Below are 225,702 nucleotides of genomic sequence, written 5' to 3' on the forward strand. Positions count from 1 at the left end.
TGCAAATCAATCTGAACGCAAATTCTTGTGTATACAGATGAGTCTATGTACAGAGTTACGGGAGACACAATGAATAATCCTGTAAACACGAAGCACAGGTTCAGAGACGTGTGCATGGAGAATGCGTGTACTCCTTGGGGCCGAGGGAATACTCTGACTGCTTTAATAAAGGCATGATTACTATCAGACTGCTGCGCGCCATCACAAATAGCAACAACAACAAAGCAGAAATCGATTGCGACTTCACGCATTTATACACTTGTCTGCAACCCTCCAAAAAAAAAAAAAAAACACCCCAACAATTTGCAGCTCCAGAGAGTCAAAAGAAAAGGGAAAAATCATAAAAATTTAATATAAAGACAGCAGAAGACACTCCAAATCAACTTCAGGCTCTTCGAACAATAGTGTTGGACAAGCACATGTCTTTAGAGTCAACATTTAAACATGTTTTGCTGCATTTAACTCCTGTTACAACATAAAATGTCCCCTGTTCCCTCTCATTGCCCACAATGTCCTCTCTATGCACAATCCAGTGCTCATCAGGTTGGCTATGATGACATTGCCCATGTTTGGAATTAAATATTAGCATACTACTAACTGCACAGTATACACTGAATACTGCCTATTGTTTTTTTTTTTAATGGCATGTGAAGAAATAATATGCATTACGTAATGATAGACATTCCAAACAGTCAGTGGTGATTTCTCAGGGCCAGCAAAGCCTTCTCTGCTGGCGTAACATGTCTAATAAATAAATATTTTTCTCATTCTCATTGACCTTTTTGCCTATGTATTTTCAATCACTTTCCACTCCTAATTAATCTACAAAGGAATAGCAAAAAACAAAAAAAATTATCCAATCAGAATTTATTCCTCGATGCTTTCAAGCAAAGTGTGACAGCTGTTTCACAAATCGCATGCCCGAAGCCATGCTCCTTAGCCGAAGCAGCGCGTGAGTCTGAGCTCCACCCTGTCAGGCCTTCAGAATTATAGTAAATTAATAGGCATCAAAAGTCAGATTGTCAGATTCATCAGCCAATCAGATTGATTTATTTGTTCTTGTAGATGTGGTCTTTAGGATATGTCCCAGTCCAGGCCTTCTAGCTGGCCTTGAGTGACACAATCACACTTTAAGTGATGTTCGTAATTTGAAAGCGAAGAGCACGAGATCTTGCTGATGAGTCGACTGTCTTCACTGCTGGTATTGCCGTTGAGAAAGAGATCCTTATGGATTTAAAAACCTAAGATGTTCTACATGATCGTGCGACTGATTAATTAAAAAGGAAAAGAGGACTGATTTTCACATCAAGCAAATTGGTAAGTGCTTTTTGCATTGTTATAGCAACATCAGGAGTTTTCTAAGTGTAAATTAGGCTGCTTGAGCATTCAGTGTTGGATCAAGTTTTGAAAAGTAACCGTGTACCCTGACGAAACAAACTTTATTGGAAGCAAAATTTAAATTGCAAATATTATTAGAGAGCTTTTTCTTGGTATTAGATCTCCTTGGTTCTGGCTTTTGTGCATGGACGTGTTTTTAAAATTTCAATTGGTATTATTATTTGACTGCCACATAATGTATGATAGGCATACGGTGCCTTATTCATTGTGAAACTGTTTTTTTTAATGGCATGAATCGCACTAAAGGCCTAGACTTAAAATGCAAACAGTAGTGTACAACATTGTTGTCACATGACCTCATGTTTAAGTCAGCGAGTAGAAGCAAAAATCTGGTCTGTTCCCAAACATTTGAAACTCTGCACCCCAGTGTGTTCATGTTGACTGATTTCGACTAAGTGAAGGAATCAACCGGAAAATTATGCTTGCATCGAAGTAGGTGGAGCACTGGGTCACACCCCCCATCACGTGGACCAACGGCAGTAAGAAGTTGTTTAACAGCCAGCACAAAATTTTCCTGAAATATTGGCTCTGTCAAGCTATTTTGAACCACCACAACACCGCAACAAACAAAGGTTATTTTAGGTCAGACATTTTTTATACATCGTAACTTTTGGAAGTCCGATAAAATAAACGTTGAAGACTACAGCCAACATTCCTTCCAATTCATTTGTGACACTAGAAATGGAAGGTGAAGTTGAGCATCTTATTTGGTGTGATACAATATTCCACACAGTGTGCTCTGATGTATACTGCACATTTTGGCAAATGTAGTAGGTCATTCCAGAACATTTGCATACTGGGCATAAAGTGCATACATTGTACATACTACATACTGCATAGTGAGTAGTAGAAGTAGTACAGTATGATACAATGCCATTTAGAACATATTCATCATGTCAAGCCCCTCATGTCTACCTGCCCATCTTTGCCCAGCGACACAAACTCACACGCTCACATAAATGCTCATCTTCGCATACAAAAGCTCCACAGCAGGGCTGAAAACTCATTTTGACATTAAAGCTTCTTCCGAATGCAGAGTGAGGGAGGGGACATTTTTACATTATACGTGCATGACAGGAACTAACTTGCATGTTTGTTGTAAATATTTGCTGGTAGGTGTCCTGGTATTTCCGCCCTCATTTCTGCACAGCCTCGCTGGCAAGTGCTTGATGAATTAAATTGAGAAGATAAAGTAGGTCTAAGTTGTATTTATTTGTGGTGTAATCATAAGGATTAAGCTGGTGAAGAAATGCATTAATGTCTAATCCCCCCCGTCGCCCCCTCCTATTCACCTCTAGCTCCGCGTTGCAACCCACTTTCAATTTGAGGGGGGAAAAAAAGGGGGAAAAAATAGAGGCACTCGTTTGGAGCAGCCTTGAGCTTCAGCCAAGCTCTCGTTGGCATTGTGTGCTTACAGCTGGGCTTGCTTTCCCTTTATCTGACTCACTCTTTTCTCTGTCTTCCTCCCTCTTGTTCTCTATAAAGTGCTTTTCTTCCTGGTCCGGTCTGACAGAAGGGTGTGTGTGTGTGTGTGTGTGTGTGTGTGTATGTGTATGTGTATGTGTATGTGTATGTGTATGTGGGGGGGTTAGTGCTCTTGTGGCTCATTGGGCCAACTCTGGCAGCTTCCTGTCATCAAGGTCTACAATGACAGACAGTAAACAGAGAGAGAGAGAGAGCTCTCATCGCACCTCGCTCTCGCTCTCTAAATCAAATCCTTATTCACAGAATTCATACAGCGTATATCTTACAGCCTAAACTCTCTTCTCTCAGTTTATAACTCACTGGCTCTGTTTGAAATAGCATACACAACTAGCATACTACTCATACAATATTAAGAAACGTCATGGTTACTTTCGTAACCTCCGTTCCCTGATGGAGGGAACGAGATGTTGTGTCGATGCAGTGACACTAGGGGTCACTCTTGGGAGCCCCAAACACCTCTGCTTTTGGAAAAAAGGCCAATGAAAATTGGCGAGTGGAATTTGCATGCCACTCCCCCGGACATACGGGTATAAAAGGAGCTGGTATGCAACCACTCATTCAGGTTTTGTGCTGAAGAGCTGAGACCAGGTCCCAGCCATTTCAGCGGGTAGTTCAGCATTGTGGCAAGAGGGACACAATGTCTCGTTCCTTCCATCAGGGAATGGAGGTTACGAAAGTAACCATGACGTTCCCTATCTGTCACTCACTTGACGTTGTGTCGATGTAGTGACATTAGTCGTCCCTATACAAAACGCCACAACTATCTGAACTGTGTTACATGAGCTGGCGGTGCATGACGGGCAGACCGCTGTGTGCCTCGTAGCCAGCGCACCAGTCTGTCACGTAACCTCCCCAATGCTCTTATGAGCATGGAACGGTCCTTCAGGAACAAGTCGACTGCCCAACAATAGGGACAGGCTAGCTCAGCCAAGGCCTGTTTTCCTCTCTTTTCTCCCCAAAAAGAATGGAATTTGTTAACCGACTGGGAGCCATAAGTGTCTACGTCGGGGGCTGTCCCTCCCAAGGGGAAGACAGCGCGGAGACCACACCCCACCCAAAAAGGGGGGGGTATTTTGAGTGGAATACATCACATGGTCTTACCGAGTCTTGTCGGAAGTATGTCATGTGGAGAGGTCCCACGATAGGTCCTACCCGAAGGGGGAGGAGTTTCTACAAAGCAAGGAAGACGCAGTTTACTGACAGGGAAATGATTTTGCGGAAGATATCACATGGGGTCACCTTCGGGAAACCAGCACATGTGGAGCACTTAACTCAATAGTGCACGTACTGGGCCGGCAGCGAGTTTCTCCGCAAACTCAACTGCCAGAGGGCTAAGGAGGAAAGTCATCCAGGGATCACAGTCTGTGAACATGACTGGGAGTCAAGAGCGCATGTCTTCATCTCAAGGGAAATCTTGCTATGTGCAAGCGGTACACCCGGCCAGCTGTCCCGGAACTTACCTGCTCGTGCCTGCCAATACACGGGACGAGACCGGCTCAACCCGGAGATTGTAGAACCTCGCAAAGGTGTTGGGTGCTGCCCAGCCCGCTGCTCTGCAGATGTCTGCCAAAGAGGCGCCACTGGCAAGGGCCCAGGAGGCCACCACACTCCTGGTAGAGTGGGCTCGTAACCCCGCAGGGGGTGGCATGTCCTGAGCCTGATAAGCCATCGTGATGGCATTGATGACCCAGTGGGCAATCCTCTGCTTGGAGACAGCGCTTCCTTTCCGCTGTCCACCAATGCAGACAAAGAGCTGCTCGGAGCTTCTAAAGCTCTGCGTGCGATCCAAATAGATGCGTAAAGCTCGCACCAGACACAGCAACGCCACGGCTGGGTCTGCCTCCTTGGGGTCGTGGGAACCTCGGGCACATAGCCCGGTCGGGGTCTCAGGATCACGTGAGAGTAACCTGGACTGAACTCCAGGCACAATTCACTGACAGAGAACACCTGCAGGTCCCCTGCCCTCTTGATGGAAGTGAGCGCAGTCAGGAAGGCAGTCTTCAAAGAGAGTGCCTTAAGCTCAGCTGACTCCAAGGGCTCAAAGGGAGCTCCCCGTAGACCCCGAAGGACTACAGAGAGGTCCCACGAGGGGACGAGGTGTGGTCTGGAGGGATTCAACCTCCTAGCGCCTCTAAGGAACCTGATGATCAAGTCGTGCTTCCCCAAGTACTTACCATCTACTGCATCTTGATGAGCCGAAATAGCGGCTACATACACCTTCAAGGTGGAGGGGGACAGCCGCCCCTCCTGCAGGAAGGAAAGCACCGATCCGACTGCGCATCTCTGGGGGTCTTCGCATCAGGAAGAACACCACTTAGCGAACAGACGCCACTTCAAGGCATACAGGCGCCTCATAGAAGGAGCCCTAGCCTGAGTGATCGTGTCTACCACCGTGGGTGGTAGGCCACTTAGGTTTATCACGTCCTGTCCAAGGGCCAGACATGGAGATTCCAGAGGATTCCAGAGGAGTGCCAGATGGTGCCCCATCCCTGAGAAAGAAGGTCCTTCCTCAGGGGAATTTGCCAGGGGGGGCTGTCGCGAGGAGCGTGAGATCCGAGAACCACATCTGGGTGGGCCAGTAGGGTGCTACTAGGATGATCTGCTCCTTGTCCTCCCTAACCTTGCACAGGGCCTGTGCAAGTAGGCTCACTGGGGGAAATGTGTATTTGCGTAGTCCAGGGGACCAGCTGTGTGCCAACGCATCTATACCGAGGGGTGCCTCGGTCAGGGCGTACCAAAGCAGGCAGTGTGAGGATTCCCGGGAAGCAAACAGGTCTACCTGTGCTCGACCGAATCAACTCAAAATCAGCTGGACCACCTGAGGGTGGAGTCTCCACTCTCCCCTGAGGGTAACCTGATGTCACAGCGCATCCGCTGCGGTGTTGAGTTCGCCCGGGATGCTCAGGTGCTGCTGACTCCAGAGGAGGAGACGGCGGGCGAGTTGTGACATGCAATGGGAACATAGACCACCTTGACGATTGATGTATGCTACCATCGCTGTGTTGTCCGTCTGGACCAACACGTGCTTGCCCTCGATCAACGGCCGGAACCTCCGCAGGACCAGCAGTACTGCCAAAAACTCTAGGCAGTTGATGCGCCAACGCAGCCGCGGGCTGGGCCAGTCCAGGAGCCGGCGGCTGTGTGCCCATTGCATACGGCATCCCAGCCCATCTTGGAGGCGTCTGTTGTAACCACGACACACCTGGAGACCTGCTCTAGGGGAACCCCTGTGCGTAGAAATGCAAGGTTGGTCCAATGACTGAAGAGGCGGCGACAGATCGGCGTGATGGCCACGCGATGAGTCCTGTAGCGCCATGCCCATCTCGGGACTCGAGTCTGAAGCCAGTGCTGAAGCGGTCTCATTTGCATCAACCCGAGAGGTGTGGCTGCTGCTGAGGATGCCATATGCCCCAGGAGCCTCAGAAAAAGTTTCAGTGGAACCGCTGTCCTCCATCTGAACGCCTTCAAACAGTTCAGCACCGACTGTGCGCGCTCGTTCATGAGGCGCACCGTTATCGAGACTAGACTATCGAGAAAGAGATGCTCTGAACCAGGGAGAGCTTGCTCTTTTCCTAGTTGACCCGAAGCCCCAGTCGGCTGAGGTGCCGGAGCACAAGGTCCCTGTGTGCGCACAGCAACTCACGAGAGTGAGCTAGGATTAGCCAGTCGTCGAGATAGTTGGGGATGCGGACGCCCACTTCCCTTAGAGGGGCAAGGGCTGCCTCTGCGACCTTCATGAAGACGCGAGGGAACAAGGACAGGCCGAAGGGGAGGACCTTGTACTGGTATGCCTGGCCTTCGTAGGCAAACCGCAGGAAGGGTTTTGTCGAGGTAAGACCGAGACATGGAAGTACGCGTCCTTCAGGTCTACCACCGCGAACCAATCTCGATGCCGGACGCTCGCTAGAATGCGTTTTTGTGTCAACATCTTGAACGGGAGTCTGTGCAAAGCCTGGTCCAGGATTGCAGGTCCAGGATTGGTCGCAACCCACCGCCTTTCTTCGGTACAATGAAGTAAGGGCTGTAGAACCCTTTCTTCACCTCGGCTGGAGGGACAGGCTCTATTGCGCCCTTGCGCAGAAGGGTCGTGATCTCCACACGCAAGGTAGCGGCGATCTCGACCTTCACCAAGGTAAAGCAGAAGCCGCTGAACCTGGGCGGGCGCCTGGCGAACTGAATCCTCAGGGATCACTGAATCACATAGCCGGGTCAGACGGTCCGGGTCAGCCATCGTGACAGGTTGGAAAGTGCGAGCCACACGCCCAAACTCCGGGCGAGGGGAACCAAGGGAATGATCACGTCGGACATACAGGTGGGTGGGGCCTCACGGCGGGGCGAAGCTCAAGGTGCCACGTCGAAGGGACTTGAGCCCCATGGCCGTGCTGAGTCCAGGGACATCGAAGAACTTACCTGGCTCCTGCCACCCACCATAAGATTAGCTGAGGAGGGGGGAGGAGGAATCTCGTCCCCGTAGTCCACCGGAACCAATCCCGTGTGGGCGTGTTTGTACCACAACTGGGCGCACAGGGGCGGGGGGTCTGCCGCTGGAGCGCCATACCTGCCAAAATGGGACGGTGGATGGTGGTCGTGATGACGCCCGTGCGCACCGGACATGTGACCCAGGAGACGAGGAAACCATTCTTTTGTCAAGCTTTTGGGTGCCGCAGCCTCCTGGGAATGCAGCAACAAAAGAGTCTCAGGGGCACTTCGAACCCTTCCTCGGGTTCTTAGCGGCCGGTCGCGAGACAGGTGGCGTCTGCTTCCTGCGGAGAGCTCCATGCCGGAGCCGGGCCATGGGGGCGGGCTGCGGCGGAGCTGGTGTTGTTGCTGCAGGAGGACACCCTTGGTGACGAGCAGACAGGGTGCGGGGTCTTAAGCCGCGCTGGGGCAGAATATGTTGTAAGGCCTCCGTCTGCTTCTTCACCGCCAAGAACTGCTGGGCAAAGTCCTCGATGGTGTCACCAAACAGGCCAACCTGGGAAATGGTGGCGTCAAGGAACCGTGCCTTGTCTGCCTCTCCCATCTCGACCATGTTGAGCCAAAGGTGGCGCTTCTGGACCACCAGGGTGGACATCGCCTGCCTGAGAGACTGTGCCATGACCTTCGTCGCCCAGAGAGCGAGGCTGGTCGCCGAGCGCAGTTCCTGCATCAATCCTGGGTCAGAACTACCCTCGTGCAGTTCTTTTAGCGTCTTGGCTTGGTGTAATTGCAGGAGAGCCAGGGCGTGCAGGGCGGAGGCGGCTTGTCCAGTGGCACCGCAGGCCACAGTCGTCAGGGACGACGTAAACCTACAGGCCCTGGACGGGAGCTTCGCCTTATCCACCTGGGGATCACCAAATACCCCCTGGCCGCTCCACCATCGAGGGTAGTGAGAGCGGGGGAGCTGAAAGACCGGGACCGGGCAGTAAAAGGTGCCTCCCACGATCTTGTCAGCTCCTCATGCACTTCCGGAAAGAAAGGGACCGGGGCAGGGCGTGGCCGTGGGTGGCGCTCTGAGCCTAGGAACCAATCGTCGAGCCGCGAGGGTTCGGGGGAGAGTGGAGGGTTCCAAAAATAATTCCAAAAAAATATCCAAATGGACCATTCAATAAATTACAAATATGTAAATTGGAGAGAGTTGGTCATCTGAATAATCTGAAGGATTCAAGAACAGCCTAACCCTTTAGAGCTCTTCTGTATCATCAACACAAGGAACACACAGTTGTAATAAAATGAGTTTTATTTACAAAAAGATAAACAAGAATAACTAACAAAACCTACAAAATGGTACTAATATGCTAAAAGATAAAATAAATGAATAGGTAAATAAAGTGCATAGGATGGAAAGATGTTTGGTTGAATTGGATGTAGCAATGGCAAAATATGACTATTATCTTATGAAAGATAAATTGCTTTTTCTCTGTTAATTAATAAGGTGAAAACCTTATTCCTAATTAAACAAATAACACAAAGATTATTTGCATTTGATACACAGAATACAGTATGTAATCTAAAGAACATTAGAAAATCATAAACTAATAGTTTACACTAATGCCAGGGTCTCTGGAAAGAGGTTAAGTAGTGATATTTACGTCCTCCTTGATAGATTGATGAGTTTGGTGATGGTGACGTCTTCCACTGGGGCTCAGGGCCACATTACAGTGGGGAAGGAGCTGGATTCTGTTTCTACAGTCTAGGACATGAAGGAGCTGAGAAATGCTGATCTCCTGGAAGCACCGAGAGGGTTCTTGCAATCTGGATCACACAGATATACAGCCCTTATGTCGGTGTAAGATTCATCATGTGGAACTTGCCGTTGCAATAGTCTCTTGTAGTGAGACTTGGTACTTGGTCGATCTTCTACTGTCTCTCAGATGGACACTAAGAATGTTGGGTGATCTGTTATCCTCTCTCTCTATGAAGCGGAGACATAGCACGTTGGATTCTGATATATCACCTACCTCTTCTGTTATTGCTCCTGAACTCAAACAGCCGGGAACACAGAATGTTGATTATTATTCTGTTATTGCTCCCTAACTCGAACAGCCAGGAACTCAGAATGGAAAAGTGTTACAGATGTGTATCCTGTTAACGACCCTCTGGACAGGAACTCAGGACAAAGGTGTGGTCATCCAGAGGATAGTTTTATACCTTCCTGATGAGGAGATTTCAGTTTGGTGCTTCTTGTTTCAGAGTTATGATTGGCTGCTGACATTGGAGGGGGCCCACACAGTGTGGCTCACCCTCCCTTCTCTGTGTGGAACATTTGCATATTTTAGAGTACATAGTTAAAAATATGTCTATTAAATTTTCATCTATGCATTGTTCCTTTTCCAAACCTCTTCAAAAATACTCTTGGCATTTTTCGGAAGATATAGAGATATGATATTGAAAGATTAAATATTATGCACGCATTAATTTATACCACCATAATTTAGTTTGTGTGAACTATTGTGCTAATTGAACAACTGCAATTTACATAAACAGTTCTGTGAACAAACATGGAGTGGATGTGTTGCAGTTGGTGTCCATGTTAGGAGTAAAAGCTTGTGTGTAAAGAGTTGTCTTCATGGCTTCTTTGTTTCAGCTTTTGGCACACGGTAAGTTAATGCTGCTTCGGGAGGCCTTGAAGAATTTTTTGGTCCTTCTCACCTCTGGTCTTAGGGCAAACCTTAGGATGGGGGGTTTGAGAGGTTGCTAAGAAACCACTCATGGACCAATGAGAAGTCTTTTTCAATGTGTTGGAAGGTCCGAGGCCTTACCTTCTGAAGTATCTGGTAGTTGTCCAAGCAGCTTATCTGATGGCTATGCTTGGCATTTGTTTGAGTTAGTCCTGCCACGATCCAGTCAAAATGTATCTTTGCCTTGACAGTTAGGGAGGGGCTCTGCCATAAACTGGCTCCTTGAATGTCATCTGGTCCAATTGTTCAGCACAGTCTCTATGATATTCCGATCTCTAGATATACACTCACTGAGCACTTTATTAGGAACACCTTTACACCTACTTATTCATGTGATTATCTAATCAGCCAATTGTGTGGCAGCAGTGCAATGCATAAAATCATGCAGATATGGGTCAAGAACTTCAGTTAATGTTCACATCAACCGTCAGAATGGGGAAAAATGTGATTGTTGGTGCCAGATGGGCTGGTTTGAGTATTTCCGTAACTGCGGCTCTCCTGGGATTTTCAGTCTATAGAGTTTACTCAGAATGGTGCCAGAAAATAAATAAAAATAAAACATAGAGTGAGCAGCAGTTTTGTGGACGGAAATGCCTTGTTGATGAGGGAGGTCAACAGAGAATGGCCAGACTTGTTCGAGCTATCAGAAAGGCTATGGTACCTCAGATAACCACTCATACAATTGTAGTGAGCAGAATAGCATCTCAGAATGCACATGTCGAACCTTGAGGCGGATGGGCCACAACAGCAGAAGACCACGTCAGGAACTTTATTGCTCAGTAAGTGTAGCTCAGGTCCCTCCTTCAATATACAAGTCTATGGGGATTTTTTGTCCAATTTATTGTCCGTAAGGCAAATATGGAAAAGTCAAAAAAAGAAAATGGAAAATTTACATCGCTTAGAAAAGAAAAAACACACCTCTCCTCAAAAAAGCAGCTTGATTTAACATAGCACAAACTACTGCTACTGTCTGAGTTTTTACAACCCCTGGCAAAAATTATGGAATCACCACACTTAGAGGATGTTCACCTAGCTTTTTTACTTCGTAGCAAATAAACAAATCACAGATATGACACAAAACAATTTTTGTTCAATAGCTGAACATTCTGGCTTCGTGAAACATCCCTCAAACAAATTAAATTTATTTTAATTAATGGCATATTTTTTTCCAGATCAAGTAGAGGAAAAAATTATGGAATCACTCAATGTTGAGGAAAAATTATGGAATCATCAACAACAAAAAAATTTGACTTCATCATCACCAAACCTATTTTCTATCAATGGAATGAGAAAAGTGTCCAAAATTTCAATGTACACCTGTGCATTGACTGTTGATGTAATGACTGCCATCTCCCCTGGTCCTTTTCCTAACATGCAACCCCATATCATAAATGACTGGGGAAATTGTATTGTTTTCTTCAGGCAGTCATCTTTATATGTTTCATTAGAATGGCACCAGAAAAATGTTCCAGCATCATCGCCTTGGCCAATGCAGATTTGTGATTCTTCACTGAATATCACTTTCGTCCAATCATCCACACTCCATGATTGCTTCTCTTTAGCCCACTGTAGCCTTGTTTTTTTCTATTTAGGTGTTAGTGCTGGTTTTCGTTTGGCTTTTCTATATGTAAATCCCATTTCATTCAACCGATTTCTTATAGTTCTGTCACAAAAAATGTCTCCTGTTTCCGCTCATTTGTTTTTCATTTGTTTTGTTGTGCATTTTCTATTTTCAAGGCATATTGCTTTGAGTTTTCTATCCTGACGCTTTGACGTCTTCCTTGGTCTACCCATATATTTTCCTTTTATGACCTTCCCATTTTGTTTATACTTGCACCAAATTTTAGACACAGCTGACTGGGAACAACCAACTTCTTTTGCCACACTCCATGTTGGATTTCCTTCTTGAAGGAGTGTTATAATCCTTTCCATTGTTTCAATTGACAACTCTCTTGTTGGGGCCATGTTTCCTTTCAATTAGCCAAGTCCAACAGCTCGTTAAGGTCTATAAGCACTCTCTTTTAACTATAGACTAATTTGCATTTTTAGACTTGTGCCGGTATTTGTTTTAGAAATGCGAATTACAAGGTGATTCAATATTTTTTTCCTTAACACTGAGTGATTCCATAATTTTTCTTTCTACTTGATCTGGAATAAAATATGCAATTAATTAAAATAATATCATTTAATTGGTTTGAGGGATGTTTCACGAAGCCAGAATGTTCCGCTATTAAACAAAAATAGTTTTGGGTCATATCTGTGATTTGTTTATTTGCTATGAAGAAAAAAATCTGAGTGAACATCCTCCAAGTGTGGCGATTCCATAATTGTTGTCAGGGGTTGTAAAAAATGATGAACATCTGCAGATTTAGCAAGTTTTAGCTCCAATGATAATGTTTTAGTTTAGAGTCATGGTGCTGTAGTTAGCGCACATGCTTGGGACAACTAATGTACAGTATACAGCCTGCATCGTGTCCCGTTCCCTCTCTCTCGCTCTCCCTCCCTCTAATTTAAAAGAAGGACTTTATTAGTAATTAATAGTTGCATACTCTGTATTGTATTGCATACATTGGCGGCTGGTGCTTTTTAAAAGTGGGGAAGCACAGATTATTGTTTTTGTTCCTTGAACAGTATAAACTACTGCTGAAACAATTACATTTCTTAAAGGTATTAACTATGCTCAAAACTGTTTTTGCAAAAACTAGAATAGGCCTATCCGATTATGAAATCTGAAACAAATTTGTTACATCAGATAGCAACCGTGATAATCATGTGTAACTCTGGGCTAACGAACAGTCTCGTACATCACCATTTCAATTATTGGCCATTTGTTGCGAAGTCCAACCCATTTGAGAGCTCGACAAATCATCATACAGAGAAGCAGGGCTTCCAGGCAGGACAAAAATACATGGCTTGAAAGCCCAATGTCCAATAAACAGTCCGATGCAGATACAATGCAAATAGCTCCCATAGACTCCCAGAGAAGCACTGCATCCGGGTTGGGACCCAAAGTGACATAGTAGGAGCCTCTTGTCCAATGAACATTGATCTTTTGTGCCATTGATTTGAATGTTAAAAGTATATGTCGTAGACTCCCACTGAAGCATGGCATCAACCTATTATAATAAATATCATGCTTTAATGCTAGCATACGCCTATAGTTTTTTCTGCCTGAAAATTGTCCCTGCCTTCTGCCTTTTAGGTAGTTAACTGTTTGATGTGTGACAGTAAGATAGTGACAGCTGTGAACAAACAGAATGGATCAAATGAATAAATAGAGACAGGCAGAGAGTGATGGAGACAGCAAGTGTTGGTGCAACACATTCTGCGATACAAAAAGTCTGAAAAAGATTGAACCTGAATATGATACATGTGTTATGCATCAAATCATGTGAGATTTCCATAATATACACCTTATAATGTTGACTATTCCCTGATGTACACTGATATAAATAATATTTAAAGCTTAAAAAGCAGAACATAGACTCACTGAGCAGTTTATTAGGAACACTATGGTCCTAATGAAGTGCCGGATGTGGTCTTCTGCTGTTGTAGCCCATCCGCCACAAGGTTCGACGTGTTGTGCATTCTGAGATGATATTCTACTCATAACAATTGTACAAGTGGTTATCTGAGTTACCATAGCATTTCTGTCAGCTCAAACCAGTTTGGCCATTCTCCGTTGACCTCTCTCATCAGCAAGGCATTTCAGTCCACAAAACTGCTGCTCACTGGATGTTTTTCTTTTTGGCACCATTCTGAGTAAACTCTAAAGACTGTTGTGCATGAAAATCCCAGGAGATCAGCAGTTACAGAAATACACAGACCAGCCCGTCTGGCACCAACAATCACCAACAGTCATTCGACACGGTCGAAATCACTGAGATCAAATTTTTTCTCCCATTTTAATGGTGATGTGAACATTAACTGAAGCTCCTGATCCATATGTGCATGATTTTATGCATTGCACTGATGCCACACGATTGGCTGTTTAGATAATCGCATGAATAAGTAGGTGTACAGGTGTTCCAAATGAAGGGCTCAGTGAGTGAACTTGAGAGTGAAGACCATCACTAGAGTCACCATTCTCCATACCACAGAAGCTAAAGAAATGTGATAAATTCAGCTTTCAATACAAACCTGTAGTACACAAAGCCTACCGACAACACTTATAGGTTGTAAATCCTTGTTCCTCTCGCTAATCAAATCCAAAATTGAATATATTTGACAGCATTAGCCACAGCTAATGCAAAGAACCCTGGCACAAATTCATGTTTAATTTGAATAACAAATTAATCCTTTAGGGGCCGTGTTGTAATTTTCCAAGTTTGCACTTATAATGATATGACTTCCATGGGATCACTTTTAATTTAGCAAAAAGTTAAATCTCCATGACAACAACACACTCTCATGGCGAAATCGTAAGGATTTGTACAACTTTTGGTTAATTTATATGATATCGGACGACTGCACTCATATGAATTCGTATGACTTTCACCACAGCCAGTGATGTCGGTGGACTTCGTTTCCATCTAATAAGTGACAATTGCTTCTGTCACAAACGGGTTAAATTGGGCCGGTACAGTCCGAAACGACGTTCTGGCACCTTCGATTCCAAAAAGAAGAAAAAAATGCTTGTTTGTCAATCCATCCCATGTATTGCATTCTCCGAAGCGTTTGATCGCCTTGACACGTTCAGTCTCTATTTAGCGAGTGTACTTGTTCCAAAATAATTCAAGCTCATTATGCTTCGCTCTAGTCAGTTGTGGACGCTGGCAGAGACAGCATATACGAGAGCGGCACCAGACCACGTGCCCCCATATAGACGCGTGTTCCGCTTCTGTACCGAGCCGTGGTCCGATCTCTGATTCATAGAAATCGCGTAATACGGAATCAACTGCTCACCCGTTTCTTAGATCCACTGATCCGAAGGGGTTTTGAATCAGGAATCAATCACATCCAAACCGACATCAGATCAAAATATCATAGGACTACAACTTGAGAAAAAAAGACCACTCAACCAACACACTGTAAAAGGTTTCACTGTTATTTGTATATTGATGTGTACTCCATTTTTGTTGATTCAGCATTTATTTTTATTTTGTGTTTTATTTTCTTTTTTCTTTTTCTTTTTTTAGCAAATATACACTGGGATTCACTAAAGTGAAAATGCTTCTTCACGAGGCAGTGAAGGATTTTAAACTCTTATAATTTAAAACAAATGTTTTCATTACCAGTAATATTATCAGAATAACAATTTGAGTAAAAGGTAGTCATGCAGAAGATGTTTGTTTCCCCCGTTAAGAACAATGTGCATTTACTTTTAAATTGTAACATTAGATATAAATTTAGCCAGTTTTATAAGATGACTCCCAAAGGGCAAGAAGGTAACTTGTCCCAGCTGTCATCTGATTTTTATCAAATGTATAAAATACATGTGATATCATTCTTAATTAATTAATTTATTTATTTTTTTTTTTTTTGTCATCTACTAAACCAAATTTCCATGTAATTATGTAGAGATGTGCCCAAAGCCGAATACCTTATTCGGAATAACGAATAACGGACTCATCCAAATAATAGAAAAAATATTAATTTGACTGATTATCCAAAAAGCACAAGGATAAAGCAACATTTTAAATAAACATATCCAAAATTACAAAGAATTTATGAATCTGTGTAGCCATTATTCCTAAAGTGTAAACCTTATGAATGAAAATGTGACGTTGTGATTTCAGATCTTGACTCCGTTTGTGGTCTCTGTTAATTGTGCGCATCTGGATCAAGTGTAACATTAACTAAGATATGACATCATATACACTTTCCACTTTGTGAAATGTTTATGTTAATGTATCACACAATTCACTCGTGATTCTCATGTATTTATAGGCTAAACTTGAGCGTGATGTTAAATTCCTGACCTGAAGTGATTTAATAACGGAGCTCATCTAGCCATCTCTTAAAGTTCACCACATTTATATCCACATCAGTGATTAAGGATTAATTATTTGGTTAAGACTTTATGCAAAAAAAAAAAAAAGTTAAAATGCTCCATAAAGATTTAAATGTTCCAGAGTATTCATCTATTAAGAATATTCCTCCTTATGTAAAACGAAGAATCAGAAACATGCCTTTCTTCTTCTTTAAACTATGCTAAATTTGAAAATGTAAAGTGTTCTTGAATTCTGGTAATATAAATTTTACATTATTATTATTATTATTATTATTATTATTATTTAGCTAAATAATGGAGTGCTATCGTAAAAATTCCTGATAGATTTACGGGACTTTCACCTGTTTGTAGGCTATTATGATTTTATTTTAATTTATTTTAATGTTTGAATTTGTATTTATTATTCACTGCAAAAATGTGTGCTTGACATTTCACATTTTGCTTGACACCTCCTGCCTTCAGGATAATGGTGTTATACATGAACAGATATCTGAAATACCTGGAGAAACCACAACATATTCCACAGTTAATGTAGCCTACAAATTCAGCTTCATCTGGTAAGAAAAAAAAAATATTTGTTTAAATAATAATTGTTTAATAATAATAATATTAATAATAATAATTATTATTATTATTAGGCTATTTTCACAATTAAGTTGAATAATGACACATAAATAATGATAGACAAATCATTAAAACAGAATCCCTGTCAAATCGATTCATCTGAAAGAAAAACTTCTATGTATTACATACCAAACAGGCCTATTAATAAATGTTTCATATTTAGACAAGCTTGTGGGGGGGTCCCCCACCTCCGAAATCTCAATTTAACCCCTGGTCACACACAGCAGCTTCCTATCATGTTTACACACTCTACTGATTGGTTAGGTTTAGATAAGGGGTTTGGGTAAGGGCATAATATTAATAAGCATGTCCTTAATGCCTCGTGTGCAGAACTCGTGCTTACTTCCGCATTAGATATCTGGGCATTTGCACGTGATGAAATTGTACAAATTTATATGAACAAAATCGTACAAAATAGCCAACTCGTAAAATATGTAAAAATTTTCATGAGATCAGGTTGATGACAACTTCAAGAGCCAGGAAAGGGGAAGAAACAGGCCCGTCAAAGCTCAAGTACATGCCAAGGAAAAGCAAGAGATCTTTTGCTATTAAAATAATTTTTACAACCCAAGAAATATCTCTTTCAGCCTTAACATGCATTTGGACATCATGCCAAGGCATACAATTAAGCACGAGACATCTAATGATGTTAAAAGACACACACATTTTCTCCCTGTCTCTCTTTTTTCAGCACATCATTAGATCATTGTTCCCTGTCACAGATATGGAAAACACATGTGCAACTTCCAACTGCATACTGTATGTTTAACTAAATTTTTACATTTTCTGACGAAAATGTGAGTGGTGCTTGTCTGTGCAAAACTCAAAAGGGTGTTCCGGGTGGTTGTCCTGGTGTAATGCGATTAAGGTGGTTTTTAGTGCATTGCTAGGTTTTTTGGGTGGTTGCTTGTGGGGTTCTTACTGGCCCAAGTCAAAAGAGCCCATCCCCAAGTCTCTTTGATATGATATTGTATATAATATGATATGATATATAAGTATCTATGATATTTTGGTCCCTAGATATGGTTTGGGTTCCTGCTTTAAAGTTAGTCTCAAAAATAAATAAATAAATATTTTGTATGACAAATTTCCATCAGACTGAATTAAGTAATCTTTAGGTTTAATCAAAGGTTTTATAGATGGCAAAGCAACTACATTTGCTTTGGCATTAATTTAACTAATTGTATAGCCCTAATCATTATTTATTGATCCAATTATAGCAGTTAAGCATTTTACTTTTGCCAAGAATATTTTTTTTGAGTGTATCATCCACCAACTGAAAATCCTAAGTCCGATCACTAAGAAAAGTAATAGCAAACGTCTCCTCAATAAGCCACATGATTTCAGGTACCATTCATACCTGTAGCACAAATGGTGTGGGATGAGTTGAGTGATGTTGTTCAAGCCCCCAAGTATGAGCAATAGAAATAGTGATGCTTGCCTTATCAAGCACTGTAATAATATTAATAAGCTCTCATGTGTGGTAATCCACTCCACCTTATACTGGGGGCATGAACACTCTAGTGAAACACAGTTCACCAATGAGTCGAAAAGAAAAAAAATTAATGTTCTGACATAATAATTCCACCCATACTCCATATCAAGAACAAGAGTGCTGTATGTAGCTCTTAAAGCACATTAATACGCTTCAGTGGGCACGCTGACACTGGCTCCTCTAGTGTTCTGAGGTCTATGCTATCGTGATTCTTGCACAAGAAACTGCATGTGTGGGGGTGTTCGGAGGGAAGTCATACACTTCTACACCTTTTGGCACCTCCGGCATAAGCCACACTTCCGGTGCTACTCCTTGAAAAGGTATCTGTGTCAGTGGCTGTTTGAACAATGTTCTCTAGTCGCAGTAGAACGTGATTTAGTGTACCGGTATCTGTTGTTCTCTCCCCCTCAGCTGGGGGGGTTATCTGGGAGGAAGGCTGACCTCGCGGTGACTCCCAAAGCTCACTCCACGACCTGTGTGCCTGGGAAAACAGGAAACTGACATCTTGGAAAATTTAATGTTTATGGTTTTGAGCCATTAGTATGGGCTCGATGCCCTGCTGTCTGCCACTGATTAAAGGGACGTGTATTATCAGGCAAGCAAGGGCAAGGTAAGGGTTTACCCTTTAGTAGCTATTTTGATCACACTTGGGAACAAATAAAACCAAGAGTACTTTAACAGTTACATTGTCATCACTATTGTGAGAAACAATTAGATTATTACATTCTTTGAACAAAATGTGAGTGGTGCTTGCCCCTGTTCCACAAGGCTAGGGTGTTCTGGGGAATTGGCAGGGTATCCCTATGTGATTGTTAAGATGGTCAGGATGATTTGTAGCACATTGCTAGTTGGCTGCTTATTGGCCGAAGTCAAAAGAGCCCACCCCTAAGTCTCGAAATTCTATAGAATTGTATTGAAATTCAATGTGTGTGTGGGGGGGGGGGGGGGGGTTGTGCTGTATTAAAGTCACCTCCGTTTCATTTTCTTCACTCTTAATGGCATCTCCGCCTTTACATTTGTGAAGGGCACCTTTAGATTTGTGAACAAAAGGGGCAGTAGCCTTGTAGCCCCCGTTCTGTGCATGTCAGTGCCCTGAAGTTGAGGATAAAGGTTTGTTCATATCTAACCCCAAGAATGAGAAATAATAATTGAGAGACTTGCTTTAATGCTCCTGTTATGCTTAGGTAATTTTTGACCCGAGTGTTTTGGTTGATTACAGGGCATTGCTAGGGTGTTGCTAAGTGGCTGCTAGGGCATTAACACATGTTTACTAAAGACCATTCCCAATGATATCCTGATTGCTTTTCAATGGAAGTCTATGGGATTTTTTTCTGTCATTTATCATCTGCCTTGCAGACATTTACATTCTGAAATAAAATATTTTAGAATATAAACCATTATTCCAATTACCAGCTTTTTTTCAATCAAAATGAAGGGTTTACTGCATATTTCTATTGTAAAAGAATTAGTACCAGCAGGGACATATATGTGCCGCTATTTCAAGAATAAATGCTACTATAAATGTTTCTGTTCAGTGTAAAAAACAAGCCTATGTTCATGTTTATAATCTAAAGGGAGATGTGCTGTTTATACTCTGTACTTATATTGATTTTTTTTTTACCCGAAAAGAACAGTTGTTAGGAATTTTCTCATTTCCAATTTATTTAATAAATGTTCTCTCTTTTGCCACTTTTTTATTTGGAGAAAGAGAAGGGAATAGGATCAAGACACAAAGCAGGTCAGATTCAAACGTGCATCTCATGTGGGAGCACTAAGGCTCAAAATGTCTGGAGAGTGTGAACTAACCTCTTGGCCATGGCTCTGACAAATCTTTTCACTTCAAACCCAAACTTACCCCTTTCTTCTGCTTCTCTCCTGCTTGTCAATCCATTGACTTCATCCCATTTCCTCTCCTCTGCCCACCTGTTGGTTTTACCTGTATCTGTCCATAAATCAATCTTCAGCACTCCCAGGGCATGCTCTCTTTCAAGTCTATAAAACTAATTTTATGGATCGTGGATCTTTGCATGCCTCCACATACACATGCCTATAACAGGAGAGAGTATATAGAGGTAGAGTTTGAGCAAGATTATTCAAGATCTGGGACAACTGTGTGTGTGGATCTCTCCCTTGAGAGACCGTAAAAAGAAAGACAAGTGGAAAGTGAACCTACCCAGGTCCTACGGCCTCCAAACTTTGTGTAAACGATGAACGCTTTGAGACATCCTCATGAACTGAGACTTGCATTAGTGTATTTCAAGGCTAGATGACAAGAATAAAGAGAAGAGAAAACAATTTGGGTTGAGCAAGTTCCAGCAAAGCAACGTTAAAAAAGCAACTGTCAAATCACTGTCCAAGGCTGTGAAAATAACCACCTGTGTCAATCAGTGTTGAGGAGTGACTAACAAAGTAGTGGTAATACTAATTTAGCTACATTTTTCAGTAGCTCAGTAGCAGCTGACAGTAGTTCAGCTATTATTCTTGTAACAATTACTTTTTCTCACAAGTAGCGCAACAAAACATTAAATTGCCATTTGAATGTCACATCGCATGGCCCCCACAGCTTTACAACCAGGAAAACTGAGAAAATAATTAAATGTGCTCTCCTAAATGGAGCACTGAAATGTCTGATTTATTACAGTGAATCGTACTTTTTGGTGTAGATAAACCGATTAAAATAACATGTCAATGAGTCCCTGACTGATATTTTAGTCTTCTTTTAATAACAACATTTAGTTAAATACTGCTTAAATAGTATGTTAAGCCACGGTCACACTAGGCTTTGTGCATGTGAAATTATTTGACACCGCAATGGAAAGAATATGATGTCACACTCGACGGCTTCTTCTTGGCATGTGCTTACATTTCCATTATCCCTCGATCGGATACGTCTGAATGGAAGTGAATGGAGCGTGAAGTGTAGTGTGATCATGTCTTTACTTTGCTTTTGACAAAAATTATTTCGCCTTTTAGTTATACTAACTTAAGTTAGAATACCTACCCTTGATTGATCTTGTTGAGATAACTCAGTTATTCAATATATTTGTTGGCTAAACTTGGGATATGTTATCGAACTTATTAAACGAATCAGCTGGAATCAAAAATATAAGTCATGAGAATTACGCACATCACGCTCACGTATTAGGATTCCCAGCATGCACTGCGGCATGAATAAATTATGCAAATTGCAATGTTACTGTCTTTGAATATTTTTTTTTCTTTTTTTTACTGTTTGCTGTTTTTATTTATACTGTTGGTTGTTGTGATTGTTGTCACGTTCATTTATTTGTCATGTAGCAATCATTCAAAGCTCATCGTTTTACTCAATGTGTTTGATGATTGTCACCATCATTATGATTCACGTGTATAGGGTTGAGGCCCTTGCGTGTCTCTTTGACAAGCTTAAGTCTGAATATGTTAAAGAGTTCAGATGTTGTTCTGTGATCTTCAACTAGCCAATTACTATCAAATGGCAATTAAGTTTCTCTTTAACAACTGGATGGCCATAACTACATCTATAGTTATCAATAATATTACATGATAATTTAACTAATAGAACTTATGTATTCAGTTCAAACCAAATTAGAATTTGAAGTAAATTGAACAAAGAAAGTCAAAAAGATATTTTGAGTCAACTTTGTTCTTTTTAAACAACTTTCCCTCTTAAGTTGACCCAACTTAAAATTAAGACATTACGAACACTGAGTTGACACAAGATTATTTATTTTTTACAGTGTATTTATAAGGGAGTATTCTATTTTTTCGTAGGCTAGTATTATTCATTTACATGAACTGAATTTGAGTCCCTGTGCTGCATTTTAAGTCTTCTTGTTATGGACCAGAATATACGGTATATAAAGTATTTAGTTAAACGATGTTTTGATGTTATATGTTTTTGACTCAGTTACAGTATATAAATAAGGGTGTATTTTATTTTTTTTCATTGTATTTAGTGTACTGTGACGAGGAGGAGTGCGTGGCCGGGCCGTGATGGAGCATGACCGGCGCTGAATCAGTGGGAGAGCGAGATAAGGGGCGGCCGGAGGCGCCGGTTCGAGAGAGAGAGAGAGAGAGAGACGCACCTGGCCGCGCTGCACATTTGTTTATGTTGGTTTTATGTTTACCATTAAACTTTATGTTTACTGTTCAGCCGGTTCCGCCTCCTCCTTGTCACATGTACATTTATCTATTTAGTGTACATTTAAAAGTTTAATGCTGTTACTCTAATTGAGATCAATTCATTTATTCAAAAATTCAGCTTTGATCAAAGTGAAGTATCATCGTATAGTTATATATTTTAAAAAAAAAACATTCCCCCCATAAGCTTTGATGAAATTGTAGCTACTTCTTGTTAGTAACTTGGAGAGTATCAAACTATTCAAAATAGTAGCTTAATTGTAGCTAAACTACTTTAAATGATGAGTACCTTGTTTCTTGGCAAACTACATATTTAAAGTAGCTTCCCCAACACTGGTGTAAAAGATATGATGCTCAGTTTGTTTGCTAGCCTCTTGCTTTACAGGCCTTGAGGTAATCTTCAACTTCACAAAGACCTTGGAAATGAGAGGACGGGAGGCAATGTAATGTGCAGCCTGTGCATGAGTGGCTTTCATTGGGTCACCGCTGACTAATTGACTTGTTTAAATGACACAGCCAACAAATGCAGGGCCTTTTACAGCCCTGTAAGGCCACTGACCTGGCCAGTACTTATCTTATATGCTGCAAATAATGCGGCGAAGCCAGAGGAGTCAGCGCTATTCACTGTTTCTTCTCCAAAGAAAGGGAGCAAAGGGATGGAGGGGGAGGGGGAGGGATTTTGACAAAAAAGGATTTAGGAGAAAGGGGGCTGAGTGGGACTGTGGACAGGCATATAAGGCCGATGCACAGGAGGCTCCTTGGGTACGTGACGGACCCTGTGATTAGCATAAAAATGCAGGCAATCTTGAGGCTAGCAGCGAGAGGTGGGAGGGGGTTAAGTGGCAGGCTTTTACTTGGTTTAAACAGCAAGCTTGATTTACCCTAGGCTGTGTGGCAAGCTATCATTTGCAAATCACACCACGTCTCCATGGCCTACTAAGATGAGTCATGGGTTTAACATGTGTTTGTTGTGGAGCACTCAAACAAATGAAAAAGTCTCAAAATAATGTAAAATGTCTCTTCACATGTGCCTCTTTCATGCATGAGGATGCATGTATGCATCACTGCTAACTAAATTACAATGTAATAACATTCATTATAATGCGTGTATATCACAAATCCTTTACAGCTAATGCACACGACACCAATGAACCTGTCAGTCCAACAGGTAGAATGTTTTGTAAAAAGCATTCATTTCATCAAGAAACAACCTAAATATATATATAAATAAGTATATAAATAAGGGTGTATTTTATTTTTTTTTCATTGTATTAAGTGTACTGTGACGAGGAGGAGTGCGTGGCCGGGCCACGGGCCATATATATATATATATATGAAATGAATGCTTTTGATGAAATGAATGCCTTTGACAAAACATTCTACCTGTTGGACTGACAGGTTAATTGGTGTTGTGTGCATTAGCTGTAAAGGATTTGAGATATACACGCATTATAACAAAATAAATTTATATAAAATTAAATAAAATTTATATACAATATCAATTATATATATATTTCTATTTCATTGCTCAGGAGACTTACATTTTTGAAAGACTTTTCAAAGTATCAACTTTGTCTCAAATTCCTGAGAAGACTTAAAATATAGAAACAAATGACACAATTATTGGAACAGAGCTATTAAATGAATTCAGATAACAGCTCAGACAATTGTCTTGGAAAAATTTTATTAGAAATATTTCAGTTCTTATTGACATTACTGATTTGACTTTGGTGTGTAATTCTGAGCACAGTTTGTGACATTGTTGAGATCTCATCTGAAATTTAAATTAATAAATAAATTTACATTTTGAATTTTGTTTTTCCTTAAAAAAGGAACGGAGGCAGCCTGGATTCGTCCTCCGCCACCCGGATTGAGGCGAATCATTACGCAACCATGAGGACTTAAAAGCGCATAGGGAATTGGGCATTCCAAATTGGGTGAAAAAAAAAAAAAAGAAACAAAAAAGATTAAGTGTTATCATGTGATTGACTGATATCGTTTTTTAATGGCCGATGCCGATATCCAGAGTGCATAGTGGCCGATAGGCCGATACAATGCCGATATATCACACAATTTAATATAATAAATAAAATAAACATAAAAGTTATTTAGCACTACATTTTCTCAATTTCACACAAAACTTTTACTTTGTAAAAAAAATAATTAAAAACAAATATTGTATTTTAAATGGTAGATAGCAGTTTCTTCTGATTTCTGTTTAGTCATCAAATTTTAGTAATTTATTTGCACATGAAGAAATTGTTAATATATTAGGAAGAAGGAAATAACAGTACTCACAGAGTAGTCCAGCAACCATGGATGGCATGTCCATGTTAGCAATTGCATTTTCTCCAAAAAAGACAGAATCAAACAAATTGTACATACAGTGCATAGTGAATAAGACATTTCCTTATAGTGCACGTGAAGCGCTTTTACTTTGAAGTTGCACTCACGTGCTTGTGCGGATCCAGCAAGAGCAGCAGGAATCTACTGACAGTTTAAACAGCCTGGGTCGCCTGTATGGATTGTCACGGACTGACAATCATGATTTGTGAATCAGAGGAACTTTTGGTCCTGATCCTGAAGTTTTGGATTCTGGCTGATGGAATACGCGCTTCAGAAGAAGATATTAGATGAGTGCTCGACGGGAAGAAAATGCTGAATTTTCATGAGGTTTGTGAATTACATCTGTTTAAACGAGAAATCTGCATATTTGCAGACAGTATATAATATAAATTTTATTGATATTTGCCTTTTATCATTAGAAAGGTTACAGGGAACTGTTGAGGAGTGACTGTTAGAATGCATGCTTCAGAGGAAGATAAATGAGCGCTCCACAGGATGCTGGATCTGCTGAAGTTGTGTGAGGTTTATTATATCTGTTTAAACAAGATATGTGCATATTTGCAGACTGTATATTATATTAGTTTAATCGATATTTGCATTTTTATCCTTAGACAAGACAGTTAAAAGCTACATGGAACTGTTGAGCAGAGAGAGGGAGAGTGAAACAGGCAAGCACTTTAACATTATGACCTCAAACAAGTCTGTCGTGGCTCTGATATGTGGACCATTTAAATGAGATTGTGTTGCACACCGGTCTATTATTGGAGTAACATGATGGCAAGTTTACATGTCTCAGTCACTTCACATGCAAGCATGCAAATTTCAATGCCCTCAAGAAACAAATCAGCCAAACAGGAAAATGTATAGGCCGATGCCGATTATTAAAAAATTCCGAATATCGGCCGATTTATCACCTCGGAGATATATTGGTCGACCACTAATTATCATGTCAAAGCATGAGGGTTAACAACAATGGAAAATGTCTGCAAGAGGAAGTCTTTTATAATTGGGGTGGATGACATACTGTATGTTAGATGACCTGTATGTTTTCAGCTACAGCACCACCATCTTCAAAGTACTCATGTTTCCTTACTAAATTATTTTAAGTTCCTTAGCGCATACGTTTGAGTGTTACAGATTCGGCCAAAGGAGGGCGAAGGAAACGTGAGCATATGAGAACCAGGAAAACGCTTCACTTCAAACGATGGGACTTCATCAGTGTTATCTGTAATTGTTTCAGCCTGCCCCTCTTGTTTAATCACTTCCAGAGAAAGAAAAACAGAGAGAAAGAAAGGGTAGATTCCCTCTCAAAGAATCCAGAATCCAGATCTGTTCATGGCTCTTAAGGGATCCACAGAGGAACACAATGCGTTCTAGTGAATTGTCAATGGGTATTTTCATATTACCCATAATGCTTTAGACTTTTCTCCTTATATTTTAGCAGTAGATCTTTGGTCAATCGTTCTCATAAAAATTCCTTTGTGTGGTCAGCAAACAATGAGCAGGCCGCAGCTTGAGCAAAATACTTTCAGAATGTTAAAGAACGTTTTGTCTGCGTGTCATAGATAAATGAATGCATGAGTTAGGGCAGGACAGGAGGAGTGTGTGTGTGTGTGTGTGTGCGCGTGTGTGTGTGTGTGTGTGTTTTGAGCAGTGTGGACTCACCCTATGTGGTAGAGTTAATCTCTGTGCAGCAGCTCCATTGGGTGGAGGTTTGGAATAAAAGTAGTTAACCCCCATCCAGCCATAACAGATACCACCAACACTCACACATCCTCATAAACACACACAAAGACCAAAACACTCCTTAATTCAGAAAAAATGGATCCAAAATTCTCAGCACATCTACAATATTCCAAAATGAGCAAAGTTTTTTGGGGGGGATTTTCTCCCCTTTTCTCCCCAATTTGGCATGCCCAATTCCCAATGCGCTCTGATTCCTCATGGTGGCGCAGTGACTCGCCTCGATTCGGATGGCGGAGGATGAATCTCAGTTGCCTCCGCTTCTGAGACAGCATCTTATGACATGACTTGCTGAGCGGGTTACCCCGGAGACCTAGCGCATGTGGAGGCTCACGCTATTCACTGTGGCATCCACACACAACTCACCACGCGCCCCACCGAGAGCGAGAACCACCTTATAGCGACCACGAGGAAGATAGCCCATGTGACTCTACCCACCCTAGCAACCAGGCCAATTGGTGGCTTTGGAAGCCTGGCTGGAGTCACCCAGCACACCCTGGATTCAAACTTGCAACTCCAGGGGTGGTAGTCAGCATCTTTGCTTGCTGAGCTGTCCAGGCCCCTGACATGAGCAAAGTTAAGATGCGTTCACAATGACAGAGATTGAAATACTGGAGGTTGCAAATCATTGTACAGTTGGGTGCTAGTAGACATTCCTTCTTGACTGCTGTATCAAGAGGCAGATTATTCATTTAGCATTGTTCCACTGTCGGGTTGTACAGTTCAGAGCACAGCGAGTACCGGTTCCTGTAGCATTTCCACTTGAGCATGGTTCTGTTCGGTACAGTACGATTACAAACCATTCCTGGCCCGGATTTCTCGCATGGTTAGCTAACCATACTCAGGACAGAGAACAGTGCTCGTGAAACGGCTTTAGTGACGTGGCAACTCATGATTGGTAACTTGCCCATTCAGCCCATTCTAATCCTGATTTCACAGCACCACAATGGAAAACAAAACCGTAACCATGTCAACAAGCCCAGATTGGTACGGAACACAATTCAAAAACAAGAACCATTTGGCCTGATGTTGGAAAAGTGCCCATTGTCTGCATTCCCATTGGTAGCAGTTTCACATGGCTTTGCTGGTTCATCATATAGACCAGAACAAAATGAATAGAAATTGGTGATTGTTTACGCAGTTTTATTTGAACAGGGGAACGACTTTTTTTTTTAATAGCTGTGTGAACACCCTTCACTACAAGTTTTCACAAACATCACCCATGTTCACATGCACAGGCAGCTCTTTCCTTGGTTCTCACATAGTTTCCCTCACGTATTCTCCGAAGCCTTATTCATAGGCTCAATAAACCTCAAAAATACTTTTTCCACATGAAGCAAACTTAAGGAATGTATATTATTAATGATAACATTTCATCTAAAGGAACTGAACTGTAAGTATGACTGTGGGCAAATGTACCAAACCCAGATTTCCCGGTAAAGCTCAGTACATGACGGGTTTTAGGGGGAGGACAACATGCAGCAACACCAATATTTTTCAGGCTTGTAGGTGTAACACAGTGATGGGTCAGTGAAGACACAGTTCTGCAAGACTGGCTGGTTTTCCTGCTGTTTGTGGACACATTGCTGGGCAGTGTTGGGCAAGTCACTAAATAAAGTAATGTACAACAAATATGTAATTACTTCCTGTAAAATTGTAATTTGGTTTTACTGATTACTTCATGGAAAAGTAGTTACATTAATAATTACTTTACTTTTTAGTTACATTGTAACTACTAAGACTTTTCAAAAAAAGCTTTTGTTTTCCCACTTGACATATTAAATATAATGTATTAAGCACTAAACAGTAAACAGAATGCACTCTTGCATAGGCCATAATTTTTGTAGGGTTGATAAAAAACAAAAGGTATTTGGTCACAATCAGCTACTAAACTGAAAAGCATCTCTTGTGTTATAAAAGTACAAAATAAATAGAATAATGAAAAATAAAACCTGTGCATTAGGAGAAGCCATTCTTGTTTTGGGTTGGTGCAGAGAGGGTCTCTTCTTCTTCTGCTCTTTTCCCTGTTGTGGCAGTTAACAAACAGTGTTACATTACCGCGTGTGCCCCCTGCTGGATTGGAGTGGATCACCTGTGACTGACTCTGTGACTGCATGCACCGAACCATGACATCAGTATCGTGACGGTTCGGGACGAATACATTTACATATATATATATATATATATATATATATATATATATATATATATATATATATATATATATATATATATATATATGTGTATGTATATATACAGGGTTTGGAGGGTTACTTTTGAAATGTATTCCACTACAGATTACGGAATACATACTGTAAAATGTAATTTGTAACGTATTCCGTTAGATTACTCAAGGTCAGTAACGTATTCTAAATACTTTGGATTACTTCTTCAGCACTGGTAGATTTTTTCACTTGTTTTGACTATAAAAATTCTGCCAGTACAGTAAGACAAAATACACGATAAAAATACATTTTCTGAAAATCTTATTCAGTGTTGTTTCTAAAACAAAATCAATCAAATTTATCTTGTTTTAAGGATTTTTAAATATTTTTACAGGAAAACAATACAAAAATTATTATCAAGAATACGATTTTTGCCCTAATATCAAAGGTCTTACTAGAAAAAAGAAATGATGATCCATCGTGAATTTTCTTAATAAAAAAATATGATCGTTCCTGGTAACATGTGCATGTGAAATGGCTAGAAATAGCATTTTAGCTTAGCGTAAAGCTGACAATTTACACAAGGTTTATTTCTATTTCTTCTGCTCCAAACTTACTTCAAACTTACTTCTCTGTCTGCTTGTATGAGTGTAACACATCATAAGAAAGTGTTTCACTGCTGTTCAAATGCATTTTGGATTGCATCATTTATATGTATAAATGTTTTCCATCTGAAAGGACTAAATATTAAATGAAACAAATGACAATAAAATGCTAAGTAATCTCTTCAGTAATCAAAATACTTTTTGAATGTAACTGTATTCAAATTACCAATGATTTAAACTGTAACTGTAGTGGAATACAGTTACTTATATTTTGTATTTTAAATATGTATTCCCATTACATGCATTCCGTTACTCCCCAACCCTGTATATATATAAATCAAAAGTGACAGTCAGTATCTGGTGTGGCCACCAGCTGGATTAAGTACTGCAGTGTATCTCCTCCTCATGGACTGCACCAGATTTGCCAGTTCTTTCTGTGAGATGATACCCCACACTTCCACCAAGGCACTTGAAAGTGGCCCTAGCCCTCACCCTCCGATCCAACACGTCCCAGACGTGCTCAATGGGATTGAGATCCGGGCTCTTCGCTGGCTATGGTAAAACACTGACATTGCTGTCTTGCAGGAAATCATGCACAGAACGAGCAGTATGGCTGGTGGCATTGTCATGCTGGAGGGTCATGTCAGGACGAGCCTGCAGGAAGGGTACCATATGAGGGAGGAGGATGTCTTCCCTGTAATGCACAGCATTGAGATTGCCTGCAATGACAACAAGTTCAGTCCGATGATGCTGTGACACACCGCCCCAGACCATGACGGACCCTCCACCTCCAAATCGATCCCGCTCCAGAGTACAGGCCTCGGTGTAACGCTCATTCCTTCGATGATAAACTCGAGTCCATCCATCACCCCTTGTGAGACAAAACCACGACTCGTCAATGAAGAGCACTTTTTGCCAGTCCTGTCTGGTCCAGCAAAGGTGGGTTTGTGCTCATAGGAGATGTTGTTGCCGGTGATGTCTGGTAAGGACCTGCCTTACAACAGGCCTACAAGCCCTCAGTCCAGCCTCTCTCAGCCTATTGCGGACAGTCTGAGCACTGATGGAGGGATTGTGCATTCCTGGTGTAACTCAGGTTGTTGTTGTTGCCATCCTGTACCTGTCCCGCAGGTGTGATATTCGGATGTACCGATCCTGTGCAGGTATTGTTGCACATGGTCTGCTACTGCGAAGACGATTAGCTGTCCTTCCTGTCTCCCTGTAGCACTGTCTTAGACGTCTCACAATACGGACATTGCAATTTATTGCCCTGGCCACATCTGCAGTCCTCACACCTCCATGCAGCATGCCTAAGGCACATTCACGCAGATGAGCAGGGACCCTGGGCATCTTTCTTTTGGTGTTTTTCAGAGTCAGTATAAACGTCTCTTTAGTGTCCTAAGTTTTTATAACTGTGACCTTAATTGCCTACCATCTGTAAGCTGTTAGTGTCTTAATGACCGTTCCACAGGTGCTTGTTCATTAATTGTTTATGGTTCATTGAACAAGCATGGAAAACATTGTTTAAACCCTTTACAATAAAGATCTGTAAAGTTATTTGGATTTTTACAAAATTATCTTTAAAATACAGTGTCCTGAAAAAGGGATGTTTCCCCTATATATATATATATATATATATGTGTGTGTGTGTGTGTGTGTGTGTGTGTGTGTGTGTATTTTACAAAATAATATTATTTTAGAAGTATTTGTAACCCAAGTAATTTAATTGTAACATTATTGCAAGTCAGTATCTAATCTGATTACAAAAAGTGTAATGTGTTACACCCCTTTTTGTCTAAAAAAGTAATTAAATTGCAGTAATTACTTTGTAATCAGACTGCACCCAACACAGTTGCTGATTCAGCTACGACGCGACTCATTTCACCATTACGACTTTAGATTGGAAGTGTCTGGGAGCATTATCAGAATTTAGGACAGTGTTGATGGCAGCATGATTCAGAGCATTCACAATTCATACTGCTCCAATATGAGCCTCTCTCAGGCCACTGACGTTCTAACACCCAGCAGGCATCAGCAAACACTGCCAGCTCACATTATCCTCGAGAAGCAGATGAGCAGTGTTAGATAACTGGCTCATCCAGGACGCAAGTGTTTTAGAGTCTGCCTGCCAACGACTGACAAGTCAGACTGAAAGGTAGAAAGTTGCTCAAATGAACACAATATACATCATTACAAAACAATGAGGACATATACACAAATCTCTCAGCCTAATTTTCTTTTACCATCTCTCTCTCTCTCTCCCTCTCTCTCACACACACACACACACACACACACACTCACTCACAGGTGTTCCGGAATGACCTCCAACACAATCAAGCAGAGAGAGTAGAATACTAATGGTTGTCTGCAAAGTGATTTCTCTTCTGAAATATGCTGAAAGATGCACTTCAAACAGAAACCTTTTTAAGACTCTGAACACTTGGTAATGTTGACCTTTAAATGGAGAGATCTTAAGATCTTACAGAACAAGCCCGTTAAACTAAATGCAACTTCATGGCTAAACTAGTTTTAGCTTTAGGCAACATGCCCAGACACTGTTCACTGATCATTTGATGAATAAAGTTAATTAAAATGGCAAGAACTGGATCCGAAATCCACCAGTTCCAGTCTAATTTGTTGTTTGCTAAACAATTTCTGGGAATGAGTGTGCACAAGTTTTTATCAGTCCTTGTTTACAAGTTATCATGCTGCCACAATGAGAGATTCTATGAAAAGAACCTGTAGCTGGAGATGCAAAAGTTTTAAAAGCCTCACAGCATTGTATATTTGGAAATATTGTGAGTGAGTGAGTGAGTGAGTGAGTGAGTGAGTGAGTGAGTGAGAGAGAAAGTTAGCGAGTGGGTGAAAAAATTTAAGAGTAAGAGGGTGCATGAATGAGTGAGTGAATAAATGAGGAAGAGAGTTAATGAATGAAAGAGCAAATTAATGATTGAGATGATTAGTGAATAGGCAAATGAATGAGCAAAAGACTGAGTAAATGAATAAATCAGAGAGAGCAAATAAATAAGTGAGAGAATGAGTGAATGAATGTGTGAGAGAGCAAATGAATGAGAGTTAGTAAGTGGGCAAATGAATGAGTGATTTAATTAGTAAGTGGGTGAGTGAGTGAGTGAGTGAGTGAATGAATGAATGAAGAAGAGTGAGTAAATTAATGTGTGAGTGAGTGAATGAATGAATGAAAGTGTGAGAGTACAAACGAGAGAGAAAATTAGTAAGTGGGCAAATGAATGAGTGAGTGAGTGAATAAGAGAGAGTTAGTGAGTTGGTGAATAAATTAGAGAGTAAGAGGGTGAATGAATGAGGGAGAGAGTTAATGAATGAAAGAGCAAATGAATGAGTGAGATGATTATTAAATAGGCGAATTAATGAGTGGATTAATGCATAAAAGACTGAGTTCATGAATGAGTGAAGGAGGGCAAATAAATGAGTGAGAGAATGAGTGAAAGAATTTGTGAGAGAGCAAATGAATGAGAGAGTTGGTAACTGGGCGAATTAATGAGTGATTTAATTAGTAAGTGGGTGAATGAGTGAGTGAGTGAGTGAATAAATGAATGAAAGTGTGAGAGAACAAACGAGTAAGATAATTAGCAAGTGGGTGAATGAATGAATGAATGAATAAGTGAATGAATATGTAAGAGAATGAATGAACAAGAGAATTAGTGAGCGAATGAATGAGTGAATTAATGAATTCGCAAAAGAGTGAGTGAATGAATGCAAGAGAGCAAATGAGTGAGTTAGTAAGATCAGTTAGTAAATGATTGAGATAAAGTTGGTGAGTGAATGAGTGAATGAATGACCAAAAGGGTGAACGAATAAGTGAGTGAGAAAGCAAATGAATGAGTGAGAGAGTAAGAGGGTGGATGAATAAGTGAGTGAAGGAATAAGAGAGTAAGTGGGCAAATTAATTTTAATGAATGAGTAAGTGAATGAAGTGTGCAAAAAAAGTGAAAAGAATGTGAGTTATAAAGTGGGTGATTAAATTAGTGAAAGTTAGTGAATAAAGTGGGTGAATGAATGAAGGAGTGAAAGAGTGAATTAATGTGTGTGTGAGTGAATGAGCGAATAAGGGAGGGATTGAAAGAGTAAGTGAATGAGCAAATGAATGAATATGTAAATGAGTGAGTGAAAAAGAGAGTGAGTGTGCAAGCGAGTGTTGTGGTAAGTGTGGCAGAATATTGATCAGACTCAGCAGGTGGGAGCTTTCTCATGGACTGGTCATTGTGCGCACCACACGCACTGCAGTGGGCAGGCTGAAGCCTACAAAGCACACAGAATTTGACTCAGTTCCTGAATCACTATCTGCCTCCACTGACCTGTTTACAAAAATATTATTCCGAAACAATGCCTTCCTCTCCCAGGCTGTGAAACAAGAAGCTTCACATCGAACAGATCCGGCCTGCAGGATCATACAATCAACCTTGCTTTCATCAATCCATACTTCTAGCAAGTTCTCGGCGGACACCAGCAACTAGATGAAGCCCTCATTTCTACAACACACTCATTTCTACAGTGGCTTCCTTCCGCTGTACTCTCACTTGTTCATTATAAGGCAGACAGCAAGTGGTGTGTGCCCATTAATTCTTGACTGTGTTAAAGGCAGCTTTGAGATTAGCGTCTCCTCTCACCTCCCATTGTGTGAAGCTTAAGAACAGAGCTCACTCTGACATGGCAGCCACTCCCTGCTGAAGAGCTCACAGCTGAAATCGCTGACACAAACCCCACCACATGCTTGTAAACTATTCATGAGCCCTCCATTTTTCATGGGCAGAGATTGATGTTTCATGTAGGGGCAGGATGGAGAGTGAAAGAGAGAAAGAAGTGGATATAAGTGGATAGCTGTGTATGTGCAAGAGAAAATGACAAGTTATCAGTTCTTATATTCACAAGTAAAATCAGTGAGAAGGCAATAGAGAGAGAGAAAGAATGAGAAAAGACCTAGCTGGTCTACCTGCTTGGCCAAGCTGGTCTGTTTTTGCTGGTTTTGGCACTTGTCAGCTGGTCAGGATTGGAGATCAGCTGGTTGACCAGCTAAACACCAGCTTGGCCAAGCTAGAAGAACAGCAAAACCCAACAAGCAACCATAAAGGTGCTACAGGTGCATCTCAATAAATTAGAATGTCGTGGAAAAGTTCATTTATTTCAGTAATTCAACTCAAATTGTGAAACTCGTGTATTAAATAAATTCAATGCACACAGACTGAAGTAGTTTAAGTCTTTGGTTCTTTTAATTGTGATGATTTTGGCTCACATTTAACAAAAACCCACCAATTCACTATCTCAAAAAATTAGAATACATCATAAGACCAATAAAAAAAACATTTTTAGTGAATTGTTGGCCTTCTAGAAAGTATGTTCATTTACTGTATATGTACTCAATACTTGGTAGGGGCTCCTTTTGCTTTAATTACTGCCTCAATTCGGCGTGGCATGGAGGTGATCAGTTTGTGGCACTGCTGAGATGGTATGGAAGCCCAGGTTTCTTTGACAGTGGCCTTCAGCTCATCTGCATTTTTTGGTCTCTTGTTTCTCATTTTCCTCTTGACAATACCCCATAGATTCTCTATGGGGTTCAGGTCTGGTGAGTTTGCTGGCCAGTCAAGCACACCAACACCATGGTCATTTAACCAACTTTTGGTGCTTTTGGCAGTGTGGGCAGGTGCCAAATCCTGCTGGAAAATGAAATCAGCATCTTTAAAAAGCTGGTCAGCAGAAGGAAGCATGAAGTGCTCCAAAATTTCTTGGTAAACGGGTGCAGTGACTTTGGTTTTCAAAAAACACAATGGACCAACACCAGCAGATGACATTGCACCCCAAATCATCACAGACTGTGGAAACTTAACACTGGACTTCAAGCAGCTTGGGCTATGAGCTTCTCCACCCTTCCTCCAGACTCTAGGACTTTGGTTTCCAAATGAAATACAAAACTTGCTCTCATCTGAAAAGAGGACTTTGGACCACTGGGCAACAGTCCAGTTCTTCTTCTCCTTAGCCTAGGTAAGACGCATCTGACGTTGTCTGTGGTTCAGGAGTGGCTTAACAAGAGGAATACGACAACTGTAGCCAAATTCCTTGACACGTCTGTGTGTGGTGGCTCTTGATGCCTTGACCCCAGCCTCAGTCCATTCCTTGTGAAGTTCACCCAAATTCTTGAATCGATTTTGCTTGACAATCCTCATAAGGCTGTGGTTCTCTCGGTTGGTTGTGCATCTTTTTCTTCCACACTTTTTCCTTCCACTCAACTTTCTGTTAACATGCTTGGATACAGCACTCTGTGAACAGCCAGCTTCTTTGGCAATGAATGTTTGTGGCTTACCCTCCTTGTGAAGGGTGTCAATGATTGTCTTCTGGACAACTGTCAGATCAGCAGTCTTCCCCATGATTGTGTAGCTTAGTGAACCAAACTGAGAGACCATTTTGAAGGCTCAGGAAACATTTGCAGGAGTTGATTAGCTGATTGGCATGTCACCATATTCTAATTTTTTGAGTGAATTGGTGGATTTTTGTTAAATGTGAGCCAAAATCATCACAATTAAAAGAACCAAAGACTTAAACTACTTCAGTCTGTGTGCATTGAATTTATTTAATACACGAGTTTCACAATTTGAGTTGAATTACTGAAATAAATGAACTTTTCCACGACATTCTAATTTATTGAGATGCACCTGTATATGTAATATTTTTAATGTACTAAATCATAAAATGACCATAATATGTCATTAGAGAATTAGGAAAAACTGAAATACTGGCTTCTCTGATAACAATGCTACAGCCAGTATGTTCTACTTTGAAGTTTCCATTCCAGGCCGAATTTCTGTTTATGTTTTGTCCTGTGTGATCCCGCCCACTGCCCACTCACCAATAGAATTCCGACACAGCCAGGTTGCCAGATTTGAACAAGTTTGTAGGCAAACAACACTGCGAGCTGCAGCCATGTGTGTCCTCATTCTGGCAACCCACATGAGCTTCGAGTCTGGGGTGGGGCAGACAACTCTCCAATATTTTGAATTTGGACTGCAGTACCCATTTCAAATGCTTGTTGTCAATCTTACATATAGCACCTTTAAGCAAGTTTGAGCTGGTTTTTTTTATTTATTTTTTTTATAGCAGGTCGGGTGACAAAGTCAATGACAAAGTTTCATTTTGGGGTAAACTATTCCTTTAACCGTTCCTTTAGTTACACCAGCACAACAAAAAGCTTCCCGCCTTTGTCAGGAAATGCCCAAATCTTTTTAAACAACATCGCTTGAAGCACCCAGTGTCAGATGCAGCCTTCATGTGGAACCGGACTATCTTACTTACGAGTTCCGAGCACATGAGTCGTATTTACAAGTGGGAAACTCCGTATTCTAGGTGATACCCGGGTTGCAGAGGTGACACATTGAAAGGGGCATGTTGACATGAAAGATGATTAAAAGCAGTGATTTAAAAGAAACATATTTAAATTTCAGTGCCTTATTTCAATAGTATTAATTGTTATATACAACAACAACTAACATAAAGTTAATGACTCACCCTGCACAGTTTGTTTTATGCAAATTATGTAAATAATTAATAGATTAATGCATTAATAAACCATCGGTCATGTAAAAGTGCTGCAGGTGTATTCACTTATGCTTATCGATTCATACAAAAATAATAGTTTTTGCTATTGTTTATTGTGTATTTGATTTAGTTTGGCATCTTTTGTATTTTGTTTCCAACTTGAATGTGTGACATGTCATATTACACGGATCTCTGGAATACTTGGTCAATCACGCCATCCAGCGGTCTGATATTTCTTAATAATGACTGCACATTTGGGGATAAAATTATGTTTCACCGGTTATCTGGATATAGCAAGTCATATTTCCTTCTCGTATCACTCTGTGATCTCTACAAGTAAACTAATAATAAAAAAATAAAAAATAAAAAAAATCAACTCAAATCAATATTTGTGACACGCTCAAAATAAGTTGTGACATTTTATAAAAAAAAAAAAAAGATTTTTGACTGTTTTGGGTTTTCTATTGCTTTTGATAGAACAAAGTCTAAGATGTCAAATAATATCAATGTCATCATGAAATTCAAATGATAAATGTTGTTTTTAATGCTCTTTGTTGCAGTGTGTCCAATTGCTTCAGCTGCTGTCAATTCAGATAGGAGTGCAGACAGACAGTAGCGTTCTGATCAGCCGAAACTTTAACTTACAGCAAAAAAAAAAAAAAAAACATAAATGAACGTTGAATGGAATGTTGAAAGATAAACTGCAATTAGTTAAAATGATAATTTTAATATAACCGGCAAATCAGTGTTTTAACAGTGAAAACTGAATTCTTCCTTTTTTTTTTTTTCTCAAGTGCATAAAACTCAAAATGTGGTCATTGTCATTTTCTATTTTTTATATTGTAATATTTATTTATTTGGCAAGTAGTCATGTAATAAGTGGGATAATGTGCAGACAAACTGACATTTTGCAATATAAAAACCAGTAGAACTCAGAGCTGCTGGAATTCAGCTGTTTTTGGAGACTCTGCATTCTTTTCCTTCTCATACAATAATGTTCAAATAAAGTTAAACTCAAATCATTATTTCATGTCCATTTAGTTATTTATGTGGTAAGTAGCCAGTAAAATCACAAAATAAACCCCTTTCTGGGTGATAGTCCTGACTACCCTGTCTGCATTTATTTTATGATAATGGCATGCTGACTGTAGATTATTCCTTACATAATGAAAGACCCAACTCGGATGAAGGCAGCAGAAATTACGACTTCTGAAAGTAAGTAGGAACTTAGGAGGACTCAAAACTACATACGTTCACCAACTTCCAAAACAAACACACATTATACACTCAGTGTTGAGCAATCCTCTGCTAGACTCCTGAGTTTGTTGCTGGCAGTATAATGGACTTGAGATGCTGATTAGTTACTAAATGAGTGAGGTTGACCGTCGTGCAATCATGCCCTGCCTAATGACGCTCCACAGACCCTTCCTCTCCACAGGGAGCACACGGCTCAGAACAAATGGGTCTGCTTGCCATTTTCTAATTGAAAGTATTGATAATTAATATCATCAAATCACAGTTTGTTGTCAAAGATGTTTATGAGCTTTTTGTGGCACTAAAAATGAGAAAACACTTCATAAAACAGCTCTTGATAACCTTTAAGCTCTCAGCTGTATCATTTAGCATCTGGAGCATAGCAAAGAAACAGTTGCATGCTGACTGTACTGTGAGTAAAAAAGTGGGATGGTAATTTGTATTCAGTGCCATCCTTTCTTTATCTGGGGTGGTGTGATGAGGATAAATCCTGATAAATGTTAGCTGATATCTGCTTTAATGAACTTGAATTAGAATACTTGCTGAAAACATGGAAATGCTTTGGAGCAAAGGACTAGGCAATATGTCATATCCTCATAAGGACTGATGACATGTCAAAACTGCATTTGACAGGCAAATCACCCTCACATTCCACTTGTAACTGATAGGGAGTGTTACAGAGAGTCAGAACTTCAGAGAGCTATGGCTATGACCTCTGTTGAACTTGTGGATATTAGCTTTCTTGCTGATGTCTGTTTTTAACAGATTAAACATTTAATAGTACTGGATCAAAATCTAATCATGTAATTTCTACTCATATAAACAATAGTCGCACCATGCAATTATTGTTAGGAGACAAATCCCTGCTGAAAAGACCAGCTTAGACCAGAATAAATATCCATGCTGGTCCAGGCTGGATAGTGCTTTTTGGTGCTGATCTAATGGGTGAACAAAAATACCCAAGATGTTCATCAACAAAACTTTCCTGGCGAACTGGTTGACCAGCATAGTCTTTCAGATGAAGCTGGTTGACCAAAGAAGTCTTAAAGGTTCTGTAGCCCAGGGCTGTAATGACTGTAGCTCATTTGCCCAGATGCTGGTGTCCAGCTCCAGTTAAGACTGGATGGAAATCTCTTCAACATCCACCTACAAGCAAACAAAAGGACTGCCATATGCAGGATTGCTGATGATTGTGCCCTCCTTTCCCACACACAATGCAATGCTCATTGGACATTGTGTGTGCCATGTACCAGGTCTTTGGCCTGAAAGTGAACACCCAGAAAACTCTGGTTATCACCCAGTGTACTGTACCTAAACTCACAACTTCTTTTAACATCAGGTTTCTCCAGAGAATCCTAGGTGTCACATGGAGAGACCCACTCCCCCCACACAGAGATCTTTCAATGTACTAACACCAGTCAGTTACACAATGCTTGTATAGACCCTGGCAGGCAGAAGCGCTGGTTTAAGGACCACCTAAATTGAATCCTTACTTGGAGACCTCAAAAAACTGCCACCAACAGGCTGTTATGGAGTGCCACGTGTGGAAGGGGCATTATTAAACTGGAAAATCAGTGCATCTAGCACAGAACTGCATTGTGTTTTCGCACAACACCAATGGAGACATGCCCAACCAGGGCACTATCTTAGCTCTGTGTTAATTTGCCCTGAGTGTGGAAGGACACGGATTGGGCTTTATAGCCATCAACAATGGCACTCCCGACAACAACCGTAGTCCTTAAACTCCACAACCACAGAACTGGAAGTGATGTAATCTTCAAAAACAATGGACAGCAGAAGAGAGTTTCTGACAATGTGAGTAGACAGACTGCTGTTCTTTTGGTTGGCCACAGTCTCAAAGGTATAATACTATCTTTTGAAGGGCGAGGTTTTGGATAGAGGGGGCATATCTAAATTTGGTGGTGGATGGAAGTTCCAGAACAGCTAACCTTACAGCTCCTTTAAAGGTGCACTCATTAATTTTTTTTTTACTATTAAAGAAATTCATTGCAATTTTGATGCATATGTATAAAATCATGACAATCCAGATGAGATGAAGACTCCAGTCATTTTAGTAACCTTATAAAAGCTGTTTTATTCAACATAGAGGGGGTCTCCTCATAGGGGCTGCCATGTTAGGATCACATGACCAACCGAAAAATACTTGCTTAAACCATCCTTTTATTGGACACTTTCACTTGTGGATTAATTTAATCATGGCTGACTGTGAATTGTGATTTCTACAATGGCATCAGTAACTGAAAACTATTGTGTTTGAATGATGCTGCATCTATGCTAGGTGTCAGTGTAAGCCCTAGATGTCATGAGAAACAACTTACTGCATGCACCTTTAAGGCTCAGGTATATATATTTTTTTCTATTCTTGCTCTCAGCCTTGCAAAGTATACCCTTTGACTGCAAGCCCGTATGGATGCGTTCATCGCAAACAACTACAACTGCTTTGTAATACGCTTTAGTACAGTCAACTCAAAGTGCATATGCAGACAACGGATGTGCAGGCAGATTGTCTGCAGGCAGCTCAGTTTTTCTAGACACACATGCAGACTCTAGAAATAAGGCATAGTTGTTTATTTTACAAAATTAACGGCATCAATCCAATTAACATTAATTATTTTAGCACCACAAGAAAAAAAAGAAAAAAAACAGATGCTCATAAAAGTCAAGCTTAAATTAATGTGGACAGTGTGAAGTCTGCAGGGAACAGCCAATCAGGGCCAACACCTGAGGCACAAATTCCACCATTTTGCTCTGTGAATGCTCATGACACACAATGAGATCTGAGATTTCCTAATCCAATGGCACAAACAGCTCTCAACATTGACAAGCTTCAGGCAGACACACAAATCCACCTTTCCACCCCACTGTCCTCTCTTTAAAACAACCCCGTGCTTATTCAGTTAGTTCAAGTACAATCAGCCCTTTTCAATTGCAAATCAGGCTGGCACAGCCATGGCCGAGACAAACAGAGCTTCAACAAAAAAAAGCAATTCTTACTGTAGTGAATGAGAAGGGGGAAACAGCTTATAAGAAAAAAGGACATATGTAGCTAAATTACAAGGGCCCTGAGGATATGCAAATGAGATGGACCTCCCACAAGAATTACCTACTCTTTTTTTCTTATGCAAACCATGCTGCTCAGATAAGCTCTGTGTAGAAGAAACACAGGGAAGATTGGCCTGTGTGTCAATGCCCTTATTCTGCTGGAGGGTTATAAAGTATTCTTCTCAGAGAACACACTCAATTGACCCACCATTAATAATCCTGGAGGATTAATTAACATGGCTGCTCTTGATGCTTGAATACAACAGTTGAATTCAAACGTCTTTTTAAATGGTCCTCACAGAAAGACAGTGAAGCACACCAGTTTTACCTTGCACTCCGTTCAAACCTTGAAATCCAAGATGTCTTGAAATGGCCACCCCACACCTTATCCTTCTTGTCTGAGTTAAACAAAGTGTTAAGTGATGTTTTTTACTATTGGTATGTAAAACGTGTTTCTAACTTGTACTGCCCTGTTCAAACTCATTTTATTTATATTTTTACATTACAGTAATGACCCCAAAGAGAATTGGGGGGAGTGCTTTAATGTCATGAAAATAATGACACAATGCAAAATTAGTACTATATATATATATATACTATAATTCTTTTCTGGCAAAATATCATTTTTGTTTTTTCTCCCAATTTGGACTGCCCAATTCCCACTACTTAGTAGGTCCTCATGGTAGCGCGGTTACCTCAATCCAGGTGGCGGAGGACAAGTTTCAGTTGCCTCCGCTTCTGAGACCGTCAATCCATGCATCTTATCACGTGGCTCACTGTGCATGACACCGCGGAGACTCCGCATGCGGAGGCTCGTACAACTTACCTCGTGCCCCAATGAGAGCGAGAACCACTAATCGCGACCACGAGGAGGTTACCCCATGTGATCTACCCTCCCTAGCAACCGGGCCAATTTGGTTGCTTAGGACACCTGGCTGGAGTCACTCAGCACACCCTGGATTCGAACTCACGACTCCAGGGCTGGTAGTCAGCATCAATACTCGCTGAGCTACCCAGGTCCCGCAAAATATAATTTATTCATTTCTTTTGATTGTGGGGTGTAATATGACCCAGACACCTTTCTGTCATGTTTCATGAGATTCACCCTGAATACTATTGGCACATTATGATTAATCGCTTGGTTTGTGTTTTTCCTCATTTGTCACTTTGGATAAAAGTATCACTAAATGAATAAATGCAAATGTCAATGTGTCAATAAAATTCATTTTAATAAACATTTAAATTACTCATGGAATCTCTTTATACAAGGACAAACCCGTAACAGCAAGTATGTGCTTGTCTGCTGCTATTTTGACTGTGTACCAAATACTGTCTCACACTTTATCTTTACTTCTGTTTTGACAGAGTTCCGAGTTCTGAACTGAAGCTTGTTAAAGGTTTGATCAGGTACTTTTAGGTTTTCCTAGGCTGTTTTAGTCATTAGTTTTGTCTTTACCCACTCCCTCTATCTCGGACCACCCACCCTGCTGCCCATCACTCTTCGCTCCAGCTGTGGCATGCCCATGGCCCATTTGTGTTACTTTGTTTCTTTGTGGCTGAGGTCAGAAATACTCCCAACCCCCTTCTTCTCTCTCCCTTTGCCTTTTTCACTCTCTTTTACTCTCTCTCTTTCCAATAACTCCAACAAAAGCTCAAGCTGGCCTTTGTGCCTGATGCAGGTGTCCAGGGCAATGAAAGGACTCAGACTGGGAGAGCTGAGGGGTCCATTCACCCAAACACCCACCTGTAGCACAGCCTGACCCAGATGAGTCACTCTTACAAGCTGAAAACTGCTTCCTGACAGACAGTCGGTCACACTGCGGATGCTTGTGTGGGTTAAATACATCCATTAAGCTAGCAGGGACAATTTACAGAGGCCTCTGTCAAGTTGAGTGACTAAAATGATCAGGTCACAGATGGCAATGAAATATCAAATCTTCATCCTGTTTCCAAAGATGCGTTTACACTGACAGCAATTAAATTGCTGGAACTCACCAAGTCACTGAACTGCTGGCTGCTAGTACCGTTCCTGGCTGTGGAATCCAATTGTATCAGGCAGTGGATCAATTGAGCTGCACCATCTTCAGTTCTGTTGGTAGTTGTCACATTGAGTCACTGTGCATTTACAAAAGGCTGAACTTTGCTCAACTTTGTTGCATTGCCAACGTTCTCTGTCACTCACTACACCTCATATCTCAAAACTCTTATTGAGAAAAAATGGCTTTCATTCACTTTATCACTGCAGATCGCTCAGTGAGTTAACATGCGCTACAGTGGTTAACGAGCTACAGTGGATTTTTGCGTAATTGAGCTAGTCTTCACCCGCCTGTCTAATAATACGTGACACAATGCATAATCAAATATTTGAAGGAAGGACGACAAATACACTGACTTAAATACACATTGCACATCACCCGTCTTTCTAGGCATGTGCACAGTGCCGAAGGCAGTTATGGTCTGATTAACCTGTAGATATGCTGGACAAAACCAGGACTAGGTCTGTTAGTCAAACTTTATATATATATGTGATGTACATTATTTCAGAGTGAGACAGGATATGCAACAAGAAAAAAATATAGATTTTATCCACCAGTAATTGATTGAATTAAAAACAAAAATTTGGTCTTTACATGACAGGTTGTTAGAATAGAGTGGTTTAAAAATAAGAGGGCTTGGTGACATCATAAGCAAAGTTGTTTCACATGGAGGGCAAGTTATTACAATTTGATGAAAGATTCCAAAGACCAACATATTATCCTTTGGAATAATGTGCACTAAAAAAAAAAAAAAAAAAAAAAAAACCAAAGAAAAAAAAACACACAAAAAAAAAAACAAAGTCTACAATAATACCAAGAAAATTAATGTCAAGAAATATTCCAGGTTCAATACAAGTTAAGCCCAATCTACAGCATTTGTGGCATAATGTTGATTATTACCACAAAAATTAATTTAGACATCTCTTTCTTTAAAAAAATATAATAAAAATCGAGGTTACAGTGAGGCACTTACAATGGAAGTGAATTAGCCAATCAATATTTGGAGGGTTTAAAGCCAGAAATGTAAAGATTATAATTTTATTAAAACACACAAATTGACTATTCACATCCATTGCAAATGGCTTAATGTAACCCAGAAGGAGTAACAAGTTAAAATACATTTTTGTGGTAATTAACAGTATGCCACAAATGCTGTCGACTTGACATAACTTGTATTGAACTTGGAATATTCCATTAAAGGAAATAGGGTTCATTTATGTATTAGATGTAGGAAGTATTGATGTCTTTTGGTGATCCATCTGTTTCTGTGAGTTTTTGCAACTCTGTGAGTTTTTAAAACGTACAGAATGACCCTCATGCAGTTTTCACATAAGTGATCACCTTAATAAGGTGTCATCATCATAAATGTGGTGTGTCCTATTTCTAGGTGACAAGACCAACAGTTCAAGCTGTCTTTCCAGGATCTGAAGTAGAGACATCACTGGGTCTCCTCCCCCATTTTTTAAACATTGCATGTCATAGCTATCTTGCAATTTAGCTATAAATAGCGATTAGATCCGAGTGAAATGCGTTGCCTAAACCACATCAAAAATGTACTTAGGTAGTAAATTAACTGTTTTATAAAAGATCATAACAATCATTCCAAGTCCTAATATTTTTTCCCTTAAATTTAACAGCATGGTTTGATGATACATTTAACCACATTTAATGATACACATCACTGAAAGACGAGTGCACATCATAGAGACCCTTTTTGTTGATCTATGCTACCTTAGCTCAGTTACAAACATTTACAATGCATTTATCTGATGCAATTACCCAAGGTGAGTATATTTCCAGAGGGGATTTTCTCACTCAAGGTGTCCAATTATCGGAGTCTGCAACTGGAGTCCCCCACGCAGAGGCTGGGTGAAGGGGGAAGGGATAACACCACTTTAATGAAAGAAGCTGTGAGACAGCACTGCATTGTTGCAACTCTGACTTTCTTATTCACCAGAAGTGTGTGTGTGTGTGTGTGTGTGTGTGTCTGGGGGGGGGGGGGGTTAGTTTGTCCAACCTTATTGTGCATAATCGGTTCATGTTATTTCTATGTAAATGTTGTAATTTTTCCTCAAAATATACAACCTGGTCTCATACAATCATGTTACTATACCTACATATTGCAAAATCATTTACACGTGGCTACATATCACATCAGTTTCCTGGTGAAATCATCACTAGAGGCGCTACAAATCACTTTCACACAAATCATGAGTAAAACGACAGTAATACATGTAATGAACCACGTCATTTCATTTTGCACACAGTTGACACTATTTTCATAAAATCAGACTACAATATAACTTGATCTGCCTCTTAATTGACTTTCCTTTTTGGTTGATGCCACCTATCTCTAATTTTTTAAAACGTCCCCTCCAACCACCTATCATATAGAGAGCACTATTCACCATCTTATCATTTCTGATTGGATAAGTCCTGCCCAACATTTTTCTTGTTGAACATTCTGCTTCACTCATAAATACGTCAGCCTCCTATGCACTACCCACCCAGGATTACCCTCTAATTGCAGTCTGCTGGAGTGAGCTGCGCTCAAAGGGAACCTTATCAGTCTCCACCGTGGATGTTGAATATGTAACTGAAAGCAACAGTTTGCCTTGCAATTTGACATTTTTCAAAATCCAAAATTACTGTCTAATTACATACAGAAATGAAATTTTCTTTACTAATATTAACCGATGGCGTATTTCCCTCTGAAATCTTGTGCTTCAAGGAGAGGCTGATTTATGCCACAATTTATTTCAATTTCATCTTTTAACATGAATATGGATTTTATGCTTAGCTCATAAATCAATCTTGATTCAGTCACTGTAATTCACCCTGCTGCCGTTCGGTGAACATCACCCTGAATTAGCCGGTCTGCTCAGCCTCACCTCACAATTAATTCTATCAAGAGTGAAAGCTACAATCAATGGCTGGCTTGTCCTTCACTGAGCCCTGTGGCTACGGCTCATTCGGCCTCCACGAACACATACAGGCAGTTGTAAGCTTCGGATTACCAGGCCTGTGCAGTGTTACAGTGGCAACTTTTGATAAGATGAAAATACACAGTGGCTAAGGTGCAATGTGCTGTAAACAGAAAGCTGGTTATAAAAATCCTCTGGGTGTGACTGAAATGTGTGCGTGTTTCTGGCTCTGTCACAGCAGTACCTGAGAGCCCCAAAGCAGTCTGTCTCATTGATTCAGTTGGGCTTAAATGTCACTCACAACAGAGTCTGGGCAGCCCTAGAGACCATTGCAAACTCCAAGCAACAAAGGGGGGAGAAAATGACATTGGCGTTCCTCAAAAACAACTATTCTCTCTGCTGTGACAAAGAACGATAGGAGGAGTAGAGCAGAAACATCATCTGCAACTGAAAACGATTCAAATGTCTAATTCGTTACAATTTCAGACCATATTCTTGATCACTGAATAGTCTTTTAAAAAGTTGTTATCCATAAAACATGTTATCTCTGCAGTTAACAAATGCCTCCAAGAGTAAGCGAGTTTAAAATGGGGAGAAAAATTGGCCTTTTCAATAAATGGAAGTAATTTTCATAGTTTAACCATAATTAATCTCTCTCTTAAAGGCAGCCCTCTAAAATCCACCCACTTAAATGTGATCCCTTGAGAGTCAAAATTAAGATATTGCAGTTTAACAAGCCAATACTCAGTCTAGTAATACAATTAAATCCTTCATGTCTTAACCTTAAGTTCCCTTTCTTTTCAATAATTATTAAATGCTGTTTTTCATTAAATACAGTGTTAAACCGCTATCTTAAGGGTATTTTGGTGAAGTTTAATACATGTTTGTTGTCTAAATAAAAGTTTGTTGTGAACTTCTTGTGGTTATATAAGAAAATTGTTTGTCAGATATATATAAAAACTCAGCAAAAAAAAATAAAAAAAAAAAAGAAAATAAGTCCTCTCAATTTCAACTGCTTTTATTTGCAGCAAATCTTAACATGTGTAAAAATCTGTAGGAACATAAAAAGATTCAACAACTAAGACATAAACTGAACAAGTTTCACAGACATGTGACTAACAGAAATTGAATAATGTGTCTCTGAACAAGAGGGGGGTCAAAATCAAAAGTAAGTCAGTATCTGGTGTGGCCACCAGCTTAATAAAGTACTGCAGTGCATCTCCTCCTCATGGACTACACCAGATTTGCCAGTTCTTGGTGGAAGAGTGGGCTAACATCTCACAGCAAGGCACTTGCAAGTTCCCGGACATTTCTGAGGGGAATGGCCCTGGCCCTGGCCGTAGCCCTCACCCTCCATTCCAACAGGTCCCAGATGTGCTAAATGGGATTGAGATCCGGGCTCTTCGCTGGCCATGGCAGAACACTGATATTCCTGTCTTGCAGGAAATCACGCATAGAAAGAGTAGTATGGCTGGTGGCATTGTCATGCTGGAGGGTCATGTCAGGACGAGCCTGCAGAAAGGGTACCACATGAGGGAGGAGGGTGTCTTCCCTGTAACGCACAGCATTGAGATTGCCTACAATGACAACAAGCTCAGTCCGATTATGCTGTGACACACCGCCCCAGACCATGACAGACCCTCCACCTCGATACTGCTCCAGAGTACAGGCCTTGGTGTAACGCTCATTCCTTCGACGATAAACGCAAGTCCAAACATCACCCCTGGTGAGACAAAACCACGACTCGTCAGTGAAGAACACTTTTTGCCAGTCCTGTCTGGTCCAGTGAATGTAGGTTTGTGCCCATAGGCGACATTGTTGCCGGTGATGTCTGGTAAGGACCAGCCTTACAACAGGCCTACAAGCCCTCAGTCCAGCATCTCTCAGCTTATTGCAGACAGTCTGAGCACTGATGGAGGGATTGTGCATTCCTGGTGTAACTCGGGCAGTTGTTGTTGCCATCCTGTACCTGTCCTGCAGGTGTGATATTCAGATGTTCCGATCCTGTGCAGGTGTTGTTACACGTGGTCTGCCATTGCGAAGACGATCAGCTGTCCTTTCTGTAGCGCTGTCTTGGGCATCTCACAGTACGGACATTGCAATTTATTGCCCTGGCCACATCTGCAGTCCTCATGCCTCCATGCAGCATGCCTAAGGCACGTTCACGCAGATGAGCAGGGACCCTGGGCATCTTTCTTTTGGTGTTTTTCCAGAGTCAGTAGAAAGGTTTCTTTAGTGTCCTAAGTTTTTATAACTGTGACCTTAATTGCCTACCATCTGTAAGCTGTTAGTATCTTAACGACCGTTCCACAGGTGCATGTTCATTAATTGTTTATGGTTCATTGAACAAGCATGGAAACATTGTTTAAACCCTTTAGAATAAAGATCTGTAAAGTTATTTGGATTTTTACAAAATTATCTTTAAAATACAGTGTCCTGAAAAAGGAACATTTCTTTTTTTGCTTAGTTTATATACAGTATATATAAATATATACACACACACACACACACACACACACATACAGTATTGTGGTGATGTGGGCATGGCCGAGCGATGTCTGTGGACAGCGAGGCCGGGAGAGGAAGAACGGTAAGGATTGACATCTGTGGGAAATTACCTCTAACAGCTCTTTTGTGTTGCAGTGAGAGCTGGAGAGGGATAAAAGGGCAGTCCAGACTGCCGGAGGGAAGAGAGAGAGAGGTGCACACAGCAGAGTTCATCTGTGCATTTATGTGTTGTGCTGAAAAGCAAACCATTGTTGCAGACTGAAAAGTCTATGAATAAAAAAGATTTACGTTGGATTGTTGGCCCGGCTCCCACTTCCTCCTTCATAAAAGAGCTAGAGACGTATCACAAGTAAATAGTATATACCGTGCATATACAGCTCTAGAAAAAATTAAGAGACCACTGCAAAATTATCAGTTCCTCTGGATTTACTATTTACAGGTATGTGTTTGAGTAAAATTAAAATTTTAGTTTTATTCTATAAAGTACTGACAACATTTCTCCCAAATTCCAAATAAAAATATCATCATTTAGAGCATTTATTTGCATAAAATGACAACTGGTCAAAATAACAAAAAAAAAGATGCAGTGTTTTCTAGTGATGGGAAGATCAGATCATTTTACTGACCTGGATCTTTTGAGTCTTTTTCAGCAAAATGAACAAATCTTTTTTCAAGTAATTTCATTAATTATGTGAACAGGAAACAGAATTGATTAATTAGTTCATCTCCCGAGCTGGTCTTCAGAGTTCGGATCTGTGTCTTCATTCATTTGACACGTGACCTCCAGACTCAGCACTCATTCATGAATGACAATTACTGGTCTTTTTTCATAATTTTTTTTCCTTTACAGTTCAGTCAGTGTATTGCAGTTGTTTGTATCGTGATTAGTACATGTCAGTATGGCAATAAATGACTTTTTAAAATCATATGAATTGTCATGATAAATTATTTTTATGTATTTCATGCAGGAAGTGTTGACACATTATTTTATCCCAAGTGTAAAATTAGTGAAATAATTAATGCTTGATTGGGTCTATATCCCAATAAAAACATAAGAAGAAATAAAATAATGAGGGGATGCATCATGAAGGAAAAATAAATGACAGTTTATTTAAAATCAACTCACTAAACAAGTAAATAATATGGGGTTTCCTTATAGCTCTTGTAGTCTATGTATTTTCTGACGAGAAGATAAGTCAAAGTTTAAAACAACTGTCTTTATTACCAGATTCAATGGGATGAAAAAAAAAAAAAAAAACACCATCATGACAAATATTCACAAAGTTAAGAATTGCAAGAAATAAAGAAGCTAAATTTAGTGACCAAAAACACTTCATGTGACTGTAAGGGTAAAAATAAAGCATCTCAAACTCCTTGTTGGGAGCATTAATAAGTATTAAGTAACTTCTGTTTGCAATACAGAAACTTTGCAGCTGTTAGTGAATGACTTGTACCCAAAGACCGACTTGGGTGTTTTCTGTACATAGAGCTTCCCGTGCCAAATGAACGAAACACGAGCATGGATTTTGCACGTGGCTGCGACAAAATGAACGAATCACTTTGAGACAACTCGTTATTTCCGAGTCATATAAAAGATTCGTTCAAAATGAACGAATCATTCATCACTAGTGTTGATCTCTAGTCATAAACTAGATGACTAGAGATTCATAGTCATCTAATTGATCTACCCATCACTAGTGTTTTCAGACATCGAATAATGCAAAGAAAACAAGTTCATATTCATTTCTAAACACATTACTAATATTCTAACTTAGGAAGAGTTCAGAAATCAATATTTGGTGGAATAACCCTGATTTTCAATCACAGTTCTCGTGTCTTATGCTCTCTACCATTCTTTCACATTGCTGGTGGGTGATTTTATACCACACCTGACGTAAAATTCAAGCAGCTTGGATTTGTTTGATGGCTTGTGGCCATCATCTTCCTCTTGATCACATTCCAGAGGATTTCAATGGGGTTCAGGTCTGGAGATTTGCTGGCCATGACAGAGTCTTGATCCGGTGGTCCTCCATCCACACCTTGATTGACCTGGCTGTGTAGCATGGAGCATTGTCCTGCTGGAAAAATCAATCCCCCGAGCTGGGGAACATTGTCAGAGCAGAAGGAAGCAAGTTTTCTTCTAGGATAACCTTGTACGTGGCTTCATTCATGCGTACTTCACAAAGACGAATCTGCCCAATTCCAGCCTTGCTGAAGCATCCCCAGATCATCACCGATGACCAGTTGTCATTTTCTGCAAATAAATGCTCTAAATGACAATATTTTTATTTGGAACTTGGGGGAAATGTTGTCAGTACTTTATAGAATAAAACAAAAATGTCCGTTTTACTCAAACGCATACCTGTAAGTAAATCCAGAGAAACTGATAATTTTGCAGTGGACTCTTAATTTTTTTCCAGAACTGCATATATACAGTCCACTGTATATTTGACAAACAATTTTCTTCTGAACAACAGATAGCAAACGGGTGTCTTCAACACACAACGACTGTTGCCAAATGAACATATCGGAGGACCTGTATGGGTAACCGCCTTGCAGGAGTCACTATGTCTGAAGACTGGTGTTTCTATAACATAATGTATGCTGAAAACACTGTTTCCTCACGATCTGTCAGGATAATACACCTACACACAGCAAAACAAATTCTAAAAATTTGCTTAGCAGTCAAAGAAATTTAAGTTTTCATGAACAAATCCAACCCCTTTCCAACCAAAACAGATCAGAAACATCACCGAAACTTTTTTGGGAGCCTTGGAAAGGTGCAAAGTCCAAACCAGAGTCCCTGAAAGCTGTTTTGGAGGCAAAGCATGACCCTTACCTTTGTTATGTCCTTTATATGACTGTATTGTCTGATATGAATTAATTCTTATACACAGCTATTCAATTACACTCACTGAGCACTTTATTAGAAACACTATGGTCCTAATAAAGTGCCAGATGTTGTCTTCTGCTGTTGTAGCCCATCCGCCTCAAGGTTTGACATGTGCATTCTGAGGAAATTCTAGAGAGTGTTGAGCATGAAAATCCCAGGAGATCAGCAGTTACAGAAATACTCAAACCTGCCCGTCTGGCACCAACAATCATGCCAAGGTCAAAATCACTGCAATCACATTTTTCCCCATTCTGATGGTTGATGTGAACATTAACTGAAGCTCCTGACCCATATCTGAATGATTTTATGCATTGCACTGCTGCCACATGATTGGCTGACAAGATAATCACATGAATAAGTAGGTGTACAGGTGTTCCTAATAAAGTCTTCAGTGAGTGTATTAGGAAAAGATCAAGAAACATGCATTGACTAAAATGCAGCTGTTGCAAGAACAGGAACTGCTTATGTTTCACTTTTCCTTTGTCTGTCTTCTCTCACTGTATCCGGTTTTGTTACTAAATAAAAATTAACAGAATTGCTCTCCTGTAATTATGTTTTCTCCTGCAATTTATTATTGATTGAACATGTCAGTGTGCTGCCAAAACCATTAAATGTGTTCCATTCAAATTTTGGGGACCAGACGATGTAACGTCCTACATGATACCTGGACAACACCAGACTGCAAATAATTATTCATCTGTAATGTATTGATCCACTGTCATCCCTGTTTATACAATTCATGGACAGGTTGGAGGCTTCGACCATCCAGATCTGCACAGCAGATCTACTGCATGAATCATGTTACTCTCAGCACATACACAAGAACAAGGATATAACCATTAATTTGTATGTGAAGAAATCACAAGCTCTCACTAAACTTAAATATATACACACACACACACACACACACACACACATACATATATATATATATATATATATATATACACACACTATATTGCCAAATGTATTCGCTCATCTGCCTTTAGACGCATATGAACTTAAGTGACATCCCATTCTTAATCCATAGGGTTTAATATGACGTCGGCCCACCCTTTGCAGCTATAACAGCTTCAACTCTTCTGGGAAGGCTTTCCACAAGGTTTAGGAGTGTGTTTATGGGAATTTTTGACCATTCTTCCAGAAGCGCATTTGTGAGGTCAGACACTGATGTTGGACGAGAAGGCCTGGCTCGCAGTCTTCGCTCTAATTCATCCCAAAGGTGCTCTATCGGGTTGAGGTCAGGAATCTGTGCAGGCCAGTCAAGTTCTTCCACACCAAACTCGCTCATCCATGTCTTTATGGACCTTGCTTTGTGCACTGGTGCACAGTCATGTTGGTACAGGAAGGGGCCATCCCCAAACTGTTCCCACAAAGTTGGGAGCATGGAATTGTCCAAAATCTCTTGGTATGCTGAAGCATTCAGAGTTCCTTTCACTGGAACTAAGGGGCCAAGCCCAGCTCCTGAAAAACAACCCCACACCATAATCCCCCCTCCACCAAATTTCACAGTTGGCACAATGCAGTCAGACAAGCACCGTTCTCCTGGCAACCGCCAAACCCAGACTCGTCCATCAGATTGCCAGATGGAGAAGCGTGATTCGTCACTCCAGAGAACGCGTCTCCACTGCTCTAGAGTCCAGTGGCGGCGTGGTTTACACCACTGCATCCGACGCTTTGCATTGCACTTGGTGATGTATGGCTTGGATGCAGCTGCTCGGCAATGGAAACCCATTCCATGAAGCTCTCTACGCACTGTTCTTGAGCTAATCTGAAGGCCACATGAACTTTGGATGTCTGTAGCGATTGACTCTGCAGAAAGTTGGCAACCTCTGCGCACTATGCGCCTCAGCATCCGCTGACCCCGCTCTGTCATTTTACGTGGCCTACCACTTCGTGGCTGAGTTGCTGTCATTCCCAATCGCTTCCACTTTGTTATAATACCACTGACAGTTGACTGTGGAATATTTAGTAGTGAGGAAATTTCATGACTGGACTTGTTGCACAGGTGGCATCCTATCACAGTACCACGCTGGAATTCACTGAGCTCCCGAGAGCGGCCCATTCTTTCACAAATGTTTGTAGAAGCAGTCTGCATGCCTAGGTGCTTCATTTTATACACCTGTGGCCATGGAAGTGATTGGAACACCTGAATTCAATTATTTGGATGGGTGAGCGAATACTTTTGGCAATATAGTGTATATATACACATACACACACACACAGTGTATATATATATATATATATATATATATATATATATACATATATATACACACATACACTATATATATATATATATATATATATATATATATACACACAAAGTACACACACTAATACTAATATATATATATATATATATATATATAAACACACACACACACACACACACACACACACACACACATATCTTCATAACCATAAAATAAGAGAAGGATTTGCAAAATATATTTGTAGGCTAACATCTTGCATTATGCATTCACGGACTGCTGAGTAAATGGTACATCATTGTAAACAAGTGCCAGGAATTTTGTCTTCATCTGTCAATTGTTTTGTTCCCATTCTAGGGTTATTCCACTGTCAACCGTATGATAAAAAATGTGAATATTCCGTTTGGTGTGACAAACTGTTTTTGTATGCCACTTACGCAGTCCTCCCAGATTCCTGTCATTGTTTCAAGATCTTATTGTGACTCATTTCTAGATATTCATTTCATGTTTGTCCAATTACCAGAAGTGACTTATGTTACTGACTAGATTCTGGCCTTTTTAATAGTTTTCCTGCAATAGCTTTGACAAATGGCTTAAAGACAAGGAGACTAAGGCATGAAAAAGAGCTCCATATCCATGTTATTTGGGTAATTGACAAACAAGGTTGTCTGAGGTGATAAAAATGAGAAATCTTTTAAAAATCTAGTTTAAAACACGTGTCAAAGTGGTTTAATAAATAAATAAAGAGTATTTTCAACAAAAAAAAATAATAATAATTAAAAAAAAAAGTATTTCATGACTTCAAATAATGTGGTGTAACCATCTGGTACATCTAAGAACTCAGAAATTGAAAACATGTTAATCATAGAAAATGTGTATTAATGTAATTGTTTTGTGTGAATTGCATTTTAATGTATTTTTGTATAATTTAATACATATGGACAGAAAAAAATGTGCATCACATCACTGACCAATTTGTCAACTACCCATATACAAAAAGTGTATAAAGTGTAAAGAAACTGGCAACTAAGTGATTTAAGCAAATAAGGATACAATGCAGGGTAAAAACAAAGACTAAGAGTTCACAAACATTTCAAAAACTTTAAAACCGTCCACTGACCTTATGCTGTTTTAACAAGTCATATTGCACAGTATTGAGTTAATAAATTGGGTTATCAGTCCACCCAATTCCCAATTCAAAGAAAACGTGTAACAATTAGAAGGAACATTTGTTAGAAAATATGTCTACGCTAAAAGGGGGAAGAAAAAAAAAACAGACCGCGTGCTTCTTTTTCCACATGATAGACAAACATTTCTAGAGAGCCAGATGAGTCTCTTACAAGGGGCGCAGCGACAATTCTCACAACTACTTACTAATGCTTAAAACAAAAAGTGTATTTGTCAGCTGTTTTTTTAAAGCCCCAGGACTGTCAGAAATGTCAACTTCATTCCCTCCTCACATTATGTCGGTGTTGGTTGAATAGGTGGTTTTCGATTGAGTAACTCTGAAATAGTGTGTTGGTCGCGTCTTGACAAGGAAGATCATTTTGAGACGGTCCCTGAGGCGGCAGTCCTTTTAAAGTTACCGCTGAGCTTGTGTGATAGGCTGCTTGAAGAAAGAAGCTTCGCCTTGTGTTCAGATGAGCCCGTGGTGCTGCTGGAGAGTTCACTCATAGTCTGCTAGATCCAGCCAAAACGGACCACGAATCCTTTTCGTTTTTTTTACATTTTATTTATTTCATCCCACCATCGGATACACATTTCAGAAAACAAGATGTAAGTGACCACCGAACATTTACATCAATATCATACTCACTCGAGCAACCCTTCATGTGTTAAAGAGCCGGGATGAACATCAGATGGCTGTTTTACTGATGGAAGTTATTGTGGCGAATGGATTTTAACTACCGTATGCCGATGTGATGTTTTACTTTGCCTTTTACCCTCGGTGATGGATCCCTGATTTTGGGAATATCGGTAATTCCAAGATTCTAGTTGGAATCGGCGATCGAAGAGGTAATTCTGCACAGCAAAGCAAACTACAGGGGATTTAAATAGCTTTGCTCCGGGGAAAGAAGAGAGGCAGGAAGAAAATTCATGTGGCGATTCTCTCCTTAACAACAACACCACCACATTTTGGATTGCAGAATGAGCAAGGAAAGACCTAAGAGGAATATCATACAAAAGAAATACGTGAGTGTTGATCGTTTATATCTGGATGACCTCAAGTTTGTTCGATGGTAGCGCTTGTGTCGTTGTAAATGCCTAAACTTTGATCACGGATGGCTCTTGTTGTCTTTCGGCCACATTTAAAAACATAGCGAACACGCATTTAATTGTATTCCAAGCAATCTTTAAATGATTTTGTGTTGTTGTTTATGCATCGAGTTTCCTCGATTTTGCTCTAGGATCCTCATTCAGATGTTTCTGTTTTGCACGACAGATGTTAGTTCCCAAAACTCGATGAAATCGGGTACATTGTAACGCAGGATTTGTTTTGTTTGTACTGTTGTTGGTGAACTCAAACTCCGCTGTTACGACATAGTTGTGACCAGAATGGCTTTGTTTGCTCTTCAGTGCTTTCCGTCTCAAAGCCGTGAGGACAGCCATATCGCCCTTTCCTTTATTCCGGCATTTCATTTTTCCCAAACTGAATAGCCTACCGTGAAGCTGCAGGAATATGGATCTTCAATGCAACTATCCAAACTGTCTTGGCATATTGGATTTGTGTGCCTTGAATGTAACTAGATCTTATTGAGGCGTACGGCAAGTGTGGGCTTTTATAACGTCTTCAAAAGAACTGGGTTAAAGAAAAAAATTCCCCTGCCCTTCACGACTGAAAAGGCTTTAAATGTTGACCTTACAGTCTTAGCCATTTCAAGTACAGTTGTAGGATAGTAGGATCTCATGCAATGCCTGAATTTCAAAACTGTGTGCTTTATCTTCATTCCGAAGATGATTTGCGAGTTTTGTTTAATTAGACTAAAAGCCCCGAATGCTAGTCGTTCCTAATATCTCAGAGAGATTAGATAAAACGCACAGGATGTCGTTGTTTTAAAGGGGGATATGTCCAGTCGCATTGCAGAGGTTCGCAAGTAAAAGGAAAGCGACCATTTTACCATCTCGAGTGCGATGGGTTGGTAAACCGGAATGGTGCAGTCCCTCTCTTGAACTTTTTCTGGCTGGTGATTTACTCCCCACAGGAGCGGAATTAAGCAAGACTAGCATAACAAAAGTCCGAGTCGCCTCAGAGACAGTCCGACCAAATCTAGTACCAGTTAACCCTAAAAGAACTGACTCACTCTTAACTCGACTTTGCCAGGATCTTTACCTGTATTTCACGTGGGGTTCTTATGTCGCACTTTGGAATATTGTTGTTACTTCTTTCCGCACTCAAAATCTTGATTTATTTTCTTCTCAAACTAAGCTTGCGCGGAGAAATAATTTCCCGCCGCTGGCGCGTGAAAGGTTTAGCTCGTGCACCCAATTTTTTTCTCTGCGTGAAGTAGGCTCGTCACGTGCCCCTATATTTAACTTTTTTTTTTTTTTTTTTTTTTTTTACCCCCAGGAGCAACATTTGAGTGGAAAACTAATTTGAAAAATCATTTGATTTGTAGTCCCTACACATGAGCAACAGGTTAAAGGAGTGAAACAAGCGTTACAACGGCATTGGTTTTGATGACGCAATACGGGGGCAGTTTCCACGCTCATTATCGGTAGTGCTCGAGCTTGTTGTTTTTGCTGCTTTCCATAAAGGAGCTGGAAATTGTCTTTCTGAACTTTTGTTCTACAGTAGCTACAGTGCAACGTTTTGTTGCGTCAGAGTAGACCACAAAGGTGTGACGCAATTTCTTTGATGTTTGACAAAGGAAATGAAAGAAGTATGATGCCACGTGGTGAGTTGTAATTCCTGAGAAGACAGGTTCAGTTAAAGCCAATGCACTACAATTTGATAACAAATACTCCTCCAGAAAATACATTTTATTTAATGTTAATCAAGTAAGCGTGGTACCTGGCATGCATTTCATTATAGTATTGCTATTATTTGTGTTTTTGCAGTATTCTACAGAGATATTGTGCTTAATGCATTAGAGAAGTTCAAATTATACACATAGCCAAGCAAATATTAATCCTCTGATTTATGACCAGTGATATTTCTTTTAAATCAAACTATATATATATATGTATATGTGTGTGTGTGTGTGTGTGCGCGCGCGTAAGGGTTCCCACAGTAATGTAAAACCCAAAAATATTAGGGAATTGTAAAATTGACTAGGAAAGTTATGGAGGATTCTATGGTCAGTATTCATGTCATTTAGTTTTGCTCTGCTCAAAAACATTTCATTAGCTAGAAATTGCTCTTTATACAGTGCAAACTCATTGAAATTATTATTTTTTTAAAAGGCCTTATTCAGTACTAACAAAGGATTGGGAAAATCCATGGAAATCAAATGGTCAAAAGGTGTGTGAACCTACATATATTGTGATATATTTGTTCAATTCTGTTTTTTTTATTGTTTAAAAAAGATCTCAGGATATACTTTGAGTTGCTTGTAGTGAAAAGGCAAACATTTAATTTGAGTTGTGTATGGTCACTTGTCTGATGAGGGTCTGTTCTGGCTTGTCATGACCACACATCAGTATTCTCATGGTATCAGGGTCATGATCTTGTGCTAAGGGTGTGAGGAATGGACCTGCACTGTACAGAACATTCATGTCACATCTGTGCAGGCAGCAGTGGTAAAATCTGGTCAGGCAAACAACAAAAACAACCTGAAGGATCTGTCCCTCGGGCCTACACAACTCTTGGCCCCCAGGATTCAGCCTCTTCTTAATTAGCGTAAAACAATTATACATGCTTGGCTTAACCATATCCCCTGGAACATGAGTGCAGTGGGTTTTTTTTATCTTTTTTTTTTTTTCTTCTCAATTTCTCTGTTTTTTTCACTCTCCTTCACATGTGCTGTGAATATTATTCAAATTCATTTAGAGGAAAAACTAAGAGAGAGGAGAAAAAAATATGATAATAGATGTTAATAAGAGCAACAAGGAAATGCAATTAGACCATCTCTGATTGATGTGTGTGTGTGTGTGTGTGTGAGGGAGGGAGAGAGAGAAAAGCAGAAGGGGGCGAGAAGGCAATTCTGCTTTTAGAAGAACTTTAATGGCTTCTCTCAACAAGGCCGTCCTGACACACTCTGAAGCAACTTCTCTGTTTAATTAATTTTTGAGGGCTGTTTTTAGAGCAAAGACTTACGGCAGATTTGATTTCGGACTTTGGCTAATGAATGCAGTTGGAGCTTTCGCTTGTGTTCTTGTTCTGTTGAAGTGAACATGGCACATGGCGCGGGGGGAACTGGGGTTACCCATGGCTATTCTTCCTCCCTCGTTCTCTCCCTAACTCTCTTTCTCTCTGCAGCCCCAGCTGGGGTCGGACCCTGATTCATAGACGTGTGGTGAGATAGGCACAGCTGCTGTAGGGGCCTTTACAAATGTAAAGAAGCTGTCAGAGTTCGTTTCATCAGGCGTAAAACTGATGAGGGCCAAGTTGAAAAATCCACTACAGTGTGTGGCGCACAAAAAAAAACAAAAAAACAAAACTGGAAACAAAAATAGAGAGCAAGGCCAAGGCTCATTGAGCCTTCCCTCTGACCCCTTCCCCCGCATGGAGTCCTCCAGCTTTACTATGTAAATGTGGGCATCTCATCTGTTTCTGAGCAGAAAGCTGTGTGCGTGTGTGAGATTGCATGAAAAGTATTTTTCAAAACAATTGATTCTGTTTTAAACCCAAGTAGAAATGCTTTTCTGGACACCACTCGAGAGACCTGTGAAACATTTCTAAACTTATTTACTCACAAAATTGAGCAGAGTAAAGGTGCGATTGTACCTTCACAATTTGATCAATCACTAATTCCTTCCCCGTCCAGCTCCCTGACTCACTTTCAATCAGTTACGTCAGTGCTGTTAGCAGATGTAGACTCCCGAGATGAAGTGTTCCAGTTACAAGCTGGATATTCTTTTGCCGTGCCTTCTTAAAGAAGTTTTCATGAATGTCAGTTCCATTGTAACAGCTATAATTAACAGCTCCTTAGCAAGTAGAGTTGTTCCAAGTAGTTTTTACATGCAATTCTACATCGTTTGTTTATTAAAAAAAAAGAAAAAGTTTTTTTTTGGATCTGGTAATACACAGCAATTACAGACCAATCTCCAAACTGTCTTTTATAACCAAGATTTTGGAGAGAGTTGTTTATTCGCAGCTCTACTCCTATGTAAAAGCATTTAACATTTTAGATACATTTCAGTGTGGTTTCAGACCCTTGCACAGCACTGAATCTGCATTGTTGAAGGTCACTAATGATATTTTTCTCCATGGATTCAGGTTCACCTGTCATCTTAGTTTTATTTGATCTCAGTGCTGCGTTCAACACTATTGACCATAATATTATTCTTAATTATCTAGAATGTATGGTTGGCATCCAGGGTATGGCCCTCCAGTGGTTTTTCTCCTATCTTAAAGAAAGGACATTCTCTGTTAATTTAGGTAATGTTTTTTCTACGTAGGCTCAATTACAGTGTGGTGTCCCTCAAGGGTCGATTTTAAAACCCTTGTTATTTTCCCTGTATATGCTTCCTCTGAACTCTATTTTTCAGAAGAACAGCATATCATATCGCTGTTATGCTGACGATTCACAATTTTATTTCCCAGTGAGTGTAGACAAGAATTGTTCATTTGAGGATGCCCTAAAGTGCTTCAAAGATATTAAACATTGGCTGGCAAACAGTTTCTTACAATTAAATGAAAGCAAAACCAAAGTTCTGATTTTGGGTTCCTCCATGTCCTCCTTACCTGGCCTGGTTGCCCAGTTAGGTTAACCCCAATATATCAGTGACCTTCTCCTCCCTTACTCCCCCACCAGAGCACTTAGGTCTTCTGATCAACTTTTATTGAGGGTTCCTCGTTGCCGCTATAGATCTAAGGGTGACCGTGCCTTTTCTGTGATTGGTCTAATCTATGGAATAGTCTCCCTTTCCATGTGAGGTCAGCTTCATCATTAGCCATTTTTAAATCTTGTTTAAAAACGTATTTTTATTCTGTAGCTTTTGAATAGATCATTGAATAGTTTGAAATGGATAAATACATGATGCTGTATCTAAATGTTTTTATTTTATTATGTTTTATATTTAACTTGAAATCAGTCTGTTTTTACATCACTCTGTCATTTATTTGTTTGGTCTGTAAAGCACTTTGGGTCAACTTCTGTTGTTTTTAAATGTGCTTTTTATTTTAAAGAAGTGACATAGCAAAATTAATTGAGACTTCAGGGTGCCAGTTGTTTTAAAAGGTCCAATTTAATTATTTATTCAAAGCTAAAAACATCTGAACTGAACTTGAAGGCCTGTAATGTAGATGTAGCAGATCCATTATCATGGTGGTTCTGAATGTTCTCCAGAACCTGCAGAATGGTTAGTTTTTGATGCTTTAAAAAAACAAAAAAACAAAACAAAAAACAAGGCATACAATTTGATATTTACTCATATTTGACCTTTTGGCATCAACATGTTTTTTGAGAGCCTTCCACACGTTACATTCCAAAATGTAAATGAAATTCCCTGGCTTGGTATTGCAAAACTGCAATGGCTGTGTGCGTATCTCTGAATGCAAAATGCCAGATCATTTGAATGGCAATAAGCTGACAAGAGTGGCCCTTCATTAATTGTATATCCCTTTTATTTTGTCTTTCCCATGGAGAGTTTCTTGAAGCAGCAAGCTTTAGTCCTCTGCCAAAAGACAAAGCTCCTTTGGCCTGGTGCAGTCACGGCTGAGTGTGCAGCTCTTGCATTTCGTCTTTATGGCTGTTATGTCACTTTTGATGCATTATGCAATGTGACCTTTTGCTTATCGACCTTTGCTATCTTACGCGATCCGGTATGCACAAGCACAGAGCTCCTTGGTCAATATATGACACACCTCCACTTAGACAAACATGCACAGGCAGTTACGTATGCGGAAGCACCCACGTAATGCGAGGAATTTGCTCTGCTGACATAAAAACAGGTGCAGAAATGCTTTGATAAAGCGTAACGGCACACCAAATTAATGTTCTCCCTCCCTTCCTTTCGTTCCTCTGTCCTGTGCTTCCTTTGGGCCTTAGTGGGTGTTGTACTGGTCTGGGCCTGGTCTTGACTCCAATTCTGAATTGCAGTAGCCTAAATGTTTCTGTAGCATGAAAGGTACACCATTTCATCTGCACAATTTCCATGAGAAGCCAAATACACTTTCCTGTTTTCAGTTTGAATATAGATGTTGGGTTTATCATAGTTAAACTCCAAAAGAAGGTAAACTTATTCAACAGCATTTTTGTCTTAATTTTGATTACCAAAAAAAAAAAAGACGTCTCAGTTTATGAAAAAATAAAACGCACACAATAAGGCATTGACAATTTAAGTGAATGGGGCCAGTCCATAAACGTTAAAATGTAGCCTACACTTTCTTTTTTTAAAGCATAACCACTTGACATAAAGATACATGTTAACATGATTTTAGTGTCATCAAATCAGAGATTAACCGGCATTACGCAATTTACCAGATTACAGAGTTTAATGCGGTTACATTTGCATGACTAAATAAACGATTAAATAAACAAGAAACGGTTCAATGATATATTTTTTTTCGTGGTAAACATTATGCCACAACTGCTGTCGACTGAGCTTAACTTTCACTAAACCCAGAACATTCCTTTTAAGTGAAAATTATCCCTTAAAAACAATCCTAGCCTCAGCAAGTTTTATAGTGAGTTCCTGAGGTTCACTTCTTTCTTTGGTATTGCTCTTTTTGTTATGTCCTAATACCTGAGTAATGGCAGAATTAATACAGCAGGGGTGTATAATGATTTGTTCCTCTTTAAGTTGTGTTTCCAGACACACTCTCTCAGTTCCTTAAGTGTTTTTGTCTTACTTGTACTTGGCTCAAGGCAGGGTAACCTCACTGATGTTGTCGTGAATGCTGACATGCGGCCAAGACATGGCAGCAACAGGCAGAACTCTTGGCAGTATACTTCCCTTTCACTGTTCTTCTCTGTGACGCTGACAGACTGTTCTGTTCTCTGGAGGTGTTTTTGCCTTTTCCTCTATCTGCTTTTTATGTATCATTGTGCCATAAGTGTGAAAATTGCTGAATGTCTTCCAAAACGTTCCGAACGTTCTGATCCGGTGTCGATTGGAACCCACTGTGCTTTGTGAAGACAGCCATATTGAAAACATTTACTATAATGATGAAGTGGCTTGTACCGTAATAATTTCAGGCTTATTAAAATCAGCCTCTGTGGTTTTTGTGTGAAAGTGTAAGTGAGAGAGTTTGAGAGCATTTTTATAAGGAAGACCACCTTAGAGCGATGTAATGGAAGTGTCTTCGGCTATGTTATATATCCTTCGAGAAGATTTGTAATTCAGTGCTGCATCTCTCATTAGCTGGCGGGATGCGTGCCACTGGGAGCCATGTGGCAGCTTTTGTGTGAGTTCAGCTGACTGAGTAGAGGTCAGTGGGGCCTCTCATAGGCCTGACACAGGGGTTAGACATTTTGTTTAGCATTGAGGGCAACAACAAGAAATGCAGTCGTGTAGTGTTGGACTTACTGTAACAGAACTGTTGTGTATTCCTGCACAGTACTATTATCTGATGAGTAAGAAATGTCAGACCTGTAAAATGAAGGCTACATAGTCGTAAGGCATTGTTCAGCAGATCTTTTGTTTTATTTATTTATTTATTTATTTATTTTTTTTGTAGTAGAAGTAGAGACGCCAGTTTAACAATTAAATATTTACCCTGCATGTGGTCGTCTCTGTATACAGCATTAATAATTTGTTTGATGGCTGTTACTCTCTGCCTGCTGGTTTCTCTTGGTTGGGTTTAGGATAGTTTTGATTTCCAGGGCCAAAGGAAACTTTGGAAACATTCCCTGCTTATATCTCAAGCAGCTGCAGCTTTATGCATGTCAACTCATCCTCCTCATCTCTACATCAATCACCATGATTTCATCCACTTAAGAAAATGGTTTATTCCAGGGTAAGAGAAAGTGGTTTAGCACACCTGTGTTTCTCCCGGAGAACGTGGCTTATGTGGCCATGTAAGAACGCGGCCTATGCTTTTACAAGTTTTTGAAGAGTGTGCGTGAAAAGTCTGGCCAAGCAACAAGTCAACACAGTGGAAAGAATTCAAAATTTTTGGGAGTAAAGTGGGAAAAGCACAAAACTACACCCATTTATACACACTGATGTTAAATATCAACTGTCCATCACATTCCCGTATATGCCCTTGTACATTGGGGGAATCCCAGAGTTTTACGTAAGAGGGAAACCCCACTATTGCACCGCAATTCCGCTGCAGGTCGTGATGTAAAGTTAAGGAAACTAACACCGCAACAACTTCGGAATATCTGGGGATAAAGCAAAACAACGGATAATTAAATAGCGGAGGGAATTACGTTGCTGTGGAGAGTGAAGACTGCTTACTGAGTTAGTTGCATGTATACGGGAGTAAAGAGTAAGCCACTTATGCAGTTCATTTAAACGGGAATGCCACTTTCTCGCAATAAGCCGCTTTCTTGCAATAAGCCACTTTCGGGTGTCCATGTAAACGTAGTCAATGTGACTGAACAATTTAAGGCTCGCTGAAGCTACAGTTGTGAATGTAGATCTTCAGATTCTAGAATTTTCCACAGTGATGTTTGTTGTCAAATATTCACACGTAATTTGAAAATGTTATATTGATATAAGCTTAAATTACTTTTTAACTTTTGTTTTATTGCATTTAATTGTAAGGTAAAAGATTTCATAATTGCAAACAAAACATTTACATACACATCGATATGCTGATAACCTGATGACTTTTACACGTTGTCTGCTTATTACGCATAAAATAAGATTGAGCGCAATTACACACACAATCTTATTTCCTGACCTGTGTTTCAGTATTAGACAATGGAAAGTTAGTTTTAATGTTTATGGTTTGGATTAGGAAACAATTGAAAATATTTTAACTTTTTTCGATATTGGCAGTCGACAACTTTGGAATGGACCTTAAATGGCTATAGAAATGGTTATATCTCATTTATAATGCAATATGTGTTATAAAAAAAGATTACTTTCAGAGTTGCATAAAATGGTATAATGGAAAGTATGTGACATCCTGCTTCTCTACACACTGCTAATTAAAACAAAAAAACAAAAATCCTTTAGAATTTTATTCAAGTTTATTTTTCGATATGGCGAAATCATGGTGGGGGACTGCAGTGTCTGTTTAACACTGTTTTAGGCACTTAGAAGGCAAGCAGATTAAATGACAGTCTCTTGTTTAACTCCTAAAACCTTCTGACAGTCAAGGACACATTTGACAGGATCCAGATAATATCATTAAATCCAGTTCCAGATAGTATTTCAGCGTGTTGGTTAATGGTGCCGTTAGCTGTACAAAGTGATCTGAATTTCAGTCACATTTTACACCACAATAAGCTCAAAGTCATCTGCTCCAGTCGTTTTGGCACACAGCCCATATACAACATTTACAAACAACTTGCCCAATTCTCACATTTACGGTCACGTTGGAAATTAGATATTCTAAAATGAGCTGTGTTAATTTGACACAGAAATGTCAAATTAATTAACACAAAACAAACAATCACTTTAAGAGTAAATTTAATTTAAACTATGATTTAATGTTACCATAGTGACTACAAAAGTACAAGAACATGAACACACATGCACTATGCCATCACAGGGGCCTAGCCACGATGTTTCCATAGTAACCACCCCAGATCCAGAACAAGGCATCTCTGCATTTTTTCGAATGGAGCACTTTTCGGACGCTGAGAGCTCATAATGAGCTCTGGCTGCTTGGGAGCAGACAGAACAAGCTTCTTAACTGTTCTTTCATGAATCAGATATTTAAACAAATCCACAAGTGCCTTTTTGGAAGATACAGACAAAGTAAAGACGCTCATAACCAAGCATTTGAAGAACGATGGGTGGCCATTAGCTCGAGTATTCAGCTGACTTGTGGTGTGCAATCCATGTGTGGATATCCTGTTTAATTGGGTCTGTTCACACACAAATGCACACGTTCATGCTTGCTTGAAACGTTCGAGTCCTACTCACTCTGTAGCATTAGTGTGCATAATGCAGTTTAGTTTTTTATGCAGGTACTCAACAGAAAGGCTGAGCTGATATTGATCCTGCTACTGATTTAGCACAGACTGCTAGTTTAATGGCAGCATCTGTTAGCTGTCTGTCTGAGAGCAAGCGCCTCTTCCTGTCTTCCCTCCTTTATCATATCTGAACCACTCTACTGGCCTCTAAGTGCAGCACTTGAATCAGTTTTTTTTTTAGTTCAGTGGGTGTTCCATTTAAGCAGGCTATGATTGGATTTGCACATTTTGAAGGTTGTAGTGCTTCTTTAACTGCTGAATGGTCAGGTTTGAATTTTTGGGAGTGTGAGCCCCACAAGTAAAGCTTAAACCCTACCTCAAAGCAAATCAAATCAAAGTGCATATGCCAAACAATATTAATTCTCCATATAAGAAATGTTTCAACTGTGTTTCAATCTATTTCAGTAAGCTACCCACAAATGTTAGATAAGTTAGTCAGACTGCAAATTTTCACATTGGGCCAAATAGACATTGAAGACCCGAAGTTGCTCTGTTGTTTGATATCGCTTCATTATACTGTATACTTATGTATTACAAGCATATAACAAAAAATGCTTTGAGAGATTGTTGATGATTAAGATTTGTGCGAGGGCTGCCGAAATACAATTTAGTTTGCACCCTGAAAATGACCTATAGAAATTCCTTTATAAAACGTACCTCCCCAAAGTCATATAATTCCCATACTGCTGCCGATGTGACTGAGACGGACTGGCAGGAGCCGAGGTGAAGTTGGCTCGCCAATGCGCTGACTGATTTATGAGCAAATGCACATTTTAGAATGTAACTCCTTACACAGTAATTGCACTAATATTGAGTTACAGCGTCATGTTTCCAGTAAACGTGTTTTAATGTACACGCATAAGTTAGAATTTACAGATTTAGTCAGCCTTTTATTTCAAATCCTGTAATTTAGCTGGAATGAATGGTGTCACAATTTCTTACGAATATTTTCATCAAATTAGTCATAGTCTCATGTTTAGTGTCTGTGATGAAGCAGAGATTCTCTGCTGGCTTCTTCCTGTGGAAAGTCTCTGTGACAGACACATGTGAGGAGAAAAGAACGGCTTTTGTTTTTATGCCTCCTCATCAATGCACAGATGTGAGAAATCACCCCATTTTGGCCTTACAAATTTGAAGTCAGCTATTAGTATTTACTAATCTCATTTAAAATATAATACCATGTAATTTGCATTTTTGTTAATTTAGCATTTTGATGTGTAGCTTTGAATCACCCCCTTCCCAACAACAAACCATTGTCACCGAATATAAGACATGGTTCCCCAACTTCGACAAATTTTCGATGTCAGATTTTCTTTTGATGACCTTTCCAGTCGTTTGTGATTTACTGAATAAGGAGAATCTGTAAAATCATATTGATTCATGCCAATATGTTAACGAATCATTTAGTGACCAACTGTTTAGTGAATCAATGAGTTTGACCAGCTGATTCATTGAGAAAAAAAATCATAACTATTACTTGCAAGCAAGAGAATAAAGCAGAGTATAGCTAAAATGTTTATTCGCCATAGACATTTCTATGACTTTTTCCAGGCCTTGAAAAAATTTCAAAATACCTTTTTTTTTTTTTTTTTTTTTTTTTTTTAAATTGTTATTAATAATAATAAAAAAATTGTCCACCTGACAACTTTAATGCTCTTTTTTTATTTCTTTTTTTGTTTTTTTTTTTTCTTCATTTTCTTGCGTTAGCTGCCCTTTCCAGTGCCTCCCTGCTGACAGGCTGGGAAGAGAATCATCTGTGTGAGTAACGGCAATCCATGAGGTGAAAATCATTTCCTAATTTCTGCGATTTGGGCAGTGACCTGCTTGTGAGAATGAGTTTAATTTGATCCAGAAATGCCCTGCGCGAGCTTCTAATGCCTGGCTGTCTGTCTAAAGCCCGCATGGCCTAATCTAGCCCAAAAAAGCAAGTTTGTTTAAAAAAAAAAAAAAAAAGCAGCGGATGTTTTGTTTGGCTGGTGTGTGCGTTAATTAGGAGGTTCACACATTATGACTATCTATTTTCCTCTCAGACCGGTATGGATTTTCACTCTGCTGTGTGATAATTAATGGCTAATGTGTAGAGTATAATCCCATGCATTTCCATTCATTTTACTCTACTTAAATACCCAGTGAAATTGTGGGTGGCACGACAAGCGGTTTTCTTTACTGTGTTGATGTATTTTCAATTTAAACAAGGAGTTTGGGTCTAACAAATCGAAGGCTTCGTCTCTTGTGGGGAAAAAAGGCTGATAGGCTTTAGTTGCATTACAGGAATGATTTGCTGCTGGCTAGTTGGTGGCAGTTGTTATAAGATGGGAGGGCCATTCTCATTCTAGAGGGCATTTGATTGGACCAAAAATCTGTGTAGTGCAAGCTGAGTTATGTCATCATTTAAGAGTACACTAGAATATAAATGGCCTCCAAGCTATCAGACATGGACTTAAAGTGTCATGAAACACTTCACATTTTTTGAGATGTTAACAGTTATATATGTCTTGCACACAAGGGCAGAGAATGTCAACATTCGTCATTTTTAATTTTAAGAGGAAAAGTGTTCATTTAGGGATTTTTCTGGCTATTTTCATCTTCTGGGTTTAAAACGAACATCAGGTCAATGTCACAGGTCGTGGCGTACGTGGTTTAGGCTTTCCATTGAATTTCAGCTAATCTACGTCACGGGTGTTCTCGATATTATTCATGAGAAGGTGTGACCTTTACCCTTTAACAAGTGAGTCGTTGCCATGCACGTGACCAGCACTTCAATCTCTCAAGCACCATCAGTCAGTTGAGAGAGTTGATAGTACTGTGACGCAAGTTCCCCCCGCTCTGCTGACAGAGGGGACAGGACAGTCTTTCAGTCAAAGACAACACCTTTTAAATGTTCGCATTTATTAACGTTAGTGTTTTGAGATATGCGGTGAAGTGCAGTGTCTGTGACTGGGACTCGTTAGAGATGTGGTTTACATTGATTGGCCCAGACACAAATGCCATCCATCCATCCATCTATCCGTCCATCCATCGATCATGTTAACTGATCTAAGCACTTTTATTTGTAAATCATTATCTTTGAGTAAGTCTCAAAAGTTATTAAAGTGTGAAAAACATTAACATATTTTCGATACAGAGTACGGGGCTTGGCTTATTTGCATATTAAATTACAGATATAAATTACAAGTGTGAGTAATGTATTGTGAGCTTACAAAACAGTGTATAATTTATTTGTGCATTCTGTTATGAGCAGTTGTGAGAATCTTTGATGCTGTTAACTGCATTATTAAAACTGGATCAGACAGTTGTTGGGTTCATTCCCCCTTCTCCCCTCACTTCGCTGTTGATCACGCCCACTTTGTGTGCCTCCTTTAAAAATGTGGTGAGAGCTCAACTGTGCTGAAACGGGGTGTTGTGACCCTTTTAAAGGGATCATGAAATGCTCTTTTTATATATAGTTTCATTATCTTCCCTGAGGTCCATTGATAATGTTAGTAAAGGGTTTTTTTTTCTTCTTCACCAAAACAGTCATCATTTTGTATTATTATAATTTTCCTCCTGTCTCTGACAATCTCTCTGAAAAGCTTGATTTTTGCCTCAGCTCCTCCTTTAAACTTCAATGTAAACGCCCACTGTTATGATTGGCTAACAGCATGCAGCCCCTCAAATTCAGCCATTTTTGAATCTCCTTCAGAAGAGAATGAACAAGCACCTAAAACATTAGAAATGTACATTTCATGGTTTATACATGATGCACATCCAACACATTGCATCCAAATATATTACACGGTTCATCTCAAGCACAACTGTTAACACTCACACCGTCTCCACCGTATGCTATAATCAATGATGCTGTCTACCATGGAAGTGTCCGCTGCGGCGCATCACTCCAACAGTAAACAAACAGGTGTCCCGTTCCATTTTGCGCAGGCACTACTACGGTCAACAACACAAAGAAACGTTTCAGGAAGTTTGTGTCAACGCACATCCAGTTTATCATCCTGCACTGAGGTACACATCGCCGGAAACAAATCAAAACGGTCAAAGACATCCATCTAGTGCGTGTTTACATCAACAGTTAGTGCTGATAGGCGAAAGAACGGTGTGTTGAGCAGTTTAAACAAAACAACAGAAGCCACAGCAGCTGATGAAACACATCTTCTCTTAAGAGTTTAAACTTGACACTGCATCTTTTAAAAGTGTGCCAGAGAGATGACAACAGTCAAAGATGTCTGTGTACTACATGTTTGTATACAAAAATAATTCAGAATAGTCCAGATGGGTTCCCTTTCCTGTTCAGGAGTAGTTGGGCCACAGACAGAAGGACTTTTGTCCTCCTCTCTCCGTCTCTGTTTACGAGTCGAGTGCGCACCAGTGGGCGGCGCCATGGGTGCGATGATTTTAAAATAGGCATTGATTTTGTGCTGTAGAGGCTGTCTTGAATCAATGAGTACCCCAAGTGACGTAGGGTTGTCACGGAAGTAGAGAATGGGGTGTTTTGGCAGTTTGGTTTCAGTAAATGCTTTTATTGCATTGGGGATTAAGTTTGGAGTTCTGGAATTTACTCTTTTTTTATTTTTATTTTTTATAAATAGTAGAATGTAAATTTGATTCCTCATGACATTTTAAAGCCACAAATTCATGGGGTCAGTGCCACTTACGTGGTCAGAAAAAGGCTCTGGATCAGGCAGCCTGCTGTTATTTGTTTACCATGCACTAAGTTTACCATTTTTATTTTGCTCTTTTTGTTCATGGTTTCCTTGGAGATGTTTCCATGCGTTTTATTCTTTCTTGTTGTTCAACTTATCTTTGCTTAGTCCATGCTTGCAGTGCATGATATAGTATGAAGAAAAACTGATACAGCAAGCCAGATGAATGCAGAGAGGGAGAGAAAGCGAGCTCCTATTTTGTTCGCGTGCTGCTGGATTTTTTTTATTTCTGTGCATTGGAGAGCCAGCAGGTCTTGCGCATTGCCTGTATGTGGTCAGTCGGCCACTTTGCTCCTGTCAACTGCAACGTTCTGCTGTGGTTGCATCCTTCACCGCCGGAGTAACTGGTAATCTTATCTCAGTTCGCTTTACTCTCTGCCTGCCGTCTGAGTCCCTGTTAACCCTTCGATCCTCGAACTGCCGCCAATCTTGTCACCTCCCCTCAGTCTCAAGGCTTGTCATTGAGAAAGCGAGCTCACGCTGAACCCTCGTATCTGACCTTATTATTCTTTGACAGGCTCTGTATTATTAAATCCAGCTCTGCTGCAATGTGTAACAATCCTGTTTGTGTGGAATTATTGATTCTTTTTAAAGTAATGAGCCACAAAGGGCCGTGAATTACAGTGATTTGAACCCAGTTAAGGGGTGTTGTTAGGCACGAAGCGAAGCCTTTAAATTGAATATGAAATGGCATTTGCAAACAACTCAAACAGAACATTTAACGAGAACAAAAAGTACAACGGCACTTGATTTTTATCCAACACAAATTTATTAGATCATGGGCGTACCATACCAAATTGGTTGGAGGGGAAGGGCTGAATAACTTGAGGGCTTGGTGATGTCAGTTGAAAAGGAGGTTGTTTCAGTTGGAATGACATGCATTGTAAGACAAGGTAGACTGATCTCATTGTAAATAAGGCGGCAATAGGTCGACAGTTCTGCTGTTGAAAACGGTCTGTGCTTAACGAAATTCAATCTGCTGCCCACAGTGTCCGAAGCTGAAACTGTTGTTAAACGTTTGGGCGTGTTTGAGCTCCAACTTTCGAGTGAAATGTCCGTCAGTTGAGAGCCAAAGGCAAGTTGTTTAAAGTTTTAAATGATGTAACAGTGAACAGGAATGCATATTTAAAAACCAAACTCCCTAACCTAAACTCCATCCCTTAATCTAACTGTCAGTGGAGTAAAAATGTAATCTTGGAGCGAAATTGCAACCTCCCAATCAAGCTCATCTTTGATTACGTGAATTGGATTACTTACTGGTTTCCATGGGACCAGAACCTGTATCTCTGCTCAGTCACACCATAGTAAAAGGTAAAACACATTTTAATTGTTGTGAAAAGGTCCAATGGGAGATGCTGCTTGTCAGTAACTCAGCAGAATGGGGTCAATGTTAGGGCACCGGAACATTCGGTAGCAACATTTCAACCTTCCAGGTGATCGTGTTGGACCAGGGCCATGTCATAAGAAAATAGTGTCAATTTGGATTTCATAATGACTTTCATTTAGGTAATATCATTGTAAAACAATCCCTTTCTTTTATCAAATAGTAGTAAAACAGCAGTATGCAAAAAGACACAAATGTACAAAAATAGTATAAATTAGCCATAATAATAGCAATTCTGCCCTGTAATATAGAAAATTAGCATAACTGTAGGCTTTTAAAGGTTGGCTTAATAATATAGAATTAAATTGATGTGCAGTCACAAGTGTGTGCTCATACAGTCAGAATTTAGTATCTATTTATTGTCTTTGATATGTGGGAAAAACATCACGTCAGTTGAAACAACGAATTAGTGAACAAAGAGTTCGATCAGGAGAAGAGATCTAAATTATCCTGTCGCAGCTCATTTTGTCGAATTAATCATGATGTCTCCTCTTTGCGTTTTTGTGGCATCGAGAGTGTTAAGATGCCACCAAGAGGAGGCAACATTGAATTGATTTTACAGAGATGTGAGATTTATTGGATCTACACACTTCAAACCTTATCACCGATGGGACTTAATGATGAAGCCTTGTTTAATGTGATTCTGTAGATGTAGATTTACTGTATGTAAAGTTAAAGTTTTTTCCATGTGTATGTATATGTGTATACATATGTATATGGAATATAAATGAAAGAAAAGGATCTGTATGTAATGTTGTGGGTTACCTTACAGGTGTAATTTATTATATGAATATGGGCTTCTGTATATGTGATGTATGTGTTTGTTTTCTGTATTAATGTGTTTTCTAGATGTGCTCTATTTTATTGATTGTCATTGGTTGTGATGTCATGGTCATCAGATGTGTTGATTGGTCATGACATATTTTAAATTTGGTGCTGCTGCACTCTGTACATGGTTGAGTGACCGAAACGTTGCTGAATAAATTTTGATACTCTTTGCAAGCCAGGATAGTGTGCAGGATTTTTTCCATTTCAGTATCTATATTATAAAAATACAAATATAACATCCCTCAGGGTGTATTTTAGGAAATATGGGGGAAAAAACGTCCTCCCTCTGGTTTTTCGAATTGTATGCATACACAACCCTTAAAATAAAAGTGGTCAGCTAATAGCAGGCTAGCTAATCGCTAGTGGTTTGTCAGCCACAGACGAGTGCTGTTGAAATCCTGTAGACTCCCCGAGGAGCGCCCCTTCCAGACCTAGGATCGGTTTTCAGCCTTAACTCTTTTTTTGGCTCTGTATTATCCCACCAGATTGTTCTCTTCCTCCAGCTAATGCACTGTAATATGATGTAACGTAATAATGTTTTTTCAGCTTTCATTGCCTTTTTTTTTTTTTTTTTTTTCAGGGGTATAAATTGTTGCCAGCGGTTGGCTGATGTCTGCAGTGTCTGTTGTCACAGGTTGTCCCCTTGATGTTGTGTAACTTGTGCAGTGTGCAAACCGTCAACCCCTCTCTGGGGGAAAGACTGTAAATCAAGCAGGCACTGTGGTGACACAATGGTCACAATGGCACGATCTTTCATGCTTGAAGTGCCTGAAAAGCACAAATCGAATTTGTGCTGAGCGCTCATGTTATCAGAATTCCAGGAAAAGCGCTGGGTTAAGAGCCTTTGAACTGGTTGATTTTTTTTTTTTTTTTTTTTTTTTTTTTGCAAGTGTTTACCATGCAGGAAAAAGCAGTTTAGTTAGAGGCCCCCACTCAACACACTCACTTGCTGACCACATTTTGGCCTGGTATGTTGAATTATGGGAAATGGAGGCCCATGCAAAATTCGCCACCACAATGACGTAGTTGGCCTGACATTTTTCCATGATTTTGCATGTGTCTATGATATTCTGGTCCATAGATATGGATCAAGTCTCAATATCTGTAGGCAATTTTCCCATGATTAATCATCTTCCGGGTGGATAAAAGTCACTTAGAACTTTAGTAATAGTGCAATAATGATTATTGATTATTCTTTTGAACATTTATCTTCAAAACAGATGGCATGTTTTCAAGAAGTTTGTGAATTTGAGTGGTTTCCCTGCTCTCATCCATGTAAAGTTGCTGTTTACTTGGCAGGACACCAGATCATTACTGATGGGATGACATGTTGAAGGTCTATTTTGATAAAGTCATTCTTCAGTGTATTTTTACTGATGGCTAAATTGAGGCCTATAGGAGAAGAAAATAGAGTGTGGAGGTTTTTAGGTTGTAGATGACTGACTCTTCTTGGAGATGACTGTCACACATTCAAGGCCTGGCTGTTTTTTCTTTTTTTTTTTTTTTTGCCTGTCAGGGAAAGATCTGACAGATTGCTGGCCTTTTTGGGATTTTCTCATGACTTCTCCAACCTAAGGAAGTTGTAATGCAAAAACAAGGATGAATGTGTACAAACGAGGGATATTCTACACTTCTAGTTTCTGCATTCTTTAATATTTGTATCTTCAATCTTGTTTGAGGGAACCTGTTGGGTCTGAACGGTGGTATCTACATGTGCAGGTGGGGTGGCGTAACTGCCAGGTCAGCCATGCATGGCTGTGTAGCAACTTCCTATAACATGAGAGCCTCAATCACGCTAATGCACAAACCGCTTATGTTTAGTTAGCACTGAAAGACTTTACCTGTCTCTTATGGAAACTACCGTGGTTAACATCATGGACATTAAATGCTATCAGTTTGGAGGCATCATGGGTGATGACAGGGAATCTATTCCCTGGACAGGTTATATGCATGTGTTGGAGAGTACCTGAAGTTTGCTAGCGGTTGTATTGCATTTTATTAGGTATGTGCCTGCATGTTGTAACAGAAGTGTCTGTTTATCAGGGTATTTTAGCCAATTAGAGTTTTTGAGCTGAATGAATAGCATTATTATTTTATTTTATTTTTATTTTTTGCTCTTTTGACAGTTTTATTTATAGTGGTTTCCAACACAAGGGGTTCTTCTTGGGGTTTGTGATGGAACTGCAGGGGGTTGGTGAGATTGTGATAGAAATGTCAATGCCAAATTCAGTTCAATTCAAATGTATTATTTAAAAGTAAAAAGGTTAAATAAAATGTAATAAGAAAAATAACAATAGTAGTATTTCACAAGTAAATATTCACAAAATGTTGTGAAATTTTTTAGGCTGTATTGTTGTAAGGTTAACAATACATCAAATTAAACATGTTGGAATTAGGGGTTCAGCTAACAAAAAAAGTTTGGAAACCCCTGATTTATAGGAACAGGGAGCGTTATGAAAGAAAACGATGGGTAAAATCGGGGTGAACAGGATTGGGGAAATGTCACAAGCCAGATTGGAACTCACTTTGACCGCATGTCAATGTGTCGGAGCAAATGCGCTAAACTGTTAGGCCAGCACTCTGACAAAAACAGCAGTATTTACCCTGTAGATCTGTGTGTTTTAAAAATTTAAGGCCATGAAATATGATGCTAGTTTTCTTTAATTCCTCTGAACAGGAAGACCAAAATTATATTCTTGGCCTAAGTAAATGTGAGTGTACTCCTAATGGGACTGAAAGGTCATGATCTGAGAGACCTATTCAAGGTCCCTTAAAAAAAATCAGAAGCACTGATGCACAGCTGTGTCAAACCATTTCCTGAAAATGTTAAAAAAAAATTGTGGGTGGAGTGTGCATTACACAAAAAAAGAAAAGTAAAAAAGGATATGATGGTGTGTGAGCTACGTTCTAAAGGAATGATTTGCAAAATGCAAACAGATAGTGGTGCAGGCCGCCTGTAGTCAGAGCTTAATTTTAGATGGCCTCTGAAGGCTTTCTTCCTGTCAGACTGTTGTTAACACCTCTCCCCTGCTCATGGAGGGTGTGGGGGGCTCTCTTTGTTGCTGCTCACTGTGAGAAAGAGAAATGGAGGAAGGAGAATACAGAGCCTAAAGCGGTAACAGCCATGATGACAGGGCCATCTCTCCACCCAAACCCACACTTCTGCACAATGATACATGGGTTTGCATTCAGCAAGAAACACCATGGATGCAATTCCGTACACACACACACATATATATATATATAATTACAAAATAAGTGTTAATTTGATTTCTGCAGTTTTTGAAGTTATTTTATTTATACATATTAACTGGCATTACATCGACCATCCTGCTCTGCAGATAACTGTATCAGCATCAGACATTGAAAAACCCAGTTTTTTTTAAAGGGATAGTTCACCCAAAATGTTTTATTCTCTCATCATTTACTAACCCTCATACCATCCCAGATGTGTGAATTTCTTTCTTCTGCTTAACACAAGTTAAGATTTTTAGATGACTATCTGAGCTCTGTAGGTCCAGTTACAGTGCAATTGAATTGTGACCAGACCCTTCACATTCTTTCACATTCTGAAAGAGAACGTGAAAGTGGAGATTTATAGTAAAAAAGGACTTGAATATTGATCTGTTTCACACCCACACTTATATTTTACTTATATCGCTTCTGAAGACATTGATTAAACCACTGGAGTCTTTTGGATTACTTTTATGCTGCCTTTACGTGATTTTTGGATCTTCAAAGGTCTGGCCACCATTTACCTGCATTGAAAGGACCTACAGTGCTGAGATATTCTTCTAAAATCTTTGTGTTCAGTACAAGAAAGTTATACACATCTGGGATGGCATGAAAGTGAGTAAATACATTTTCATTTTTGAGTGAACTATCCCTTTAAGTGAACATTGAGTACATTTTGTATAAAATATGTGCTTAATGTCATTTCTGCTATTTTGTGTTTGTCTCATTTGTTATCAATATTTTTAATATATCGCCATAAAATGGCCATCATGCTGTGTAAATATCGGTATCTGCATCTGCCATTGGAAAAACCCATGGTTGACCACTTCTTAACATGCTCTGTTTCAGTCATTCGTTCTGTAGTTTAGGAGAGAAGTTCATGGCTTTTTCAGTTGTAAATAAACAGATGGCGTGAAAGAGAGCATTTTTCCCTTCCTACATAAACCAGCCTGACCTCCCATGACTGCTGCCATATTAGACAAATGCCCAGGAGGTTTTGTGCGAGCATGTGTTTGTTTGAGGCCATTTAGTCGGAGTCTCTCAGGCTCAAAGCCTCACGCTCAAATATAAAGGCGTGTGGATTTCTGCTACACATGGCTTACGACCTGTATGGAAACTACAAGCTCAGACAGGTTAAGAGTCACCGTGCAGGCCAACAGCATGCATGACCTGTGCAGGGAAAGAGTTAACTACTTGCAGAAGAGTGCGAGAGAGAGAGAGAGAGAGAGAGAGAGAGAGAGAGAGAGAGAGAGAGAGAGAGAGAGAGAGAGAGAGAGAGAGAGAGAGAGAGAGAGAGAGAGAGAGAGAGAGAGAGAGAGAGCATGTGAGTGAGCAAATGAATGGCTGTGAAGGCGAGCAGCATGCTGCTGTTGTTGGGCAGTGGGAGGGGGAGATGTGGGCGGAGCTATGAAGCTGTCTTGCCAAGTCTGTGAACTCTGGTTGGTTGGCAACTATGGTAGGAGAACAGAGTGCTCTTGATGGACATGCTGCACATCCCAGGGTCTAATGGGGCTCTAAGGGGGGCATTGTCCTGCCTTTAACCAGCTGCTAAGAGGCTTGCTGTCGTACTTGTGGTTTTGGGAACATATGCATACATTGGATACATTTGGCATACTACCATACTATACCCTAACTGCAGTATACAGTGTGTACACTGTGTACAGTATCCATGGTTAACGTGGTTGATGTACTACATTTCCCGAACTGTATACAACCAGAGCATTTGGTGTGCTGTCTCACAATGTAATCCATGTGTGAATATTTCTTATTATTATTTGAATTATTATTTAATTGGACTCCCTAAAGTATTTGAACACAAATTTGGATTAAAAAAGCAAAATTGCTTTTTATTTCTGAGATGCCACTCACTGAATTAAACATGCAACATAGTCATGTGACAATGATGTAGCATACTTCTTTTGAAATGTTTGTTGTTGTATAATGCATATTGTTTCACATACTATGTTTTTTGTTTTGTTTTTTTTAAACCTTTTTTTTTATCCTACTATTTACAGGTGCATCTCAATAAATTAGAATGTCGTGGAAAAGTTCATTTATTTCAGTAATTCAACTCAAATTGTGAAACTCGTGTATTAAATAAATTCAATGCACACAGACTGAAGTAGTTTAAGTCTTAGGTTCTTTTAATTGTGATGATTTTGGCTCACATTTAACAAAAACCCACCAATTCACTATCTCAAATTAGAATACATCATAAGACCAATAAAAAAAACATTTTTAATGAATTGTTGGCCTTCTGGAAAGTATGTTCATTTACTGTATATGTACTCAATACTTGGTAGGGGCTCCTTTTGCTTTAATTACTGCCTCAATTCGGCGTGGCATGGAGGTGATCAGTTTGTGGTACTGCTGAGGTGGTATGGAAGCCCAGGTTTCTTTGACAGTGGCCTTCAGCTCATCAAAATTTGCCTTTCAGTCAATGTAAAGCTGCACAATCCAAGAACACAGTGTTTGGCCTGGAGGCGTTTTCTTTTCATGATTAGCTAAAACTCCGTTTTAGAATGTACTGTACCTTATTTGACAAGTATTGAGGGGTTCATTGGCAAAATCTTAATTGAGTTGGGCAAATTTAGAAATTTCTGCCAATTCTCTTGTTTTAAAATTGATTGCTCGTTGGCCACACTGTAGCAACTCAATTTCGCTTTCTGTTTTGTCCTTTTTCTTAAGACATGCAACATTTTCTCCTTTGCAAACCATCTGCAATTATTGAAAATGTATTTAAACAGAAGTTCACTAAATCAGTTAATTTGTCTCCTATAAAACACTTTAACTTCACGCAGATTCTATAAATGCAACTAAATTAAAAGCTCTGTGTGTTGAGCTTGACATTACAATTTACTTCCTAAGCTACTACAAGAACATGGTGATGACTTATTCCTTTGACCCTGTTTGTCAATGTCACTGAATCTAGCAAACGATTGGCTGGATCATCTGTCCAATCATTGGCAAATATTAGCCTAAATATTGGTCCTCAACCTGTCTGGAACTGTTTGTGCTCAAGACATAACTAATACCTCAATTTCTGTGTCTTGTTGAGGAGAGGTGTGCTGTTAAGTTATTTGACTTAAAAAGTTTGCCTGGCTGACAGTAAAATGGGTAAAATGTCCCATAAACTTTGAAGAAGGGACCTGACTTGGAGGTGGGCTATATTGGCTTGGGACAGTAAGCAACCACCTAACAATTCACTAAACACCCAGAACACCTTAGCAAATGCATAGCAAATCCACACACAGCACCCTAGCTTTGTGGCAACAACTTTTGCATGTGCAACAACTAATTTCTTCAGAAAACAATTTAAATCTGGTTTTACTAATGTCGCTGTGCTCAGTCATTTCTTGGTCTCAGTTGCTGCCATCTAATCTACACAATCATAATTTTTTTTTTTTTTTTTGTCAGTCATGACCCCACACTGCTTTAAAGAGAGTGAAAGGAGTGAGTGGAGGATGGCCAGTAAGCACTATGGAGCTGCGTTTTTCCCCTCCCTCAGTTTTTCTATTTTTTCAGCTTCTCTATTTCAGTCACCATTTCTTGTCAGTGAAAGTGTCTGTGTCACCTGCACCTGAATTAAAGCTCTGCTTAATCTGGATATTTAAATCCAGCTTCTGGCTCCTGCTGTTAGCACCTTTTAACAGCAGTGGCGATTGTCTTCAATGTGTGAGAACAGCCTGGGTTTCCTGTAGAGGACCTCCATACAAACCCTTTATCCTAATTCTACTCAAATGTTATTGTGCTATCACCACCTCATTGTTAGAACTGGAGTATGTTGTGAATCTGTGCTAATGTATTGTTAATGTTAAAGATTAAATATAAAGCCAGTTTATGTTAGCATACATTGCAAATCATGTTCATGGCTGAAACGTATACTGAAGTCTATTGGCTATTTAAAAAAAGTCCTTCGATATGTTCTGCCCAAATTACTTATTTTAGATAGGAAATACGTCAACACAGGAAAGAAAACTGCGCTTGTCAAGTGATTTCATGGGACCTATCCCTCATAGAAATGCAGCCCATTTGCGCTTCTTATAGTACTCTAGAAAGAAGAAACTTGTTTTCAATCATCTCCGTTACGGTTGACTTGGCCAAATTAGTCTGTGGTTCCCTATAAATATGAACTGCACAGCACCTCAGGTGGTGAGTGTATGTAAAGTGTAGGGTAGCCGTGTTTATGGTTAGCCTGCAGTTACTATGCTAGGGACATGGGGTTTCCCTCCATGCTTCCCTGGCCTGTGGCATTTAACAGGAAGTCAAAATATTCTGTTCTCAGATCAGTTTCAGTTTGATTTGCTGCATAGGGACTGTAAATATGCACAGATGATCAACAGATGAATCAGTTAAAGGAAATTTGTTTTGTGTCAAGTTGACTCAAAGTGTTGAGCATGCTGTAGCCCAGAAGCGTGACTTGGCATTTTTGTTTTGCTGACAAAGCAGAACAAATGTTCGCTTATATACCTAGATTCAAGACTATTGATGCTAGTGTAAATTTATTTAGTGGCCTGCTTTAAACAAGCTTAGAACTGCAAACCATCTTAGGCCTGTTAAAGATGTGTGGTTTTTTTTTATTTGTTTTATTTATTTTTTTTATTTCATTTTGAGTTTCTATTCATGTAAACAAATTGCCAGCAAGTGGATGCAAAAGCGTTTAATTTTAGCATTGAAATCAACAGCACCATGTCAAGTGTGAAACTCACAGCTTGCTAGATGTTTTTTTGCCACATGTTTCCACTTTGACACAATTTTTGGCCATTGTTACTGTTTGATGTAGAGGATTGAGGGTGGCTTGTGAAAGTTTCAGAACCTCACATGGAAGCCTCCAATGCCACGCTGATGCCCGTGTGTATTAGCTGATTAAAAAGTACAGTTACACATGTTTAGGTGGAAATGAGTAGGAGTAAACATGATGAAAGGCTCATGCACACAGCTGAATCGCAGAATCTAATCAGCTCGGCTTCCTGGTGTATCATTGATTTTTTTTTTTTTTTATTTAAAAAAAAAAAAAATTATGAAGAGGCCTACGTTGAGTGGAATATCTAAATGGATATCTGGGTGTGTAATGCAGTTTCCGACAGAGGTGGGGTAAACTTCTGGTTTTGTGTGCAAGGTTTTATGTCTAACCTTCTTATTTGTCTCATTATGTTTGGAAATTATGTACCGTTTGAGCAATTTTCCTTTTTCTATCTTTTGTTAGTGTTTTTTGCCACGGCAACCATGACTATTGCTGTTGGTTATACTTGGGATTGTGGATTTGAACAAACTCATAGCTCTTAGCCCAAGTGTTTAACCTGGGTGCCTAGCTCAAATTGTGCAGCTTAATAATGAGAGTGGTGTTTATTATTTTTCAAAGCAGTCAGATTTAATTTTTTTTGTCTGGTGGACAATTAAATGGGTAAAAAAATCTCATAGAATTACACGAAAGGAGGGACCAGAACCTTAACTAGGGCCCAGAATACCATAGACAAGCCCTATCAGAGCTATGGCAATTTTTGTACAGGCAGGCACCACTCACATAAACTCTACATAAAATGTAAAAATCTATTATTTATTTATTTATTTATTTATTTATTTATTTATTTTTTTACATGCACTCCATGTATTTTCCTCTAAATCTGGAGTCTTCTACAGTTTTCCGCTCCATTCTATTGCATGTCTCTTGCCCAAGGCTGATCAGTTGAGATGTTATCATGCTCTATCCAAGTCCAGCTGCTGTACAGGATGTTGATTATCATCCTCCTGCTGCCTTCAACGCCAGTCTCTTTTCCCACAACCCCACTTATACCTTGCCTCTCTCCCACTCAGGGTTCCGAGGTTCAACTAGTGGTGACGCCGCATCAGTCAACCCCCTCATGTCCCCATCATTCTTTTCTTTCCGTGTCCTTGTAGAATGGGAGCATTTGTGTTGAGTTTCTCCCACAATCACATGTGGGTGACTGGTCCTTACAATGGCAACACTGTAGGCTAGGTTCCCAGTAGAGTCAGTAGTTCCTCCCGTTGGAGGAGGGAGAGATCTGGGTAGAAAGGCTGGCTGATACGTATGATCCGTTCCTCCCCCGGCTCAGCCTGCTGAATAGCGCAGTGTCTGTGGTGAGAAAGCTGGGCTGTCTCGCCATTTCTGCTGCCTGTCTTGCATTTCAGCACACAAAGGTGACAGAAGACTTCCTTGCACTAGTCTAAGATTGTTCCATTTTCTCATGTCTGAGCACCAGAAAGTGAGCCATGACTTGTGTGTTGTGACTTGTAAGAAGCTTTCCTGCATCTTAACCTTATCTCACTCATCACGCCAAGCTTCTGTTGTGTTATATTGAAGGCATTTGAGGGTTGGAGCAAGATTCTTGGAGCTTGTGGCACATTACGGAAGCAGTCAAGCTGTACTATAAATACTTTTCCAAGAGCTGTGTGCAGAGGCCAACCATGTGACCAGTAGCATAGGAGATCTGAAATTCCAGGCTGTATCCTCTAGTTCCTGTAAGACAGTGGCATCTATGAAAGCAATGAACACTCTCAAAGTAACAAATGTTTGGGCCAGGTATCACCCTAGGCCCAGTTTCTGATACTGTTAACCACTCTGGTGTCTGCAATACACTGCCTCTATGGTCTGATAGAGTAAGTAAAGTTAGTTAGTTAGGCAAGTAGTCTGGAATCCCATCCCAGTGCAGAAATTGGTGTTTTAAGCAAATAAATGCATGACACTTTTAAAATCTTCAAACTGCATCCCAAAATATCTTATGATGATGTGTTTTTTTAACTTTGAATCCTGAAAAATACATTCATACATCTGGATTTATCTTTTGGAAAATTGTGGAAATTTTGCATAGAAATTGGTGTGAATAGCTGTGGTGTGAAAAATTGCTGTAAAATCAACATTAAACTCTATTCACAACCTATTTTATGTATGTATGTAACAGATTTCTGAGTTAAACGGGGTTCTCAATCAGTAAAATGTAGGGTGGGACTTGATTTTATCTATCAAAAGTTGATTGGATTGTGAATAGTGGACGTTCCATACCTGAGTTTGCAGTCAATTTCCGAGGACTACACCACTTCTGAAACACTACCAGCATTTGTTGGTTGATTCGTAAATACAGTGAAAGTGAATGGGGTCCATTTTGATGCCATGTTGACTTTAAGAGCCGGACAGAGTGGACTCTCACCAGCAGTGCATGAAACATAGCTCCTGTTGCTTTATTCAGTAGGTAATAGAGCTCTCGTGCTCATTTTACCTCAAAATGGAAGATGGTCTGGAACTGATGGTGTAAGATGTGTGTTAATGCTCAAGTGTGAGGGAGGGAGAGTGCGAGAAGAGAGCCTGTGAGAAAATAATCCAATTAGTTGAGACACTGCAGTGATGGTGTTATTTCCTCTACTGTATCTTATCACACCCCCCGTGTCATTGTGTCAGTTTACGCTGTGGCAAATGTGTTGGTTTCATGTTATTCTGCATAACTTTTCGCTCTTCTGCGTTCCACATAAGGCACAGTTCAAAGGCTTCATCTTATTTTAGGAATGTCTGGAATGAGAGCTCAGAGCATGTCAGCATTACCTCAAGAATTCCTTGCGAATACCCATGACCTCATGAATGATTTAAAAATAGCTTCTTGGAGCCTCCTTAATGGCACTCAGTGGCTTATTTTAAGTTAATTAAATGGTAAACACAAAGCCACTTGACTTGCCAGACAGTTCTTTACAGTTCTTTTAATGACATGTATTATTGGTGAGACTTTGGTCTGATATTTAAAGTGATACTTCACCCAAAAATTAAAATTATATTATAATTTACTCCCTCATGTTATCTATCTTCCAACATGATCACACGGGAAGTTGCCATGTTGTTTCCGAGAGTTCCAGTACCCTAGGATCGGACACATTATGCCGAATCACTTGAGTGCATTTACATGCACTTTGATTTCAATTGGACTAAATCAACAATTTGTCTTTTTAAAAAGACTGTCTGTTGAACTAACAGACCTAGATAATGCAGTTGTAGCTCTGGTTCAACTAGCATGTATACAAGTTAATCGGACCACATTTGGCCTCTGCGTTATGCGGATGCTCGCAAAAACTGAGGTGCCATGTGACGTGTAATTAACCCGGAAGTTGAATGCAGCACAAAGCAGAGAAGTAGAGCAACAACAACAACACAAAGATATCATGGTGAAGACTAGAAATGTTCATTTTTGGATGAATCAGCAGTCCTTAAGCCATTCACACCTGTGACGCATTGTTTTGCCTCTTGATTATAATTCTTTTGTTTATATTCTGCCCACTGACTAATCCTATTATCTGTCTTCCATAGTAACACCCATATTCACACCAAACACCCATCTTTGCAGTAGCATCAAATGTTTTTCTTAAAAAAAAGTCGACTATTTTCATAAATTCCACATTAAAATACAATAAAAGAGGGTAACAGGCACCTACTATGGCCAAAGTCGGCATGCTAGCTTTAGAGCTATGAAACATGACAAATTACACATTATCTTGTGTTGTGACTAAGCACAACAGATAATGTAAATCTGATCTGCACCAAAATCAACGCATCAAAAATGTAAGAAATGCATACAAGTTTTTCATGTTGTGCCTGTTGTGTTTGTCTCGCTGTTGAGAAGCTAGTTAGCTGACTTCTTCAGTGCACCAGTATGACACAAAATATGAGCTCACACGTGCCCATACGCCCAACATCACTTACCGCTTTGGCCACTGGGGACTGTGTTTGAATTTTGGTAAGCACAGACCGATTTTAGCCAAAGAAAAGTCAACCTGTTGTTTCCAATTTCATTGTAAAATTAGACTATTTCTTCCATGAAACACAAACTGAGATTAAGAATTTTCGTCTTTTTGGGTGAAAGGGTTAGTCTAGATTCTTTAGCCGCCCCACACACACACACACACACACACACACACACACACACACACACACAAAGTTTGAAAAACATGTGAGATGGAAGAGTGGATTGTGTCTTAAAAAAAAAAAAAAAAAAAAAAAATATATTATTATTTCCCGGGGCTACAATATATCAAACTACTTTGTCCATCAATCTGGCACCCTTGTGTAGACATGGAGTCTTTGAACCAACAGGGATAGAGGTCAGTAAAAGGATCCCCGATCAGCATCCCTGTAAAAAGATCCTGATCAGCTCCTTCTGCTGCTTGGAGATAAGGCAGATGTTTGGAGTCCAGCCCCAAATGCTTGTGTGAACGTTCTTCTTGCGGTTCCGATCTAACCACGTTTTTTGCTTAGTGGAGCCTTGAAATAGGAGAGTTTCAAACAACAAATGTCCAGAAAAGAACAAAAACAAAAAGACAAGGAGGTTTGCTGGGGATAGGGAGGGATGTTTGTTGAGCTAAGGAAGTGTGTGATTTAAGGGAGGTTAAAGTTGGGTGAGTGGCCAGACTCTACACTTTGCGAGCAATGGAGGATCTGGATGCAAGCCAGTGGCAATGACTGTATTTAGACTGAAACATTTCTCTCAAGTGGTCAGCGGTAGGAAACATGTCTCAGACAGGAAGCACACCTGATATTCAATAAAATGGACTTATCTGGGACTTGTTGAATCACACAATTTGTGGTTGCTCAAAATATTTACACTTCTTTGTGGTCAATCGATGCTACATACCTGGTTGAGTTGTAAAGAATCGAGAAGTTTTATGTTTTATGCATCTGTCAAGGATACAAGCAAGCTGGTAGTCTCAAAGGCCATTTTCCTTTATGCTCTGCAAAATGGTGCATAGCGGCCACATCTTGAGTACCCTTCTTAATCATAAAATGACAAATGTCACAAGCTTATGCCACAAATCTACATCAAGTGCCCCATTTGGGACAGGGCCAAAATGTTCTGATCAACTTGATGCGATAGACCTGGACCTGGTTCTTCAGTTGAGTATGCAGTGAGCAGTGGGGGTTTGATTATGAGGTAGAATTGTAAATTAGTGGTTGTGAGCTGCATTATACCTCTTTGTCTTCCTCTCAGCAATTAGTCATTTTGAATTACTTTGATTTTTCTTTACTTGCAATTATTAGCTGTCTCTCAAACAAAGTGGTCTCTGAGTCTCTGCTCAATTGATTTAGAGTTGATTGTTGTGTGTGTACTCGTTAGTATAACTGGAAACTGTCACTCTTTCCAGATGTTGATCTTTCTGATGTTATTTACTGCCCTTACATCATAAAGTGGAGGATGTTTTTCTGTGCATTCAGACACAAACTCTCGCTGCTGTTCTGACTCATCACAAAACGTGTTTATTTCATGTCAGACTCGCTGATATGATTCATGAGTAGCACCGGAATGAGTGTTGCGATGTGGTCCGGGCTTTGAGGCTATGACTTCATTACTGTCAGTGTCTCCACTTGTTTATAAGGGGAAGTCTGCATGAAGCAACTGGGTAGACCTCCCATATGCCATCCCTGGGTGGCTTGGACCCAGGTTGTGGTGGAGAAGAGTGTGTCTGAGTGAGAGCGACTGAGATAGAGACATCTGGTTGGGAGAATTTGGTTGGCAGAATTTTAGAGTTGGGACAGGAACTGAGGAACCCATTTATATGTTGGACTGTTTGGACACAAAAGCCTGGCAGACTGGCAGTTGAAATATGTCACACCAGCAATTTTTAATGACTGAGCGATCAATGTGAATCCACCCACGGCCACCTGGAGACATCATTCCACTTGATCAGTCATTTATTTACCTACCCAAAAGGAAAAAGCCCCCTGTGATGAGTGAATGTATGTTTAAGCCCACACAGTGCTTTCACCATGCCAACTCCATACGGTAGTGGTGCAGTAACAACAGGTTTGTGGGCTAACCAGTAAGCTCAGGTTCAGTGAAAAGTGAGCAGAGGATGTTTGAGCTCAGGAGATTTATTTTAGGTCATTTTCACACCTGGCTCGTTAGGAGAATTTGTTTCAGAACCTGGTATGTTTTCGCCCTTGCTTCAGTTTGTTTAGGCATATATGAACATTGCAATCACACTTGGATCTGCACTAAAACAATTGGTTCAAGACCACCTGGATGAGGTTGTCTTGGTCTGATTGCAAACGATCTCTGGAGCGGTTCACTTTTGATGAGAATGCAATGGAATGAGCATACCTGATGGATCTGCGGCGAACAAATCTGTTGGTCAGCATGTCACTGTAATTCATAATCAAAACGTGTATATAGCTTTTGACTAATACATTAAATATAATTGCATGTTTAAAAAGGAGTTGTTTAATAATCACAGAGGTAATTTTAGTACGATCACTTCTTTCTTTTGAATAGTGGCAAAAATGGACAAGGGTAGGACAGTGTTAGCAACTTTGACAGATAAATCTAACTTTACGTGGCTTCACTCTTTCTGCTGTTTGTATGTGTTTGTGTGTGCGAGAGAGAGAGAGAGAGAGGGAGGGAGCGAGAGCTCTGTGACTGAGAACAGGCAGTTTCCTATGAAGAAATAATGCAAAAGCATCTTATGATGGATAAAAATATCCATGATGTAAATTTTACAGCTCGTATCCATACGAGTGACAGATAATGTTTATTTGCAGCAAAACATCTGACTAGAAAATGCATTCTGTACCATGCTGCAACATTTTGCAAAACCTTGACTCAAACAATACTCATTTGTAACGGTTGATACATTTTTACTGGTATATCATTTTAACCGGTGTATTTGGTGTATGAGCTAAATCCTTGAACAGCGCACAAACATTCTGACCAATGAGGGGACAGTTTGGTCACACATTACTTTTTTATTAATACTGCTTTAGTACGTTTTGAAGAGTTGCTTTGTGAATGTGACCCATACCAAGAAGAAAATGCAACATTGTAACAGATTTAGCCTGAACAAATCAAACGAGCCACAGGTATGAAAATGCCCTTTTTTTTTTCTCTCTCCCATTTTCTCTCCAATTTGGAATGCCCAATTCCCAATGCGCTCTAAGTCCTTGTGGTGGCATAGTGACTCGCGTCAATCCTGGTGGCGGAGGATGAATCCAAGTTGCCTCCGCCTCTGAGACTGTCAATCCGTGCATCTTATCACGTGGCTTGTTGAGCGCGTTACTACCGAGATGTAGCGTGTGTGGAGGCCCATGCTATTCTCCACATCATCCACGCACAACTCGCCACGCGCCCCACCGAGAGCGAGAACCACACATTATAGTGACCACAAGGAGGTTACCCCATGTGATTCTACCCTCCCTAGCAACCGGGCCAATTTGGTTGCTTAGGAGACCTGGCTGGAGTCACTCAGCATGCCCTGGATTCGAATTCATGACTCCAGGGGTGGTAGTCAGTATCAATACTCGCTGAGCTACCCAGGCCCCCCTGAAAACGTCCTTAGTGCATTCTGTGCATCTTCAGCCAATTCCTCATTCTCCTTGTTCTCCTCCATTCTTCCCTGTTTTTCTTTGTTCTTCTTCATTCTCTCTTCTCCCTCATTCTTCCTTGTTCTTCCTTATTGTCCCCTGTTCTCCTTGATTATTGACAGTTCTTCCTCATTCTTCCTATTCACATTCATTCTTCTTTCAGTTCTTCTCTGTCCCTTTTTGTCAGGTCCAGCCGAAGACCACAACGTTCTGAGTAAGAGAGTGGCAGGAACTGAAGTATTAAGAGTTCTCATTATTTCTGTATATGTGGTTAACCATTCCCTCAGCCCTCAACAGTTCTCTTTCTCTCAAACCTTTGCAGATGAGAGGTTTTTGATGAACAGCTCATTTGAGGTTTTGTAGCTACACAAGTAATAAGTCTGGCGATTTTACGTTGTCCCGCACCCCTTTATGAACTGGTTGCAGAAAAGACTCTTAATATTGTAACTTCAGTGGAAGGACATAATGGAATGAGATGCTTTCAGTTGTGTCTTCTGTGTTTAAAGAGTATGGGAGAACAAAAACCGTCAAGTACAGTAACTCTTGTGTCATGTAGGGGTGAAACCGCTTTAGAGTTGGAGTACAAATTGGATCTGTGCGGACAAATAATCAGAAATGCTTTGATTATCCACCCTAACATTATGAGCTGGAATTAAATGATCAATCGATGTTTACTGGTTACAAACACGCATACACACACTCCAATCTCTCTATCACTGCACAAGGAATCACTTCTAATGAAGTGTGTAGGAACAGAAACAATATAAGGTCTGTGTGTGTGTGTGTGGGAGCATGGTTCTAGTGGACTGGGCCAGTGCTTAGTCCTCTCAAAGGACATCCCTCCCTCCATTAGACACTCAGTGGATTGAGGCTTCTAGAGCATCTGCCTTTTATTAATGAATCCTGATATTTCCTCTTAAGTGCTGATTCAGAGTCAGTGTGTGTCATTGGTTGAGTTGAGGCCTCTGATATGGCTTGGGCTGGCCTGAGATCAGTGGTATGGTCCGTACAGCAGCCACTCTTGGGTGAAATGAAGGATGTCGTCAGGCAGGTTTTAGCCCTGCTCAGGGATATACTAAGCGACTCACAGGAAATGGTTAATATTTTAAGGTTGATTGGCAGATTCTGAAGAGGTGCTTTATGGGTCTCTTCAGGTATGTGTTTGTGAGCGAGGCACTAAGAGCATTTGTGTAATGTAGGTCAGGAGTAGAGGAAGTGGTCTATGCTCATATTGTTCAGTCTCATAATGATGGTGCTGTCAGACACTTCCATAGTTCACAATGCTGCTGTGGTGTGTGTGTGTGTGTGTGTGTGTGTGTGTGTGTGTGTGTGTAGCCTAATTTCTTCTGGCTGGGCATCAAGAACACTGTGCTGCCTGTATCAGCTTGTCTGCAAGATCACACACACTAAATACGTACATGTCTGTGTGTGCACATAATGGTAGACTGGTAGCCTGTGTTTCTGTATGTATGTTTAATTTGGGACACACCCCTCCCATATCTTCAAGTGTAATTAAAACAGATCTTTCAAATGGGAACGGAGATCATAGTTAAATGTTTTTTTGTTGTTGTTTTTTTTTTTTGTTTTCATCTTAACGCCATTGTAGCTGTTCATTTTGAACTGGTTTTTGTTTACGAGATTTCTGTCTGATCAGTTGGGTTGAATTGAAGTACAACCTGTTTATGTAATGGTGTTTGTGTTCTGAAGATGTTCTCTGATACAGGGGTTTTTAAGACACTGACGACAAACCGACCAAAAGAAAATGTCTGTGAGGCCTGTTGTATGTTAACGTAAAGCATGCGAATGTGAAAAGTTTGCTGTTGATGTTAATCATTACATAGTGGGTTTTGTTTGTGAATTTTTAGTGTACATTAACACATTTGTTTTGGTGTGTGTGTGACTGTCGAAGCTTGATAAGGAATGTAAGTCGAAGCCTGGCACCATTGTTAAAGATGCACTCAGTAAAATTTCTGTTTGAGGTGCTGATACCTATTATCATAGATGCACCATTATGTAAAAAAAAAAAAGTTCTCAGTAACTGATGTCTTTGTAAAAATGTGCTATTCACAGCCAGCCATGAGTGATTTATTCTGTAAGTGAAAGGAAGTTGACCTTTTTTAAATTTTGTGATTAAGAGTAACGTATCGTGTTTTTTCTCTACAAACTTGTGACGTTCAATTCAGTCCATCTTGAAATCTATGGATTCTGTAATTTATCATAAATTCTATAAGTGCCTAAACCTTTCCGTGAAGCTATAATGTAAACGTTACGTTAACTCATGCAGGTTGTTCTTTAATCTGCAAATCAAATCCAATTGCCAGCTGCAATTTACTTAATATAGCGTACTCTTTCATTTGCAGTGCAAGCCATGTGTAGAGATCTGTGCAAGATGCGGGTGGTGTTGGTGGTTGTTGATTCAAGCTGATTGCGTATCGAGTAGCGCAGAACAGGATGGGACGTGTCCATGCATCTTAATCAGCTGATATTAGCACTACTGTTGCCACCGACTGAGCCAGGATACAAAGAATAATCAAAGGCAGATTATTTGCGGTGACCTTCTGGGTTTAAGGGACGGACTTTAATCCTGTTCGCATATTTGTGTCATTGATCAAGCTTTCCTGGCTAGCACAGTAGCTAGACAGTAGAGGTGTTTCTCGATTTACTGTGTGTAAATGCTTGTAAATTTAAGAGTTTTGGCTGGCATGCTGGAGAAATGATTTTGTGGGGAAAAGGTTGCCAGACTCTCTCTCAAATAACTGGGCTGCTATTTTAAGAGGCTTTGATTAGGCCAGAGTGACTCAGTGTGCTGGAGAAGATGTGTTATAGTCTAGCCTTCCTCTCTCTCTGTACTTTATTTTCTCTCTCTTTCCTGGTATCGTCTCCAGTGTTTTTGTTTTCTTTTTCACTCATGGTTTTCCTGACATCTAAGCATTTTTCTTTGTCAGCTTATCTTTGTTAGTTGCCACCTCTTAAGGTTTTTGCCTCCTAGATTTTTGCACTCTCACCTTAATAAATTGAGTTGTTTCAAGGCCACCTCTCTCTCTTTATTAACACCACCCCCACCCACCCCTTTTACAGACTGACATGCTGTCATCCCCAGGGTAATGTAGGTGAGGGAGCGCAAAGAGTGTGTCTGTGTGAGGGGTTGGATGCAGGTCTAATAAAGCTCTCTCTGTACCTCCTGTCTCTCTCTACATTTCATTGTCAGGGTTGCCCTGCGTCTGTCTTCACCCAGACTCACATCAGCGAGGCACCAGCCAGATGAATACGATGCCCTTATGTTTTCTAATTCATTAGAATGTATTTACTGATGGAGTTTAATAATGCAGTATCATCAAACTCTTTGCTTTAGCCTTGTTGCTTTAATAGCCGCATTTCCACTATCGGGCAAAATGAGGGTGTGATGGTGCCTGCCAGGGTCAGTTGCATTCCCACTGTTGCTTCCGGGGCTTCATTTATATTCACATCAGCGATTTAAGGTAATTAACTGGTTAACTATATATATATATATATATATATATAAATTTAAAATGCTCCATAAAGGAAATGCTCCACAGAGTATTCATCTATTAGGAATATTCCTCCTTATGTAAAACGAAGAATCAGAAACATGCCTTTCTTCTTCTTTAAACTATGCTAAATTTGAAAATGTAAAGTGTTCTTGAACTCTGGTAAGGCGCTGTATAAATTTAACATTATTATTATTATTATTATTATTATTATTATTTAACTAAATAATGGTGTTCTATTGTAAAAATTCCTGATAAACTTTAATGATTTTATTTTAATTTATTTTAATGTTTGAATTTGTATTTATTATTCACTGTAAAAATGTGTGCTTGATATTTCACATTTTGCTTGACACCTCCTGCCTTCAGAATAATGTTGTTATACATGCAAAGACAAATGTTTCATGCAGATATTAATATCTAAAATACCAGGAGAAACCAAAACATATTCCACAGTTAATGTAGCCTACAAATTCAGCTTTATCAGGTAAGAAAAACAAAGAATAAATTGTTTTTTTTTAAATAATTGTGTAATATTATTTTTATTGTTATTATTATTGTTAGGCTGTTATTATGAAAAGGCATATACAAGGCATATTTTATTAACAGAAACTATAAATGTAAGAGTAATACTTAAAAATGGGCGTTTCATTTAGTTTTGATGCACTTCCGGTTTAAGCCCTGCCCACACCCAGTTCTATCCGAATACAGAAACAGATACAGATAATTTTGTCATATGAACTGATACAGATAATGGCACACCCCTAATTAGCTAGATACTGTATATTTCTGTTGTGTAGAGTAAGACTTGATCGCAAGCCATAGTCATGTCCAATTTGCAAGTTAATCATTCTTTTGAGTCAGTTCTTTGCAATGAATTAGTCGAAGTGGTTCACAAATTTTTTATTTGCCAGTCGGTCAGAATCAAGTGATTTTTAAAAATCTGCATCCAATAATCACAAATGCCTGGAAAGGTCATGGAAATTCACTGCTCAAAAAAGGAGGAGCCCTAATTGTTGTATTTGTGGCATCTCTTTTAAAGTTGCAAAAGTGTGGCAGATTTTCTTTGGAGCTCCATTTGTTTTCCCAACAAAAGCAGTTTTAAGCAGGACAAAATTTATGTGGCTGTATATGAACCTCATGATTTGGAAGAGTAAAATAGAGTATTCTGGGAATGAAAACCATTTTGCATTTACCGATATCTTGTAGTGAGGATGTGGCTTGATGACCTCACTGCATCAAGCTTTTTCCGGGCCTTGTCAGAAGCTACGTTTGTGACAGTTTCTCCATTTCAGCAGGAGGATGTTTAAACTCATGTTTCCTTTTTGTCTGTTTGTCTCTTGATCATTTTTAACATAGGATATGGCACATAGGAAAACTTGGAGCTAAAATGTGCCTTGTCAGAAAAGGCAGAAGACAGCTTCCCTCCTTGTAATGGCACCATCCTTCCAAACCCCCATCACTGCCTGAAAGACATTTCTCTGCCTGTCCTTGGGAGATGTGTATGCTGAATTATGTGTTTCTCCTGGTTTCTGTAAACTCATTAGACTTGCTCCTGGCCTGGCTGAATTGATGGCTGTTTTTCTTCATCACCATCCTCTCACCCCAGTGCACCATCAGCAGAACGGCACTCTGTGACAGACTGGCAGGAGAGAGACGGTCCTGGCAGGCGCCGGACACATTATTAGCTGGCTTAATTGTGGAAAGGAAATCTTGGAGTCAAGTGTCTCATGTGACCCTCCGGGATGATATCTGGTGCAGGGGGGCATGTGGGAAGAGGAGGAGCTTGTACATCTACAAAACCGGCAGTGTAAATGTTGTCTCTGGGCTTGTTGGTGCTGGTATATGGTTAGACCTCATTTGAGCATGGTACAAATGGGAGTGTGACTGACCCATTAAAAGCTAGTGGTGGTCTCGTTTATTTGCAGTCTTCAAAGATTATTTATTCCAGTGTGGGTTTGGACGTTTATGATTAATTCTATTCCATTTTCACCTCATTGACCTCACATCACCTCTTTCTTGACTTAAATGCTGAAGTCTGTAATTTTTTATGTTAAAATTCTTTCTCAACCAATGGTGTGAGTTTGGGATGGAACGGTTCCGCCAGCCAATGGAAGATGGTTCAGTAAACCTGTCTGAAAACAGTCGTAATTTTTGCAGTTTTGATTTAGGTGATGCAAGTGGTGCAAAAATTACACACTTAAGATGTGGAAAGACATACCCAACCCATTTTACTTCCATAATCTGATATAGTTCAGGTGGGAAAATGGATATTTAAAGACGAAAAAATATAGGACAGTACTTTATTTGATCCATCAGGAATTGAATTGATCATGAAAAGTTTGTGTTACATACCAGAATGGAGCTAGGTGGTTGGAGGGGAGTCCTTACAAAAATCGAGAGTTCTGGCAAACTTGCCGCAATTTCGCCACTCATTATTTTCACATGCAAATGAGCTTTGCGACTAACTCTTCATTGTCGCCAAAGGTTCGCTGCAGATTTACCACTACTTCTGGCAAATATTTGCAGCGAATCACAAGCTAATTTGCATGTGAAAATAATGATTAGGAAATTTGCAGCAAGTTTGCGACAAGTTTGTCAGAACTCTAGATTTTCTGTAAGGAAGGGGTTGGAAAATTCCCGAGTTGTTCCAAAGAGTTGTAACAAATTATTATATTTTGATGGAGCATCACAAAGACAAACTTGTTTTGTTTTGCTTTTTTCCCACTGAATCATGCACAATAGGCCAAGACATGTCAATTAATGGGGTCAGTTTTGATTTCATGTAGACTTTAAGAAACAACAGTCAATAGCGTGAGCAAAAATGCTTTGCCATTTCCTACAAATACGCTGCCCTGAAAATAGCGTCAATGCTAACCATATGCTAACACAGTCCCTCCACAAGTGCTAACACAGTCCCCGCCAGTGTTTTCTCTTCACAAATAAACAGGTCCTTTTTTACTTGAGCAGTGGCACTAGCTGCCTTGACTGCAAATTTTTCTGTAATGGAAATTGACAAGTTGCCAGCATAAGTCTGTTGGCAGCATGCTTTGCCATGTCAGTTGGTACTGACCAACACTTGTGTTCACTGACATATATTTCTGCCATTCCGAATTCATTTTTCATAACTGCATGAGTGGAGCTAGATTGTAGTATGCCATTTTCCCCAACTTTTTTTCTTCTACTCTAAACTGGAAAAAAAGAAAAAAAGAAAATGTGCTTGTTACTACCATGAGCTTACAGATGACTAACAAAATGGGATTTAATATAAAGTTTGCTAAACTAAATAGAGGCACAATGCAAAAATAATTTTCATTATCAGTAATAATGGACTGATGATTTACCATTTTAACATGTAAAAAAAAAAATGTATCGACTGATTAATCAGGCGATTAATTTTTTAAAAATCGTGATTAATCGCATATTTTTGTTGTTAATCGTGATTAATTGCAGATTTTAAAAATGCTGAAATTTGACACTATACTTATTTTCTTGTCAAAATTAATTTATTTCCATCTTAGGAAAGAAAACAAAACAATATGTAGCAATATAATGCTTTAACATTTTCCAAATAAAGCCTTCAACAATATAAAGACAATGCACTAAAATATCACCAATTCAATTAACATTAAACGTTTCGCAAAGTCTAAGTGGGAGTTTGACTAATTGAAAGAACTAGTCCCCACATAGGTTGCATATTCATTGCAATGGGAATTAAATCCCTTAAACTCTCATCCTCCACAATATTAATTTGCCAGTAGACTGTGGCTATCCACTTTGTTACAGCAATCGTGAAGCTGGGTTCATGATTCACGTCAGTGCATCAACGCCAGCGTCGTGCGCCACTTTGAACTCACCATGAACAGTGCCTGCAAACAACAACTTAACATTCTCTCTATAGTGAAGATTTGGTGTGTGTCTGTGATTATTAAAACGTGCCTTACATTGTCTGAAAAATACTTGATTTCTATCGCAAGTCCCATCTGGGCTTGTTTTGTACATCAAATAGTGTTAAGAGCTCCTTTCTCCATCATTTTATCACTGACAGTGAAGCACTGTCAGAGATTATTTTATTTACTGAGATCATAGGAGAGAGCGTAACAGTCAACTTAGGTGTTATGACAGTTCCTCCCATAAAATGTCTATGGGACCGTCGCATTATGCTGTTTTATGCTAAGCTTTTAGGCTCTCCTTGGTAGAAGGACTCTGGCGTGGCGTGTGCGTTAGTGTAATAACTCCAGGTGGACACATTACAAAGGTTCCGCCCTTAACACCAGCATTTATGCTGTATTAACAGTAAATGCGTTAATCGCGATTTAAGAAAAATTTATGCGTTAAACTTTTTTAATTAAACGCATGCGTTCACGTTAATTCTGACTGCTCTAATTATCAGTAATTTGGTCTTGTTTTCCAGTAAAAATATCTAAACACTTATGCTTAAAACAAGATGTTTACTTGCAGCAAAACTGTGTAGGATAAAACGGCTTGTTTTCAGAAGTTATCTTGAATAAAGTGTATTTGTCATACACCATTTTTTCTTGTTTTTTAGCATATACATCACTAAATTGTGTTTAGATTTCTGCTAAAATGCACAGAGACCAGTGTGTATCCAGCACACAGTAAATAAACTCCCCATATGATTCCATCTAACAGGTGCTGGGGTGGTGTGCAACTTTTGGCTTTCACTGCGCACATGAATCAACAGCGTGTCGCGCAGATGCGTTCAAGTGGCTTACGTGTTTAATGGGAATGCCACATCCATTTGCGGGTTATAGTGACGCACGGACGTGTAGTGACGAGGAATGGTTTCGCTACTTTGGGAAAAGATTATACTGGTTTGGCCAGTTTAAGTGATTTGTACAGTTAGATAACTCATGGATGTGAGTGTATGTTTTTAGAGGGGGTGATTTTATATATCAGTGGATTATTCTGTTAAAATTTTCAGAATTGCAAAGAGCTTAGTGCTTAACTGAGAGAGGTGATGCAGACATAAATGTCAAAGATCTTTGTTAATAACTTTTTACAAATTTCAGTTCTTTATAAAGTTATATTAAACATAAATCACTCTTGGTTTTGAGATTTTCGGAAACTATCCTTCTCGATTGTTTGTGCTTTTTAATGGTGCATCATTTCTGTGGAAATAGTGTCACCAAATGAAATTAATTTTTTTAGTAATGGCTGTTTTCAAACCGATTTCCTGAACACTCCACCTGTCTGCCATTGGTGGCCAAACAGATAGTCCCACACTAAACTCATGCATTGATTCAGTAAATTTTGCAGTGTCAGGCTTGTTAGGATGGTCAAATAAACAGGACAATGTTATAATGGTGCCAAAGATCCACTGTGTTTAATTTTATTTGGGCAAGTCAACCCACTAATGACTTAATCATCGTTGTCTCTGTCTATAAAGCTGTGAAAAGACTAGTATTATAACATCTAAAACATTACATGCTTCACCTTTAATTTTCCATCTACAAGTATGGTATTACCAGTTATTTTATTTGCATACATGGTCAAAACCACACAGTATGCTTTGACATTGAGCCTGTGACTGGACTGGTTTGGCAGGTTATTGTGGTAATAACGGAGGTGTGTTGAGTATTGATATTCCACGTGTCCAGCTGCTATAGCTCAGCATTATCAGATGGTCACTCGCACTCATAATTGCAGCTTTATCTGTAGATTCTTTGGATTACTTCTGCTTGCATAACTTTTATAACATCTATTTTTTCAGTTTGGTGCCAATGAGGAACTTCATCAGTGGAGTTTAATTTATGTAATTACAGGCCAATATCAGCCATAAACACTGATATTCAGATTAGTTGTCAATCAAAATAGGTTTTATAGTGGCAGCGTTAACTTTTTTTCATTTGGTCTTCCCATGTTGAATATTTGGTTACATGCTTGTGTATACATGGCCGGATGACTTCTATACCTGAAAGTTTCATCAAAACATTAACAATACATGAAAATTTTAAGTCTTAAAATACTTAGTATCCGCCAGGCCATGTCTTTGACTTTGCCACATTTTTAATAATACACAGAGTGGAAAGAGGACAGGAAGATGAGGAGAAGATGTGAAACGGTATTAGGAAATTATGCTTGCTGGACTCAAATTTGAACTGCCCGTATGAGCACCAAAGCTCAATACTTCGGTGCCTAACTGCTTGGAAACGGCTTTTATTTTCTGTTAAGTCACATATTTCGAGATACCTGTTGAAACCCTGCTGTGAGGATGATTTTTGGGGGCATCTGAGGTGAGCTCTTGGCCTGGGACCCTCCGCTTAGGATGTGGCTGTATTGGTGTTTGCAGGCATGATTGTTCCTGTTATAGGCTCGAGCACTAGTCCTGGTGGAGTTTGGCAGGTTCTTTTCCACTGGTTTCAAGTTAAAGCCAAAGAATCCGCAGCTGCACAAACACACAGCAAAATGGAACACATGGTGGCAGAGACGTGGCGCATGCTTTGAAGTTCTATCTTCTCTGAAGGGTCTGGTTCGTTCCAGTTTGGTCTGGTCTGGCTGAGTGTATGTGCTGTCCTGACAGACTGTGTTATTGCTGAAGAAGTATGGACAGGCAAAATCCTTTGCACATACATACAGCCTTCTTTGTTCTCCCTAAAAAATTAGAAGAGGCAGAACAATATCAATTCTCACTTGAAATTACTATTTCTTCTCTGTTATAGATTTGCCTTTTGTGTTGCTTATTAGAAGTGGCCTGTGGTGCTGCAGTCTGATTCATTTTATCTTATTAGTTTGTTTGAATGGTTTATTTCAATGAACCAGTTAAAAAAAAAAGAAAAAAGGTTTGTTTGAGTCAAGGGTGTAACCACACATTCAGGATTGGGAGGGACCAAATATCAAAATTATTGTGAAATAGCAATTTAGTGAATTTTTATTTTATTTTATTTTTTTCATTCAATTGTGATTTCTCGAAGTAGCCCAGTCTCACTGGCTCCAGAGACACAAAACTCAGAGACCTGGATACAAGACCTGATATTGAAGGTCTTGTTTTCCTGTTAAACTCTGTAACACTGCAGGCTTTCACCCTTTCCCACCGTAAATAAGATGGCAGCCATGCCCACCACATGCGAGACCGCGGAAAGCACAGTGATGCGGCTGTGGACTGCTTATCCTGCTGCTGGCTTTACCCTGCTGCCAGCAGCCACTGCTGTGGAATAATGTGGAATAATGCCAGTGTTCAGCTGAGAGAGTATTTTACACAGAGAGAGAGAGAGAGAGAGAGAGAGAGAGAGAGAGAGAGAGAGTGACAGACAAACTTGAGACCTGTTTTGCCTTTTTCTTTCTTTTTTTTTTTCTTTTTTTTTTTCCAGGTTTCTAAATTCAATCTGATTGGTTTATAATATGTTTCAAGGGTGTTCTTTTAATCTACTTTAACACTTTGGTTTAGGGTTTTGATCAAATCCTTAATCCTAAGTATGAGTAATAGTGAAGCCCAAAGCAAGGCTCCAGACTAAAAAAATGATTAGGAGCCATTGGCTCCTAAACTGAAACATTTAGGAGCCAAATGGCTGTTTTAGTTGCCACATCATAGAACTGCTCGATTTAGATTGTTGTTCAAAAACAAGATAGAAAGCCAAAGACAGCTGATAGCTCATTAATTGGGTGTTTAATGTATATACTGTATAGCTGAGTGCACAAATTTGCATTCCCCTTTTGTTTCATACGTTTTCACACCCTTTTCAGAATTTATAAAAATATAAGAGAAAAAAGATTTTTTTTAAAATTTAGTACTGCCCTTCATAATCTACATAACAGCTATTTACATAAAGTAGAATATGCATATAGTAGTGCGTTGCCTTCTTGAGCATCAGTAGGTGGGTTTCCATCCAACAAATTTATGCGCATTTTGAAATTGTGCATACGAAATCCTGAATGAAAACGCTTGATATGCGATTAAACTTTCTAAATTTGCTTATAATTGAATGCATTAGGAGGAGGTGGATTTTCTAGAGTTTCGCATTAGTTAAAATGCGCATTAAGGTGATGGAATCGGTTTATTTGTAAAACGATGACGTGTTTTGACCATTTGTGTATGTGTTATGAGTGTGCTTGATGTGACTAGCCCACCAAAAGGTCCGACCATTGCGCACAATTCTTTGAACATAGCGCTTGTCATTCAGAAGTGTTTAACCCACAGCTGGTTGATAAAGTGGGTCCTCATATTACGCCAGAACAGTTTTGAGAGCAGGCACTCCCAGGTATGCGGAGACTGGCGGTGTGTGGGCATTGCAGCTATTTCAGCCCACATTATATCAGATATTACACTTATTCTGCAGTGTCTCGTGGATGCATTAATAAAATGAGATACTTGCTCCAATCTTGCAAATAAAACTGTCCCCAAAGCAGGGAGAGGTCATTCAACTGCTCCATGACAAGGCAGCTCACTCATGATAATGTGCATTACGTAGTGGATGGAAATGCGCAACAATTCGTATTTTCTTAAGTCTAATTTTTAGAAATGCTCTTAAAAAAATGCGTAACATTTTGCATGGAAACCCAGCAAGTGAATGTTTGCACCTTGTGTAATAGTTGTGTACAAGTCCCTCAATGGTTCTAGGTATCAAATCAAATGCTGACAATAAAAATAAAGAATAAATAAACTAAATAAATAGCTAAATAAACATCAGTATTACTGTTTAGTATCAGTCAAATGCTGATCATTAAAATAAAGAATAAACAAAATAAATAGCTAAATAAACATCAGTACTGTTTAGTATCAGTCAAATGCTGACCATTAAAATAAAGAATAAATCAAAATAAATAGCTAAACATCAGTACTGTTTAGTATCAGTCAAATGCTGACAATTAAAATAAAGAATAAATAAAAATAAAATAAATAGCTAAATAAACATCAGCACTGTTTAGTATCAGTCAAATGCTGACTATTTTAATACTGCCAGTCAATTATTGGCAGGTTGTAAAATAAGAAGCATTTACACCTGCCGAGACAAGAGAAAAACAGCAGCAGCAGCGGTGTTACACTGTATTCTGCTATACGAGTTCAGGGGAAACTTTCAATGTTGGAAAACCAGACTTTTAAATATTACATTTTATAAATGCTATGACTGGAATTGTTCGGTTGAAGGGGGTACCAAACTGTGAATCCTGAACAAAACAGTTTGGTGAATACATGTTTACATATTAGCTTTCACTCAGCTGGCAAGCAATGAAAGTAGCTACATGGTTAGCTAGTTAGCTATAAGCTCATTGTCACGGAAAGTAAATGATGGACCAGCATTGCGTCTCGCCAAGTAGGTAACAGCGTAGCATGAAATCAACACTCAACAGACACAATCCACCACTGTACCGTTGTCTGCTGAGCTGCAAAAAGAGGCTCTGATGCTAACCTTTCAATCTGCTGCATTACTGACTGCACTGACAAACTATAGCTGGCTGACAGCAAACAGACATGAATGACATTGTTGTCAGGGACAGGGTTAACGTTATATTAGTTATATTAAAAAGGGAAAATGATGGGGTCATTGTTTATTAACTTTCCAGTATGTATTTCACGAACTAGTTATTAACTTACCGCGAAGACACCGCTCAACTCCGCTCTGCCTAACTCCGCCCTATCTGCTGAGCCACCATCAGCTCAGAGTCAGCTCTGTAAACAGTGGAGCCGGAGCACGCTCTGCTTGACAAACTATGTAATGACACCAATTCTAAAGCATTGTTTTCTGCATTATATGTTCTGAAAAAAGTTTTCATATCTGCGCATATCGGTAAAATATACGGCGATATGATATATTGGTGAAAGGCTAATATCGGCTGATAATAATATATATCGCCACTAGTGTGTGTGTGTCGATTTATTGCCCTTGAGGTTGTAATCGCGATTATTAATGATGATTAATAGATGAAATTACTGTGATGTCAGGCAACCGTGCTTGCAGGTTCTTCAGAACATCAGGTGGTTATGGGCTGCAGTTTATTTTAAGCATTAAATACTGTAATAATGTTTGTTAGTGTTACTAAAGGTTATTATAAAGGTATATCTGTGGCTTACAGTGAAGAATTTCATGTAAGTTATTTCTTAACTATTGACAAAACCAGTTTTAACTTCAGTCAGTATGCCTGTGTATCATGTAACAGGTTGATGTATACACATCCTCACACATTTAACACACTTCCAAAGTCTGAAAAAAGTGGCATAAAAATCAAAAGCTACCGTTAGACATGCAATATGTGTCTTTACTGCTTAAATTATTGATCCACATACAGTAAATATTAATATTCAATAGTCAAACTGAACAGCCGATTTAGATTGAACTTCCTTACTGCATTTAAAATCCCGTATTGTGACCTTGTTCGCATAAGATCATCGTTAAATCATATTTGGCCTTAAATCTGTCACAGCGGTTGCACTTTGGAAAGTAAGATCAGCCTGTTTGCGATTTTGTGTGATTCGTTAAAATTTAAATCTACCAAAGCAGTTGTGGATAAAATCGGCATTTATTTCAGCAGACGCGATAACAATGACGATGGTCTGGGAAATTTGAAGTTCAAGACTTTTTCTATGTCCAAAACATCCAAAACAAGCTGACTTCAAAACAAGCTACTTTGCACACAAATCGAGCAACCCAACAATATTCAGATTCTCCTGTTCTGCACTCACAAATGCTCTCATAATAAATATAGCTGTTTAAACAACACAATAAATCACTTTAGACCCTGTCTGTACCTTGATTCTAACGGTCAGAGATTGTTTTAGTTTTGTCGCGTTGCTCGTTTGAGGGTTGTTTACCCATGAATAAAACGGGGCGACGTTTAATGAATTGAAAATAATTCAAAATTGCTCACCTTTGTTCTACATCTACTTTTTGAGTATCAGGTGATGTTGAGTTTCTTTTAGCAAAAATTTTCATGTGCCATCGCAAACCGAGGTTAAATATACTGTAAAGCAAGTCTCTGGAAGTCAGACTATTTAAAACTTGCGCATAAGGATTGATTGTCATTACTGATAGGGCTGTACTGTAGACTCACTGTGTCTCTGATTGGCCATTGCTATTTCATTGCTCAACGCACACGTCTGGGATTGGTTAGAAACTCAACCGCTGCAAAAACACGTTCTAAATAGAAACCATTAACACAACAGAATGCTGTAATCGCCAGTTTTCATTATTACATAGTCGGGAGAGCCGTAATCGTAATCGCACTCCTAATGGGAGTGCATATATTAAATTTATTTTATATAATATAATACATATATCATATCGGGAGGTGCTGTGAGTTTAATGCGCTTTATTTACTCGCAGTTGGTATGCATTTCAGATTCCTACGTAATGCTAATGGAGTCATTGGAGACGGTAAATGTTTGGATTTGGGGTGCTGGTTAAATAAGATTTTTTTGATCACTTTTGTTATTTTATTGCTTTTTTTGTTTAAAGTGCAATTTGAATTTAGAATTGTCTATGTTTTTTGTGTTTCAATAAATAAAATTTTTAAAGCAAAAAAATTCACCGACTCTCCTGGGGGGAGTGATGATGTAATCAGATATCGCGATATATATATATAAATAATACAAATTTGTGTCTGTCTTTACTGTGACTAGATGGCCCAGACACAAAGACTACAAGAGTACAAACTGAATGAAATCCCAGATGCAGTTCATTGTTGCTTCTCTTATCCCAATCAATAATAACCAGAAGAAAAAAAAAAAATTGGTACATAAAATGGGACTTTTAATTATAAACAAGCCTGAAATACACATGGGACTACTATTTTGAAATGTCCATGGTCCCAGTTGTGAACTCATTGACAGCTGATTCGCTGAGAATGTGACTCAAATTCAAACTGCTAACCTTATCGGGTGAGTCATTATAAAGACCCGGTTCAAAAGAGTCATTTGATCACGAATCGGACATCATGGCTCACACTGTGTTTGTTGCATGCAGCCAGCGAGCTCATATCATCAACAGAACGGATGAAAAGCGGCTTGTGACTCACTGGCACTCTGAAGATATATTCAATATCTCGCAAGATGATATCTGATGAAACTGCATATGAACGCACACATCCCGACTGTCGCCAATGGCGACTAGATTGAAATGATTGTCGCAATCATTTATTTTTGGTCACATTTGTGACCATTTTAGTCACAGTCTGGAGCCCTGCAAAGTATACTTCGGTCAGACATGAACGGTGAGCATCCGCGTACAGGATGCGTGACACAAATCTCATCATCAGCACGCAGCTCTATTTTTATTTTTTTTAAATGCGTGTCTTTGAACACGACAAATGCACATGTGCCTGGTGTTGTTGTTTGCACTAATTAATGTGTCACAAGGTGGCAACACTTACATTTTGAGCTGTTGCTGTCATGAAGCGGTAGAAGATGTAATTGCCGCTAAACATCAGGAGATGAAGGTAAAAACAACAACAGTGGATGTGCAAGTCAAGAGTGCATGTGCGGAGGTCTGGTGTACCTGCATTTGTACAACTCGAGTCTGAAGGAATATAAAGACATCTTAATGGGTCTAAACTCCTGAAGAGAAAGTCCGGTGTCTCATAGCAGTCATAGCGCGCATGCGCCAGCTGCCTGTGTATATGCCCGCACATTTACAGTATATGGAGTATACTTTGACAGACTCACATCGATTGTAAACTGACGCTGAGTGTTCACGTCAAAATTGAAGGATACCTAGGGCTTAATAGTGATGCTAGCCTTAGCAAGCAACGCTAATAAATATATATCATTGCAGTCAGACGAGCTACCTGGATGAAGTGATGGCAAACATGCGCAAAACTGTGCATTAAACAGTAATTTATTGATCTTTTATATTATTTTTGTTTGTTTTAAGGTGTTACAGGTGGTCTATTTAATTGCCTTTCCCTGAGGACAGAATCAGAACGGTCTAGAGGGGTTTATGAAGGAGCCTGTCAGGATATCTCGCTTCGTCAATGGTTTAATGACTCACAAATAAACTCTTAAACCACACATACACACCCTGATATGTACGCACTGTTTAAATGTGGAATATTAAAGCTGTGACACAGATCAACACTCAACGCTCAGCTCAAGATAAGTGGGGTCAAAGGTCGTATGAGCTGAAGTGACACAGTAAGCATCTATTCTTACACCCTTGAGGAAGGAGAGAGAGAAAAACAAGGGATAGAAATGACATGAAAGATGAAGTCTGGCACATTCTGGTTATTGTTGACAGATTCTCTCTTTGAGTTCACTAGCTTTTTTCTTTTTTTCACTATTTGGAAAGGATGTTGTTTGGAGGGGCTTCCCATACTGAGGTCTTCATACTGAAAAAAGAAAAATAATTTTCTTACTCTGTATTCTTTTTTTCCAGTAAAATACCTAAAAATCCGATACATGCACTTTCAGAAGATTTTTAGTCGTTTTCAGAGAAATGTAACAAAATATAGTGATATTTTATGCTTAAAACGAGAATGTTTTTATTTTTTGCAGATGTGGTAAGAAAAATGAACTTGATTCAAAGGGAAATCAAGTTTCTATTTTCTTACCCCACTGGAAAATATTATTTATATTTTTTTGTTTTAAGCATGAACCTCACTAAAATTTTTATATTACTCAAATTCAAATACATGGCAATTATTAATCGATTTAATTGATTATTTAAGATCTGCAACACTTAAGTCCGTAACCACAATAGACATTGAGGGGGGAAAGGCTAACAATGCAAGTCAGACCCGGTTTGCCCTTGCACATTGGTATTAATTAAGCACCGTTGTTTAAACAAGGTGAGTGTAATCGCTCTTGTCAGTAGTGCTTTGGCATGATCCAAACAGTGTTATTTCAGTATAATGGTCTTTGTAATTGGTTTACTGGTGGAGTAAGAGAAGGCCAAGCAAGGTGTGTGTCATATGCTAATCACCGGTTTGCACCACATTTATTTTTTTTTTTTCCACTGTAGTTGTTTCTCTAAAGGTGCTAATTATCCCTTGCCGAAGACTAAGTATAAGTTAGAACTGGGCGATATATAGAGTATTCACAATATTATTACAATGATATTGCTCTTTATATAAAATGTAAGTAGTATCGTGCATATTGCAATGATTGTAGTGTGTTTTATTTGTCCACTACATTTCCTAAAGAGCGCGTCATTAGATACATTTCACGATTTTTCAGGGCAGCACAATTGATCAAAATAAAATGAAAATCTCACTAGTAACATATCTAAATGAAAATCATGAAATATCATTCTTGTATTAATTTAGTGAAAACATGCCTTCATTATTTTTATTTTATTTCATGCATTAAACATATTTTGTATACTTGGCTACAGTGGCTGTTTGGTTGAAATTATGGTTTCGTTGATAAAAATAAATAAATAAAATAAAGCCATTTTAGAATAAATATTATTGTGATATGTATCGAATATTGTCAAATAATCTGAAAAATATAAATTTTTGCCCTAGTACAAGTTGACACCTGTAGTGCTGGTGATTTTACCCTCCACTCTGACTGTTGGTTCCTCTGGTTTTTATGTTGGAAATTAAAGGAAGTATGTCATTTCTGCACCATTAACATTAGGCCTATGTTTGCAATTCCATTTGATAATGACTGTTTCAAACAGGTTTCCCAAACACACTTCTATTAGTTGGACAAACCGACAGCTGCATCAGTATTTTTGAAAGGCCAAGGCTTTAGTTACGTCATGCCATGAACCTTGATTTGCTACTTGCTAGTTGGTTGCGGGTGGTATTAAGGGAAGGGACACTCTCATTCTAGAGAGCATTTGACTGGACAGAAATCTATGTAGTGCAAGATGAGTAAAATAAAATCAAATCACTTTATTGTCACACAACCACATACACAAGTGCAACAGTGAGTGAAAGTCTTGGGTGCAGTTCCGAGCAACATAGCTGTCATGACAGGGGTGAGACATATACCAATTTACAATGAACATCAGATTTACACAACACAATTTACATATCTAATTTACACAATTACACAACACAATATACAAATAATAATAATAATATACAATGTACAGTATACAATACACACAATATAGAATAGAATACACATACACGCAATATAGAATACACAGTATACTAGAATACACAGTATACAATAAAAATAGTATATATAAAATATACAGTATGTTGTATTGTGCTGTATTGACATTCAGGCTGTCAGTTGATAGTCAGTTGCCAGGGTGTTGTTAGGAGAGAATATATTTATAACAGTCCAGTGTGAGATATAAGATTATAAGATTAATAAAGTGGAGTGCTGATGTATCTTGATCGTGAGAGATCAAGAGTTCAAAAGTCTGATTGCTTGGGGGAAGAAGCTGTCATGAAGTCGGCTGGTGCGGGTCCTGATGCTGCGATACCGCCTGCCTGATGGTAGCAGTGAGAACAGCCCATGGCTCGGGTGGCTGGAGTCTCTGATCCTCTGAGCATTTTTCACACACCACCTGGTGTACAGGTGTATCTCAATAAATTAGAATGTCGTGGAAAAGTAATTCAACTCAAATTGTGAAACTCGTGTATTAAATAAATTCAATGCACACAGACTGAAGTAGTTTAAGTCTTTGGTTCTTTTAATTGTGATGATTTTGGCTCACATTTAACAAAAACCCACCAATTCACTATCTCAACAAATTAGAATACATCATAAGACCAATAAAAAAACATTTTTAGTGAATTGTTGGCCTTCTGGAAAGTATGTTCATTTACTGTATATGTACTCAATACTTGGTAGAGGCTCCTTTTGCTTTAATTACTGCCTCAATTCGGTGTGGCATGGAGGTGATCAGTTTGTGGCACTGCTGAGGTGGTATGGAAGCCCACATTTCTTTGACAGTGGCCTTCAGCTCATCTGCATTTTTTGGTCTCTTGTTTCTCATTTTCCTCTTGACAATACCCCATAGATTCTCTATGGGGTTCAGGTCTGGTGAGTTTGCTGGCCAGTCAAGCACACCAACACCATGGTCATTTAACCAACTTTTGGTGCTTTTGGCAGTGTGGGCAGGTGCCAAATCCTGCTGGAAAATGAAATCAGCATCTTTAAAAAGCTGGTCAGCAGAAGGAAGCATGAAGTGCTCCAAAATGTTTTGGTAAACGGGTGCAGTGACTTTGGTTTTCAAAAAACACAATGGACCAACACCAGCAGATGACATTGCACCCCAAATCATCACAGACTGTGGAAACTTAACACTGGAATTCAAGCAACTTGGGCTATGAGCTTCTCCACCCTTCCTCCAGACTCTAGGACCTTGGTTTCCAAATGAAATACAAAACTTGCTCTCATCTGAAAAGAGGACTTTGGACCACTGGGCAACAGTCCAGTTCTTCTTCTCCTTAGCCCAGGTAAGACGCCTCTGACATTGTCTGTGGTTCAGGAGTGGCTTAACAAGAGGAATACGACAACTGTAGCCAAATTCCTTGACACGTCTGTGTGTGGTGGCTCTTGATGCCTTGACCCCAGCCTCAGTCCATTCCTTGTGAAGTTCACCCAAATTCTTGAATCGATTTTGCTTGACAATCCTCATAAGGCTGTGGTTCTCTCGGTTGGTTGTGCATCTTTTTCTTCCACACTTTTTCCTTCCACTCAACTTTCTGTTAACATGCTTGGATACAGCACTCTGTGAACAGCCAGCTTCTTTGGCAATGAATGTTTGTGGCTTACCCTCCTTGTGAAGGGTGTCAATGATTGTCTTCTGGACAACTGTCAGATCAGCAGTCTTCCCCATGATTGTGTAGCTTAGTGAACCAAACTGAGAGACCATTTTGAAGGCTCAGGAAACCTTTGCAGGTGTTTTGAGTTGATTAGCTGATTGGCATGTCACCATATTCTAATTTTTTGAGATAGTGAATTGGTGGGTTTTTGTTAAATGTGAGCCAAACTCATCACAATTAAAAGAACCAAAGACTTAAACTACTTCAGTCTGTGTGCACTGAATTTATTTAATACACGAGTTTCACAATTTGAGTTGAATTACTGAAATAAATGAACTTTTCCACGACATTCTAATTTATTGAGATGCACCTGTATATGTCCTGGGGGGAGGGGGAAGCTCATCTCCGATGATGTGTCTGGCAGTTCGCACCACCCTTTACAGGGCTTTGCAGTTGAGGGTGGTGCTGTTGCCATACCAGGCAGTGATGCAGCCAGTCAGAATGCTCTCTACAGTGCTGGTGTAGAACCGTGCGAGGATGTGGTGGTTCATTCCAAACTTCCTCAGCTGTCTCAGGAAGAAGAGGTGCTGGTGAGCCTTCTTCACAATGGCCTCAGTGTGGATGGACCATGTGAGTTCCTCTGTGATGTGGACACCGAGGAACTTGAAGCTGCTGACTCGCCACCGGTGCTCCATTGATGGTGATGGGGCTGTGTTCTCTGTCTTTTCTCCTGAAGTCCACCACAAGCTCCTTGGTCTTACTGACATTGAGGGAGAGGTTGTGCTCCTGACACCAGCAAGTCAGAGTGTGCACTTCCTCTCTGTAGGCTGATTCATCATTGTCAGTGATCAGACCTACCACCGTCGTATCATCAGCAAACTTAATGATGGCATTGGAGATATGTGTTGCTACACAGTCATGTGTGTATAGGGAATACAGGTGTGGGCTGAGAACACAGCCCTGCCGGGCTCCAGTGTTCAGGGTCAGTGATGAGATGTTGCTGCCCATTCTAACCACCTGGTGTCTGCTTGACAGGAAATCCAGGATCCAGCTGCACAGCGAGCAGTTTAAGCCCAGAGCCCGGAGTTTCTCATCAAGCTTGGTGGGCACTACAGTGTTAAATGCTGAGCTGTAGTCTACAAACAGCATTCTCACATAAGTGTTCCTTTTTTCCAGGTGGGAGAGAGCAGTGTGTAGTGTAGATGCAATGGCATCATCAGTGGAGCGGTTGCTGCGGTATGCAAACTGCAGTGAGTCCAGTGAGGGAGGCAGCACAGAGCTGTAATGTAATCTCTGATTAGTCTCTCAATGCATTTGCTGATGATGGGGGTCAGAGCAACAGGATACCAGTCATTTAAGCAAGTGATTTTGGATTGCTTTGGTACAGGCACAATGGTGGACATTTTAAAGCATGTGGGGACCACAGACAAGGAGAGGGAAAGGTTGAAAATGTCCATAAAAACACTGTCCAGTTTGTTCATGCACGCTCTGATGCCATAGCCCGGAATGCCGTCTGGACCAGCGGCTTTACGGATATTCACCCGTTGGAAGGATCGGGTTACATCCGCTACAGAGACGGAGAGTGAACTAACCTCTGTAGCTTCGGCCACGAGAGCTCTCTCCGTGAGGGCGGTGTTATTTCCCTCGAAACGAGCATAAAAATATTTAGCTCATCTGGCAGAGAGGCAGCGGTATTCACGGCAGAGTTTTTATTCCCTTTTGAAGTCTCTGATGATATTAATTCCCAGCCACATGCTTCTGGAGTCAGTGGTGTTGAACTGTCCTTCAGTCTTGTCCCTGTACTGGCATTTGGCTGCTCTGATAGTTTTGCGGAGGGCATAACTGGCTTGTTTATGCTCCTCCCGCGTTCCCAGAATTAAAAGCGGAGGTCCGCGCATTAAGTGCCGCATGAACATTGCTATTAATCCACTGTTTCTGGTTAGGGTAGATCCGTATAGTTTTGGTTGGTACAATGTCCTCTATGCATTTACTGATGAAACACGTTACGCTATCAGCGTATGCCTCGATGTCGTCATCAGAGGCAGACCGGAACATCTCCCAGTCTGCGTGATCAAAACAGTCTTGTAGCACAGAATCTGACTGGTCTGACCAGCACTGGATCATTCTGAGTGTGGGTGCTTCCTGTTTCAGTTTCTGCCTGTAAGCGGGCAGAAGCAGAATGGAAGAGTGGTCCGATTTGCCAAATGGTGGGTCGAGGGATTTGTAGCCATCCCGGAAGGGAGAGTAGCAGTGGTCCAAAACCCGTTGAAATCGTGTGTTGAAACTGATGTGTTGGAAGTATTTCGGTGCGATTGATTTGAAATTGGCTTTGTTAAAGTCCCCAGTCACAATGAATGTCACAGTTGGAAAGAGTTCCGTGTGCTCCGCTCACAGAGCTTGTTGTCCAGAGACTGAACATTTGCCAATAGAATACTGGGTAGCATGGAACGATTTGCGCGACGTCTTACTCCGATGAGAATGCCGGCTCTCCTTCCCCTTTTCCGGCTGCTTTTCCGCGGCCAGGCTGCCCAGACAAAGGGCTCCGCTGGCGTGTTTGTAAACAGCGGGTCGGCATTGAGGAGTTTAAAGTCCGGTTTTCGGTGTGCTATTGCAGAACCAATGTCCAAAAGTGTTTGTCTATTGTAGACGATAAGGCAGACAACATCCATGACATAAAAATGTAAGAACTGTAAACAAAACAAACAAAAAACTGCAATGTTGGGTCGGAGCTCGCAACGCAGTAGCCATACTCGGCGCCATCTTGAACTCCACATGTGTCATCAATATCTTTGGACTCTATTTGTCAAGGTTTTTTTTTTTTGAATTCTGTTGCGATTTATTGGAATACAGTGGTTTGACTTTTTCTGATGTTTTGAGGGCTGAAAGAATCAATCTAATGTGTTGCATAAATGTTTTGAGGAAATTCTGTAGAGTAAAGAGTGGAGAGATGGTAACCTTTATAAACATTTCTTTATTTCCAAAGTCCATCATAGTATGGGGGATTCTAGGACCCCAAAGAGATTCTTTATTTCATTCTCTCTTTCTTTTTTCATGAAATCTGCATCACTTTGTCATGCAAAGACTCTTTTCTTTAGAGGGGGATGAAGAGAGAGCGGTGGGGGGTGAGATCAGCCCGGAAGGGTGGGGCAAACTCACCCACCCCTCATAATCAATCTTGATTGACAGGCCCTTTGAGCACTGGAGCTTAGCCATTCGCTGTAAGCTCTCTGGTGGGCGTGACCTTTTACTCTAGGGCCACCTGGCTGCCCTGACCCTCACACCCCCGCACAGACCCCTGGACACCCCAACACGAGCGTGACTGCTACTTCCTCTCTGCTTAATCATATGCTTTGTTTGCAAACATATTTTCTTATGTAAATGTACATATCTTTGATAGGTTTCCAGTGAAGGAATGAACAGGAAACAACTAGTGTTAAACCTCTCATGCTCAAAGTCAACATGAAATCAAAATGAACCCCATTTAATTTCTTAAAATTAGCATGTAACTGCTTTTGCATCCCATTTTACTTCCATAATGTCACACATTTTTGAGTGAAACAGGGTTTTCAAGTAGGGTGGGACTTGATTGTATCCATTGGAAATTGATTGAATTGTGAAAGGTGGGTTTAAACCAATAATATCCTAACCTAACTTTGCAGGTTCCAGTCAAATCCTTATGTTTAAAATCAAGGCCCATCCTGCATCATTTCTTGCATGATATTCTGTTTCACACAGAAATGCTGTATTGTAAAAGTTTAATGTGTTTTGAATGCTGATTTGTTGTTTTTCAAGTCGGATTTTCTCATTGGACCTAGTTTGTCAAGTTTAAAACTGCCATGCTAGCTTTACTGCATCTAACAGACGTGTGTCAAACATCTCACCGAGCCTGGACAATCCTCTCTAATCCTTTCTTCAAATCCCTTTCCCTGTGTGTATTTCCACATCACGTGATATCTTGTGGCCTTTGGCATGGTGTGAATTTGTTTTGTCATGTCTTGTAACTGACCACTTACCGTGACAATTTAATACATACAGTGAGAAAGCCACAGTACTGGAGAGAACATTTTGTTTCCTATTGACTTGAAATTAGGTTATGTCACATCAGACGGAATAAAAGCAGCTCTTTGGTTTGTGATAATAAAATGGCCACAGTGGCAATATGAAACACCCAGCTGCTGCTACATGTCCGCTCTTACCCCGTATGAGCCTTTTATGTTTGTGTGTTTCTCTCGTAAAGTAATTCAATTGCTCCATTTAGTCATGGGCCTTTCGTGTGCTCAGGTTGATAATGTTCTTGGTTTGTCCCGGTCTGGTATGGTTGAGAGGAACATTTTGTGAACATTTATTTATGGACTCACCAGTTGCCCACAACTTCGTTGTAAACCTTAATATGTAAAACTTAAAATGGCAGAAAAGTAGCCAGTCAGGATGCTCTCTACAGTGCTGGTGTAGAACTGTGCGAGGATGTGGTGGTTCATTCCAAACTTCCTCAGCTGTCTCAGGAAGAAGAGGTGCTGGTGAGCCTTCTTCACAATGGCCTCAGTGTGGATGGACCATGTGAGTTCCTCCTGTGATGTGAAAAAAAAAAAAAAAAGCAGAAGTATAGCTGAAGTATAGCTAAGTTATTGTATTTATATTGCATAATTTAAATCTAAACCAATACCATTCTTCTCACAGAATGTGAAATTATATTTGTTTATTAATTTTGTAATATTTAATAATTTTATATTTTATAAATAATAATATTATTATTGTATAATATTTGGATTATATAAATATGTATTTTATTTTTGCAAAATGTTTTTTATAATGTAATAATTGTATTTATATAAAAAATATTATTTTAAAATAATATAAATATTATATAAATTAAATCTAAATCAATAGTATTTTTACAGAATGTGAAATGACACTTGATTTTTACATTTGTATTAAAGTTATTTTATAAAATGTTATTATTAATTATATATATATATGTAATGAACAGTTGTATATTTTATAAATAATATTATTATATAATAGAATTATATAAATATTTTTTATTCCTTAAAATATTTTTATAATGTAATAATTGTAATTATAAAACATTACAAAATTATTATATAATTACATTCAGTATCTTTTTAATCTGTAGTAAATGTATTAAATTGTTCAGTTTATTTATTTTAATATTTTAAATAGTTTATAAATGAGTATAATATTTAGTTATTTTGTATAAAATGTATGTAAATTGTATTACATTTGTTTAAAATTAACATCTTTTAAATATTTTAAATAATTTATGAATAAGTATTATATTTTATAAATATAATAAAATCATGTTGTATACAATTTATGTAAATTGTATTAAATGTAATATTAAATGTAATATCTTGTCACACATTGTTTGTATTAAGAAATACTGATTTGTTGCCGATTTATTACCGTGTTGCAGATTTGCTGATGATTTCTCTTGGTGTGTGTGTGTGTGTGTGTATTTCTTGGTCGACATATGTTTACCTCGACCCCTGTTGCTCTCAATTAATGCTGGCCCATATGTATCCTGGGTAGATAATGAAAGCTATTTGTGTGTGCGCTAGTCAGGAAATGCTTTTCATCTGTGCGTGTACGCCACACAGGAACTCTATGGGATCTGGCTGGCGCTTCTGCTGTCGTGACCCGCACTGTGTTGATGGGGAGAGAATTTAATTACATCACTCGACTGGGATAGAATGGAGGGCGTAGATGTGGTTATGAAGTGTGTGTGTGTGTGTGTGTGTGTGTGTGTGTGTGTGCATAGTGGATTTAATAACTGCACTCTCACAGGTTAGCCAAAGGGATCAAGGTCAGATGTTCTCGGGTCTCTATGACCAGGATGTGTTAAAATCATAACAGCTGTTATTAAGTATCTGTACAGATTATTCAATGACACCAGAACCTCATGCTATTAAACACTTCATCTTTGGCTGCTGTAACTATTACATTTTAGGCCTTTATATAAAACAGACTCATTTGCATTTAAAAATTAGGGGTCATTGAGAGAAGACGATCCTGAGCTAATTATTGGTAAGGCTAATCGAGTAATTAGCACATCATTGAGGTAATATTTGTGCTAGGTATCCATCGTGTTTTTATTGCATGATAATAACAATTCTTTCCCTGGTACACAATGAAAACAGTGGTACTGGTTCAGAATCATTGAGTTTGAGGATTCTCTTACAATTTTTCAGACATCAGACATTTAGTGTACATGCTTTCTTGAGTCTAAGACTGTAGTGTCCTTTACATTTTCCTGTATTTCAAACATGTTGAAGAATTCCTCTTCGTCTCCTGTATGACTGCTGTGTTTCTCGAAGTGTAATGGTTTCCTCTGCAAACAGAAGGGTGCTGGAGGTGTCTCCATGCGCCAAGCTCTGACACCCGGCGAGTCGCCATCTTCTTTGTCCCATGATTGACACATGGCCTGGTATGATGTGGCGTGCCAGGCGTGTAGGTAATGAAGCGGGGAAACGCTGCTGAAGGGAGTGCTTGTTACTCCCTGACAGTTAAAGATCCACTCGCTCTGCCAAGGTGTCCAAATAACAGCTGATGTATATTTATGAAGCTTGTTAGAGGTGGAGAGAGCATATGAGAGAGGGAAGGTTGGCATAATGTTTCTGCAGGGTTGGGCTGGACTGCTTAGTCTATCTTTTAATGTTTATGGTTGAGCAAATTGACCTGGTGCTGTTTTTGACTATTTATTTACAGGCAAAAAAAACAAAACGATTCAGTTTATTCATCCATTTGTTTATTTCTAAATATTCTGCCACAATGCTCCATAATTCAAAAGCAAAGTTGACCATAATTACTTTCTTAATAAATATCGCTGGTCTTATATTGCATGACACATCATTTTGATATTCAAACCAGGATATTCTTTTTTTTTTTTTTTTTTTTTTCTTTTTTTATGTTAATGATCTCCCAAGTTTAAGTGCCCCTTAAACACTATGGACACGCTGGCTGGTCCAAAGGGGGATGCTATATCACTCAAAATCAAATCAAATCAAATCACTTTATTGTCACACAGCCATATACACAAGTGCAATGGTGTGTGAAATTCTTGGGTGCAGTTCCGATCAACATAGCAGTCGTGACAGTAATGAGACATATACCAATTTACAATAAACATCAAATTAACACAACACAATTTAAACATCTGTTATACACATAATTACACTCAACAATATACAAATAATAACATACACTGTACAGTATACAATACGCTGTTTTTTGTTTTTTTTTTTGTTTGTTTTTTTACTATATAGATACACATTATTCAATAAAAATTAAAAATTAAAATATATTAAAAAAAAAGTGTATATATATATATATATATATAATATAGAATGTACAGTATTGTACTGTATTGACATTCAGGCTGTCGGTTGATAGTCAGTTGTTAAGAGAGAACATAATATAATAATAATAATAATATAATTTATGACAGTCCGGTGTGAGATATAAGAGTAAGGGTAATAAAGTGCAGTGCTGATGTATTTTGATTGTGGGAGATCAAGAGTTCAGAAGTCTGATTGCTTGGGGGAAGAAGCTATCATGGAGTCGGCTGGTGCGGGTCCTGATGCTGCGATACCGCCTACCTGATGGTAGCAGTGAGAACAGTCCATGCCTCGGGTGGCTGGAGTCTCTGATGATCCTCCGAGCTTTTTTCACACACCGCCTTGTATATATTTCCTGGAGGGAGGGAAGCTCACCTCCGATGATGTGTCTGGCAGTTCGCACCACCCTTTGCAGTGCTTTGCGGTTGTGGGCGGTGCTATTGCCGTACCAGGCGGAGATGCAGCCAGTCAGGATGCTCTGCACAGTGCAGGTGTAGAACCGTGTGAGGATGTGGCGGTTCATTCCAAACTTCCTCAGCCATCTCAGGAAGAAGAGGCGCTGATGAGCCTTCTTCACAACGACTTCAGTGTGGACGGACCATGTGAGTTCCTCAGTGATGTGGACACCCAGGAACTTGAAGCTGCTGACTCTTTCCACTGGTGCTCCATTGATGGTGATGGGACTGTGTTCTCTGTCTTTTCTTCTGAAGTCCACCACAAGCTCCTTTGTCTTACTGACGTTGAGGGAGAGGTTGTGCTCCTGACACCAGTGTGTCAGAGTGTGCACCTCCTCTCTGTAGGCTGTTTCATCATTGTCAGTGATCAGACCTACCACCGTCGTGTCATCAGCAAACTTAATGATGGCATTGGAGCTATGTGTTGCCATACAGTCATGTGTGTACAAGGAATACAGTAGTGGGCTGAGAACACAGCCCTTAGGGGCTCCAGTGTTGAGGGTCAGTGATGAGATGTTGCTGCCTATTCTAACCACCTGGCGTCTGCTTAACAGGAAGTCCAGGATCCAGCTGCACAGCGAGCAGTTTAAGCCCAGAGCCCGGAGGTTCTCATCTAGCTTGGAGGGCACTATGGTGTTGAATGCTGAGCTGTAGTCTACAAACAGCATTCTCACATAAGTGTTCTTTTTTTCCAGGTGGGAGAGAGCAGTGTGTAGTGTAGATGCAATGGCATCATCAGTGGAGCGGTTGTTGCGGTAAGCAAACTGCAGCGGGTCAAGATTGAGTGGCAATACAGAGCAGATGTAATCTCTGATTAGTCTCTCAAAACATTTGCTGATGATGGGGGTCAGAGCAACAGGACGCCAGTCATTTAAACAAGTTATTTTTGATTGTTTTGGTACAGGCACAATGGTGGATGTTTTAAAGCATGTGGGGACTACAGACAAAGAGAGGGAAAGGTTGAAAATGTCCGTAAAAACACCAGCCAGCTGGTTCGCGCACGCTCTGATGACGCGGCCCGGAATGCCATCTGGGCCCGCGGCTTTGCGGATATTCACCCGTTGGAAGGATCGGGTTACATCCGCTACAGAGACGGAGAGTGAACTAACCTCTGTAGCTTCAGCCGTGAGAGCTCTCTCCGCGAGGGCGGTGTTATTTCCCTCAAAACGAGCATAAAAAGTATTTAGCTCATCCGATAGAGAGGCAGCGGTGTTCGTGGCGGAGTTTTTATTCCCTTTAAAGTCCGTGATGATGTTAATTCCCTGCCACATGCTTCTAGAGTTGGTGGTGTTAAACTGTCCTTCAATCTTGCTCCTGTACTGGCATTTTGCTGTTTTGATAGTTTTTCGGAGGGCATAACTGGCTTGTTTATGCTCCTCCGCGTTCCCGGAATTAAAAGCGGAGGTCCGCACATTAAGTGCCGCGCGAACATCACTATTGATCCATGGCTTCTGATTCGGATAGATCCGTACAGTTCTGGTCGGAATCACTTCCTCTACACACGTTCTGATGAAACACATTACGCTATCAGCATAAAGCTCGATGTCGTCATCAGAGGCGGACCGGAACATCTCCCAGTCCGTGTGATCAAAACAGTCCTGTAGCATAGAGTCTGATTGGTCCGACCAGCACTGGATCGTTCTGAGGGTGGGTGCTTCCTGTTTCAATTTCTGCCTGTAAGCGGGCAGAAGCAGAATGGAAGAGTGGTCTGATTTGCCAAATGGTGGGTGGGGGAGGGATTTGTAGCCATCCCGGGATGGAGAGTAGCAATGGTCCAAAACCCGGTCCCCTCGTGTGTTGAAACTAATGTGCTGGTGATATTTTGGTGCGACTGATTTTAAACTGGCTTTATTAAAGTCCCCGGTCACAATGAACGCGGCCTCAGGGTGTGCGGTTTCCTGCACACTTATACTCCCATACAGTTCTTTGAGTGCCCGGTCTGTGTTGGCTCATGGGGGAATGTACACAGCTGTGATAATGACCGCTGTGAATTCCCTCGGTAGCCAGAATGGTCGACACAGAAGCATAAGAAATTCCAGATCAGGAGAACAGAAAGACTTGATGGAATGTACTTTCCTCTGATCAAACCAGGATTTGTTGATCATAAAACATACACCACCTCCTCTAGTTTTACCTGAGACGTCTTTCGCTCTGTCCGCTCGGTGCACGGAGAACCCCGCGGGTTCAATGGCTGAGTCTGGAATCTCCGCAGACATCCAAGTTTCTGTTAGGCAGATAATGCAGCAGTCACTTGTATCTCGTTGGAAAGAGATCCGCGCTTTCAGCTCGCAGAGCTTGTTATCCAGAGACTGAACATTTGCCAGTAGAATAGTGGGTAGCGGGGGTCGATTTGCGTGGCGTCTTACTCTGATGAGAACGCCGGCTCTGTTTCCCCTTTTCCTCCTGCATTTCCGCGGCCGTGCTGCCCAGACAAAGGGCTCCGCTTGCGTGTTTGTAAACAGCGGGTCGGCATTGAGGAATATGAAGTCCGGTTTTCGGTGTGAGATCGCTGAACCAATGTCCAAAAGTGTTTGTCTGTCGTAGACAATAAGGCAGACAACATCCAAGACAAAAAACATAAGAATTGTGAACAAAACAAACAAAACATTGCTATGTTGTGTCGGAGCTCGCAACGCAGCAGCCATTCTCGGCGCCATCTTGAGGTTAAGGAAGTGACAACTTTCTGGACAGTCTCGGGGGAAATGAGGAAGCGGGAACCAGTTTACACACTTTAGTGTTATTTATTTTATGCCGCTTTTCAGCGTACACATGAACAAACTCAAATGCTCCATAATCATAAATTAACACTCTCTCAAATGCAGGCAGCATTGACGTTGGACTCAGGTCCTTTTTCCCATCTGCAGCTCTGGCTGCTTTTATCTCTCTCCCACTCTCACTGCAACACAAAACAGCTGTTAGAAATCATACCCCACAGGTGTTAATCCTTACCTCTACCCTCTCCCGGCCTCGCTCTCCACAGAGCGTCACTCGATCATGCCCCCATCTCCACATTCCCCCACCACCCGTCTCAGGCTGGGGAGTCGTCCGGCCTGCCACCCATTCCCCTTCATTTCTAGAGAGGAAATCCAAGTGCATCTGAAGTGCCAGATACCAATGGGTGAGCCGTGCATTAGCATCCTTCCTGCGATGGAGCCACTGGAGCGGAGCCTGGTCTGAACAGAGGGTGAAAGCCCACCCCAACAGGTAGTACCGGAGGGAGAGGACTGTCCACTTGATGGCCAAACACTCTATCGTGCTGTACTTAGTCTCTCTCACCGAGAGCTTCTGACTAATGTACAGCATGGAGCTCTCCTCCCCCTCCACCACCTGGGACATCACTGCTTCCAACCCCCTGTCCAACATGTCCGTCTGCAAGATAATAGCGAAAGAGAAGTCAGGGGAGTGTAAGCGTGGTCTGCCACAGAGTGCAGCTTTCACTCGTGTCAAAGCCTGCTGACATGGCTCCGTCCACTGGACCTGGTCTGGTGCTCCCTTTTTAGTGAGATCAGTCAGCGGGCTGGTGACATCCGAATAATTAGGTACAACTCTACGCTAATAGCCAGCCAGCCAGCCCCAAGAACTGTCTTGCCTCCTTTTTGGTCTTTGGTTTGGACAGGCCATGATTGCTTCAGTCTTATCAATTTGGGGCCGCACCTGCCCATGATCCAAGTGGAAGACCAGATAGCGTAATTCCACCCATCCAGTCGTGCACTTCTTTGGGTTGGCCGTGAGTCCTGCCCACCTCGGTGATCTCAGGACAGCCCTCAGATTCTGCAGGTGCCGCTGCCAGTCATTACTGTAAATAATGATGTCATCGAGATCGAGGCAGCGGTGTAAGCAGCATGGGGTCTTAGAATCTTGTCTACGAGTCACTGGAACGTAGCTGGGGCCAGAACAAACCGAACGGAAGGGTCACGAATTGGTGTAAACCGGACGGTGTGGAAAATGCTGTCTTTTCACGGGACATGGGAGTTAAGGGGATCAGCCAATATCACTTCGTTAAATCCTGTGTCGAATAAAAACAAGCCGCGCCTAACCAATCGAGTAGTTCGTCAGTCCGAGGCATTGGGTATGCATCAAATGCACTGAAACACTTTTCTATAATCCACACAGAATTGGACCAAGCCATCGCTCTTAGGAACCAGAACCACTGGGCTGGCCCAGTCACTGTGGGAATCTTGTCTTACCCCCATATCTAGCATGTCCTTCAATTCTTCCTGTACCACCTGTTTTTTGTGTTCGGGTAATCGGTAGGAACGTCTGCGTACCACTACCCCTGGGGTCGTTTCAATATGGTGCTCTATGAGATTCGTGCGACCGGGGAGAGGCAAGAACACGTCAGAGAACTCCCTCTACAACCTGGCAACCTCTGTGACTTGGGACAGTGAGAGGTGATCTCCACAAGTAACCGGGGTGATCCGATCGGTAGCTGTTAAGTTCAAATCCGGCCCGAGCTATTCTCTCTCCGGATCCACTGTCACCAAAGTCACAGGAACCACCTCTCTCCATGGTTTTAGGAGGTTGAGGTGGTAAATCTGACATGCTCCTCTCTATCCTTTCATTTCACCTCATAATCGATTTCCCCAACTCAAAGGGCCTTTGCCAATTGGCGAATAATTTAGAGCTCGATGTAGGGAGCAATACAAGGACTTTATCTCCCAGTGTAAAATCTCATAGTCGAGTACCCCTATTATACAGCCAGTTTTTGTCGTTCCTGAGCCTGGAGCAAATTCTCCTGTGTTAGTTGCCCCAGTGTGTAGAGTTTTGCTCTCAGGTCAAGAATGTATTGAATTTCATTTTTACTGTTTTAGGGTCCCTCCTCCCAATTTTCCCATAAGACGTCGAGTACACCACATGGTCGGCACCCATACAGTAATTTGAATGGGGGAAAACCCTGTGGAGGCTTGTGGGACCTCTCAAACTGCAAATAATAGGGACTCCCAATTCTGAGTGTCATCATGCACGAACTTCCGAATCATGTTCTTTAGGGTTTGATTAAATCATTACCAAGCTGTCCATTTGGGGGTGGCAAACGCTGGTACGAATCAATTTAATCCCCAACGTACAGTTCGGGTAGTGTGTGTGACATGAACATAGTGCCCTGATCACCTCCATTACTGGACACCGGTCCTGGAAATGCCCCGGTTCCCCGCAACTCCAACAGACCGATCCAGGCTTTACGGCCAAACCTGTGGCAGCAGATTCACCAGCCTGGGGGGAAAGAGGAGAAAGCAAAAGAGAGAGGGGAGACCAGGGAACACAGTGGGTTGGAAAAACCCCGGGAGCGGGGTGTAGGTTTGGGAGGAATGCCTCCACATCTCCGGGGAGTGGGAACGGGATGAAGAGGAGATGAGACAGAGACAGAGAGAGAGAGAGAGAGAGAAGAGGGCTCACCGGTCCCTCGTCCAGCGACGCCGGGTGGTGGTACAGGATCCATTCCGCCATCCTTTTCGGTAGTCAGGTGATAAACTACTCCAGTACCACCAGATCGACCACTGTCATGGCGTCATGCTCTGCTGCCACCGCCGGCAGGAGTCACAGATCTGTTGGGCAAATGCAAATGGGTGGCCGAGCTCACCAAGCGTCAGCGAGCGGAAGCGCTGGTGGTGCTGTTCTTTGGGCTTCCCCGGTCAACAGTGGCAAAAGGCGGACTGCCCACTGGTTGTTGGGCCATCCCCAGGATTCAGCCATCCGTTCGAACAACTCAAAGTTTTCTAAAAAATTTGCAATTTTTCTACTTGTCTGTGAGTTTGCTTGGCTAAATAATTCAATATTATATCTTAGATGTCCAGAACAAAATATGCTGTCCAGCAGGAAAAGCTTGCTAAACAGATCATCAGGAAAAATGTGTTTTTAACTATTGATAATAAAATGTTATACACCATTGCAAAGGAGAAGATCTCAACTTTCAAATGACACTTATATTGAGCTTCTAGTCCACTTAGAGGCCAAGATATTTGATGAAACAATGGGGGTGGTGCATGAACTTAAAATTAGACAATGTCTGTAGACAAGCACATCTGTGAGAACTAAAATGCATTAGAATGCCACATACATTTCAGATCTGTATATTGTGATGGAATGCAGGCAGCAGCCCAAAAATGTAAGGGGTTAATAGAATTTTCCGATTTTGATTTTCTAATATGCATGTTAATTGTTCTTAACTTAAAATGTTGTGTAAGCTTACTCATACATTTTAATGGCACTTAAATTTAAATTTAACTCTTTGGCTGAACTTAAAAAAGACCATGTAAATTCAACTTAAATACTTCAAGTAGAGGGAACCTGACTAGCTTGTACTAGCTAGAACAACCAAGTACCCAGTGAATGCTTTATGCTGAATGCATGCAGATTGGAAACAATTGCTCTGATTAGCATAACAATTGCTCAACGAGTAAAGCAATGTACTGTAGAACAATCTTAAATTGTACCTGTCCACAAATTAAGCTCAGACCACTTCACCATCATGATAACCCCCAAAAACTTTAACAGAAACTCTTCTAAAGAACACAACAAAACATTAAACACGAACAAGTCTCGCCCTTTACATTCATCTTGCATAAATAAGATTGTATAACACTGATATGTATTCTCCCTGTCGAGTGCCATGCAAAGCATGCTGGGAAATAGAAATCCCCTGTACAGTTTTAGTTAAATTTAAGTTCCTGCAAATTTAAAGAGAGAAGTTAATTTCAACTCAAAACAAAACAATTCATGTTACTAAAAAGGTGCTAGTTTCGTGAAGTCAGAAGAAAGAGAAAGTTCTAAATACTCAAAAATTAGTTCAAATAAATTAACCTTTATATGATTTCATTTGCCCTACTCAAAACAATTAATTATTTTGAGCATTAGGGTTTACAGTGCATTTAGGCCAGCTTGGACAAGCTAAAAATTTTATTTGGGTTTACCTGTTACAGTACAAGTTCTGGATCTCGGCCCCTTGGCAGTGAAGTCATATGGATTGTGTCTGTCTGTAGAACTGCAGACTTAAGAGCTCATAACATGCCGTCTCTCTGTGTTTGGCACCCAGCTGTTCAATTTGTCTCTCTGGCGCATGAGTCAGGAGTGTGGCCTGGCATAAACATCTCTGTGTGTCTTTGAGAGAGAAATTTGGTGTAATCGTGCCAAGCTCAGGAGGGCATCTCAGGACGCGGGTGCTTTGTTTGCCCCAGTGCCATAAAACTCCTCATTGAACGACATCATGGTGTGAGCTAGCTCTCTCTTTCAAAGCCTAGTCGCTTTCTTGCCAATGGTTTGGAAAATATTTACAGCAGCTGCGAGAAGAAGAGCTAATTCTCCAACACCATGCCACACTCACAAGCGTCTCTCAGCTCCAAACAAGGCACATATTGTCCTGTCTCTGGGTCTATCCTCTTTCTTTTCATGTCCCCTTTTCACTACTCTTAAAAAAAAAACAACACCTGTCATCCTGTCCAGATATGAGTGATCATTCCTAAAGATAGTTCCTCATTCTGCTAATAGTTTTTTTTTTTTTTTTTTTTTTTTTAAGGTTTCTGGTGTTTATCTGATAATTTTGTTTAAAATTTTGTTTCTAATCTTGTCCCTGATGTGTGAATTATGACTTCAGATATGCTAACTGGCATGCTATGACCTAGTAGGTCTTACACTCCCTCGCAGAGGCTGATGTTGATGCAAGTGCCGGCTGAATCTACTGCCACACCATGCATTGGCAATTCAGAGAGACCAGGGTGGGACGACAGTGTTGTGTATAATCTCTCTCTGTACATGCTTGAGGAGGATGTGTGGCTTGTGTGGTTAGTGTATTTGCCAAGTGAATGGCCTTTAAACATGTTTTATATCTTGACTGGACATATATACTGCCTCTATCCTGACCCATGTTGTTGTATTCATTAATTTAGCACTCTCTCCTCTTCCATTTCTGTCTCTTTCTTAACATATCTGGGTAAATGTCACAAAAGCATGTCGGGTCATATTTTATTTAATTTAAATAATAAATATAATAATATTTTTGCATAAAGAAAATTAAGCCATTTTATTGGTTATATCTAGCTCCCTATGTGGTGCCATAATTTTAATCCCTCCCTATTTAGCTCTATTTTTAAGACCATTATTTTATTTTTTTATTTTTATGTTAGCTTGCTCTTTATTTTGCTCCCTATTTTTAAGACCTTTTAATTTTAATTTTATTTTATTTTGTTTTGCGTACTGAAATTATTTTTGTGACAACCAGGCACATGTCTGTCTTTAAATTTTCATTACTATAATGTGTCCAGACACTTTTTTTTTTTTTTTTTTTTAAATTGGAATTATTCTTAATGGTGTTTAGTGTGTTAAGGCCGATTTAGACTTCTGCATTGAGCCTACGCCGTAGGCTGACGCGCACCTCTTCAAAAATGTAACTGCGTGTCGTATTGACGCAGATCACAACTGATGCACTTTGTAACCAGAGACCGCCTCCCAGGATGACAACAACAATATCTGAGGTAGTGTTGCATTTTACTTAGATTATTTAATCTAATGCAATAGATTAAATCTATGCATCATATCACATTGTATTTGGACTCCGGATCATTAAAAAATAAACATTTTCCTCAGGGCTTTTACTTTATATTAATTTTATATGTGAGTGAAACAATATGTGTTGTATTCTACTTGCGAACTTTCCGATCTGCACGATGATTTGACCGTATGTTTGACAGTATATTGCTCAGTAAATAATCATAATTATTAAGTTATGGAAATGGTACACTTTCAAGTTGGTTGTAGTGCCTATATGCATTGTAAAGTCTTTAAAAAGACCCATTTAGTATTCGCCAACATCATGGAAAAGTGTAGTTATGAATTCATTTTTTTTAATGATTTCTTTTTTAGCATGGAATGTCAAAATGCCAACATATTTATTTCTATAACTCAAGAGCAAGCATACAGTATTTTTCTCATTTATTTGCTCCCTGCAATACAGGCAACATGTAAAATAAATATGTAGCCTACCTAAATGTCAACATGTTCACATATTTGAACTAATTTTTTTGCAACAATAATTTAATAAATATTTTTAAATCCACAAATTACATTTGCTTTTGTTTTTTTATAAATGTATAATTAGTATTTTGGCTGTGTAATCACAGAACGACACAGACATCAACACAGAACTATAAATGCAAACCAACGCTTTGGCCGCTACGCGGAGCCTATGCCGTAGGTTCGACACAGAAGTATAAATCAGATTTTAGAGTAAACAATATTGCAGTTTAATTTATTTTATTTTGTATTTGTTTTATACATCTTCCATGATGTACACACAAAGGGAACACACATAATGATAAAATGTATACCCTGAATGCTTTGGATAAAAGCGTTTGCCATATGCATTTAAATGTATAAATTCTTTCCAATTAAAACCAATAATAGTGCTTATTACATTAGATCAATGTTTAGTGTAAATGTTACAGCGGCTTCTTTTTCTTTTTTTTTCTTTTTTTGCATTACTGTAATGTAAACAGTATTTTTGTTCACATCACAATAATGAGAATTTGTGGCTCTCAATGTCCTTCCACTGTACAAGATCTGCTTCGACTAGAGTTACGAGACATCTAGAGAATGCTGTTGGTTTGCAGTGGCGTATTCTTGGATCTTGCTGACACCCTCATTGACGGAGATCTTGTACAGTTATCCCAAGTCATTTATTTTTACATGAGATTACAGTATTTTAATGTGGAACTTTTGGAAACACCAAATAATGGTGGAGATTAGAGTTTATGAGCATATTTCATACATTTATGACTGCACTTTATGGACTGAACAGTCCAATTCTTCGGTTAGTACTCTGTAAATGGGATTGAGATGTTTTAGAGGAGACTTTTTTTTTTTTTTTAGTCCTGACTAGCTGAGTCATTGTTGGCCAGTGTCAGCGGAAACCTGCTTTACTGTCCTCTCATGTCCTTACACTAACACACGCACACACACACACACAAAGCTCTTGGCTCTCCTCCAGTTGGCAGAGGCTTGTACTGAGGTAACAAGCTAACCTTGGTCAATTACACCAAAGTCACAAAGAGCAAACAGGAGGGAGGGATGGAGAGATTGAGAGAGGAGAGGTCAGGGCCACGGAGGAGCACGTGTAAGACACATGCTGCTTTGAGCAGGCCACTGGCTGCGCAATTACTTTTCCGGGGGAAAAGCTATTTAAAATTTGAAGAAATAACAATTTTAAACATATAATGCACAACGCTCCCCCTCTATCCAATAATAGTAACTTCACAGAACCAAAAAATAATTCACTGCTTGGAATCCACTGTGATGTACAGCACACACAGTGAATTTGTGTGTTTACAATGTATGACTCATCTCGCATGCTGTGTGTGCTTGGATAATAAATGTGGAATGGTCTGAAAAACCGGTACCTGTGTCTGCTGTTGTGTATAAACCCGCCATTTGGTGTACTTTTACAAAGTATGTTTGGTTCTAGATTCCGTTTTACAATATAAAGCAGATTTTCATTAACATATTTGCATTTAGTCTTTAAGCAGACTCTTTTGTCCAAAGTGATTTACAAATTATCTGCAGTTCGTCACTAAAATGTTACCTGACAAATGTTAGAAAGACATTCAGAAGATGTTTTTGCGACATTGTTTATTAGACAATGTAAACTTGAAATAAGAAGCAGATTTTACAAGATGGCCAAAACTGGAATCTGTCAAAAGACCCCAATATCCAATAAAATATTGAAGAGCCATTAAGGAGTTACAGACAATTTTGACTCTGAATTCTGATTGGAAAAACCACATGCATTGTAAAATAGCTGAAAAACGCGTTTTGATATAGGCAATAAATGCACCCTTTTGACGCAAATCAGTTAGCTATGGTTGAAGTCAGAATACATTTAAACTCAGTTTTTCACAATTCCTGACATTTAATCATAGAAAACATTCCCTGTCTTAGGTCAGTTAGGATGAATATTTTAAAAATGTGAAATGTCCGAATAATAGTAGAGAGAATGATTGATTTATTTCAGCTTTTATTTCTTTCATCACATTCCCAGTGGGTCAGAAGTTTACATACACTGTTAGTATTTGGTAACATTGCCTTTTAAATTGTTTAACTTGGGTCAAACGTTTTGGGTAACCTTCTGCAAGCTTCTCACAATAAGTTGCTGGAATTTTGGTCCATTCCTCCAGACAGAACTGGTGTAACCGAGTCTGGTTTGTAGGCCTCCTTGCTCGCACATGCTTTTTCAGTTCTGTCCACAAATTTTCTATCAGATTGAAGTCAGAGCTTTGTGATGGCCACTCCAATACCTTGACTTTGTTGTCCTTAAGCCATTTTGCCACAACTTTGGTGGTATGCTTGGGGTCATTGTCCATTTGGAAGACCCATTTGCAACCGAGCTTTAACTTCCTGGCTGATGTCTTGAGATGTTGCTTTAATATATCCACATAATTTTCCTTCCTCATGATGCCATCTATTTTGTGAAGTGCACCAGTCCCTCCTGCAGAAAAGCACCCCCACAACATGATGCTGCCACCCCCATGCTTCACGGTTGGGATGGTGTTCTTTGGCTTGCAAGCCTCACCCTTTTTCCTCCAAACATAACGAAGGTCATTATGGCCAAACAGTTCAATTTTTGTTTCATCAGACCAGAGGACATTTCTCCAAAAAGTAAGATCTTTGTCCCCATGTGCACTTGCAAACTATAGTCTGGCTTTTTTTATGGAGGTTTTGGAGCAGTGGCTTCTTCCTTGCTGAGCAGCCTTTCAGGTTATGTCGATATAGGACTTGTTTTACTTTATATGTCTAACTGTTTCCTCCAGCATCTTCACAAGGTCCTTTGCTGATGTTCTGGGATTGATTTGCACTTTTTTCACCAAACTACATTCATCAGAATGCGTCTCCTTCCTGAGCTGCGTGGCCCCATGGTGTTTATACTTGCGTACTATTGTTTTTACAGATGAACATGGTACCCTAAGGCATTTGGAAATTGCTCCCAAGCATGAACCAGACTTGTGGAGGTCCACAACTTTTTTTCTGAGGTCTTAACATATTTCTTTAGATTTTTTCGTGATGTCAAGCAAAGAAGCACTGCATTTGAAGGTAGGCCTTAAAATACATCCACAGGTACACCTCCAATTCAGTACACTTCCAATCAGAAACTAATTGGATAATTATCTAAAGGCTTGACATCATTTTCTGGAATTTTGCAGCTGCTTAAAGGCACAGTTAACTTAATGTAAACTGCTGACCCACTGGAATTGTGATATAGTCAATTAAAAGTGAAACAGTCTGTCTGTAAACAATTGTTAGAAAAATTACTTGTGTCATGCACAAAGCAGATGTCCTAAACGACTTGCCAAAACTATAGTTTGCTAATATTAAATCTGTGGAGTGGTTAAAAAATTTGTTTTAATGATTTCAGCCTAAGTGTATGTAAACTTCTGACTTCAGCTGTAAATAGAAACATGCTAGATTTATGACATACTGACTTGACAAAAGTTGTTTATTATGATTTACACTGCTTGCCTAAAAAAAGTAGCCGTTTGGATTTAAATAAGCAGATACTTAAGAGCCTATGATTGGATCATTATTGCAGTGATTAATATGTTTCAGCTGGTAATACTTCTTTTAACCCTAACTGATGCAGTGTGTAGCTTCTCATTTCTTAAACAACCATGTCGGAAGACGTATCCCATGGTCGTGGAAAAGATGTTACTGTGTTTCAGAAGGGGCAAATTATTGGCCTTCATCAAGCAAAGAAAACAACTAAGGAGATTGCTGAAATCACTGGAATTGGGTTAAGAACTGTCTAACACATTATTAAAACCTGGAAGGATAGTGGTGAACCATCAGCTTTGCGGAAGAAATGTAGTCGGAAAAAATCTTGAATGGTTGTGATCAGAGATCACTAAAACACTTTAAGTCACATCATAAAAATCGACAGTAGAACTCACAGCTATGTTTAATAGTAAGAGTATTTCCACATGCACAATGTGGAGAACTTACAGGTTCTTACAACTTACGTTTTTTTTTTTTTTTTTTTTTTTTTTTTTTTTTTTTTTTTGGCCAGGCAGTGTATTTTTACTTAAATTACATTTTTAAAATAAATGTAATATATATATATATTTATATATTTATTTATTTATTTATTTTTTGAATATTGATATCTTTTGTTATATTTATAAAATATGCTTTTTATTTTGAGCTTTCCAATTTTGTGCAAACATCTAAAATCAATGTTGCGAAAACATGTTTTGAATATCTTTCAAACATTTCAAAACAATTTTTTACGACATATTGCAGATCAGCAAACGCTTTAAAAATTGCATCTCCCAGTTAAAAATGTACATTTAACAGACTTCTTTGTGACATGCATATGCTATTTTGAATGCTTTTGTTCCTAATTCCGAATCAACATTCTGATTGGACAAATCATGTTCATTGTGAATTTAGCTTATATTCGCATTCAATTGAATTCTATATTAATGCGGCAATTGCTACACTGCATGGTAACTGGAAACAGGCTAAAATTACATTATGACTTATTCTGATTTATTCCTGCTTACAATTTTATTTAATTTTTGTAAATATTGGTGTGTATTTTGTTGTATTTATTAAAGGCACTTTATTTCAGGCATACTGTTTGTGTACAAACATCTAATTAGCAATGTCACGAAAACATCTAATTATCATTCTAATGTCAGGGAACGGCGTCAGATTGCAGGTCAGCAAACGCTCTAAAATTGCATCTCCCACTTAAAAATGTACATCAAAAAGACATCTTGGCTACATGCATATACTATCAAGGGTAGCTTCTAATATCTCATTCAAGCTGTAGCGTTCCCTGTCATCCACTAAAGCTGTACATCCGCTGCTGTCTGCTGCATTTGATGGTTGCACTTAGCATAACATAAGCTGTCTAGCATAAACATATTGATTGTACATGATTTGGATTGTTTTTTGGAGTGCCTTTAGTCCCTTGGGTGGCTAAATTGACCTGTTCTTTTTCCTGGGCTCTTTTCAGCTCATGCAGAAACAACCAGCGGAGAAGTATTTGGGAATATAATGTATTTCTGATTAGTGTGGTGGGGTAAAATGTTGTTTTAATTGCTTTGTGGAGGATTTAGATTTTTTCAAGTCTAATTTTTTGTCAAATAAAAGCTTATTTTCGTTTTGTGAGTGGAGGACTGTTTTAACAGCTGATTATGCTAAGCAGTAAGCGTGCTGTGTTTGTGTGTACAGACTCTTTCTCTCTCTCCTTATGTTAGCAAAACCAAGTTTTTCCATACACCTATTCCCCTAATCCTCAACTGCCAGCATAAACTCTTACATATGACTCAGAGAAACTCATGTTTGTGAGTGTTGTGTTTGTCTGCAAGTATGTGTTTAGAGCTTTAAGGGCTTCTTCTAGCTCTATACAATATATAGTAGGCCAAGCAGAACAAGGAATTCTTTTGGGATAAATGCAAGCATTAAATGGGCTGAAAGAAGGAACTAAAGGAGATTGCAGTTGATGACTTTGGGGGAAAAAAATTGCAAGTTAGCTTGTGGAACAATGTAGTTGGATTTTTGGTGGTCCAAGGTGGTCCAGGAGACCTAAGCAACTTGACCAACATGGACTTCCAGGTCCACCAGCTGGTAGCCCAGCTAATCACAACCTGGTCTCATAGAATCAAGCTACTATAACTAGGTCTACAATTTGGCAGAAACATTTTTTCTTTTTAATCCCTCTTCTATATATCGCACTAGAAGCGCTAAGACAAATAATTATGTTCACTTTCACACAAATCACGAGAAAAGCACATATTTTTTACTGTTACTCACACAATGCTAACTTTTACACCAAACACCTTTACTGTAACGCATGATTTGAAAGACGATACATTTTAATGCTTTCATTACATAACCAACTACATTCACAAACTTATTGCAACTAATTTTCGCGGGAGCTCAACTAATAGAGCATCGGATTTTGAACTTGGAAGACTGGGTCTCATCTCACATTTGACATGACACAATCGGTTAGGTTTAGTTGTTGAATTTAGGGTATAGGGACATTGGTTTTCTTTATTTAAAACTAGAAAAACAGATTTGGATTTTAATATTTAGCACTTTGGTTCTACAGTGTAGTTTGAATGTGCTTTATAAATAAATGAGACTTGAGACTAATGCTCCGTCATCTCATATTTGCTTTTTATGACACTATTGTTTAGGATTAGGTTAAAGGTTTAGGTTAGGGAAGTCTGTTTTGTTCATTTAAATCTCCACAGAGCTTTAACCTTAAAAACTTCATCTTTTTGGGAGAACATTTACAGTGCATCCGGAAAGTATTCACAGCGCTTCACTTTTTCCATATTTTGTTATGTTACAGCCTTATTCCAAAATGGATTAAATTCATTATTTTCCTAAAAATTCTACAAACAATACCCCATAATGACAATGTAAAAGAAGTTTGTTTGAAATCTTTGCAAATGTATTAAAACTAAATTCAGGCCAAAGAGTTCAATCTTTGTTTCTCATGGTCTGAGAGTCCTTCAGGTGCCTTTTGGCAAACTCCAGGCAGGCTGTCATGTGCCTTTTACTGAGGAGTGGCTTCCGTCTGGACACTCTACCATACAGGCCTGATTGGTGGAGTGCTGCAGAGAAGGTTGTTCTTCTGGAAGGTTCTCCTCTTTCCACAGATAAATGCTGGTGCTCTATCAGAGTGACCATCGGGTTCTTGGTCACCTCCCTGACTAAGGCCCTTCTCCCCTGATCGCTCAGTTTGGCCAGGCGGCCAGCTCTAGGAAGAGTCCTGGTGGTTCCAAACTTCTTCCATTTACGGATGATGGTTCCAAACCATGCAAAACCAGCAGTCACCTTTAGTTTTAGCTGGATCATCAACAGGGATCAGTCAGGATCATGGGGTGATTCTCACATGACCTGTCAAGAAAATGTACTGGTCTTTTTTTTTTTTTTTTTTTTACCCAATTTGGAATGCCCAATTCCCAATGCGCTTTTAAGTCCTCGTGGTCGCGTAGTGATTCGCCTCAATCCGGGTGGCGGAGGACGAATCCCAGCTGCCTCCGCGTCTGAGAACGTCAACCCGTGCATCTTATCACGTGGCTTGTTGAGCGCGTCGCCACAGAGACATAGGTTTCACACCATCCACCGCGGCATCCACGCTCAATTCACCACGTGCTCCACCGAGAACGAACCACATTATAGCAGCTATGAGGAGGTTACCCCATGTGACTCTACCCTCCCTAGCAAATGGGCCAATTTGGTTGCTTAGGAGACCTGGCTGGAGTCACTGAATGGGGTGTAAAGTTTGCATAACTGTCATAAAAATAATGTAAATAAATGTAAATCACAATGTAAAATACCTTATAGGAGCTCAATCAACAGCATTTGTAGCATAATGCTGATTACCACAAAAATTATTTTGACATCCTATCGTTTATTTTTAAAAAAAAAGGCAATAATTGAGGTTACAGTAAGGCACTTACAATGGAAATTATTTTAGTAAATCTTTGGAGGGTTTAAAGTCTCCAAAAATTAAGACTATAATTTGTGAAGATCAATTTTATTAGCACTTACAATATTGTTTTTCTGTTAAAACGTGTGTATTATTTGAGCTGTAAAGTTGTATAAATAGGCCTAGTCATTTTTGCGATCACTTTAGGGTTTTAATATTTATGCCATTATGTCGTCATGGCAACAAAGTTGTAAAATAAGCAATTTTATCATACTTGAATCCTGTTAACATGCATATATTGTGGCTATACTTTTGTATTTTAAGGTTTTCAGATTCCATTGTAAATGCCTCACTGTAACCAAGATTATTTCTTTTTTTAAAGAAAAGGAGGGAGAATTTGAAATTATTTTTTGTGGTAATCAACGTCAATTGAGCTTAACTTGTATTGAATCTGGAACATTCCTTTTAAAGACCCTAATTATAGGAATAATTTTATATATGCAAAATATAATTTCAAATTTGTTTCTTTTGATTATTGAGTAAAACAGGGCCAGGACATTTTCTTGACAGGTTTCATGAGGTTGTCTCGCCATGGGAAATTACTGTTAATTTATTATGACCAACCAAATAATCCACATCTCCAGTACCTTTATTGCAAACCAGTTCACACACTTCAGAATCTGGTTTTCCTCCATCTGTGTGTGTTTGTGTAAGGGTGGGTGGCATGGCTGTTGTGGGTTTGTATACATCTTCCTGTGCCACCCAGGAGCAACAAGAGTTCTGCATTTCCGCTTAAATCCCTCCATGCTGATTACAGTCTTTGATTTTAGCTTTGTTCCCCTCTTCCTCTCCAAACTGCCTCTGTAACTGAGAAATCTCTCCATTTTATTTATTAAAGGATTTGCACAGGCTGTGGGGCAACCTGTCAAATCCATTAGACAATCTCTCATCAAAAGAAAGAAAGTGGGAATGTGAAGGAGAGGTTTTAAAATTTTGGAAAAGGATTTTGGAGGAGTGGAGAGGTGGGGGGGTTTGGAGCATTTGGTTGTGCTGTAAAACGTGTTTAGCAGAGCAGTACTGAGACTTCACAGAGCCGACAGGAACTCTTCTGTTTCTCAAAGAAACACACACTTTCACTCCCTCCGGTGACTACATGAAGAAATGACTACTGTGCTATGGACCTAATCAGTTTGTGAAAGTTCAGGAGCATTTTGGATTCTCCTTCCTGACCATACAGGACAGCTTTATTTTGGATTTTAATTGCTTCCTTATTGATCTTTAAATCTGTATTGTGCTATAAAATGGGCTTGACCCAAACCAGACTACCTTATAAAAGCTCACCTAGACAGATTTATTAAAAAAGATAGAGGACTAGACATAAGACTTTGTTTTAGTTGATTGAGTGTATTTAAAAGCCTGGGAGAGGCTAAAGACGCCCAGCCTCTGATGTGTATTAATGCAGGGGAAATCTATCTAAACGCACACCTTCAGTGTGAGTCTGGGCAGGCCTGATATCTGCCACAGCCTGCAGAAGACCACACATACCCAAAGAGCCTCTAGCTGCCCTTTTTAATGTATGAAACTGGCGTTTAAAGGGATAGTTCACCCAAAAATGAAAATCATATTTACTTGCGCTCATATTGCTCCAAACCTTTATAACTGTCTTTCTTTTTTCTGAGAAAATGAGATGTTTGAAGTATGTTTACACTGCTCTTTTTTGTATGTAATCGTACAGTTGCCAAAATCTGTCAAACTCCTAAAAAAAAAAAAAAAAAAAAAAATTATGAATGTATCTTAAAAGCGGTTCATACGACTTGCGCACTATATTCAAAGTCTACTGATGCCATGTGCAGCAGAGCAAAATCAAAGTCATTATGCACTGGAAATGTTCCACTTCACCTTATCTCTCAAATCTTAAATTACGTTAGTGCACATTTATACCATAGTTTATGTAAATTAAGTCAAACGTCATCTGCTATCACGTGTCTCATGATCGACTGACATCTTACTTGGTGTGACACGTCTTAAAATTTGAATGTACGCAACCTGAGAGCTCTGGTGGAGGTTAAGATTTTAAGCTAATAGATTTTGGTGTTTTCCTTAAGCCAAGTTATTGTATGGCTTCAGAACTCATAATATAGTGCATATACACTCACTGAGCACTTTATTAGTAACACTATTGTCTTAATAAAGTGCCAGATGTGGTCTGTTTCTGTTGTAGCCCATCTGCCTCAAGGTTCGATGTGTTGTGGATTCTGAGATGCTATTCTGCTGACTTCAGTTGTACAGTCTAGAGACTGTTGCGTGTGAAAATCCCAGGAGATCAGCAGATACAGAAATACTCAAACCAGCATGTCCGGCACCAACAATCATGCCACGGTCCAAATCACTGAGATCACATTTTTCCGCATTCTGATGTTTGATGTGAACATTAACTGAAACTCCTGACCCATATATATGCATTATTTTATGCATTGCACTGCTGCCACATAATTGGCTGGTTAGATAATCGCATAAATGATAAGGTGTACAGGTGTTCCTAAAATGTGCTCAGTGAGTGTAGTCATATAGACTACTTTTATGGTGCTATTTATTCTTCGACACTTGACAGCCCCAGCCCCCATTCCCTTTCATTGTATAGAAAACAGCAACCAGAACATTCTCCAAAATATCTCCTTTCGTGTTTCATGGAAGACATTTTTTTTCCCATGATGTTAAAAAAAACCGTTAGTGTTCCATTTGAGATGATACTATACTTCATACACTAGATGTCTGAGTGCATAGTGTATTGTGCATTATTTCGGACACAGCATAGAACTTTTAAAAAGGACAGACCCTAAGGACCAAGACATTCCAATGCAGTGAGGTATGGGGTGTAATGGGGTGCTTCAGTTGGCTTCACTCCAGAGAGAGATCACCTCTCTCACTCTCTCTCGCTCTCTCTCGCTCTCTCTCTCTGTCGCTTTTGCTCGGAGCACACAAAGCTCTGCAGCGCTCTTGTTTTGCATGACTTCATCCATGCCTCGTTCTTTGAGTCATCGACCAGTGAGCTTCGATTAACTTGAAGACATACTGAGCGCAAACGCACATGTAGCGGTGCTGACCCAAATATCGAGCAAAAACCACTGTGTTTGCTTGTTTCCTTTTCTCCTTCTGCATCTGGTCTGGAAGGCATGTGTAGACAGAGGAAGAGGCACTTTAATATTTCTGCTCTTTAAGGCCGTCTCTCTCTGCTTTGTCCCCCCCCCTCCCGCTTTGTCTTTTTTGAAGAATTCGTGTTATGACAAATTTCTGCATGTTAAACTGAAGATCTTGGTTGGTGCTTGACCTACATTCTTTGCTGATGAGATCCAGGTCTGTGTGGCTATATTTAGCGCCCTTCATATGAATAGGCTTTCAGTGTGTTTTTAAAAAAGAGACCCTCATGCGAGTGTGCACCCCTCCCTGCCTGCTAATGAATCCATCGTGATTACGTTTATTTGCGAAAGACAATGTATGACCTTCTTACATCCAGATAAAGGAATTTGACTTTCTCTCTCTGTTTGTTCATACTTATTTCAACATTAATGTGATTTTCATTCACTCAGCAGTCTGATTTTTACTCTGAAAAATGTGGCCTTCAAGTTCCTAAGGACAATATTGTTTTAGTGGCTAATTGCTAGAAAGGTTTTCATTTCAAGTTACACCGCACACATATGAGTGTTTATTCAACTTCATTAAAACAATTTTCACACTCTTGATATTCTTTTCACACATGACATTGGTAATGTTTTTGAAGAAAAAAAAAATGGCTGCCTCCTTTGTCTTGCTAAGGCTAGTTTCATAGCTAACATTTTATGTATTCAAATACACACAATTCAATAATATTTTCACACTTTCATATTTTATCTCAAGCATGCACTTCACTGACACCCTTTTGTTCCGACTTTGTTTACAAGTACACTAACTTTTGAAAATACTTTTAGGGGCAAAATTGTGTAATGTGGTGGAAATGACGGCACAACTGTGGGACAGTTGTTTTGTTTTTGTTTTTTTGTTTTTTTTTGGATAAAATAATTTTCACTGAATAAGAATATTTTATTAGATTATTTGGGTCTGGGTCAAGGCTAAAATAGTAAGATCTTTACATAAAAGGCATTTGAAAAGTACCAAAAATAAAGTTTCCAAGTCGGTTTTAATGTGACCTTTAAGAATCACACATAAACACGATCACGCACACAAAAAAACACTAAATATGTTACACTGCTGCGGAGTTGTCTGATTTAGTTATTTATTTACTTATTTATTTAAAGCTCTGCTTTGATAGTTGCAACTGCTTTAAAAGACATACATTTAGAGATGCAAATTTGCAAAAAGGGTTTTGCCATGCTAACAGTCCAACAGTTAATGTTAGCATGCTAAAGCAGATCACACAGTCAGCAAGCTAACATTTAAAAAAAAAAAATCCTCTTTAAATTCATCAAATCTAGTTCAATTTATCAACCTCGCTAATCAAGTCAGTTGTTGGACAACTAGTTGTCAAGTAGATCATCCTGACCTTTGACCTATGCCTATTATACTGTAGATTCCAGACAGTCAAAAACAATGCTTTGCTTCATCAGTTGTGGTGTGTGCTGCATGGTTCAGTTACACACATGTTTTGCCAATGCTGCTGTCTGGAGCAAAAAAAGAAAAGAAAAAGAAATTGCAATAAAAAAGGAAGTTTCTCAGGCTTTACAGGAATTGCATGCTCAATGGTGGTTACAGACAGATGTAAAGAGAAAGTAGATAGCATGGTGCATGTAAACTCGTATGTCGAATTTGAGTCTTAAGCAGCTTTCTTGCAATAAATGGCTTTCTGGTGTCCTTGTAAATGAGGTCATTAGCTTGGCCAATTGTGTAAGTTTGGGGCAGGACTATCTGTTTGTTGAAGCAATGGCAGACATGTGAAGTTTTCTGGGTTCTTTTGGAAAACAGTGATTTTATTTTTGCAATTCTGTTTGATGACACTAGCTGCGTAGAATTTACACACTTCAGCAAATACAAATTTCAACCTTTTGAAAAGGAATGATAACATTTCCTAGAGAAAGACACAGCCATGATATTGTCCTCATTGCATATGCCTTCACTGGAACGCTTTGAGTATGCTGGGAGTCCTGAGTGCCACTTGGGCTGTCTGTGTGATGGGTGTGTATATGCATGAGTGTGTGTGCAAGAGAGACACTTCTCTTCGCTCTGTCACACACCCATGTGCTCCTGGTGCTTATTAACGAGGCTCTGGGCTCCTCTGGGATGGGGCAGAGGGGGTTTGGGGTGTTCATATGTGAGATGCGGGTAAGTGGCGTCTCTTAGACTGTGCCGGCTCTCTGTGTCTCCTCACATCTGAGAGTCCTGACGCTGCCAACAAACTCTGCCAGTCTGTGAATGAGTCTGGCATCGTCACGGCAACTGTCAGGACCAGCTTTCTGAAGTTTGTCTTGGTGACAAACTTCAGAACTTCATTAAAAGAACCGACTTATTAGAGTCATTTGCAATTGCATGTGGCCCCGGACGTCGGGTAGGAAAGCTCCGCAAAAATCACTTGAGGGGTGACTTGTTGTTCTGAGTACAAGCGCGGATATGCTGTTGTCTGCAGTAGGACTTCGGGTTCAGGTTTGTAATTTATGAAAAATTATACAGGCCTTCTGAACTTGTTTCGCCCACGTGCTTTCACTCACATAGATACGCATGAACGGATGAGTTAGGGGCCACTCACACAAAGTGTTTATGCATGCATCTGCTCTGTTTTCCATTGTTTTTCTTCACCGATCAGCCACAACATTAAAACCACCTGCCTAATATTGTGTAGGTCCCCCTTGTGCCGCCAAAACAGCACCAACCCGCATGTCAGATTAGCAGTCTGTAATGTTATCCTTCTCACCACAATTGTACAGAGTGGTTATCTGAGTTACCGTAGACTTTGTCAGTTCGAACCAGTCTGGCCATTCTCGTTGACCTCTCTCATCAACAAGGCATTTCCATCCACAGAATTGCCGCACACTGAATGTTTTCTGTTTCTGGCACCATTTGGAGGAAAATCAAGAGACTGTTGTGCGTGAAAATCCCAGGAGATCAGCAGTTACAGAAATACTCAAACCAGCCCGTCTGGCACCAACAATCATCCATGCGATTTATCTAATCAGCCAATTGTGTGGCAGCAGTGCAGTACATAAAATCATGCAGATATGGGTCAGGAGCTTTAGTTAATGTTCACATCATCCATCAGAATGGGGAAAAAATTTGATCTCATTGTTTTGGACTGTGGCATGATTGTTGGTGCCAGATGGGCTGGTTTGAGTATTTCTGTAACTGCTGATCTCCTGGGATTTTCACACCCAACAGTCTCTATAATTTACTCCGAATGATGCCAAAAACAAAAAACATCCAGTTCTGCTGATAGAAACGCCTTGTTGATGAGAGAGGTCAACAGAGAATGGCCAGACTGGTTCGAACTGACAAAGTCTACGGTAACTCAGATCACCGCTCTGTACAATTGTGGTGAGAGGAATAACATCTCAGAATGCTATTCTGAGATGCGGGTTGGCACTGTTTTGGCGGCACGAGGGGGACCTACACAATACTAGACAGGTGGTTTTAATGTTGTGGCTGATCGGTGTATGTAAATGTGCTGGACGGATGTCCTTGACTACTGCACCGCATCTCACTGTTTCTTCAGTGTCTCACGCAGGACTGGCACATAAAAAGAACTTCAGGTTTCAAAATAGCATGACGAGACACCTGAGTTCTGTTTCAGACGTTGAGCTGCGTCTAGATTGTTTTAAGCATAAATGTCACAAATATTTAACGTTCTGAACAAGTTCAGGTTGCAAAGAGGTGACTATTACAATGTTAAACATTATTCCAGAGTGTTCTGCACCAAGCAAAGTTTCAGCACTTGGTAAACGGCAATGTTTTTTTTTCCCTTCTGCTATAGTGTGCTGAGGGGCCACCGTGCCTTGTACGTTTACTGCAGGGGTGTCCAAAGTTCGGCCTAAGAGACTTTAGAAATAGAACAGAATTAGGCCCGCTATGGAGAAATTTTATGAAATTCATATTCTGGGCACTGGATGTCACTATCACGTGCGGCTGCTATTCACAGCGCATCGTCTCAAGTGCGTTCTGTGTCGTCACCAGCTTCCACCACTGGCAGAGTTTAACAGGAGTTTGGAATACTCCTTATTTCCAATGATGAAGCACCACACAGAAAGAATGATGCATTTATTAAAGGATTGACATCAGGTTAGATACTTTACTCATGTACTTGTTCTTGTTAAAATTTCCCGATACCTCGCATCATACAACTGAGCTGCTGTTGTGCGAGTGGCTGAACAGAGTTTATTAAGCCCACAACACACGAACCGAGCATACTCTTCCAGAACGTCCTCTGTAGCACTGGGAAGTATAATTAATTGGTTCGTTCTGATATTTCATTGAAACAAGAAAAATTATTCACGGGCTTCCCAGCACCATTTGAGTGAGGACATACTGTACTGTAGAAGAGAGCGCTTAAAACACTTGCACCTCTGTGCCTGATGCGTGCACTCAGCTTACACATGCATGTCTACAAAATAAAATGAAGTGCAATCATTTTGATCAAATTGAAATCGTAATAGCAGAACAGAAGATATAAGTGAATAGCTATAAAGAGTAATTCCTTGCATCACTTCATAAAGTGATAAAATGCAATCTGATTCTGATTATTGTGATTATGTAATTTTTTTTTAAGCAACATTTTTAGAAATGGGGCCCCGGGTTGGTATTTTGCTGGGGCCCTCAGAAATCGTAAACCCGCCCCTGGTCATTCGTTTTTGAATCAGACTACATTGGTCCATTGTCTTTGTATAATTCTGTGGTACATATTCTTTTTAACTCATTGTGCAGGACAGCCTGAATTACCCTTTTTAGGAATGGTGTTCCAATGCTAAATTCCGTCATGATAAATTTCTGTACATATATTCCTGAGAAAAGGTTTGTTTTGAGATCAGTGTGTTGAGATTTATAACAGACCACTCAGAGGGGGAAAAAAAGACACCTGGAAGTCAGTTTGCATGTCAGCAGACACCAAAAGCACAAACTATTGCTGAAAACTTGTATTTGTGCGTGGCCTTAGTGACTCTGCATTAGTTCAGTGAGGCTGAAATATGATTGACTTGTTCTCCTAAGCATTGTTTTTATTTGTTGTTAGCTGAGTAGCGAGCCATGAGGCACTCTTCTGCAGCTATGTTAATGCTGATATCCAGCTCAGCATTTTTCCAAGCTGGAATGCTATATGTAGCTCAAGAAGGAAATAACTGTGGCAGCTTGCCAAGATTGGAGGGAGAAGTGGGGGTGGACTACAAAAAAGAAAACATACTTGAAGGCAGAGTATTTGCGGTCTGCACCAAGAGTTGAGAAAAGAGTTTTTTAGGTGAGGTGTGTGTGTGTGTGTGTGTGTGCGTGCGTGCGTGTGTGTGTGCATGCACTCAGAGCAGTTATGCTCTATTCAGAGAGCAGTGCTGGCTCTGTGCTAGACCACAAGTTGATAGCGAGTGCGGGGTAATTGCTGCCTACCCAGCAGCCTGCTGGATTGTGCTCCAGGGATCCAGTGACAGCATCACATCTCAGAGCGCTCCAGCCCACCTAACTGTCTAGGTAGAATGCTCTCTATACACACGCACGCACGCACACACTCACTCACACAGTATGCAAGCCGTGTGGAGTGGGTGCGGAACAGCAAGCGGAGTTGTATGAGTTTGCTTTTTCTTTTCTTTTTTTTTTTTAATCAAAGCTTAGGTGTCTTCTCATGCTCAAAGATCACTCCGATACCACTCCATCAAGTGCATAAAATGTTAATGGTCCATAATACAAGAATTTACCATGCGTTATACACTGTGTAGAATTAGTTCTCCCAAAAATGAAAATTCTGGCGTAATTTACTCTCATGTGTTAATCTCATCAACTGAATTTCTAGCGAAAATGTTCTTTGACTGGTTTATTTATTTTAGACAAGACAAAAAAAATCACGCAATGGCAATAATCAAATGGTTTTAATTAAAACTGTTGACGAAAATATGATGAGAAAAGATATTAACAATGCACTAACAGTTTGTTTATTTGTTTTTTTATAAAAATATAGAAAAAGCTGGAAATGTGACGTGAACTAAGCTACGTGCTAGTCAGCATACATAGCTTGCGTTGTGAATACGCGTTTCAAAAAACCCACTACACAACGCAATATCTTAAACTGTAAATGTGAGGAATTCACAACAGAGTAACTTCTTAAAGTAGCTAAATGTTGTGTAATCTCATCTGAATTAATCTTTAATGTGATTAATACATGTTTTAATAATTGTAAAAATAAGTACTAAAATAAAATAAAAAGTTTGGTCTATTACAGTTTGATACATGTTTTTGTCATTTTACACATTGTCGTCAACTAAAATGTTTTTGTTGACTAAAATTATGTGCTAATTTAGTCAGACTAAAATGAGCTAAAATTAATGCCTATGACAAGAAATATTGACTACATTTAAAGGACATTTTCATCAAAAGAAAACCGTTTTGAATAAAAAAAATTAAAAAATAAATCTGTGCGAAAATTAACACTGCCAGTATGACTTTCTTTCTTCTGTCGAACACAAAAATAAATGTTTGGCAAAATGTTAACCTGTCACTTCACTTGTTGTATGGAAAAATTGCAGCGTCAACATTTTATAACATTTCTCCTGTTGTGTTCCACAGAAGAAAGTAAGTCATATGGACTTGGAATGACATGAGGGTGGGTAAATTACAGTATTTTCACTTTTGGATGAACTAACCCTTTAATAAACTAATATTTAGAAAGAAAGAAAGGTTTTGTTAAGTATTGGAAAGACTACGATTAAAAATAAAATATATATATAATTTTTTTTTTTTTTTGTGGAATGTAAAAATATGATGTGCAGAGAAAACAAGACAAAGTTTTCCTTTCTCTTATGGAGAAATAAGAGGTAATGCGGTTAACACATCTCTGTCTTGATGAGTCTATTCAAAACTTTGAATAATCATCATACGAACGCCCTCGCCATTTGTCTGGAAATTGCTTAAATACATACTGTCTTAATGATATTATAAATACATTGAAAGAACTTTAAAATTTTGCCATAGCGTGAACTCCAGTGAGTTGGGGACAAACAAGGAGCAGTAAATGGAAAAATCTGAGTGGATTTGGAACAGAATGATTACAGAATGCTTTGAGCAGAGAGGGGAAATTGCAAAGGACATTGCCTTGGCGCATTAGAGCAATTATGTAAGCATTAATTGAATAATAATGCACATCTGTAGGTGATAATGCGGCCACGATGTGAGGCGGAGTTATTTGAAGTCAATATTATTATTATTATTATTATTATTATTATTATTATTATTATTAATGTAATCTCAGATAATAGAAAAATGGTCATTGTTATCCAATTTGCATAGCCTTTTTTTTCTCTCTCTCTTCTATGGTAGGCTGTATGGCTCTTTGAAATAACTGTAATGTTGAAATAAATTATATGCAAATGTAATGCGGTCAAGACTTAGAACTACTTTATAGTCATGCATTTACTGACAATTAATCAACACCTTAGAATGTCTGTCAACCAATCAGGATCAAGCATTCAACAGTGCCACAGTATAAATGTTCAATTCTAGTGTCTGAGAAAGCAGTGCTGTGGTTAAGCTGCGGCTTTGCATGCAGACTATTTTGAGCACAGCTGTGTGTGTGTGTGTGTGTGTGCACGCCTGCAGGTGTGTGTAAAAAGCATCTAAAGAGGTGCTCTGGTGGTTTCACACACACACACACACACACATACACACACACACACACCACACGCCCAATCACCCGCTGTCAGGCTTCTGCAGCGCATCAGCGCATAGAGCAGTCTCGAGGTATGTGTATGTATGTTTGTTGACATGTCTGCTGGGATATGTGATGTTCACCTGTCAGCCACCGCACAGGAACACACACACATATTCTAATGCCCTTTGTTTCCCTAAGTCCCGCCTTCTGTTTAACCCCACAGGAAACAATGTCACAGCGCCAACCTTACATTTTCATTGGGCCTTTCCTCCAAATTTGTCCAGGTTTCTTCCTCTAAATCATTGAGTGTATAAGTCATCGTGTCTTATGTCTAGAGAGTTGACTTTTAGTAATTAGTGGTGTTTGCTAATGCAAGCATCACTATTACTATTGTTCATACTTGGGGTTAGGCCTGCACTTTGACCACTCCTGCACAAAGCTTTGTTACTTAAGGATTTTCACATGACATTGTGTTGTTTTAGCTGATGTCTAACCGGCACATTTCCCCTCCTGTACTGTAACTGCGAGTAACACAACTCCCCCACCTCCACGACATGGGAATGTCTTAAGTTCCCCACTCGAAATGAGTGCATTAAGGAAGCAGTTATTATCTCTCTGAATGTCAACATATGCGGTTTATTTGCTACTACTGGCATCTTTTACCTCAATCTACTGACAGATTCCATTCATTTTTGTAAGATTCTGTCTATATTTAAAAAAAAATTGTCCTGTACTTAACTGTATTACATTAATGGACATTATCAGTATGACTGAAACAGGCAGAAGTGTGTACATATCTCTCTCTCTCTCCTTTTTTCTGTTTTGTGTTTTTTGGTGCTGTTAATGTCTTGTACTTAATAGGCTTCTTGTAGTTTTACACACATGGCAGTCCATAATGGATTACAGTTGCTGTTATCCGTTATTGCTCAAGCAATTAGAATTAAATGTTTCTATCTCAAAAATAATCACTGAAAGCAATCTATTCATGATTATGTATTTTGTATTTTTCCCGTCATCAGTGTCTCTTTCACATCATAACAAAAAGTTTGGTATGTCACAATATATATTCTGGACAATAACACAAGAATACACAAATGCACATCTACGGCAATTACATTACTATTGTATGAAGTCCTACAGTGGAGCCAGCCTGTTATAAAGTCTTTTAAATTAATGCAGTATATGGCTTCTATTGCACTCGTATGCTAAATAAAGCATATATGTGAGAACTTGGCTTCATGTGAAGCATAGAAAATTAGTCTATATATAGATTGAGAATTGTTGTCAGTTGTTGGCTGGAAAGGAAACTGTATTTTAAGGAAGTCCTTGTCACCGTTTCATTCTATTTCAGAAGAACACACTTTTTGAAATAGTACCAAGATGAAATGAGTCATTGGTTCTAAAGTGGTGGGAAAATGATGTGACATTCATAACTCTCGTGAGCCATCACAATAACAAAAACACCTTTGATAATGGGGCAGGACCCAGGGTATACATGATGGGAAGTGTAGGCTTGTGTGTATTTGAGTGTGGTTTGTGCAAGAGTTTCGCTCTTCCCATGGAATGTGGTATGGAATTGGTTGTATTTATTCTGTTTACATAAATGGCTTCAGTGCGAGAGGTAGGACTGCACGATTAATTGAAAAAAATAGCAGAGATTACCGTAAACCATTACGGCTGCCGCAGTTATTTAATTGTGCCAATTGTCAATTACCGCTGTCCATTTAGTTCTACTCTTAAGGTGCAGACAGTCATCTCACCTTGCGCTTTTCACGTGGAGGTCAAGTTTGGTGAACATTGCCGTTAACTTTTGTCGCATTGACCAATAGGATGCTGTTTGTTTTGGCTCTGAGTGCGCAGTACTACGTACACAGCTACATTGAATATACACAGGATATCACTTGAGTGTTGATTTTATTTTTTATTTTTTTAATTTATTTTTTTACTGCTATAGTATGAAGTGCAGCATTAAAAAGAGGCTTCTTGGCAGTTATTTTTCTGCTGATATCACACGCGCTCAGCATCCATCCACGTCATCTTCGCCCGTGGAATTTTGTCATGCAAAGGTATGTGTGACTGCGCCTTTTTTGGATAAAATCTGTCTATTTAAACATGTTTTTTGTAGCCCATGAGCATTGTTGTTTATTAGTGACTTAATGACATGTCAGCTTTCGTGGCTATTTTCATGGCGACATTAGCATTGTAAGCAACTAATATAGAACAGAGCAAAGGTGTCTTGAGACACATTTTTTTTTAAAGTTTGCAGTTATTTTTATCTTGACACGGTGTCTAAACAATATAGCGCTTATGCGCAAGATACTACAAATAAAGCAATACGGTGTGTCAGTTAAGAGGTCTGTGTAGCACATTTACATAGAAAAACTAATGAACCACAAGTTTGTTGTGTGGATGAATGCAGTGGCCAATCAGAGGTGTTTAAATTAGTTAATAAGTCTACCAGTAATGACTACCGGTCCTAATGAGTGATCTTTAGGCTACGTCCATATTAATCCCGATACATTTGAAAACAACGTTTTTGTTTTTGAAACGCTCTGTCCACACGGCCGTTTACAAGTGTTTGAAACGTATCTTGGCTACACTGAAACTAATGAAAGCACTTAAATCCCCTTACTGGCATGTGAAAAATCAGAGTTCCATGTACTGTCTGAAACGCAATTGTTTCATCGTCGGACAGCAAGAAAACTTACCGTAATCTTTGAAGGAATGCAATGTGAATGTTGTACAAAGGAACATTTATCTTTAACAACGCTATCAAAATGGATAGCAGGCAAAACAATGTCACAATGGCTGCCATCTTGATTGTTTTGGGTTGAATGTATCACATGACTGCATCACATGACGACAAATACGTCATCATTTTCAGATATCTTTGTTTTCCCTGTCCACACTACAATGCAAAGACAGTGTTTTCCAGTTTATTCACTTGAGAGAGTGTTTTCTAAAAGCTCTTGTTTTTGCTGTCAAAAATGCCATCTCAATGTGGACGGAAGGCCAAAGTGTAGAGGAAAAATATGTGTCTTTAGACGAAAACTTATTAGTGAGGACGTGGCATTAAGCAGTCTGATCCACAGATAACAGAAGTGTTTGATGTTTTATCTCTCCATCCTAAGTGGCACAAGAACTGTTGTGGATTCGCTTGATGTGGTGATGTAAATTATATTAATTGAAATTAATAATCATGATTACAATATTAAGGAAAATTATCGACAGTTGTTGTTGTCAGTTCTGGTCTGTGCTTTGTATGTTGAAGGTCTGCACTATGGCTGTACTGATCTTTTCTCTCTCTTTGTGTGTTTGCAGGATGATAATGATGGGATACCCTGGTCGGAGGAAAGGGTGGTGCGGAAGGTCCTCTATCTCTCGCTGAAGGAGTTTAAGAGCGCACAGAAGCGGCAGCTCTGTGGCAGCCTCAGCAATGGAGGAAAAAGTTCTAACGGTGAGTAACGGCTTCAACCAATGACCTTCTGTCATTCAGGACTGGAGTAGTCTAGTACACTCTAGACCGCTCTACTAGTCATGGATGCCATCATATAGCCAATTGAAAATCCATTTTTGCTAATTTTTCCAGTGGACAATATAATATGGTTTTGATCTTTTTGTCCGCCGAATAGTCGACACATGATTGCTGTACTTCTGTCACTCAGCCACATTTCCATACAGTTTTCAGATTAACAATTTTCAGACAAACGTTTTGTTTCCTGACGGATGATTTTTTTTTTTCCAGCCAACACTTTAACGGTGAATCTCTCTGTTATCAGTGTACGTTTTTCATCACATGAATGAAGCAATATTTTACATAATTGCATTATATACATTTATACATTACGACTTTGGTAGATGCTTTCATCAAAAGAGACTCGCACAGCATTTGAAGTACACATTCAATAGGTACACATCCTGGAAATCAAACCAATGACTATGGCATTGTTGCCGCAATTTTCTACCAGTTGAGTTTTACACTTTGCATATTTGGGTATGAAAAAACAAAACACACACACACAAATATTTTGGGTTTGATTTTATCACTCTGTTAAAAGGATGTTCCTAAGGAATTTTCTTGTATCAGTGGGTATTGTCATACGATCCAGGTTACTTTAGAGCTTAGGCAGTCGCCTGATAGAAGCGTGTCTGACACTTCAGCTCTGCAGTCTGGGACTTCACTTCACACAGGCCTCAAAGCCAGAGTTTTCACTAAAAAGAGCTGCGAGACTCTGAGGGATGAACAAAGAACAAGTTTTATACGTTCAAGTTTACACAGCCAGACAGGGATGAGGGAGATGACTTCTCTTGATGTGAACTAACACTTTTTATTACTCAGTTGAAAAAAAAAAAAGAAAAATAAAGAAATAAAATACAATTGACACTGTATTCCCTTTGACAAGTTGCTAGTCAACATGAAAGCAAAATTGACCCTATCTACTTTCTCAATACATGTTTCTGGTCTTATTGTGAACTGTTCTTCGGTTCCAAAGGGGAAAATAAATTCTTCGTAATCTTTCATAAAAGCGTAATTACTTGTTCTGTCTTGGAAACAGCTTTACATTCTGGGTGACTTCACCCACATTTTTTTTTTAACCCTCCCTTTTGTCCTGGTCTTTTCTGCTGCGTAACACCCACTTTTCAATACCCAATCAATTCCCAATGCTTAAAAAAAGTCCCATCCTATATTTATTTCATTGAGTATCCTGTTTCACTAAGAAATGCATGAGATTATCGAAGTAAGTCATGTTGATGTTAAGGTCCTAGCTCATGTTTGATTGCCACATCCCATGTTTGTTGTCCACTGAAAGTTTTTAAAAAGACACTATACAATATTTCATAAACAGCATATTGCACGGACTATAGTTCTATCCCTCACAGCCTCATTTTCGTTTGCGTCCAATTAAATATGGTGTCTACTCTAAATATAAAGTTTATAGGAACCTTGAGTAGCTGTTACCATGGTGGTCTGCCATTGACAGGTGGAGCATCTCATCGCCGTATGTCCACAGCTCAGCCCAGCAAATGTTAAACACTGGAGTTCACACACAAACCGCACTCCTTATGTAAACGTGCCAAGGGTTTGCTGTTGAGACTACAGCAGAAGGCTAGATATTTTTTCTTTGAATAAACTCTCTAAACAGATAATAAGGTCTTCTCACAATAGCCCTCAATCTTGTTGTCCTGTTGTTGTATGTGTTAACATTGCAGTGCTACCTCATGATAACGGTTATCCCTCTGTACGGAGAGTGTTTAACCAAGGTTGACCCATCAAGACTTGCAAACTCTTTGCAATGAAAGACACAAATCATTACTAAAAAGGATCAACATCAGATGAGGTTTCAATCCACACATTACAAATTACTAATAATGTGATTGCTTTTTTTTTTTTTTTTAAGTTGTGAACTTCTGATACTGCTGTTTTCTGGATGTGAGTGATTGTAGATCCTAATCCACATACCATCTGTACTTTATAGTACGCAAGATTCAGAATAAGTTCATCGTGTATTTAAAATACTATTTTAAAGATTCCTAGATGGTATAGTGTTTCCTTTTGGATTTTTGAAGTGTGCAGCCATTCATGTTTTGTCTAATATTGCTCAATTACTTTGTGGAAGAAAAGTTTGTTACTGTTTTTCCCCCTGACCTTTTGGGTTGTTGGAAATGGTGAGGTAACAATGTTTGAACCAAAACATTGGTAATAATAAATTGTAAGGTAGCCATTTTGGAACCTCAGCAGTGCATAAACAGCTTGTTTTTGGTATTGTAGTTTTATTTGCCACCACAGGCTAAACACATTCTTGTACCAGTTATTGAAAGGGACATTTTCTATACTTGTTGCATGTTCCATACTTCATTTCTTTGCTATGGAGTCCACTTATAATGTTAGTCAAGGTTTCTGGCACTTAACAGTTAAAATTTAGTTTACAATGACCATTTTCCACCCTCTCTTTGATCCTTGGAATTAAATGGGCTGTTTTAGCTACTCTACCTTTTAAGAGTTCTATGTTAATGACCTCTGATAGGATTAGCTAACCTTTTCACATGATAATTGTCTGGAAAAATGCCAACTGATCATCAAATACCACTTCAGACTTTAAAAAGAAAAATTATTGTTTAAGTACGACTGAAATGGAACTTTTAAAGTGCAAGTGCTAAAAATTAAGCATACTTCATGTCTACCACAATGACTACTTTGGTGAAAGACCATTACAACAAGGTCCAGCGAGTTAGTGTGAATAACAGTGATGCACAAAGTGCTTAATTATGAATGTCATAATTTATTAGTCTAGATTTACTCAGGACCGTTATGTGATGTTCCCTCACCGTATTTCTCAATTCGTTCTGACCTAGTCATTACCATTCCTTAACTAATGGGTCACACATCATAGCATTACACTCTATCACACACGCCATCCCTGGAAACCATGAGGGGAATGTAGCGACGCGATTGGCTTAGTTAAACATGCATAAATATGATTAAAGGCCCTGAAGGACAGATGCTGGATAAACCGTTGCACGCTCTCGCGGCCTGAGAGAGAAGATACAGGACGTTTGGCTCCACTTGATGCAGACTGTCTTTCACACAGCCACTCAAGTGAGACCAACATATGTAAAACACAGTGAGGGAAGCGAGCAGCTTGCGTTAAGCTGTTTAGATATGATCCCTCTCCACCCACGTTAGCATGGCTTGGCCTGCTCTCTCAGGTTTTGGTTTCCCATTTCGTGATGAAGGCAGTGACTCCAGAGCTTGTTTGTTTGTGCACAAGGGGAATCATTTGAATAGAGGACATGAATGTGTTTTTTTTTTTTTTTTTTTTTTTTTGCTGTTTTTCTATTTGGAGTTAAACCGTCCCAGTTTTGGTGTTCTCAAAAACAATGTTTTGTCTGATGTGAATGGACCACCTGGGACTTAGCTTGTGTGCTTTGAAGTCCAGCCATGGTAGGCTTCATATGGAAAAAAAGACGCTTTTATAGATTTGTATGTATGTGTTGGAGAACTGCTTCATTAGCTCTTTATTTCTCCAGCTGTTTTTCTGGCCAACTGTAGATTTGAGCCTCAGGTCCTGGCGAATGTTTGACGATCCTGGATATTCGCTTTACAGATGTTGCTAAACACTGAAATTAGATCAGCTGAGCCATAATGTTTAGCTTTAATAATGTAACAGTAACGGTCACAAGAGGGGGAGGGTGAACCAACCACAGAGTCGTACAGTGCGTGTGAAGACTCACTATGACACATTGCGGTTTACACAGTTTTATCTACCTTTGCCAAACAGTTTGTTGCCCAGGCTTGTTTTCGTTTTCTTCTTCCCTCATTCCTTTCTAGTCTCTTTTGAGACTGCTAATTATTTTAACTGAAGCTACCGCTGATATTTCCACACCTACTCGGCACAAGCTTTAAGTCAGCACAACTTCCACAAGTTAACTCAAGAACTCTACCTATATGTCTGTCTAACCAACTCACTAACTGTCTGACTTTCTCTGTAACTAACTAACTAACTAACTAACTGACTCACTAACTGTCTGGCTGTGTCTGCCTGCCTGCCTGCCTGCCTCACTAGCTAGCTGCCTCACTATCTGTCTAGCTAGCTTGCTAGCTGTCTCGCTAGCTGTCTGTATAGCTAGCTAGCTGCCTCGCTATCTGTCTGTCTCGGTAGCTAGCTAACCTCGCTATCTGTCTGTCTAGCTAGCTTGCTAGCCATCTCACTATCGGTCTGTCTAGCTACCTCGCTATCTGTCTAGCTCACTAGTTAGCTACTTCGATATCTGTCCAACTATATTTCTAGCTACCTAGCTTATCTGTCTGTTTAAAAATCTGTCTAGCTACCTCGCTATCCGTCTAGCTCGCTGTCTTGCTTATCTGTCTTTCTAGTTATCTTTGTGTACAGTATATGTTGTGTATGTATATATGTATAATACATTAGTCGATGCCACTGGTGTTTATTGTTTGAAATTAAAGTATTTCGGGCTGTGATCATTTGTGCTCAATTTGAATATAGGAAAGCCTTGTTTAGACTTCACCAGTATTTCAACTTCTATCTACCTCCATCTCCATTGTTTCCTCAGTCTATGAAGCCTTAAAATAAACCATCTCTCCATCTTATTCCATTTTGCAAGTATTACATTTCAGATCTACTTGGTGTTGTGCATTATTATTAAAACCATGCCATAGAGATATTTCACACTAAATTTGATAACTTGACATGTCGCATCTGTTATTCTTTCTCAATTTTTGCTGTTGTTTCTCTCTCTCTGTACAGCTTCCTTGTCAAAGGGGCAGCTGAATGGATCTAAAGGAGGACACAATGAGGACGGGTCTCGCTCTCAGAGCACAGATGGAGGCAGCGAGTACTCAGAGGACTGCCCAGCCAAAAAGAGGTAAGTAACCCTTTTTCTATCTATCTCTCTGTGTCTCTGAGGTCAATGTTTAGGAGTTGGTTAGTTCCCTTTCGGGTCACTCAAGCTGAGAAAAGCTGAGGCTATACTTTTATACAAGCTTGAAAAGTGTGTATGAGAAAATATGGCATTATTAGCTAGGATGTCAGCACGCCTGTCTGTGACAGTCTCAAGATAATTTACTTGGGTACTGAAGATGTCAGCTGTCCTGTTTTTATTTACCAAATTTTTATATTGCAGGAAATGATACATGACAGTAAGGCAGCCTTATAACAACTGGTAATTCTTTGAAATAATTTGCTGTCACGGTCATTTTTTAATTAGTCACTTTAAGACGTGCTTAAACACTTTCTAATTATTAATATAAAAAGCAAGTTGATATGTCCAAGTACAGTACGTAATTAACTGCTCCGCGTGTGTTTTTGTGTGTTTTTTTTAACTAAGGTTTTGTAATCTGTGAATTGTAAAGCCTCTGAAGAGTGAAATGAAAGCAGTTCGGAGAAGAAATTTTTTTGTCAGCTGTGACTTTGAGGCAGACGCTGCCTGGAAAATGGTGTGAAAAATCTTTTTCAATAGCAAAACCATAAACCGCTGACTTCCTTGTCCACATTAGGAACTGGATAATGCACTTTCAGGGCTGTCCATAGGCCTTCAGACAAACACACCAGATATGTTTGTGCATCCCTGCTTAGAGACAAGGTCTAGTTGCTTGGGTTGGATGCTGGCTTCCCTTCTAATGCTGCTTATGATAGTGTTCTTTTAGCTATAGATAACAGAGAAGTGGCTTGGAGTCCTCTTTCTATAGGCTTTGGGTCTAGGGTTATGTTCTCAGAATTAATGTGCTGTTTATTAATATAAGGACTATGATAAACCTCATAGAACCTGAAACAGATGCAATAAGAAGGTGCAGCAATCCATTAAAGCCAAAAACTGACTTATATATATATACACAGTACTGTGCAAAAGTCTTGGACACAAGATGTTACACAAAAGCATTTGTCTTGAGATGGTTATTTATATTGTCAGCTTTAGTGTCAATAGGAAATATAAAAGTTAGACACCCAAACATTACTTTTGCAAATAAAAAAGATTAGTATAGAAGAACAGGGAGCCCTGCAACAGATATCATGGCCCCCCAAAGCCCCCCACTGAACATTGTGTCAGTCTGAGATTACATAAAGAGACAGAAGCAATTGAGACAGCCTAAATAGATGGAGAATTTGCCACAGTTTGGAAGCTTGGAACATCCTATCTGCCAACAACCAAGAAAAACTGTGTCCAGGTGTACAATTGGTGCTGTTTTAAAGGCAAAGGTGGTCACACCGAATATTGATTTAGCTTTTTTATGTTTACTGGACTTTGTATGACATTAAGTGATAAATGAAAACTATTTATGTCATTATTTTTGAAGACATCTCACTATGCAAAATTTTTCACAAGTGTCTAAAACTTTTGCACAGTGTGTGTGTGTGTGTGTGTGTGTGTGTGTGTGTGTGTGTGTGTGTGTGTGTATATATATATATATATATATATATATATATATAAATATATATAAAATACACACACACACACACACACACTGAAGTCAGAAGTTTACATACATTTAGGTTGAAGTCATTAAAACTAATTTTTTAACCATTCCACAGATTTCATATTAGCAAACGTTTTGGCCAAAAGTTGTTTAGGACACCTACTTTGTGCATGACACGAGTAATTTTTCCAGCAATTGTTTACAGACAAATTCATTTACTTTTAATTGACTATATTACAATTCCAGTGCGTCAGAAGTTTACGTACACTAAGTTAACTGTGCCTTTTTAGCAGCTTGGAAAATTATGTCAAGCCTTAATGTAATTAGCCACTTAGCTTCTGATAGGCTAATTGGATAATTTGAGTCAATTGGAGGTGTACCTGTGGATGTATTTTAAGGCCTACCTTCAAACTCAGTGCGTTTTTGCTTGACATCATGGGAAAATCAAAAGAAATCAGCCAAGACCTCAGAAAAAAAGTTGTGGACCTCCACAAGTCTGGTTCATCCTTGGGAGCAATTTCCAAACAACTGATGGTACCACATTCATCTGTACAAACAATAGTACACAAGTATGAACACCATGGGACCACGCAGCCATCATACCGCTCAGGAAGGAGATGCATTCTGTCTCCTAGAGATGAACGTAATTGGTGTGAAAAGTGCAAATCAATCCCAGAACAACAGCAAAGGACCTTTTTAAGTAAAGTATCTATATCCACAGTAAAACGAGTCCTATATCAACATAACCTGAAAGGCTGCTCAACAAGGAAGAAGCCACTGCTCCAAAACCACCATAAAAAATCCAGACTATGGTTTGTAAGTGCACATAGGGACATAGAGCTTACTTTTTGGAGAAATTTCCTCTGGTCTGATGAAACAAAAATTGAACTTTTGGCCATAATGACCATCGTTATGTTTGAAGGAAAAAGGGTGAGGCTTGCAAGCCGAAGAACACCATCCCAACCGTGAAGCATGGGGATGGCAGCTTCATGTTGTGGGGGTGTTTTGCTGCAGGAGGGACTGGTGCACTTCACAAAATAGATGGCATCATGAGGAAGGAGAATTATGTGGATATATTGAAGCAACATCTCAAGACATCAGCCATAAGTTAAAGCTCGGTCGCAAATGGGCCTTCCTAATGGACAGTGACCCCAAGCATACCTCCAAAGTTGTGGCAAAATGGCTTAAGGACAACAAAGTCAAGGTATTGGAGTGGCCATCACAAAGCCATGACCTCAATCCGTTCTGTGGGCAGAACTGAAAAATTGTGTGCGAGCAAGGAGGCCTATAAACCGGACTCCGTTACACCAGTTCTGTCTGGAGGAATGGGCCAGAATTCCAGCAACTTATTGTGAGAAGCTTGTGGAAGGCTACCCAAAGTGTTTGAACCAAGTTAAACAATTTAAAGGCAATGCTACCAAATACTAACAAAGTGTATGTAAACTTTTGACCCACTGGGAATGTGATGAAAGGTATAAAACTGAAATAATTAATTCTCTCTACTATTATTCTGATGTTTCACATTCTTAAAATAAAGTAGTGATCCTAACTGACCTAAGACAGGGAATGTTTTCTACTATTCAATGTCTGGAATTGTGAAAAACTGAGTTTAAATGTATTTGGCTGAGGTGTATGTAAACATCTGATTTCAACTGTGTGTGTGTGTGTGTGTGTGTGTGTGTGTGTGTGTGTGTGTGTGTGTCTATATATATATATATATATATATATATATATATATATATATATATATATATATATATATATATATATATAATATAATATAATATAATTTATTCTCGGTGGGTTGTGTGGGGCCAGCTAAGATCAGCAAAACCATCATTTTTTTTTTTCATCAGGGAAATAGCAACATGTTACTGTCAAGCTCGTATCAATTGTGAGTCAAGTCTCCCGTGTGCTTTACGTGAGGAAAGCTATTTGTGTAACTGCTGCTCAAGTAGAGTGGTTTAAATCAGTCAAATTAGTTTCATTATGGTTATGGTGCTGCATTAGAATGTAGCTGACTATTTAGGCAGTAAACCACAAGGCAGCTTAATAGATTTTGGAACAGAGCTTTTGTTTTATCATTAATTTGTTTACCTTAATTCAATTCTCACCTTTTTTATATTGCAGTTTGCTGTATGAATCAGTATTTGAGTCATGCTCTTTCTGTGTGTTACTCATTTTTAATTCTCCCATCTCCTCAAACGTTGACTTTGATCTGAGTGTAGGACCACACTCAATGCACAATCACATAACACTCACGTAGATGGGTGGCATTAGCATTATGGAAGGCCTATTCATCAGGCCCACTGTAATGACACAACTTTCGTGGCGTGCCATAAACCCCCTCATAAACAGTGTTTGCGTAGGCCCACTGAAGAGGCTTTTCTTCCTCTGGAGAGTCTGAATTAATCCCACCACCGGCTTCGAGAACAAAACAGCTCTGAGCACAGACGCTGCTTCAAAGACGGTGCTGCCCAGCGCCGACCAAACACCACACAATGCGACACTGCCACACCGCAGCGGCCAGTCCTCAGCAGATGTCCGTTTCAGTCCCCTCCTGAAAATAAAACAAAACATTCAGTCGGCTTCACAGAGACCTTCTGTTTGGGGTCTGTTTATCAAGTCACATGCACCTATAGTAAAGCAAGATATATTGTGTGTGTGTGTGTGCGAACGAAGATCAGATTGCAGCATCTGCCCGTGGTCTACCTGTCATCTAATACCCTGTTATAATTGTTAGCCAGAGTACTGGGCTGTAGACGCGATCATTAAAACAGCCCTGAGAGGCCAAGCAATTGAGCAAGTGTGAGACAAAAAAAAGATTGCAGTACAAAAATTTAGAAAATATGCGAATCGCGGGATTTATATAAACACAAAGGGGTGAATTCACGAAACAGTTACGCTAGTTTTGCATGCAGTATTTCAGCACGAAAACATCACGTCTTCACTAACCACTCGTAATCCAGTTTAACCAAGTGCTCTAATTCCTCCTTGGCATTTTAAATTAAGTCAGTGTCATTGTTTTAAGTGCAAACATGCTTTCTGTTTAAATTAGGCCTATTATTTATTGCACTTTTTTGTCTGGCGCAATTAAAGTTGCGCTATTTCCACCCACAGAAAGCAGGCAGTAAGCATTAAATGATGATCTAATGGAGAAAAGTGTTTTAACTGGGCATATATCTAGACACGTAGTGTAGTTGAGTGTACTTTCAGCATTTTAAAGAGTCAATTTAAGTGCCTGGATCACAAAGTTGGACCGATACGATCTTCCACAACCAAGTATCCAGATCCAATGTGCAAAACTGAGAATTGCATAGTTCAAATTGCATTAATCACTAAATTTTTGGACATAGGTGTGCCTTTACCTGATTTGCACTTTTGTGAACTGGGTGCTAAAACAACGGAGACAGCACTGAATGCAAACAAACTACATTGGACACAATTCCTTCTTAGTAAATGATCCCATAAGATCTAGAAAGCAGCAGATGTGCGCACAGCACATCATTGTGGGTCATAGAGTGCTTTGCACAGCCTTTTATTAAGACTGCACACTGGAGAGGCCTAGTATTAATGGACCACCCCCCTGCCTGATGTTCAGCGTTCGGCTGGACTTTCATACATGTTGTGTTTGTCTGTGTACTGGGTACATTTTGGGCATCTGCTGGCCACATAAGATGGCAACAAGGAGTCCGATTGAGGCGGTGCCAACGCCTTTCACACCTGGCCTACAATAAACCCTACAAGAAACTGAGGGAGTGTAAGGCAGACAGAGGCACAGGTGCAGGGGCAGGCCAGGTTGCAGGGGGAGGGTTTGGAAAGCCATTTGGGAGAAGACTACTGTTTGCATTCCCAGGATCGGGAAACGTGAGATGGTGCGCTCGGAGTTTAAGTTGTGCCAAGTGCCCTGAACACACATTGAATCTCAATTAGAGGACACAAGGGGGCACCAAATGGAGAAAGCACTTAAGAGGGCTTTCTTTAATGTGCTTATCTGTATTTACTTTTTTCAGATCCCTTCTTAGAGAGAGGATCATTGCAATTGTTTGTAAATAGTGGCTGTGCAGTCGCTGCCAAATAACTATTGTGTTTGGCCAATGTCAAGACAATTCATTACACTTCTTTCTCTGGCTGTGTTCAGAATGGAATACTAGCGTACTTTGTGCTAGAGAATTTTTTTCGATGTTAAAATACTTCTATCCCAGCTTAATGTACAAAGACAAATGTCTTTAAGTTCAGTCATGAAACTATACATGATCCAATCAGATAGATCCTTGGCATGTGAGCTGTTAAGCCAATCGGCTTGCATGGTGTAGCTGACATGTAATCTGTTTGCAAACCAGTAGCGTACTCCCTCTTTTTCTAGCATTTATATTGCCTCGTGTTTGCCGGTAGCCGGTCTCACTGCAGTGTGGTATGAGTGTTTTCTCTATGAAACCCCCCCTCCTCCCCAGCATCACTTCTCTAGATCTGCTTCACAAGGATTGTATGTATGGCTAATTGTGCAGTCACACCATGTCTTGCATGCTTGACGCAGCATGTCTGTGTTCTTAGCATCAGCAAGTCTTAATTCTTGCTCTGCAGCAGCAACGTAGGCTAGTCTGGCAAGACCAAACCTATTAACATATAGTATCATATCTATTATGATACTTCAAAAATTAATTCAGAGAGTTGTCATGTCTGAACTAAAGTAATTTCTAGGTCGATTTCTATGGAAAAATTTGAAGGCTGTGGCTCTTTCAGCATTACTGTTTGTTTGAGCGGTCCCACATCAACTAATTGGTCTTTTCATTATTTGCCATGCGAGATGTTCAAAATCATGTTTGATTTCACATCTGGTTTATTTATCACACTGGTAATGTAAGGTCAAGTTGAGCTCTTTGAATTATTGTATATAGTATTTTAGTCACAGTGGGCTTTAGTTGTGTTTCGAACATTTTGGTGAATGTAGTATACTCTGCATAGTATACATACTGCATACTATTAAAAAATGGCTGGTATCTCTATTCAGTCCACTTCAAAACGTGTCCTATTCATGTTGGCACAAAACGATCATGGCTTCTGTACGTATGGCTCTATAATAGCCATATTGATTTTCCTCTAAATCCATTGGCAGGGCTACATACTGCACAATCCACTTTAGTGGTATGGCAGATCAATGCTGGCAACGAACAGCTCGATTAGATGCGATTGCAGCCTTGACTCATGTTTTCAATATTTTTCAGTGGGATGAACAGAGAGGTGTAGCGTGAGAAGAAGAACCTCAGGTAGGCTGTTTGGCTCCAAACTTGGGTTGATTCACAGGGCAAGAATGTCCTGTGTTTGAAGACTCGAGCTGAGGTATTTGCACAAAAGACAGTCATGGCTGCTGATTGGCTGGTGCTGGATAAGTGAGAACATTAGGCTGTAATCTCCTCTGCTGTACACAAGTGTGTAAAGACACATAATTTTTTATGTTACTGATAATGCTTTATGGTTTTGAGTAAATTCACCTGAACATGCATGCTTTTGTATAAATGTGTGTTTGCTCTAAAACTCTGCTTTTGAGTGGCCTAAAGCCTTCTACCACTGAATGGAAGCAGTGTTGAATGGCATCCATGCTCCATTAGCTGTGTTTTGGGTTTGGTTTGACAATACCTCTGAGTTATGTGCACTGTTCTTAACCCTTTTTAGATATATATGTCTGTCTGTTTGCTTGTGGTTGTGTTACAGATGAAGTCGCCCACTTTACAGTCACATTTTAACTTCTCCCACTTGTGCCTATATCTTTCTACTCCAATGTGCAGTGTGTATGTGTTTTGGGATTGATTTGGTTTTCACATTGTTCTATCTTTGGTATCGATTTCAGGTTAAGCCACCCCTAAATAAACAGAAAAATTGTGTTTGGTCACTTTGTGTGTCAGTCAGACAGTCTCTTCCTGTCTATGTAGACTTTTCTTGGTCAGAATAAGCTTCAAAGTGGACCAGACTTCATTGATAGTCAAAAGTCTGGCTCTGCAAGACTAGAGCTGACCCAGCAGATATCTCTGTCTAATTTTGTGCATGAAAAGCTGCCAGCCTACTTATAGTCTCTCTCTCCACTGTTTTTGCCTTGAGCACACTCTAGCTGTGCTCAATGATGCCCTACACAGTTTGGGTGCATCAGTGTGACATCATGCATGAGTGGCAGACGGATGTGTTAAAACAGAGGAGGGTAGGCGTGGGCTCTCGGCGTCTGGCTCAGTGCCAGTCTAGACCACCTGTCTGAGCTCAGCGCTGCTGCTCTATTGTTAAAGCACACTGGCTGGGTTAAGTTGCAGCCCTATACAAATAATGACAGACATCTTAAGTGGGGACATGGGATTTAGACAGGGATTTTTATAGGAGTGCTGGTTTCTCTCTCTCTCTCTCTCACACCCAGTTTCCACCAGGCATTAAGATGTGTTTCAGGTGGTCCGATCACGTGTTCAGCCTTAAATACAGGTCTAAACGGGTCTAAATGTTTTGTGTTCGGATCACAAAAACCACATATGATGTGGTCAAAAACGCATGTGTCCACATCACATTTGAGGTGTAAACACTAATCCATCCTGTATGCATCCTGGCAGCAGTGAAGCGCCACCCCTCACCTGTCAATCAACAGCTGCGCTAAAACAAGAGTTTAAAGCTCACCGGTTACGAGCGACTTTAAAAGGAAATAACCGTCCGATCGGGAAATTTAAAAAAACTGATACATACACAATTATTAGAGCAACTTCACGAATCTTCTTTAGTGTGTCTGATATAAAGTCAGATAACAAGCAGGAACACCTGAAGCTCCTTTAATACAGGTAATACACTAAAATAATGGATAATTCTGCTTTACATGTTGCGTTTGTGCTTAGAGTAAATGTCAACCGCATCTGGGAGAAACAGCGCGCCATTTTCCCATACGTTCTTTTTTTTTTTTCATTTGTTGTGCTTTAATATTATGCAGTAAAACAATGACATAATGATTGTCGTCATGGAACAGAGACCCTCCCCTCCAAATCCGAATACAAGTGGTCACGAGACACATTTAAGCACCCAGGTGTAAACAGCGATGTGTCTCCTGACCACATGTGATCCGATCACCCAAGACGCAACGTAATACCAGGTGGGAATGGGGTCTCAGTCCCCTCCATGGCCTCAGTGGCCCACGTTTCCCATTACATTACAGAAAGCCTTCAGTTGCTTTAATGAAATGTTTTAATGTCCAAATTGGATTACGTATATAGATCACCACATTAGTATAGGTGTTTTTTTTTTTTTTTACCTCCCCTTTTCTCCCCAATATGGAATGCCCGATTCCCAATGCGCTTTAGGTCCTCGTGGTGGCGTAGTGACTCTCCTCCATCAGAGGACGAATATCAGTTGCCTTCACGTCTGAGATAGTCAATCCACGCATCTTATCACGTGGCTTGAGCGTGTTACCGCGGAGACGTAGCGCGTGTGGAGGCTTCACGCTATTCTCCGTGGCATCCACGCACAACTCATCACTCGCCCCACCGAGAGCTAGAACCACATTATAGCGACCACGAGGAGGTTACCCCATGTGACTCTACCCTCCCTAGCAACCGGGCCAATTTTGGTTGCTTAGGAGACCTGGCTGGAGTCACTCAGCACGCCCTGGATTCGAATTCGCGACTCCAGGGTTGGTAGTCAGCATCAATACTCGCTGAGCTACCCAGGCACCCATTGGTATAGTTTTAACTCTGGATAATTGTCTTCATGTAGGAACTTTCTAAAAACACCTCCCAGAGTGAATTTGAATGCTGCTTCTGTTGTAATACCTCCCGAACCCATGAAGTCATGTAAACATATTCATGTTCAGATTTAAAGCCATGGTGTGCCAAAAATAATGTTTCTGTATTTACCATTATTATAAGGTATAAAAGACCAAATTCACTACTGTTGTAAGTCTTGTTTTGCTAGTATTTATTCACAAAATGCATAAATAATGCCTAATATCTGACATTAGTGACATAGGTCTCCTGAGAAATCACACCTGTCTCTGTGACTGCACTAAGGGGACGTTCAGACTGAATGCATTCTGTTGCAAAAAACAAAAAAGCGAAATGCAGTGAATAGAACAGAATGAAAGAGTCTTGAGATGCATTTTGAAAAGTTCTTATAACCTGACATTGCATCCAAAAAATACTGCGCTGCTGTGCAAGATGCCGAAAAATCAATGAGGCACAGTGCATTGGTCCGATAAGAGCGTGTTTATATAGAAAAACAATTGAAAAACTGCGCAGACTGACGCAAAAAAAAAAAATTTCAGTGTGAATAGCACAACCAACATGTGTTAGTCAAGCAGAAAACCTTGGAGGCATTTCTCTGCATTTTGTACGTTCGGGTTTGCCGACATGTACAGTATTTATATGGTGGGATGTTGGCGAGAGGGGTGATCTGATTCAGTGGCTAAATGTTCCTGCAACACTGCAAACCTTGCAACTGTATTCTTTTTATGGAACCAAGAGCTCAATCTGTATTGGTCAAATGTCTTTTTGCAATACAATTTCACTGAACTCGAGGCCCCTGTATACTTCCGCAGAAGTTCTTCTTCGTTCTTCGTTCAGGGGTAAAAAGAAATTTGAAACGGCTGAGACATTTAAATATAAGGACATTCAGTAAAACCTTAACTAATGTGACATTAAAATGTGTTATCATTGACTTTATGCCTCATTCTATGAGTAGAATTCACAGTAGATCAGTAAAAGATGTGTTTTTAACCACTCGATGATTGTTTAAAGTAATATATGCAGTAGAAAATGTGCAATGTGTCTTGTTTACATTCTGAATTCATGACACTAATGCGCTAACAAGCTGTACGCGGCCATAATGTGCACCAGTTACACTCTGCTATTGTAATTTATGATGTCACTGATGCAACAGCAAACATGGGTGGAAAACCTGGTGCAAACATGGTAAAAGAGTGTTAATAGGAAAAATACAGAATGATGATAGGCATAGCTTACTCTGGGCAGATGTGTGAATGGCTTTCACGGCAGAAGGCACATGAGTGAAGCAGCATATAAAACAAAAGATTGAATGGGCACTTAAGAGTATTTGAGTAGATGTGATTTCTTTTGTAGACTAATTAAACAAAGCAATAATGCATGATATGTTCTTGGAATATGTCGATCGTACTGATGAAGGTACATTTGCAACAGCTCGCTAATGACTGTACGCCGGTGTGTTCGTGTTGACTGATCTTGACTGAACAATATAAACAGAATTAGCAGTTGGCCTCAAGGTAGGTGGAGCTTCAGGTCACACCTACTGATGGTGTGGAACAATCGCAAAAAGAATGGGGATTAGCAGCCAGTAAGAAGTACTGATAAAAGTTCGCCCAGGTGAGCTGTTACGAACCACCGAAACAAACGCAAAAACACATTCCTTTCGGCCAGATTTAGTTCTAAATTATGTCATATCCCTTCGTTCTTTGATTTCGTATAAAGTAGATTGGGGCTTTCATTTTGTCTTTGGCTGGATACCTTCTTTGCATGTGCTTGTGTTTCCGGTCTCTTGCATTTGCATGCGTATGAATTAAAGTGAGTAGAGCGCTTCTTCTAGTGTGACCGCAATTTAAGTCTGGCAGAAGTTAGTTAGCCAGTTAATATCGCTTACATCAACTTAACGTTTCTGAAAGCAAGGCAGACATTCTTAGGAGCTGATAGAAAATGACAGTGGTGTTGAGAGAAGGGCTGATATTGACTTTTTGTGGTTAGATGTTTAGCTGTTATGCAGTGCACTTAGCTAAAACATGATAGCCTTAGAGATGTCTACAACAATAACTAAATCGCTTGTGTGTTTAGGGGCTAAGAGCTTTGTGTCCAAAAATCCATATTTTTATCCTCGTGAGGTGTTTGTTAATATGATATCTGTGTTTTTAAAAGGCTGTGGATGAAGGGTGGCATTTGAAGATGGCACTAATGGTTAAGGATTGTATTATTCTCCGCATGACCTCTGTGACCTCATGTATTTGTGCTCACCTGACTTATGAGCTGATGCACAAGGGTAGAGTCGTTGGGCAAATGGTTAAAGGTCAGTATACCAATACCAAACCATCTTTACTGTTATTGACCAGAGAACTTGTCTTGGGCAGGCATAAAAGCATTTAAAAAAATTAGCTGTAGTGTGTTTGCAGGCCCAAAGTTTATTTTAAATAAAGAAAGAGAACTCCTCAATGTGATTTCAACGCCAGGAAGGGCGTTGAAATCACATTCATTTGTTCTTCGGCCCAGGGTCAGACAGCATATCTTTGCTGAATTAGGGGGGTTCCTTCTATCAGTATTCTCTCAGAAGTCTAGAATGGGCAAACGGTTTAGAAACTAAATAAAAATTCAGCTATTCATCTGCATGATAAGGTTTATGCCATCAGAAAATTTCCAGATAATCAAAGTTCTCAGTATTATGTCCTACACTAAAAACTTCTCTCAAAAAAAGCTCTCATTTTATAGTGTTTTTAAATTTTACAAAATCTGTTCATCCAGATATTTCCTTTCAGTGATGCAGCTCAAAAAATTATTTATTTCTTGAGTCATACCTCAAGTAAAATATAAAGTAACATTTTACATTAAAGTTCCCTTTGTTAAGAGCTTATCAATAAGCCTTTTTAATGCATTATATATCATTGATATGCAGTTATAACAACATAAATAAAAAGGCAGACTTTCATGCAATATTTGCCAAATAGTGAGCATTTTAACTTTCATGTTATAAATGCAACTTTCATGTTAACTTTCATGTTATAAAACACACTTATTCATAAATGTAATAATTGAAAACATAAAATGCCCTTATTCATGAATTATGCCACAATGCAGCAAGAATAGATTATTATAGTGGGATTAAAATGAGGGATTATGTCATTTTGCTACTGTCCATTTTTTTTTTTACATAATTACTGTAATGTCTTGACTCACTTCTGTTGTCACTTTCCTTGTCACGTTGATGTTAAAATAATGGTTTTACGTACTCCTAGTTACCTAAAGTCCTTTGCCGAAACACTTTTCAGGTCTTCATGCTTATTCACAGCATGTTTCATATAATAAAGCCTGATGATCATTAAACAATACTGAACTTTATGTGCAGGTTTCAAATGTATACAACTCTATAATAAATGCTTCATATGTTTAAATTTTACATTTAAGGTACATTTAAAGTGAAGCAACGGAGAATAAAATAGCGAAGTCTTCCTCGAATGCCATGTTTGTTATTTACATAAGCGTCACAGGGAAATTACATTGCTGTGAAGAAAGCCTCTTACTGACCGAGCCGCATGGATACGGGAGTAAAAAGTGCAGCACTTGTAGAGTGCATGTAATTTTTTTTACTCACAAATAATTTTTTTTTACAATTGAGTGATTAATAAACTCTTTTGTCATTACAAATGACCAGTTCAGACTAACAATTTATTGGCAAACCAGACATCACTACAATACTTTCCAATTCTCTTTTTTCCATCCAACCTAAGCACATTGGTTTTGCTTTGTCAGATTTTTGTAGCGTTTATCATTTCTGCACTGTTTATTAGATCAGGCTCATGAATGACCCAGAATCAGGGATCCCCCTGCACTCTTTTGGCTGCCATGGGCTGCTCGGCACATGTGCTGCTGGCTCCTCACCGCACTCTCGGAGCCAGCTGCTCCGCGCTGGCACAGGCTTCTGGGAGAGTTTATCAGGACCATGTGGCCCATCTGGAGCTGTTTAGCTTTAGTGCAGAAAGAGAGAGTTAGCATGTGTACTAGAAACACAGAAAGCCAGTATAAGATTGAAAAAAGCTTTCCTTTTCTGAAAAAGAGGCCATTCCCCTTTTGTTATCATTCACCACTTTCTCACTTGCTTTGTGTGCCTCTATTTGGCTTTGTTCACAATGCACCCAATTCTGATTTGTTTTTCAAATGTGACCTTTAGGACTCACCATCCACATTGTCATTTTGCAAGTAATGAAATCAGATCTGTTTGTTCAGACAGTGTAGTAAATACAGTCTATCTAGATCGGTTGCCATTGTAAATTCTTAAAGGGATAGTTCACCCCAAAATCTGATTTTGCTGCCTGTCTGAACAAGGCCTTCTTTATCCCAGTTTGGTTGGGAACATAGAGAATAGTTTAAATGAGAATGGATCACTTGAGTGTGTCTCTAAGGCCTGTAGTGATTATTAGAGTGAAATAGCCACAGTCCTTTTTCTCAGACAGTACAGCAAAGTGATTGGATTACCAAATTCAAATCCAGCATTCTGTCTGTAAGAGGCGTGTATGCATTTTACAACACTATGTGCAGTTTAATATTTTTTATTTGTTTCGATTTATGGGTGAAGTCTATAGCATAGAGCAGCTGGACATGATGAAAGATTTACAGATTATGGGATGTGTACTAAGCAGTCTTGAGCCTAGACTCAAATCAAACTGTGCTAAAGATCAGTCAATCTGCAATGTTTTTATAGCTCTGTAAACACAAATCAAATAGATGGCATTCTGCACAAACATGGCAGAGCATGTGAGTGTTATAACTATATCTGTACTACAGCAGAGAGTTGTATATTACATCATGGTAGAGCTGATATGAGACAGAATATCAAAAGATTAGCTATAGTATTTGTCAGTCAAGTAAGGCTTATGTTAAACATAGTTATTTGGTATGAAATACATGCATGGCAAGATTTAAAATGAAATGGTGCAATGATTTGTTTTTTGTGTGTTTTTTTTTTTTTGTCTTTTGTCTTTTGGGGGGGTGGACAATTATAGATGTTGAGAAATTTATAAATTCAGAATTGGACTTGGTTTGAATACTAGTGTAAAATATTGGCTGCACATTTAGGGGTTTAAACAGGCCTTTATATTATCTATAGATGGTAAATACCAACATATCAATAAGAGACGTATCAATGTTTCTCTCTTTTTCTTTTTTTTTCTTCTACAGTTTCAATTTGTTTGGCTCTATATGGCTTGCACTCCAACAATCCTGTTATCTTAAAGTTATGCCTCCATGTTAATACATGCACATGATGGAAAACAGGGCTGCATGAATCAGTATCGCACACAAAGGGATTTCATCCATCCCACCTCCCCTCTCTTCCCTCCAAACGCTCAAACATCTCTGCCCCTGGGGTCTATCAGTGCCTGCCCTCTCTTCACAGCTCCATCCATCTCCCACTTGCAATCATTCATCTCTCTCTCCCTCCCTGAGAGCGACTCCTCTGCTCCACTCATCTGATCCAGTGAGATCCCGAGCCTGCTGCTGCGATTAGGAGTGACTCCAACTGCTGAAGAATGCTTTGATGATACGGACACTGAGGGGGAGGTGCTGACACCAGAGGGGTCGTCCCGTTTACCTCTGGCGTCGCCAGTGTGCTTTTATTTGTGGAAGCCCTCCACCTCCTCTCGTTCATGAATTGGTGCTTTTTTATAGGAGTGTCAACTCTTTCAAAATAATCTCTTACAAACAAGAGAGTGTGTTAAATTGAAGTTCCAGAGCTTGCAGTACCTGTGTTGATTTATCTCCATGCAGTGCGCTCATGGCTATGGAGTGAAATCACATTAAGGATAAAGATATCACACCACTACAAATCACAGAACATGTCCAGTTGATCACCATGTGGCCACAGGCTCATATTTAATATCAGTGTCCTCCACTGCAGATGCTGGTGGGACAGCTTCAGTTGTTTAAAGTTTCAGATGATTATTAGAGTCGAATAGGCCTTTGATCTGTTCTAAACTGTCCAAACCAGGCACAATGCAACAAGTTTCCAGTGACAAGCAAGTTGTCCACACTTAACGTGAAAATGTGGTGCAACTTAAATTACAGTCAATTAGAAGATATTTGATGTTTGATGTACTGTTTTAAGCAGGACTTTGGACCAATAAGATTTCACAGTGTGTGGGGGGGTACCTAGCATGACACCTCAGAAATAGAAACTACTTTGCTCTTGTTCCATACGTGACTGGTAAGGATAAAAACATAGATGGAAGAAAGATATTTTCTCTCTTGTTGCTTTATTTTGTTGTGCCTCATGGTGTGCAGCATAGTGAGAAGAGAGTAGGATGGAATCAGGAACTGACTCAAGCTGGTCGCCCACAGAACTATCACTGCACAACTTTTCGTAGAGCATGTGCACTATTTGCCAAGCCACTTTTCCAACACAAGTCATTTTTAAACTTCTCAACATGCAAATGATTAAGCATGAACATGTTTCATGTAATGTGAAGCAGGCAAAGCATCTAAACTTCACCTGCCAACATTATGCAAAACTTTATGTGCGTGTGTACCATTGACCATGCAGAGTTCTAATCTCTGGTTTACTCCAGCTGGCAACAGCTGTTGCTTGTAAAGCAAGGTAACACAAAGGTTACTGAAGCATTCTGTCACTTCCCTTCACCTCCTCTCCTAACCTTCATTAAGCCCAGAGGACCCAGCCCTGTTTCTTTTCCTTTCCTGTGGGGAAGGACCAACTCATCTCTCCTGCTGCTGTCCAAAAAGCTAATCAATGACACCGAAGAACCCCAAATGTATCATCAGAGTGGGCCGTTCTTTGAAGGGTGAGGAAGAGGTATTACAGGAGGATGAATCAGGATATCCTGCCATAATAAAATTTTTGTGCCAGCTCAAAGCGCAAGTGGCCGTGGGTGAGAGTGTTTGCGCTATCTGTGGGTGTTTGCACGCAAACTGTGTGTGTATTGTATGGTAATGAATCGGTGCAAAGCGCAATTTGCTATTTTCCTAGGCAATTGCGCTAAGACGTTTCAAAAGCACGTCTGTTTGCAGCGCAGTTCTCATGCATTTGCAGTTTGGAGAATCCACCAGCAGGTGGTAAAAAAAAATCAATTTTCAAACTATAATATAGTGGAACATCAAATTATGTCCATGACTATCACTGTTGTAGCCGTTTTATGAAAGAGGAAAAAAAAAATATATATATATATATATATATAATGAGATTTGTGTTAAACTATCTTTAGTTCATGGTTTATTTTTCAATTATTATTATTTATTATTATGTTTATATTTAAAATTATATTTATGATCTAATTTGTATTGGTATTTTTCCACCTGTTGTCATAGTGATTTTTAAGTCTGCAGAAGTCTTTAAGTCTGGGCCGGTGGAAGAATTTGGAGAGAGTTAAATATTTGGATTTGGTCTGATTTTTGGACCATTTTGTTATTTTGATTATATTTCTGTTTTGTTTGAAGTGTAAGTTGAATTTAGAAATATTTATGTTTCAATAAATTAATTAATTTTTTCAATATCAAAAGCGACCGGTAGAAGTGAAGTGTGTTCTGATACAATCACTGTTAATACTAGCCATGATTTGTGTGTCAGTAGATGAAAATTATTAATAATACTTACATTCAATATAATTTAACGGTGTAAATCCAAATCCTGATCTACATTTTCCAAGCGTAAAAAGTGTGTTCACTGTCATAGAAACGGGATGCAGTTAATGTACAAAAGAAAGGAAGACTAAATTTCTATTCTTTTAATTCATTACTTACAATCCATGTACACTTTGAAACTGGAGGAAGAGATATTGAAACTACAGGAGGATTTTGAGGCAGATACATTAAAACTGGATTCATATTTAAAAGCAGATACATTGACATTGAATGCAAAATTTGTAGACCGATAAAAATAAACTTTCCAATGCCTTGTATTCATATCTGTTAATACTAGTCTGATCTCTTAGAGAAGTTTTACAGAAATGCATCCAGTTTGTACTCTTCAAACTTGACCTCAGTCATGGCTCTTTATCACAGTTTTTTTGGCCAATGTGAGCTGAATTGTAACAGAATCAGAGCCCTATTTCCTGGAGTGACCTTACCCTGTTGTGGTTTTTATCAGCTGTAAATTATGCATAAGCCTCTTGTTAAAAGACTGGCATTGTAAGAGATCCCATATCTGTCCCTTTAAGGAGTACACAGACTGGGAAGCTCCGTGGGGCTATTGTGTTGCAATATCTCTCGCCCACAGAGGAAGAGTAAGACCAGCGGAACCGGAATGCCCAGATAAGTCAATTTCATGGCCCCTCTTTACCCATCCTGTCTGGAGGATGTGGTTTGATCCCATCTCCACCCCTCTCACTCATGTTGCAATTTACAGACCTTTCTCTGAGAAAAATAGAAGGTATGAAGTATACCATTGTTACCTGGTTGAAGGGAAGCTTGAAGTTGAAGCAAACTTCATATAGAATTCACATATAGACATACTTTTTTCAAAGAGCGGACAAGTTTACATGAACCAAAACAACTTCCCTGGAAATTTGCCACTTCATAGCATTAAAGAGAGTAGGTTATTGCCCAACCCTGCATTGTGTGTCTCCATCATCTGCTTGATGTACATTATGTGAGGTCTGTACTGTATTTACACAGTATATATGTGATGACAGACAGACATTAAGTTGTAAAATCACTTTGTGTAGGGATTGTGCTATGTCATGCAGGCTATCCCAGCATGCACCTCTATCTCAGCTCCACTGGATACTTGCATGCCAAACAGTTGACCATTATGCCCTTTAATGAGGAACAGATAGGACAAATAGTCTCATAAAAGCAAGCAGTCTCTGGGATTCAGAGCAGTTTAGACTGACTCTATGAACCGTGACAGTATCCGTTGTTTAACTGGACCCCTTTTTTGCACAGTTGTGTTGGAATTACTCTCTTAGCAGTATTAACACTTTTAAAAGAAGCAGCTCTCAGGTCTTAATAATATTTAGGTTTATTATGAAAACCATGGCAAGAGAAAGAGATTTTCTTTCTTTTGCGAAGTACGATCCCTCCCCTGGACCGATCTAAATGAGGTTAAACCTCAGCCTGAAACACTTTAATAATCAATAAATAATGGGGTGGTTGGCTGGCTCATAAGTGCTTTGTTGTTCTTTTTTTTCCGTATGTGTTTGTTGGCTGAAATCTCCACTTAGCTGTCATTTGCTTCTCCAGCTGTATCCAACTTTACAATGAACTTTTTGCCTGTGTAATATCCACTGATTAATGTCAGTGTTTGGGTGTGGAGTTGCAGGCCCATTTGAAAAGATGATGCCTTTTTGGAAGTTGATTATGTGTCGTATTAGCCTAAAACATAACACATGTTGTTTTACTCATGTGTCCACTTAAATTTTATCCTGTAAACAGTCTGGAGTTCATTCTAATCTGTTGTTAACATCCAGGTCTCCGAGGAGTTTAATCACTTTTTTCCCCTTCTTCCTGTCTTATTCCAGAGTCGAGTTCATTCAAAAAAAGGCCTGAAATATACTCTGCACAATACTCTATATATCGTCGCTGTCTGATGAAAGGCATGTATCTCGAAAAAATTCATTTTTCAAGAGCATGGAAAAAACGCTTTTTCTCATAAACAATCTTACAAAATGAATCGAAAATTACACAACACTTTTAACACTGTTTTCAAAGAACAAGAGGAGATACTTTCCCTTGGTGGTGATGCTATAATTGACGCTCTTCAAAATGTAAGGGTGGGACATATGCAGTTTTGATGGACACTTCTCAAGGCCAGTGGAGATGCATGTTAAACAGAGAGCATGATTAAACATCTTTTCATTAGTAATTTTGATGCACAGTTCAAAGAGTAGGAAGGATTCTGTCTATTGCCAAAAGTGGAGATATGTGTTTTTCATCGGACAGCGGTGATATGAAATACTTTACATACGTGAACACAGATGCTTCTAGCTATGACTCCTCTAGCTTTCATACATCGTTGCATTCTGAAATGTGTCAGAACACAATTCATAACTTAATGCATTATGCATTATTGACCTTGACATAAAGGGCGTTGTAAACATTAACGTTGCTCTAAGCTAGCTGAAGAATAGCTTGGCCTGGCTGGAAGACCAGCTAGACCATTTTAAACCAGCTGTGACCAGCAAATCAGCTTTGGCTGGTTTAAGATTTTTATTTTTTTTTTCAGCAGTTTTTCTCTCTGACAATCAGAACATCAGATAGTATAGTGCGCATGTCCTCATCTGATGCAGGAAATAGGCTTTGTATATTTTATGCTTTACGTCTGAAAGGTTGATAATCTCTAGATTTGTTTTCCAAACCACAGACAACAAACTAAGCACATAAAAATCAGAAAGCAACTTGCCATGACCTGTAAGTGTGGTAAAATGTTTTTGCTCTATTAAAATCATTCTTATAAAAATTCTCCAATCTACAGGGGAGTTAATGTGCTTAATCTATTAATGTGCAAAAATATATATATATATTTTTTATCATACCTCATTTCACAACCTCCAACAAAACATAAACTGACAGAAATGGATTGCTTAACTTTGCTTAACCCAAGTTAATTTAACGATTTGATGAAGGCTATGTGGGCTGGATGCGTAGTGTCAGATCCTTTTAGAAGTGAAAGTGTCCTCATGTATTTCACGCCAGGTTTTTTGCAGCACAAAGGAGGCAGCGTTCCATCAGTCACAGCTGAGAGACATGAAAAAGACAAAAAAAGGAACAATCTGTCTGCCATACACAACGCAAGGGAGAATTGATTAGCGATGCCGTTGCAGGTTCGTCAAAGCTGCTGGCGTTGGTGAGACGTCTCAGGAAGGGGCCTGTGATTGAAAATGATATTAATTTGTGCAGTAGTGAATGATGTTTGTCTTCTACCCAAGAAGGTTGTTTCTTGTTTTATGTGGGAGAACATATTTGGCACCAATATCAGGCACTGGCCGAGGGGATTGAGTGTGGGTAAAATGATGAAATGCAACTGAAATGGAAAGTTCATGGCAGCATGCAGAGGGTGGAGGCAGTATTGAGATGTATGACTTTTCTCTGTTTTTAGTATTCTGTGCCATTAGCTTTCCTGGGGAGAGAGATGAACTTAATCGAAGAGTCAGGGAGTTGCACTTCTCAGAAGGAAACATTCATATTGAACTAGTGTGAGAGATAAATATGTTGAGAAAGGTGCCGGCCTTGACAGTTGGTGTTTTGATGTATCCTTAAGACAATTTATCAGTCATCAGATGCTGCTGAGGTTGTTTAAGGGAATACTTATTACATTCCGTAACCTTGAAGTGAATCAATAGTTGATGGTTGACTAGGACAACAGTTTGCAGGTGGTAAAGAAGGAAACTCAAGCATCCGCTAGCATTGTTGTAGCCTTGTCAGGTCGTTTCGCTCAAAGATTGCCTGGATAACTATCACAAATAGCAGCTCTTGTGTGCTTATCGGACAAAAACGTGTCTCAAAGGGATTCAGATCGACTGAATTAGTCATGGCAACAGCTAGGCCCAGAGAGGAGTTTTACCATCACGAGAGCAAATGCGTTAAGAGGAATTTATTGCTCTGGGCAACGTTATCCAAGCCCCAGTGCCAAGTGGAGATTTGCAGAAGAAAATGTTTTTATAATGTATCCATAAAGGCTTTATTATATGTTTGAATGCAAGTATATTTAAAGCTAAACTGTAATTTTTTTTTATGCTAAAAAACTTTCTGCTATCCCAGTTTAATATGCAGAGACAAGTACAAGTAAGCCATTTTTAGACTGATTTCACCGAAAAGTGTAATCATCTGGCCATGAACATCCTGGCCAGCCTGACACAACAACATTTGCTCAACCAATGGAGTGAGTTTGGAGTGGGACTATCTCTTTGGACGACCAAAGGAAACCCTTTTGAAACCTGCCATTATTCTTGCAATCTCAACTTTAACCCTTATTGTTTCTATTTTTATCTCAGGCCCAGACTGCATGCACAGAGGAAGTTCGCCCAATCCCAACCCAACTCTCCCAGCACCACACCAGTGAAGATGGCAGACCCCTCCCTGCCCACTCCACTCACACATATCACATTCCTCTCCAGACGCAAACCCAAGACGGAAGACTTCCTCACCTTCATATGCCTTCGAGGTACTGCCTCATCTTTCATACCTACACTATGGTCTTCTTGCTCCAGCAACCCTCTGGCCTACAGCTCACCTAGTAGCTTCTAACTAGCTAGTTTGTAGTGCAGGGTCAGCCCTGCTGATAAGAACAGCTAAACCAGCCTACGCTGGTTTGCTGGTTTTAGCTAGTTGCCCAGCCTAGCCAGGCTGGTCAGTTGGCTGGTTATAGAGGAGTTTTGAACACTTTTTAGCTGGTCAGGGTGGGATCCCAGCTAGCCTCCCAGCTTAAACCAGCTTGGCCAGGCCGGGAGACCAGCTAAGACCAGCCAATGCCAGCTATTGATTTTTGCTTAGGCTGGTTTTAGCTGTTTTGTCTTTTTTTTTTCATTAGGGAGGTATCTGCGTTCACGGCAGAGGTGGCCCTAGCCTTTCATGGTGGCTGAACTCCAGTCTACTTACTCTGCAAACAGAGAGCCATTGACTCTCAAGTTTAGGAGGTATCACACCAACATTTTCATGTTGAGTCATGGTGGCATTATCAGCATGAAGTGACACGGACTCATACATTAACAAATACAGACACATCCCACCTCTCGGTGAACCAGGATATGCCTTTCACACATAGGATTGTAGGTACAGCATACTTTTAAGGTCAGCACACGTTTCTATAGAGGGAAATGCAAATATTTAACCACAGATTGGTTGAAAGCATGGAGCCTCATGATCAGGCCCGCATGGAGTCATGTCCTTTATTCATAAAATTTTATACATACTCCAACCATTGTGTGTTTATGTAGTAATTTTGGCCTATTTGCTAATGCTTTCAACTACCAATTTGAGTACTCTCTTATTGTAGGATTCTCAGTTCTGTTTAACACATTTGACCATGTTAAAATTCTTTCCACAGACTAATGCAGATTTTTCACACAAATCAATGCAGAAAATGTATAAAATTGGAAGATTTCACCTGCGCCTGCTGTGGCCCACTCTGTCTATAGACTTAATATGAGGCCCTGTTTATTTTACAAGAATATTTATTTGGCTGTTTAAATTAATTTACTTGTATCAAAACTTTTGTCTGCAGTTCTCCAACATAAAAATAATAATAAAAATATTCTCCTCTTTCATGCGTGTCCTGAGATGTATAAAATGTAAAGGAAACATTGGGAGCAGATTGTTCCTTTGCACCGTTCAAAAACTTGAGACCAAAGACTTCTTGGATGTTGAATTTATTCTCTGGCCAGAGTTTTTACAACGCAATACTCAAACCTTGCAGGAGATGCTTTTGACTGCATGATTTCAGTATAAACTTTCTCCTCTCACCAGGATGTCAGAATAGCAGCCCAGAAAGATCCCGTAACAAGCGTGAGCTTTCCGAAAACAAAGACAGCCATTTGAGCAAATTTTGTTGCTATGAACCCTTACTGCCTCTATAAAAATTTATTGAAAGTAGGCGATATACATTCACACGCAATACTTTATCATGCATGACAGAATCGTTTTAAAGATTAGCAATGCACAAGACATGCTTCACTCTGTGTATGTAGTCAGGGCAAATGAGGTCTTCTCAAACTTGGCCCTACCTTGAGTTGGCTCCACTGTGTGAGGTCAGGGAAAGGCCAAATGTGTGCCGTCCACGCTTTGAGGGTGTTGCATATCAGCCTCAACTCTCAGTGACTCTCTTAGCAGTTTTTTTTTCCATCAAGGCAATTAGACGATGGACTGCACCCCAATAACCAGACACCGGCCTCCTTGCGATATTATTTATAGATGATACCTCCCTACTGAGGACAAGCGTGTGTGTGTGTGTGTGTGTGTGTGTGTGTGTGGAGCATATTAGTGTCCAAATGGCATTGCAATACACTGGCATTATGAGAAGTAGAGAGTTTTCATCATGTCATGCGTGTGTAGCTTTATCCTTCATAGAAGTCCTGCCATTCAATATCTTTTAGAGCGCTCTTTACTTTGGCTTGTCTGTTCCAGTCATCAGGAGGCGGTCAGTGAACAGAGAGTGTTGATCTTTCGGAGGGGGATGGTTTAAAAAGGATAGGTAAATGCTGAATCAATAGATTCTGGGTAAATATAGCCAGGTTCAAATAGGCAGTTCGACAATAACTCCATTATGGCTGACTGCTAGTGAAATGTCTGCGTTATCTGACATACAGAAAATATTTAACCGAACCATCGTGTGGAGTAGAATGGAAGCTGTGATTAATGGGACCCTGCAGTATCTCTGGCAGTCTTCTGAAAAGAAACTTTTTTTTTTTTTGTCTGTTCCTGTCTTGGACAGATGTAATCTCCTGGGTTCAGCCTTCTGATAATATCAACAGTATAATTAAGAGTGTGTTTTTGACATGGAATTTATCTATAATTTTTTTAACATCCATATTGCATTAGATGCATGTTTTTATGCAATATAAAGTAATACGCTCTGGAGTCAATACTGGAATTACACTCAGACATAACGCTGTTTTGGTTTCACGCTACATGCCACTTAAAATCCATGTGCTGAAGTGTGTTTAAGTGTGTGAAGGAATATATTTCTATGCTTTCTTGAGAGTGTGTGTGTGTGTGTGTCTGTGTGTGTCTGTGTCTCAGCAAGTTTCAGAGAAATTGTTTTGTTTTTATAACAGTTCATATTATTATTATAGCAAAACTGTTACAGAAATAGTTCACCCAAAAATTCACCCTTATACACATTGTGAACAACCAGCCAGTGATTACAGTCTCAGAAGCCTCAATTGCACATAAACCGCTAGTTCTATGCGTTTGAGACTTTCTCGTGAGTTCTGAATCTTAAAAAACTGGCTCATTATTGTCATTTGTCCCCCAAATCAGAGTTCACTTCTTGTCATGAAAATCATTTGACTAATAACTGATTCTCACTTCCCAAACCTATCCACATCTGTATCGTAAAAATAATTTTGTTCTACGATCTACACACGCACGCACACCTTGTAAACTCAACGAAGTAATGAGATAACAGTGAATTAATAACCTGCTCAACTATATTTCTATGTGTGTTTATATTTGAATGCCCTGAATTATCATTTAGTTCAATTCCAGCATCACCCAGATATCATCATCTGTCCCCAAGTCCCTCAAATTTCTGTCTAGCCACAGGAGGTGCATTTGAATGGCTGCTACATGTGTTGCCGTTCTTTTGTGTTGCATAGCCACCGCGCTATACAAGAACAAAGATAGCTGATTTCAATTCAATTAAGTGCGCTGACGTGTGTGGCATAGTAGTGAGGCAGCAGGCTGATTAAATTCTCCCGGCAACTCCTCAAGCAGAGGGCAAACTGGGTTAATGGATTTGCAGACATTCAGGAATGTAAATTAGAAGAGGTATCATCCATAATCCCCTTGCATTCTTGCTGCCGCGATAGACCAGAGACAATATTTTTGAATGTTCCCCCTTCCATCCCCTCGCACGCCGCTCTGTTGTGCACTCTGATGGCCATATGCTGTCAGATAGAGGGGATGTAGTTTGGGCAGGGGGGCTGCTAACTGCCTAACTTCCTTCCACTCGACCTCGTCATGGACCTCGACCCTCCTGAAAGCCTGTTAACCTGATAGGCACCCCATCAACCTCGGACAGAGATACTCAGCCTGGGTGGCCTGTACAAATCAGACTCACTTAAAGGAATAGTTCACCCAAAAATGAAAATTGTAATTTACTCGCTCTCATGTCATTTCCAAACCTGTATGTCTTTTTTACTTTCAAACTAATCTGATTGCAGGATATTTCCTCACTCCCTCTAACCATGTGTCTAATCAAAGCAGTCCACATGGCAACCAACCAGCCAATCAGAGTGAACACTGCTGGACTGCCTCTTTTGATTGGTTTTCCCAGAGCTTTAATTTTCACCTCCTTGGCCTTCTAGAACAGGACAAAAGAAGAGTTCCCAAAGTGGAGCCACTATTGTAATTATGTCTGTGCTCAAATTAAAAATGACAGTTGTAATGGATGCCTTCATTCTTAATTATGATTTGTCAGCCTGTAAAAATTATGAGTGTACACATAATTGAGGATTGGGGAAGGTCTGGTTTTTATTTTCTTTTTCTCTGGGAGATGACAGATTTAGATTCAGCTGCAGAGAAAGGGGTTGAAGGGGAGAGAGCCAGATAGATGGTGCATGATTTTGGTCATAAAACCAGTTTGTACTCCCCTGACGCTAGTGACCAGGAGCTATAGCTGTGCTACTCCCTACCTTGAATTCCTTGGGGCACTCTGTAATAGGGATGCGTCACAATAGTCAAGTAGTCGTTTAACAATCGACTAGTCGATTAAGGCCCCAACACTTGTGGAGAAGTTGCTCTTCATTCAGTAAAAAATAGTTCAAAACAGCTGAGCAACAATATACTTTTAGTGAACATTCAGATACCGGCCACGCTGCTGGGGAGGCATTTAGAGGAGCATTTAAATATGAAGAGGCTAAAGACTACAAAGGTCGGTAAGCAAAGTTGTTATAATCACTCGATGATTATTTAAAGTAACATACACTACCGGTCAAAAGTTTTGAAACACTTGACTGAAATGTTTCTCATGATCTTAAAAATCTTTTGATCTGAAGGCGTATTCTTAAATGTTTGAAATTAGTTTTGTAGACAAAAATATAATTGTGCCACCATATTAATTTATTTCATTATAAAACTCAAATTTAATAAAAATAAAAAAAAGTTTTTGAAATTGATGACTTAGACCAAATAATAAAGAAAAGCAGCCAATAAGTGCCCAACATAGATGGGAACTCCTTCAGTACTGTTTAAAAAGCATCCCAGGGTGATACCTCAAGAAGTTGTTTGAGAAAATATCAAGAGTACATTTCTGCAAATTCTAGGCAAAGGGTGACTACTTTGAAGATGCTCAAATATAAAACAGTTTTGATTTATTTGGGATTTTGTTTAGTCACAACATAATTCCCATAGTTCCATTTATGTTATTCCATAGTTTTGATGACTTTACTATTATTCTAAAATGTGAAAAAAAAATAATTATAATAAAGAATAAGTGTTTCAAAACATTTGACCGGTAGTGTATATGCAGTAGATAATTTGTAATTTGTTTATATTCTGAATTCATGACACTAATGTGCTGACACAGTATACACTCTGTTCTTGTGATTTACGATGACACTGATACCACTGCAAAGATGGGTGTACAGTATAAAAGAATGTTAATGGGCAGAATAGATGACAGAATGATGATCGGCATACCTTACTATGGGCAGATGTGTAAATGGCTTTCACTGTAGATGGCACATGTGTGAATGGGCACTTACGAGTATTTGAGTAGATTTGATTCCTTTTATAGACTAATTAAAAAAAAAAAAATGCATTTCATGGTCTTGGAAAATGTCTCTAAGCAAAAAAATTGTACAGATGTAGGTACGTTTGCACCAGCTCGCTAATAGCTCTGCACACTTGTGTTTATGTTGATTGACTGAACCGGAATTAGCTGTACCTACCAATGATGTGGACCAACAGCAGTTAGGTGTTTAGCAGCTGGTACGAAGTTTTCCTAAAAGCTCGCCCTGGCGTGCTGGGACAAACCACCGAAATGAACTCAAACACCTCCTTTTTGGACAGATTTTGTTCTAAATGACATCACACCTATTCGTTCTTCGATTTTGTAGGAAGTATGCAGTAGGAAGTATGAAGAGGCCTTTAGTAAGGCTGACTAGTTTATCTAAAAAAAAAAAAAAAAAGAAAATCTTCAGTTTCTTAAAGTTTTAATATTTTTATCAGCGTTGGTTTAATTAGTGTGCTGACAGTGTGCTGTCCTTTAGCTATTAAACAGTTTACACTTTAAAACCCTCTCTTAAAAAGTTGCATCTTTAAGTTCTTCCCCTTTAAAGCACCGCTAGTAAAGCTATACACATTCTCATGAATGTAACGTTGCATGTTGCATTGTTTTTTGGAGAATCTCACAAAACAAATTTAAATTTATTTAGTAAAGTCAAAAATAGTCCAACTTTTAAAAGTGTTGCTCAAGAACCTTGCATTCTGTTCCATTCTGTTGCATTCTGCACTTGCTGTTTGAACACAAGTGGATTTTATGTTAACATCCCCTAAGAAATGTGTCCGATTGGAGTCAGGTAAACCGTAACCAGTCTTAAGGGTCTGTTCAAAAGGCTAGATGCAGCACCATGAGTAGAGCAGAAAGCAGGGTCTCGAGACACATTTTTACCAGCTTACGTTCCTTGGCATGGTGTCTTAAAAACACAACGCTCCTGTGTGAGACGCTGATAAAACAGTTAGATGTGGCACAGTGGTCAAAGATGTCCATCTAGTGCTTGTTTACATAGGACAACAATTGAAAAACAGTGTGGATGGATGCAAAAACTCATTCAGTGTGAATGGCATCTGAATCAGATTATGAGACTACAGCATCAGGTTTCTGCAAAGAACAGACTTTCGGCTGGCAGAAATAGCTACCCTGCCATACCAGAAGTTACCCTCCCCCATGCATGACCCCTGCTGACCCTTAGGTCTGTGAGCGATTGGCTCCTTGACCCATAGTACTCTCATATCCCCTCCCCCAGCATAAGAGTGCAAGGTAATGATAATGGTGGCCATTTTCTTAATTAGGGGAGCTGACATTGAATTGGTCCTGTTTATTTGTTTGGCTTACTCTTGGCTTGTGACTTTAGGAATTAAGGTAGGGCGGAATGCTGATCCTGTCAGATGTGTTTGGCTTGTGCCATATAGAGTGTGATACTGGTTGAATGGTGTTAAAATCTTTTTTAAGCCAACCCTGCTTGTCTGTCACTTTGGCAGGTAAAATACACAATACATTCCATTTAAAAATAAAAAGGTGTATCAACCTATATTACTGCACATTTGGCCACGTTCCTTTGCCCTCTTGCAGTTTTCCGTCAATGTCAGTTACGGGCTGTATAAGGTGTCAGGTTGTTCACACTTTAGTGTTTTGTTTATTCAAGGTGATCCCAGGGGAGTTTTATTTTCAATGGATGTGTGTCACTGAGATGGTCATTTTGTTGCATTACGCACTGCATGAAAAGAGCTGTATCCGGACCAGTAGGCTCCTGTATAAACTGCTGAATTTCAGACATATACAGAAATCTACTGGCCCAGAGTCTCAAATTCCACAGGCCTGTGTACATCCGATTATATACCATTTCGGATGTATAGTGACTGACGATTCCTTCAATGTTAATTTTATTGGTTACTATTTATTTAGCACAACCCTAAATCTTGACAGCTATTGGGCCACTGCATGCATTGGCTTTAATTTTATTGGTTAAACTTATAATTTACCCCACCCAATCCCAAACAGCATTTAGCTCTTATTACAGGCCTTTAATCAATGCTGACACAATGTAAATGCTGAGACAATAATTGGGTTAAAAGAGCTTTTTTTAAAAGGAAAACGTGAAATACACAAAATATAAAAATAATAAAATATGCAAACATCTGAAACACATTGTGAAGCGTCAATTAGAGTTCCGTAAATGAACTGGCATCTGACTCTGTCACTTGTCATCACATGAAAGTGATCGGTTCCAGTATAGTGTGGGTCTGCATCAAGTCTCTTCTGTAGATCCTGGAACAGATCTTCTCAAAATTGCAGTCTAACAGTCTGTCTGTAGCATCTGTAGGTGTGTTTGAAATGGCTCAAATCTGACCAGAGATCAGAACAACACAAGTCTATGCAGAAGGGGTATGGGAGGTGGGGAGGGGGTCAAACATGAATTGTCAACAATGGGGGAGACTGGGCCTAGATGTTATACGTGTTTCTCCAGTAACTATTTTTCAGAGTAGGTTTTTTTTTTTTTTTCTGTATAGACACACACTTTAAAAACTTCCCAGCTGAAATAACCAGCATTGCTGGTCACCCGCTTATGTTGTGTTTTGAGTGCTGGTCAGCCAGCATGGGATGTAAGTTTGCTGGTGTCTGCACCAGGCTTTTAAACTACGTAGCTTAACCAGCTTCATCAGAATGACTATGCTGTTCAGGCAGCTTTACCAGCATGTCTATGCTGGCCCACCAGCTAGACCAGCACCAAACCAGCATAACCAGCCTAGACCAGCATGGGAATTGCATGCTGGTTAAGCTGGTCTTTTTAGCAGGGTTGTTTGCAAAAAAAAGATGTTGAACACCTCCACGTTATATAAAGATACACGTTGCAGAACACATTGACCTAACAGCATGTTGTTGTAAAGGTAACATGGTTGTACACTCATCCAGACAGACATTTTTTGGGAGCCCTGTGGAGGTATGGAGTTTGCGGGGCACACAGACTGACTCTGCAGCAATGTTTCTACCTGTGGAACATATTACAGGCTAATGTGTACTTAGCAGCTGTGCAGTTAAGCCAGAAAAAAAGAAGGTATTAGTAGTAATACTGTGCACAATGGTTGAGATTTAGGCCTATATGATTAATAAAGTTTTCAAATTGTTGTTGTTTTTTTTTTATTTTTATGGACATGTCTGATTATTTTTTTATCAACAGAAATTTTATTAATGTTTTAACTTTATTTGTATGCTTTTATTGCTTTATTTTGTATTATATTATTAACTTCTTAATTTTGTTTTACTACTGTACTGTACAGTAAATCTTTTTAATTGGACAGATTAAATTGTTTGCATTCAATTTCTTTAGTACCTGTAGTTTGTGTAAAAAAAAAAAATATATATATATATATATATATATATATAATTATAAACTGTTATCCTGTTTCCTGCAGTACAGTTTGGTTGACACCAAGTGATCATGGCTATTGACCAAATGCTTTAGGCAGATGTTATGAATGATCCATTAGCCATTTAAATTAACTATGATGTCAGCACAAGGTAACAGTGTACGTGTTGGAAAATTTACAAAAATAAATAAATAAAAAATAAATAGATAAATCTTAATTTTAAAATCATAGATTTTTCTGTAATGTCTGTCAAAAATGTCAAGTAAAATAAAATGTAGTTATTATTGAATTAAATATTACCAATGTTTGGTTAACAATTTTTATTTTCAGGGTGTTTATTTTAGCATGTTTGTCTGTACAGTAATGTAGTTCTCTGTAGCCTACAATAAGCCAAACGTTAAGTTATTTGCCTTCCTGTGTACTCTGAAAACACAAGCTTGAAGCACCTAACACCTTTCACTCACAATTGCCAATCATTAACATGTAAATGGCCCTCACAGCAGGACTGCCATCAGTCATCACAACCAGCAGAATTTCTTCTGTAAATTTCTGTCAAACATTACAGTTCCCTTTACATGCCCGCTTAATCGAGGTTTGTGGCTTTTTGTGGACGTTAACATGCTACTTGGGTTCGTTTTTTTCCCTAATACATCTACCAAACTTGAAGTTAAGTGTGAGTTTACTATTCCCCCATTTTTCCAGATTTAACCCTTTTCATGCAATGGCAGTTAATGCACACTTTGCATGATGATTTTTTTCTACTTAGAAATATGCCACTTCAACCAGTTTTGATGACATGTTTGAATCAAGTTTACCCATCATTCACAGTTTAATGTAATTCCAGTGATATAACTAATCCTTTGATTGATGTTCTACTAAGTCTAGCTTTATTACATGTTTCAAGTTACTCTGCATGGCAACAGTCGAAGCCATTTCTCAATGGAAATCTTTTATATTATATGACTGATAATCTTAGGAGCGAAATTTCTTTTAGGAGTATGAGGTGGTCAGAAACCAAGGCCTTGTAGTTTGTGCATGACCTCTAACTCGTTAAGTCATGGTTCTCATTCAGGTGGTCCTATTTCAAATCTGGCAACATTTTTAAATCATGTTCTCTCCTTTTTTTCTCCATAATTTTCTGGATTCTCTCTACTGTCCCTATTAATAAAACAAGTAGTTGAAACAGGTGAACATTATGAGAGATATGGGCAAAAAACAGGCCTTATCTTCCACTGGAAGTGTGTCAGTATTGTACTCTGTTATCTGATATTTATTTTGTGTATTTGTGTTTATTAATGTGTGGCTCCAGTCATCCCAGTTACTAGTAACCCTAACCTTTAACCTTACAATATGACCCCTGATTCAAAAGTTCATTCCCTGACACAATACATTTGCTAACTTTTGACAACCATGTTCCTACACAAAAATTAAACTCCCAAGTGGAAACTAGTGACGCAGCATTCTGGCAGTCTCTCAGCCTTTTTTAGGGAGTCCATTTAATAGCATCTTGTTAAGATTTGTACGTCATTAAATCACTGTGTATGTTCACTGAACAGTCGACCTGACTCCATTACTATTATAAATGTTGTCAAACGGGCCATAAGCATTAATGTGGCATGTAAATGCTGCATGTGTGTGGTGATATCACCGCCGCAGCCACGCTCACGCTGTAGCTTCATGTTAATGTAGAGCTAATGAGAGTTTCATTTATAAGGCTGGCAGTGTACTGCACTGGATAATGATAATTGTTGCCCGTTGTGCTGTGGAAGTACTGTAGGCATGCTCTAGTGAAGGTTTTAGAGCTGGTTGGGCTGGGGGGTCATTTTTAGCCACTAATGGGCAACAGGCGTGTGACATACATCACCTGTGCTGTGTGTACGAGATGGGTAAATATTAACATTAGCAATGCAGGTTGGGCCATTACCGTCCATGTGTCATATAACTAAGGCTTTTTAATGTGATGTGTGTCCAGGGAATGTTGTAGATGTGACATAATAAAGCAATAAGCCTTTCAGGGCCATGCATTACTAGGATTTTACCACTGTTAAGGGGTGTTATTAGCCATAACCTGAAGAAAGCCCCCTTAACCTTTTCGTGCACGAGTTTCTCCTGTACTGACAGACCCCGCAGTGTGAGTTCTTCAATGCACACTGTAATTAAAAAAAAAAATCTTACCTTAAACTTCACAGCAGATGCACTGGAGGACAGATTATATCACATCAGGTGCACTGAAGGTCAGATTATATATCATCAAACATATAATGTGGTTTTTATATGTTTAAAATTATAGATATAATGTGAATGCGCTTGCCGGCTATGTGAGCCGATGTATTGTTTACATGCAATGCAGCATGGGTTTCTGAGTTCTCCATAGATGCATAGAAGATTCTAAAAACCTAGTCCTTCCACTTTCTCAGCACCGGAAGTGGTTAGAATGGGTGACGGAGGGAATGGGAGAAGGTTCGAGTGGACTTACTAGTTTGTATATTCTTTGTTTGTTGTCAGAAAACATGGCCACATTGCTGCATCAAAAAAGTGCGCTCCGACAGTAACGGCTTTAAACTTTTATTTAGTGATTGTTTGAATGTTTGTAACATATAAAGATATTGCGATGCTGAAAAGACTATCTGAGCTGCTGGTTCATTATGACAACAGCTTCAGTCTCTCTTTTGCTGGTAAACAGCAGCACAAATGCAGATCGCACCGGTTTGATTGTACGCCTCTGAGCCCAGCATAGTGTAATCACACCGGTTTGATCATATGTGCAAAAGGGCTAATCATGGCAAAATCATTATTACTCAACCAAAAGTGACTAAATGCTGTTTTAAAATGGCTAAATTGGTGTTAGGATAAAAGATACCAATGTTTAATAATTATTATTATTATTATTATTTTTTATGTAATGTTCTGGGTGCAATAAAAGTTACGTTCTTGCGACAACATCTGTGGCATGCTATCGATTACGACAGAAAATCATTTGAACTGGTCCACACCATAATGTTGTTCCAAATCTGTATGACTTTCTATCTAAATGTATAACATCTAAAACCATTATATTACTTGAAAGATTAGTTTATTATGATTATTCTTTTTAGTATGATTTTATCACATTAGCCTTATGTTAACATTAGTATTGTCACGGTACCAAAATTTCAGTAGTCGGTGCTAATACAAGAGAAATTTCACGGTTGTTGATACCAATTTCGATACTACAGCAAAAATATGCTAATATGATAATGTGCTATTTAATACAACAGTTTAGTTGTTTTTAATTATTTAATAGTTATTTTAATAATAATTGTTTAATAATTAGTATTATTTTCCAGAACTTTCCAGAACATTTGTTAGTTTAACCCTTTAAAGCCAGAGCCCAAAATTCCGAAAATTCCATTCTGTGCCAGAATATGATATTCATAGCCATTTTCATATTACATTCATATTCATATAACATCACACACCTGAACTGTATATACCATATTGAAGAGAAGAACTAGGGCTTTCAAATGATATAAATATATGTATGATTATTTAAGGCTAATCATCCTTTATCAATAAGATTTCACACAGCAATTTTTACAAAAATCTTCTCCGGCCACCATACTTCATCAGACAACTGCATTTTCAACCATTTTAGTTACAAGCTTGAGGGAAACTTAGAGTGTATGAAATATACATAATTTTGTGGGCAATGTAGAATTGCAGACAGATTAGAAATATAATCTATTGTTTAAAAGTTATGACCATTCTAGTGATTAGTGGGAAAACGGAATAAAGCAAACATTTAGAATGGTAAGATACATTTCACATGACCACTCCTCAAATACTCCTTTTGAGCACCTGTAATAATAAATTGAGATTGCATCTGAAATTGAAGGACACAAACACTGAAATATACATTTTATGTGTTCAATGAAACACACACTTTATTTAATTTGAACATTAGAATTACACACGAATTACACAGCAAAACATACAAAATCAAACTTTCGAACTATCTACAGTAAATACATTTTTAATAAAGAGTGCAGGAACAGAATATATATAAATTCATAAATACTCAACAACTGCAATACCTGTGGAGAGAAGAGAGGGAGAAAAGAGGGGAGGGAGAGGACAACACCAGTAAACACAGCCCAACCTAGGCCTCTTCGTGAAACTGGTCACACTCAGCTGAGTGCCAAGACTGAAAACAGTTCCTATCGCGAACCAAGCAAAGTCTTTTGCCATTACATTCCGGCGCGCAACAAGCTACTTTAGTTTTATTTTCAGTCCTACTTTTCCGATAGCATTGCCAACATCTCTTAGAGGACTCTTCAAATTTAGGGACATGGGCTGTGTGGAGTGATGACGAAGGAGGGACTACAGGCTTTAGTGTATGCAAAGGGAAACTTGCGTGAATATCGATACCTCCCAGCTGACGAGCCAGGTTTTCTCTGAAATCTATCTGGGTTAAGTTCACCGGTCTACGCTCATCCCCTGGTGCCGCATGAATGTGTTGCCATTCCTTAAAGAGTACCTATTATGGTTTTTCAAATATTACCTTTCATGTAGTGTGTTATATAGTTGTTTGTAACAAAGTCTGCAAAGTAAAAAAAGTCTGCAAAGTTATTGACACCCAAAAGAAAGAACCAATTCTGAACACCTGAAACGAGTCGTTAGTAATTCCAGACTTACTTCCTGTACTAAGCTACGTAAATCTATTGTATGAGACCTTTAAAACAAAATTAGGCACGTTTAAAAATCATAATAGGTGCACTTTAAACAATATGAAACTATTGACGACGGCAATGTCTATGAAGTGGGAAAAAAAAAAAAGAGTCTTCCACCACTTCTGAGTTTTTTTTGTAGGACGTCGTAAGATTTTATCATTTGGTCTGACCTATCAACACCGCCCATGTTTTTGTTATAATCGCTGATGACAGTGGGCTGGAGGGCTACTTCTTTTGTCCAGTCGCCATCATTTTTTACAAACCTAGTAATTTCAGTTGAGCCATTCGCATTTGAGAGGCGTGTAACTGCACGCGTGTCCTTCCACTGAATTACAAGTATATTCCCCTCAATCCTACACCACCTCGTATCCCCACTAGCTGTCATACAGTGTAATTTTTACGTAAATGTAAAAACAGTTTACGATTCACCCTGCATTTCCCACAGGCATTAGTTCCCATTTCTAACAACTTAACCATAAGAGCTGGGGATGTGTAAAAGTTGTCAAACCAAACATTGTGGCCCTGGTCTTTGAATGGCAAGTCAGTGACATGCCCATCATGACTACCTGTGTAAACATTAAAGTCGAGGGTATACCCCGAGCCTGATGTTGCAATTACCCATAATTTAAAACCCCACCAAGTAGGCTTGCCCTTCATGTATTGTTTAAATCCTGACCCGAGCTTTAGACTTGACCATATGTTCATCTATTGCGAGATTTTTGTTTTAGGTGGTCCATAAGATAATGCAACTTCCTAAGGCGATCCTGATTATCCTCTGTGGTAGGGTCTACAACATGTAGAGCTGCTAAAAGAGCCTTGTAGCGGTCATGCGACATAAATCCCCTCACCCACGAGCCCTGAAGTGACTTGGTTCCCCAGTGATGATGGGAATCAGGGAGAATTGAAAACCCCATGTAAATGAGCAACCCAAGAAATTTGTAAAATTCATCGGGGGTCACCTCCATCCAAGCTCCTTGGTAGCTGGAATATGATGGACAGTTTAGGACTAGCTCCCCCCCCCCGACGGTTTGTAAAGCTGCATATCTCAGCAACTACAGCCTGAGTAAAAAACAGCATGAAAAAGTCAATTTCTCACAACATCATATTGGAGGTTGACCGCACAGCCTGACGCCCGCTACCTAAGTCAATACCGAATGGACGGCTAGGCTTAAATGGGAGAGGTTTTGGTGCCTGTGAATCGATGTCAGAGTACGAGGGATAAGAAACAGAGTCAGGGAAGCATTTACACTTTCTAGCTGACTTGGGACTTGTGTGAGAACGGTTAGCCTTACCCAAAATAATTAGAGTAACAGTGTTAGTGTTACTGTGAGTATCAGTTATATGAGAAATGGAAACAAACAATACATACACATTCATACATACCCAGTTGATGGTCTTGGCTGGGGATCAGGTTCCATCTCATACTCCATCTCCTCGTGGTCCGGGTCTTCCTGCAGTACCTGGTCCAGCAGATCTTCCTTCTGTGTTCTCATGCCCTCAAAAGCAGGGAACCATAATCTTTCCATCTCTACAACAGAAAAAATAACACAATTGGTAGCCAGCAGTAATTGGTAAATCCATACACTAAAGTGTCACCAAAGGCTTGCAGACTAACCAGAATGTCCAACTGCAGACAGCCCTCTCACATTTTCCTTGTGAACAGGAAGCTACACACAATCTAAAATCATGTCTGTGTGATGGATTGGTAAGGCTATCTGCTAAATTATAGAAAGATATCCACCATTTTTTTTATTACATGGAAAATCAACAAGCTAGGTAACTTATCTAACTAGCAGGCCAGTTTCCAGGCAGGTCTGAACAGCGTCTGCTCTCTGCCTCAATACTTCAGGCGGATTTTTCACAAGCGACAAAATTGGCCAAAAAAGTTATTGGTATTTAGCTAAAAATTTACATAGTATTGCTAGCTAATGTTTATTTAGCAAGTTTCACAGAAATTTGCTTAAAAATAGAGGCTACCTGCCTGTCCGATGAACACCGACAGTTATGTCATTTTTTCCAGAAATAACTAGCGTTACTCCTACAAATAAATGCTTCGTAAGTAAAATGTTTTGACTTTCAATGGACAATATCACATGTTAAATAACTTGTCTTACCTCGAAAGATCACCTCAGTTTTCAATTTGAAGCAGTAAGTCCAACACTGGAGGTAATCTCCCGGGATATCCTCTCTGGCTCCGCCCAGGCAAATGGAGGATGACGATGATGACGATACATTTATTATTCACGCCCAGTAACCCCATAACAAATCATATGTGCTTTTAGCTTATATTGTCTTGAGTATCTGGCAGTTTTCAGAAATAAAATCGGTGATTGGACGGCAAAGATATTGAGACAGGAACCATGGGAATAATTGTTCCCAAATTTGAACGCTCCGGCTGGAAAGGGTTAATTTAATTTCATCATCAAAATGGTGTCTAATCAATAAATTCTTAAAACTTTTAACAAATGAAAATAGAACTTTTCAACATCATTGCATTTGTTTTTGTTTTTTTGCCAAACTTTTATTCAACAGCTGTCTTGCTTGTGATATTTTGATTAATTATTATTATTATTATTATTATTATTATTATTATTATAATGAATATTACATTTTACTGTTCAGTTTTAATATATTTTTATTCAATTTCTTCAATTTCAGGCATTAATTTTGAATTGTGCTTTTATTACGACCTGTGTTTTTTGCCAGAAGCTTCACTTTTCCGGATAAACAGTTCGCGGGCACAGTGTAATCAATGAAGACTTTTAAGGCATGTCTGAAATCTCATCCCTTTACACTGGCCTTTTAGTCTCTGACAAATAAAATGTAGGACAGTTTTGAAATATTTGTATTTTAGATTACTGGTGGTTTGTGTATATGGTCATTTTGAAATTTTGTTATGTTTAAAATGTTTTTACTGTGAAGCACTTTGGTCAACTCTGTTGTTTTAAATGCAATATAAATAAACCTGAGCTGAGATTAAAGTGCAGATGCTGTGATTTTAATTGTAAATATGTAGTCTACATGCAGGGTTGGTGAGTAACGGAATACATGTAACGGGATTACGTATTTAAAATACAAAATATAAGTAACTGTATTCCACTACAGTTACAATTTAAATCATTGGTAATTAGAATACAGTTACATTCAAAAAGTATTTAAAAGGATATAAATGATGCGATCCAAAGTGCATTTGAACAGCAGTGAAACACTTTCTTATGAAGTGTTACATTCATACGAGCAGACAGAGAAGTAAGTTTGAAGTGAGTTTGGAGCAGAAGAAACAGAAATAAACCTTGTGTAAATTGTCAGCTTTACACTAAGCTAAAATGTTATTTCTTGCCATTTTACATGCACGTTACCAGGCACGATCATATTTTTTTTATTAAGAAAATTCACGATGGATCATAATTTCTTTTTTTCCAGTAAGACCATTTGATATTAGGGCAAAAATCTTATTCTTGATTTTTGTATTGTTTTCCTGTAAAAATATTTTAAAATCATTAAAACAAGATCAATTTGATTTATCTTGTTTTAGAAACAACACTGCATAAGATATTTAGGTTTTTCAGAGAATATATTTTTAACATGTGTATTTTGTCTTACTGTACTGGCAGAGTTTTTATAGTCAAAACAAGTGAAAAAATCTACCAGTGCTGAAGAAGTAATCCAAAGTATTTAGAATACGTTACTGACCTTGAGTAATCTAACGGAATACGTTACAAATTACATTTTACAGCATGTATTCTGTAATCTGTAGTGGAATACATTTCAAAAGTAACCCTCTCAACCCTGTCTACACGTAATATGCACTTTACAGTGGGTTGGTGCTCTGCTCTGTCATCTCATACAGTGTGAATTATTCTCAATGTCTGGAGTTTCTAGTGGATGAGCGGTCGGATTTATTTAAAGTACGCAGCTCGTCCACAGTAAGATTGCAGCCTTCAGCGGTTTAATAAATCACAATAGGACGTTACAATTTTAATTTGATTAATTGTCCATTTCAGTGTACAAGGAGTAACAGAGCACACATTTAAAATAAGCATGTGAGCATTTTAAAGCTGTTGTGTGTCAGTCATACTGCGCGCTGGTACCGGATAGAGCCGGTGCTCGGTACTGCAGAAACACTAGTATTGTTACATCTTTTTTATTTTAGTATCGACTTGGTACCAAGATTGTTGGTCCAGATGGGCTGGTTTGGGTATTTCTGTAACTGCTGATCTCCTGAGATTTTCATGCACAACAGTATCTAGAGTTTACTCAGAATGGTGCCAAAAACAAAAAACATCCAGTGAGCGGCAGTTCTGTAGACAGAAACACCTTGTTGATGAGAGAGGTCAACAGAGAATGGCCAGACTGGTTCAAACATGCACCCTTATCCATCAGCAAATTGATATATCTCTCAAAATATATTTTTTAGCAACTTGCCGCATTAATATAGAATTCAACTAATAGTCATAGATTTTCGTATGTCCGCTATTTTGTAACCGCTTTTAACATGGTGCCAATCATATTTTAGTGCTGGAACCATCTGTTTAATAGCTCATCTAGACTAGTTTCATGTCATTGCTTGTTTTTTATATTTGCTTAGACACAATTTTTATAACAAAAGTGACCTCTCTTTACCTCGAGTAATCATTTTGCACCACCTACGCCTGATCCAGGAACAGTGGTTTAGTCCATTTTGGGGTTCCTTGCATGGGGTTGTAATCTTGCAGTGTTCAGTGCATTATCAACTTGTTGTAGCAAATCTCTACTCAACTCACACAGAAACAGAAAAGTGTAGTCTAACATTCCCTGCCTCCTGAGGAGTAATCCTACAGCAGGCATAATCCTTAATCTCACCCAGAGGTTGGAAGCTGCTGATTTGGAGCTGCTTACAGCTGCAGTAGAAACTCAGATTAGCCAGCTGAAGCAGCTTATCCCATTTTCTTCGGCCACTTCTCTTCAGTGTAAGTGCATGGACCAATGCTTCCTTTTAACAGTCTCTTTATTTGTCTGTCCCCACTGTTAGGCTCACCGGCATTACCCAGTAACATGGCGTACTTTGGGAGCTCTCAGGATGAGGAGGATCTGGATGATAAAGAGGAGATGGAGGAGGAGAAACCGCCCAGTGTGGTATCCACGTCATGCCAGTCTACACCCAAGAAGGGCAAACCAACTGGCAAGATCAATGGATTTGGTAAGAACGTGGGCACAACACAACATGAAAATGTTTCTGACCCTAGAGAGGCCTTCTGGGAATTGCGAAGTAATTACTTTTTCTGTTTAGAACTAAAAATTAAATACCCCTTGCTGCAGGCAGGTGTGTTGGACACATGATGCACAGAAAGAAGATTTCACTTTTCCGCAATACATATTAGATTTCTTGCAAAATATGGCAGTGTGCGTAATTTTATCTTCATGTGCCATGACTTTTTTACAAATGAAGATGAATTACGATGTAATGGTGCAAAATATTTTCCTAAAGCCCCATTATGTCACCATTAAAGGTTCACAAAAGTATGCTTTTTCAGTGGCCAGTGCCAATATCTATAGAGCAAGGTGGTTATACAGTACCGTGTAATAATAGCCATACAGTAGATATACAATTCAAATTAACATTTAAATTAACACATAAAATGTGTGCACTGAAGGCTTAACAGATGATGCCAAAATGCCAAATGTTGGCCGATTAATTAACCTGGCCAGTATGTTGGTCTACCTGCTGTAGCTGTGGAAAATGTGTATATGTGTATATATAACAAAGAGAGAGAAACTGCTTCCTGTGCAGAGAAGGGAAGCTGATGTTTGAGTGGGACGTGATGCTTCCGTCTCTCCACTTCAATTATCACTGTAGTGGGAGAGGCGGTAACAAGGTTTTTATGCATTCAGCTCACAGCTGTGCAGAGTAACGCGAGTGACACTTTGCTGCACACACACTCCGTACAAATGAGGGACAAACAAGAAATGTTGAAGACTCAGTTGATACTCTCAGCAGATACTCTGTGTGTGTTTAAAGAAGGGCAGTAAGATATTGTGAGAACATGTGTGTTAATGAAACATGTTGTATTAACAATTTGTGGTTAGAGGGGCCCGTGCAATTTAGCTACTGTGCTGTCAGTGTCGTTCAACTGCAATCAGAGGATTACGCTCGCGCGCGTGCACACATTAGAGTTAAATTATATATGTAGGTTTGCCGGTTCTATGGTTGTTCAGATCCCCAACATCTCTCTACTTATCTCTGAAGCTTTTAGACTTGAAAGGCTAAATCCTGATTTGCTTACCATCAGTCCTATATCAGGGCTCAACAATGAGAATTAAATATTAGAACATATATTGATATGTTTTATAAAAAATACAACATTTGTTTTTAATTTGTAATAACAGCTGAAATTGAAAATTTGAAAAAGCAGATACATACACAAGCGCGAGAACTTCACAGATCTTCTTCAATGTGTCTGATATCAACATGCAGCGAGACTGATGACAAGCACACACATATGAAGCTTAGGTTAATACATGAAATCCACTAAAATAACGGATAATTCTGCTCGAAGTGTTGCGTTTGTGCTTAGATTAAATTTTAGCTGCATCCCGTGCTTTCTTTGTATTTTCTGACTTTGTTGCACTTTAATATCATGCAGTAACACAGTAACATAGTTATTGATGTATGTGGTCATGAAATCAGAAACCTTTCCCTTCAAATCCAAACACAAACGGTCACAAGAGACTCGTTTAGTTACCAGGTGTAAAAATCTATGTCTTGCCTGACCAAATGTGATCGGATCACCTAAAGCCAAGCATACACTACAAGACTTGCAGTCGGCGCCCTGCGACTCAGTCTTGTTTTTCGTCGTGCTGGTGCAAACACTACACGACTGTAGTGTATCATCTACACGACCATTCGTCCCCGACTGAGACCATGTGTACACCTGGTATTAAGATGCGTTTTGGATGATCCGATCAGAAATGTACAAGCGAGACATCACCATTACACATGGTCATCTCTTTTGATCACTTCGGAGTTCGGATTTCAAGGAGAGAGTCTCTGATTTCATGAGGACATACATAAATTATTACATCTGTGTCCCTATTGTGCATGTCCATGCATTCGCTTTTTTATATTTTTCAGATTGTACGCTTATTTCCTTTTAAATCTGCACGTAACCAGTGAAATAACTGGCTATTACAGCTGCCTTTAGCGCCGTCCCGTTTCAAAAGGATCGCCCCAAAATGCATGTTAAAATTAAGATCATGAAATTCATTTACAAACAGTTTATTCTTCATAACATGTCAACAAGCATGAAATAACTGCTCTCGTCTGTTTTTGCGCGTATTGGCTCTTTTTGCAAAGAAAATATATAAACAGCTGATAATAATAAAAACAGCAGGTAGGGAGATGTAGCAGAGGTTTTATTTTATTATTTATTTTGTATCCTGCTACCCACCTTGCTCTCCTCTTTCAACAAACATGAAAGAACAGCTCGCGTGCTTTTTTTACACGCGTTTGTGCTAATTTGCAATGGAATCTGCTTCCTAATAGCTTGTCCTTCTCTTGCGCTCTCTCTATATTTTATTGGTTGTGGCTCTTTGTCATCTCTCGCTCATTGGGATGGAGCACACACCTGTCGACAAGACGTCTAGATATCAAGCTGCTTTGAAAACTGTCTTAGCACCTGGGACTAGTCTCCGCCCGTCTCTGGAGTGCACACACAACAAAGACCGTTCATCATGAGATCTGAGACTTAACATCAAAGGAGATGAGCTTGAGCCATGTAGCATACACTAGGCTTGAGATGCATCTTAATACCAGGTGTAAAAGGGGTCAATAGGTACTTTACGCTTTTTGAAGTAAGCAAATTGGTATTCAGCCCCAATCCCAACCTAATTATCAGCCCTAAACCTTAGCGTTTGTGCAAAAGAACAGACCCATGTTTAGAGCTCTAGATGTCCACTAAACTGTATTAGCATTCCTGTCAGTTCTGATACAAACACAGAGTGAGAGAGAAACATATGACACACTGTTTTACTACTCTTTGCAGGCAGATTGTAACTGTCTAGTCTATTTTTATTCACTGTTCTGCATAAATTAGCTCCATTTTATTTCCCAGCCGGCACTAAGTCACCTTTAATCAATCTTGATTGCTGCAGATTGCCCCATATTGAAGAAATTGTTCAGTCTTTAGATCTTGTGTATACTGTATATAGAGCTGCCTGACTGCCTGAACTGGTTGCCCAAAATGCACACGATCCTGGTATCAGGATACTCCACTATCCCACCTCTCGACCCCTCTGTCTATCCTCAGCCTATAGGAAGCCCCTTGTCTGAGGTGGCCCATATCAAACGTGACACTTTAAAATGGTCCACAGGAAAAGTTATAATCTCTCTCTCTCTATCCTTTCTCTCTGTCTGTCTGAGAGGGAGAGAAACCACAGTGCTCAGCTTTCATTAGCTGAACCTCGGTAACCCAGAGGCGTGTTTAGATTTCTAAATTAAACACCTTTATTGAGTTCAGCTGTCGGTAGCAGTTCTAAGTGTGCGTCTTACAGCGCGAAAGCCTGTCCGTTTCTCCCCTCACTCACACACTGGTGCCTGTTGATATTCAAACACAGTAAAAATAAAGTGCACAGTCGTAAATAATGAGATCACTTTGAATACGTGTTAATTCGAGCCATCCGGAGGGCTTGATAACAGATCGACTCTCAATCCGAAGACGCTGCTTTACAAGATCGTGGTTAAATTTTACAACAGTATCTGAAATGATTAAATGAGGTAAATGAGTAAATGCAAAGATAAATTACATTCCAGCTTTTATAGTTTAGACCACCAATACATTTAAAAAAAAAAAATGTATTTAAAAAAAAAAAAAACATTTAGAAAGTTTAACTACTGTTTCATTCCAATTTTGATTGATTTGAAATTCATTGTCTTCAGGTTTCTACATGTAACATTACTCTTAATAGATCCATTGTCAACTTAATATAAAGTAAATATTTTCCATAATATTTCAATAATTTCTTTTGGCTTTAGTATAATAACAGTTTAATAGGCAATCATCTAATTATTTATATAATGCTTACAATTTTGATCACACACTTTAAATAGGCCTTTATGCATGAAAATACATAGTAGCTTCCTTAATATTCTTAATATCTTTGAAACTTTAATGTATGTACTTTACCATCACCAGCACAGCAAACGAGCCAAATTGGCTGTGTTGGAACGTATAAGAAAAGAATATCATAAGATTTTCTTGGAAACATTCGCAAGCGAATCTTTTTGCCTAGCGCAAGGGGTTTTGGGCAATATCAGCCCAAAAAGCATGGACTGATGCACACTTCTGAAGCAAAATCCACCAGAAATAGTATACATTTGGACCCACTTTTATATTCCTTTATATTTAACTTTATATTAGGTGTCTGTAACTACTATGTACTTAAGCATTTGATGTACTTTAGCATTTACAATTTGATATTTACTATGTACCTGTGTGTTGTTGCATTGTACTTACATTTAAAGTACCTGCATTTAATTACATCTGTAGTTACACTGTTAACCTTAACCCCTAATCCTAAATCTAAACCTACCCTAACCCCTACCCCAACCCTTAACCCTACCCATACTCCTGAATTTTGCAGAACAACATGTAGTTACACAATAAGTACATTGTATTGTAAGTATTTTAATGTTAGTACATAGTAGTTAAAGACACCTAATATAAAGTGTGCATTCTGTGCACACTTTATATTAGGTGTCTTTAACTATTCTATCCATACATTCTATTTTCAATAGTGGTTTGGAACTCACTAATCCTGATATTGCATGCTATATAGGATGCACGGATAGTGTGCAAATTGGGAACACAATGCCATATTCAGAATTTAAATACTGGCCTAGCAATGTTTCCTTCAATTCATTGTCTTTAAAATAATAAAAAATAATGTTGTGCTTTTAATAACCCTGCATTGTATCCCCCCCCCCCAGTGTTGAATGGCCTTAAGGTACACAAGGAAAAAGAGCTTGCAACCAGATCCAGAGGCAGAGAGTCATCTGTGGGCAGAGATCGTAGAGAGAAGTGTGACGTGTCGGGTGAAATCTCCCATAAGCACACGGCGGCCACGGCCAAGAGCCACAACACCAATGGCCACAACTACAGAAGGGCCGCAGAGGAACTCCGCAAGCAGGTATGATCCTCATCCTTCTTTCCATCCCCTTGTTATAGGCAGCATCCAGTGTATATTATGCAGTAAGCAGAACGCTGGTATACAATTCCAAACACAGCCCATAAGCACCCCCTAGAGGAAGGGTTTATGGGTCTGTTTAGGCACTTTGCTCACTGGCAAGTTAACAGTGGGATCCCTTGGAAAGGGAACATCAAACTCCACCATGGCTCATGTGCCTCTAAACTGATTAAGTGAACAATGAACCTCATAGAGTGGGTAAAAAAAGACTAGACAAATTACTTCAACACATCAGCCTCTGTTGTTTCTCTTTCTCTCCATCTTTCTCACTGACACATTAACAAATCAGCATTAAACTGTGGTTGCCGTGGGTTTTAAAGGGATAGTTCACCCAAAAATAAAATTCTGTCATTATTTATTTACCTTCATGTCATTCCAAACCCAAAAGACTCTTTCTTCAGTGGAAAACAAAAGGAGATTTTTAACAGAATGTCAGAGCTTTTCTTTTCCATATATTGTAATTGACCCAATTCAGTGGGATACAAGCCTGTTATCATACTGACACACACATAAATGCATTGCCACCCCAGCATATAACAGTACATCTGCTATAGTTAAAACAATAAACAGCACTGAGAGATGTTGTCATCCAGTATACTGTAAGAATCTGTCAGACACCTTTTGACCATTCTATCTCTCCCTCTGTCTCTTTAAAAGCCAATTTGCTGAAGGGTATTCATGTTCTGAAGAGCTATGATGTGAGCATGACCCGATGCACATGACCTGAATGTTCATCACGCTGCTTTCTGCTGTTTCAGGATGCTGAGAGAGAGAGAGAGAGAGAGAGAGAGAGAGAGAGTTTTCGCAATAGATTACTGTTTGTGCATGGACAAACATTTAGTTTTTATGTGTGGGCCATTTTAGCAATTACAAGCCGTGTGTTTGAATGCAAAGATACAGACATGATTCTCAAAATTTTTTATATTCATATTTGTACATACACCAATCAGCCACAACATTATAACCACCTGCCTAATATTGTGTAGGCCCCCCTCGTGCTGCCAAAACAGCGCCAACCCGCATCTCAAAATAGCATTCTGAGATTATATTCTTCTCACCACAATTGTACAGAGTGGTTATCTGAGTTACCGTAGACTCTGTCAGTTCGAACCAGTCCGGACATTCTCTGTTGACCTCTCTCATCAACAAGGCATTTCAGTCCACAGAACTGCCGCTCACTGGATGTTTTTTGTTTCTGGCACCATTCGGAGTAAATTCTAGAGACTGTTGTGTGTGAAAATCCCAGGAGATCAGCAGTTACAGAAATACTCAAACCAGCCCGTCTGGCACCAACAATCATAAAAACCTGATCCGTGAATAGGAGAGTTCTCATGCTACACATACCAGCTGCAGGATCTGGTTTAACAGCATTATTATTGAATCACTTTGTGATTGTGATAATTGTTTTCCCAAATTGTTTGCCAAGTTTGTTCATTTTCATTGCTCCAGTGACAGTTATTAATGAGTCTATTAGATATATACATTTTAATGTCTAAAAGATTTAAATGTTTTCTTTCTCTTTTGCTGTTATTCACTGGTTGTTTACAAAGTTTTACAAAGATACATTTTATATTTTATTTTATTTTAATAATACTATTATTACTACTAATACTATTTTGTTTGATAATACTTCTTGTTTACTCCAATCGTAGTATAGTTGTTTATCTATTTTGCAGTATGGTACTTAGGTTCAGCGAGGTCTACACTGTGCAAATTAGGCCAAGATTTTGACATCTGGGACAAATTTCAGGAATCGTAAAATATTTCTCTTGTCATAGGGCAAAATCTGCAGTCATTGATAGCGTAGTATTACATGTTCACCGACAACTGATGCGATGAATCTGAAAGTTCTGGCAGTGTTAGAAATTTTGCATCGCAGTCGTGCAGTGTGACTGCTCCTGTAGCGGCCAGAAAACACCTAGTCACGCTGACAATTGGGACCAGAGTCTTAGACTGTACAACGCACATTGTAGCTATCATACACTCAAAAAAATCATTACCCTTAATTGAATTGTAGAAGATTTTTGCAAGAAATTTTATGTCTTTCAGATAAAGTCAGTTTCAACGAGCCAACATAATTTAGTTGGATTAGGTCAAATTAATGTATTATACAGTTTTAAATCAACTTAATTAGGTTCGTCAAATTCAGTTTACCAAGGTTTATTTAATAAATTTGCTTATGTTTGTCCAACTTAATTGATTTTGTTAATCATTAGTAAATGCCAGGTGAACAATGGAAGGACAGTGAAACTGTTGCACTGTCCATTTATTAGCAACTATTAAATTAGAGCTAAGCAACACTTGAATCAAGTATCACTTGAAAGTGAACATCCATCCTCAACCTATGCATAAGCAACAATCTTCATTACAGTGGTAACCCCAAAAACTCCAGCGTAGCAGACACATTTTTTGAATACCAATATAACACAACTTTAAACATTAACAAATCACCTCCTGTTCTCATCTTGCTCAAAAATGCATAAAATAACACTTACTTTCAACATTTGTTCTCCCCATCCAGTCCCAAGCAAAGCATGCTGTGAAATGGAAATCCCCTGCCCAGTTTCATAAATGCTACATTAACCCCACAAAAAGTATTCATGTTGTCCCAACTCAAATGTGTTAAGTAAACTTCCATTTTACCTGCAGTGCTGCAGGTGTTCTCATTTAAATCTTCCTGCCAAGCTGCAGCTGGCTTATAGCAACACATGATGCCATCTCCACTCCACTTCAGAGAGCTGGCAATGCCTTATGTATGTTTGTGTGTGTTCTCTTGTTTTATTTCCTGCCTCAAGAGCCAGTGTGAGAGTTTAGTCGGATGTATATGGCTAGCCGGCCTTTAACTATTCCATATTTCCATCCTCTTTCTCCATTTCCAACCTTATTTCCTCTGGGGTTGCCTGCTGGGCACAGGCCAGTGACCTGCATTCTCTCTCTGCCTACTCAATCTCTCTCTCTGTGTCTGTTTCTCTCTCACGCCTTTTCAGGCAGTCTAAATAATAGCTAGCAGCGTGCGGCAGGGCTCACATGCACCCTCAGGCAGTGTTATGAAATCACGGAGCCCTCTAGTGGCTCTCATTATAAGCAGATCCGGATGCATTATTTCTGCTGCGCAGTCGGCACACAACCTCTACTCAGCACACTGCATGCTCATTATCATTTCAATCACATTCTGCACACTCAGAGCTACGCAAATGGGGCGGGGCATGCCGTACACCACTGACGTTGTTTCAAAAGAGAGCGGGGGCTGCAAAGACACGGCCACAGCTGACATCATGCTACATTTGCTTACTCTACCTGCAGAGCACATCCATCATGTCTGCCTCTGGGGCTGGAGTCTGTCTCTTTCTTTTAAATTCTCCTCCTCTCTCCCCTGCTGTTTTTCCACTGCAGACAAGGGGAAACAATTGATGGAGGTCACATTTCACTCCCCCTTATCTTTTAATAACCTCTCTTTGTTGTTTGGCCACACCTGATTAGAATACAATACAGCCAGCGTCTCACTTCAAAGACTCTCAGCAGTCTCCTTGTTTGTCTGATAGCAGACCTCTGGCCCAAAGTTCACCACATTCTGGACGCAGTTCTCTTAACAATGTCTCACATTGAGAGCATCCGGAGACTTTCAAAGAAAGGGAGGGAAAAAGAGGGATAGGGAGGGGTCATGTAAGATTGTGTAACACAACATCTGAAGGCCTATACACATAGAGCATGAATTTATGGCAAGACAAATATTAAACAATCAAAACAATGCATTCAAATGGACCCCTTTATATCAGGTGTGAAAATTTTTTGTTTCTCTGTGAAGGTCTGTGGTTTTTTCTTTGTTCGTGAAGAAGACACTTACCATAAGTTTACATAACCTTTGCAGAATCTGTAAGATGTTTATATATATATATATATATATAAGTCAGAAGTTTACATACACTTAGATTGAAGTCATAAATTGTATTTATTTTTTTCTCCCAATTTGGCATGCCCAATTCCCAATGTGCTTTTAAGTACCCGTGGTCGTGTAGTGATTCGCCTCAGTCCGGGTGGTGGAGGACGAATCTTAGTTGCCTCCGCGTCTGAGACTGTCAACCCACGCATCTTATCACATGGCTTGTTGAGCGCGTTGCCACGGAGACATAGCGCATGTGGAGGCTTCACGCCATCCACCGCGGCATCCACGCTCAACTCACCACGCGCCCCATCAAGAACAAACCACATTATAGCGACCACGAGGAGGTTACCCCTTGTGACTCTACCCTCCCTAGCTACTGGGCCAATTTGGTTGCTTAGGGGACCTGGCTGGAGTCACTCAGCACGCCCTGGGGTTCGAACTAGTGAACTCCATTTGTGGTAGGCAGCCAAGTTAACTGTGCCTTTAAGCAGCTTTGAAAATTCCAGAAAATGATGTCAAGCCTTTAGACAATTAGCCAATTAGCTTCTGATAGGAGGTGTACTGAATTGGAGGTGTACCTGTGGATGTATTTTAAGGCCTACCTTCAAACTCAGTGCCTCTTTGTTTGTCATCATGGGACAATCAATATAAATCAGTCAAGACCTCAGAAAAAAAATATTTGTGGACATCCACAAGTCTGGTTCATCCTTGGGAGCGATTTCCAAAAGCCTGAAGGTACCACATTCATCTGTACAAACAGTAGTACGCAAGTATAAACACCATGGGACCACGCAGCCATCATACCACTCAGGAAGGAGATACATTCTGTCTCCTAGAGATGAAGGTAGTTTGGTGCAAAAAGTGCAAATCAATCACAGAACAACAGCAAAGGACCTTGCAATGATGCTGGAGGAAACAGGAAGACAAGTACTTATATCCACAGTAAAATGAGTCCTATATCGACATAACATGAAAGGCTGCTCAGCAAGGAAGAAGCCACTGCTCCTAAAACCACCATAAAAAAGCCAGACTACAGTTTGCAAGTGCACATGGGGACAAATATCTTAATTTTTGGAGAAATGTCCTCTGGTCTGATGAAACAAAATGGCCATAATGACCATTGTTATTTTTGGAGGAAAAAGGGTGAGACTTGCAAGCTGAAGAACACAAATGTTGTGGGGGTGCTTTGCTGCACTTCAAAAAATAGATGGCATCATGAGAAAGGATATAACATTATGTGGATATATTGAAGCAACATCTCAAGACATCAGCCAGGAAATTAAAGCTCGGTCACAAATGGGTCTTCCAAATGTACAGTGACCGCAAGCATACCACCAAAGTTGTGGCAAAATGGCTTAAGGACAACAAAGTCGAGGTATTGGAGTGGCCATCACAAAGCCCTGACCTCAATCCGATTGTAAATTTGTGAGCAGAGCTGAAAAAGCATGTGCGAGCAAGGAGGCCTACAAACCTGACTCCATTACACCAGTTCTGTCTGGAGGAATGGACCAAAATTCCAGCAACTTATTGTGAGAAGCGTGTGGAAGGCTACCCAAAACATTTGACCCAAGTTAAACAATTGAAAGGCAATGCTACCAAATACTAGCAAAGTGTATGTACATTTCTTACCCACTGGGAATGTGATGAAATAAATAAATGCTGAAATAAATCACTATTATCCTGACATTTCACATTCTTAAAATAAAGTAGTGATCCTAACTGACCTAAGACAGGGAATGTTTTCTACGATTAAATGTCAGGAATTGTGAAAAACTGAGTTTAAATGTATTTGGCTATGGTTTATGTAAACTTCTGACTTCAACTGTGTATATATATATATACACACACACACACACACACACACACACACTGGCGGCCAAAATTTTGGAATAATGTACAGATTTTGCTGTTTCGAAAGGAAATTGGTACTTTAATTCACTAAAGTGTCGTTCAACTGATCCCAAAGTATTGTCAGGCCATTACTGATGTAAAAAAACTGCACCTTCACTATTTGAAAAAAAGTAATTTTTAATCAAAACTAGACAGGCCCCATCCAACAGCCATCACTCCAACACCTTATCCTTGAGTAATCATGCTAAATATCAGGACTCATCCTTATCGTCCAGTGAGGTTTCTCAGATGTCAGGAAGTACATAGTGTTTATTTAAACTGGAGTTGTAGTCTTCACCCATTAAACCCCCCTTCCGGCTGCATCGTCTTTTCTTGGCTCTGTGAGAACACACAAATAGGAAATCCAATCCTCTCAGCTGCGCCAAAAAACTGAGCCAAAGAAAACAATGTGAGGAGAGAAGTCGAGGCTGACTATGTTTGTAGCCTGGCATAATCTAATTCCCATGGCGGCTGTTAAACAATGAGAGGCGGGGCGTTACCCAAGCTGCATCTGCTTGGCTGTTAAGTATATCAGGGGCCTCTGATCAGCTGAAAGCACAATGTCTTTTATTTAGGGCATTAAAGGCAAATTTTAAGAACTTCAGTGTATTTCGGTGTATAAAACCAACTATGACTTGGTGCTTGAATGGAATTTTATGATTAAACTCTACTTCTAAGGATTTCTTTGCAGCTGTTGGTACTCAAATAAATTTTTTTTCCTTCTTTCTTCTCTCTCTCTCTCTAGTATACTTCTCCTCCATTTTCCTCTGCTGTTTTCTTTGGTTTTGGGTTTTTGGAGCTCTGTTGTGGTCTCTATTATTGTGTGAGCCGAGACATGCACTCTGACTGTCTAAGGATGCAAATAGATTTTAGGAGCATATTGAAACTCTGTTGACATTCTTTGCTGTAAGGATTTCTCAGCCTGTGGATGAGAGGTTTTGAGAGGTCTTGGGTCGGTTTCAAACATTCAGTGTCTGCAGCATGTGAGCGATGCATATTTATTAAGGCGTTCATGTTGACGAGTTACAGCATTGACACTGCCTTCGAGAGCAGCATGGTACTGCATCCCAGAAGTGGTGCTGAAAGTAGAGTTTCGCCACTGAGCCAATTTTTGCCACGCGGCACATGCTAAAATCAGAAGAAAATGCATTGAAAATGCACTATAAACCTATTTATAAACATGATGTTTTGCAATATGGGTTTATGATAAAATAATGGAGCAAAGTACCCACCCATTGTATGAAAAAAGATTCATGTTGAGCTTGATGAAAGTTCGATATGCAGTAACTGACACACAAACACTCTTTCTATTGAGTTAATCGGACTAAATTCAGACAACTTATTCCCCTACTTATGTAAATTACATTTCATGATGCTAAAATTTTTAATAATTCTCAGTGGCTCACTCCCAATAACCATTTTATAATTTATGGCCAAAATTAAAAGTTATGGCTTTTGTAGTAACCCAGCAATCACTTTACTTCCTGTATAGAGCTGTAGCTCTGTTACACAGCAATAGCACTATCAGTTTTTTTTTTTTTGCATTGACCAATATTCAAAAACTGGCAGTAACAATCTGAAGATAACCATCTTCCTTTGTTCTTCTTCAGGTCTCAAAAGTAAATGGACTCACTCGGGCATCATCAGTCGGCACAAACGTTGCCAAAAAGTCAAAAGACTTCCGTCTGCCGTCCAAAACTGTGAAGTACAATGCTACCTTGACCAAGGGCAACGTCACTTACACCAAAGCAAAACGAGAACTGGTGAAGAAAGCCAAACTCAACCACAGCAAGCACGCTGCCTCACCTGGCCTGCGTGCTTACACCAACAACTTAAATAACCATCATCACTCTCATCATCCAACCAGCAATGGCCATGGCCGGCCCCAGCTCTCTCACTCAGGAAAAGCCCAAAGTATCAATGCAAAAACCCGCAAACAGGTGCTATTATCCAACGGGGTGCATAAGATGACCAACAGGGGTGCCACTACCCGGCTTAATGGCAGGCTCAATGGACGCCACAGTACCTGGGAAGAGGAGGATGTTGGCCGACAATTGCGACAAGGACTACGGAACTCCAAACGCAGAAGCGATGCGGCTCTTATGGTCCTAGTTGCTGGAACTGAAAGTGACCAGGCTAAAATCAAGCCGCCTCTTACTGATGCTAAGAAAGCAAAATTACAGACTAGCCCTCTTGAAACCCGTAGCAAGAGGGCCCTGAGTCAGTTCAAGGCCCCCAATAGCGTCACAATTGCACACAGTATCACTGAAACAGCAGCCTCCCCCATGCAGAAAACGGGTCCTGCCCCTCCTCCTTCTCCCCCTGCTGCTCCAGGCTCCCCAGCCATGCCCCAAAACCCCGCAACCCCCGAGCCGGCACGACAGCGACCCAAACGTGCCTCTGCTGGCAAGCTGATGTTCATCAGGCAAGCACAGCAGAGGGTCCAATCGAACTCCACCCTCAACCAGACAACATCCACTACCTCAGCCAGCAAGTCCTTCAAACCAGCAGAGCCCATGTCCACACCCCAACCACGGCTGGACAGAGAGAGGGAGCGAGAACGGGAGAGGAGCAGAGCAGGGTGGGCAGCCCTGGGGGAGGTGCCTGTTTTCAAGCCCAGCTCCAGGGAGTTCCAGGACCCTTTGGTGTACCTTGACTCTGTTCGGGAACGGGCCGAGGCGTGTGGACTGTGCAGAGTTCTGCCACCTCCTGACTGGAGGCCAGAGTGCAAATTGAATGACGAAATGCGCTTTGTGACGCAGGTTCAGCGTATTCACAAACTGGGTCGGCGCTGGGGCCCCAATGTTCAGAAACTGGCCTGTATTAAGAAGCACCTCAAATCTCAGGGCATCTCAATGGATGAGCATCCTCTAATAGGTGAGTCCTCTTAAAACCCAATATAACAGCTGTTTTTAGTCGCAAACCAGCCTGGGTGTAACCCACATAACATGTAGTACAACAATTACAACAGTTAAATATGTATTTTAATCCCAAATCCTTTTTGCCTCAAAACCAATTTGTGTAGTGCATGTGAAAGGCCAGAAACATATGCAAGTCTGCAAACAGACGCGAATGCTGGCATATGCATTGCAAGCTTTTGATCCTGTTGAACATGCTTAATGTGAACCCTTGCATTGCTCTGGCAGTAACAAGCCTCAGAACTCAAGAGGTCAATAGAGTTACCTTCAAATGTCTGCGCCATTAAACTAGATGTGTTATCATCCTAGTAGCTAGCTATAAATTATAAACTTTGACTTTTTCATCAAACTGTTGCTCTGCCATGACAGTGGTTGACCTGAAAGAGCAAACAGGCAGTTTATGCTAATGTCCAGTATAGTGCCCCGTGTGGCACTGCTTTGCAGCATTTGCAGCATTTGCTTGCGTTGCATTATGAATTGCGGTTTGACACATTTCGGAATGCAGTGACATAAAATTGAGCTTGCATAGCTAGAAGCATCTACGCTCATGTTCTTGCATAGAGTAATTTTGCACTTAAATAACTGAATTTCATTATACCAATTGTAAAGGGGTTGGGGAGAATTCATGCAAAAACCAACTCATGAACAGCCTCATAATCCAATCAGGGCAGTTCACAAATGCCAAGTGCCACACATTAAGATACAGGTTGATTGTCTACAGAAGTTGGGAAACAGTCTTTGACCAATTGTCCATCTCTACGGATTTTCCCCAACACTGTAATAGGTTTATGATGTTCTAAAGCAGCCCAAAGCCAGAATTCTGTGTGTCGTTTGAGAATCCAGTCAGGATGTAGGGTTGAAATAAATGTTTACTGAGCCTGTTAGAATGCCGCTGGTATGCTGCAATAATTCCTACGAGAGTTTTAAACTCCTGGTCATTGACCTTTGTTTGTGCTCACTTTCACTCAGTTCCGCAACTCTCGCACTTTCTGCCGCTATGTTTCAATAGACAAATAAAAATGCCACACCATTTTTCTACTCCCATATTTAAGAGAATTAATGAGCTGTGAAATGTAATGAATTTCAATTCTGGAGCTGTCAATACTTGTTCGGCGGCAGATGGTGCAGCTCTTCGCTGTTACAGTGGTTTGTTTGCAACCGACAAATAAATGATACATTTACCAATAAATCTAAAGTGTGTAATTTCTTTGTTTGTACAATACTTTCTGCTATCACAGCTTAATATGCAGAGACAACTATAAGTAAGTCGTTCCTAGATTCATTCCCCCCAAAAATGTAAATACTGTGCTCTGTTTGTTTGAGCATCCCGACCTACATAGCAACATTGGTGCACTCAGTGAAATGAGTTTTTGGTGGGATGGTTGTTTTTTCAGCTGATAGCAGGTGGGGTAGTGTTTGAGAAATCTATTTGGTGACAGAAATTACTCACTTTTTCTCTCACTTTTGCCCTTCCAGGTGGCTGTGAAGTAGACCTGGCTCGTTTTTCCGAGCTGGTCTGCGACATGGGTGGAATGCAGCAGGTGATGGACCTGAAAAAATGGAGCCGTCTGGCCGACCTGCTTCGCATTCCCAAATCAGCACAGGACCGTCTGGCCAAGCTCCAGGAGGCCTACCTGCAGTACCTGCTTTCATATGACATGCTTTCTCCTGAGGAGCACCGGCGACTGGAGCAGGAGGTGATGGCAGAAAAGGAGGCACTGGAACGCAAGCGAGGACCCATGGAGGGCCACTCGGATAGCGGCCAACGGGCCCTGGCTCTGCCCCGCTTTGAGCCCAAGAACGGGTTCACCAGCCTCAACCACCGCAACGGCTTCTGTAACCACGGCAAAGAGCCAGACACCCAGTGGCAGGCCGGTCGCCGCAGACTGTTTGCTCAGGAAAAAAAAGGTGGAAATATGGATGTTGAAAAGGCAGAGGAGGCGGCGGAAGATGAAGGTGTTATCAGTGACCAGCACAAATGTATATACAAGGTGAGGGACTTGGATGAATGATGCACTTACTGCTTTGGTAACTGCAGTTGTTTAAGCAATATTACATAAGGAGGTATTAATGTGGCCCTTACTAGTTGCGACCATGGATGCGACAAGTGATAGGACAGTGACAGACAGAGCATCAAGCTTTGCATAACACACTTTCAAAACTATGCTTCAACACCATACCACTCACATATTCTAGTGGTTATTTTAAATTATAACTGCTCATACTAAACATCACAACTCTAGGAACGCTGCTTGGCCAATCAGATTAGAACTAACTGTTGTATAAAGAGCTTATAATCAAGCATACTTTATTGTGTTCTCTTTATGAGCAGCAGTATTGTGTGTCAAACTTGTTTCAACTTTATTCACTCAGTAAGGCTGGCAGATGTGCCATTTCCTCAGGTAATGAAGTGTTTACAGAGAGCAGAGAGGGCTTAACACAGCTGCCAAAAAACGTGCCAGAATATCAAGCGTGTTGACTGTGTTCTGCTTTACACTGAGCATAGAGCTACACAGCTAGGCAAGAAAGAAGGAAAGCTTCATCGTAATATGTTTTGGCTTTAATGTTGGCTGTACAGTAGCTAATGGATGTGTCTTTATGCTGTGTTCTGCATCACAGAGCTCTGTATTTTCTTTTGACTTGCAAAGCTGCCAGTATGAGCATCTTTTTTGTTCCTGAGATGCAAAACCCTGTATTTCTGTTCCAAAACCTAGTGAGCAGCCAACTTGAGGAATATTTTTAGGCGTGCCCCAATGCGAATAATGTTCTAAACAGTAGACTTCAAAATGTGGCACTATAAGACACCTCATTTTGGCCAAAATGTCAGGCAGCATTGCATGTATCCTTTATGGATAAATCAATCCCATTGTGAATTTATTGAAAATTCGACAGTTTTAATATTTTTTTTAATGTAAATATAGCCAAACCATATTTGAAACAGGAAAAAGTTATTGATAGAAAGTGCTCTATTTCACCCCAAGTGCTGAGTGTGTGTTATGTATTTATTATGCTTACTAGAGTATCAAGTTGTTAGCTTAGCAACATGCTAACATCAGAGACCATTGGAATCAACTGTGAGCATTAGTCGAGGCACCATTTCGGTTAGGATGATGCCTGTGTAGCCAGCGAGGCAGCTCATTCAAATTCGGTGCTGAACTTTTGTGGCTCTTGTCTTTTAAGAGAAGGAAAAAAGGTAAAGAGTGAGCTGTGAATGTGGGTGGTCGTGTATACTGTAGGTAATAAAGGCTGTTGTGTGAAAGGTCTCTTTCCCAGGCCCTGGACTCCTAGTGTACTTGAGGCTGAGCTCTTTGCTATAGTCTATGTAAGGTGACTCTGTCTACCTCAGCAGCCCTATAAAAATACCCCACTGCCTCTTATAGAGCCGTCTGTCTGTGTGCATCTTAGTCTGAGGAAACACTCTGCAGGGTTGTATGGAGAAAGTAGGCCTCTTCACAGAGTGGTGTCTGAGTGGTCACGTCTCACCACCACAGTACCTGGCTCTTGTCTTTTAACTCTATAGTAATCTGTGCTGCCTTATGGAGATATATATGTGCCAAACATCTGCGGGTGCAAAATTGTATTTTGAGCGTGCAAAATATTTTGAGCACACAAAAATGATCTGTGCACGCAAGATGATATTTTGAGCGTATAAGATGATATTTTGAGAGCACAAAATTTTTTTTTTTTTGCATGTGCAAGATCTCATTCATTCTCTCTCCTCATATGCCCTCTGCTTGCGCTCGGAACTTTAGACTGCTCGATTGCTTTTCCAACCGTATTGCAAAAAGTCCCACCTCCTACGTAAGGATTGGCTATTAGAAGCTGCTCACAAGCACTCTGTGATTGGACAGTTGAGGTAGCTACAGCAACCATGAACATCTCAATGTAAATGTATCAGAAGAGCCAACAGGCACAATGCTCCAAGTTCAGTACACACTTTATGTACTGTATGCAGTTATCATTACAAAAGATATTTACCCCATGGATTATAGACATACAGGAATACTGTAAGGCTTAACTTACTGTAATGTAAGTTTTTCCAAATATAGTAGCATGGGATCATGCAATGCTAAGGATTGGAGGTTAAATTAATATAATTTCAGATGAAAGTGGTCGCTAACATGGCCAAGCTAGTAGCTATGTAAGTGCACTGTAACTTGGTAACCTAGACAACCAAATACTAACCAAGAGAACCATACTAAGAGAGCTAGGCAGATAGTTAGCTAGCTGGTAAGCCTATTGGCAGTGTACAGACTAAAAAATATATTAGATAAAGGTTAAATAAAAACAGTTAAGTCAACAAAAGAGCTGCTTTCATGTGGTCATAGTGTGTTACACATTTCCTTTCTTAAACTATCCCCTTCTCTTCCTCTTGTTTTTATTAGCAGTATGATCTGTGGTCTAGCCAGCCAATCAATCTAGACAATCAAAATGTACCACCTCATCGCTAATTGGCTGAAATTCTGGCACATTATAATGCTGTAAAGCAAAGAAGCAGTCAAAACTATGAGCACATGCAGAGTGGGTAGGAGAGAGTGAGTGAGATCTTGCACACACAAAAAAACAGTGGAGTGATGTAAATTTCAGAATTCACATTCAAATAAACTTTATTCAAGTGCAAAATTGATTTTTGTTTGCTCAAAGTGAATTCAACTTTGCAAGAAGATACATTGCTTTACAAAACCCGCATGCAAAATACCTTTTTGTGCGCTTAACATAAAATCTTGCAAGCTCAAAGTATAATTTTGCACGCACAGAACATTTATGTGCTCTCAAAATATCATATTGCACGCTCAGAATATAATTTTGTATGTGCAGAATTGTGGCACACATATAACTCACAGTATTACCATGCTGTTGAAGAACAAGTGGTTTTTAGCAGTGTAGGTGCTGCTCTACACATCATAAAGAGGAGACGGGCCACTTGTTGAAAGAAAGTTTCTCCAGTAATGCAACTGCCGTTAAGTATCAGTTGACAAATAAAAATGCCACACCATTTTTCCACTCCCATATTTAGACCCATGCTGTTGAAGAACTTGTAGAAAGAATAATGGGAGATTATCTATCTATCTATCTGTCTATCTGTCTGTCTGTCTGTCCATCAATCATCCATCCATCAATCCCTAATTGCATCCATCAATCCCTCTCTCTCTCTAACTACTATCCATCCATCCATCCCCCTCTTTCTCTAACTACTATCCATCCGTCCCTCTAACTACTTTCCATTCATCCATCCCTTACTACTGTCCATCCATCCATCCCTCTCTCTAACTACTATCCATCCATCCATCCCCCTCTTTTTCTAACTACTATCCATCCGTCCCTCTAACTACTTTCCATTCATCCATCCCTTACTACTCTCCATCCATCCCTTTCTCTCTCTAACTACTATACATCCATCCAACCCTTTTCGTTCCTTGCTTCCATTCGTCCTTGGATATGACCTGACACTACTACAGTTAGTGTTCCTCAAATAACACCTGTATAAAGCCCTGGTCACCCAAAGCTTTGAGCAAACTTAATTATTTCAGACATCGCAAAAGACTAGGATATTATGTCACGAGAGGGCTCCTGGTTTTAATTAAAAAAAAATCACATATTATATTCAAAATGTTACTGTCTACTCACTTTTAAGGAACAATAAAAACACACAGCTTTGAAATATGTATTCCTTCAGTTGAGCCAAGTGTGATATTTCAATCTTTATTGGTCACATCTTCTCATCCAGATTCACAACACTGTGTTCGATAAACTTAAACTTTCCTCTGCAGTGTAGTGTGAAATTTCTTTGCATGAGTTGCGTTTCCGGTCTTCAGCGTTCACGTGTTTGAATGGGAATGAATGGAGCGTGAAGTGTAGTGTGACCGGCCCATAAGGCTTGTTGTTATTGGGTCAGATGACGTGTCTTAGTTCTTAGATTTTTTTTTTTTCAATATCTATTGTGTTGCCTTTTTTTTTTTTTTTCAGGGAAGATCGGTATCTTTGACCACCTTTTACAGAGTAGCAAGAAATACTATGATGATGTGCTTCAACAAGGAGCCTGGGGCTGCTGAAGTTGAGGTATACACACAAACACACACACACATCTTCCTGTATTTTTTACCACGCACAAATGTTTTATTGTGTTATATTAAATAGCATGTACTTTCTATGTTGCATATTTTATGAGTGTATCCTATGACAGTTTTATCCCTGTTTCCTGGCATATTTCTCTCTTCAACTCCACCTGTCCTTCTCTTTTATAGCAAGATTACTGGCGGATAGTAGAGCAGAGGGACTGCCATGTAGCAGTGCATTATGGGAAAGTGGACACAAACACACATGGAAGTGGCTTCCCTGTGGGCAAGTCCGAACCCTTCTCAAAGTAAGAGCTCTTCTCATTTGAGCCAAAATAAAGCCATGATGTTAATACTTACTACTGCTTATGAAAATATGAATGATTCTGAATCTGTCTCACTCTAAACAGGCATGGATGGAACCTCAATGTCCTTCCCAATAACTCTGGATCCATTCTGCGCCATCTTGGTGCTGTGCCTGGTGAGCATACTATTGTCCTCTTTAGCAGGAAGTACATTCCTCTCCATATGCAATGTCCTTTGTTGACTAAATCCCCCCCCCCCCCATCTCTCTTGCTCTCTTTCTCTCTTTTATTGTCTCTCACACAGGGGTGACTATTCCCTGGCTGAACATTGGCATGGTCTTTTCTACCTCATGCTGGTCACAAGACCAAAACCGCCTTCCATACATTGATTACTTACACACTGGTGCTGATTGCATTTGGTGAGTGTTCTCAAATACTGTGACTACATTCACATTTTTCATAGAAAATGAGACATAAGCCAGCATTAGGGTATTACATGATGTACCTAACAACAGCAGAGTATTATTCATTATTAAATAATATTACAAGTTTCAAATGTTTGTTGTTTATAGTATTTTAATATAAATATATATTATTGTATATATTGTTAAAATATATTAAAAAAATTTTATTATATAAAGTAAATCATAAATGTACATCATTTTTTAATGTACATTATATTTTTTATTATAATAGTATTGTTATTTTAATAATAATAAAAACATTACATTTGGTTTTATGTTTTACAGATTTTTAATACTCTTGTAAAACATAAAACATTATCTATAAAGTGTCCCAAATCTCGAATATTAGAAAAACATTTTTGAACTAAAATTGTACATTTTTTCAGATTGTTCTGTATTAGACATTTAATAATTTTAACATCAATTTATTTATTCATTAATTTATTTATTTTGTGTTTCAGTCTCATTCTTTTAACACTTAGTTTTAAATATTTCAAATGTCATATTCACTCTCACATTCCAAAGATTTATCCCAGCTGAGTGTTAAAGAGGTTGTTTGCAGTCATATTTTCCATTAATGTCAATCTTTATAAAGCTGTATTTGTCAGGCATCAACCTTAGAGGGCACAGTACTCTGTGAAAAAGACAAGGTCAAGTAAAGTGTGCATTTGTCTCACGTGAGCATCAGCTGTTAATGTGTGTGTGATCAGGAAAAAAAAAAGCCCAAGCATGTTGCCGTGGCAACAGCTGATTTAGGAGCCAGCAGACAGCAATTTTGTCTTATGTTGTCCAAACGATGGCACTGACAGGAAGTTCCACCCATCCCATTACAGGTATTCTGTTCCTGCTGAGGAAAAGACTAAGCTTGATAAAGTGGTGCACACACTGCTACAGGCCAACGGCACGCCAGGATTGGAAATGCTGGAGAAGAACATTATGGTAAGTATATAAAATACTATCAGTTAAATAATCGAGGATTACACATACAGTATATGCACACATCATTACCAGGCCCACACGACATGGGCAAATTTTTTGTGTGGGTATTTGTCTTACTTTTTTTTTTTTTTTTTTTTGTGGAGTAGTTTGATATATGGTGACATGTTTTAAATGATCTAAGAGTAGTACTCTTATTGATAGCTAAAGGCATTATCAAATTAGTCAAAATATTTAATAAGCAAAATACAGAAAGGGTTAGGTGATATGTTGACCTTTGTGAATGATGGCTGTTCTAATACTAATTTAAGGTAAGTTGTTGAGTTTATGTAAATGCCCATACAGAGTGTTTGGAGACGTATCTCTCTATTCCAGATTTCTCCAGAGGTGCTTTGCCATGAGGGGATAAAGGTCCACCGTACAGTCCAGCAGAGCGGGCAGTTTGTGGTGGTCTTCCCCGGCGCGTTCGTGTCCAGGGTGTGCTGTGGCTACAGTGTGTCTGAGACTGTGCACTTTGCCACCCCACAGTGGATGAACCTGGGCTACGAGGCTGCTAAGGTGGGCCTGACCTGCCTGCATGTTCATCTGCAGGATACATAGATCTGTGCATTAATTCAGTTTAGACATTTATGAGGAGTTGATTAGAAGACTACAACAACAAAAATAACCATTTCCACTTGACAGTTTATATCGTTGAAATTAATGGTCACAATGTCATAGTGTGTCTTGAAATAAATGAATTTCCTTTGTGCAAATACATTACTGTTATGTATACTTCAGTTTTGTGTTGCTTTTGGTATGCTCTACATGTTTGCACCTCTTCTGCAGGACCTGAAATGCAGGCACATAGCTAAACCCTTCTCTATGGAGAAGCTTCTCTATCAGATCGCCACAGCCGAGGCCAAACGAGAAAACAGACTTGTGCTCAGTACAATCTCTTCTCTTCTCAAAGATCTCAGGTGAGCACTGCAAACCAACCCTGCTGTTTAAAGAGGAAACTATTGAAGCAAGAAGTTAGTGGTTTTCTTATGTTGGTGTTGTGACTAATGCAATGATGATACAGAGGAGATAATGAACATTAAGTTAATCAGTGTTGAGTAAAAAGAATGGAAAAATATTTCACTTGAGCATCAGTGGTAAAAAGATGTGCTTGTGTCCTGCAGGAACATAGAGATGAAGCAAAGGCAGGAGCTGTATGAAGCAGGGCTGCTCTCTTCCGCACGCTACGGTGTTCACGACAACAACCAGTCACCCGCTGACACCAGAAAGAAACCACGCAAATGGCTGGCACTGGAATCATCCGAGAGACGCTGCCAGACGTGCCAACACCTCTGCTACCTGTCTATGGTGAGAATCACATCCTACACTAAACTAGATCTTGCTATACTGTACTATACCATACTATACTGCACTGCATACTATACTACTACTCAGCACAACCTTTATCATACTATACTAGATATTACTATACATACTATGCTTCTGTTCAGTGCATACTATACTATGCTATGCTGTACTATCCTATAGTATACTATACTGCACTGCTCACTACATACTATACCAAACTACTAATCTGCACAACCTTTATCATACTGTACTGGATCTTACTAGAATTTATTATATTGCTGCTCAGTAAATACTATACTGTACTATACTATACTGCATTGCTCACTACGTACAATACTACTACTCAGCACAACCTTTATCATACTATACTAGATCTTACTATACCATATTATACTGCTGTTCAGTACATACTATACTACCCTATGGTATAATATGCTATAGTATACTATACTGCACTGCTCACTACATACTAATTCTCAGCACAGCCTTTGTCATACTATACTACATCTTACTATACTATATTATACAGCTGCTCAGTAAATACTATACTGCACTGCTCACTACATACTGTACAACTACTCAGCACAACCTTCTATAATCATACTATAATCTAACTATGCTATTTTATACTGCTGCTTAGTACATACTGTACTATGCTCTTCTAAACTATGCTATGCTATACTACATTGTACTATATTGCACTGCTCACTACGTGGTATAGTACTACTTGGCACAAACTTTATTGTTCTATACTAGATCTTACTATACTATATTTTGCTGCTCAGTACATACTATACTATGCTATGCTATACTAAAGTATACTATATTGCACTGCTCACTACATCCTATACCATGCTACTACTCAGCAAAACCTTTATCATACTATAATAGATCTCACTATACTATATGTCTGCTCAGTAAATACTATATTATACTATCCTGCACTGCTCCCTGAATACTATACCATACTAGTACTCAACACAACCTTTATCATACTATACTAGATCTTACTATACTATATTTTGCTGCTCAGTACATACTATACTATGCTATGCTATACTAAAGTATACTATATTGCACTGCTCACTACATCCTATACCATGCTACTACTCAGCAAAACCTTTATCATACTATAATAGATCTCACTATACTATATGTCTGCTCAGTAAATACTATATTATACTATCCTGCACTGCTCCCTGAATACTATACCATACTAGTACTCAACACAACCTTTATCATACTATAATAGATCTCACTATACTATATGTCTGCTCAGTAAATACTATATTATACTATCCTGCACTGCTCCCTAAATACTATACCATACTAGTACTCAACACAACCTTTATCATACTAGAATAGATCTTACTATAATATTTAATACTGCTACTCAATACATACTATACAATGCTATACTATAATATGCTATGCTATACTATAGTACACTGTACTGCACTGCTCACTAAATACTAAACCATACTACTCCTCAGCACAATCTTCATACTATACTAGATCTTGCTATACCATATAATACTGCTACTCAATACATACTATACTATGCTATGCTATAATATGCTATGCTATACTATAGTACACTGTACTGCACTGCTAGCTGTATACTATATTATATGGCTGTTTAATAAATACTATAAAACACTGGAATGCTTTATACTGTACATACTGCACAACCTTTGTCATACTATAGTAAATCTTACTATACTATATTATAAAGCTGTTCTCTACAAACTATGCTATACTTTAATATACTACACTAAACTGTACTGCACTGCTCACTACATACTATAACATACTACCTCTCAGTACAGTCTACACCATACTACTTTATACTATACAAGATTTTACTGTATGAAAACATTCACGATTTTCATTTTTGTCATAGTAGATTTGTCAGAGTTTTTACATTGTCAGTCATGAGGATTCATTTGCTTCTGAATAGAATGGAGAAGTTCTATAAAGCACAGCTCTTAATTTCATCCCAGAGCAACTAATTCACTTTCAGTTAAATACCAAAGAATTACAAAATGTCTGTTCTAATGTGGGTTATGATTTTAATGGATCTGAAAGTTGTTGTTTGTTTGGCAGGTGGTGCAGGAGAATGAAAATGTGGTTTTCTGTCTGGAGTGTGCGTTGAACTATGTGGAGAAACACAAAAGCTGTCGTGGACTCAAGATGATGTACCGCTATGATGAGGTAAGACTCAGAACATGATCAGAAACACACCTGCAGAGGGAGCTGTTGAAATACATATACTGGAGAGTTCTCAAGGGTTCTGAAACATCAACAATAAACTAACTGGGCTGTAGCTATCCCTTACTAAAGTATGGTGCTCTGGAAAATACTAGTGGCAAACATTACCACAAATTTGCGGCAAGTTCATTGGCAAACTGTTTGAAGTAAATTAACAGCATTTGCAGCAAATCTTTGGTAAACATGAGTGCATTCTAATTATATGGATTGCTGCAAATTTGTATTAAAGGTAATTTTGTTTCTCATGAAAAAGTTTTAGACAAAGAAATTAATAGTAATGTAAATACAGTACATTTAAATGTGTGTACACCACATGAGATGAAGAGTCCAATCATATCAGTAGAGCTGTTTTATTCTGCATGGAATGGGCATCTTAAGATCATATGTTCAGTCAAATACTGCTCATTTTATCTCTGAAACCCCCCTGTTATTGATCAGTTTTGCTCATGGAATTAATTAATCATTTCCTACTGCAAATAGGATATTTTTAGAATGGCATTGGTAACAGAAAACTTGAGCATGATGCTGCACCCACACCACTAGGTATCAGTTTAAGTCCAAGATGACTGCCATATGGGATGGCACATTATAAGCAAAAATTTGCACCTTTAGTACTGTGTTAGTCTCCAAATGTTGGTTAAATGCACATATGTTTTCTTTGAAATAAAGTGTATAAAACAGATATATTTACACTGTTTTGTCTCTCATTTAGGAGCAGATCAACAGTTTGGTGAATCAGGTGTGCGGTAAAATCCTTGTGAAAAAAGTGACAGATGGTTGTAATGGCTCCAGCCCCACCAAACCACCTGCCAAGCGTGGCCCCCGCAAGAGAGCCACAGTAGAGGTGTCCCTGACCCACCTGCCCACCCACCTGTCTAAAAGTGCTGCCGCTGCTGTCTCATGAGAAACGGGAGGGCAATTCATACATATGTCAACCAATCAATTTCCTCTCCTTTTCTTCATATCATTTGTCATTTACCAACACCCCCCCCCCCCCCCACCCCCCACTCAAATAGCAGGGCAGAGTTTACCTGTGTTGAAAGCAGGCTGCCTTTTTTGCACTAGTGCACTAGTTTGTTTATGTTGTTTTATTCACCAGATGTTTAATAGCATTAAGAGACATGGTCCCAGGTGTGCTTTTCACTGACAGGTGTGAGTATGATGTCATCCTTTTTGCCTGGAACCCTCTTCCTCCTCGTTTTCGGCCCCTTTGACTGCACACACATACACACGCACACACACACACACACACACATGCACACACACACATCCTGAACTGTGAACCTTGGGACAAATGGGTGCTTCTCTCCTCATTTTTCCTTGCCTCCTTTCCTTTGAATGTTGGTGCTCAATGGAGCTGCCGAGAACCTTTTCTATGTGACATCACATTTGTTTCCTTTGACATCATATTTGTTTTTATTTGAATTAATTTAGTACCCATGCAGCTCTGCTGCAGGAAATGCAGCTTTTTAAAGAAGGTAAACACTTGAAATTTAGCTTGTTTTAGGGTTTTAATGGGATAGTTCACCCAAAAATTAAAATGTACTCACCCTCATATGGTTCTAAACCCAAATGTCTTTCTTTCTTCCATGCAAGATGTTAGGCAGAATTACATTTTGCCCAACATCAACTTTTGTGTTTCTCAAAGGAAAGAAAGTCATTCAGGTTTGGAATGACATTAGGGTGAGTAATTGATGACCAGTTTTTCATTTTTGGGTGATATATCCCTTCAATATTTGGTTTTTAAAAAGAGGAAGTATTGTGTGTTTTTAAGTAGTTTGGTTTTCTTTTCATGCTTTCCTCTGTGGATGTTGGGGAATACTGGTTTCCAAGGCAATGGTGTCGGGCTGTTCTTGAGAAAGTGAGTGTTACCGAATGAATGAGTGGGTATCGTCTCGCTAATGTGAGGGGACCTCACACCCTAACGCTTATGAGCGATAACTGTGCCTGATGTTTAGCGGGGAGTTCTTATTTTTTGGTGCTGTTTGTTTTTTTACTGTATATCAATACAAAAAGGTAATAAAAAATGAGAGGTGCTATCCGCTAGCCTTCTTATCCCACAGGACGGAAATGCCCAGAGGCTTTCCGCTTCTAGATGTGCAATTGTGTCAACATTCCATTCTTCCAGACTTTTTGATTCATCTGTACCAGTTAACATTAATTATTATATTATATTATTGTAATTATTATATTTTGTGTTTTTGCTTTTTTCCTGTTTTGTTCTAATGTGCTATCTCAAGTTAGAGCCACTATTCAGAGGGTATAAAATGTGAAATGCGAGTCCAAGTTTTTGTTTTCCTCTTTTCTCTCTCTCACTCTCTCGTTTTCCCTTTTGCAGAAATATCAGTTGATTTAAAGAAACTTAAGAAATCACTTTTTTGTACATAATCCTGTAAATGACTTAAATACTTGAGCCTTTGTTGGAGTGACAGAAGGAACGGATTGATAGATGGATGGAGGGATAGCAGGTGAAGAAAAGCCTTACATTTCAGTTTCTTCATCTGCATACAGGGTTGCTCTGGTAATGTGTATAAATTTTAAGTGCTGCTTACATCACTGAGGACTAAGATATGGAGTCGCGATTCCCCCCTAGTTTTGTTTTTTAGGTTTACTTTTTTTAAGAAAAGGGAAAATGCTTTCACAAAAAAAAATATAAAGGTTTTTACATTTTCATTACTGAAAATTCAACATTGTAGTAGCTACTCATGTTGCACTGACCTTGCCAGTGGTGACTGTCAAGAAAAAAAAAAAAAAACTATAATCCAGTTTGTTGGTTGTCATCCTTAACAGAAAGACTGAACTGTTTTAGGAGTATTTAATGAACACCAAGTCTGGTGTTTTCAACAATAAACGGTGGTTGTCAAGTTTTTATGGCCTTACAATGTATTTTATTCTGATTTTTTTGCTGTTTTTGTTCCTTTTTTCTACAACAAGAGAGATTTTACTCACGGTCAGGCGAAGGTAATTTATTAGCACTGCGTCTCAGCTTTTCCTCCTATGAGGAAAGATTTCATGTTGGTTATATTGCCAGTTTTATTTTGTTTTAGTTTTGTTTTTTACTTTTTTCAATTTGTACTTAAGGTTTAATAAAAACTCATGGACAATTCACTTTTAGTCTGTGTCTTTGTTACTGGCCTTTCTACTGCTTTAAATGTAGAGATTGACCAATATTAGATAACCGATATGCAGAACCGATTTATTTTTATTTTTTATTTTTTTTAATTTCAGCTTTATTTACAGAGAAAATATTCAACAAAGAAAAATTTGCAAAAATGTTATTTTACAATAATAATCGCATACTATGTTTTTAAATATAATAATTACAACAAAAATAATAAGCAAAATAAATTGACAAAATCTGATTTCAAATGGAGACTTGTGCTTCACTGTGTTATTGTTGATTTGTGTGTGTATATTTTTGTTTTTACACATCAGTAGATTGACTAACCACACCAAGGACTGAATGAGCCAATGATGGCTCTGTGAAATTGGACAAAAGTGTGAGGCGACATCCAATTTGCAGCCGCACAAATGTCCTGGACTGAAATGCCCTTAAAACAGCGCAAATGACGTAGCCATGCCTCTGGTAGAATGAGCTCTCAAGCCCTCTGGAGGTTGCAACCCCAGACTATTATAACTTAATTTAATAGCTTCCATTACCCATTGAGACAGGTGTTGTTGTGATATGGGTCTGCCTTTGAGAATCAGCCTAAGAAACAAAAAGCTGATTAATCTTCCTCAATGCCTTAGATCTCTCCACGTACAAATATAGAGTACAAACTGGACACAGACAATTGAGTCGCTCGTCCTCCAAAGAGGAAAATTGTGGCAGGTGAAAAGCCAGCAAGTCCACTGGCTTACAGCTGAGTGTGGAGTCGCTCACCTTAGGCACAAAGGCTGGATTCATTTTAAGAGATACTCTAGACAAATCCACTGCAATGCACATACAAGAGTGATGTACCGACAAAGCATGGAGTTCACTAACTCGCTTCACGTTCATCAGAGCCAGTAACAAAGCTGCCTTTAGTGAAAGCTTCAATTCCATACTTTCAACTGGCTCAATGAGAAGCTGAGAGAGCGCATTCAGAACCACGGACAGATCCCATGATTGAACTAGCGGATTTGACATACTGATCAAATGTTGAGCATCCCTGCAAGCTACTCGGTCCAGGTCAGGGTGAAATATTTCCCCCGGACTTGCAACAGCAAGTCCCTGCGCAGTGAGAGGGGACAAGGCTGGCGGCCACAGTTTCCCCGGCCATTACGGGGCGATCAGTATGACTGAGTGACTGTATTCTCTTACTCTTCTTAGAGTTTGAATGATTGATTAAACTCAGTGCAGGAAATGCGTAAAGTTGCGTGTATGGCCACAGATCCACACCCATAGGAGCACAGTCTCTTGCCAGAGAGAAGAACAGAGGGCAATAAGCATTTTCGTGCAATGCAAAGAGATCTACGGCAGCTTACCCGTATCTCTCCCACAGCTCACTCACCACCTGAAGGTGAAGCTTCCACTCATTGTACAGAGGATCCCCCTGGACAGGATCAGGGTCTGGGTCCTGAATCCAGATTGCCCAGCTCAAAAATGGGTTGGGAACACAGAACATGACCGCTGCGGAGCTCGAGCAGTGACTTTTCGGGGAAGGCTTTTCCCATCATCTTCCTTGAATCGCATTACTACCGCATTGTAGAAACCGTAGCCTCAAAAAGGGCTTTCGGTTCCACCGGGGCATCCAGGAAGTCCGTCTTCTGTCTCTCAGACAAACCCGACAAACCCAACCAAAGATCCCGTTCGCCCACAATGGCGAGACCCATGCTGTGGGCGCAGCTCTGGACGGCTCCTCTTAACGTGCAGAGGTTGAGATCTGCAATGATGCAGATCTCCTCCCACAACACCGCATCTGCTGCCCAGCATCAAATTGCCGCCTCATCTCCTCCATCAGCTCAGCCTGATGCGCTGTGAGGCGCAAGGTGACATTAAGAGCCCTTATGGCTAAGGCTGAAGATCAGTAGATCTTCTGATAAATGGAGGTCGACAATCTCTCCGTCTATCTGTCCTGGCAATGAAGGGGGAGCAGACAAAAAGGCCGCCCGTCGATTGTGATGGAGGTGATTCTCCACCGATGCCTCGACCGGAGGGGGGCTGGACATCCCTAGATCATCGATCCTATGCACATCCAGCCTAGAGAAACTTTTAACAGGCACTCAGTTAGAAAACGGCTTGTTCCAAAAACATTACATCACCGCAATGCACGCTGGGACAGCAGGAATCAATTGTTTTGCCGAGGCAGCATGAGACGGCAGCCGTTTACTGCCATACAGGTCTCTCTCTGCACCCTGGCCTGCCTGGAGTGACGGCCAGTCGATGGAGAGTTTGGCTGCCACCCATCTACAAATTTCAACCAGGTCCAGCTCTACCTGGACAGGAGAGGGGGATGCATCCATCACTCTGCCTGGCTGAGAAAGAGCGGGGAGAATAGCATCATCCTCCTTGCCATCGTCCTCCAAAAGGCGATCATCATTGTAATCCTCTTCCTCTTCTTCCCTGTCCCCCGCCAAAGTGGCAGATTCAAAGAGGGGAGGCAGATCGGTGGAAACTTTGTCCATTAAATCACCTCAGCTGTGCTGTTCCTGCAGCTGGGATGGGGGGTCTTTCTCCACTGGCGGCAGAGAAAAAGAGGGATCCCCATTATTCGATGCCGCGACCCGCACCCTCCTTTCCAGAACTCATCGTACAAACCGGGAACAGTGCGCGCAACACTCGGGATTAGCGAGTGCAGCCTGCGTATATCTGACCCCGATACAGAACAGGTGGGAATCCTTCGGCGAGATCATAGATCCACATGGTTGGGAGGCATCCTTCCCCTTCACTGTGCCGCTCTGAGCTCGCAGTTGCCATTACAAAAACACAGAGCCAGTTCACCACAATGTGCCACTCGATTCTGTGTTAATCCCCGGATCTCTCCTTAATGACCAGCTGATCTGCCATATCACCACGACGTGCAGGAGATGGTAGAAGCTATAACTGCTTTTAACTCTTCCGAAAAAATACGTAAACCCGCCTTGACTTGCTGGTTTACGCCTGGAGAAAAAATATCGGCACAACAGAAAAGTATATTCACTTCGACAGTGAATATATTTGCAAAAGAAAAATCTGTGCTCTGCGACGAACCTGAATGGCTTGCCTAACGAACTGTTTAGCGACCATTCCTTGCAAGTCGTGCTGAGGATAGCTTCCAATAATCTTCACAGGGAAGAGAACGAGAATGAAAAAGAGACCTGTGGCGGTGTCTTATATTGGGAGGTGGGGCTCCCTTATAACTGCTGTAATTGGTCTGTCAGCTGACAGACGTAGTGTCACAGTGTCGGATACGCCTGAGGCGAATTCCCATAGTGAGATACCACACAAAAGTTAGAAAGAAAACAATAAATACATCGCTGCGATTACACAGTCCATCCCGAATGGCATAAGAATTATTCATAATGTTTCATCTGTCTCTAGATTATAGCAGCTGCCTCAAGAAACACTTGCTGACAGAGCTGACATTTTTTGTTTTACAGTGAGTAGCGTATCTGCAGCGTATCTTACAGCAAATGACGCAAATTTCGTCAATAATCTGTCACCCGACACAAAGCTATATTAGATACGTTTATTGTGACGTTTATCGAGTTTATCACGTTTACATGAAACTTTTACTTGAATGGTGTCGCGAAGATAATTAATTTCCACAGAGCTGTAATAATGTAGATAATGATTCATAGTGAAATAATGTTTAATAGTAAATGTTAATATAATTGAGGGAATTTTAAACGAGTGGATCTCGTTATAAACTGTGCTGGCGTACGCTGGATATTCTAGTATACGTTCAGTCATTTCATTGGAACATGAGCATCTACCTGAACGGCAACTTTACAAGAGTAATAAACACAGCCAATTGAGAATTAGATTAAACCGTCATATTTCCAATATTGCTCTAAGAGTTGATTAAAGTGAAGTAATGTTATGTGTTTGGGAATTTGCAGGATTTGTCTTCACGTGAGTTTGTCTGTTTCTTAGCGCTTAAACTACACATCAAGCATTTATGTAACACATCTCACTACAGCATGAATGGCTGTTCTGTATAATAACATTTATTAATTCAAGCAATACATTGCAAAAGCAAGTTACTTGTCTCTACCTGTGGCAACCCCCTGCATTGTTTCCTCTCACAGGCACTGCTGCAATGGCCATCTTGTGTGCAATTTCAGAAACTCCCGCAAGATGGCGCCAGTTATCGGTGAATCTGATATTACAAAAACAATATCTGATTAAAGAAAAATGCTTAAATATCAGAAAAAATATTGGAAAATCCGATTATCGGTCGATCTTTATTTAAAAGTGCATGTGCTAGACCTGGGGGTTGTTAACCTTTTCTGACCTAGGGACAACCTGATGTAAAATGTTAGATTTTCTTCATAACACAAACTTACATTGACCAATAGTAGAGCACAACAGTTCTGGTCTGGAAGTAAAAATCCCATTCATTTTCTCCATAGGCGAATAGATTTTTTTTTTTTTTTTTTTTTTTTTTTTTTTTTTTTTACGATAACCTATTCACCTTTAAAGACGGTTGATATGCTTTGCTGAAGCCATCAGTCCGCATTTTTGAAATATTTTCAAATACTTTTTTGCTTTAAATCAAAGTTTGTAATGTTGTGATATACATCAGAGCTGGTTGGTTTGGTTCATGGCTTACAACTTTTATATGAAGGATTTTAGGAAATCACTATGGAAAAAAAATAAATGGAAAAAATACTTCTGTAACCAAGATGGCTAAAAAAGTGGGTGGTCACTCTTATGCTCTATTAAAGCTCTTATGCTATTTTTGTCATGGAAAGGTATGCGAAAACATTTCTTACACCCAGAAAGATACTAATGAAATAACAGAGGCCGCGGTCTCTGATGCTTTCTGACTATCAATAATTTTGTGTTATCATAGTATTGTAGCTGCAGCAAAATATTGAGGCTTAATGCCATTTTAATGCCATATTTTCCATAACACTTGACAGTTGAGGGCACTTTTTCGCTACTGTTGTATTTGATAACCAAGGGATGATGGTCTTCTGCTTATTGTCGGTCTCTACGGTATCTTTGTGCAAGGTTTTGTAAAGAGGGGGCGTGGCTAATTCAACGGCTCAGCTCATTGAAATTCCATAATGGCAAAATCGCTTGCAGCACCTTTTTGCACCTTTTACTGTCCATGTCCTGAATTCCACTGTATTGTCCGACAAAGAGAGGTTTTCAAATTTTTTAATGATGGTTTAATGCTCTAGATGTAACTGAATCAACTATTTATATAGGAAAACATTTCCAAGTTTATCAAGATATCCTACAGAATAATGTCATGGTGGCTGTGTGCCAGCTGAAGCTCAGTAGATGTTGAGTGATGCAGCAGGACAATGACCCAAAACATTGAAGTAAATCATTTACAGAATGGCTTAAAAAGAAAATCCACCTTTTTGGAGTGGCCCAGTCAGAGCCCAGACCTTAACCCAATAGAGATGCTGTGAGCTGAAACAGTTCTGTAAGGAAGAATGGTCCAAAATTCCTTCTGAACATTGTGCAGGTCTAATCCGCAGCTACCGGAAACGATTGGTTGAGGTTATTGCAAAGAAGGATCGGCCAGTTATTAAATCCAAGGGTTCACTTGCATTTTCCACATCACTTTGAATGTTTAATGGGATGTGTTCAATAAAGACATGAAAGATTATAATTGTTGGTGTGTTGTTAGCTAAATCACATTGTGTTTGTCTATACTTGTGACTTTGATGAAAATTAGATCACA

At 39.6% G+C, this 225,702-nt stretch overlaps 1 protein-coding gene and 1 long non-coding RNA gene across 3 annotated transcripts; both read left to right on the forward strand.

Annotated features, from left to right (window-relative positions):
- Positions 1 to 18,568: 18,568 nt before the first annotated feature.
- LOC127425589 (uncharacterized) lies at positions 18,569 to 22,194 on the forward strand. Its single transcript, XR_007894639.1, has 3 exons — positions 18,569 to 18,725; positions 19,824 to 19,853; positions 22,069 to 22,194. It is a non-coding gene; the product is annotated as an uncharacterized LOC127425589 (long non-coding RNA).
- Positions 22,195 to 53,824: 31,630 nt separating this feature from the next.
- On the forward strand, positions 53,825 to 219,985 carry LOC127425576 (protein Jumonji-like). 2 transcript variants are annotated; one of them, XM_051671709.1, is made up of 18 exons: positions 53,825 to 55,755; positions 146,766 to 146,901; positions 151,709 to 151,826; positions 173,063 to 173,232; positions 191,598 to 191,765; positions 196,551 to 196,750; positions 204,191 to 205,457; positions 206,975 to 207,489; positions 211,466 to 211,558; positions 211,744 to 211,862; positions 211,965 to 212,035; positions 212,164 to 212,278; positions 213,157 to 213,262; positions 213,635 to 213,817; positions 214,088 to 214,218; positions 214,423 to 214,606; positions 216,713 to 216,820; positions 217,590 to 219,985. In XM_051671709.1, the coding sequence occupies exons 1-18, from the start codon at positions 55,711 to 55,713 to the stop codon at positions 217,779 to 217,781; spliced, it is 3,921 nt and encodes a 1,306-aa protein (XP_051527669.1). In that variant the 5' UTR covers positions 53,825 to 55,710; the 3' UTR covers positions 217,782 to 219,985. The 2 variants fall into 2 exon arrangements, with proteins under 2 accessions (XP_051527669.1, XP_051527670.1); XM_051671710.1 differs by lacking the exons at positions 53,825 to 55,755; positions 173,063 to 173,232.
- The last annotated feature ends 5,717 nt before the right edge of the window (positions 219,986 to 225,702 follow it).

This window comes from Myxocyprinus asiaticus, chromosome 34, assembly GCF_019703515.2.
Source record: "Myxocyprinus asiaticus isolate MX2 ecotype Aquarium Trade chromosome 34, UBuf_Myxa_2, whole genome shotgun sequence".
Taxonomy (NCBI): Eukaryota; Metazoa; Chordata; class Actinopteri; order Cypriniformes; family Catostomidae; genus Myxocyprinus; species Myxocyprinus asiaticus.

Bases quoted from the DNA above. Each gene is read 5' to 3' on its own strand.
- LOC127425576 (XM_051671709.1), top strand. From the start codon at position 55,711: ATGAGCAAGGAAAGACCTAAGAGGAATATCATACAAAAGAAATAC. The intron at 207,490-211,465 runs GTGAGGGACTTG...TTTTTTTTTCAG, and splicing joins AGCACAAATGTATATACAAG to GGAAGATCGGTATCTTTGAC. The intron at 211,559-211,743 runs GTATACACACAA...TCTCTTTTATAG, and splicing joins CTGGGGCTGCTGAAGTTGAG to CAAGATTACTGGCGGATAGT.